General features: G+C 46.3%; 1 protein-coding gene, 1 long non-coding RNA gene, 1 other non-coding gene and 1 pseudogene across 4 annotated transcripts; 3 read left to right on the top strand and 1 right to left on the bottom strand.

Moving 5' to 3' along the window:
- Nucleotides 1–41810: 41810 nt before the first annotated feature.
- On the top strand, nt 41811–52147 carry LOC118145041 (uncharacterized). Its single transcript, XR_013521606.1, has 2 exons — nt 41811–42758; nt 47668–52147. It is a non-coding gene; the product is annotated as an uncharacterized LOC118145041 (long non-coding RNA).
- On the bottom strand, nt 51664–187829 carry RCOR1 (REST corepressor 1). Of its 2 annotated transcripts, none has more exons than XM_078335796.1 (12): nt 187306–187829; nt 187161–187220; nt 105656–105739; nt 81262–81314; nt 74461–74622; nt 73740–73858; nt 70582–70660; nt 67321–67539; nt 61737–61814; nt 61445–61502; nt 60397–60626; nt 51664–55742 (listed from the first exon to the last, which is right to left on the bottom strand). In XM_078335796.1, exons 1-12 carry the CDS (start codon nt 187592–187594, stop codon nt 55704–55706), a joined length of 1470 nt encoding a protein of 489 aa, XP_078191922.1. In that variant the 5' UTR covers nt 187595–187829; the 3' UTR covers nt 51664–55703. The 2 variants fall into 2 exon arrangements, with proteins under 2 accessions (XP_078191922.1, XP_035117464.1); XM_035261573.3 differs by having other exon boundaries at nt 67345–67539.
- On the top strand, nt 87602–87663 carry LOC118145320 (U7 small nuclear RNA). The gene has a single exon (XR_004730442.1). It is a non-coding gene; the product is annotated as a U7 small nuclear RNA (small nuclear RNA).
- Nucleotides 159199–159717, top strand: LOC103795957 (proline-rich protein 13 pseudogene; annotated as a pseudogene).
- Nucleotides 187830–209006: the final 21177 nt, after the last annotated feature.

Below are 209006 nucleotides of genomic sequence, written 5' to 3'. Positions count from 1 at the left end.
TGCAGAGGGTAGTGTGCCCACATTAGTTTGCTGGCACTTAACTTTCTCCCACCTGGGTACCCTCCCACACACTGGAGTGCTGTCTTGGTCACCAGTGGACGGTATGGCCAGTTTGCCAAGTGCCCCCAGCAGCCTCGGCGGTCCTGGCTGCCCCTGCACCCCCTACGTCCTCCACCAGGTTGCTGGGGCCTGTGCATGTCTCCCGAGGCCTCGGCCTTCTGCCCCAGAGACACCTGTGGTGACATCAGTGATTCACGCAGTAGGCCAAGGCCCACCAAGACGGCACCCAGCCTGGCTGGGCCTGGCGAGATGGGAGCGAAGGGAGGGCCTCTTGGAGGCCCTGGGCCACTGAGTGGTGAGGCCTTCCCTGGAGTTTGCAGGTCAGCGGTGAGGAGACAGAAAGGACTTTGCATTTTTCGCTTCTCAAGAAGGCTTTTAAAGATCCCCACCCCAGAGCTGAGACCAGTGTGAGCAGTCAAGGCCAGTCTGCCTTCTTGTATTGCTCCAGTGACTCATGTGAGTGGAGGCAGGAAGTTCAGCATCTCCCCCTGCAGCTTCCCCCATGGAATGTTCCAGAACCCCAAATAGTCCAACCTGGCTGCTAGAGCCATTCTCTGGCTCCATGAGCCCAACTGGTGCTGGTTCTATAGCCACACTCAGCAGGCCACAGTGGCACCCCCACCTGCGCCACAGGCACACTCTTTTAGAGCTGACAGGCCAGCCTTGTCCGTCCCTCACAGGGACCTCTGGACTCCAGCAGTCTCCCGGGCCCCCATGGTGGACCTCCTTGGGAGCCTCGGGTGCCCTTTCCCACCTATCAGGAGCTGGGATGTTACTGATTGACCTCAGGTTCAGGGTCCCAAACACTTCCCATAGCCCAGGCACCACGGCCTCCCATGTCCGCAGCCCTGCTCAGGCCGCAGTCCTGGCACCCTGAGGCCCACTCCCAACTCCTGCCTTATGCTGTGTGTTACCTGGGATCTGGTTTAATTTTGCCAGAATCAGGGAAGACTCCCCTCCCTAGGCTGGACTATTTCTGGTTGCTTTAAAAGAAGCAGGATGGAGACCGGGTGCAGGTGGCTCATGCCTGTAACCTCAGCCCTTCAGGATGCCATGGACAGGCAGGTCACCTGAGGTCAGGAGTTCAAGACCAGCCTGGCCAACCTGACAAAACCCCGTCTCTACTAAAAATACCAAAAATCAGCCGGGCGTGGTGGAATGTGCCTGTAATCCCAGCTACTTGGGAGGCTGAGGCATAAGAATCACTTGAACCCAGGAGGCCAAGGTTGCAGTGAGCTGAGATTGTGCCACTACACTCCAGCCTGGGCCACAGAGAAACTGTCTTAAAAAAAAAAAAAAAGGCAGGATGATGGTGGCTCATAGCTGTGTCCCAGCGCTTTGGGAGGCTGAAGCAGGAGGATCACTTGAGCCCACGTGGTTGAAGCAGCTGCGTGCCATGATGGCGCCCCTGCACTCCAGGCTGGTCAATGGAACAAGACCCTGTCTCAAAATAAATAAATATTTTTTAAAAAAACAAAGAAAGCAGAAGGGTTTTCTGCTGCTCCTTCCATTCTCCAGCCCAGTAAGCCCAGTAAGCAACATTCAGCATGAAGTCAGGCACAACCAGGCTGAGCCCTCTGCTGGTGAGACTGGCTCCCTCTCCTTCTCTCCCTCCCCTCCTCCTCCTCCTCTTTCTTCTCCAATAGTCTGAGCAGTTCTGAAGATCCTCTGCTGTGGGGAATCGAAGGGCGACAGGACAAAGATGTTTGCCCCAAACAGGGGGCCAGTGTTCTGGCCCCTGCAGTTAGAGTCGCTGGGCAGCAGTGACGAGCAGGAAGGAGAGCTCTCTCCTCACTGTCTGTCAAAGACAGATCTCGGTTCCCTATGGCAACGTCCAACAACGAACTGACACCATCTTTGGACGCATTTCTCCCAGGAGTGGATGTAGCGTTACATGTTCTGCTTGCTGCAAGTTTGGGAGAAGTGCGTGTGACTCACAGACGTGCCGCGGCTCAGAAAGCCAAGGAGGCTTCAGGGCTAGGAAGGGGTTTTCTTAGACCTGTCCCTGAATGTGACGATCTGTGCCTCAGGTGACACCTTCCCACACAAAAGCCATTAGCCCCTGTGGGTCAACTTGGGCTGAAGGGTGCTGTCACATTCTCCCACTGAAATGTGCTACACGTGGCCTGGGGCCGGGGGTGGGGAGTCATTCGGTGCACGGCAGAGTCACAGTTCCACTAACTGTTCCCACAAGTGGTTTCTGAACCTTTGAATGCATTTCACACAGCAGTTGTTCATAACCTGTGTGTACGCACACATGGGACAACAGATCATCTCAAACCTGCCACTACTCGGGTATTTTCTTTTCCATTTATGTTGTAATGCTGGCCATGACCCTCTAAACTTGCTTTTGATTCATGACCTGAAGTTTGAAAACACCATTTTAGACTGAAAGAGCTGCCGAAGATGTGGAATGGGGGTTCAGGGAGCTGGGGTGGTTGTGGCGCCAAAATACCTCACTCTGTCATGAGGGCACATGGGGCAGCTGGGCTGGGAGGCCCCTCCTGTCCTTGAAGTTGACCCCGGCAGATAGAAGAGGGCAGAAGGGCAAGCTGCAGGTACCCTGCTCTGACCAGGGATGCAGAGGGAATGGGGGCGGGGAGGTCGAGCAGGCCTCAGGGTGGGTGTGTAGACCCTCGTGGGGGATATTCGAGAGGGGAGGAGAGGGCAGTGCTGACAGGGAAAGTGAGAGGGTGGGTCTCTGGCCACAGAAAAACAGTTTTAGCCATCGAGTTGGCTCACATCGTTAGTCCCAGCACTTTGGGAGGCTGAGGTAGGAGGATTGATTGAGGCCAGGAGTTTGAGACCAGCCTGGGCAACAGGGTGAGACCTCATCTCTACAAATACAAATAAAAGTAAGTAATTAGAGGCCAGACATAATAGTTCACGCCTGTAATCCTAGCGCTTTGGGAGGCCAAGGTGGGCAGATTACTTGAGGTCAGGAGTTCAAAACCAGCCTGGCCAACAAGGTGAAACTTCATCTCTACTAAAAATACAAAAAAATTGCCGGGCATGATGGCATGCGCCTATAATCCCAGCTCCTTGGAAGGCTGGGGCAGGAGAATCGCTTGAACCTGGGAGGCGGAGGTTGCAGTGAGCTGAGATTGTGCCACTGCACTCCAGCTTGGGTGACAAGAGCCAGATTCTGTCTCTAAAATAATAATAACAATAATTAATTAGAAGAAAACCAGTTCTGATTTTCTCTGTGGACCACTCAGGGAGATAAAGATATCCTTTTTTTTGGAGACAGGGTCTCGCTCTGTCACTCAGCCTGGAGCACAGTGGTGCAATCATAGCTCACTGTAGCCTTGACCTCCCAGGCTCAGGCAGTCCTCCTTCCTCAGCCTCCTGAATAGCTGAAAACACAAGCATGTGACACCATGCCCAACTAATTTTTTTCCTACTATGTTGCCCAGGCTGGTCTGGAATTCCTGGGTTCAAACAATTCTCCTGTCTCAGCCTCTCAAAGTGCTAGGATTATAGGCATGAGTCACTGGTCCCAACCATCTTCATTTTAGGGAACTCATTCTGGGATTTATATGCACAGATGTGCACACACACACACACACACACACACACACACCCATCTCTGGCATTTTCCTGAAATCTTTTGGGAGAACATGAATCTTTTTTTTTTTTTGAGACGAAGTCTCTCTTTGGCGCCCAGGCTGGAGTGCAATGACACCATCTCAGCTCACCACAACCTTGCCCTCCCAGAGAACTTGAATCTTGGATATAGCTGGCCTCCCACAGGCAGCTTTGCCTGGAGCCCCACGCCCACCTCAACCACCCTTCCTTCCTTCCTTCCTTCCTTCCTTCCTTCCTTCCTTCCTTCCTTCCTTCCTTCCTTCCTTCCTTCCTTCCCTCCCTCCCCTCCCTCCCCTCCCTTCCTCCCCTCCCTTCCCTCCCTTCCCTCCCTCCCTTCCCTCCCTTCCCTCCCTTCCCTCCCTCCCTTCCCTCCCTTCCCTCCCTTCCCTCCCTCCCTTCCCTCCCTTCCCTCCCTCCCTCCCTCCCTCCCTTCCTTCCTTCCTTCCTTCCTGAGACAAAGTCTCACTCTGTTGTCCAGGCTGGAGTGCAATGGCGCAATCTCAGCTCACTGCAACCTCCGCCTCCCAGGTTCAAGCAATTCTCCTGCCTCAGCCTTCTGAGTAGCTGGGATTACAGGTGCCCACCACCACGCCTGCCTAATTTTTGTATTTCTGAGTAGAGACAGGGTTTCACCAGGTTGGTTAGGCTGACTGCAGGTGATCCACTTGTCTCATCCTCCCAAAGTGCTGGGATTACACGTGTGAGCCGCCGTACCTGGTCCCACCTCCACATTTAATGTCTTCTGAAAATAGATCCAATTCCATCCTGCCCCTAAGAAAAAGTCTCTTCTGCTGAAGGCATCATGGGAGACAGGGAAGAGGACTGAGATCAAGCAAAACTCATGAAGCCCACTGTGACCTTCCTTAAAATCTCATTCAGAGGCCGCACGCTCTGTCTCAGTACTGACCTTCTCCCCACCCTGCAGGCTCAGAATAGCCGCTCTGTGGCCCCCAGCCCCATCCCTCGGTGGCCTGCTGTACAGAGCCAGGAAAGCCAGTGGTTAGCAGACCCTTGGAGGGCCCAACTCATCTCACCTAGCGACATCCAAGGAAGTGAGCCTTGTTCCTCCCTGCACACTAGCAATAAGCGGGGGGAATTATCGGGTGGGTCCAAATTAAGTCTCGGATTAATGAACTAAATGTTTGTAAAGTACAGCAATCATCTAATTAGTCAGCATTGCAGTACGTATCCCACCACGAACACAGGCACACATGATGCTCTCCCTCGTCCCCCAAGGCTGAGGACAAGTCTGCAGGGTCACAGGCTGTGGGAGGGCAGCGACCCCTCCCACCTTCCCATGTGCATTCAGTCTAGAGCTGCTTGCTGCGAATGCCCCACCACCCAGCTCTCCGCCAGCACAAAACCAGCTGCCTGCCCGGCCCTTCAATGGTTACTTTCTCATGGGTAGAGACGGAGAACTAATCACAGGTGAATCTACAAGAACTGCATAGAAAGCATCAGCAGGGGAGGGAGAGCGGCACCTGCAGGGGAGGCCAGGGAGGGAGGCGGAGGACGTGCCCTGAGAATGTAGACCTCAGAGAAGGAGGCAGACCCGGGGCACCAGCGGGGAGAGTGCCCAGGAAGGGGGACAGCCTGGCCAGAGGTTCTAAGTCAGTGAGCCTCCTCGAGGCCAGTGTGCCCGCAGCCCATGTGCAGGGAGAGAGGTGCAGAGGACAGACACGGGGGTGGGGCGGGGGCTTGGGAGCCGGACATCCGTGGCCTTTTGGGTCCTGACCGGACTTTGATTTTGCTCTGAATGGGTCACCACTGCTAAGTTTGAGTGACAGCTCAGTGTATGTTTAATCTTCACTGTCTTCCAGCCAATCAACATCTGTTGAACCTCAGGCAAATTCATGAGAAACCCATGGTATCCACCCCCAAATGGGCCCCTGGGCTGGCAGTGGCTTCGTGCCTGAAGCATGAAGGACACCACAGGACAAGCCCCCAGCTCTTCTTGCCAAGAGGTCCCCCCAAAAATAATGATGATGAGCTTCCTAGGAAAAATTAACCAATGAAGAATCACTAGAGCAGGAGAGTTCTCCCCCAGAAATCGAAAAAGCAGAACTCAACTCATGACTAACCGTATGCTCTTAGGAAGGCACTCTGCATGTCCCGGCCCTGGGTTTCCCCTTTTGTAGAGCGGAAACAAGTTGGCCTGCCCGACCCCAAGGGAGCTTCAAGAAGGCAGCCGGTGCTGGTGAGGACCACGAGGCCAGCATGTCCCTGGGGGGTGCCGCCATAACCCAGAAGAGAGGCACAGGGCAATCTTTTGGAAGCTGTCACTGTGACACTGTGAGAGGATCTGTCATCTTTCCTCAGTATGTGAAGGATGGGTTTCACTCTGGGCTCCACGACCAATTGCCATGGGTAAAAATTTTACCTGCCATCGGCCGGGCGTAGTGGCTCATGCTGTAATCCCAGCACTTTGGGAGGCCAAGGCAGGAGGATCACTTGAGCCCAGGAGTTCAAGACCAGCATGGGCAATGTAGCAAAACCCCATCTTGACCAAAAAATTTTAAAATTAGCTGGGTGTGGTAGTCCCAGCTACTTGGGAGGCTACAAAGGGAGGATCGCTTGAGCCTGGAAGTTAGAGGCTGCAGTGAGTCAAGCTGGCACCACTGCACTACAGCCTGGGTGGCAGAGTGAGACTGTGTCTCTAAATAAATAAATATTATCATGGGCCAACTCAAAAGTGCTCCTGAACTGTCCTGAGCAGAGAATGCCAGGCCTCCTCTCACCACCCTGTTCTCTGACAGAGGCTTTGGTTCTCCTGTCTGGTTCCCTCTCCCCAGGGCTGCCCGTGGTCTGGGCAGGGTGGAGACCGTGCCCACTCTCCCTGGCAGACAGCCCTGGACAGCCCTCAGAACATTCGACTAAGTGAATGAATGAACGAGTGAATGAGAGTGTGGGCTGCCCGCCCCGAGTCCTACCTATCCTGTACAGACCTCCCATCTCACTGTGTCAGGCTTCACGGTGAGTAACTGTCCACAGAGGACCGTGGCCTGAGCTGGGCTCAGAGCGGGGGCTGGCTCTCACATGTCCACACTGAAGAGGCTTATGGTAAGGCCATCTGTCTGGATGAGTCTGAGGAATCTGTCTTGAATTCTCATTGTCAAAATAAGCAAGATGCCTTTATTTAATATGTGAATTTGAAGTACTTTGCGGGACTGAAGATTGGAGTCTGGCCAAGGACCATGGCTCATGCCTGTAATCCCAGCACTTCAGGAGGCCAGGGCAGGAGGACCACTTGAGTCTGGCCAAGGACCATGGTTCATGCCTGTAATCCCAGCACTTCAGGAGGCCAGGGCAGGAGGACCACTTGAGTCTGGCCAAGGACCATGGTTCATGCCTGTAATCCCAGCACTTCAGGAGGCCAGGGCATTTGAGACCAGCTTGGGCAACATAATAAGATTCTGTCTTTACAAAATAAAAAAATAAAAAAAAAAAAATAGCTGGACATGGTGGCGTGTGCCTGTAGTCCCAGCTACCCGGGAGGCTGAGGTGAGAGGATCACTTGAGCCCAGGTCAAGGCTGCAGCAGACCAAGACTGCTCCACTGCACACCAGCCTGGTGCCTCAAAACAAAAAAGAAAAAGAAAAAGACTGAGGGCTTTGGCCACCCCGCGGCCTTACCAAGTGTAAACATGAGAGAAAGTCAAGGCCAGACCTCAAAAACCTGGCTAAAAAAAGGGGTGTATGTGTTTGTGTGTGTGTATATGTCTGTCTCTCTCTCCCTCCCCTTTGACCACCAGCGGTGGCTCATGCCTGTAATTCCAGCAATTTGGAAGGCCAAAGCAGGAGGATCACTTAAGCCCAAGAGTTCAAGGCCAGCTTGGACAACATAGTGAGACCCCATCTCTATAAAAAAATTAAAAATTAGCCAGGCATGGTGGCATGTGCCTGTGGTCCCAGCTACTCAGGAGGCCGAGGTGGGAAGATCGCTTGAGCCTGGGAGATTGAAGCTCTAGTGAGCCTTGATTGAGCCACTGCATTCCAGCCTGGATGACAGAGCAAGACCCTGTCCCCTGCCCTCAGCGCAGAAGAGAATCCACTCTGAAGTCCTGCTGTTGTGTGTCTCTGGGAGTTGTTGCAGTGACCAACTGTGACTTTGTTCTTCTCACCCAGCTTATGTGTGGGGCAGCCCAACTCTATTTGAGTCTTATTCACCTGAAGCATGAACCCTAACTAATAAATCCAACTACAAGTAGAATTTCCACACTCAAGGGTGCTGTAAGGCCTCGAGAGGTCATGCAGGGCTGAGCTGCGTGAGAGCAAAGAAGGAATCCAGTCCACTGGTCCTGCCTGGACCTGGGTCCGCACAAGCAGCTCCCCAGAGCAGCCACACAGGCGGCTCTTCCGGGGCAGGGTGGGGTGGAGCTTCCCATCTGAAGGCAAAATAAAGGGATCTAATGAGCCCCATAACCACCAGATCCCTTCTGTTCTCCGTCTTGGGCTGCAAGAATTTTAAAAATCAGTGGATTGACAAATTCGGGGTCACATTGCATCTCTGTGGTTAATCAATTGTTTAAGACATCAAATCCCAAGAGTGATTGCAATGTAGGTGATTTTCCATAACCACCAAGTTTGGTTTGAATTTCCTTCTCTTCTCTCTTTTCTCTTCTCTTCTCTTCTTCTCTCTTCTCTTCATTCTTTCTTTCTTCCTTTCTTTGTTTCTTTCTCTTTGTTTTATCTCTTCGTTTCTTTCTCTTCCACCCTCCCTCCTTTCTTTCCTTTCCTTTCCCTTCCTTCCCTCCCTCCCTCCCTCCTTCCCTCCTTCCTTCCCTCCCTCCCTCCCTCCCTCCCTCCCTCCCTCTCTCTCTCTCTCTCTCTCTTTCTTTCTTTCTTTTCTTTTCTTTTCTTTTTCTTTCGGGGCCTCACTCTGTCACTCAGGCTGGTGTACAGTGGTATGACCATGGCTCACTGCAGCCTCAACCTCCTAGGCTCAGGCAATCCTCCCATCTCAGCCTCTTGAGTAGCTGAGACTACAGGCACATGCCACCACACCTGGCTAATTTTTGTATTTTTTTGTAGAGATGTGGTTTTACTATGTTGCCCAGGCTGGTCTCGAACTCCTGGGCTCAAGCAATGTGCCCACCTCGGCCTCCCAGAGTGCTAGGATTACAGGCGTGAGCCGCTGCGCCCAGCTTCCTCTACCGTTTTCTAAAGGTACCCAAATCCACTCACGTCACGGGAGCATTCACCATTGAAATGACAGTGTAAGAGCTTCTTTAAGTGCTCTCTCTGGAATTAGCAAGATATGGAAATAACCCTGCTTCATCAGTTTAACAAGATTTGCTGAATACCAGCTATCCTTCTGCAAGCTGAGGTCTCCTTCTAAAAGCATAGGGAGCCCGAGGCCACGATTAAACTGGCCAAGAGCTGCAGCGGGCACCCCTCACCCAGGTTCCCTGACCCTGTGGGCCCTGGCCCTGGCGTTTTGGGCTCATTCCTATACCTCTGGGGTGACACACATCCCCTCTTTGGTGCCAGCCCGTTTAAGATTCGGTCACCAGGGCTCTCAGGAGGCCACCCCATGAAGTTGTGCCAGAGCACTCAGGATGGAGCCTGGAGTTGCTGTCCTGATGGCTTGGTCACAGGAAATGGCCTTTCCTCCCTTGCTGTTTCTTTTTGAGTATGTGGCAAACTAAAAAATTTCCCTGCAGATGGTTAAGGAAGCAAAATCGGACGCTCTAACTTTGGTTTGGGGATTTTGCTCTTCGACTGGGGCACCTCATTCTGCAACTAGAAATGCCAGAACTGTGCAGCCAGCACCCCAGAACAAACGCCGTTCTGAGCAGCCCCTTCCGGGTCACCCCCAGAAAGGATGACATTTGTCCTCCGGCCTCCTCCTGCCTCGGTCCTCCCTGGGGAAATGATTTGAATAGGTGTGGGCTGTCTCAGGTTCCCAGGGCAGCTAGGAAGTGGAGCTGGGACGGCTTCTTCCCAGCGTTCACTTGGTAGATGTGACAGCTCCTGATTCCCAAAAGAAAATGAAAGTTAGAACAGGATTAAAGAAGCCGGGCGAGGTGGCTCACACCTATAATCCCAGCCCTTTTGGAGGCCAAGGTGGGTGGATCACTTAGGTCAGGAGTTCAAGACCAGCCTGGCCACCATAGTGAAACCCCGTCTCTACTAAAAATGCAAAAATTGGCCAGGCACGGTGGCAGACACCTGTAATCCCAGCTACCTGGGAGGCTGAGGCAAAAGAATCACTTGAATCCGGGAGGTGGAGGTTGCAGTGAGCCGAGATCGTGCCACTGCACTCCAGCTTGGGCAACAGAGTGAGACTCCATCTCAAAAAAAAAAAAAGAAAAGGATAGGATTAAAGAAAAACTCATCAGGAATTAAAGAAAAACTCTCCAGTTTGTCCAGAACCTGCATTTAATTTTTTTCCCTCCATTCTTCTTCTTCTTCTTTTTTTTTTTTTTTATAAAGACAGGGTTTCACCATGTTGGTCAGGCTGGTCTAGAACTCATGACCTCAGGTGATCCGCCCGCCTTGGCCTCCAAACTGCTTGGATTACAGGCGTGAGCCACCACGCCCGGCCCCCTCCGTTCTTAAGGATGAATAAGAATCGAGCTTGCTCCGGGACCCATCAAGAGTACCGTCTGCCGTGCGTCTTTGAAATACTCATCCGTTCACTCTGCCCGCTAGACACTTGAACAGGATTTTTTTCTGAGCCTATTAAACTGTAAACCCTGCAGGCTGCCCAGTGGCGTAGAGGGTCTTTCATCGCAGCCGCCCTCCTGTGAGCCCCACATGATGGGAGCCAGTGGCCTCCCCGATCTGTAACTTCGCCCACCCAGGCTTCAGGACCCATGAATTCGCTGACGCTGTTTTCAGAACTGTGAGCTGCGGGTTTTTTTGCCCTTGAATGAGAGTCCAGATGCCAGTGGATAGTCTGAAATCCTAAAAACGTAATCGAATCTCTGACATTTGCTCAGGAATATTAAAAAAAAAAAAAAAAGAATTCAGCCTGGCAGGAAATGGTGGCTCATACCTGTAATCCCAGCACTTTGGGAGGCTGAGGCAGGTGGATCACTTGAGGTCAGGAGTCAAGACCAGCCTGGCCAACATGGTGAAACTCCATCTCTACTAAAAATACAAAAATTAGCCAGCATGGCAGTGTGTGTCTGTAATCCCAGCTATTCAGGAGGCTGAGGCAGGAGAATTGCTTGAACCCAGGAGGCGGAGGTTGCAGTGAGCCAAAATTGTGCCACTGCACTCCAGTCTGGGCAACAGAGTGAAACTCCATCTAAAACAACAACAACAAAAAAAGCCATTCACTCACCATGCCACTGGGCATGCAAAGAGGTACCTGCTGTTCTGATGCTCTGGTGGAAAGGAGGCTAGAGGGGCAGAATGGTTTGCTAGAGAGAAAAAAGTACATCTGGTTACAGACATGGGGGTCCTGATGGGCCAGCGCTCTAGCTGACATTCATGACCGCAGCTGTGGGCCAGGCACTGTGAGAGGCTCCAGGGTGGAAAGAGAAATGAGCCTGACAGGACAGACAGCCGCACACGAAGGCAGCAGCCCACGCATGGGGAAACAGAGGGCCAGGGGTCACACACGGGCTCCAGGGCCTCAGGAACCCCTCCTCGTTTGCATCCTCCAGGTGACAGGAGATGGGCTGTAAGATTGGCGTGCAGACACCATGGCTAAATGAGACTAAAACCCAGTGGCTTAAACAACAACAACCTTTTCTTCATCTCCAGACTTCTGGGGGTCAGGAACTCAGGTCAGGTTTAGCTGGGTGGCGTCTGCCCAGTGGTCGCACTGGGACGAAGGCTGGAGTTGGCGAGTGTGCAGTAGGCGGGACATCTGCTCACAGGGGCGCCCCAGGGCTCCTCACAACAGCAGGCTGTCTGGCGGCTTCGAAAGTGGGTGTTCCTGTGCCACATGGTGACCCTTGTGCCATACCGTACTGGCAACTAGTGAGGCACCAGCCTGCCCATACTCAAGAGGAGAAGACACAGACCTCCCCTATCTCAGAGACCACGGTGTCGAAAAGCACGCTGGGCAGGGGACAGCACGGGCCACCCTTGGAAAGCACCGTCTGGGCCCTGGAGGACCTGGGAAGTGGAGCCGGAGCATGGATTTGGGCGCCTGGCCTATTGAGGGAAGGTTCTTCAATCAACACCTGGGAGGGAGGGAGGACAGCAGCCCGGGGAAGGGAAAGGAGCTGAGCCAGGGCGTGGGTTCAAGTCAGGCGTACTCAAGACCACAGCGCACACCCCCGTGTCGCCCCACCTTGAAGAAAGAGGGCCTGGCCAGCCATTGGCTGTGGGTGCCCGGCAGTGAGGAGAGCACGGCTGGGGTGTGTGGCTCCCGTCAGCGGAGGCCGCGCTCTGGAGAGGAGGTGGCGGTGCTGTCAGCAGCCGTGCTAGTCACAGCTGGGGAATCTGGGGAATGGGTGCACCAGGCCGTGAACGTGGGGCAGGCAGGGCTCAGTGTGGACTGCAGGGGGGCCGCACCGTCTCCCTGTCTCTGTGGCTGTACCCCTTAGCATTTGACTTTGTTCTTTCTTTCTTTTTTTTTTTTTTTTGAGATGGAGTTTTGCTTTTGTCCCCCAGGCTGGAGTACAGTGGCCTGATTTCGGCTCACTGCAACCTCCGCCTCCCAGGTTCAAACGATTCTCCTGCCTCAGCCTCCCAAATAGCTGGGATTACAGGCACCTGCCACTACGCCCAGCTAAATTTTTTGGATTTTTAGTAGAGACAGGGTTTCACCATGTTGGTCGGCTGGTCTCGAACTCCTGACCTCAGGTGATCCACCCACCTCTTCCTCCCAAAGTGCTGGGATTAGAGGCATGAGCCACTGCGCCCAGCCTGAGTTCGTTCTTTCTATCGAGAGCATCTGCTCCCCACTCCTTCAGTCTAGGCCAGGCCATGCAACTTGCCTCAGCCCATGGAGCATGAGCAGGTGTGACACACACACCCGGAGGTGCTGAGCTCCTGAGGATTCTGGAGACAAATGGGAAGCAGCCCTTGGCGAATTCTCAGAGAACCTCCAACCAGGGCTCATGCTTTTGTCCTTGGGGCTCTGGCTTCTCTGCAGCCCTAGACTCTCAGTTTGGGTGAAAGCCAGGGTCACCGGTTCATCTTCCAGTTGCCACAGCTCCAAATTAGAGCCAGGAGCACTGCCAGCAGGTCTGGGAAATGCTAAGCTGCCCCTTCCAAAGCGCTTTTTTGGGGGCGTCTCTTGGATAAAGATTTCAATATTAAACATTAAGATTTTGCTATGATTAAATCCTCTCAAGGCATGAGGAAAGAGCTGTAACTCCGTTTCGATGAAGCATTTGAAGGATTTCGTGTTTTCCATTAAGTTTTTTCAAATGTCAAGGGCATATATCCTTCTTTGGGGACTCAGCCTATGGCAAATTTCAGACTTAAAAAGACCCATCGATGGACTTATGAGACCAAGAAAGGGAGCCAAAAATCTACAATTCAGAAATTATGAAACAGCTAAATTTTCAGTTAATTCAAAACCATCTCAGTGGAAAATGTTGTAAGCTTTCCATGCATAATCAAAGAGATCTGGTTTGGAAATGCAACGGAAATGAATTGCTTGTAAGAAAGCTTTCCTTCTGAATAAAACAATCAATCTCAGATCAAAGTCATGGCGAGTGATGGTTTCCACCGCAGAAAACACTGGAGGGAGAGCCAGTCTAGCTCTACCAAGGAGACAAGTCGGGCCCCTCCTCTCTCCCTCCCTGACTGTCTCCCTCCCTCCCCCAGCCTGGCCTCACAGCTGACAGCATGCAGAAAGTGCTGTCTTCAATTCTGTGGAGCAATGAGATTTGTAGTAAATATTTATCAGCTTCTTAGTAAATACAATTAAAGTTCTGGCTGAGCTTTGCCTGGCTTTCGTCAGAATGAGCTAAGGTTTACTTCAAGTCTAAGGAGACAGAGTGGAGTAAGTGGTCTAGGCATTAAAGTGCAAATGAGAATTGGTGGCGATTACAGCAGGAAGGTGCTGTCTTCCCGGCTCTGAGCAGCAAAAGGCTCTGTCAGGGAGCCGGGGCTCAGGCCCACGTCCTGTTCCTTCTTGCCCTCTAGATGGGCATCATCATCCCTCCCCAGCACAGTGTCAGAGAAACCACGGCTCCTTCCCCAGGGGCGGGGGATGCGAGTGTCCACTAAGGGCTGGGCCTGTCCACTCCAGCTCCCTTGTCGTTGTGACCGACGCAGAGAAGGCCATTGACCAAGGTCCTGGAGTCACCACACAGTACAGCTCAGACCAGAGTCCCAACTCCCAACTCCTCCAGTGCTCAGGACACTCCGATGTCACCCGCCAACCTCTCGAATAAGGGTGCACTTTCATTTTGTCACAATGACTTCCACCCAGAGATCCCCCTCCGGGTACCTGCCCCAGGAGAATGCAGACGCCTGTCCACACAGAAACACGTGCACACATGTTTATAGCGGCGCTATTCACAAAGGCAGGGCGCAGACGCAATCCGAACGTCCATCCGCTGATGATCAACCAAGTGTACTGTGACTACTCACGCGGCGGGACATCATCTGGCAACAAAGAGAATGAAGCACTGACACAGGCCACGCCAGGGATATGGCGTGATGTGAAGCGAAGGGAGCCACGTACCCCGGTCCACACGCCAGAACCACATCGTGATGCCTCCAGAATAGGAAAGACCATGTGGGCAGAGAGGAGATCCGTGGTTTTCAGAGGCTGCTCGCAGGGAGGAAGGGGTGACTGCTAAGAAGTGCATGGTTTCGTTTTTGGGTGATGAGCTTGTTCTAAAATTGATTATGATGGTGGTTGTACGACCTTGGAAATAACCACTAAATTGTACACATAAAAATAGCGAATTTTGGCCAGGCGCAGTGGCTCACACCTGTAATCCCAGCACTTTGGGAGGCTGAGGTGGGCGGATCATGAGGTGAGGATATCAAGACCATCCTGGCTAACGCAGTGAAACCCTGTCTCTACAAAAAGTAGCCAGGCACAGTGGTGCGCACCTGTAGTCCCAGCTACTCGGGAGGCTGAGGCAGGAGAATTGCTTGAACCTGGGAGGTGGAGGTTGCAGTGAGCCAAGATTACGCCACTGCACTCCAGCCTGGCAACAGAGTGAAACTCTTTCTCAAAAAAGTATATATATACATATATATAGTGAATTTCATGGCATGTGAATTATATTTAATTTTTAAAACAAACTTTTACCTGGACGGGTGTGGGCGACAATGTGAGCCCTAGGTTGGCATTCCAGCTCCCCCACGTTCCAGCTGTGGGACTCTGGGTGACTTCCTTCAACTTATGTCCTACCCTTTCCCCACCTCTGAATGGCAGCAACGCCTCTGGCTGGGGTGAGGATGAAATGAGCTCGTTTGTGAGCTGTGCGTGGTGAAGAGCTCAGGCCAAGCCCCCATGCCGCCCGAGGCAGGGAATGCTGGCAGCTGTCTGGCGGACGTGTGCACAGGGGAGGCGGTGACTAAGCTCACGGCTGGATCCAAGGCCACAGCGGGAAGAGAGGCCCAGCTCCTGACGAGTCCACACTGGCCAGGCCACCTCCCAGACACAGGATGGCAAGGGATGGCCGAGCTGCACTCAATGGACTGTCTAGGCAGAGATGTCTTCTTCTGGGCCCTCGAGACTTCTGCTGAGTAGCCTTCTCCTCCTATGAGAACCTCAGGCTGCCCAGACCCTGCAGGGCACAGGGACATCTGAGGGTCCCACCATGACAGGCTAGAGGTGGCTCTTTTATGAAAACCTTTGGCAAAACAAGCGAGGGGACATGGGTGACAGCCTCGCAGGCCGCCCAACAGCCACCCCTCCTTCCTTGCTGACAGGGCCCAATTTTGTTCTGTGGTCTAGGCACTGCCCTATGTGCCTCAGGCATAAGCTCTGATTAGCTAAGTCAGTGGTTCTCCTAGATAATGATTGGCTTAGCATGGAGCATGTGACCCAATCCTAGCCAATGAGATGTGAGGGGTGGCTACTGAGGAATGCTGGGAAAGGCTTCTTGGCTGATAAGAAGACAGAAGCAACGATGCCTGTCAAAAGAAGACACCGGGAATCCTACCTGCCGAGCCTGGCAGAGAGAAAGGGTGAGAAAATGGCCCTTCAAGACGCCACCAAGGACTGGACGAAGTGGCTCACGCCTGTAATCCCAGCACTTTGGGAGGCCAGGGCGGGTGGATCACTTGAGGTCAGGAGTTCGAGACCAGCCTGGCCAACATGGCAAAACTCCGTCTCTACCAAAAATACGAAAATTACCTGGGCGTGGTGGCTCACACTTGTAATCCCAGCTACTCGGGAGGCTGAGACAGGAGAATCATTTGAACCTGGGAGGTGGAGGTGGCAATGAGCTCAGATTGCACCACTGCACTCCAGCCTGGGGAATAGAGAGAGACTCTGCCTTAAAAAAAATTAATTAATTAATTAAAATAAATAAAGACGCCAGCAAGGGGCCAACCTGGGGAGCCTAGCGCCAGGAGTCCTTCCTTGGAAAGGCCACTGCTTGCTTTATCAGGCAAGCCCTTGTGTCAGGTTTCACACTTGCTGCTGAAACGCTCTTAGCCGACAGTGGGCGATGCGGGGAAGCTGGGCCCGGTGCCTCGTGGGCCTAGGCTGAGGTGGGTGTCCAGGCAGCATAGGGTTACGGTAGGCGTACTTTCCAAGTAGGATTCTAACCAAGCCAGTTGGTTGTTTACTCTTGGGAACACAGTCTATTTTAGTGCCTTGGACTCTTCTCAAAGGTGCCCCAAGGACCCTCGAGAGTCCTGACTTAGTATTTCCTCCTTCTCTCTGGAGGGTCCTGGGGAGGAATTTCCAGGGGAAGGACCTACAGAGGCATCTGCTCCGGCCACGGGGAGCCTCAGGGTCCAGGCCTGCAGTTTGGGAGTCCCCTTTGGGAGACTGTGGTCTCATAGACTCTGGCCTGTCCTGGGAGTCAGGAGACTAGGGGCTGGCTCCACCTCTGCCTCGGTTTCCCTGTAATCAATGAAAAGCAGGAGAGGAGTGCCATGTTCCCCCATCGCAGATGTGCTGTGATTCCGTGACGATGGGGGACAGAAGGAACGCAGAACCCCTGCTCCCTCTTTTGGAGAAGAATTCATTCGTTTATTCCATAACGTCCCTCAAGTGGCCAAGGCTCTGAAATGAGGTGATGCTTATGCCATCTCTCAAGATCGCCCAGGCCCTCCATGCTCAGGAGAGGAGCAGTCTCCAGGCAGCAGACCTAAGATGGGCTGTGGCAGAAATATACCAGGGGGCCGTGTGCTCAGGTCACAGAGGGGCAGCAGGGAGGTCAGGGACAGGTCTGAATCCTGTCCTGCGGGGTACAGGCAGAGGCTGCGGAGAGCTGTGTGATGGGATGCTTGGGTCCTCATCGGGAAGGGAACTCCTGGTGGTGGGGACCGAGGCAGCACAGGCAGGGTGGATGGTCACAGTGGCCAACAGCCAGACCAGAGGACAGTGATGTCAAGGGTCTGCATAGAGGCCCGGCCTCCAGCTGGCAGGTGGGACATCGGGGTTGATCTGAGGTGGGCTTAGGATCTGTCACTGACAGGATTTGATGATCAGCTGGCTGTTGGGGACGCTGAGACTGCAAGGGGTCTGGCTGGCCCAGACACCCAGGGCAGGGCCCTCAGGAGAGTGTGTCTGGGAGAAAGGCTTGTGAGGAGCTGGGCCGTGAGCAGCTTGGGGCTCCTGTAGCACATTCTGGAAAGACCCCAGAGAGATGCAAGGGTACCAGGGAGCTCAAGGGCGGCAGGCTTTGGGGTGAGGGCAGGGGACCTGAACGGAGATTAAAAATCTACGCGTGAGACCCTCCCAGGGTATTCCTTTCCAGCAGGAGGCAGTGTCCTGGCCAGGGCCTGAGCTGCCCTCGGTTTCCATGAGCCTGAGCCCCCTGGAGGAGGAAAGAGTGAGTCAAGGGGCGGAAATAAGGCCCCGTGACGTGTGCAGCCAGCGACCATGCATTGTTTAATTTGGGGTTGCAAAAATAACTCAGCCTCTCCCCTGAGGTGCTGGAATTCCCCATCTTCGAGTGGGGTTAACTTTAGCAAGAGTGAAATCAAGCCAGGTTGGCGGAGGTCAGTTTCCACGTCTCCTCGGGCGGCTCTCAGAGTCTGGTGACTGTGTCCAGCCCTGCCTCCGTTCTCCTCATTGATAACTGCTATTGTTGGAATTGCCCCTTGCCATGACTTCTCCTGGGAAGTGGCCCTCAGCCTTGAACTCAAGGCCCCAGACAGGGAAATGAAGCCTCTAACACGTTGGAGCCCCCACTTTCTGCTCCCTCATGGACTGAGTCCGCAGTGCCCCAGGCCCGGCTGCCGCTCCCACCTCCAGCAGAGATTTATAAAGATTTCATGGCCCAGGACTGTAATGAGCCTCAGATTATTAAGATCCCATTTCTCTCGGAAAATATCTCATGAAGTATTCTCTTACATAATTAAAGCTAAATTCCACCTATCCAAATAAATGAAAAAGGGCGTTTGGCTCTGTCGTGTCCTTGAGTGACTCCTCAGGGCCACTGGCTCTTTTCTGCAGTCCCTGTCATCAGACAGGCTTCCAAGTGCTCAGCTTTCTAAGTTCATTTTCTTATTCTCTCAGGCCAGTGTTGTTCATGGCGACATGAGCCAGCTTACGATCGTCCCAGTATATCACCATCCTGCTGATACACAGGTCAAAAAAATCACACGACATCAGACACGGACACCGATAGGCCCATCCCAAAATAAGGACTTATATATTCCAAGTATGCGACTTCGTCTATACTTAGGACGTGGAACTTGGCCCCACTGGACGATGGTGAGCTCATCACCTCCAAAAGCCAGAGTTCGGAGCAGGACTCAGCCAGCATGTTTGGGAGCGTCCTGCCAAGTGGGTCCCTTTGTGGCCATTGCTGTCTGCAGTGGCGCAATCTCGGCTCACTGCAACCTCTGCCTCCCAGGTTCAAGCAATTCTCTGCCTCAGCCCCCCGAGTAGCTGGGACTACAGGCGCCCACCACCACGCCTAGCTAATTTTTATATCTTTAGCAGAGACGGGGTTTCACCATCTTGGCCAGTCTGTCTTGAACTCCTGACCTCGTGATCCACCCACCTCGGCCTCCCAAAGTGCCGGGATTACAGGTATGAGCCACTGTGCCCAACCATAGCCACTGCTGTCTTGTGTTGAGAGTGAAAATGTCCTGTTGTGATGGAAACAGAGAGAAGGGAAGAAAGTTTGGGCTAGCAGAATCGATTCAGTGTTCTCTTTCTGGCACATTCTGAGGCACAGATGGGTATTATGTCTTCCATTCACCCTGTTGGTTTGGTTCCAAACTTCTCTTATAAGAGTCTTACTCGAGTGCTGTGCTCAGTGGCTCATACCTGGAATCCCGGCACTTTGGGAGGCCAAGGTGGGTGGATCATGAGGTCAGGAGTTCAAGACCAGCCTGGGCAACATGGCAAAACCCTGTCTCTACAAATTATATGAAAATTAGCCAGGTGTGATGGTGTGTGCCTGTCGTTTCAGCTACTCAGGAGGCTGAGGCGAGAGGATCCCTTGAGACCAGGAGGGCGAGGTTGCAGTGACTGCGCCACTGCACTCCAGCCTGGGTGGCAGAGCAAGACCCTGACTCAAAAACAAAAAGCCTTATTCACATCTGAATGCCACTCATTCCACAGTTACTGGTGTCCTCACTGGTGCCAGGCAGGGCACTGTGTGGCCACAGCGCCAGGACCTTTGCACATCTCGGTGACAAACATGCACTGTTAATGGGCACCTGCATCTGGTGCTGCCGAGGAAGGGCAGGAAGAGGATGGCAAAGGGCAGCCTCGTGAGCTGTCACAGGTGTGCACCGCACAGGCAGACATCTCAGCCTCTGGACAGTGAAGCCCTGTGTTCTGGCTAATCAGTTACTTAGCAGTATGTCACGGCTGCCTTCTATCAGGTGGAGCAGAGCCTCTGGAGGAAGGGGTGCTCCATTTTAATTTGCCCCTCAGGGCTGTGGGGGACAGCAGGGCCTCAGCTGCATTTGTTGAACGGGAGGTTCCAGGTGGGCTCAGACAAAGCTGTCCCCCTGGCATGGGTGCCGGCCGGAGTCCTCACCCTCACCAGCAGGCGGCTGTTCCTAGTAAGGGAGGGGCTGAGGCTGAGGCTGGGGCCAGGACATATGTCACTGGCAACCGGGAAAGGCTGGGGGAAAGGGAAGGGGTGCCCTGGAGTGGAGCAGATGGGGGCCCAGGGAGGACCCAGGGCAGGGCAGAGGCCTCAGGTGGGGGCAGGAAGGGTCCCCATGGACAGAGCCCAGTGCAAGGGTCCCTCTTATCGAGGCCATGGAACTCAACCCTGGTCGAATCATGGAGGAAACCACTCTGCCAAGAGCCGGAGGTTTTCGGGGGAGGAATCAGGGCATCCCACTCCAGCAGGCCTCCCAGGCTGCCGTGGCCTCTAGCCCACACAGGCCAAGCAGGCCGCAGCTCAGGGCCCACCAGACGCTCAGTCACACCCCAGAGAACTGTGACCCAGCAGCCAGCCCTGAGAAATGAGCTTAGGAAATCAGTATGACGAGGACAGAAGTGTTGTCCGTGTGTCTCAACAAAGTTATTTTCCTTTTGAATTGGGGAAAAAACCCTGACTGTTCACTGTGTTGGACTAGAAAGGATCGCTCCCCGTGCCCTGGGTGCATGCTCACCCTGCCTCCCACCCGCTGGCCCCTTGAGGCCACCCCAGCTCCTTCCCACCCCAGCTCCCACTTCCAGTCTGCCCTTCCCAGGATTCAGGCTCTTGCAGGGAACAGGGAAGGGGGTGTGAAAGGGACCATCGGGGACACAGGGTCCCTGCACGCGGGTCCTAAGGGAAGCCCAGAGATGCGGTGCCCCGTCATGGTGAAGGTTGCTGCCCGCGCCTCATGCTCACTCCTGCCTTCAGGGCACGCATCCCACACACCCCATGATGATTTTGCTCAATCCTCAGGACAGGTCAGCAGGGCAGGCCCATTGTCTCAGTTTTAGAGATGGGAACTCTGAGGCCCAAATAGGAGAAGTAACTTGGCCAGGGCCACAAGCTCTGCGCCAGTGCTGGGATCTAAGCCCACCTTGGGGCCCTTCAGCAACCGCAGGCAAAACTGTGCCGTCTGCATCACCTGGGGTCAGGAGTTAGGGTCAGGGTCAGGAGTTAGGGTCAGGAGTTAGGGTCAGGGTCAGGGTCAGGGTCAGGGTCAGGAGTTAGGGTCAGGGTCAGGGTCAGAGTTAGGGTTAGGGTCAGGAGTTAGGGTTAGGGTCAGGAGTTAGTTAGGGTTAGGGTCAGGGTCAGGGTCAGGGTCAGGGTCAGGGTCAGGGTTAGGGTCAGGAGTTAGGGTTAGGGTCAGGGTCAGGGTCAGAGTTAGGGTTAGGGTCAGGAGTTAGGGTTAGGGTCAGGGTCAGGGTCAGGGTCAGGGTCAGAGTTAGGGTTAGGGTCAGGAGTTAGGGTTAGGGTCAGGGTCAGGGTCAGGGTCAGGAGTTAGGGTTAGGGTCAGGGTCAGGGTCAGGGTCAGAGTTAGGGTTAGGGTCAGGAGTTAGGGTTAGGGTCAGGGTCAGGGTCAGGGTCAGGAGTTAGGGTTAGGGTCAGGGTCAGGGTCAGGGTCAGGAGTTAGGGTTAGGGTCAGGGTCAGGGTCAGGGTCAGGAGTTAGGGTTAGGGTCAGGGTCAGGAGTTAGGGTTAGGGTCAGGAGTTAGGGTTAGGGTCAGGAGTTAGGGTTAGGGTCAGGAGTTAGGGTTAGGGTCAGGGTCAGGGTCAGGGTCAGGAGTTAGGGTTAGGGTCAGGGTCAGGGTCAGGGTCAGAGTTAGGGTTAGGGTCAGGAGTTAGGGTTAGGGTCAGGAGTTAGTTAGGGTTAGGGTTAGGGTCAGGGTCAGGGTCAGGGTCAGAGTTAGGGTTAGGGTCAGGAGTTAGGGTTAGGGTCAGGAGTTAGGGTTAGGGTCAGGAGTTAGGGTTAGGGTTAGGGTCAGGGTCAGGGTCAGGGTCAGGAGTTAGGGTTAGGGTCAGGAGTTAGGGTTAGGGTTAGGGTCAGGGTCAGAGTTAGGGTTAGGGTCAGGAGTTAGGGTTAGGGTCGGGAGTTAGGGTTAGGGTTAGGGTCAGGGTCAGGGTCAGGGTCAGAGTTAGGGTTAGGGTCAGGAGTTAGGGTTAGGGTCAGGGTCAGGGTCAGGGTCAGAGTTAGGGTTAGGGTCAGGAGTTAGGGTTAAGGTTAGGGTTAGGGTTAGGGTTAGGGTTAGGGTTAGGCCTGGCCAGCATGGTGAAATGCTGTCTCTACTGAAAAATATAAAAATTAGCCAGGCATGGTGTCGGGCGCCTGTAATCTCAGCTACTCGGGAGGCTGAGGCAGGAGAACTGCTTGAACCCGGGAGGCGAGTTTGATCGTGCCACTGCAGTCCAGCCTGGGCAACAGAGGGAGCCTCGTCTCAAAACAGAATCAAAAACAAAAAACCCTGCCCACTACGCCTCCTGCAGCACCAGGCGCCGTTCTAGGACGGGAGCTCACCCTAGCAAGCACTCACAGCTCAGAGTGCAAACTTTCTCTGCTTCCAACAACCTGTAACTTGCTCCAGGGGCCTCAGGAGTCACTCGAGGACCCCACTCCCTGACCACTCCCAGCCCCGATTGCTCTGTCACCATCGTGCCGGCTTGGCCAGCAGGTGCTACATTCTGCACGTGACATGCAGGGGGCTCTCCACAGGGCCCACCAGCCATTCTGGGTGCCATAAGGGTTGTGCTGCCTTACTCCCTGGAGCTCCTGTGCCCACAGGCCTCCTGCCACATCAGCCACTGGAGCCTGAGCACTGCCGCCTTCTTTTTCAGACGCCATGGGCTGGCCCTGAGCCTAGGTCTGACTGCTCCCTGCCCCCCCCGTCTTCCTTTTCCACCTGGATTTCTGTGCAGCTTTGACGGACAGTGCCAGACAGGGCCAGGTCCCGTGTCAGGCCCACACCAGTCCAGGGGTGAACTGAACCCCAGGCTCCCTGGTTTCTCTGCAGCCAGGAAGGACCCTTTGTAGTGGAAAGTGCTGGAGTGTTGTCACCCCCAAGGCAACCCTCAACCCTGAGTCAGGAGTCCCTGGATAAACACCAGCCCCTACCATCTGCTGGCTCTCCTGAGGCACATGACACATGATTCCATATGGTCCCCGGGGGGTACTGAACCTTGGGTTCCCACAGAGGTGGCCAGCTCCATCCGCCAGCCTGCTGTGGCCCCATCTACATCTCCCAGAGAAAACATCTCCCAGAGAAAACACCCGCACCCAGCTCCTGGCCCTGACTCTGCTCTTTAGAGTGAGGGATGGGCCCCGTGGCCTCTGTGAGCTTCCCATCTGGACAAGCGTGCATGAAGAGCCTGCACACCACCTCGGGGGGCTTCAGAACCGACCTCTGTCATAGCCGGCTCAGCACACAGGAGGGGCTCAGCGCACACCGAGGAAGGACACAAACGACCCGCGAAAAGTCGCAGTGCCGAGCTGCGCTCAGAACCAGTGAATTCTGGGTGTATTATTATCTGCTGACTGTCGGCGTAATTTTTGTTGATTTGCTGATGATTATTCGTTGATTCTGGGTTTGCAGAGCCACAAAAATTCAGATATCCCAAACCCACTCCCTGCTGTTTCCTGCTAATTCAAGCCAAACCAGAATGGGGAGCCTCTGTGCACGCGGTGCCTCCCAACACCCACGAGAGCCAGATAACGGGTGGAAGAGGGCCCTGCCCCCACCTGCTTTGGGAAAACAAACTGAACGATTAGCCAGAACGTTTGCCAGGCAGGGGGGTCAGCAGCAGCAGCAGCGCTGTCAGTTCTGACTAGCTCACAGAACATTCCAAAGCCAAGGCAACACAATTAGGGGGCCCCTCCACACAGGCGCCACTGAAGCTGCAGGGGCCGAGGCCGCAGGGACAGGTACTGATGGCAGCCACGGGCCACTGTCCTTGCCCCTCCCCAGGGCTCAGCCCCTGGGATTCGCACCTGCCAGATGCTGCCTGGGTTGTCTCGATAAACAGTGAAAAGTGATCGCAAAACAGGAGTACAAGAGCTGTCCCAGCACAGGCTCGAGTCTGCTCAAAGCTGTCATGGAGGCTGCTGCCGTGCAGGGTGGTGCCCGCTGCTCCCCAGGATCGCAGTGGTGGCCGTGTGGGGACACCTACGGCTTGTGTGCAGAGCCCTGCTTCTCAGTGCCCTGATTCCTGGGGTAGGACTTGCCTTGATGGTTGCCCCCAAGCATGGCCTGGTCCTGACCACACAGCTGGGCCCAAGCACGCGGCTCTGGGGGGAGGCGGCTGAACGAACTGGAAACGCAGCGCGGATTTCTGCTGCAGGAGTTGGCCAGCATGTAGGAAGTTTCAGGGACTCTCCTCCAGCCCTTGCAGGGACGTGTGACAGCCGCAGTCCCAGCTGTGCTGGGGGGTGGGAGGCTCCCAGGGCCAGAGACACTGGGAGAGGTGTTTACAGGAGCCAAAAGTGCTAAAAATAGCAGGGGCCTTACCCCTGAAGCCACTCCACCTGGCGACCCGGCAGGTGCTGCGACAGGAATAGGCAACCAGAGCCCAGAGGGACAGGCATAGGACATCCCCGCTCATGGCAGGGTGGGGGTCCTGCCTATTGGGAGCAGGGGACCAGCTGAGCAGAGGGCCGAGGCCCCTGGAGCTGAGCTGTAGGAGGAGTGAGGACAGGGCCTGGCTCTGCCGGCATCTGGGAAGCAGGCCCCAAACAAGCAAGGATCAGACCACACTGGCTCAAGGGCCCACCAAGGTCCCAGAGGCCCCGTGGCTCCAGCGTGGCACCCTGGACTTCAGAGCCGGAACACGTAGCCCCCAGGCCATTCACAGGCTGCGTGTCAGGCTCACCCCAGCCCCCTCAGGTGCAGCCCCCCTCTCTCACAGCGTGGGGCACAGGAAGGTGTGTGCTGCAGACAGCAGGTGACTAGACCTAGAGCCTGGCTCAGGGGGTCAACAGAGGACCAGACCCCAGTGGCGTGTTTCCGGGGCAGGGACAGCAGTGTGCAGGGAGTTGAAAGGTGGATAGGCTCAGCGCAGTGGCTCACACCTATAATCCCACCACTTTGGGAGGCTGAGACAGGTAGATCACTTGAGCAGCCTGGGCCACATAGCAAGACCCTGTCTCTACAAAAGATACAAAAATTAGTCCTGGTGGCCCATGCTTGTGGTCCCAGTTACTCAGGAGGCTGAGGTGGGAGGATCACTTGAGCCGGGGAGTGATTTGCCCACTGCAGTCCAGCCTGCGCAACCAATTGAGACCCTGTCTCAAGACAAGGAGAAAAAAAAGAAAAAGAAAGGTGGACGAGAGGTGAGGCTGGTCCTGAGTGTGTCAGTCCTAGCTCACAGAGGGGCAGAGTCCAGGACCCCCATCCAGGCCCCCAGGCTCAGCCGCTGTCCCTGGACAGCTGATAAGAATAGGCTTCTGCCGGCTGGTTTTTCAAACCAAAACATCTTGCAAGTGACATGCTCTGTGGGCTAAAAAGGCTCAGTCACCAAAATACAGCAGCCAGGGCGCCAGACGGCCAGGGTGATGGGCCGGGCCACGCTGCTGGACATAGAGCTCATGCTTTCAAAATATCACGTTATGACCCTTCCTAGCACGGCCAGAAGAGCAGGGGTGGGGGTGGGGACTGGCCTTCCCTTGTCTTCGCAAGCGTGAGCAGCAGCCCCAGGTCTGCAGTAGCATCCCGCAGCGCCAGGCACTTGGGAATGGGCACAGGCGGATGGTCTGGGGCTAGGGCTGCACCGTGCACGCCACCAGAGGGTGCAGATCTGGGGGCAGGAGAACCCCATGTGCCCCCTCAAGACGCTGACTCACAGGCTAATTTGCTGTCCCCAGCAAGCCGTTCTGTCTCCCGGGCATCAGGCTGCAGTGAGCTATGACTGAGCCGCTGCACTCCAGCCTGCGTGACAGACTGAAACGCCATTTCTTAAAGAAAAATAATGATAACAATAAATAAATAGTAATGTCTTTTTTTCTTTCTTTCTTTCTTGTTTTTGAGACAGAGTCAGGGGATAGGGCAGTGCTGCAATCAGGGCTCACTGTAGAGTTCAAACTCCCAGCCTCAAGCAATCCTCCTGCCTTGGCCTCACAAAGTGCTGGGTCGCCACCAGCCCCTCCATTTAGTCTTTTATTAATAAATCTACTCACATATGTCCCCTTCTGTTACTATCCATTTTGATCTGTAGAACCGAGATGCCATCCAGCGTCATTTCCATTTACCCCAAATTTCCCTGGCATTTCTAATGATGAAGAGCAGCTGGTGACAATTTCTCTCAGCTTTTGTTTATAGAAAATGTCCCTATTCCAAGGTGAATGGATCACTTCAAACTAGGACCTTGAGACCAGCCTGGACAACACAGTGAGGTCCCATCTCTACAAAAAATTAAAAAATAAAAAATTAGCCGGTGTAGTGGCGCATGCCTGTAGTCCCAGCTACTCAGGAGGCTGAGGTGGGAGGATTGCTTGAGCCTAGAGGTAGAGGCTGCAGTGAATTATGACTGCACCACTCTCGCTCCAGCCTGGGTGACAGAACAGGATCCTGTCTTTAAAAAACGACGGAGAAAAGAATTTCAGCAGAGTTTACATTTAGACTTAAGGGCTCATTCTGTCTGTGGTTTCCTAATTCGGAGGTTTCTCGCCTAATTCCCAGTTTCTCTGCCATCATCAGGCTCTCCTCTGACATATCACACCAGTAAGTCTTCAGCTTTCTGCCACCCAAGCTATATGCAGTTCGGGAATACACTATACTGTGCAAGTGAAAAGCGGTGAACTCACACATTTCATCCAACGTAGCTGCCTTTCAAGACCAGGCTCCTCTCCTCCTCTGCTGAGCCGTGGGGTCTGCAGCTCGTGTCCAGTTTTGTGGTCAGCCAGAGATTTAGCAAAGTTTAGACACTGATTTGGGGTCTCATCCCTTCTGCAATTCTCTCATGTCAGTTCCCCCAGTTTTTCTTCCAGCTCTGTATATTAAACAAAATAAAGGAAGCGATGGACAAGATCTACGGCAAGCTAAAACATATTTCAATGGAGACTCAGAGTCTATAAAAGGCCATTCTAGGCTGGGCGCAGTGGCTCACGCCTGTAATCCCAGCACTTTGGGAGGCCAAGGTGGGCGGATCACCTGAGGTCGGGAATTCCAGATCAGCCTGGCCAACATGGTGAAACCCCATCTCTACTAAAAATAAAAATTAGCCAGGTGTGGTGACAGCCGCCTGTAATCCCAACTACTCGGGAGGCTGAAGCAGGAGAATTGCTTGAAACTGGGAAACGGAGGTTGCAGTGAGCTGAGATCATGCCATTGAACTCCAGCCTGGGTGACAGAGTAAGACTCCATCTCAAAAACAATAAATAATACTTCAACTCAGCTGGATGCAGCGACTCGTGCCTGTAATCCCGGCACTTTGGGATGCCAAGGACGGGGGATCTCTTGAGCCCAGGAATTCAACACCAGCCTGAGCAACATGGTGAAACCCTGTCTCCATGAAAACTTTTAAAATTAGCTGAGCATGGACTGGACACCGTAATCCTAGCACTTTGGGAGACTGAGGTGGGTGGCTCACCTGCAGTCAGGAGTTAAAGACCAGCCTGGCCAACATGGTGAAACCCCATCTTTAAAAAAAAAAAAAAAAAATTAGCTGAACATGGTGGCATGTACCTCTAGTCCCAGCTACTTGGGAGCCTGAGATGGGAGGATCACTTGAGCCCAGGAGATGGAGGCTGCAGTGACCCCTGATTGTGCCACTACATTCCAGCCTGGATGAGGAAGCAAGAACCTCTCTCTAAAAAAATAATAATAATATTAATAATAAATGAAAGTCACCAACTCACAGAGTTGAGCAGCTCAGTGAACCTCCCAGGAGCATAATTAAGCAGAAGAAATGCAAAGCCACATCCAGGCAATCATCATCAACTAGACAAAACCTTAGACAAAGAAAAAATGTTTAAACAGCCAGAAAAAAAGGAATGCTATTTTCAGAGAAGTAAAATGGTTGTATGTTGACTTTTGCTTAAAACCGTGGAAGCTAGAAGACAATGGAATTACATCTCTAATATGCTAGAAGGCAAAAATAAAACTCCAATATTTTACAAACAGAAAAATCACCCATCAAATATAAATGTAAAATAATAATTATTTTAGACTTTTTTTTTTTTTTTGAGATGGACTCTTGCTCGGTTGCCTAGGCTGGAGTGCAATGGCGTGATCTCCACTCACTGCAACCTCTGCCTCCCGGGTTTAAGCAATTCTCCTGCCTCAGCCTCCTGAGGCTGGGATTACAGGCACCCACAACCACACCTGGCTAATTTTTGTATTTATAATAGAGACGTGATTTCACCATGTTGGCCAGGCTGGTTTTGAACTCCTGACCTCAGGTCACCTACCTAGGCCTTCCAAAGTACTGGAATTACAGGTGTGAGCCACCATGTCCCACCCAAAGTACCAATTTAATATACACTATAATAAATAAAAAATGCATATTGTGAGAAACAGACGGAGAGACAGACGTGAGAGAGGCGCTGCTGCTCTTGCCTCTTGGGTGTGCCTGTGTGAGGAGGCGCTGCCTGGCTCTGCAGCGGGCATCCTGAAGGGAAGGGCAGGAGGAACAGCAGGTGTCTGGGCTCCCTTCCTCAGCCTGGAGCTGAGCGTGCATCGGTCCTGGAAGCCCCTGTCTCTGAGCTTCTTGCTGGGAAACAAAAGTGTCCCTTTTCTGTTCCTCGCTGCTGAAGGCTTTTTGACGACCCCAGTGGTGGCTGAGCCGTGGTGACTGCTGACTGCCTCTGTAGTGGGAGACGCAGGTTCAAAGTCCGGCTCTCCCGCTCGTTGGCAGGGTGGTCTTGGGTACTTTGCTTAACCTCTCGAGACTGCAGAGGGATTTGTGAGAAGCAGGTGACACGGTTGCGAGAGAAAGTTCGGGCTCAGCGGGGCTCATGGACCCCTCAGAGCTGTGTGCTTCTGCTCACGGATTGGACAGCCAGGTCCAGAACATGAGAGCCAAGGGCCGAGAGCCCAGAGCCAGCTGGTTCCTGGAGGCGCTCAAAGGGAGGACTCCTCATTCATGAAATAAGGGTGAGAACCCCTGACGGGGCCTGTGAGGATCACAGAGCAGAGGCCCCGAGAGCGCAGCCGGCAAGAGCAGATCCGGGGTGTGGGCCTGAAACGGACACGTTCCCGGAGCTGGGTTTGAGAAAGACCATACACAATTGTGACTGAAATATCAGGCGTGAGTTCATGTTTATTTGGAATGAAAAAACAACTCACAACGAATTGCACATTTTCTAACAATGCAAACACAGAAAGTAACAAAACAGCTTTTATAAAGGAGCCGCCTCAATTCTTTCCCCTTTTTGTTCCCATTGCCCATTCTTGAGACAATAGTTTTTATGCCATTTCATTAATATTTTAGCTGAACTTTGTGGATTCCCTTAGGGTACTTCCTTCCCATTAATAATTGTGAAAACAACACAATAAACCTGATATTAAAACATACATAAGAGCAATTCAAATGCTGTATGTTTGTATGTACGTATGTACGTGTGTGTGTATGTATGTACATGTGTGTGTATGTATGTATATATGTATGTGTTTTTGAGATGGAGTCTCACTCTGTTACCCAGGCTGGAGTACAGTGCCATGATCTCGGCGCACTGAAAGCTCCACCTCCCTGGTTCAAGTGACTCCCCTGCCTCAGCCTCCCAAGTAGCTGGGATTTCAGGCACACGTCACCATGCCTGGTTACTTTTTTGTGTGTATTTTTAGTAGACAGTTTTACCATGTTGGCCAGGCTGGTCTCGAACTCCTGACCTCAGGCAATCCACCTGCCTTGGCCTCTCAAAGTGCTGGAATTACAGCTGCAAGCCACCCTGCCCGGCCTTTTCTTTTATTTATTAGTATTTTTTTCTTGAGACGGAGTCTCGCTCTTGTCACCCAGGTTGGAGTGCAGTGGCGCCATCTCAGCTCACTGCAACCTCAGCCCCCAGCCTCAAATTCTTTTTAAACATTGCTGTTGGCCAGGCACGGTGGTTCACGCCTGTAATCCTAGCACTTTGGGAGGCCAAGGTGGGTGGATCACCTGAGGTCAGGAGTTCAAGACCAGCCTGGCCATCCTGGTGAAACCCCATCTTTTTAAAAAAAAAATTGCTGTTATATGACCAGGTACAGTGGCTCCTGCCTCAGCCTCCGGAGTAGCTGGAGTTACAGGCGCCTGCTAACAAGGCTGGCTAATTTTTGTATTTTTAGTAGTGACGGGGATTTCGTCATGTTGGCCAGGCTGGTCTCAAACTACTGACCTCAGATGACCCATCTACCTTGTCCTCCCAAAGTGCTGGGATTACAGGTATGAGCCACTGCCCCCAGCCTCAAATGCTTTTTAAAAATTGCTGTTCTATGGCCAGGCATAGCGGCTCATGCCTGTAATCCCAGCACTTTGGGAGGTTGAGGCAGGCGGATCACTTGAGGCCAGGAGTTCATGACCAGCCTGGGTAACACAGTGAGACCCCGTCTCTACTACATTTTAAAATAAATGCTGTTACGATATACCAAGTTACAGAAAAACACTTGTTTAGCGGCTGTTTTGCTGCGTAGGTGGCAACTGTGGGTCCTGTTTTCTCTGACACGTTGGTATGCACAGAGCGTGTGACTTTACACACAGATGCACTCGCTGATCACAGATCTGCTACAGCTTTGTGCCCACAAACACAATATCGCTTCTGATGAACTACATTGCATGCAATTCTCATTCAAAATTGTTATGGTGCATTGAAAATTAGACACACTAGGGTCCAGGCGTGGTGGCTCATGCCTGTAATCCCAGCACTTTGGGAGGCTGAGGTGGGTGGATGGCATGAGTCTAGGAGTTTGAGACCAGCCTGGGCAACTAGGTAAAACCTTGCCTCTACAAAAAAAAAAAAATACCAAAACCCAGCCAGGCACGGTGGTTCACGCCTGTAATCCCAGCACTTTGGGAGGCCAAGGTGGGCAGATCACAAGGTCAGAAGCTCAAGATCATCCTGCCTAATACGGTGAAACCCCGTCTCTACTAAAAATACAATTAGCCGGGCGTGGTGGTGCACACCTGTGATCCCAGCTACTCGGGAGGCTGAGGCAGGAGAATCGCTTGAACCCGGGAGGTGGAGGTTGCACTGAGCCAAGGTTGTGCCACTGCACTCCAGCCTGGGTAACAGAGTGAGACTCTGTCTCAAAAAAAAAAAAAATGAGCCAGGCATGGTGGTGTGCACCTGTAGTCCCAGCTACTGCGGAGGCTGAGGTGGGAGGAGCACCTGAGCCCAGGAGGTGAAGGCTGCAGTGAGTTTTGATTGTGCCACTACACTCCAGCCTAGGTAACAGAGTGAGAACCTATCCACCCAAAACATTACATACACTATATTACTGAGTATTTCTGATAGGTAGAACTATTTTAATTGGGTATCAATGAACATTGAATATTCTACTAACAATTTTGTGTCTCTAAAGACTGAAATCGTTTCCCACCACGAAACTTCTCACTACATTTCAAACCCTTTCTTCACGACTGACATAGTTCTGGTGCTGGGCACCACAGAACGCATTCTCAGTGTGATCCAGCTCCCAGCCCTGAACCTGCGAGGGGCCGCACGGACCCTGTGTCTGTCAGTGTAGGCTGCTGTAACGAACTGTCATTGACTTGGGGCTCAAAGAACAAGCAGGGCTCACAGTTTTGGAGACTGTGGAGCCCGAGATCGAGCTGCCGAGATACATGTATCTGGTGAGGCCCTCTTCCTGGATTGCAGATGGCAGACAAGTCCCTCAAATCCTCACATGGCAGAGAGAAGGGAGAAGGGGGAGAGAGAAGGAGTGTGCGTCTGTGTGTCTGTGTACTTGTGTCTCTGTGTGTTTGTCCATTTGTGTGTGCCCATGTGTTTTTGTGTTTATCTGTGTGCATGTGTTTGTGTGTTTCTGTGTATATGTTTTCGTGTGCCTGTGTACATTTGTGTCTGTATGTGTGTCTGTGTCTGTGTGTGTACATATGTCTGTGTGTTTGTCCATTTGTGTGTGCCCATGTGTTTTTGTGTTTGTATATTTGTGTGCATGTGTGTTTGTGTGTTTCTGTGTATACGTTTTGGTGTGTCTGTGTAGGTTTGTGTCTGTGTGTGTACATGTCTCTGTGTGTTTGTGTATGTGTATGTGTGCAAGCTCCCCATGCCTTTTTTTTTCCTGAGAGAGTCTCACCTGTTGCCCAGGCTGGAGCGCAATGGCATGATCTCGGCTCACTGCAACCTACGCCTGCTGGGCTCAACGGATTCTCCCATCTCAGCTTCCCAAGTAGCTGGGAACACAGGCACGTGCCACCCACCCAGCATATTTTTGCCCAAGAAGGACAGGTACAAATAAGCCCATATTGTGACAACTACAATAAATACCTAACTCTTCAAACATCCACAAACCAACTTACAAATACCCACAAGCATTGAGAACATCCAGGAAAACGTCCTCACCAAACAAACTAAATAAGGCTCCAGTGACCAATCCCAGACAGACAGACATTGACCTTCAGACAGATCATTTAAAATAGCTGTTCTGAGGAAATTTAAAGACATTCGAGATAACACAGAGAAGGAATTCAGAACCTTAACAGAGGAATTTCACAGATATTGAAATAGCTATAAAGAATCAAGCAGAAATTCTAGAGTTGAAAAATGCAATTGACGTAATAAAGAATGCATTAGTCAATCTCTCTCTCTCTGTCTGTCTGTCTGTCTGTCTGCCTGTCTCTCTCATTTTTATTTAAGATAGAGTTTCACTCTTGCCACCCAGGTTGGAATGCAGTGGTACAATCTTGGCTCACTGCAACCACCGCCTCCTGGGTTCAAGCAATTCTCCTGGCTCAGCCTCCTGAGTAGCTGGAATTACAGACACCTGCCATAACACCCGGCTCATTTTTGTGTTTTTAGTAGAGACAGGGTTTCACCATGTTGGCCAGGCTGGTCTCGAACTCCTGACCTCAGGTGATCCGCCCACCTCAGCCTCCCACAGTGCTGGGATTACAGGCGTGAGCCACTACACCTGGCCTAGTGCCTCTTAATAGTAGAATGGATCAAACAGAAGAATGAATGAGCTCAAAGACAGGCTATTTGAAAATGCACAGAGCAGACAAAAGAAAAAAGAATGTAAGAGAATGAAGCACACCTACAAGAGCTAGAAAGGCTCAAAAGGGCAAATCTAGGAGTTATTGGCCATAGAGAGGAGGTAGAGAAAGACAGACGGGGTAAAGTTTGTTCAAAGGCATAATAACAGAGAATGTTCCAAACCTAGAAAAAGATATTAGCATTCAAGTAAAAGGTTAAAGTAGATTGAGTTTCAAGAAAAAAGAAAAGAAAATACAAGGTGATTCGTATTTTCAGTAAGTTACAGAATACCAAGCAGGTTTAACCCTAAGAAGAGTAACCCCAAGGCGTTTAATAACCAAACTCCCATATATCAACAATGAAGAGAGGTCCTGAAAACAGCAGGAAGAAAGGAATGAACAACACACAATTGAATTCCGATCCGCCTGGCAGTAGACTTTTCAGGGGGGACCCTACAGGCTAGGAGAGAGTGGCATGATACAAATTTTTATTTTTCTATTCATCAAGAAGAAGAAGCGAGACATGATATATGTAAAGTGCTGAAGGGAAAAAACTATTAGCCTAGAACAGTATATCCAGCAAAAATATCCTTCAAAAATGAAGGAAAATTAGACTTTCCAGACAAACAGGAGCTAAGGGATTTCATCACCACCAGAGCCGTCCTGCAAGAAATGCTAAAGTTCTTCAGTCTGAAAGGAAAGGGTATGAATGAGCACTAAGAAATCATCCAAAGGTACAAAACTCACTGGAAATAGTAAGAACAAAGAAAAACACAGAATATTATAACACTGTAAATGTGATGTGTTAACTACTCATATCTTAACTAGAAAGATGAAAAAATAAACCTGTAAAAATAATAACCACAACTTCTCAAGACATAGACATTACAAGAAGATATAAATAGAAAAACAGTCGGGCGCGGTGGCTCAAGCCTGTGATCCCAGCACTTTGGGAGGCAGAGGTGGGTGGATCATGAGGTCAAGAGATTGAGACCATTCTGGGCAACATGGTGAAACCCCGTCTCTACTAAAAATACAAAAATTAGCTGGGCATGGTGGCGTGTGCCTGTAATCCCAGCTACTCAGGAGGCTGAGGCAAGAGAATTGCCTGAACCCAGGAGGCGGAGGTTGCGGTGAGCCGAGATCACGCTGTTGCACTCCAGTCTGGGTAACAAGAGTGAAACTCCATCTCAAGAAAAAAAAAAAAAGAAAAAGGAAAACAAAAAGTTGAAAAGCAGAGAGATGAAGTTAGAGTATATAGTTATTATTTTTCTTTTTGTTAATTTGTTTATGCAATCAGGTTATCATCAGTTTAAAATAACGGGTTATAAGATATTATTTGCAAGACTCACGGTACCCTCAAATCTAAAAACATACAACAGATACAGAGAAAATTAAAAGAAAGAAATTCAAACATACCATCAGAGAAAATAACCTACACTAGAAGGAAGACAGGAAAGAAGGAAAAAAAGACCATGAAACGACCAGAAAAAAAATAAGAAAATGGCAGGAGAAAGTCCTTCCTTATCAACAATAACATCGAATGAATATGGACTAAACTCTGCAACCAGAAGACACGGAGTGGCTGAATGGATCGAACAAAGAACACGACGCAATGACCTACAGGCTGCAGGAAACACACTCACCCACAGAAACACAGGCGGACTGAAAATAAAGGGTGGAAGAAGATACTGCATGCCAATGGAAACCAAAAAAGAGCAGAGGCAGCTTCCTTTACACCAGACAAAAGACAAAAACGATTTAAACAAAGAAAGTCATTACATAATGATTAAGGGGTCAGTTTAGCAGGAGGATGTAACAATGGGAAATGTGTACGCACACGACGCTGGAGCAGCCGGGCATGTGAAGCAAATATTATGAGAGCTAGAGAGAGAGACAGACCCCAATACGCCGGCAGCCGGGGACTTCAGCACTGGACAGGACATCCAACAGAAAATCAACCAAGAAACATCAGACTTACCCTTCACCACAGACCAAATGGACCTAACAGATACTTACAGAACATTTCATTCAACAGCTGCAGAATACACGTTCTTCTCAGGGCATGGATCATTCTCAAGGACAGACCATATGTGGACTACAGCACAAGTTTTCAGAAAATCAAAAAATCATATCAAGTATCTTCTCTGAGAATAATGCAGTGAAACTAGAAAGCAACAACAAGAGGAACTTTGGAAACTTTCAAAGGCCGGCCTCTGCCTCTGAAACAAGCCCTTGCTGGGCACGGCGGCTCATGCCTGTAACCCCAGCACTTTGGGAGGCCGAGGCGGGCGCATCACCTGAGGTCAGGAGTTCGAGACCAGCCTGACCAAAATGGAGTAATCCCACCTCTACTAAAAATACAAAATTAGCTGGGCGTGGTGGCGTGTGCCTGTAATCTCAGCCACTTGGGAGACGGAGGCTCGAGAATTGCTTGAATATGGGAGGTGAAGGTTGCAGTGGGCCAGGATGGTACCATTGTACTCCAGCCCAGGCAACAAGAGCAAAATTCCATCTCAAAAACAAACAAACAAACAAACTTAAAAACCTTCACGGCTCTTGTTCCCAGGAATCTGCGCATTCCATCTCGGTTTTCTAGTTTCTTGCACGGGGTTGTTCTTAGAACTCATAATCTTTATTTCTATAGAATTAATAGTGATGCTGCCATTTTAGTTTCTAATTTTAGTCATCTTTTTCTTAGTCCATCTAGCTAAAAGCTTTTCAGTTTTGTTGATCTTTTCAAAGAACCAGGTTATGACTTAATTTTCTATATTGTTTTTCTTTTCTTTTTTTTTTTTGAGATGGAGTCAAGCTCTGTCACCCAGGCTGGAGTACAGTGGAGTGATCTCAGCTTACTGCAACCTCCACCTCCCAGATTCAAGCAATTCCCCTGCCTCAGCTTCCCCAGCACAAGCAGATGTGCACCACCACATCCAGCTAATTTTTGTATCTGTTGGTAGAGATGGGGTTTCACCATGTTGGCCAGGCTGGTCTTGAACTCCTGACATCAAGTGATCCATCATCTTGGCCTCCCAAAATTCTGGGATTACAGACATGAGCCACCACAGCCAGCTCTATATTGTTTTTCTATTATTTCATTTACTTCTGCTGTCATCTTTTATTTCTTTATTATTTATTTATCTATTTTTGAGACGGAGTCTTGCTCTGTTGCCCAGGCTGGAGTGCAGTGGTGCTATCTTGGCTCACTGCAACCTCCACCTCCTGAGTTCAAGTGATTCTCCTGCCTCAACCACACGAGTAGTTGGGACTACAGGCACACGCCACCACGCCTGGCTAATTTCTGTCCTTTTAGTAGAGACAGGGTTTTGCCATACTGGCCAGGCTGGTCTCAAGCCCCTGACCTCAAGGTGATCTGCCTGCCTTGGCCTCCTAAAGTGTTGGGATTACAGGCGTGAGCCACCGCACCTGGCCTGTTCTAATCTTTTAAATGTCCTTTCATGGGCTAGCTTTGGGTTTAGTTTCTCCTTTCTAGGTCCTTAGGTTGGGAACTTAAATTGTTGATTTGAGATGTTTTCATTTTTAGAGACAGTCTCGCTGTTGCCCAGGCTGGAGTGCAGCAGTGTGATCTCAGCTCACTGCAACCTCCACCTCCTGGGTTCAAGCGATTCTCCTGCCTCAGCCTCCCAAGTAGCTGGGATTACAGGATGCACCACCATGTCCAGCTAATTTTTTTATTTTTTGGTAGAGACGGGATTTCTCCATGTTGGTCAGTCTGGTCTTGAACTGCTGGGCTCAAGGGATCTGTTTGTCTCAGCCTCCCAAAGGGCTGGGATTACAGGTTTGAGCCACTGCGCCTGGCCCATCTTTTTTTGTGAAAATGTACACACACACACACACACACACACACACACGCGTGCGCGCACACACAAAGAAATATACATGTATTTCTTTGAGACCAGATCTCACTCTGTTGCGCTGGTTGGAGGGCAGTGAGTGGTGTAACCACAGCTCAGTGCAGCCTTGACCTCTCGACGTCCCAGGCTCAGGTGACTGTCCCACCTCAGCATCTGTAGTAGCTTGGACTATAGGCATGCACCACTACACCCAGCTCATTTTCTGTTTTTCATAAAGACGGTGTTTGCCATGCTGCCCAGGATAGTCTTGAACTGAACTCCTCCCGCTTTGGCCTCCCAAAGTGCTGGGATTTCAGGCATGAACCACCACATCCGGCTGAGATGTTTTAAATGTGTTTATGGTTATAAATTCCCTCCTTCGTGCTCCTCTCACTGCATCTGGGAAGTTTTGGTACACTGTGCTGTTTTCACTGGTCTCTAAGCATTTGCATATTTCCCCCGATTTCTCCATTCACCCACTGGTTGTTAAACATGCGTTCATCTCCACAAATTGGTGAATTTTCCAGTTTCCTTCTATTATTGGTCTCTAACCTTATCCTGTTGAGGTCACAGAAGATACTTTAAGTGATATATTTAGAAATCTAGTGAGACTCAATTTGTGGTGAAGCCTATGCTCTATGCTGGAAAACGTCCCGTGCCCACTTAAGAATGTGGATTTTGCTGTTGTTGTATACAGTATTTTGATGTGTCTATTATATTTATCTGTTTTATTGTGTTTTCAAGTTCTCCATCTCATTACTGATACTCAGGCTCGTTTGTTTTTTGAGCCAGAATCTCGCTCTGTCACACATCCTGGAGTGCAGTGGTGTGACCGTTGCCCACTGTAGCTTCAATCTCCTGGGCTCCTGTGATCCTCCTGCTTCAGCCACTGGAGTAATTGGGACTGTAGGCACAGGTCACTGCGCCAGGCTAATTATTTTATTTTCTGTAGAGACGGGGTCATGATATGCTGCCCAGGCTGGTCTTGAACTCCTGAGCTTGTGATAGTCCCACCTTGGCCTTAAGTGCTAGGATTACAGCCACAAGCCACTGTGCCCAGCCAACATACAGATTTGGATTCCTTTGAATATATACCCAGAAGAGATTGGGGATCATAGGTTTTGTTTTTTGAGGAACCTCCATACTGTTGCTCATATTGGCAGTACTAATTTACATTCCCACCAACAATGCACAAGGGTTCCCTTCTCTGCATCCTTGCCAACACTTGTTATCTTACAGATTTTGAAAAAAGCCACTCTAACAGGTATGAGATGATATCTCATTGTGGTTTAGATTCGCATTTCCCTAGTGAAGAGTGACGCTGGGCATCTTCCCAGGCACTGGTTGACCATTGTGGATCTTCTTTAGAGAAATATCTGTCGGCAAATCTTTTATCCATTTTGTAAGTTGTTTTCTTGCTATTGAAAGGTTCTCTTCCTTCACAGCTCCATCCACACCCCTTTCAGTTCCAAAGAAAAGAAACTAATAACTGGAGTTTACAAGTGCCCCAGTCCCTTAAAGTGTGTAGAAAACAAAATATGGACTTAAAAACCAAGGTTACAAGGCCGGGCATGGTGGCTCACTCTTGTAATCCTACCACTTTGGGAGACTGAGGCGGGCGGACTGCCTGAACTCAGCAGTTCGAGACCAGCCTGGGCAACATGGAAGAACCCTGTCTCTACTAAAAAAACAAAAAATTAGCCAGGGGTGGTGGCACGCACCTGTAGTCCCAGCTACTTAGGAGGCTGAGGCATGAGGATTGCTGGAACCCGGGAGATGGAGGCTGAAGTGAGCCAAGATCCGACCACTTCACTCCAGCCTGGGTGACAGTGAAAAGACTCGTCTCCAAACAAAACAAAACAAAGGTTACGATAATACTGGCTTTTAGATTACTTTTAGGATGTAGTTGTCTCTCTAAAATCAGGTGGAAAATGGAAAGTGCAGCTGCAAACTACACAAATACCAGCTTTTATACTTGCCCACGTATTCATTTTAACTGAGGTCTTTCTTTCTGCATGTGACTTTGAGTTCCTGTCTAGTGTCCTTTCATTTCGCCCTGCAGAACTCCTGTAACCATTTCTTACAGGACAGGTCTAGTTGCAATGAACTCCCTTGACTTTTGTTTATCTGAGAATGTCTTAATTTGCCGCTTGCTTTTGAAGGAAAGCTTAGTCAGATACAGGATTCTTAGTTAATGGTTCTGTTTTTCACTTCAGCACGCCACAAATATTGGCCCACTGTCTTCCAGCCTCGGACGTTTCTGATGAGATCTGCCGATTATCTTAAGTAACCCTTCTGTAAGAAGAGTCCCTTCTCTCTTGCTTCCTTCAAGACTCTTTCCTTTCACAGTTCCATTACAATTTTGACGGTTTGATTAGAGCCAAGAGGTGCAGATCCTACTGCGTTCATCTTTAGAGGTCGCTGATCTTTTTTGGGTGTTTATTTTCATGTCTTTCACCAATTTTACAAAGTTTTCTGCCATTATTTCCTCAAATAATCTCTCTGCCTCTGATCTCTCTCTTCCCCTCAGGCACCTCCCATAATGCACACGTTGATGCACCTTACCGTGTCCCAGAGTTACCTTAGGCTCTGTCCACTCTTCAACCTTGTTTCTTTCTGTTTAATTCCATTGACCTATCTTCACATTCTCCTCATTCTTTTTTGTGACTGTTCATATCTGCCTGTGAGTCTCTCTAGTGAATTTTCATTTCTGTTACTGTACTTTTAAGTCTTAGGATTGTTTTTGGTTTCTTTTACATTTTCTCCTCATTGATATTTCATGTGAGGCTGGATGTGGTGGCTCACACCTGTAATTCCAGCACTTTGGGAGGCTGAGGCAGGCAGATCACTTGAGATCAGGAGTTCAAGACCAGCCTGGCCAACATGGTGAAATCCTGTCTCTACCAAAAAATACAAAAATTAGCTGGGCATGGTGGCACGCGCCTGTAGTCCCAGCTACTCAGGAGGCTAAGGTGGGAGAATCACTTGAATCCAGGAGACGGAGGTTGTAGTAAGGAGAGATTGTGCCATTGTACTCCAGCCTGGGTGACAGAGCAAGACTGTCTAAAAAAATTAAAAATAAAGTAAAAATTAAAAAAATTTCATGTTGTTCATCTGTTTTCCTGACTTTGTCTATATCTTCAATTGTTTTTTTGGGGGATTACAGGTATGAGCCTCCACACCCAGCTGAAGGGGTGATTCTTTAAAAGGTACCAACTTTTTAAATCCCCTGGAAGTTGTTTTAGCCGAAAGGCCAGGGCCTTGACATATGGGGTGTGTGTGTGCATCTGCCTGCCTTGGCCTCCCAAAATGCTGGGATTACAGGTGTGAGCCACTGTACCTGGCCCCAAATCAGTAATTTTCTAATTCTGACATACTCTCTTGCATGTATTACCTGGAATTCTCCTAGAAAGAACTTTCCCCTGCAGTGATTTGATTATCCTGAAATAGTGTGGATAAGAAAGTTGGATATATGCCTAATATTCTCAACCCCAAAGGTGATCAATGGGTGTTTTTAAAAAAACTTGGAGGCTGAGACAGGAGGACTGCTTGAGCTCAGGAGTTTAAGACCAGCCTGGATAACATGGCAAAATCCTGTCTCTACCAAAAAAAAAAAAAAATATTAGCAGGATGTGGTGATTTGTGCCTGTAGTCTCAGATTGGGAGGCTAAGGTGGAGGATTGCTTGAGACCAGGAGATCAAGGCTGCAGTGAGCTGTGATCACACCATTGCACTCCAACCTGGGCAACAGTGCAAGACCCTGTCTCACACACCAAAAATGTAAAAATTAGCCAGTCATGGCGGCATGTGCCTACTTCCAGCTATTCCTAGGGGGTTAGCTGGGGAACTGAAGCGAGAGGATCGCTTGAGCAGGGAGGTCGAGGCTGCAGCAGACCATGGCCACACCACTGCATTCCAGCCGGGGCAACAGAGTGAGACCCTGTCTTAAACAACAGGTTTTTTTTTAAACATCATTATGAATTTTTGGATTCTTTGCTGTTTTGATGAATGTCTTTTTTTTTTTTTTTGAGACAGAATTTCACCTTTTTGCCCAGGCTGGAGTGCAGTGGCACGATCTTGGTTCACTGCAACTTCTGCCCTCCGGTTCAAGACATTCTCCTGCCTCAGCCTCCCGAGTAGCTAGGATTACAGGTACCCGCCATCACACCCAGCTAATTTTTGTATTTTTAGTAGAGAATGGGTTTCACCGTGTTGGTCAGGTTGGTCTTAAACTCTCAATCTCAGGTGATCCACCTGCCTCAGCCTCCCAAAGGGCTGGGACTACAGGCCTGAGCCACCATGCCCAGCCTCAATGTTGTTTTTTTAATGGCATGTTAGGCCAGTAGGAGGCCCTTTAGTTTGGGTCCCACGTCCTTCGGCCATGACCCCATTATTTTGGGTGCTTCTTTGGTCTCTGGCACCAGATTCCCAGGTTCCCCTCTATACTTCCTCCCAATATCAGTCACTTCTCCAAAGAATGTGGTTCCTTTCAGTAGGAAATGGCATTCAGAGACCACAGTCCGGCTTTGGGATGGGGAGGTGGAAAGGTGCAGGTCATGGGGCACCTCTGCCTTTGCGTGGCACACCCAGGGCCTACCTTCCCACTGTTGAAAGCCTTGGACCACCACTGAGTGGTAAAACTTGGCTCATGGATGGATCACGACCCCTAGAGGCTGGGCTCGGCATCGCTGGAAGCCAAACCAATAGTGACAGAGCCTTCCTGGACTCTACACGGGGAAGGAGTCTCTGCGCTAGGGTGGGTTGAGGCCTGGGGTTACCTCCTGGCTTATCCCAGCACGCCAGGCTTTAATGGTGGCACAGTTCAGCCAACTAATCTCACCATAGGAAACCTGCCGCTACCTTCCCTGCGTGGATGTTTTCATGTCTCCCGACTGAAATTCAGGGTCTTTCAGGGCGGGGACCTTGTCTGTCTTGCTCATCACCCACCCAAAGTTACACTGCAAGGGCTCGAGAAATGCTCCTGACAAATGTCTCCAAGGCACTGTCTCCTTTTACCAAGAAGAGGGTCAGCATCGGGAACGACTCGCACTGCAGAGCAGAGGTTGGAACCTGCCTCAGGCTGGCTGTCCCCAAGGCATCCCCACCCCACCCCACTGGGTCCCAGGAATGCCTAAGTGCTGTGCAGAGCATGCGGCTCCAGGCACTTTGCCGGGACAGGCCTGCAGGGACCCTCCCCCAGCCCCATCTGCCCTGCATTCCATTCCAGTTCAACTGCTGTGGGAGGCAGCTGTGAATCTACCTGCCATTTAGTTGGAGAGGCAGCTGAGCGGCCACCTCCTCACTGCGGCATCCGAAGGGATAGGGCACGTGCCCCAGTCCCACCAGCCCCGCTCAGATGGAGAAACACCACCGCGCATGGAGGGGCACAGTATAGTGATTCAGGGACAGAGTCCAAGCCCCCATTTCCTGACCAGGCAAGCCTTGGCCCCACAGAGCTGGGAAATCCTGCAGCCCAGTGTAGGCTGGAGCAAGAAGGCCAGGAGAATGTGGCCGGAGGGATGAGGGGTGGGGAGTGGGGAACACGTTTCAATTCTGAATCTACGAAGGAACAAGGCATTCAACCAACAGGACCAAGACTGAGCAGCCTGGAGGGGTGTGCAGAGGACGGCTGCCAAGAAAGGCCCAGCAGACACACTGTCACTAAATGTGTCCAATCCACTCTGTGCAGGGGTCCTGGGGCCTGGCTTGGGATCTCAGAGGTGAGGTTCCAATGAGCTGCCAGGTTCTCTGCAGGGAACGATCGCACTGGGGACCCCGGTGCCTTCAGCCCCAGACAGCTAGAGGAGGTGGTGTCCCAGCCTCCGAGATAGGAGCTCACATCCACCTGTGTGCTCAGCAGGCAGTCTCTGGCATCCTTGGTGACGGCACCTGTGGGCTGCTGCTGAGGGCCTGGGTATACACACCCCAGGACTCTGAAGCCCAGGTGCCCCGCCCTTTCTGCAGTCTGAAATTTGCCGAATTCCCCGAGTCCCACTCCTGCCCAACCATCTCGGTTATCTGCTGCTGTGTGGCAAATGGCTCCAGAACACCAGCCATTTCACTTGCTCACTTGCTGCAGGTGAGCAACCGGAACTGGGCTTGGCTGGGCAGTTCTTGTGCTGGTCTTACCTGGGTCACTCGTGTGGTCTCCTGGGTGCTCCGCCAGGGCACCCTGGCTTCAGATGGCTTCACACACAGGTAGGTGGTTTGTGGTGGCTGTCAGCCTGACCACGTGTCTCCACAGGCTGTCCCGAGCTTCTTCACAGGGTGGCAGAGTTTCCAGAAACTAGAGCAGACAGGCTCATGTCAAGCCTATGAAGTTTCCATTGGTCAAAACAAGTCCACGACCCAGCCTAGAGTTAGTGGGGAAGGGACAACACAAGGCACGGACACTCAGGGGCATGATTCCTGGGGTCCAAGACTGCAACAATCTTTCCTAGAAAGGTGTTCAGGGTGAAGGGGTCATTGTAGCCACCCTTGCAATCAGGGCTGGGCAAGGGCAGAACCCTGCCGTGGAGGGAGGCCGTGCTGCGGCACGCAGGACTGCTGCGGACCCCGGCCTCGAGGCGCTGAGGGCCAGTGCTCCGCGGGCACCCATGAGGTCTTCAAGTCATCATCCCAGGGCTGCAGAGGAGCCTGGACTCACACTCCAGGAATAGGTCACTGGGATCGATCAGAATGTCCACTTTGGACAGCCTGGGGCTGTGGGTGGAAAGGTGGAGGAGATGGAGGGGTAATGACCAGGGCACAGCTGCAGAGGGCGGCCTGCCGGGTTGGGTCGGCCTCGGGAAAGATGCTCTGCCAGAAGCAGGACAGAAGTGCCTGCTGTGGCACTGTGATGACAGGAAATCCAGGCTTGGGTGGATTTGTAAGGGGTGTTCCCCGGGGGTACCCACAGCGAGTCCCCTCAAGGGGACATCCCGCAGTGGTCCTCAGGGTCTGTGATCCAAGACCCAAGGGCCTGGACTTGCCGCAGCTGGCTGTGGGGAGGCTCAGGACAGGCGGTCGCCCAGCTGAAGGGGTCCACCTCCCCCACTTACCAGTGGCCCTGGAGGCAAGACTCGATGGGAGGAGTTCTGTCTCAAAGCTGAGCCACCTGGATCCCCAGCCCACGCCTCCGCGTAGGAGCTGAGTGAACTTGGGCAAGTCATTTTGACTCTCTGGCCTCAGTTCCCTCCTCTGAGAAGTGGGAGCCTGACAGCACAGACCAGTCCCAGCTTCAGGACAGTAGTAACGGCCTGGGCCCAGAATCATGGGTGCGGGAAGAAAATGTGTGAGTGGTACTACCGTCGAACAAACCAGTCATGAACAGTGCCTGTACGTAACTTATAAATTCACACACACACACACTAACAGCGCAGTTATGGGCCAGGCACGGTGGCTCATGCCTGTAATCCCAGCACTTTGGGAGGCCAAGGCAGAGGATCACAAGGTCAAGAGATCAAGACCATCCTGGCCCACATGGTGAAACCCCATCTCTACTAAAAATACAAAAATTAGCTGGGTGTGGTAGCGCGCACCTGTAGTCCCAGCTACCTGGGAGGCTGAGGCAGGAGAATCGCTTGAACCCAAGAGGCAGAGGTTTCAGTGAGCCAAGATCATGCCACTGCACTCCAGCCTGGGCAACACAGCAAGACTCTGTCTCAAAAAACAAAAACAACAAAAACAAAGAAACAAACAAAACACCAGTGCAGCTCTGGGTAAGAGTATGCTGCTAAAGACACCTGAAGCTCACTCACTGTCTCGGGGGTGAGATGGGAGTTTCAGAAGATAAGCAAGGGGTTTCCTTGAAGGCCAGTGAGCTGTGGAAAGCTCAGCTCCTACCCTGCCCCACAGAAGTGCAACACAGCCCTAAGACCTGTCTTCAGAACGAGTGGACTGGCAGTTTATCCAGCCTCTATTCCATGCCAGGCAACTGGGCTAGACTGAAGCCTTCACACGTACTGCTTGTTTAAACCTCACTAGCCTTTAAAATGTCCATTATCGGCCAGATGCAGTGGCTCACGCCTGTAATCCCAGCACTTTGGGAGGCTGAGGCGGGCAGGGCACTTGAGGTCAGAAGTTCCTGGTGAAACCCCGTCTCTACTAAAAACACAAGAAAATTAGCTGGGCGTGGTGGTGGGCGCCTGTAATCCCAGCTACTTGGGAGTCAGACGCAAGAGAATCATTTGTGGGAGGCGAAGTTTGCAGCACGGGTGACAGAGGGAGACCCGGTCTCCACAAAAAACAACCCAACTTGCTACCTCTGGAGGCAGAAATAATGAAAAAGTCCATTATCTTTGCTCTGTATGTGAGGAGGCAAGTCTAGAGGAGTTAAACACGAAAACGAGATCCAAAAAGACTTCATAGTGGAGCGAGGACTTGAGTCAGCATCCTCGAGAGTGACAGAGGCCAGAAGGTGCGGAAGGGTTTCAGGTGCTTCCGGCCCAGCTCTGCCACTTGTGAGTTGCATGATGTGGGCAGGCCACGTTTCTCTAAGTCTTGGTTTCCTCTTCTATAGAACAGAGATAATGACAGCCCCTACTTGTGAGGTTGTCATAAAAATTAAATAATGTCGGCTGGGCACAGTGGCTCACGCCTGTAATCCCAGCACTTTGGGAGGCCAAGGCGGGTGGATCCCAAGGTCAAGAGATCGAGACCATTCTGGCCAACATGGTGGAACCTTGTCTCTACTAAAAATACAAAAATTAGCTGGGTGTGGTGACGCACGCCTATAGTCCCAGCTACTTGGGAGGCTGAGGCAAGAGTATCGCTTGAACCTGGGAGCTGGAGGTTGCACTGAGCCAAGATCTCGCCACTGCACTCCAGCCTGGAGATGGAGCGAGACTCTGTCTCCAAAAAAAAAAAAAAAAAAAAAAAAAATTAAATAATGTAATGTATGTTTGGTCCTTAGGGGCAAAATAATTGCCAATAAATCAAGGAATTATTACTAAAAACCACAAATAATTTGCTATATAGCAAATGACACACTTAAAATTATTTATATATTCATTTAGTTTTTTGAGACAAGGTCCCACTATGTCACCCAGGCTAGAGTGTAGGGGCGAGATTTCCACTCACTGCAACCTCTGCCTTTAGGTTCAAGTGTTTTTCATGCCTCAGCCTCCCCAGTAGCTGAGATTACAGGAAACTACCACCACGCCCAGCTAATTTTGTATTTTTAGTAGAGACTGGGTTTTACCATGTTGACCAGGCTGGTTAACTCCTGGCCTCAAGTGATCTGTCCCCCTCGGCCTTCCAAATGCTTGGATTCCTGGGGCCTCTGTATTTATTTTTTGAGACAGGGTCTCACTCTGTTGTTCAGGCTGGAGAGCAGTGGTATGATCATAGCTCACTGCAGCCTCTACTTCCTGGACTCAAGCAATCCTCCTACCTGAGACTCCAGAGTAGCTGGGCCTACTATCGCGCCCTGCCAGTACAAGATGCACTTGTGCTAAATGTATTCAATGAAGTGCCACAATCCACACTGAAAGGAATTGTTATGCAAACTCCGGGCACTTGCGCATGAAGCCTTTAAGCACTGGGATTGATTCATTCATCAGGCATGAATCCCAAGGAGGAGGCTGAGGAGGCTGAGGAGGCACCTCCTTGACGCGGAGTGCTGGCGAACGGTGGCTAGGGCACACCAGCTTCTCTGGGACAAGAGAAATGCCCAGTCTGCCCAGACTTGAGGGAAAGGAATTTCAAAGGCAAACTGAAGCTGTTAGCATATGTCAGAGGCTCAGCCTGCATCCCATCATCCGTTCCTTGGCCAAATCTTTCTCAAGATGGCCAACAGGGATGGCCTGGAGAGGAAGTCCTAGGGGCAGGAAGTGCTGCAGGCGCTCAGAGCATCCTCTGCCTGAATCTGCGGAGCCTGCAGTGGAATCTGGCCCAAGTCTTTTAGGCAGCCACAAGCACTCACTAGGCACCTGCACAGATCACCAGAGAACCGCACGCAATTCTAACACCTTCCGTTGACAAGGACACAGCCCTGACTTGACTGCAGATGCCAGCTCCTCCGTGCTGCCACACATCCTTGTCCAGGCAAGCTGCTCTCTTTATTCAGCTCCCCACTCCTGGATCCCTTCCCCATGACGTCGCAGGTGGGACCATCCCTTCCCTTCCTGCTTCTAGTGGAGTTGTGAGGAGCTCTCCCTGCCCCATCTTGGCAGGACAGTGTCTGTTCAGCTTGTCCAGGCCAGAACTCGGCCAATTTCCTCACATATATCAGCCAGCCAACTCTCCACTGAGGAGGGCGACGGAAGAAAGAGGCACCAAGGAATGGTGGGAGGTGGAGGACCCAGAATCCGGAATTCAACCTCATTTAAAATCTCTAGCCAGGCGCAGAGGCTCACGCCTGTAACCCCAACACTTTAGGAGGCCAAGGTGGGCAGATCACTTCAGGTCAGGAGTTCAAGACCAGCCTGGGCAACATGGTGAAACCTTGTCCCCACTAAAAAAACAACATTAGCCAGGTGTGATCACCTGTAGTCCCAGCTACTTGGGAAGCTGAAGAACGAGAATCCCTTGAACCCAGAGGTGGAGGTTGCAGTGACCCAAGATCACACCACTGCACTCCAGCCTGGGCAAAAAAGTGAGACTCCGTCTCAAAACAAAAATAAAAACCAGAACAATTAGCCAGACGTGGCGGCACATGCCTGTAGTCCCAACTACTTGGGAGGCTGAGGCATGAGAATCACTTGAACTTGGGAAGTTCGGGTTGCAGTGTGCCAAGATCCAACCACTGCACCCCAGCCTGGGCAACAGAGCAAGACTCTGTCTCAAAAATAAATAAATAAATAAAGTAAATAAAATACAAATAAGAATCTGCAACACCAGGTCTTCAGATTTGAACCTTTCTTCCCCCAGTCTTTTGGCAATAAGTATCTAAGTAGCAGATTGCTCAATAAACAAGAAAAGGGCCCTGAGAACCCCAGGTCTTAGCTAATTCGTCTCTGGACACCCAGGAATTGGCAGCTGGGAATCCCATTCCCTGGGCATCAATCATAATCCATAGCGGGGCCTTTGATCCCTAAGCACAGGGCCATCAGGTGCTTATCTTTCCCCTGCGATGCACTCATCTCTCTATTCAGTTAATACCTATCTATGTGGCTATTATTCCCAGCTGTGGGGAACTGGATGAGCACAACAGCGCTGACCTCAAGGAACTCGGTCTAGTGAGCACAACATCTTACCGAACTCTTCAGATCAACATGTGCAATTATCACAGCGTCAGGAAGGGCGCGGGGCAGCAAGCGGCCTTGTTCACGCAGACAGAAAGAGAAATGGATACAGCTGCTATGGAAGGCCAGTGAGCAGTACGTACCAAGCGGAAAGTGAACTAGAGATTGTTTATCCTGCAACGACACAGGCACGTCGGTGAAGTGACGTGATTTCCATTCTGCTGATGTTACCAAGGATACTTCAGCGCCTGTCAACTCACGATGGTTTCCATAAATCATTGTCGCCATAAATAGAATACCATGAAGTCAATACAAAATAATGAAGTGGCTTTATTTATTTTTTAATTTTTTGAGGCTGAGTCTGTTGCCTAGGCTGGAGTGCAATGGCGTAATCTCAGCAAACTACAACCTCCGCCTTCTGGGTTCAAGTTATTCTCCTGCCTCAGCCTCCTGAGTAGCTGGGATTACAGGTGCATGCCACCATGCCAATTTTTTTTTTTGTATTTTTAGTAATGACAGGGTTTCACCATGTTGGCCAGGATGGTCTCAAACTCCTGACCTCAGGTGATCCATCCACCTCATCTTCCCAAAGTGCTGGGATTACAGGTGTGAGTCACTGTGGCCGGGCCAAAGTGACTTTAGACCTATGTGCTAATGCAAGAAGACTAGGAAGACTACCAGTGTGTCAGGCGGCAAAGCTAGTGTAGAGTATGTCATTTGCATGTGTGCACGAATGCATGCCTGTGAACGTGTGATCAGCCCTTGAGCGAGAACACGCAAGGAACTGGCAGCAATGGCCGCCTAGGGAGAGAATGGGGTGCTTAGAGGGCAGGGACAGAAACACGTCACGTAGGCCTTTTATACCAGGACATTAGTTACCTACGTTAAAAATAAGAACTGAGTATCACTTCATTCCAGTCAGTACAAAGAGGCTAGTGCAGAAGGAGGCTTAAGTTGTAGAAGCCCTGAGCATCAGTCCCCCTGCAGGAGGTGGGGGAAGGCAGGGGTTCATCAGGACCAGAGATGGACGGGATGCAGGACTGGGCTGAAGAAGAAAGGCACCTGGCAGCGCGCCTGAAGTCGGGAGGTTATGGGGACTTAGGGTGAATGAAGAGCTGTGCATTTTCTGGGAGACAGATGCAATGCTTTCTGCTTTTCACAGGAGAGGTTGGTCCCTGGTTAGGTGGGGAGCGGGACAGAAAAGGCAAGAGGAATGGTGGGGATAAGGGGTGGATTAGTTAGGAGGCCACGGCACCCCCCAGGTGGTAGGGAGGGCTTGTGCTGTCCCTGTCAGTAGTGATGGATCAAAGTGCTTCTAGCTTGGTGACCAGATACATGGCAGTTAGATACACCAAAGAGGATGCAGAAACAGGAGCAGGGGAAAGGTCTTCATCTTGGATGTGTAATCTGGATGCACTGATGGACATGCGGGTGCAGTGGTCCAAGGGCAGCTGAGCTCTGGGGACAGGGCTTTAGGTGTGAGCATTGTGGAGTGTGCAGGTACTAATAGAGCACCCAGGCAGCGGGAAAATGGTGAAGGTGGGGCGAGTTGGCAGAGCGGACGGGCCAGCCGGTGTGCCAAGGCCTATAACTGTGCTCCTGCTTCTGAGACAAGAGGTAAGTGTACTTGGGAAGCTCTCTCAAGGGGTGAGTTCCATTCAGTCCAGAATAGAATTGGCCAGGTTCAGTGGCTCACATCTGTAATCCCAGCACTTTGGGAGGCTGAGGCAGGTGGATCACCTGAGGTCAGGAGTTCAAGATCATCCTGGCCAACATGGGAGAACCCCATTGCTACTAAAAATATGAAAATCAGCTGGGCATGGTGGTGGGTGCCTGTAATCCCAGCTATTCAGGAGGCTGAGGCAGGAGAACTGCTTCCTGGAAGGCGGAGATTGCAGAGTGAAGATTGCAAAGCGGAGATTCCACCACTGCATTCCAGCCTGGGCAACAGAGTAAGACTCCATCTCAAAACAAAGCAAAACAAAACACCCCAAAGACAAAAACCCCAAAAAAAGAGTAAGTCAGGGTCATCCATGAGCTAGTGTGGGCCCAAATGATGCCCCAGGCACGGCCTCTGATCTGTTGAGAAGGCAAGCAATTTACGCAGAGCCTCACTTTACTGTCAGCTCGAAGAATCAGAGCCTCGCAGGGTGCTTGGAGCGTGGGAAGGACGCTGTGTGTGGCGAGCTGCCTTTCCAGCAGCGTCGGCACTGAATGCCCTCAAGATCACTCCTTTCCACAAGCAGCAAGGCTGGCATAGGCCTGGCAGGGACCTCACTAGGCCTCTCTGAGCCTTGTGATTCTCACCTCAGTGCTGTCTTGGCCTAGATTCTACCAAAAAGCAGAGCCTGAGATGAGGCTTTGTAGGTAAATGGTTTGATTTTGAAACTGATCCCAGGCAACAGAAGTAGGGGGCCAGAAAATGTGAGGCAGGGAAGGAGTCAGTCCCAGACCATTTCTGAGCTGGTCTCCTCAGAGGGCCGCGGATGGAGGCCCTGAGAAATGGCCTTGGAACTGCTGCCTGTGGCCGCCTTAACCCAGAGCTGCCCCTGGGGATAGAACTCCCTGCTACTTCCAGGCTGCTGTTCGGAGCTCCCCTAGGCCACCCACCTCAGAGTACTGCAGTCACACCTATCTGAAGCTGGGGTTGTGGGGAGAGCCAAGATGAAGGGGAAGTGAGGCACGGAGGCGACCTCATCTACACCTGTAAATGGGTGTCTTTCCCCATCAGTCTGAGGAACGGGGGCCTGGAGCCAGGAACTCCATGCGTCCCTCATTCGGGACGCAGAGTCTGCCTGCTATCCCTTCCTATCCTGTGCTCTTGCACGCGCTCAGGTTGGGCCAGTCTTTGAGAAGGCCTTTCCCTCAACACCTCCACAGCTCCCCTCTTCCCGGTCTCAGGCATTGCCCAAATGGCTCCCTCATCAGTGCCCATCCTAGCAGATGTCCAGTGGCATCCTGGCAAGGGGCTACCTCAGCCTCAACCATCCCCACCACTGTCCTTGGAACTCATTTCCTCTTGTTCTAGACCACAAGCCACCTTCACAAATCACAGCGGAGGTCTCAGCACTTTTGACCTCCACCCCCAGGTGCCACCCTCACCCCTTTCCAGAGGCTCAGCTCCAGGACAGGCACTCTCTAAAGACACAAGGCAGCTTCGACCTCCCTCCCAGACCCTCCTGCAGCTGCGGCACCACTCGCTGTGGTAGGGTATGTGCAGTGCCCCCTCACTAGACTACCAACCTGGGGAAGGCTGGACCTGGCCACTCTTCTACAACCCTCCTACACTGTGCAGTCACACACAGGGGCCCCATCTGCCTGGACCGAGAAGTTGGGTTTCTATAGCAGTAGTTATCTAGTGAGCAGACTCCGTGGCACAATGGATAGCACACTGGACTTCTAGCCTAAATCTGCAGTAGTAATCTAAGCAAACCCTACCTCCCAGCTGAAAAAGGGAAGACCGCGAGACCACAGCCACCACCAGCTCCTGCTGCTACTCAGGAAACTGCCGGCATCCACTCTCGGCTGAGCAGAGACCACAGAGGCAGCGATCTCGTCTCTGCACTGCTACCATCCCGCCTCCAGGAATCAGGTCAAAAGCCCGGTAAGGCTGAAAAAAGAAAGCCCACCACGGGGGAAAATCGCCTCTTACTGAACGCTTGCACTGAGCCCACAACTATCACAAACCATGAATTTGTGCGCTTCAATTTGATTCCAACTGTAAAATTATATACAAAAAAGGACGTAGGTTTAGGTAGAGCAAAAGGCTAGAAACAAAAGGCACCCCTGGCTGTGTTTCCGAAGGGTCTGACTTGGAGGAAATTATACATTCGGAAACCCCAAGGCTCACTCAGAAGGAAAGAAAGAACCCCCTTTGGTACAGGGCAGGGTACTGCTTTGACGGAGAGTGGGGGTGCAGAAAATGCTTTGGTTTCATATTTTATTACATCAATAGCTTGAAAATGTTTATTTAATCTCAGCAAATATTGGAAATAGAAAAATGAATTCTGCAGAATTTCACAAATAAATTTTCCAATTTCCACTAACAAATGTTATCATTCAATGGCTAAGCAGTTATAATGCTATGAACATTCACCACAAATGTGCTGAAATAGAAAACAGGCAAAGAGACATTAAAATATTACTTACAACAGCATTATTACAACATATTTTCTTTAAAATTCCAACGTGGATTTTATCACTTCAAAAGATATACAGCATTTCCATTATATTTGCAAACTTAACCTTATACATCTTTTAAAATCTTGAAAATTTTTTAAGCAGTCTAAAAAGCACTTAGCAAAGTCGGCAAGTGTACATAATGGAATCCTATCCACCCCAGTATAAATTTTCGTTTCAGGAGAAGGTGGCTGTAAACACTCATCATCACACAACATGCATAGCCTCTGCTGACCTTCCTCCTTCCGAATGCGACGTCACTGCAATTGTGCTTTACTACGGGTAAGAAGCTGCAGAGATTCAGGGAGTGGCGAAACAGCATCGCACAGGACCGCTACATGGAGATGACCTAAACTACCTGGAGTCCATCTGAGGCAAAGGTTCACTTGATATTAAAAGCTTGAATCCTGGGTCATTCGGTATAGAAACAGACTAGACAAGAGAGAAAAAGAGGCCCTTGTTGGAGTTGGCTCCATCTTTCCTTCGCTCACATAAAAGCAGGGATCCAGTTAGCGTAATGCACTGTTTGGCTTATTTTTGGTGTGCAATTATACCAATAGTACGTCTGATATTTAGAATGACAAGAATAGGGTATGTCTGAAATTTAAAGTGACAATGAGCACAGTTAATAGTGGTGTGTGGTATTTGAGGAAACTCTCTATGAACAGAAAACCACTGCTGAATCAGCCCACCACGGTAAGCTTTTACAACCCAACTACCTTTCCGTTTTTGCTTTGTGTGTTGAATAGAGGTTTGTGAGCATCAAAAGATCTTATAGGTAAAAAATGATCAAAAACCGTTTTGAGGAAGCGGCGTTTCCACAAATTCTGTGCACAAGATAACGCAGCATTGCGTTACACTAACCTCCGGCTCCTGCCAACACCAGCACCCACCTGTGAGCCACCACGAACGTAATCAGCACAACTGGGGCATGGTTCCTTCCCAGTTAAAAGAGCTATATTACAGAATGGATCACTGTTGCAGACCAGTCAACACAATATTCAAGTAACAAGGTGTTTAAATGGATAAGTGAAAAAAAGTTCACCTAACACTTTACACATCTCCATAAAATTAAATAAAACAAACTTTTAATGCATGTGTAATACAATTTATATCTTTTAGGGCTTCTAAACTAAAAGTTAAAACTATTATTTGCATCAATGATACTATATTTTGCACAATAACTTATGAGAAAATTTCCCACAAAAATATAATTATGACATTCACATTGGTAACTTTGAAGAAGACAAAGCTTAAGTCCATCTGATGCAGTTGTCACATCCCAAACCCTACCTGCCAACGCACCTATTTCTTGATATGTTAAAAAGTCTTCACATAAATAACAACAAACCACTTCGCTTTTTAAAGCTAAGTGATTTCTTACATTTACATCATTGCAAAGACAATGTAATGAAAAAAAGTTGAAAACACAGTGCTATCTTACGCAGGAAACCACAACAAAGGCAGTCAAGGACAGCTACCTCTTTTCCCCGTCAAATGAAAACCACGTGCCCCTGCCCCTTGGGGAGAAAGCCCAGTTCAGCTGCTGTGATGATCTCAAGTGATTCTTCAGGGCTGGGGGACCATTCAGTGCCAGGAACCAAGAAAGGGGATAGTGCAGAATACAGATCAAGGCCTGGCACTGGTGGCCGGCTTGCCACGCTATGTAAGAATTAGCATCAAGCTTCCCAATGCTGCCAGAAGGGATCAGGCTATTTTTTCTTACAGGAGATAAAGACCTACTGGCAGGTCAAGAAACGCACTGCAGCAATTGCCTGCTGCTTCTGTTACAGGAAGGAAGTCTTGAGGGAAGCAAGGAGAACCTAAAGCTTCAGCTCATACCTTAGTGTCCCCTTTACGCAATGTGCAAACTTAGGCTGACTCCTTCCCATGCTTCTCCCGCCGCCCTCGGTGTGCACAGCGGGCTTATGGTTTTAAAAAAAAAAAAAAAAAAAAAAAAAAAGGCCTTCCCTCATCACTAGTGTTATTTTGCCAACCCTGTCTCCAGGTAGCAGCGACAACTGGGACTCCTCTGCTGCGTCCCAGGTGCTTATGTGACCAACACACACCTGGTACGGGAACGAGATGACAAAGGGCGGGCAAGTCCCGTTGTACTTCCCTTTCTCCAGACTATACTGAAATACAATGAACAATTCCAAAATACCTAGGTTTCTAGCTGACCCTCTTTCTAAAGAGAAAATCAGCTGACTTCAACAACGACAACAAAAACAAGGTGCTTGGGAGTCAAAACATATCAAATTTTAATTGCATATTTTAAATTCTTAAGAATTCTGTTTATGCCTTAAAGCATCTGCGTTTTTTTTGGTATTGAGAGCAGAAAAAAATACTTAAATGATGCAAACAACAGCAAAAGCAACTCCAACGTATTTAGTGCAGTCTGAACGGCTGGGGTGGGACAGGGCGTGTCAGAGTGCAGTCTCCCAGTCTGCTCCTCAGCCCTCAGCAGGCCTGTGGTCCGGTAAGATAACAAAAGTGATTCTGGAAGTCTCGACATGTTTATGAGAAAACTGTACTTGTCCCCAGTGCAGCCAAAAGGCATTACAGCCCACTTTGCAGGTGATTTCTTTCACCTCGGGCTCCCTGGACCAGGACATCGACCACTTCTCCGTCCTGCACTCTGCTAGTAAGAGAGAGTGGATGGTGTTTGTGTCATCACATCAGCACACGAAGGACACACACTGGCATACGGAGTGCCACATAAAAGGCCAGGCAAACCAAGACAACGAGGAACAGCCTGCAGCTTTCAGAAACCACCGCAGCTATTCTAATATCCTGACACTGACATTTACAATCTGCGCTGTCAGAATCTGCAGCAAGCTCCCCTGTCTCCTCATCTCGGTGACGTCATCTTTGGCTAGCAAATAACTTGAAGAAGAAATAAGACACTAAAACAGAAAAAGGGCTGATACCACGGTTGCCAAAAGGAGAAGGCACCAATTCCAAATGTACAAGCACCAGGTACAGTGATGTGGGCCAAACCTCTTGGAGGTGGGGGGTGGGGGTCAGGAAAAGATGGGGTGGCACCCACCCTGGGGTCACAATGCTGAAAAGTTGAAGGCAGAAAGCATTGAGGTCCACGTTCCCTTTAAGCTAGTGTCCAAGGACAGCTGCAGTGAATGAGCTCTGTAACACTCGGGAAGGGAGAAGGAGGAGATTTACACCAGCTCAGTTTATAAACTGTAACCATACCCCATGTTTAGGAAAATGTGAGCTGCATCAGGATGCTTGGCATGATAAAGGTTATGGTGCAGTACGGCAATATATTGGGATTTCCAAAAAAGCAGATTATCACTTAGGTGGTTGTCTCAGAAAAGAACAAGAGAAACTTTCTAGAACGCCAACAGGGTCGCGGTTACTCTGAAAATTACTCTATGCACAAAGTAGAAATTGCAGGCCATGCAGGAACAGAGTTGGGCCTTCTGAGGAGACCGCCTGCTCTGAAGCTGCTGACTGGGAAGAGCTGCCATTGATGAGGCTCAGGGGATCCGGCGGGGGCGGCGGTTCCCAGAGTCACAAGAGATGTGCAGGCCATGAGATTCCCCAGCACGTAGGCAGAGTGCGAGAGATGCAGTGGAGCTCTCTGGGAAGTGGCGCCAACATGGAGGAACCAGCAAAGAATTAAGGCAGATGGAGCACAGGACTGGAAGGGTATGCCTTTTTTGGTAACAGCTGCTTGTCCAGAGAGATGTGATGCAGATGGCTAGGTGATGTCTCGTAATACCTGATATCCCGGATAACACAGTAGTCCACACCAATTGTTCAAAGCCACCAGAGTTCCTCAGGAGGCAGATGTATATCTGACATCCAGAACAGGAGCCTGAGGCCAAGAGAAGAAAGAAAAAAAAAAAAAGGATCAAAGAAGAGGTCAACAGCACAAGCTACTATCTCCAGTGTACTGAAAAGAAAGGGGCAGCCAGCAAACCTGCAGAGCAAACACTGTGTTGTTTCTTTTTTTTCCTGAGACAGAGTCTCACTTTGTTACCCAGGCTGGAGTGCAGTGGCACGATCTCAGCTCACCGCAACCTCCACCTCTCGGGTTCAAGCGATTCTCCTGCCTCAGCCTCCCGTGTGGCTGGGACTACAAGCACGTGCCACCATGCCCAGCTAATTTTTGTATTTAGTACAGATGAGGTTTCACCATGTTGGCCAGGCTATCTCTTGACTTCATGATCTGCCTGCCTCGGCCTCCCAACATGCTGTGATTACAAGCATGAGCCACAGTGACCGACCCTAACACCATGTTCTTAAAGGCAGGGCAAGTGTGTGGCCTCTCCAGCCAGACGTCTTGGCCTCAAACCCCAGCCCTCCCACATTCTAGATGTCTTTTTGAGCTTCAGGTTCTTCATGTGCAGAAGATACATAGTGATAATATTTACTTCACCAGGATTAAATTTAAATGCCTGCAAACGGCCCAGCACAGTGGCTCAGGCCTGTAATCCCAGCACTTTGGGATGCTGAGGCAGGGTGGATCACTTGAGGCCAGGAATTCAAGACCAGCATGGCCACTAAGGCAAAACCCTGTCTCCACTAAAAAGAAATACCGGCCGGGCATAGTGGTGCACAACTGCAGTCCCAGCTACTTGGGAGGCTGAGGCACAAAAATCACAAGCTCGGGAGGTGGAGATTGCAGTGAGCTAAGATCATACCACAGCACTCCACTTGATCTGGGCAACAGAACAAGACTCTGTCTCAAAACAAACAAACAAACAAAAAAACCTGAAAAGGCCATACAAGCACAGTAGCAGCCCTAACTCCGCTCACTGTCTTGAGGGCAGGCGGTGGCACCCACCCTGTTTGGCACCCAGCCACTGGTTCCAACTGGGATACAGGAGCCCATACGATCTCAGGACTAACTTTAAAAGCTGTGAGGCATTTCCGAACTAACTCCCCTCTCCTATTTTTTAAAGCTGACTCCCAGACTCAAACGTAAATAAAGCTTACATGGCATCTGACTGCTCTCTGCCACTGTCACAGTGTCTGATTGCTAGAAAAACAACTGGGCTACGTGTCCGGAATCTGAAAGTGATTGTTCAGTTAAAATCATAAGATTTATAAGTTAAATCAGGAGATTTCTCCTCACAGGTAATATACTCAATCATTTCATAATTTTATATGAGAATCTTTCTCTCCAACCTATGGCACCCTTTTTTCAATGGGAGGTTGGATGTGACACCATCCCCAATCCATCCTTGCCCACTTCAAATAACTCTGAATTTCAAAAACTCAAAATGCCCTGGGCTTCTTACCCACCTCTGAGCTCTGAAGGAAATAATCTACATCTGACAGACCATCCTGTTACTAGAGCTTCTAAGAATTCTCATGTTCTCCCTATGGGCTCTGCCTAATATATAAAACCTGAGGGCAGAGGGGACAGGCAGGACACCATCACACATCTCTCAGCTGCTGGACTCCACAGGACAAATAAAAAGGTGACATTACACACACCCCACGTTCTGTGGACTCACCAGACAGACAAGTAAGCCAGTATTCTAACAAGTTCCCTTAGACCCTTGGTCACAGAGAAGAAGCTGGTCACTAGATTAATTTCATTCTCCAAACTAACATACGGAGAACAGAAAACCGGGCGGTGGCAGGGCAGGGCTGGCACTACAAGAAACAGGAAAAGAGAGAAACTAAAGAAATAGGCTGGGCGCACTGGCTCACGCCTGTAATCCCAACACTCTGGGAGGGCAAGGTGGGTGAATCACTTGAGGTCAGGAGTTTGAGACCAGCCTGACCAACATGGCGAAATCCCATCTCTACTAAAAATACAAAAATTAGCCGGGCATGCTGGCGCATGCCTGTAATCCCAGCTACCTGGGAGTCCGAAGGCTGAGGCAGGAGAACCACTTGAACCCAGGATGCGGAGGTTGTAATGAGCCAAGACTGTGCCACTGCTCTCCAGCCTGGGCGACAAAGAGGGACTCTGTCTCAAAACAAAAAAAAGAAAGAAAGAAATGTATGAGGGGGTACATTTTAAATGACTACTGGAGTGAAAAGAAGGACTATGCAGCATTAAACACGAGTTAGATACCATTCTTCATTTTGTTTTGTAGAGAAGCTGGGTAGAAAAGACACGGAAGATCAACAACGTGGGAAAAACTATGATCTGTTGCTTGGAGGAGCCAGAACTAGACTGGGAAAGGAAAGCCCATGCTTTGATGTGCAATCCACATGGCAAGCAGACCATTATGGAGGAACCTGGGCTAATAACAAGGCTAAAAAAACCACTTGCCGGGCGCGGAGGCTCACGCCTGTAATCCCAGCACTTTGGGAGGCCGAGGCAGGTGGATCGCCAGGCCAAGAGATCGAGACCATCCTGGTCAACGTGGTGAAACCCCATCTCTACTAAAAATACAAAAATTAGCTGGGCATGGTGGTACGCGCCTGTAGTCCCAGCTACTTGGGAGGCTGAGGCAGGAGAATTGCTTGAACCCAGGAGGCGGAGGTTGCAGTGAGCCGAGATCGCGCCATTGCACTCCAGCCTGGGTAACAAGAGCGAAACTCCGTCTCAAAAAAAAAACAACTACTTGACTCACTTAAGTCAATCAATGATCCAAGCATGAAAATGAAGAAAAGAAACATATGCACAACAATCGACATCCTGTTGGTAATGACTCTTGGTGCTAAATTTCCTATCAGATTTGTTATGCCAGCCCAGCTAGCATTGGCTTTAATCAAATGTGAAGAGAGGGAATAGAGCCAGAGTTCCTGACTCTTGTAGTCATCCTGGGAATGAAGCCGGAAAACACACACAGGAAGCAGCTTTCATTCCTGCAAATCCTAATGCTTCTTCCTCAGCAGTCTCCAGCTTTTCAATGCTTCCTAAGCTGAGTGCTAACAGGGGCAATTAGTGCTGGGACAAAAATCACGGGGGAAAAAAAAGGGAAGAAGAATAAAGAAAAAAAAATCACTGCTGAAAAACGAAAACACCATCATTTTAGTCACATGTCCTTTTCAGGCAGGGCTATGCACGGGGGTGACTCGGGGTACTGACTTTGAAAATACTACTGATTTAGTACATTTGTTACAAACATTTTTTGGCAAAAGGCTCTAAAGAATCCAATTCTAACAAAATTAATATGTTTCAATGCTGTTCTTATAGATGGCTGTGCCCTGAGGTCCTTTTTCCAGCTGGCAAAGAGGCCTTGCATGGAGGGGTGGCACCATACTCCCAGGGGATGCCATCTACCTTCCAAGGTACTTCCATGCTCAGGTCAGGAAGGGCCTTCTGGGCTGCTTCTAGAACCAGGCTCTTGAAGCAAAATGGCAGCACACACAATGCAAAATAGGTCATCTCAAATCATTCCAGCATGGTTTGAAAAAGACTTTGACGTAAAAGTGATTTTGTTTATAAAGCTAAATTAGGGCCAGGCGTGGTGGCCTCACGCCTCTATTCCCAGCACTTTGGGAGGCCGAGGTGGGCGGATCACGAGGTCAGGAGATGGAGACCATTCTGGCTAATACGGTGAAACCCTGTCTCTACTAAAAATACAAAAAATTAACTGGGTGTGGTGGCATGCGCATGTAGTCCCAGCTACTCGGGAGGCTTAGGCAGGAGAATCGCTTGAACCGGGGAGATGGAGGCTGCAGTGAGCCAAGATTGCACCATTGCATTCCAGGCTGGTCAACAGAGTGAGACTCTCTCTCTCTCTCAAAAAAAAAAAAAAAAAAAGCTAAATTAGTTCTTAAATTACCATGCTCATGAACAAATTCAGATGCAAAGTGCTTGGCAAGTTATTCTTTCTTATGTCCAGCCCCAGGCTCATCTGCTCTGGGAGTAGAGGGAGAAACATAACAGCAAGGCAGGCCAGGCTAGATGGGGAAATAGCAGGTGCTCCTGGCACAGAAAGCAGGGAGGTGATGGATGAAACCAGGGCTATCATCCCAGAAACTATAAGCCACCATCACATAGAACCACAGAACTGTTCCCATCAATATTTAAGCCAATCAGCCCCAAAGAGCATCAAAGGCTAGAAGATCTGGACAGCAGGGACAGGCCTGAGGAGCTCAGGGTTAGCTGGATGTGAGACTCACCACTCAGTTTGAACCTCATGATGATGTGACGACACATTTCAGATGACTGAGCTTCACCGACATTCCTCATGAACTTCCACCTTAGTGCTTCGAGACAGCTTTCACTGTGGTTTTACTTTTTCTTTATACCCCAACCCCCCGTGTCTTTGTGCCTCAAGATTTTACTGTGTTTAAGGAAAACAGACATTTTTGTTTCTGGCTGGAGGAAACCAGGATGAAATCAAGAATCTGCCCAGAAATTAAAATGTGAATAATATACAGGGACCAAGAACTGGAGTCAATGCACACACATTATGGCTATTTACAGGTAATAGTGAATTTAGTCATACAGCTGAAACCTACAAATCTCTATAGCTGAAAAAATTCATCACTTTAGAAACTGGAATATCAAGCACGAACCTAAAAGAGAAGTGACTGTTTTGTTTCAGATTTACCTCGTCTTCCTCTTCAGGCATCTTAATGGAATTATCTGGGGACTTCACAGGTTTCTGGTTACTGGGCCCATTGGTCTCTTCTTTACCATGTTCTGCTTCCCATTCTTGTAAAACTTCATCTATGTTGAAGCGGCGTCGATAATTTACGAAAAAGTTTTTCACTTGTACCACTGATTTGTTCCCAATCACGTCTGAGATTGCCTGAAAATCTCGGCCGTATTTCCTGATGGCTAAAGATGTAAGAAAGCATTTTTTAAAAATACAAGAGAAAAACAATTTTTTAAAACCACAGTTGAGACTTCTCTTTATCCAGATAAGAAAACATTGAGGCTTTTAATAGCCGGCACTAATTTCGTGTATTGTAAGAGCAGGAAAAAGTACCAGTCAGTTGTAGATACATTCTGGAGATGACCAACCCTGTTGTTTTGATATGTTTTCCCATTACATGTCACTTAACAACTGAAGTCACCCAGCAATTGCCCCAGGGCTGAGGACATTCTGCATTCATCTTTTTGGTATCGCAGGTCCAAAGTGTCTCCAAACTTAAAATCCGGACACACCATGTGCTTCTTTTGGGGTTTTGTACTTCCTGAAGAGTGGGGGCTCAACGAGTAAAGAGTAAAATAAAATACTCACACCTTTAGAAAACCGACGGTTCTACGTTAAGTGTTTACAACTTGTGAGAAGCGGGAAAGGAAAAGAGAAAAGCCCAAAGGAATGCAGTAATTTGGCGAAAGTGATATCCACTAGGACATGACCATCCAAGAATCTATTTCTACATCAATGGGGGCTGAGAGTAGGACGGGACATAACTTTTCCCTAAAATCTACCAATGTCTCTAAACTCTTTTTTTTCCCCTTTCATAATTTAAAGTCAGGGTCTCACTGTGTTGTCCAGGCTGGAATGCAGTGGTGTGATCATGGATCAATGCGGCCTTGCGCTCCTGGGCTCAAGCAAGTATGCTGGCCTCCCAAAGTGCTGGGATCACAGGTGTGAGCCACCAAAGCTGGCCTCCTAAACTCCTTAGAAGAAAACGTGTTCCCCTTACCTTGTACGGCGAGAAGCTGCTCTTCTGTAGTCCAACGTGCGTTACATTTCTGAATGACCTGGATATGCAAATGAGTCATTTTAGCACATTACATTTGGAGATGAATACGTCCTTCTGAATTTAATTAACCTTTCTTTTTCTCTATCAGAGTTTTAACATTAGTTACGTTCATAAAATTACGTGCATATACTCTTCCAGGAGATGTATACTGAAGATGTCGCCACACGGGCACTAAGTTCTTAAACATGTGGGACTGGAGCGTGATTTCTGATATGACGGTGACATAACCTACCTCTGGAAGTCGATACGGTTCTATTCCACCATCAAGTTTCTCCTTGAGAGCACTGTTTGTCTGTTTAATATTCTGGATCTAGAATGAAAAAATCATTTTCATTTAAAAAATAAAGACTTGTATAAAGGTTTGAAAACAGAACTTAAAAATGTAAATAAACAAAATCCCAAAAGTAAAAACGTTACTAACATTTGTTGTGGCTGAATTGTGAGGTCCCTATGGTATTCTCTGAAGCATCTAACTAGATTATTTGCTTGTTCAGAGCAACAGGGAAAGCACAACCAAGGAGGAGGAGATGAAAGAGCTCTCACGTACATAGTCCTGGATCCACAGCTTCCTAACATGTGATACCCAAGCAGCAAAACACCTACCTGGAGTCTTATATTAAAGACAAAAAAAATGCCTGGGCTTCCTACCACATAGGATTGAGCTGAAGTAACAGAGCAGCCAGAGTCAAGACTGAAAGGCCCCGGCTTTACAGCAGAACTGCAGGCGCAGACCCCCAGTGCCCTACATCACTGTGCTGTCCACCGCTTCTACACAGGGCAGACGCGCACTCAGATTTCTCTGATGATGCGGGAGTGGGGAGAACACAGCGTCAGTGAGTTTTCCAGAAGTCTAACTTGGATTAACTCTTCTCACTTCTTCATTTTCTTACAAATTATCTTTTTCCACATTACTGCCCCTTGGTTCAAGATAATCTTTCACTGCCCTTAATCAATAAAAAGAAAGACCACAAACAATAAGTACCAACCACCCAGGCCACGGCTGCTCTTTAATGGACCTTTGAATCAGACAGGACAGAGGCATGCTATTTTCTCTCTACTCCAAGCAGAGGGCACATCTGTGTCAAGCATCAGGGAACTCTGATTCCAGCATTTATCATCTTTGAATAATCACATAAGCAACTAAGAAAGCCAAGGGAAAAACAGCTTGATTTTCTCAAGTAAAATGTAAAAGACATTCATAAGTAGAAGATGCTACCCAAAAATTTTTTAATTTTTTCACTTGTAATTAATCTAAATTTAAAAAACCACATGTGGGCTGCTGGCTGACATACTAGACAGAACATCTTAGGCTCTTGTTCAGTGCTCTTTCAGTTAACCAAAAACCCAGGAAAACTGCAAAGTGCTATGATTATGTTCACTGGATTTCTTTTTGGCTAAAAACGCAACGCAGTAACAGTAACTTCTAGCAGGAAAAAGTCAGGGCCTAGAATATTACATGTCCTCTTCACATTCCAGTGAAACAGACCACTCTTGTCATTCTAGCTGGTTGTTCATAGATAGGACAAAACTGGGTATATATTGCAGCACTGTGATTAAGTAACATTATAAAAGAAGCAGAGAGATTAAATGTAAAAACATCTACAAGTTCTGAACTAAAAGCTAGCTCTAACTGCTCAGTAGCCTACACCCTTCTTCCTAATGCATTTTTTGTATCAGAAATATCGAGGCTTTGTCATCCCAGCTACTTGGGAGTCTGAGGTGGGGGGATGGCTTGAGCCTAAGAGGCAGAGGTTGCAGTGAGCCGAGATTGCACCATTGCACTTCAGCCTGGGTGACATTGCAGAGCCAGACCCTGCCAAAAAAATTAGGCTGGTGCAGTGCCTCACAGCTGTAATCACAACACTTTGGGAGGCCAATGACACAGCGAGGCCCTGTCTCTACCAAAAAATGTTAAAAATGAGTCAGGCGTGGTGATGCTCACCTGTAGCCCCACCTGCTTGGAAGGCTGAGGTGGGCAACTGCTTGAGCCCAGGCCTTTGAGGCTACTGTGATCCATGACGGTATCAGTACAGTCCCAGGCCGGACAACAGTGCAAGATCCCATCTCCCAAAAAAAAAAAAACCACCCTGGCCCCAAACATCTAGTGTTTATTAAGCAGAAAAAACAGATTAGCGGCCACCATCATGTCAACTGGAAAGAAAGTGAGTGGCAATGAAACAGTAAGAAATAGGATATAAAAGTAATCAGCATTTAAAGAAAAAACAAAATTAAAAATGGAAAAGCCATCCACTTGTCCTGGTGCCCTACTAGACACCTGCCCCCAACCCCCAACCCTCAGACACACGGACTTTTCTTTCTTCTACTTTACTGTGGGCATAGTGATTCCTCTTTATGTCAGATTATTTCATTCTCCACTCAGAGAAAGACCTAATGCAACCAGCACCGCTCACTGGCTAATTTAAGAGACATGCCCGGCCCCCTTCTCGCTGGTAGAGGCTGATGACGCTCTGGGAAGGAGGAAGAGCAGTACACAATGCATGGGCACACAGAATTCAGCTAAGGAGCTCTGGTAAGGCTTTTGCTTTTCCTGCTAAAAGGGACAGACACGTTAGCTCCACCCCACCTCCTCTTCATACTGCCCTGAAAGCAGATGTGAGGTTGCAAATGGCTCCTGTAGCTTCCAACACGAGGCAACAAGCACAATGAAAAGCCAACAGCTGAGGACGGCAGGTTTGAGCCCTGAAAAGTGCCTGGCTCCCTGGGCATCACTGAACACATGAGCTAATACCAGCAGCCACTGACGATGGGACTTCTTGCTATTTGAGAAAAATAAACCCTACATTGTTTAAGGTGCTGTGAGTCCAGTTTTCTGTTATTTTCAGAATGTATCCCTGATATACCAAACATGTTGGCCTCCAAACAAGTGGCCCCTGTGGACTGACTGCCCATTTTGAGTCTAGAAGCACATTTGAAAAGTAAATAACCTACCTCCTCTCTTCGTGAGACTGAGTCCTCCCTCTTCATAATTGTGGGCTACCTTCAAATTTAAAAATTCTAGCTCTTGACCCTGCTCTGAAAACCAAAGGGTCTTTTCTCTCTCACACTATGGAGTCAATAACACCTCCTTGGAAGAGGAAGGCCTTTTTTTCTTTCCTCAATACATTAAACAGCAACCACCAGGAGCTCATTCAGCAGAGGGAGAAAGGAAAGGAAGATGACATCAATGAGAGCTCGTAACCTCAGAAAGAGCTCTTCCGGTGCTAACAGCTTCGAATGCTCTCACACAGTAGCCAGGACGTATTCCATGAGATCAGGCAGCCAAGATGAATCTCATTTAAAAAGAGGCCCAGAAAGATTAAGAGATTCTCCTAAGGTTAGAGTGCAGCCGACAGCAACCATGACAAGAAGCTGCTCCTCTGAGCGCACAGGGTGTGCTTGGGTCCTGGGCTGGGCTGCCTCCCCGAACCACAAGAAAGACGGCCGCACACCATGCTCTTCGCATCTACGGGATGACAGTTGGCCTCCTGTTTAACCTTCCAAGGGAACCACCAAGATTAATCAAAAGCGCAAAAACCAAAAATAAACTGTCAGTCAACAACTTGCTGATGGGTTTCTGGAACTGAATTCCAGAAAGAGAATGAAAGGGCAGTACTCAACTACTAGGTTGAATTTTCAGTTTAAATGTACGATGCACTCAGATTAAAGTAAGCCACATAGCAGGCAAAAACAATTGTAAGGTAATTTAAAAAACAGTATCTTTTATAACAGCACCAAAAGAATACCAAATATCACAGAATAACTAACACAAGAGCCTAAGTTCTTACATAGGAAACAACGCAACACTGAGAAATTACAGACACACAGAAGTACAGGAGTATACCATGTTCACTGATCAGGAAATTCAACAGAGACGTGAATTCTCCATTTTTATCTATAGATACAACACAATCCCAATCAAAATTTTAAAAGCATGATTTTTCTGAAAATTGATAAAATAATTCTAAATTTTATATGGAAATTAAAGGCCAGTGATAACCAAGACAATGTTGGAGAACTTACATTACACCAGATATCGACACTGATAGAGCACATAAAGTTAGGGCAGTAAGTACTGGTGAAGGGTGGACAAACAGCCCAGAGGAATGGAGAACCTCAAACCAGACCCAGACCCATACAGACACTGGGTGTAAAACAGAGGTCCTGCTGCGTTGCCAAGAAGAAAAGTTCCTTCAATAAATACTTGGCCAAAGTGATACTCATATGAAAACACAACAGTGACTATTAATTCAACATGTGACAACAAATACAGAAAAACATTTCTGTAAAAAGGCAAAACAACGCTTCTAAAATCAGCATGGGAGATGACTTGGGAAAGGTTGACAGAACTCAAAAAACACTAACTTGAGAAGACTAAGAAACAACTACCTTAAAATTAAGAATCACTGTTTATCAAAAGATCCCATTAAGAGTCACAGAATGAAAAACATATTCACAGTACAGGATGTAGAAAACAACTCAGAGACTAAAGAACACCTTATAAATCACTAAGAAAATATGCAACCTGACAGAAAGAAACATGAAAGACTTGAGTAGACATGTCACAAAAGAGGATATCCAAATGGCCAACAAATGGATGAAAAGGTGAGCAACCTCACTAGTCATCAGGGAACTGCCAAATAAAAAGTACAATGAGGTATCATTATAACCCATTAGAAGGGATAAAATTTAAGACTACCAAAATGTGGCAATGATATAGAGCAGTGGTTCTCGACTGGGGACAATCTTGACCCCAAAGGGAATCTGGTAAGGCCTAGGGACATTTCTGTTGCCATAACTGGTAGGGGGAGGGTGCTACTAGCATTTAGTGGGTCAAGACCAGGGACACTGCTAAACACCTTACAGTGCAGAGGACAGGCCCAACATGGCAAAAGTGCCACAGCTGGGAAACACTGATGTGCAACCACACATAAAATGACAGGGCCATTTTGAAAAAGTGCTTAGCTCTCAGGTTGAAAGAAAGCCAGACATAAAATAAACAAGACCATATGACTTTCATTTATACAAAATTCAAAACAGAAAAAAACAATCTATGGTTTTAAAAATCAGAATAGGGCCGAGTGTGGTGGCTTACACGTGTAATCTCAGCACTTTGGGAGGCTGAGGTGGGCGGATCATCTGAGCTCAGGAGTTTAAGAGCAGCCTCAGCAACATGGCAAAACCCCATCTCTACTTAAAAAATACAAAAAATTAGCCAGGCATAATGGCGAGTGCCTGTACTCCTAACTATTTGGGAGGCTGAGGTAGGAGGATCACTTGAGCCCTGGAAGCAAAGGTTACAGTGAGCCAAGATCACACTAGTGCACTCCAGCCTGGGCAACAAAACAAGACACAGTCTCAAAAATAAAAATTAAAAAAAAATCAGAACAGTGGTCACCTACAAGGAGGAGTCAGGTAATAAAAGAGAGGAGGAGCTGCTGAGGGAATGCAGCATTTCATGAGGGGAACAGTGACCAGGAGGGAAAATGCATGGGGGGCAACATTCTATTTTTTGGTCCAGATGCAGGTTACTGGGGTGTGTTCATACTGTGAAAAATCACAGACACACAGACACAAATGTACATAAATATGATATTCATATGCTTTCCTATATACTTTAGAAATACTTTCAGATGACACTATATCCATATACTTCAATTTATATGTTCATTAAAAAGAAAAAAAAGAAATCAATGGGCTAGTACTCAAGATCTGTCTAATTCTTTAGAAACAAAATGCTCCTTTCAGATTTGTGGAAAGAGAACATTCAAATATGTGATTAACAGAAACACCTCTCAAGGGCTAATTAACTCTTTTACCTCCAAGACCAGGCTTATGAGTACCTGTCGTTTGACTGAAACTAATTCCATGTCTAGTTGTCTCAGCACCGTGGTAGCAGCAGTGGCATTGGCAGAAACAGCCTCCACATCTTCTTGAGAAAGAAACATTCCTTTAGGAGGTTTCCTTTTTGCTCTATTTTTAGCTTGTGTGCTATGTTTTTCTTTTTTGACCTGAGGAACTGTCTCAGTAGGGGGCACCTGTATGATATATATATGTAATGAATGAAACAAAAAAAAAAAGGTCAAATGATCAGTAATAAACATATTTATTTCCTTAACATGGCACAAAACAATCTAAGACAAATACCCTGCCCTATCAGAACCAAGTAAGATCTACAAATTCTAACAGGCAGTTAACAAGACAAAATTTGGGCTATTGAGCTTTGCCTAAACACAATGGAACTGTGTTCTATTCTTTCTTGTACAAATACTTCCTTACTCTGTCATTTCAAGCCAACGAAAATAAGAATTTTCAGCTTCCTCTAGTAATATACAAAGAAAAAAAACTGTATTATCTGCTGGTGAGTTTTGTAGACGGACGGACGGACACGGACACGGACACACACACACACACACATCCATCTGTATTTATCTACATTCTACTATTACTTTTTACACACCTTTTCTTTTTGGACGACACAATTTTTAGAGTAACTTATATAACTTATTCTAAAATAATATATCTTATTTTAAAATGCATGACTGCTATTAATTTTTTTTTCTGTAAAACCAAAACCTTCAGAAATGAAACAGTAAAATCTTGCCAAGTTAAAGAATATGTCGCCAGATGTGGTGGCTCACTCCTGTAAATCCCAGCATATTTGGGAGGTGGGTGGATCACCTGAGGTCAGGAGTTCAAGACCAGCCTGACTAACATGGTGAAACCCCGTCTCTACTAAAAATACAAAAATTAGCCAGGTGTGATGGTGCGTGCCTGTCATCCAGCTACTCAGGAGGCTGAGGCAGGAGAATCGCTTAAACTCAGGAGGTGGAGGTTGCAGTGAGCCGAGACTCTGTACTCCAGCCTTGGCAACAAGAGCAAAACTCCATCTCAAAAAAAAAGAGTATGTCTTACTGGTAACTGCTTTAAGAACAAGAAGTTTTTATAATTGCTCAGAGTTTCATCTTGTTCATGCATTAGCATTCACTGTAAAGCTGAAAATGTGACTTTCTGCTTCCTATTTTAAAAGACTGAGTTAAAGACACCGCAAACTATGACGGTAGTTTCTTCAACAAGCAGGTAATACAAAAATATTAACAGACAATAAACTATGCTCTGTATGGGACTACAATATTTAATAAAGATCGCCTACTGACTCTGTCTGTTCAAATAACATTTTAATACTTAAAGAAACTATGATTTAACCATTTTCTTTCTGAATCAGAAATCACATTAAATAAGAATTATAAAAATTGTATATAATCAAGTGTTTTCTCTCATTTAAAATGTGCCACTGAAAAACCTAGTAAATAGCAATGCATCAGAACAAAGAGTAAGAAGAACTCCAACTACAGTTTGGTTTCCCAGTCTAATTTAGCGAAACTGCAGGGTCTTATTTGGGCAGTCATACAAGTTATGGAGAAAAAACTGACCAACTTCCAGTTTGGTGGTATATAACAAACAAAAAAGCCTTAACAATGTATGTAGAACACGTTGACTCAACAATTCAACTTCCAGGAATTAATTCTAATGAAAAAAACCTACATGCACAAATACTGAGTTATGTGAGAATCAATACAGCATTGTTTATAAAAGCACAGGGGGAATAAACAACTCAGAAATTCACATAGGGTAAAATTAAGTCAATTATGAAACATTCATGTGACAGAAGAACACATAGCTATGTATACAAATATAGTTGACACAAAAAAATTCAAGGTCCAGCCTGGCCAACATGGTGAAACCCCATCTGTACTAAAAATACAAAAAATAAAAAAATAGTGGAGTGTGGTGGCACGTGCCTGTAGTCCCGGCTACTCGGGAGGCTGAGGCAGGAGAATTGCTTGAACCCCAGAGGCGGAAGTTGCAGTGAGCTGAGATCACCCTACTGTACTCCAGCCTGGACAACAGAGTGAGTATCTGTCTCAAGAAAAAAGAAAATTCAAGGGGTTGGGCATGGTGGCTCCTGCCTGTTATCCCAGTGCTTTGGGATGCTATGGTAAAAGGGCTGGCTGCTTAAGCCCAGTAGTTGGCAGCTGCAGTGAGTCATGATGGTGCCACTGCACCCTGTCTCAAAAAAAAAAAAAAAAAATTCAAAGTAGAGTAAATTGAAATGGTTCTAAAAATTACAAAGATCCCATTTTATGTATTTTAAAAAGTCACTAGATTCAGAATGATCAATATACAGGCATATACATTTTTCTGAGAGTTCTCAGGAAAAAGTCACCGAAATGTTGACAATGATTATGGATGATAATATCATAAATCACTTTAATTTTCTTCTTTCAGTTAGCTGTATTTCCTACCTTATCTGTAAGAAGCATGTATTACTGATGTCATTTTAAAGTTTAGATATATTTAGACCCTTCTGTTTTTCTAGGCTTAAAATAACTGTTCTTATAATTTGGAGCAGGGAGCGAGAACGCTGAGAAATTTTATTCAAACTATGGACTCTGTTTTCCAAAAAATACCTCTATGAACCTATAGAAAAATTACATACAATTATAGGGGTTTATGAGCCCTCTGATTCCAGAAACTAAAATCTCTTGTGTAACGATACTGTAAATGATGAGGGAGATGAAACAATCACCATGTGTGAGAGGATGGCCCTGGCTCGCCCTGGTGTGACCACATTCCTGCTTCTGAGTGAGTAATGGGGGGCTGTGCTCAGTCGCTGCCAGCTCCCTGCAGTCACCCTAGGCATGACATGGGTGCCCAGGACGGGTAGACACCAGAGGAGCTAGAGTGAATGGAGGCCCCTAGGTCTGCCTGGAATTCACTAGGCCACTTGCTAGCCTACTGAGCTAACCTTACAAAGGAAGTCAGTGAGGACTGCTGCCCTAGGGAACATCATTACTCATTAATGCTATTTTTTTTTCCTTTAAGGCTTTCTTGATTCATATTTAATGGTAAACAAAATTCTACGATCTATAAAGCAAAGATAATATCATTGAAAAAAAAACCATATCATGCTGCTTTCCCATAGCACTTAATATATTAAGTAGAACAAGCAAGAGAAATGTTTTATTTATGAAACTAGTAATACAATTTATCCGCCTAAACAATACTGGGGGAAATACCTCCTTTTTGCTTTCCTTGTTTTGATCAACCTCAATGTCAATGGGATTATTTCCATTTGTTTCTTCCAGTTCGTCCTCACTGGAAGACAAGAGCAAGTGACTGAATGGTTATTGTGTATTAATTTTACCACACAAATATAAACAATAAACTGATTAATGGCAGATTTAATATACAAATAGTATGTTTTCAGACTGCTGAGATAAAAACACCTTTATAATTCAAACAGAATACCAATTCCATAGTTCTTTCAGTCTAAATGAAAAACTACTAAAATAGAGTCCTAACTTCTCTCTCAATCCAGATCTAGAACACTATTGCTCTATTTGTGTAAATTAAAAATGCATTTCCATTTCTCCATAATTATCTGTTGAGAACTAGGATATGATCACTAAACAAAACTGAAAAATTATGAGAGAATAAATTTCGACTGCATTGGGAACAAACTTACCAACAAGTAAAAAAATCCTTTTTCAAGTACCATCTTTCCACTCAAGGCCGCACAAAGTCTGAGGTTTTTCTGATGTCCTGGACAACTGATGTTTCAAAATTAAGTTTGGGCCAGGTGCGGTGGCTCATGTCTGTAATCCCAACACTTTGGGAGGCCAAGGCGGGCAGACTGCCTGGTCAGAAGTTCAAGACCAGCTTGACCAACATAGAGAAACCCTGTCTCTACTAAAAATACAAAATTAGCCAGGTGTGGTGGTGCATGCCTGTAATCCCAACTACTTGGGAGGCTGAGGCAAGAGTATCTATCGCTTGAACCCGGGAGGAGGAAGTTGCAGTGAGCTGAGATCGTGCCATTGCACTCCAGCCTCGGCAACAAGAGTGAAACTCGGTCTCAAAAAAAAGCATTAAGTTTAATTTTAAAAAGAAAACTAAGGCTGGGCGTGGTGGCTCATGCCTGTAATCCAAGCACTTTGGAGGCGGCCAAGTCGGGCGGATCACCTGAGGTCGGGAGTTCAAGACCAGCCTGATCAACATGGTGAAACCCCCCCTCTTAAAAATAAATAAATAAATAAATAAACAAACAAACAAACAATAAAATAAAAACTAATATTGGTATAGCACTTTAAATGCTTTTTGTAATATCCTGAACGCATTTCTTAAAAAAAAGGAAAAGGAAAAAGCCCCCGTGTAGGAAGGAATGCAACTCTAAAAAAATGAGAAAACTAAGTCTACAGAACTTATGTAGCCTGCCCCAGTGTGCCCACCTCTGAATCCATCCCGGGGGACCACGTCCACTGTGTGGCACCTCCTTCCCACCCTCCACCAAGGTAGCAGGAAGCTCTAGCTGAGGAAAGAGTGTCCACAAGTAGAAAGAGCCTTTGGCAAAGGAAATGTTGTCCCAGTCTCTGCCATGACTTTCATTGGCAAGTCCTGTTAGAAAGTCAACAATTTATCAGGTGCTGCTGCAGCACCTCCATCCCTGCATTCCAAAAGTGGTTAGGTGTACATGGGAGGTGGAGGCAGAGCAGTTCTCGGCCCCATCACGAGTAATGCAAACAATTTTTGAAAAAGTCCCCAGGGAGTAAAAATGGAAGAGCATTGGCAGGTATTCTTATTTCATACTCAAGGATATCCAATCCCACTCCGCATTATTTAATTTTGATTGCTGCTTAGCAAACTGCACCTGCTTGTAGTAACAGACTTACTATATAGACAGTACACTAAAAAAATGAAAATGCTTAATTAAAAGTTAGTAAGATTATTCATCCATAAATAGACGGGCTAGTATGTAAGTCGGAGGCAAAAATATCTAGATTTATCATGGTCAACTATGTTACAGACTCTTACAATCTAAAAGAGCTTCGGAGATGTTCTTAACGTCACTCTCAATTTATACTTGGTCCAAGAGGTTTGAATTCTCCAAAAGTGATACTCAGTGGGTTTTCATATGTTACTCTTTCATTTGAAATAAAATTCCATTCTGAGATGGGACACTGGGGACCATATATTTCATCCTCCTTCATTTTATTTTCTATTATTATTAATATTATTATTTTGTGTTCTGTGTGTGTGTGTGATGAAGTCTCACTCTGTCATCGGGCTAGAGTGCAATGGCACAATCTTGGCTCACTGCAACCTCCACCTCCTGGGTTCAAGCAATTCTCCTGCCTCAGCCTCCTGAGTAGCTGGGACTACAGGCGCCCACCACCATGCCCAGCTAATTTTTATATTTTTAGCAGAGATGGGGTTTCACCATGTTGGCCAGAATGGTCTTACCTCGTGATCCACCTGCCTCGGCCTCCCAAAGTGCTGGGATTACAGGCATGAGCCACCACACCTGGCCTATTTTGTATTATTGATTGACAAAAATATTACAGAAAATGTAAGAAATACAGTTTTTAAAAGCCACTTATATACCCCACCAGCCTTACAAAAACACCATTAGGTCTGTGGGCTGCCTTCTGAATTTCAAACACCCTCATTCTAGACTTGAGGCGGAGGCTTGGGGAAGATGCATGTTGAACTCACATGCCTATATGTACAATTTTACGTATTTTTAAAAATAAATTAAAGACCTTAAACATCCCAGTGTAGCTTGTGAATGTGTATGTGGAATTTCAATGCTGAGACTAGAATCCATTTCTGAATATGAGTACCTGGTCATTCTATTTCTCTGTACTACATACGAGGCTGAGGAAGTGATGGTTAAGAAGTATTCTCCATACTAAGCTATCCTGAAAACTAAAATCCTTACTAAGAAATTATAAAATGTTTCTCTTTCTCACTCACACACAAAAAAAGATAGTCAAAAATGGAAGAAGCAACTCTAAACGATATTTCTATATTTTTGTTTCCACATGGCAAATGTAAAAACACACCAAATGAATCTTGTAAAAATATACCATATTAAACCTCAAACTACAAAATAAAAGACTCTTTTTTATTAAAACGAGCCACTCCTTTTAAAGCAGCAGGGAAAAAAATGGGTCAGTTAACTGATTCAAAACGGAAGTTCACCAACGGCAGGGAAAAAGTGGTGAGAAAAGTACCTGAATAATGTAACACACTTTAATACACCTTAACACATCTCAGGAACATGCGGTTCCAGCAGGAAGGAGCAGAGGAAAACCAGTCATCTTCCCTTGCCTTTGTGTGTCGGGACTCTGAGAAATTCCCGAGTGCTTAGACAACACCCCAGCCACAGGCTCACCTCTCCTCCCGCTCCCGTTTTTGTTTCCGGGCATGGCGATCCATCACACTAGTTTTAGTTCTCGTCTTCTTCCAAGAATAGTAAAATTTGACCAGACTTGCTATGGATTTATCAGGAAGCTAAATACAAAAAGAGTTGGTTTATTTAAATACAAAAGTAATCTTTAAAAATCGAATGTTTAGATATCTTTAATAAGGATCACTCTTAAATCTTCATATATGTCTGAAGCCATAGCCCTCTTTTCTGATAAGAAAACATTGATAAATGAATTCTTATCAATATATTTCAAATTACTGAAGTTTGTAAGTGAAACAGTCAATACAAGCTGATAAAATCAGTTCAAGATGAATCAGAGTTTCACATAACTAAAGTCCTTAAATCAAACTTGGTTTGTTTTAAAAAAATTCACTTTAACACTTAATGCAAATGTTAGTAAGCTTCTAAGCAGGAGTCTACTGAAGAGCTTTACAGAACATAAAGAAGCCAGCTGTCCCCAGGCAGCCAGAGCCCCTTGATGCGCCACCTCAGACAAGCAGAGATCCTTCCCATGTGTCTAATGTTCTGGGAACCCTAACAGGAAGGACTGGGCGGGGAAGGGTCTAATCACAGATGACAGGACGGGAGTATCACGTGTGAGTATAATGCTCCTATCTCAAGTGTGCTGCAGAAAAGAGTAGCTAAGAGAAAAAGTAGTTACAACTCAGTGGTCTCATCCACTTACCATTTGTTGGATTCTATGAAAAGTTTTCCCATGAAAACTAAAGGCTTGCTCAAATAAGACTTTATCTTCCACAGTCCACTCATCTGGGAAGGGGGTAAAGTTGGGCAAATCAGCCAATGACTTTTCGATATTATGTTTATGCCAGAAGAGCATCCCAAGAGCCTACAAAAATTGTATCAGTGAAATTTTAGATTGAACAAAAAACACAGAAAATGGAAATGAAACCGGAAAAAGAAAAGTTAAGAACTACTTCATATTTAGACAAACTAACACATATACAGTGCTAAGTGGCAGACACTGTCAGATGCCCCTTTTCTACTCTTCGTAATTGCAGTGACATTTATATAACACACATCTAACTGTACAGTTCAGTAGCATTAATACATTCATAATGTTGTATGAGCATCCCAATATCCAACTCCAGAACGCTTTTCAACTTGTAACAGGGAAACTCTGTAGCCATTAAACAACAGCTCCTGTTCCCTCTCCCTATTCCTACCTACCCCCAACCCCTGACAACTAACATTCTATTTTTTGTCTATTATTATTACTGGCCGGGTGAGGTGGCTCACATGTTAATTCCAGCACTTTGGGAGGCCGAGGCGGGTGGATCACCTGAAGGTCAGGAGTTTGAGACCAGCCTGACCAACACAGCAAAACCCCATCTCTACTAAGAACACAAAAATTAGCCAGGTGTGGTGGTGGGCAACTATAACCCCAGCCACTCAGGAGGCTAAGGCAGGAGAATCACTTGAACCTGGGAGGCAGGGGCTGCAGGGAGCCAAGATCACGCCATTGCACTCTGGCCTGGGTGACAAGAGTGAAACTCTGTCTCAAAAAAACCAAATTATTGTTATTATTATTATTATTTGAGACAGGGTATGGCTGTCACACAGACTGGAGTGCAGTGGCACTCACTGCAACCTCCACTTCCCAGGCTCAAGCAATCCTCCTTGATCGCCTCAGCCTCCCAAGTAGCTAGAATTACAGGCACACACCACATGCCTGGCTAATCTCTTGTGCTTTTTGTAGAGGGGGTTTTGCCGTGTTGCCCAGGCGGGTCTTGGACTCCTGGGCTCAAGCAATCTACCCACTTTGGCCAGAAGTAGAACTGGTGGAATATGGTAATTCTATTTTTAATTTTTGAAGGAGCTGCCATCCTGTTTTCCCCAGCAGGTGTACCATTTTACATTCCCACCAACAATGAATGTCCCTGTCTAACTTTTATTTAAAGTCTATTTTGACTGATATTATTATTATACTCATTCCTGCTTTTTTTTGGTTACTACTTGCATAGGATACCATTTTCCACACTTTCACTTTAAAATTATGTGTGTCTTTGGAACTACTGTAACTAACTCTCTTGTAATGGTATATAGTGGGATCCTATATTTTTTGCCCATTCTGCAAATCTCTGTCCTTGGTTTGGAAAGTTTAATTCTTTTATATTTAAAGTAATCATTGATAAGGAGGGACTTCTGTCATTTTGCTATTTTGTTCTGTATATTCCTTAAAGCTTTTTATGTCTTTCATTTCCTGAGTTACAGTCTCCTTTTAACGGTTTTTTTTTCTCCTTTTTGTGAGTCAGGGTTTTATTCTCCTTGCCCAGGCTGGAGGAACAATGGCATGAACTTCGCTCATTGCAGCCTCCCCCTCCAGACTCAAGTGATTCTTCTGCTTCAGCCTCCTAGGCAGCTGGGACTACAAGTGCATGCCACCACACCCAGCTAATTTTTTTTTTTTTTTTTTTTTTTTTGTAGAGATGGTTTTCATCATATTGCCCAGACTGGTCTCCAACTCCTAAGCTCAGGTGATCGGCCCACCTCGGCCTTCTGAAGTGCTGGGATTACAGGCGTGAGCCACCGCTTTGAGCTTCCTTTTTAATATTTAGTTGATTACTGATGGTGAAAGATATAAATTCCTTTCTATTTCCTTGTGTATATGTTCTATAGCTATTATCTGAGGTTGGGCATTGTGGCTCACACCTGTAACCCCAAGCACTTTGGGAGGCTGAGGTAAGAGGATCACTTGAGCTCCGAAGTTGGAGACCAGCTTGGGGAATTTGGCAAGACAATGACTTTATGAAAAACAAATAAAAAACAACAAATTAGCCAGGTAGGGTGGTGCCCGCCTGTAACTGCAGCTACTTGGGAGGCTGAGGCAGGACTGCTTGACTGACAAGAGTTCAAGGCTGCAGTGAGCTATGATCACACCACTGCACTCCAGCCTGGGTGACAGAGCAAGAACTTGTCTCAAAACAAAATAAACAAGCTGGCACAGTGGCTCAGGCCTGTAATCCCAGCACTTTGGGAGACTGAGGTGGGTGGATCGCGAGATCAAGACCATCCTGGCCAACATGGTATAACCCCATCTTAAAAAAAAAAAAACAACACAAACAAAAAGACACAGGCTTTTATTTATTTTCAATTGTACATTACTCCTTTATTATGCTGATCTAGAAAAAAAGATTGAATACTGGATCCGCATGGCAGGGCCAAGCAATTAGAACACAACTCAAATCAGTCAGTGAAAGACATACTTAAACATGATCAAGAGGCATTTCACTGCCACAAAATAAGGTAGGGGAGGGATTTTGAAACCCACTGCTGTGGGTTTTTGTTTTGTATTTTATGTATAATTTTTTGTAAATGTAAATCCAACACATGAACTTAATACAGGATTGATGTCACCCTTCTAGAGCAACCTCCTCGGGGGTTAGGGAAAAAACAGTTGCTTTTTCACATCACCATGCAGGTTACACTCATCCTCTACTGGAATGAGCAGAGCTCCCCAGACAGAGTGGCCTGACTAGAGAAAGAGTACAGGACTGGTGCCTGGGGTCAAACAGGCTCTCCTGCTTCTCCTCCTTGGCTAGGACAGCATGGTTCCTCCCATAAAGGTCCTTAATACACAAAGCCCTGGCAAAAGCCCAAGTCACTATCCCTCAACTCTGTTGGATAAGGAGAGATTTCTCCCTGCACCAGTGGTGCTATTTTGACTAGTTTATATGAAGGGGTGGGTGCAGGAGACAAAAGAGGTTACAATGAAAATGGGAGCCAGGAGTTTCCATCTGCAGCTCCAACCTAAGAGGCCTACAGATGTGGTCAGTGTGATGTGCAGCAGGGAGGTGAAGAGGCATGGGGCGGGCAGAGAGAGGGCTCCTTGAGATAGCAGTCGGCCTGCTGGCCTTCAATTCTTGGCCTTGCCCTGTGCAGCCATGGCTTCCATGGCTGTATGCACGGTTTCTTCATCTCCTGCGAACTTTCCTTTATGAACTTGATGGGCTTCAAGTTCTTGAACAATTTACAGACAACAGGATTACCAGTTGGCAACTTCAGACCCACGATGGCCTCTTCAGAGAGACTCTCTAGCAGCTTTTATTTAGCTGCGAATATCTTAACTTCTCCCCTTTACTTTTGAAAGAATTTTCTCACATACAGGATTCTTAGTCGGCAGTTTTCTTCTTACTGCTTGGAACACATCAGTCCATGGCCTTCTGGCTTCCAAAGGTTCTGACGAGAAACACCCTAATAAGCTTATTCAGGACCCCTTATGTGTAACGCGTTAGTTCTCGCTTGCTGCTATCGCGATTCTCCGTCTTTTCATTATGTGCTTTGGTGAGTCTCTCTGAGTCTATCTTCCCTTGGAGTTCACTGCGTTTCTTGGATGTTTACCTTCACATCTTTCATCAGATTTGCAGTTTTTGGCCGTTATTTCTTCCAATAATCTCTCTGTCCCTGTCTCTTTCCCCTTATGCATATGTTAGTCCACCTGATTGTGTCCCAAGGGTACCTTAGGCTCCGTTCACTCTTTTCTCATTCCGCTGCTCAGACTCAATCAATCATTTCCATTATCCTTCCTTCACGTTCTTTCTCATTCTTTCTTGGGACTCCTCAAATGTGCCTTTGAGCACCTCTAGTGAATTTTTCATTTCAAGCTTTTAAGCTCTAGAATTTCATTTTGGTTTTCTATTTCCTTACTAATATTTCCATTTAGTTAATATATTATTTTCTTGACTTTTTCTGTATCTTCCATTAGTTCTTTTGACATCTTTAAGAGAGCTATTTTAAAACCTTTGCCAGTATCTGCCGTAAGGTCTTTTCCCAGGGAGTTTCTGCTGATTAATTTGTTTCCTTTGAATAGGCATACTTTACCATTTCTGTGCATGCTTTGTAGCTTTTCTGTTAAAATCTGGGCAACATTTGAATCTAGTAACGTAGTAACTCGTAATCACGCTCTTCCTCAGGGTTTGCTGTTTTTTACCGTTTTTGCTTTCTTTTGGTTGTGCAGGCTTGCCTCCCTGCTGAGGATCAGCCTGAGGTATAGACTTACGAACTTCTCTGAGGCTCTGCCTTTCCCCGGGCATGCATGGTGACTTTCTCCTAATATGCAGTTGCTTTTAGAAGTCCCAGCCTTTATGTCTGGCTCCCAAGAGGGTAAAAGGAGAAATATGAAGAGGGCCTGGGAGAGCAAGGACACTAGCCCTTTAAGTCCCCTGGAAGTCACATCAGCTGGAGAGGAGGAGCATGCAAGAACTGCAGGTGGGGGTCCTCTGCGCTCTGATCAGAAGCAGCAATCAGAGCACTGATCCTGCATTTGGAGGACCCGGTGCTTGCTGCCCTTCCCATTTCCTACAAGCTGTATGCAAGTGCTACAGGAACACACATACAGCTGCCTGCCAGGGGGGTATTAGAATGGGGGATGGATACTGCTAGCTTGCTAGGAGCTAAAACTGACCAAAGTTATAAGCCCTCAGTAGGCCCCAAAGTTCCAAAATAGTTACATCAGACGGGTACTAACGGTGTAATTTCTATCTAGGTGGGGACAAAGTCTCTTGGTGCTCGACACTCTGTCGTTGTCTCCGAATTCTCCTTGTCAAATGCTCTTTGTGCATTAACTCATTACCTGGTGAGGTAAACTCCATCATTCTTACTTTCAAATTAGAATATGGAGGGCCCGGGAAATTAAGCAACTTGCCACTGGCTATAGAACCAGCATGGCTCTAGGATCTGCGCTCTTCAAATATCTTGCTTTACTGCCTCAATATATAAAAGAAGAAAGTAATTTATAAAAGCACAATTGTTGTGTTGTTCTTTTATTTAAAAAATTGTACATATATTTAAGTTTTATATATGTATGATATATATACGATATACATATATATGAGATATATATGATATACATATATATATACAAGATATATATATATATATATATGATATACATATATATATACAAGATATATATATATATATATATGATATACATAAAGGTTTTCTCAGCTTAGAAATAAAAAAAGTAGAAATTACAAAAGAGATGAGATAATCCAGCAAAACGTTGCTAAGGATAATTTTTACATTGCAATTATCACATAGGAAATTTTCATACTAATGATCATGTTTAAAGGAGAAATCTAGCATCCTTAAGAATACAGGTATATTCTGCAATCATCTAATAATTAAAAGTAGCTTCAATGACCAGGATAGAGTAAATTTAAGGCCAATTCCAAAAAAAAAAAAAAGTGTACAATTTCACATAATCTAAACTCTTGGTAACTTCTATCATTAGGAAAAATGAGAAATGTCAGTAATTTACAGGTTGTAAGATCTGGATTAAGGCCACAGAAAGCACTGATCCAACTTGATATATTTAAAGTAAGTCATTAATGATGAAATAAGGTATCATCACACTTTTGCAGAAAAATAAATCTCGTGGATTTCTTATTACTATGTTACAGACAATATTTTAAAAGAAACCCTTGGCACAGTGTGGTGGCTCACGCCTGTAATCTCTCAGCACATTGGAAGGCCAAGGCCGGTGGATCACCTGAGGTCAGGAGTTCAAGACCAGTCTGGTCAACATGGTGAAACCCTGTCTCTACTAAAAATACAAAAATTAGCCAGCCGTGGCTGGGTGCAGTGGTTCATGCCTGTAATCTCTCAGCACATTGGAAGGCCGAGGCTGGTGGATCACCTGAGGTCAGGAGTTCAAGACCAGCCTGACCAACATGGAGAAACCCCATCTCTACCAAAAATACAAACTTAGCTGGGCATGGTGGCACCTGCCTGTAATCCCAGCTACTCAGGAGGCTGAGGCCAGAGAATCGCTTAAGCCCGGGAAGCAGAGGTTGTGGTGAGCCAAGATTGTGCCATTGCACTACAGCCTGGGCAACAAGAGCAAAACTCCGTCTTAAAAAAAAATTAAAATGTAGCCAGATGTTGGTGGCGTACACCTATAATCCCAGCTACTTGAGATACTGAGGCACAAGAATCACTTGAACCTGGGAGGCAGAGATTGCAATGAGCTGAGACTGTGCCATTGCACTCCAACCTGGGTGCCAGAGTGGGACTTTGCTTCAAACAAGAAAAAAAAAAACAAAAGAAAACTTTAGTCAAATGTTTACAAGCCAAAAGTGATTCAAAATGGTGAATATTAAAACACTTTAGGTAAAATGTGAAAACATGAGTCAGAAAACATCATTATACGACCAGAAGAACGACAAACAAATCACATATCAAATGAGAAAGCATTATGCTCAAGCATCCAGCTCAATAATCATTAAGTAATCAGTGTCCTAAAGGCTGTAGATCTGCAGAAATGCACAGATGTGCCTTTCAAATCAACGGGTCCTCTAATATTCACCTTTAACAAGAAAGAGGAGACCAGAGTTTGTGTAACACTACTAGTAGTTACCAAAGAGTTGCTAATGAAAAAACACTGCTACTCAATACAGAGAAGAAAAAAATACAATTCAGTTAAAAATACTCGTTTTTAACAGCAAAAGAAAGAACACTGTATTACCTGTTCCATGTTGTACCCATGCTTTTCTTTGGCAATGGCAATGTACTCATCCACTGAAAAACAAGGTGAGACACCAGTGAACAAACTGAGGGAAAGAGGACAGCCTGTGGCCCACTGTAACACATATACATGTACAATACACGTGTACTTCAGGCATGCTGATACGGTTTGACTGTGCCCCCACCCAAATCTCATCTTGATTTGTATCTCCCACAATTCACCAGTGTTTGGGGAGGGAACCAGTAGAAGGTAATTGAATCATGGAGGCTGGTCTTTCCTGTGCTATTCTTGTGATAGTTAAGTCTGACAAGATCTGATGTTTTTAAAAAGCAGTTCCCCTGTACAAGCTCCCCCTCTGCCTGCCGCCATGCATTAAGACGTGACTTGCTCCTCCTTGCCTTCCAACACGACTGTAAGGCCTTCCCAGCCATGTGAAAAGTTAAGCCCATTAAACCACTTTTTCTTCCCAGTCTCGGGTATGTCATCAGCAGCAGCATAAAAATGGACTAATACACTTGCCATGTACAAGACTAGAAATAAAGAATAGGGCCGGGCGCGGTGGCTCACGCCTGTAATCCCAGCACTTTGGGAGGCCGAGGTCAAAAGATCAAGACCATCCTGGTCAACATGGTGAAACCCTGTCTCTACTAAATACAAAAAATTAGCTGGGCATGGTGGCGCGTGCCTGTAATCCCAGCTACTTGGAAGACTGAGACAGGAGAATCATTTGAACTCAGGAGGCAGAGGTTGCGGTGAGCTGAGATCATGCCATTGCACTCCAGCCTGGGCAACAAGAGCGAAACTCGTCTAAAAATAAATAAACAAATAAATACAATAATAAAGAATAGATGGGAACAAAATAGAATTATTATAATACAGTTATTGATCTCGCAGAGAAGCGTCTGAATAAATATCCTCAAATACTAACAGCAGTTATTGCTGTGTGATGAGCTATGAGTCTTCTTTAAAAGAGAAAAAGGCTCATGCCTGTAATCCTAGCACTCTGGAAAGCTGAGGCAAGAGGAATCCCTTGAGGCTAGGAGGCCAGATCCTGTCTCACTATGTTGTCACTATTTTAAATAATTGGAAATAATTTAATAATTTTTGAAAAGAATTACTCAGAGTTGGGTGTGGTGGCTCATTCCCGTAATTCCAGCACTTTGGGAGGCTGAGGTGGGGGGATCACTTGAGGTCAGGAGTTTGAGACCAGCCAACATGGTGAAACCCCATCTCTACTAAAAATACAAAAATTAGCCAGGTGTAGTGGCAGGTGCCTGTAATCCCAGCAACTTGGGAAGCTGAGGCAAGAGAATCACCTGAACTCAGGGGGTGGAGGTTGCAGTGAGCCAAGATTGTGCCTCCACACTCCAGTCTGAGTGACAGAGTAAGACGAAAGGCAAGAAGGGCAAGGGCAAAGGGCAAGGGGAGGGGGAGGGGGAGGGGGAGAGGGAGACAGGGAGAGGGAGAGGGAGAGGGAGGGGGAGGGGATGAGGGCTGGGAGAGGGAGAGGCAGAGGCAGAGGCAAAGGGAAAGGCAGAGTCAGAGGCAGAGGCAGAGGCAAAGGGAAAGGGAAAGGGAAAGGGGAAAGGGAAAGGCAAGGGCAAGGGGAAAGGGAAAGGGAAAAAGGGGAAGGGGAGGGAGAGGGGGAGGGAGAGGGGGAGGGGAGGGGGAGGGGGAGAGGGAGAGGGCAAGGGCAAGGCAAAGGCAAAGGCAAAGGGAAAGGCAAAGGCAAAGGCAAAGGCAACGGGAAAGGGAAAGGCAAAAGGAAAGGGAAAGGGAAAGGCAAAAGGAAAGGGAAAGGGAAAGGCAACGGCAAAGGGAAAGGCAAAGGCAAAGGGAAAAAGAAAGGAAAGGCAAGGGGAGGGGAGGAGAAAGGGGAAGGGGAAAAGGCGAAGGGGAAAGGAAAGGAAAAAAGAGAAAAAACCTTTAGTTTCACTTAAAATTTTCTTCAACAAACAAATATTATTTTAAACAATATTTTTAGCAGTAAAAAGAAAGATGAAATTGGGGTTCATTTTCAGTCTCAGCTCAGGCTGAATAATAAACAAACTATTCCTTATGTTTTAAGAAGTTCTTAGAAATAGATTACATGACCCAAAGCTTGGTATGTGCTTGCAAATATGTACTACTCCAATACAAGGTGGCTATCTTTCAAGTACTATGGAAAACACTAAGGAAAACAAATTGACTCAATCTTCAGGAGAAGCCGCCACCCCTAAAGATAATCAATTTTCTCCCTAAGGATAGTCTGGTCTTTCTTCCGAAGTGAACCAGAAAAGATAATGGACTCATAGTCAACGGCACTGCCATATGTTCATGCGTGATTTTCCTTTATGAATTATAAAAATAACACAAGCTTAGAAAATAAAAAAAGGTCAGGCACAGTGGCTCATGCCTGTAATCCCAGCACTTTGGGAGGCCGAGGTGGGTGGATCACCTTAAGTCAGGAGTTTGAGACCAGCCTGGCCAACATGGTAAAACCCTGTCTCTACTACAAATACAAAAATTGGCCGGGTGTGGTGGCAGGTGTCTGAAGTCCCAGCTACTAGGGAGGCTGAGGCAGGAGAATTGCTTGAACCTGAGAGGCGGAGGTTGTGGAGAGCCAAGATCATGCCACTGCACTCTAGTCTGGGCAACTGAGTGAGACTCGGTCTCAAAAAAGATCAAGACGCATAGAACTGTATGAAGTAGGCAGTAAAATCCTATTCCATCTTGGCTCCGAAATCTTACTCTCTAGGTAAAATGGCCTAACTTGAAGAAAACTGGCTCAGAGTGATCCTCTTTCCCACGATGTCACAGAGTAAACAGAGGGGTCCTAATAGAAGTCTAAGCTTCTACAGCTCAGTTTGCTATGCGATTATACCCAGAGCATGCTCTTAGCTCTGCGAGAACTGTCAACCAATTTAGGAAAGACAAATCAATTTTGAAAAAAAATTCCAACTCTCATAGAGAAGCATGTATTCCAAAAAGTGGGGGTAAATATTCCATTGACAAAAGAAAAAGTCAATCCAATTCAAACAGCAACTAATTATATACTGCAGATCAATATTAATTCTAATACTAAGCCACTAATTTTCCATTTGTTTTAATATTTAAAATAGTTACAAACTTGTTACTTCACTCAGATTATAGTAAAATTTCAATTTACTTGAAAGTCAGCAAATGACAAATGAAATGACCATAGCTCATCACAAAAGTATAACTGATGATTTCAAAAAGCGGGGCAGGGCTGGGTGCAGTGGCTCACGCCTGTAATCCCAGCACTTTGGGAGGCCGAGGCAGTGGCCGGGCGCAGTGGCTCACACCTGTAATCCCAGCACTTTGGGAGGCCGAGGCAGTGGCCAGGCGCAGTGGCTCACACCTGTAATCCCAGCACTTTGGGAGGCCGAGGCAGTGGCCGGGCGCAGTGGCTCACGCCTGTAATCCCAGCACTTTGGGAGGCTGAGGCAGTGGCCGGGCGCAGTGGCTCACGCCTGTAATCCCAGCACTTTGGGAGGCTGAGGCAGTGGCCAGGCGCAGTGGCTCACACCTGTAATCCCAGCACTTTGGGAGGCTGAGGCAGGGGCCGGGCGCAGTGGCTCACGCCTGTAATCCTAGTACTTTGGGAGGCCGAGGCGGGCGGATCACAGGTCCAGAGATTGGGACCATCCTGAGCAACATGGTAAACCCTGTCTCTACTAAAAATACAAAAATTAGCTGGGCGCAGTGGCACATGCCTGTAGTCCTACTCAGGAGGCTGAGGCGGCAGAACTGCTTGAACCCAGAGGCAGAAGTTGTAGTGAGCCAACATCACCCCTGCACTCCAGCCTGGATACAGGGTGAGATTGTGTCTTTTTTTTTTTTTTAAAAGGGCAGGGCAGGGAATTACTCCAAAGTGTGTCCCTTGCTTTTTCACTTCACAATACAGTAGATTATGCCAAATAAAAGTGCTCTAAGGTTCTAAAAAGTGTGAGATGAGGCTGCTCGAACAGGTGGCTCCATACACCTGGCCAGAACCCTGCTGAGAGACACAGGTAATGTGTGGGTTCATACTAGAGATGAGACGCAAATGGCACACCAGACCTAAAACACACGGCAGGTCAGCTGATTAAAACCCAGGTAATGAGATGCACTCAAGAATATGTAAGGACAGAAAGCAAGCAATCTGCAGTAAATGGAGGGTCAACTCTGGAGAAGGTCTGCTTGTTTAAAACTGGCTCTAAGGGTTCCTTCCTTTAATAAATACTTGGTGAAGGAACAATAATGAACCTTAAACTCCTGCTGTATAATCTCAAGTCAGAGGGCACACTAGTATTTACCCTAACTGAGTAAGGAATGTACGTATGATCGCCAGTGACATGATCTTTGAGCAAACACATGCACAGGCTGAACAAGTGATGCAGCAGGCCCTGATGTGGGCGGGTCCAGGGGCTAGTCCTGCAGCTGGTGCTTGGGCTCTGAGTCCCTCCTGCTACATCCGTAACAAGGCCTGTAAAGCCTGTGGCCACTGTCTGCAACCAGATTTAGCTACAAATTATGAGACACACAGCATTTATTGAATGCTACTCCATTTTCATCTCCTCTTTTGTTTTTTAACTTAAGAATCAGGTGGTGGTAGGAACAGTAAGACAGTAACACAGTAGATTCCAAATGCTGCAGCTGAAGTTATACAGGACATCTGCCGTACTGTAAACAATAAGGTATTCTTACAAAGGCGACCTTTAAAGTCACGTAACTTCTACGTTTTCTTGGATGGCCGAGTGCAGTGGCTCATGCTGGTAATCCCAGCACTTTGGGAGGCCGAAGCAAGAGGATCACTTGAGGTCAGGAGTTTGAAATCAGCCTGGCCAACATGGTGAAACCCCCATCTCTACCAAAAATACAAAACTGAGCCGGATGCATGCCTGTAATCCCAGCTATTTGAAAGGCTGAGACAGGAGAATTGCTTGAATCCAGGAGGCAAAGGCTGCAGTGAGCCGAGATTGTACCACTGCACTCCAGCCTAGGCAACAGAGCGAGACCCTGTCTCAAAATTTGGTTGGAGGTCACCCTGCTGACTCGAATCTGCAGTAGAGGAAGCACTCCAACTACCGTAACTACTTAAATAAAGACACATCGTTGTCTACTAGGTGCTCCGAAGGTTGTGATGAACTAAGTTAATGTACAGAGAGCCTGAAACCTGTACAAGGAATTACCATCTAATACCCACTAGCAAATATAGAAGTTTTCATTCTTTTCATTGTTCCCAATGTCCAACAAAAATTAGACAAACATTTGCTGAATGAATGCCTGGAGTGCTGTGAGAGGCACGATGTCAGCATTCAAGGTTTCCTGACCCACAAGGTAAAAGGCAGCACAGGTTATGTACGGGGTAAGAAAGACCCAGGTCAAATCCTGGCTCCATCTCAAAATAAAATGAGTTGCCTAGCAGTACTGTATTTAATGACTACGTTATCTTTAGCAATGTCCTGCCCCTCCCAGGAATTAGTTCTCATCAATAAGGTCAGGTTTATCACCTACCTGGGAAAAGGACACCACAGCAGGGACTCCTCCCTTCTTTACCCGTCACAGAATATTCTAGAGTTTACTCAGAATACAGCCGTTTGCACAAGCAATGCTGCTGACAGACCTTGTCTCTTACTGCTTTCCTACTCTACCTAATCCTCAGCTTTTGTTTTCTTTAACCAAGGGACATGGTATCTACCATACTTTTGAGAATCCCTGATGCTCTTCCCTTCCTGCCACTTACCTTGTCCTTTTACAGTGTCATACCAGCAGCTGCTGGTGGGACAGCAATGAAAATGAAAAGTGCACTTTTTCAAAACTACTTGAAAGGCTGTGGTCGCCTTAGGTGAAGCAAAAATAAGCATTCAACCCAAGAAAATAAAACGTGTTCTCAGCTGCCCTCATTAAAAAAAAAAAAAAGATAAGCAGATACTTGAAAGTCAGCAGATAAAAGATGAAACAGGAAGAAAGAGGAGCAGGAGAAATACAAGCCACCTACAACAAGCTGCTCTTAAACAAAACAGGGATCTGGGGGGACTTTTCCAACTCTGGCAACAACAATCTTAATTCTGCCCCTTATCAATTAAAAATTCACCCATCTGGAAGTGAGGAGTCACTGAGGGCAGAGACTCGTTCAGTACACACTGATCAGGTCAGTGAGCAAAGTCCAGGCTGCTTAAGAAAACGCCAGCACATTTCCACGGGCCTGCGCATCTGCACAGTCACCCTTCCCCAGGGTACAGGGCGCACAACGTGGGCTTGCCTTGTGCAGCGTGGCTGACATTCCGACCTGTCGGTCAGGAGCAGAAGAATCCATCATTAGGTTAACTGTACACTGCTTTAAAAAAGCAACTTTCTGCGTTATAGCTCTTTTAGAACTTGTCTAGCAGGCTTTCCTGTTTTTGCCGGAAAGCTCCCTCCACCCTACCCAAAACACAACTTTATTTTTGCAATGATGTATATATTTTTTTAAATACTTGAAAAGTTCTATTGAAACAACCAAGGAGAATCATCTAATCTATGATAGGTAAAGATGTGCATCGTTCTGACCCTAAAAGTGGTACACAGACACAGGCTACAAGCCAACAGCTCTTTTGAAGGAGATAAGAACTTACTATTATGAAGAGCACGGATAAATGAGTCATGGGCTTCCTTATAATATCACTTAAAGGCAGAATGTGACATCCTCATTCTTCAAGAAAATTTATAAAGTTCCAAGAGCCTAATCAAAAATTTACTGAATTACAATTAATATGTACAAGGCACTGTATTAAATACATAGCAAGCCAAAATAAAAAGCAAAAACGAACCGATTTCCCACAGTAGCTCAAGACAACACACAGGTAACAGAAGAGAATACACGAAATAACGACAGATATAGGACAGTACAGGAATGCCAAGGAATCAGTAGATAACGCTGAGGAGGAGGAGGAGGATGATAAACGAAGGAAAAGAGCTTCCTAAAGGTTCAGCAGTTATACTGATTAAGCAAAAACAGCAGCTAACATTTGAGACTTTATTATGCACAAGCCATTGTTTTAAGCTCTTTACAAAGATTATCTTTTTAATCCTCCCTGAGTTCCATTATCACTCTCATTTACAAACAAAGAAACTGAGGCTCGCAGAAGTAATCTGGCATGGGTCACACAGCTGGTACATGTCAGATAAAGTATATGCACAATCCCTCCCTCTCTCCCTTCCCTTCCTTCTTTAAAAAGACCAGCTGGGTGCAGTAGTGAGAAACAGGAAGAGACTACAACAAGGAGTTCCATCTGTGATTGTGAACTGTCAGTTGAGATAACTCACTGCCTTCAGACCCGGCAACACAGTTCTGTCTCTTGAGGAGGAAGGAGGACTCTTCAGATCAGAGCAGCCTCCTTGGTACAGGGAACTAAGCCTCATCAACATACTGTACCTAGCCTGAATAAGGTTAAGAACGTAGAACTGTGGTTGATGAAGTGATGGAAACCAGGGGTAGGTAACAGATGGTTGCTAAACTTCATTTGTTTCTATATTCATTTTAATCCAATGAGCTAAATGCCCTAGTACCCTGAGTAAGTCTCAAATGCAAAAGAAAGGAGGAATGCAGATGAAAATTGCCACGGTAACCTTAACTCACCCCACCCCACCCCCCAAGATACTGCAGATAGAACACCATGTGATCTTGCATATTCTATGCAGAGCAATAGGCTGGCACCATACGGTGGGCTGATGACAAGGCTTATACAGCCTTCGTAGAGCTCTTTTAAAAAAACTATTTTTTTACCATTTGCAGTAGCATTAGGTCCTACAAAAGAAACATGACACCAATTTCTCGCTCAAACTAAAATGCCAAAATTTCTTTAAAAAGATAGTAACAAATATCATGGCATCTTTTTTATTAAAATAAGAAATGAGTTACCACAACTCGCTGAAAATAAAAATGAGCTTATCATTTAAATAAAGCAACTGTGCCACCTGGTGGGCACAGACATTACTACAGTCAACATCTGAATGCTCTCTCTGGGGTGAAAAAGAGCACAAGCCACCAAACCAGACTCAGCCCAAGGATTTCAACTAGTCCTTCCAAGCAGGCAGCAAAATGTGCTTTCTTCATGAAAACGCTACTTCTTAGTGTCGTTTGCTAAAATCCCACTTTACAGAATAAGTCAGCCCCCATCCCACCCCCCAGAGAAGTGACTTGTCTGAAGCTGGTTTTGGCTGAGGACACCAGTAGCTGCTTAGGACAGCAATGAAAATGAAAAATGCACTGTGAAGACCTCCCATGTGGTTTCCTTAAGTGAAGCAAAAGTAAGCTTTTAACCTTAGAAAATTAAATATGTTCCCGCTACCCTCATAAAAAAACAAAAGACTGGCCAGGTGCAGTGGCTCACACCTACAGCCTATAATCCCAGCACATTGAGAAGCTGGGATAAGAGGATCACTTGAGCTCCGGAGTTTGAGACCAGCATGGGCAACATAGTGAGACCCCATTTCTTAAGACTTAAAAAAAAAAAGATAACAGATGCTTAAGGTAATGGATAAAAGATGAAACAGGAAGCAGATAAAGAGAAATGAAAGCTACCTGCTCCAAACAAAGACAGGGACCCTCGAGGACTTTTCCCCAACTTTCTACCTCTGGCAGCAATCATCTTGAATCTGCCCATAAAGATGAAAACAGTCTGTTATAGGAAGGCTCAGTGCGGCTGTCTGGGTTCCTGAGCTCTGAGAAGGAAGCTAAACAACATTGTGAGGTATTTCCAGTACGGGAGGGCAGGCTATCCTGGCCTGTGAGGAGCTGCGAGGGGCAGGCTCTCCCACTGTTAAATCCTACCATTTGCAATGTGGAGCGTTTTCTTCTTCTTCTTCATCCAATAGCTAAGTTCTTCCGAGTATGTAGCAAAATGTGCAGCCTTCAACAAGCACAGCAGACCTCGACAAGTGCTGCTATATAAACAAGTTATTTAGAGCTTTCGGAAGCAGGCTGCAGCAGTGATCTTTAATAATAAACTACGATTGTTTACATTGAAATTACTCTCCACTGATTCAACAAATCTTGGCCTACTGTGTGTCTGGTGCTGCTTTGATAGCTGTGATTAAAAGACACAAACTCTGCCCTTATGGAACTCTCAAGTCTGACTGGAGAGAAAGAAATAGTCGCACAAATAATGAATTCCAATTGTCATACACGCCCGAGAAAAAGAACTATGAATGCACATGACCGAGAAACCTAATCTGCAGAATCAAGGAGGGCTTTCTTTTCAACTGAGGAGGGGACATTATAAATTCCTGTGTACTCACGTTATTTATAGTAGGGGAAAAGAAAAAATATCTTCAAGAATGGGATGTGGGCCGGGAGCAGAAGCTCATGCCTGCAATCCAACACCCTGGGAGGCCAAGGCAGGTCGATCACTTGAGGTCAGGATTTCAAGACTGGCCTGGCCAACATGGTGAAACCCCATTTCTATTAAAAATATGAAAATTAGTCAGGCATGGTGGTACATGCCTGACATTCCAGCTACTCAGGAGAACGAGGCACAAGAATTGCTTGAACCTGGGAGGCGAGGCTGCAATAGGCTGAGAACAAACTACTGCACTCCAGCCTGGGTAACAGAGCAAGACTGTCTCAAAAAGGAAAGGAAAAGGAAAAGGGCTGGGCGCGGTGGCTCAAGCCTGTAATCCCAGCACTTTGGGAGGCCAAAGCGGGTGGATCATGAGGTCAAGAGATTGAGACCATGCTGGTCAATGTGGTGAAACCCCGTCTCTATTAAAAATACAAAAAATTAGCTGGGCATGGTAGTGCGTGCCTGTAATCCCAGCTACTCAGGAGGCTGAGGCAGGAGAATTGCCTGAACCCAGGAGGCGGAGGTTGCCGTGAGCTGAGATTGTGCCATTGCACTCCAGCCTGGGTAGCAAGAGCGACACTCCGTCTCAAAAAAAAAAAAAAAAACAGGAAAGGGAATGGGGAAAGGGAAAGGGGAAAGGGAAGGGGAGGGAGGGAGGGAGGGAGGGAGGGAGGGAGGGAGGGAGGGAGGGAGGAAGGGAGGGAAAGAAAGTAAGAAAAAGGGAAGAAAGAAAGGGAGGGAAGGAAGGGAGGGAGGGAGGGAGGGAAAGAGAGAGAGAGAGAGGGAGAGGGAGAGAGAGAGAGAGAGACAGAGAGAGAGAGAGAGAGAGAAAGAAAGAAAGAAAGAAAGAAAGAAAGAAAGAAAGAAAGAAAGAAAAGAAAAGAAAAGAAAGAGAGAGAGAAGGAAAGAAAGAAAAGAAAAAAGAAGGAGGGAAAGGGGGTAGAGAGAGAGAGAGTGAGGAGGAGAGGGGAGAGGAGGGAGGGAGGGAGGAAGGAAGGGATGTAGTTGAATAAATTATGTTACAATATAGGATATGATTCAGGATCAAAACTCAGTTTAATTTTTATTGGAGAAAAATTAAAGTTGAAACCCATTACATACAACACGATATCATTTGTGCTTAAAATCAGAGTGCATACAAGCATACAGAAAAGATCCGGAAGCAAACTTCGACAGAGGTTATGTCCACATGGTGGGGTGAATAAGTTAGAGGCTACTCTAAGGAATAAAAACAAGCATATATATGTCTGTGTGTGTCTGTGACTTTTTACTGAACTATTTGAGAGTAGATTTCATATATTATGACCGAGTACCCTCAAATACTCAGCTTATGTTTTCTAAGGGTAGTATACTGTCTTACATAACCACAGGACAGTAGACTAAACGTGGAAACAGTACTTTAATCTGCATCTATAGAACAATTTGGTGAAATGATCCCAAAATGTACTTTACCTGTGCTGAATAATTTTTAAGTAAATCCCAATTATTTCACTGCATCCCTACATATATCAATATACACCTGTTTTTAAACTGTGGGCATATTTGTTACACAACACCAATGCTATGGACACACCTAACAAACACAGCAAACTTCCTTGGTATATGAAACAGTGTTTCATATACTACTCACGCGAGATTGGTCCAGCATGTGTAAGTTCAACAGCAGCAATTATCAGAGAGGATGTGGAGCAAACAAATTCTGCACTTTACTGGTAGCAGTGTACACCAGCTGGACCACTTTGAAAATAATTTGGCAGTGATCTCTCAGAACAAGCATATGTATTCCAGATGGACATTAAGAAACAGGTCCAAGAATGCTTCCAGCAGTAATATTTTAACAGTCAAGGACTGAAAATAGACGTCCATTGTCAACAGAAAGAATAAACTAAAACTGAACAAAATGAAACTTTTTCTGTATAAAGAGACAGATTAGACATTAATATGATTATAAGGTAAATTATGGTTCAATAGAAGGTTTCCACTATGGTGTGTAAATTCAGCTCATTCCGCTATGTTTATTCTAGTAAGTTTTGACCATTTTAGCTAAATCTAGAGCATTTAAAAAAATAAAAAGGATAGAAATACTTTTCACACACTCAAAAGACTCATTTTAATAACAAGGTTCAACCTCTTCTAGCCATGTATTTCTAAAAAGCTGAAAAGCAAGCAGATTACAGCCTTACCCTATCCCTACTGCTGCTCACACAAAGTCAAATAACTAGGAAATTGTTTTGTTTTGGTTTTTTCCCTCAACTTTTTATTTTAGAAACAGGGGCACGTGTGTAGTCTGTTACAAACATATACTGCGTGATGCTGAGATCTGCGGTACAAGCGAATCCACGACTCACTCAGCACAGTACTCAACAGGTACTTTTTAAACCCGTGCACCCACCTTCCCTCTGTTCTAGGTAGCCCCTGATGTCCTGTTTATTGTTTCTGTCTTTATGGCCATGTGTACCCAATGCTTAGCTCCCACTTGTAAGTGAGAATATGTGGTACTTGTCTAACTACACTTTTCCTTCATAATGCTCAACAAACTTATCATTTACCAGCGCAGTTTCTCGGTAGACCGTAAGCTACACTTGAGCAGGGACCTGTCAGACTGTTCACGTGTTCTGCCAGTGCCTACCGGTGCTTGGAACACAAGCAGTTGTGCAAGTTACTGAGTAAACAAATGACAGCCACAGGTAAGTGACAAAGAAGGAAATGTTGGAAGATTCCAGACAACCCAAGTTACAGAGCAAATGGCAGAAAAGCCTGTATTGCAAATCTCTATCCAGAGGAATCCCATACTCCCACTACATTCTCATTCATTCAACAAATTATTTATTATACACCCACCACATGCCAAGCATGTGACAAAAAGCTGAACACAATACCAAGTTCCTCCACTCAGTTTTACAGTACAGTGGAGAGAGACAAGAGACAAGATAGATAAAACGACATCAGGTGATAAGTAGAATTAAAGAAATAAAGTAAGTTAAGACAGTGGTTTGCGTGGTCAAAGACTTCTCAGATACAGTGACACTTAAGAAACAACCAGAAGGAACTGGGAGTGAGCCATGTGGACATCTAGGAGAAGAGCACGCTAGAAGAGATCAGAGAAGACTTTTAGGAGGATATTTTGGAGAGTTCAAGAGGGCAGAAGTGGGGTCAGACTGTGTAGGGCCTATTTACTTTCAGGTTCTTTTTATGTGTTGGTGTTGTTATTATTATTTTGAAACAGGTAGAGTCCTGCTCTGTCACCCAGGCTGGAGTGCAGTGGTACAATCACAGCTCACTGCATCCTGGACCTCCTGGGCTTAACTGATCCTCTCACCTTAGCTTCCCAAGTGGCTGGGACTACAGGCATGTACCACATGCCTGGCTAATTTTTTTATATAGACTGAGCTTTGCCATGCTGCCCAGGTTCTTTTGGCTTTAATTTACAATGAGTTGGAAAACTATTGGGATGCTCTGAATAGAGACACCTGATATTTACTATGTATCTACATGAAACTTTAGAATTACATATAATATGTTACATATTATTCATATTATTCTAAACTTCCATATACGGTACAGCAAGTCAAATATCCTAATGTGAGGCCAGGCACAGTGGCTCATGCTTGCAATCCCAGTACTTTGGGAGGCTGAGGCAAGTGGATCACAAGGTCAGGTGTTCAAGACCAGCCTGGCCAACATGGTGAAACCCCATCTCTACTAAAAATACACACACACAAAAAAAAAATCAGCCAGGCTTGAGGGCACACCCCTGTAATCCCAGCTACTCGGGAGGCTGAGGCAGAAGAATCACTTGAACCCAGGAGGTAAAGGGTGCAGTGAGCAAAGATCACCCCACTGCACTCCAGCCTGGTGACAAAGCAAGACTCCATCTCAAAATTAAAAAAAAAAAAAACCCTTATTTATAAACCCCTAATTTAGTCTTGTCTTTTGACACAACTTTAAATGTTACATGCAATTTTTTTCTTTACAGTTAATAGTTAGCTTTAAAAAAATCAGCCAGTTTGTTTTTGGCACAGCTAACAATTTCCATCTTTGTCTATTTTAACACTGAGATCCATGATTCTTACCACTGGACAAGTTTTTCCTCATTTTTATAAAATAAAAAACCAAAAATGTAGTCAAACACTTAAATAACTGCACAAAGACTTACTATATATAACTTATAAAATGCATAATACATAAACGAGCAAGACCATCTGTTTCTACGGATATCCAATAGCCAAAAGTTACCTTGCTAAATTCTACACCCAAGGCAACAGCAGCCCATCTGGGAAATTGCTCCTTCAGGGAACTATCAACACCATTCAGTGTGAGCAATTTAGTTGATTATATATCTTTTAAAAAGCAAACTATAAACAACAGACAAGGCTGTACCTGAGCTTCCCCTCTAGCTCCACTTCCCCCTCTTTTCAAGCCCTACCTTAAAAAATAGTAATAGCGCGGCATGGTGGCTCATGCCTGTAATCCCAGTACTTTGGGAGGCCGAGGCAGGTGGGTCGCAAGGTCAGGAGTTCCAGACCAGTCTGGTCAATATGGTGAAATCCCGTCACTACTAAAAATACAAAAAAATTAGCCGGGTGTGGTGGCGCATGCCTGTAATCCCAGCTACTCGAGTGGCTGAGGCAGGAGAATTGTTTGAACCCACGAGGCAGAGGGTGCAGTGATCGGAGACTGTGCCACTACACTCCAGCCTGGGCAACAGAGTGAGAGTCTGCCTCAAAAAATAAATAAATAAAAATAAAAATAATAATAATTAAACTACAACAAAAAAATCCTCATATTATTCCATTTCTTAATCTATCCTTTTATTATTAAGACTCTCGGGCCACAGTTTTGCATTATATTTGACCACATGTGCAAGGTAAATTTTTTGTTTTTCAAAGTCAGTAAAAGGAACCAGACTGGGCATACAATCTGGCCTAAACTCTACATATATTTTTAACTCTAATATGCCCACTTTGTTAACTTTCAACTGCTTCTCTGAACAAACGAAGTCCAAACTTGAGGTAGGTCTACATGTAAGCACAGTGACAACAACAGACTGTCAAAAGTACACTGCGCAATGCAGCAGTGTCCCCATGAAGGCAAGAGGTGGTGCCTTAAGCCGTGGGTAGGGCTGAGCAAGGTATAGGATGCAGATCAACTGGAATGAGGTGGAGTCCCCAAAGGTGGGCATCCTGGAATGGAGTAGAGGATGTGCAGAGGTCAGGGTGGAATCCACGCAAAGGGTGGCTGCGTAATATGACAATGGGGACTGAGGAGAGATGATACCCTATCACAGAAATGGAGAGCCTCATAGGGTTCTACAGAAATGTGTGGGATAAATGGTGGAACACTACGCCTATATTTAATGGCCATTTTTAACAGTCTGTAAAAGCATGTAAAAGGCTGCCTGAACCAGTGACTAAGCCCACAGTCCTATGGTCTTCATCCCTTTGGGGCAAATTGAGATGCTCCTGACTTGACTTCCTTCATTTCCATCATGCCTCCTTTTAACAGCACTGGCCTGGTTAGGAGATCAGCTTCTCTTGACTTTTAACAGCACTGGCCTGGTTAGGAGATCAACTTCTCTGACTTTTAACAGCACTGGCCTGGTTAGGAGATCAGCTTCTCTTGACTTTTAACAGCACTGGCCTGGTTAGGAGTTCAGCTTCTCTGACTTTTAACAGCACTGGCCTGTTAGGAGATCAGCTTCTCTGACTTTTAACAGCACTGGCCTGGTTAGGAGATCAGCTTCTCTGACTTTTAACAGCACTGGCCTGGTTAGGAGATCAGCTTCTCTGACTTTTAACAGCACTGGCCTGGTTAGGAGATCAGCTTCTCTGACTTTTAACAGCACTGGCCTGGTTAGGAGATCAGCTTCTCTGACTTTTAACAGCACTGGCCTGGTTAGGAGATCAGCTTCTCTGACTTTTAACAGCACTGGCCTGGTTAGGAGATCAGCTTCTCTGACTTTTAACAGCACTGGCCTGGTTAGGAGATCAACTTCTCTGACTTAACAGCACTGGCCTGGTTAGGAGATCAGCTTCTCTGACTTTTAACAGCACTGGCCTGGTTAGGAGATCAGCTTCTCTGACTTTTAACAGCACTGGCCTGGTTAGGAGATCAGCTTCTCTTTTAACAGCACTGGCCTGGTTAGGAGATCAACTTCTCTGACTTTTAACAGCACTGGCCTGGTTAGGAGATCAACTTCTCTGACTTAACAGCACTGGCCTGGTTAGGAGATCAACTTCTCTGACTTTTAACAGCACTGGCCTGTTAGGAGATCAGCTTCTCTGACTTTTAACAGCACTGGCCTGGTTAGGAGATCAGCCTCTCTTTTAACAGCACTGGCCTGGTTAGGAGATCAACTTCTCTGACTTAACAGCACTGGCCTGGTTAGGAGTTCAGCTTCTCTGACTTTTAACAGCACTGGCCTGGTTAGGAGATCAGCTTCTCTGACTTTTAACAGCACTGGCCTGGTTAGGAGATCAGCTTCTCTGACTTTTAACAGCACTGGCCTGGTTAGGAGATCAGCTTCTCTGACTTAACAGCACTGGCCTGGTTAGGAGATCAGCTTCTCTGACTTTTAACAGCACTGGCCTGTTAGGAGATCAGCTTCTCTGACTTTTAACAGCACTGGCCTGGTTAGGAGATCAGCTTCTCTGACTTTTAACAGCACTGGCCTGGTTAGGAGATCAACTTCTCTGACTTAACAGCACTGGCCTGGTTAGGAGATCAGCTTCTCTGACTTTTAACAGCACTGGCCTGTTAGGAGATCAGCTTCTCTGACTTTTAACAGCACTGGCCTGGTTAGGAGATCAGCTTCTCTTTTAACAGCACTGGCCTGGTTAGGAGATCAACTTCTCTGACTTTTAACAGCACTGGCCTGGTTAGGAGACCAGCTTCTCTGACTTTTAACAGCACTGGCCTGGTTAGGAGATCAACTTCTCTGACTTAACAGCACTGGCCTGGTTAGGAGATCAACTTCTCTGACTTTTAACAGCACTGGCCTGGTTAGGAGATCAACTTCTCTGACTTAACAGCACTGGCCTGGTTAGGAGATCAACTTCTCTGACTTTTAACAGCACTGGCCTGTTAGGAGATCAGCTTCTCTGACTTTTAACAGCACTGGCCTGGTTAGGAGATCAGCTTCTCTGACTTAACAGCACTGGCCTGGTTAGGAGATCAACTTCTCTGACTTTTAACAGCACTGGCCTGTTAGGAGATCAGCTTCTCTGACTTTTAACAGCACTGGCCTGGTTAGGAGATCAGCCTCTCTTTTAACAGCACTGGCCTGGTTAGGAGATCAACTTCTCTGACTTTTAACAGCACTGGCCTGGTTAGGAGATCAGCTTCTCTTTTAACAGCACTGGCCTGGTTAGGAGATCAGCTTCTCTGACTTTTAACAGCACTGGCCTGGTTAGGAGACCAGCTTCTCTGACTTTTAACAGCACTGGCCTGGTTAGGAGATCAACTTCTCTGACTTTTAACAGCACTGGCCTGGTTAGGAGATCAGCTTCTCTGACTTTTAACAGCACTGGCCTGGTTAGGAGATCAGCTTCTCTGACTTTTAACAGCACTGGCCTGGTTAGGAGATCAACTTCTCTGACTTAACAGCACTGGCCTGGTTAGGAGATCAGCTTCTCTGACTTTTAACAGCACTGGCCTGTTAGGAGATCAGCTTCTCTGACTTTTAACAGCACTGGCCTGGTTAGGAGATCAGCTTCTCTGACTTTTAACAGCACTGGCCTGGTTAGGAGATCAACTTCTCTGACTTAACAGCACTGGCCTGGTTAGGAGATCAACTTCTCTGACTTTTAACAGCACTGGCCTGTTAGGAGATCAGCTTCTCTGACTTTTAACAGCACTGGCCTGTTAGGAGATCAGCTTCTCTGACTTTTAACAGCACTGGCCTGTTAGGAGATCAGCTTCTCTGACTTTTAACAGCACTGGCCTGGTTAGGAGTTCAGCTTCTCTGACTTTTAACAGCACTGGCCTGTTAGGAGATCAGCTTCTCTGACTTAACAGCACTGGCCTGGTTAGGAGATCAGCTTCTCTGACTTTTAACAGCACTGGCCTGGTTAGGAGACCAACTTCTCTGACTTTTAACAGCACTGGCCTGTTAGGAGACCAACTTCTCTGACTTGGAATTGTATCAGCATCTTACTACCACAATAAGCCTCTTCTCTACTCTTTTCTAAACCACAGGACTGCCGAGAGCTTTGTAGTGCAAATCATATCACTTTGAGCTAAAAATCCTTCCAGGGATCCTCCAAACCTTTAAGAAGCTGGCCTGCTTTTCCAGTTTCATTTCTCCCTGCCCCAAGGAGACCACTTGTCAGAGTCAGGTAAATCTCGAAAATTAAGCACTGGATTTCCTCCCCACATCTTCACACCTTTCAACATGGAAATGCTATCACTTCTTCTGCCTAGGGTGCACTTATGCCCCTGGTCCAGCCAGCAAACTCCTACTCATGCTTCCACCTTTCAATCAAATGTCGACCATCTTCAACTCTTTGTTTCTACCCAGGACAGCTAGCACCTTCTGCTGAGTCCTAAGGGGAACATCGGAATACTGACTGAATGGTACATGGGAGACGCTTGATGTAAAAATGACGTGTCAACTGTACTCTTCTCCAATAAGTGAACATCTTTCAGTTTCTCATTCTGCCACCCTCCAGATTCCACCACATGATGGCAGATTGTACTTCATTCACTCCTTTGTTGCTAAAATCTCAAGTCATGGTTTCATCAAGTAATTTTCCATCATCATTTAATCTTTAAACTCACTGTTCTAATCTATGCTATTGAGCACTATTTACATTTCCTCAACATGAAATGTCTCTCTACAGGCCACATTTCTAGGCATACCTTGTAAGTTCTATCTCTCATTAAGTGGGTTTTACTGCCAGGCGCAGTGGCTCACGCCTGTAATCCTAGCACTTTGGGAGGCCGAGATGGGTGGATCACCTGAGGTCAGAAGTTCAAGACCAGCCTGGCCATCATGGTGAAAAAGGGGGGGGGGGTTTACTTAGACAAAGCCCAAAAAAACTAGTATAATATTAGTAATGTTTTAAGCATTGAATTATAGTTTATTAAATGAAGCAGACTACAAAGGCAGACAGGTGTGGTAAATATAGTCTAGAGACAAGAGATCTAGCTAAAACTTGGCTACTATAATAACTTGCTATGAGACTTTACTTCTGAGACTCCAGTGTTTTTACCTCTAACGAGGAAGAGTTGCCCTAGGAAAAATACACATAAATTACCTGCTCACATGTTCATTTTTTGTCTCTCCATTAGAGATTCCTGTGCCCTTCACTCCTGGTACACTCCCAGGCACAAAGCTGTTCAATATGAAATGTAAATGAACACTTACTCTCAGTAAATCAACATGACTTCAGTATAACCTGACACAAGATACTTTTGGACAGAATTTGCTACCACAGGTCTAAGATTCACCTAAAATAAGTACAGAGCAGGAACACTGAAAAGAATGAATACGGTAACAAATCAGGAAAAAACAAAACAACGAAACAAAATCAGAAGTCCAGGCACAAAGTACATATGAGCCCAACATAAGGAAAAACACAATTCAGTACTTTCAGATGCCACAATGATGTAAAAAAGGAGGGGAAGACAGAAGACAGCAGTCTGTTTGTAATCTTGGGGTGGGAGAGAGGTTCCCAGCATGACAATACACCAGATAAACTGTGGCACAGCCTGACAATGGTACATTATTCAGCACCAAAAAGAAATGAACTACCAAGCCATGAAAAGAGACAGAGGAAGCTTAAATGCATATTGCTAAGTGAAAGAAGCCCATCTGAAAAGGCTATATACTGTATGATTCCAGCTGGAAGGCATTCTACAGAAACAGTAGAATGATCAGTGGTTGCCAGGGATTAAGAGGCAGAGAGGGAAACGACGGGGGAGCACAGAGATTTCTTATTCTATGGTAACTACAAGGCTGGACAGGTCATTCTACATTTGTCAGAATCCACAGAACATACAACACAAGACTAAAGCTTACTGTAAACTATGGATTTTGGGTGATAAAAATGTGTCCCTGTAGGCTCGGTAATTGTAACAAATGTAACCCTTTGGTGGACTCCGGTGCAGGATGTTCACACTGGGGGAGGCTGTGGGTGTATGGGGGCAGAAGATAAATGGGCACTCTTCGTACTTTCTGTTCAATTTAGCTGTGAAGCTAAAATGTCTCTAAAATATGAAATCTATTTTAAACAAGAAAATAAGAAATGCATTAAGGGGTAAGAATCTTCACTATTGCTTTTTTTTAAAAATGATGGCTTGAGGCCAGGAGTTCAAGGCTGCAGTGAGCTATGACTGTTCCAATGCACTCCAGCATGGGCAACAAAGACTAGGTCCTCTCTCTCAAAATGTATTTTACCTTACTGATATATATTAGATGTATATATTTCCAGGGTACATGTGATAATTTGACACATTCATATAGTCAAATCAGGGTAACTGGGATATTGGTAATCCTAAGTATTTGTATTTTTTGTATACTAGGAACATTAAAAATTATTCTCTTCTATTCTTTTTTTTTTTTTTTTTTTTTTTTGAGACAGAGTTTCGCTCTTGTTACCCAGGCTGGAGTGCAATGGCGCGATCTCGGCTCACCGCAACCTCCGCCTTCTGGGTTCAGGCAATTCTCCTGCCTCAGCCTCCTGAGTAGCTGGGACTACAGGCATGCGCCACCATGCCCAGCTAATCTTTTGTATTTTTAGTAGAGACGGGGTTTCACCATGCTGACCAGGATGGTCTCGATCTCTTGACCTCATAATCCACCCGCCTCGGCCTCCCAAAGTGCTGGGATTACAGGCTTGAGCCACCGCGCCCGGCCTTTTTTTGTTTTTCTAAATAGGGGGGTTATGTTGCCCAGGCTGGTCTTGAATTCCTGAGCTCAAGCCCCCTCACCCAGCAAGTGCTGGGACTACGGGCACATGCCACCGCACGGGGCTAATTTTTGTACTTTTGGAAAGACATGTGGTTTCACCATGTTGTCCAGATTGGTCTCAAACTCCTGAGCTCATGATCCACTCGCCTTGGCCTCCCAAAGTGCTAGGATTATAGGTGTGAGCCACCGCGCCCAGCCCCTCTCCCAGCTACTCTGCAATATACAATTCAAGGCCAGATGCAGTGGCCTCCATCTGTAGTCCCAGCTACTTGGGAGGCTGAGGCAGGAGACTCTCTTGAGCCCAAGAGGTGGAGGTTGCAGTGAGCCAAGATCCCACCACTGCAGTACAGCCTGGGCAACCACCTAGGATAAAACTCTGTCTCAAAAAAAAAAATAAAAAAGAAGACATGTACAGTTCATTAATGTTAACTAGAGTCACTCTACTGATCAGGTTTTTTAAACAGAGTTTAAAAACAGAACTAAGATTCTAAATGTCCATCAATAGGTAATACAGATAATTTTGTTTTAAAAAAAAAGACTAGGTTATGATACATCCATACTAGTTTCAGTTAAAAAAAAACAAAAACTAGATATACTGAGATAAAACAAAGTCCCAGATGTCTTTAAGAGCAAACTGATGAACAGCTCACATTTTGTGGGAAACAATTACATATTATGCATTATGTACTGTCTGAAATTTCTACAATACCATTTTTAAATTACAAAATAACTTTATGAGCTTTTAGTAACCCTAAGAGGCAGAACTCTGAAAAGAAAATAGGCGCGCACGCGCGCACACACACACACAGAGCCAGGGATCTCCAGACATCCTTATACACAATTTTTTAGTATCTGCTAGAAATATGTCTTAAATCACTTATTTCTAATTAATGTTGGAATAAATGCTGGACAGCCAAGACTTCCACATTCTTCCAAAAACGAGACACCTATTTTAACTTTTTTTTTTTTTTTTTGAGACCACTGTCACCAGGCTGGAGTGCAATGGTAGAATCTCAGCTCACAGCAACCTCCGCCTCCTGGGTTCAAACAATTCTCCTGCCTCAGCCTCCCGCATACCTGGGATTATAGGCACGCGCCACCACGTCCGGCTAATTTTTGTATTTTTAGTAGGGACAGGATTTCACCATGTTGGCCAGGATGGTCTTGATCTCTTGACCTCGTGATCCGCCCGTTTCAACCTCCCAAAGTGCTGACGTTACAGGTGTGAGCCACCACGTCTGGCCCTAATTTTCAAGAGTCACTGATAAACACACGGATACATTCATATGATAAAATATTATACCTAGTTATTTAAAACCTGTATAAACAGTTTTAACAACGTGGAAAATGCTTAGGTCCAATGTTCAGGAAGACAATACACACACAAAGATAATGTATCATCTCACTTATATAAATACATACAACAAAATACTGAAAGAAGTATCCCAAAATGTTTAACAGTTATCACCTCTGGGTGATGGAATAATAGGTAAATATTTTTAAATTCTTTATAATTTTCTTTATCTATGAACTTTCCACAATATGTAAATGTTACTTTAGGTTAGTGGGGGTTTTTCCCCCAGAGTAGAAATCACTGCTCTTTACTGATTACAAAATAATGCATTTCTACAAAGCTGTCCTCATCCTGCTGAGCCCCTTCTCTCTAGTGAACTTTGTTCACTGTAAGTGCTAGGTGTTTACTTGTTTAATAAATGGAAGGACAGACAATTCTATAAAGTCAATCTTTTTTTATCCCACCTAAGGAAAACTCCCAGGTCCCATGCAGCCCAAGGCCCTTCCACCCTAACAACTTCATTTCCCTGAAAAGTATGTCTGGAAGCCTTTCCATGACAAAGTACATAAATCTCGACATTCCTCTTCAATTTTCATGTGAACACTACCGATGAGCCCTGGCTTAGTTCATCTGTCTTCCATTGCCTGACACTGACAAGTCATTTCCACGGGTTTGCTGTGCAGCCGCCTGAGGTGCAGACCCCGAAGCTGCTACTGGGGCCTCCCACGTGAGCTGGGTTCTGGAAGAAGAGAAGAACCTATTTCTAGCACTCAGCAGGGGCCTGTGGTGGCTACAGCCAGGAAAGGGGCCAAGACGCGGGATGAGACCAGAGCTGCTGGGGCAGGGGCAGAGAGGGCGGCTCCCAGGTCCCTGAGCACCCAGGTGCCTCACCCTCTCCCCCATCCCACCACCTGCTGCCAGCCCCACCTCGGCTGCTGCTCCACAGCAGGAGGGCACAGTCTCAGCACCCCCAAAGGGTTTGGGACCCATGTGCAGGGAGCAGACCCATGTGCAGGGTGCAGTGTCCTGGGACGAACTTGAGCCCCAGCACTGCTAGCTTCCAGCTATGGGAAGGGCTGGAGGCAACAGGGACCTGGAAGCGGTGCTGACCCCGAGGGCGAAGAGCAAGGGACATCTCCCTAAAGGTGGCCTGGCGCACTGGTGCCATCTCCAGGTCAGCAGGGGCCACCTTTGCAACTGGGACACCAGCATGTCCCCAGAGGAAAGCTTGGCCAAAAGCATCCTCCAGTTCCCAAGAGAAGTTGCCCACCTTGCTTGGGACCCCTGGGAAGCCCTGCTGGCAAGAGCAGTCAGGGGACAGCACCCCTGGCAGTCTAGGGTCTGGGATCCGGGCCTCGCCCAGGCTGCCTCCACATTGGGGCTCCTCTGGCTTCTCTTCAGTATTCCAGCTCTCCGGTTCTGAAACCAAACCTGGATTCGGGCTCGGGAATCTGTTTTTCTGGCCAGTTGTTCTCTGACTGTAATTCCAGGTAATGGTCCATTTCAAAGGCCTCAATAAGAATTGTGTATTATTAATATTTGTAAAACTTGGTCCTCCTGCACCTCTGCCCTGGCTTAGGTGTGTCTGAGCCATGAGCTGAGCTCACTGTCCACTGGGAACCTCAGTGGACAGGTTAGTTTTTAAAGTTTTAGCCAACTTTAAACTTTGAAAACAATTATAATCAGGGCTTAAAGTAAAACTGTGAATTTATTCTACAGGCAATATCACTGTTGAAAAATTGATTTAACTTTCCATATTCTGTTTTTTTTCTTCTAGGTCTATGAAAAATAAGATAAAATTAAATTCTGACTCAAAAGACTCCAACAGGTAATACAATAGGAAAAGTGACTAATACAACTTTAAACTGTAGTAACAGAAAGATAGTGGCTGACAGGCTGAATGAACACAGCCTGAGGGACAGGTAAGAGTATGGCCCAGGAGTGAAGAATCAGCAAGCCTGGGTACTACCTGCGGCCCCAGCACTCACTGTCTGTGCGGAAGCTGTCTCTACAGAGACAAAGCCTACAGAAGTTTGTCTACAAACCAGAGACAAAGCCTTCCTCCTGGGTTACTGTGAACAGTGAAGGAGATGGGAGCACGAAAAGCACTGTAGTCCTATGCTGACATAAGCTTTCAGAAATGCTCAGCATTCTTAATATTCAGTTCTGAGTACGACTTAAGATGGATATTGTGACCAACTGGAACATACTTAGGAGGGCAACGAGATGAACAGAGACCCCAAAATAAAAGCATCTGAAAAAGCACTCAAAGCAACGAGCTTCGACTCAGACAGTAAAGGAGATACAGTGACTGAACATTTAAAGGACATGTATGGAAGCAGACTTATCTGGCAAAGCTCAGGAAAACAAAGCTTTCACAAATTACAGGGAGGGAGACTTTTAGCGCTCTGTAAGAAAGAACAAGCTCAAAACTGGAATAGATCACAGGGAGAAATGGCTCATGCCTGTAATCCCAGCACTTTGGGAGGCCGAGGCAGGCCTGAAGTCAGGAGTTTGAGACCAGCCTGGACAACATGGCAAAACCCTGTCTCAACTAAAAATACAAAAATTAGCCGGGTGTGGTGACAGGAGCCTGTAACCTCAGCTATTCAGGAGGCTGGGGCTTGAGAATCACTTGAATCCAGGGGGCAGAGGTTGCAGTAAGCCCAGATCATGCCGCTACACTCCAGCCTGGGCAACAGAGCAAGACTTCATCTCAAAAAATAAATTTTCAAAATAAGAAATATGCATTTTATAACTCTTCGAATTATTTATCTTAAAATATAAGAGAAAAGTAATACATATAGAAGCTTTTAGCTTCAAAGGTACCTTTAAAACCTTAAACAAGAAAGGTGGAAAATAAAGTGCTCCAAGACTTACACTTTGCTTCTGACAGATTTTGATTGGGCGACCAGACCAACATGCCAAGATTGTCCCGTTCTTGACTGCGTCTTGCCAGTTTGGCTTGGGAGAAAGAAAAAACAAAATTCTTATTAGCATTTAACACATATAATAAGTAATCAGTAACAATACCTTTTAGGTCTTTGAAGCCTCAGAAACAAATGATGTCAGCCACCTTTTGCCTATATCGGACTGAATGGGACCACACACTAACATCACAGAGTGAGGATGGAGATGGGGGAGGCTACAGAGTCTGCTGAAACACTTCAACTTGCAAATCCTTTCCTACTTTACTTTTACTGATTTGACAGTATGCTGCTCTGCTCTTAGACAAGAGACATCCAACAAGAAATCCACATGTGGCAAGTTGCTTAAAGGTTCTTTTTTTTTTTTGAGACGGAGTTTCGCTCTTGTTACCCAGGCTGGAGTGCAATGGCATGATCTTGGCTCACCGCAGCCCCTGCCTCCTGGGTTCAGGCAATTCTCCTGCCTCAGCCTCCTGAGTAGCTGGGATTACAGCCACGCACCACCATGCCCAGCTAATTTTTTTATCTTTAGTAGAGATGGGGTTTCACCATGTTGACCAGGATGGTCCTGATCTCTTGACCTCGTGATCCACCCACCTCAACCTCCCAAAGTGCTGGGATTACAGGCTTGAGCCACCGTGCCCGGCCTAAAGGTTCTTTGAAAATGTTAATTCTTCATGTGTGCTTGCAACACCCTTACCCTTCTCTGCCTAACTTTTTAGTGACTTGGCAACAGAAATCCCAAAATTCTTTTAACAGCCTTATTAAAGAATAACATCCATATCTAAAAATATTAACCTGAGAGAAAACTTCTAAAATGGATACTAATTCTTAAAAATCTGTGATGCAAAATAGTAGGCTGAAAGGTTTGCAAGTGTCAGGGATAGAGCTGACATGTATCACCGAATTAACTGCAAGCAACTGTCATATATTACACTACACATATCTAAAACATCTTTAAAAGGTAAAGACTCTAGACAAGAGCTTCACCACACCTTCATACTGGTTAGGCCTGAACTTATTCATTCTTAAGGTAATTTTGGCCATTTTTCCCCCCTTTAAATAAACTATTCCATGCTGGGTGCAGTGTGGCTCATGTCTGTAATCCCAGAACTTTGGGAGGCTGAGGTGGGCAGATCATGAGGTCATGAGTTCAAAACCAGCCTGGCAACATGGTGAAACCGTGTCTCTACTAAAAATACAAAAATTAGCCGAGCGTGGTGGTGCATGCCTGTAGTCCCAGCTACTTGGGAAGCTGAGGCAGAAGAATTGCTTGAATCCGGGAGGCGGAGGTTGCAGTGGGCCAAGATCGTGCCACTGCACGTTAGCCTGGGTGACAGAGTGAGAGTCCATCTCAAAAAATAAAAATAAAAAAAAAAATTAAAATTAAAAAATATATACACACAATGAAAATAAACTACTCTGAAAATATGATGGAAGTTATGGAACCTAAACTCTAGGGGAAAAATGCAACTAAATAAACCACAATCTACTATAAACAGAGATCTGGGAAGCCCGCAGCATGGCTGACGCCCTTCTTCTCTTATGACACTGCTAGATCTTCTGTCTTTAACTCTGTCAACCAATGTGTTTAGGTTTTATAAAGAGTGAATTTTACATTTTTAGTAAAATATGAGAGGCAGTTAAAGAAACAATAAAATAGTGAAAAGGAAGGACTCAAAGTGTGAACAGTATGAGTTAGGTAAAATTAAAAGTTGAATTTATGTTGTAGACGGAAAGACAATATAGATGAGAAAGGAATATAACAAAAAAGATGGAGTATATCTTTTTTTGGGGGGGTCGGGGGGAGACAGAGTCTCACTCTGTCACCCAGGCTGGAGTGCAGTGGCTTGAGCTCAGCTAACTGCAACCTCCATCTCCTGGGTTCAAGCAATTCTCCTGCCTCAGCCTCCCAAGTAGCTGGGACTACAGGCATGTACTATCAAGCCTGGCTAATTTGTGTATTTTTAGTAGAGGTGGGGTTTAACCATGCTTACCAGGCTGATCTTGAACTTCTGGCCTTGTGATCCACTGGCCTTGGCCTCCCAGAGTGCTAGGATTACAGTCATGAGCCCCCGTGCCCAGCCCGAGTATACCTTTTTATAGATATATACGTAGTTCTGACTTTCAGAATAATGCTAATGCTACACATAATCTAAAACTAAAGTCAACAAATATATGTGTGGGGAGGGACCCCAAAGTGAATACAGAGACAAATGAGTCCTGCTATATTTCCAATAAAAGTCTAAAGTAAAACAAAATAAAAGGCATCCAGAGTGGAGCGGTGCAATCAAAACTGTACCATCGTCTGTGTAGAAAATCTATACTCTGTACAATCTACAAAATGCTCCTGGAATAAATAGTTTAGCAAGGCTGTAGGAAGTAAGATTAATAGTAAATAATCAATTCCATTTCTATATACCGGCAATTTAAAAAAATCAAAAATCAAAGTTAAACATCATCAGCATCAAATATGAAACAACTTAGGGATAAAGGAAGACGTGTACACTGAAACTATAAGACTGCTGAGAGAAACTGAAGATGACCTACGGAAATGCAGACATATATCATGGATATAGACTCATTAAGAAGGCATTCTTCCCAAAGTGCTTTAAAGATTCAATGCAATCCCAATCAAAATTGTAGCACATTCTTTTGCAGTAATTGATAAATATTCTATAATTCATATAAAGAAAGGCAAAGTACCTTAGACAGCCAATGCAATTTTGAAAAAGGGCAAAGTTGGAAGACCTATGCTATTTAAATCAAGACTATACAAATTCAGTAACCAAGAATGTATGGTATTGGCATAAAGATAGAGAAACAAATGGGAAAAGTTCAAAAATAGAACTACATACAGGATCACATGATTTTCCATAAAGGCACAAAGGCAAAATCAAACCAAAAAAAATAATCTTTTCAACAAATGATGGCAGAGCAAATGTATGTCCATGTGCAAAAACAAAACAAACATTTTTCTTCTTTTGAGACGGAGTGCCGCTCTATCGCCAGGCTGGAGTGCAGTGGTGCACTCACTGCAACTTCTGTGGTCCGGTTTCAAGCAATTCTGCCTCTGCCTCCCGAGTAGCTGGGACTACAGTCATGCATCACCACGCCTGGCTAATTTTTTTTTTTTTTTGTATTTTTAGTAGAGACGAGGTTTCACCATGTTGGCCAGGATGGTCTTGATCTCTTGACCTCATGATCTGCCTGCCTTGGCCTCCCAAAGTGCTGGGATTACAAGTGTGAGCCACCGTGCCTGGCCAAAATGAACATTTAAAAAAAAATTAATTTGGATCCATACCTCAAAATTATCTCAAAACAGATGACAGAACTACATGTGAAACCGAAAAATTGGCTGGGCGCAGTGGCTCACACCTATAATCCCAGCACTTAGGGAGGCCGAGGCAGACAGATCACGAGTTCAGGAGTTCAAGATAAGCTTGAAAAACATGGTGAAACCCCGTCTCTACTAAAAGTACAAAAAAATTAGCCAGGCATAATGGCGCGTGCCTGTAATCCCAGCTACTCATGAGGCTGAGGCAGGATAATCACTGGAACCTGGGAGTGGAGGTTTCAGTGAGCCCAGATTGCCCCACTGCACTCCAGCCTGGACAACAGAGCAAGCCTCCATCTCAAAAAAAAAAAAAAAAAAAAAAGTATTTCTAGAGAAAAACACCTGAAAATCCTTTTGACCTTGGGTTGGGAAAGGAGATCTTAGAAATGATACCAAAAGCACAATGCAAACATTGTTTAACGGTATACTGTACTTAAATAAATTGTAAAACTTTTCCTCTGCAGAAGGCGCCGTTGAGACACACTGCACACCTAAGAAGACATCTGCAAATCACATATGCAACAAAGGACCTGCGTCCAGAACACAGAAAGAACCTTCAAAGGCAACAATAAGGAAAATAACCCAGTTGGTTGTTTTTTTTTTGTTTTGAGATGGAATCTCGCTCTGTCACCCAGGCTGGAATGTAGTGGTGCAATCTCGGCTCACTACAACCTCCCGGGTTCAGCGATTCTCCTGCCTGAGCCTCCCAAGTAGTTGGGACTACAGGCATGCTCCACCACACCCAGAATTATGTTTAGTACAGACAGGGTGTTTCACCACGTTGGCCAGGATGGTCTTGATCTCTTGACCTCGTGATCCACGCACCTCAGCCTCCCAAAGTGTTGAGATTACAGGCGTGAGCCATTGTCTGACCAATAACCCAATTTTTTTTAAAATGGCCAAAATATTTTAACAGTCACTTCACCAAAGTAGATATACAGGTGGCATACTGCATAAAAAGATGCTCTACATCATTGGCCATTGGGAAAATGTAAATTAAAGCCATGATGAGAAACTATTATTTACCTGTTAGGCTGTCTAAAATAAAAGGCATCAACAATACAAAGTGCTGTCAAGAACGGGAACAACTGAAATTCTCATACGCTGCTGGAGTAAATGCAAAATTACAAAGCCATTCTGGGAAAGTTTTCTAGTTTTTTACAAAGATATAACTATATTTACCAAATGACTGACATAGCAACCCCACTGTTCAGCCATATACCCTACAGAATTAGTGTATGTTCACAATAAAATCTGCACACAGCTGTTTATAGTGGTGTTATTCACAATCACCAAACACTGTGAAATACTCAAACGTCCTTCAATGGGTACATGGATAAACCAACTGTAGCACATCCATACACTGGAACAATACACAGCAATAAAAACAGTGAACTACTTATATATGCAACAGCACAGACGTTATCTCCAAAGCTTTACAGTGACTGAAAGAAGCCAGTACAAGTTCATTTACACGACATTCTGAAAAAGGCAAAATTACAAGGATACAGAACGGATCCAAGGTTTCTAGAGGCTAGATGTGTGAGGAAGGTTAAGGAAAGTCTGAGGTAGTTCTTGAGGGAGATGGAACTCTTCACTATCTGAACTGCGGTGGTGTTACATGAAACAACAGTAGTCCCCCCGTCAGCATTCAGCTACCCATGACCCACTGCAGTCTGAAAGCATTCAACTGAAAATTCCAGAAATAATTCCTGAATTCTAAGGGGTGCCCATTCTGATGAGCAGGATGAACTCACCGTCCCTCCTGGGATGTGCGTCACTGCTTTGTGCAGCATGTCCCCTCTGCAGGTGCCGTGTGCCATTCCTCGGCCATCTTAGTTATCAATTGGCTGTCACAGCATCACAGCACTTGCGTTCAGGTCCCCGTTTTTCTTGATAACAGCCCTGAAGTGCTGGTGATGTTGACATATTGTTGTAATTGCTCTATTTTATTATTAGTTTGTTGTCTCTCAGTGTGTCTAACTTATAAATTAACCTTTATCATAGGCATGTATGCACAGCAGAAATCACAATATACAACCCGCAGTTGCAGGTACCCACGAGGGGTCCTGGAAGTTATCTTTCAGGAATAAGGGAGGAGTATTGACAAATCTTGACGTTCACAAAAATGTGCACCAAAAATTATTCAGTTTTGCTATATGTAAGTCAAAAAATGTCAGTGCAATGAAAACAAAGAAATGTCATTAATTTCTGGGCAGATACTAATATTTGCTGAAGGTGCTAACACAGGCAACTCTCTTTGTTTAAAGTTGATTTTTATCAAGTTTTAAAGCCCAGACCTGCCTGGAATAATTAGGTCTGCAAGGAAACTGCAATCACCAGTTGCCATCAAGAGGGTAAGAAAGAAGGTTCATTCCCAAGGCTAGTGGGGCTGTACAGCGGTTCAACTACCTCAGAGAAAACACTGCCAACGTACAGTAGAGTGGAAGCATGGATACCCTGTGAGCCCGGAGTTCCATTTCTAGACTATACATACGAGTGTGCAGTGTTTTTCCAACCAGTGGTCAGATCTATTCACATTGAATTTTGGGCTCCTATTCAGCATTTTAAAAAAAGAGTAAGAATGGAAAACATCAGCATATGGTTTCATTAAGTGTATAAACTATGGGTGGAGATTTTCCTTTAAGAGGTACACACGGAAGGACAGTGTGTTGCTCATTTTTCTGCGTTAACTTGGTTGGACCCTATTAGCCAGTTATTCAATCAAACATTAATCTAGGTGTTGCTGTGAAAGTGTTTAGTAGATACAGTTAAGATCTACGATCAGTTGACTTAAGGAGATTACCCTTCATAATGTGGGTGGGCCTTATCCAGTTCACCTAAAGGCCGTAAGAGCAAAAATAGAGATTTTTCCGAAAGTTGAGACTGAAGCCTTGATCCCTTCCTACAGGCCTGCTCTACATATTTCAGACTTGTCAGGCCCCTACAGCTACATAAACCAATTCCTTAAAATAAACCTCTGAATATATATACATAGATTCACTCATATATATTCTAGTAGTTCTGTTTATCTGGAGAGCCCTACCTACATAGTAACACAGATAGTTACTACAGAAATGTTTACAGGACCAATATAGAGGAAAACCTTTAAAATACATCAACAGGGATTGGATAAACTGTTGTATGTGACTTCTAAGGAATTAAATACAGGAAAACAAAAATCAGATCTACAGCTATCAACCAGTTTGAATAGAAAAGGCAACTTAAAGAAAATGTATAATATCATAACTTAAATGTTGAAAATATAAAATTGGTACTACTAATTATGGGGTACATTTAAAGAGTAAGATGTGTACAATAAAGATATTCTTAAAATCAGGTTAATAGTCATTTTAAGAGAGGAAGAGCTTGCTTTGTCACACTGTAATGTTTCGTGTTCTCTGAAAAGTCCAGTGTTAAGCAGACAAATACTATTTTGTGTATATTAATGTTCATATACATCTAAAACTTTTTTTAAGAATTAGAGAGAAATCCTTCACTGTATGATTTGATGTAACCTGACATAATGTCTGTGTTCAAATTTAATATCACCTAGTCCAACACTAAGGAAAATACTCTTGTAGCACATTTTCAGTTCTGCTCTGAAATCCTGAGTTATTTCTCACTCTATAATGCCATATTTTACTTGTCAACTGTTTGGAAGCAAAACAGCAACTTACATGTACATTCCCACCAGCAAGGATTGAGGGTTCCAATGTCTCCACATCCTCCGCAACACTTGTTATTATCTGATTTTTTATTCTAGCCAGCAGGTGTGAAGTAATCTCTCACTGTGGTTTTTATTTGCATTTCTCTGATGAATAAAGAGGTAGAGAATATGCCACCTGAATATCTTCCACAGAGAAATGTATATTCAGATCTCTTGCCTGTTTTTAGTCAGATTATTTGGCTAAAATGATGGGAATTTAAAATGGTGCCATTCCTCGAAAGGTCAGTTATCATATAACTCAGCAAATCCATTCCTAGGTTTACAACCCAGAGAAATAAAAACATAGATCGACATAATAATTTATACACAAATCTTCATAGCAGCATTACTTAAAAGGTGGAAACAACCCAAATGCCCATAGGCTGATGACTGAATTTAAAATCCAGTATGCCTATATGACAGAATATTATACTGCCATGAAAGGGAATCAAATACTAACACATGCTCAGTATGAATGAAACTCCAAAACAGGAAGCGAAAGCAGCCAGTCCCATGCACAAAAATCCACAACCTATTTACATGACCTGTCCAGACAGAAAGAAGATTAGTGATTGCCAGAGGGTGGGGAGGCACATGTAAGTAACAGCAAGCCTGCTAACAGGTACAGCATGTTTTTTGTTGTTTTTGAGACAGAGTCTTGCTCTGTTGCCCAGGCTGGAGTGCAGTGGCACGATCTTGGCTCACTGCAACCTCCGCTTCCCAGGTTCAAAAGATTCTCCTGCCTCAGCCTCCAGAGTAGTTGGGACTACAGGTGCATGCCACCATGCGCTGATTTTTGTATTTTTAGTAGAAACGGGGTTTCACCATGTTGGTCTCAAAAAAAGGAAAAAAATTTCCTCCCCATGATATCCATTAAGTATTTTGTATTTTACACTTAAATTAAATGGCTTAAGAATTCTTAACTGGCAACAGTTCATTCTCTATAAAATGAGAAGGTCAGAAGCAACTTTGGTATTTAAATTCCTGTATCTGTCTACAAAGTACATACCCACTGTCTGACTTCTCTAATCTCTTGCTTTTTAAATGCTGAAAGTTTAAATTGGAACAAATAGATCCATAATTTCCAATCACCAGCTCTCTGGAATTAAAATCTACAATAAATACAGGTATGTTGTAAAGTCCTTAAAAACTCAAACCTCATGTTCTCCTAAATTTATGGAAAAACATTTCTCCCCTCAAAGATTAGTGATTTCACAAAGAATATGAAGACTGAACAAATTTTTTCTTTGAAGATTTTTTTCCTCCATGATAAGTGCTCTCTCTATTTGCTTGTTTTTAAGAAACAAAAACATTAAAAAAATATTTTAACTTACATTGCAGTTGATTAACAAGGGGTCTAGTATCCCCCACTAGTCCCCTACCTCCAAAATAGGAGCAGGATTGTAAGAAATAAAAAGGCAGGCAAGAACAAAGCTAGACAGGGAGAGAAGAAAGACAGAAAGGGCTTCAGCAGTTAGCTCAGTCACACATTAAGTCAAGAACAACTCAAAAAGCATCTCTGCCACAGCTTATTGCCCTCTCATCTACTCTTACCACTATCAACAAGCTGTTTCTTCCTGTTTATCTAAAACAAATTAACACTATCATTTGTACAGTCACCAACGCCCAACAATATGGCTGCAAGTCATCTTGGAGTCCCCTCATCTCCCGCTAGCACTCGAGCATACACACTCTGCAAAATCCACTGAGCCCCATCCACTAATCTCTTCCACTTTTCTCAAACCTATCCCTGTTGCCACTAACCTTCAATTTCCAACTTTGTGGTTTCTCATCTTGTCCTGACTTAATTAAGGGTTCCAGGCTAAATTCAGTCTCTCCAAATTCATTCTCTCCACTACCTAGAGCAATCTTTCTGAAGCATAATTCATTCTTTTTTTTTTTTTTTTTTTTAAAGAAACAGAGTCTTGCTCTGTTTGTCCAGGATGGAGTACAGTGATGTGATCACAGCTCACCGCAGCCTCAAACTCCTGGGCTCAACGGATCCTCCCGCCTCCCCTCCCAAAGTGCTGGAGCCACTGTCTCTGGCCCTGAAGCACAATTCTTATCAAGTCACTTTCCATGTTTAAAGTCCTTTTGTAGACACTGATAACTCCCTTCCCCTTCAGTGTGCGCTGTATATAGTGACCTCTTTCCAAAAAAGGGGGATGTATGGAAAAGCATGGGGCAGGGGGTGGAAGAGTACTTTACAGCTGAAACCTCTAACAAACTCAGCTGTGTTTGTGAAGCACTCAGCCAGAGAACAAAGGTGAGCATCAGCAGTCGTCAGTCTTGTTGATGGTACGGTGTACCCTCGGATGGGATGAAAAGGGCACTTTACTTCTACGGTCTTCCTACCCCAAACTCAACCTCAGTATAACAATGAGAAAAATACCAGACAAATCCCAATTGAGAAACATCCTGCAAAATTTCTGATGAGTACTCCTCAAAACTAAATCATCAGCAAAAACAAGAAAAATCTTGAGAAAGTGTCACAGTCAAGACGAACCTAAAGCAACAAGGCAACTAAATGTAATGTGGAATTCTGGGACAGAAAAGGGGCATTAGGTAAAAACTGAGAACATGTGAATAAATTACCAACTTCAGGTAATAATTATGAATCAATCACTAATTGTAACCAATCTACCATACTAATGTAAGATGTTAGTAACAGGAGAAACTGTGTGTAGGGTATATGGAAACTCTCTGTACTACTGTCTTTACAACTTTCCTGTAAACCTAAAATTACTCCAAAATAAGAAATCCTTCTATTGCTTCCCCCATTGTCTTTAGGGAAAAAGCCCATGGCAAGCAAGACCTTTCATCATCTGTCCTGCTTATCTTTCTCACCTATGTCCCATACTCAGGACTCCATCCCTCACGTGGTCATTATATTGCTGTGCCTTTCTGTTTTGCCACGTCTTTCCTCTAACCACTTCCTTCTCTCTATCTCTTCCCATCAGCCACCTCAAGGATCACAAAGAGGGTGATCTTTGGTAAATGTGCTCTTACTCTCCTAGTCAGGTTAGCAGTCCACACTTCTCAATACTTTCCTAACACTGGGGCACCTCCTCTATGAAAGCTTGGACTCTTGTCATTAATGGTTTGCATAAAGATATGTGGAGAGAACAATGGCTTTGTAAGGAGCCAGTAAGAGCTGATGTAATTATTAACTATTACTATGTACCTGCCAGTAACTGGGCTAACCACTTCAGGTATCTGTCACATAACACACACACAAAATCCTCTAAGATAAAAACTGTTGCAGTTCACATTTGAAAAGAGGAGTTAAGTGATTTGCACCAGATCCTAACACTGGTCAGGCTCTGAGTTCCCATCTGGGACTCAATCCCATGACGGACCTGAATCCCATTTTAGCCACTTTGTTGCTGAGTGATGATGAACAAGGACTTAGCATCATTAACCCTAAAGAAAAAAGAAGAAGATAATGCCCACCTTGCAGGGGTTTCCATGAGGATTAGAAAGGCCACCTATTAAGTACTTGGTACATACAGATGCTCCTCAACTTACAATGGGGTTAGTCTTGATAAATGCACCATAAACTGAAAATATTGTAAGCCAAAAATGCACGTAATACACCCAACCTAACGAACATCCTAGCCTAGCCTACCTTAAACATGCTCAGAACACTTATATCGGCCTGTAGTTGGGCAAGATCATCTAACAAAGCTTACTGACCAAAAAAAAAAAAAATGGGTTGAATATCTCCAGACTGACAAGTTTGAGAACCAGGTAGGGTATGTAAGGGTATCACACCACATATTGCAAGCTCAGAAAAAGATCAAAATTCAAAATAAAGTTTCTACTGAATGTGTATCACTTTTGTACCACCTTAAAGTTGAAAGTTTAAGTCAAAAACTGGCTGGGCACAGTGGCTCACGCCTGTAACCCCAACACTGTTGGAAGCCGATGTGGGCGGATTACCCGAGGTCAGAAGTTTGAGACCAACCTGGCCAACAGGGTGAAACCCTGTCTCTACTAAAAATACAAAATTAGCCAGGTGTGGTGGCACGTGCCTGTAGTCCCAGCTACTTGGGAGGCTGAGGTAGGAGAATTGCTTGAACCTGGGAAGTTGAGGTGGCAGTGAGCCGAAATCACGCCACTGCACTCCAGCCTGGGTGATAGAGCCGGATCTTGTCTCAAAAAAAAAAAAAGGAAACAACAACAAAAAACTATGATGAAAAACTGTACTTAACAAATAATAGCAATTATGATTTTCTTTTTCCTCCACTGGTTGACATCTTTTAGACCTTTGTATCCTCAGCGTCTAGCACATTGTAAGTGCTTCATAAATGTTAAATAAATTAATATGCAAAACATAGGTTAGGTAGCCAATTAATAAAAAGTTTTAGAAAGAGAGTACATTGTTCTATTTATTCCCTTTCCTTCACCGCAGCAATCAGACTGAGAAGTATGAGAACGAAGTAGGTTGGGCAGCAACTTGTGTAGCCCTGATCTCAGGAATGTCACCTGCTCCTTCTCTTCTTGTACCTCTCTTTATAAGAGCACTGTACCAGGGTGGGGAAAGAAGAAAAAAAAAATAAGAGCACCGTACCCTCTAAGGGCATAAACTCTATCCCCATGGGTAGATTATTTCAAAAATACTATGATTTGCAATATTCCAAGCTGACAAAAATAAATGAACGATTTCCCTTAGAACTGACTCAAGACCAGGCATGGTGGCTCACACCTGTAATCCCAGCACTTTGGGAGGCTGAGGTGGGTAGATCCCTTGAAGTCAAAAGTTAGAGACCAGCCTGGCAAAACTTTTGTTTGTTTTGCATTTTTAGTAAACCCAGCTCTACTAAAAATGCAAAACAAACAAACAAACAAAAAACAGCTGGGCGTGGTGGCTCACACCTGTAATTCCAGCTACTCAAGAGGCTGAGACATGAGAATCACTTGAACCCAGGAGGCAAAGGTCGACATGAGACAAGACTGTAACTGTACTCCAGCCTGGGTGATGGAGCAAGACTCTCCCTCAAAAAAAATTGAACCGGCTCAATCACTGTCTGGTAACCTGAGTTCCCTTTGTACCTTTTCTGATTCCTCAAGAAGGAAGTTAGATGCTAATCAAACACTACTGAAGTCAACTATCCACTAGAAAGTGGAACTGTATAGTCAGTTTCTAGTAACATTCTATCTTCTCTCATTCTTTTGGACCCACAGGTTGGACTCAGAATCCATTTTCTCTAAGAGAAACCAGAAACGCTTTTCTTCTGTTATCGTTAACAAGCTTATTATCTACCACCAGTTTAATTTCGCCACATATGATCCTCAAACCAAAACAAAGACAAAACATTTCGGAGACCAATTAACTTCACAGTGAAACGTTTTACACGCAGGTTTCTTGTATTTCTCTTAACACTGCACTATCAGTAATGTAACATACTAATCAGAATGGGCAAGGCTGTACTGATTTCACCACCAAGCAATCCAAGAGAAAAAAGGCCCTGAAGCCAGTCTGACGGATGGTGAGGCACCACCACGTTAAGAAGTACAGAGGGCTCAGATTATCCTTTAACACGATTATTCCCAACATCACCATGACCCAGAGAAAACTTCCAACTACCGTGCCACCAGCTAAGGACACACTTTTAACATTACACCAACGTCACAAGGGTTCCTTATAAAAGATTGAGTTAAGAAAAAAGACAATATGGAATTCATTGCAAGTCTGGCAAAACAGGATGTTAGATGAGAACACAGAAAACCTGGCCACTAAAAATGTTGAGAGAAGTTACCTAAGTCTGTTTTCATGATGCTGATAAAGACATACTGAAGACTGGACAATTTACAAAAGAAAGAGGTTTAACTGGACTTACAGACAGTTCCATGTGGCTGGGGAAACCTCACAGTCATGGCAGAAAGCAAGGAGGAGCAAGTCACATCTTATGTGGATGTCAGTAGTCCAAGAGAGGGGCGCTTGTGCAGGGAAACCCCCCTTTAAAAACTATCAGATCTTGTGAGACTCATTCCCTATCATGAGGACAGCACAGAAAAGACCTGACCCCATGATTCAATTATATCCCACTGGGTCCCTCCCACAACATGTGGGAATTATGGGAGCCACAAAATGAGATTTGGGTGAGGACACAGAGCCAAACCATATCATAAGCGTACTGTAAATTAGCTCAGGCTTTCTGAAAGGTAGTTTGGCAAAGTTTACCCTAGCCTCTAGCAATTTATCCCAAAAGAAGATATTCACAGACCTATGCAAAAACAAAGTTATTCATCAAGTGCTGCTGAAAACAGCAATAAACTGGAAAGAACTCAAATGTCCAAAAAAGACTCACAATCTAGTACAACCACATAATGCAAACTGTACACATTAAAAGCTGCAGAGTCCTTTTCACGAGATGGCACCAAAATCGAAGCATGAAGCTCCTGCCCCTCCTAAACCCAAAGCCAAAGTGAAGGCTCTGAAGGCCCCGGCAGTGTTGAAAGGTATCCACACCCACAATAAAAGAGAAGATTCACACACCACTCACCTTCTAGGAGACCAAAACACTGTGACTCAAATATCTGCAGCCCAAATATCCTGGGAAGAGCACCCCCAGGAGAGTCAAGCTTGACCGCTATGCTATCATCCAGTTTCCGCTGACCACTGAGTCTGCCATGAAGAAGACAGAAGACAACAGCACACTTGTGTTCATTCTGATGTTATAAAGCCAACAAGCACCAGATCAAACAAGCTGTGAAAAAGCTCTAGGACATTGATGTGGCCACGGTCAACACCCTGATTCGGCCTGATGGAGAGAAGGCTTATGTTCGATTGGCTCCTGATTACGACGCTTTGGATGTTGCCAACAAAACTGGGATCATCTCGACTGAGTCCAGCTGGCTAATTCTAAATATATGTATATCTTTTCACCAGGGAGAAAAAAAAGTTGCATAAGTATATACATTTAACGACTTGGGAAAACCATATATAAAGTAAAGCATGCAAATGACAACGAATGACGCATACTACAGAATCAGCCATTACAACTCACGGGCAGGGCACAGAGGTCACCTCTGTAATCCCAGTACTTTAAGAGGCCAAGGCTGGAGGATTGCTTGAGGTCAGGAATTTGAGACCAGACTGGGCAACAAAGTAAAATCCTGTCACTAAAAAAAAAAAAACATGAGTGAGGCACGGTGGCTCACACCTGTAGTTCCAGCTACTTGGGATGCCGAGGTGGGTGAACTGCTTGAGTCCAGGAGTTCAAGGCTGCAGTGAGCCATGATCATGCCACCACAATAAAGCCTCAGCGACAGAGCAAGACTGCCTCAAAAACAAACAAAAACTCATGTCCAATTCAAATTATGTTTCCGTAAACTTAACTACATATGCTAACATCTTGCTATAGCTGATTGTCTTATCTCACTTCCTCTGCAGATATGTCTGTCCTGAGCTGAAAGAACTCCCTCTGCTAACCTCTGATGAGAGACCTAATACCCAAGGAAATACTTTTCCCCAGTGCTTTTCCTAAAGCACATAATACATAATTATACTGTTGACTACATTTTTCTTAATGAGAAACTATTTCTTCCCTGTGAGTCTTATAACGTTATAAAATGTTGAGAACAGAAAGCCAATGACATACTGCAGTTTCATGAAAGAGGATGGAATTCCTACGTATCCGCTGATAAAACTAAAAACAGAGGACTAGCGGTCAGGTTTTTTAAAGCCCACATAATTGTAAGTGACTTTTCTTTTCTTCTTTTTTGAGACAAGTTCTCGCCCTGTTGTCCAGGCTGGAGTGCAGTGGGCCAATCTCGGCTCACACCACCTTGGCCTCCCAAGTAGCTAGGATTACAGGCACCCGCCACCATGTCCAGCTAATTTTTTTGTATTTTTAGTACAGACAGGTTTTCACCATGCTGCACAAGCTGGTCTTGAACTCCTGGGCTCAAGCAATCCACCTGCTTCAGCCTCTCACAGTGCTAGGATTACAGGAGTGAGCCATCGCACCTGGCCTATAACTGACTTTTCTGTAACTAATACAGATTTGTGAGGATTTTATTAGATTTCTACCCTCACATTCTCTCCTTAGTGCTTTATCCCTCTGAAAAAGAGCTGAGCAATATCACTACTCTACAATTTCACCCTTTTTAAAAACTAATCTGAACCAATTTATAAAATAGTAGTTTACAAAAGTCACTCTATATTAAGGAAATACCTATCCTTGTCATACTGTCTGAAGATGAAAGGATGAAGTGTGCCATGCAATCTCTTCATCAACATACCAATATGGTAATAATTATACTTTAACAATAGCCGAAAACCTGATGCTGTCAATTTCTTATTACTAGTCCCAGAAAAGACACCTCTATGTTCTTCTTGATTTAGAATAAAAAGTTAATTTTGGCAGGGCACAGTGGTTCACACCTGTAATCCAGCACTGTGGGAGGCCAAGGCAGGAGAATCACTTGAGGCTAGGAGTTCAAGACCAGCCCAGGCAACATAGCAAGATCCCATCTCTACAGGACATGATGTTGCACTACTGCAGCTCCAGCTACCCGGGAGGCTAACATGGTAGGACTGATGGAGCCCAGGAGTCCACGGTTGCAGTAAGCCATGATCATACACCAAGCTGCACTCTAGCCTGGGTGACAGAATGAGGCTCCATCTCAAAAAGTGGTGGGGTTGGGGGGGGGGTAGTTAATTACAGAACATATGGGGGAAAAAGTTTTACCCAAAAACAAATCTACTCAAAATATCTTCAAATTTTCATGTTGTTAAGAAAACCATTCAAACCACAAGTATCACTCATAATGTACATCACATTCTTAGAGCTGTTTTACTAAAATCAGCATATCCACAAGATAGCCCACTAGGATGAATTAATTAGATGGGTTCAGAACTCAGACCATCAGTTTGAAATTCTAGGTATGCATCTACACAATTTAAAGACACTGGACACATTATTTCAAATAGGGCTTTGTTTTCCCACTAGGAACCAGGGGTTAAAGATACTCTCTACCTCACAGTGACAGAATTAAATGAGATAAAAAACATATATAAGGTGCTTAGCTAAATGCCTCAGCACAACATGAGCACACTACTCACCAGATTATTTATCTTATTATGCACGTCAGTGTTAGGAGTAAAAAGAACAGAAAACCACCTGAAAATAACTCAATATTAACTACTTTACGCTTCTTGACTACGGCTGCTTTCTTGTACATTCCCAAACACTGATCTAGACTCTAAGTGGTTTACTTAGGTTGCAATAATGTCCGTACCACACTTTCTGCCTCCTCTCTCTGCCTCCAAATCCAAGTTTATTATATAAATGGCAGCAGGAGATGCCGCTTCCGTACTGTCCAGGTGACAATACTTCACAATATCCTTGCAAGAAGTCCCCACAAATTCAAGCAACTCTAGAAACTACTGAAGTTACAAAGGACTTCACAAATAGAGTTTACTTAATTTACAAGTGTGGAAACCATACACTCTGTCTTGGCAGAGGTGATAGTGGCAAAGCCAAGTCTTTAATGCAGGACCCCATGCCTATTACAGCCCAGAGCTCTCTGGAAAATACTTTATTACATTATTATATTCATCCCAAACCTTTCTGGTTTGAGACATATGCATGCCAGAATAGGTTCCTTGTCCTGGTATTCTGTCACTTTGCAGGAATGCAGTAAAATTAAGATAAATTTTTATTGTTGTTAATATTATGTTACCCACCGCAGAATAACCAAAATAAAAATGGAAAACTTTATGAGCCCTAATGATTCTGGCACCTATTTTTTAAGTGCTGATCAGATGAAACTTTTTTTTGATACTGAAGGCCACACAACCCTGCATCAACAAAACTCTACTTGTTCATATGCAAATATAAAATTGCAGTAATTTATCCAAGTATTTATGGAGATCTTATCTAAAGAGCTTCTTTTTAAAAAGTCAAATAAAAAGCCCAGTAAGTCAGTAGAATAATGGGCAAAGACCTTTCCTAGAAAAAGCAGCTTCCTTGTTGGAGAATTTCATATAATTTATGTAAATACTCCCCAAACCCCTCTAGGAGATGAAGCTTAAATCCTTAAATCCACCCCTGCCCCGCAACTTGACTGTAGGTTGGACTTACTAACTTGTTTCCAAGGTGGTGAGTGTATACAATGGAGAAACATGACATTGGCCATGATTTTTTTTTTTTTTTCTGAGACAAAGTCTCTCTGTTGCCAAGCTGGAAGTGCAGTGGGGTGATCTTAGCTCATTGCAACCACCACCTCCTGGGTTCAAGTGATTCTCCTGCCTCAGCCTCCAAAGTAGCTGAGACTACAGGGTGCATGCCACCACACCCAGCTAATTTTTGTATTTTTAGTAGAGACACGGTTTCTCTATGTTGGCCAGATGGTCGCCATCTCTTGACCTTGTGATCTGCCCACCTCAGCCTCCTTAAGTGCCCGGATTACAGGCATAAGCAATTATGCCCGGCCAACCTTGGTCATGATTAACAGTACCAGCAATACATCATGGTGTAACATACACCACACCCCCCATCACTCCAACAGGATGAGATGAGAGGCACTTTACCTCTGGGGATTCTTCCCCAAATTCATAACCCTAGTCTAATCATGTGAAAACAGCAACTGGGGAGACATCATAATTAAATGCAATGCATACAGGACCCTGGATTGGATTCTAGAACAGAAATTAACATTAATGGGAAAAACTAGTGGAATCTAAATAAAATGTGGAGCTTAGTAACATACCAGTGTTGGTTTCTTGATTTTGACAAGCACGCCTTGGTGATACAAGGGAAACCTTCGAGAGGGGTCTAATAATCGACAGCACACAGGAAAGGGTTGAGGGTGGGTAGGTAGCCATCCTGTTCCTGAGAAAAAAGTCACACTCTAAAAACTTTCTAGAAATTCAAGTCACAAATGTAAGAAAACCCTTTTTATTGTTTTTGTTGTTGCTGTTTTTTCAGAGTCTCACTCTCACCCAGCCTGGAGTGCAATGATACAATCTTGGCTCACTGAGACTTCTTGCCTCCCTGGATCAAATGATTCTCATGCCTCAGCCTCCTGAGGAGCTGGGATTACAGGTGCACACCAGCACAACCAGCTAATTTTTGTTTTTTAGTAGAGGCTAAGTTTCGTCATGTTGGCCACGCTGGTCTCGAACTCCCGGGGTCAAGTGATCTCCCCACCTCAGCCTCCCAAAGTGCTGGGAGTACAGATGTGAGCCACAGCACCTGGCCAGAAAAACCTTCTTAAAAAAGCAGAAGGCTGGGCATGGTGACTCTTACCTGTAATTCCAGCACTTTGGTAGGCAGGAGGCGGGTGGATCACCTGAGGTTGGGAGTTCCAGACCAGCCTGACCAACATGGTGAAACCCTGTCTCTACTAAAAATAAAAAAATTAGCTGGGCATGGTGAAAAGTGCCTGTAATCCCAGCTACCTGGGACGCTGAGACAAGAGAATCGCTTGAACCTGGGAGGCAAAGATTGCAGTGAGCTGAGATCAAGCCATTGCATTCCAGCCTGGGCAACAGAGTGAGACCCCATCTCCAAAAAAAAAAAAGCCAGGCCATGTGGCTCATGCCTGTAATCTCAGCACTTTGGGAGGCCAAGGTGGGAGGATCACAAGGTCAGGAGCTCGAGACCAGCCTAACCAACATGGTGAAACCCCGTCTCTACTAAAAAAAAATACAAAAATTAGCTGGGTATGGTGTCAGGTGCCTGTAATCTCAGCTACTCAGGAGGCTGAGGCAGGAGAATCATTTGAACTAGGAGGTGGAGGTTGCAGTGAGCTGAGATGGTGCGACTGCACTCCAGTCTGGGCGACAGAGCAAGACTCTGCCTCAAAGAAAATAAATAAATAAAATTAAAAAATAAATAAGACAAATTAAATTAAATGAAAAAGAACACCCCTCATAAAGAAGAAAATTATTCTACTTGTTTCAGAGAAGCAATATAATGGGAAACTGCCCTATATAGTTTGTCCTTAATCATTGGATTTGTTGTTTTGTTCTGTTTGAGGCGAGTCTCTCTGTCGCCCAGGCCAGAGTGCAATGGCGCAATCTTGGCTCACCGCAACCTCCGCCACCTCCACCTCCCAAAGTGCTGGGATTACAGATGTGAGCCACCATGCCTGGTCAATCATCAGATCTTGAGAGTGAACATAAAAACTGACATTTAAAATTCCACTAAATGAATAAACCAAAATTTCTAACATCAAAAAGGATGGGTAAGACTTCTGTGTTATGTGAGTTTTAATCTGAAGCAACAAAAACATCATCAGAAAGGTTAACAAGTTAGTTCCAAGAAGAAGTAAATCGGTCTTAAATTAGGATTAAAACACGGGTTTGAATCAACCTAACAAAAACCAGTATGCCATTATTCCTCGAACATGAGAACATGATGTCGCCTGAAAGGACTCACCAAAAAAAACCCAGGTGGGAAATCCTAAATCTATGTACTGCCACTATGGACACATCCATATCCTGCACTGCGAGGCAGAACACCTTGCAAAGATATCCTCAAAAATATTTTTCACAAGTTTCTACCCTGTGTTTTGGGTTTACACAGTCAACCTAAATTACATAAGGAAAAAAATTAGACTTTAGAAAATTTTTCTGGCCTGGCACGGTGGCTCATGCCACTGTATTCCACCCTGGGCGACAGAGTGAGACAGTCTCAAGGAAAAAAAAAAGAAAAAAAAAATGTTCTGGGCAGGCGCTATCAGAGTAATCCCAGCACTCTGGGAGGCTGAGGTGGGTGGATGGCTTGAGGTCAGAGTTCAAAACCAGCCTGGCCAACAGGGTGAAACCCCATCTCTACTAAAAACACAAAAAATCAGCCAGGCATGGTGGCAGGCCTGTAATCCCAGTTACTCGGAAGGCTGAAACAGGAGAATCACTTGAACTCAAGATGCAGAGGTTGCAAGTGATCACACCACAGCACTCCAGCCTGAGTGACAGAGTGAGACTTCATCTCAAAAAAAAAAAAAAAAAAAAAAAAAAAAAAAAAAATTCACTCAGGCAGGTGACTTGAGGTAAGGAGTTCAAGACCAGCCTGGCCAACACAGTGAAACTCCATCTCTACTAAAATACAAAAATTAGCTGGGCATGGTGGCGTGCACCTATAATCTTAGCTACTCGGGAGGCTGAGGCAGGAGAATGACTTGAACCCAGGAGGCAGAGGTTGTGGTGAGCCAAGATTGTGCCACTGTACTCCAGCCTGGGTAATAAAGCAAGACTCTCATCTCAAAAAAAAAAATCTCAGCAAAGTGATTTCCAAGAATGAAAAGAATCTGTTTCCACCCAAATGGGTACATCAAGAAACATTACAACTCATACAAACTTACTCTTAATTTTGGAATCCACTGCATTATCTGGTTCAAAGGTTTCTTTCTTTCTTTTCTTTTCCTTTTTTTTTTTTTGAGATGAAGTGTCACTTTGTCGCCCAGGTTGGAGCTCAGTGGTGCGATCTCGGCTCACCCAGACCTCCACCTCCCAGGTTCAAGTGATTCTCCTGCCTCAGCCTCCCAAGTAGCTGGCATAACAGGGCCCTGCTGCTACGTCCAGCTAATTTTTCTATTTTTAGTAGAGATGGGGTTTCACCATGTTGGGGTCTTGAACTCCTATCTCTGGCAATTTGCTCGCCTCAGCCTCCCAAAGTGCTGGGATTACAGGCACAAGCCACCAAGCCCGGCCTTCTCCCTCATTTTTTGTTTTACACATACAACCAGTGGGAGGCAGAGGACGGAACATGCTAGAAGGACATATTTCTTGATCACCTATTATGTGCCAGGCACTTTATAAAAACGAGCTTGTAATCTTCACAATTTTCTAAACTATTAATACCTAAACCAGTGCTTAAAAAATTAATAGACTATAAAAAACATAGGAAAATATCATAAAGCAAAACAAAAATAAATTATAAAACATGCCATAGTTAAGGTATTGAGAGCGAAGAATGCCAATGAGCTTCACGCAAAGGGAAAAATGCCTGTGAGTCATTCAGCTTCCTTCCATTCTAAAGTAAAGTACAACGGGTCAGATACTCCCAAGCATTTAAACAGGATCCTTGTAGAGAAGAAACCAGAAAACTGTTTGCCTCCAGGAAGGGAAAATGGAAGGCTAGGAAGGCATAAGAAATCTGTTTCTCTTGTGTGTAACCCTTTTGGGTCTTTTAATTTTGTACCATATGCCTGTATTGCCTATACAAATATTCAACAAAATATAACTTAAAGAAAAAAAAAAGTTGGCCACAGTGGCAAATGCCAGAGATCCCAGTACTTTGGGAGGCCAAGGAAGGAGGATGGCTTGAGGCCAGGAGTTTGGAACTAGCCTGGAAAACATGCCAAGACCTCATCTCTACAAAAAATGTTTTTAAAATGAGCCAGGCATAGTGTCACCTACCTCCAGTCCCAGCCACTTGGGAGGCTGAGGTAGGAGGATCCGTAAAGCCCAGGAGCCTGACATTGCAGTGAGCCTTGATCATGTCACTGCACTCCAGCCTGGGTGATAGAGATCCGTTTCAAAAAAAGAAGAAAAAGAAAAAAACAACAACAAAAAAAGAATAGGGAAAAAAAAGTCAACCACAGGGAAAGAGGTGTGGCCAAGACCATCCATCTATTTCTTATTCTTTTTTTAAAACATTTTTCTTCATTTTCTTGTAGAGACAGGTTCTCACTATCTTGCCCAGGCTGGCTTCAAACTCAGGTTCAAGGGATCCTCCTGTCTTTGCCTCTCAAAGTGCTGGTATTACAGGTGTCACCCAGTGCACTTGGCCTCATGAATTCTAAATTATAAAGATCAAACTTGATCATATTCCCTCTGGGGAGAACTGTAGTTCCAACAAACACACCACTCCCTAGGCCACCCACATCACAAAAAGATACGTGTCATCAGAAACCTACAGCCATTATGCGACATTACTCAATTACTAAATGACAAGCTCAAATTAGAACATCTTGTCTTTTACCTACTCTTCATTTTTACCCAAGTGCCTTGCTCCAAATGGAAATCATATTTTACATGATGGCTACTGTATTAGTATGTTTTCACACTGCTATAAAGAAATACCTGGCTGGGTGAGGTGGCTCATGCCTGTAATCACAGCCCTTTGGGACCTGAGGTGGGCAGATCACCTGAGGCCAGGAGTTTGTGACAGTCTGGCCAACATGGTGAAACCCTGTCTCTACTAAAAACACAAAGAATTAGCCAGGTATAGTGGTGCACTCCTGTAATCCCAGCTACTCAGGAGGCTGAGGCAGGAGAATCACTTGAACCCAGGAGGTGGAGGTTGCAGTGAGCCTAGATTGTGCCACTGCACTCCAGCCTGGGCGACAAGAGTAAGACTGCATCTCAAAAAGAAAAAGAAAAAAAAAAAAAAGAAATATGAGACTCGGTAATTTATAAAGAAAACAGGTTTAATTGGCTCAAAGTTCCACAGGCTGTACAAGAAGCATGATGCTGGCATCTGCTCAGCTTCTGGGGAGGCCTCAGGAAACTTAGAATCATGGTGGAAGGCAAAGGGAAAGCAAGCACATGTTACACATCACCAGAGGAGGAGCAAGACAGAGAAGGGGGAGATGCTACATACACACTTTGAGACAGACTCCAGATCTCATGAGAACTCACTCACTCACAACAGCGCCAAGGGGGATATCCAGCCCCATAATCCAATCACCTCCCATCAGGTGCCACCTCCAACACTAGGGATTACATACAATTAGACACAGATTTGGGTGGGGACACAGATTCAAAGCATATCTAACAGCTATGAGCCTTCTATGATAAGAATAACACTATAGGCTGCGTGTGGGGACTCATGCCTGTAATCCTAACACTTTGGGAGGCCACGGCCAGCCGGGGCAACATGGAAAAACCCTGTCCCTACAAAAAATACGAAAAAATTAGCTGGGTGTAGTGACAAGCACCTGTGGTCCCAGCCACTCAGGAGGTTACGGTGGGAGGATTGTTTGAGCCCAGGAGGTGGAGGCTCCAGTTAGCCAAGATTGTACCACTATACTCCAGCCTGGGTGACAGTGAAACCCAGTCTCAATTAAAAAATAATAAAAGCAATACCATTATAAAATCCAACACCTGGTATTTTCAAATTTTTTTATCTATATTCCCCTCAAATCTTCCAGATACATGCTCATCCCATTTTATTTGTACAGTTATGCATGTTAAATGTTCATTATTTATCAATGGTAGTATTTTTGTTAAGTGGAAGATAGAAAATGTTAAAGTAGGTGGTTGCTACGTATCTACCAAAAATGTCAGCTGGGAGGCTGATTTTCTAGGTGACAAAGAGAGAATATACTAGAAAGAAAAGTTTGGAGAATTTTCACCCAAATTAGAGTCTCAATGAAAGCACATAGAAAAATACTGAAATACAGATGTAGGTGGATGGTGTAACATTTGAAGGCAACTGTTCAGAAGAACAAGCAGATAGGCAAGCTTAAAAGAAACAAATAATATAATCACCTAAAGAAAACAGGGAGTTTGAGGACACAGAATGAGGCAAAGGAATACTGCCAGAGAAGATAAGTAGAGAGGGTGTCTGCAATTCACTGCTCAGCCTTTCTTCCATTCATGTAACTGGGCAACGAAGACAAGGTATTCACTGTTAAGTCATTCTGAAGGAGAGTTCTCTAATCTCTTTCAGTTTCAATTTTCTCTTCTATAAAAATGGAGGAGGCCAGGCATGGTGGCTCTTGCCTGTAATCCCAGCACTTTGGAAGACAGAGGAGGGCGGATCACCTGAGGTTGGGAGTTCAAGACCAGCCTGATCAACATGGAAAAACCATCTCTACTAAAAATACAAAATTAGCTGGGCGTGGTGGTGCATGTCTGTAATCCCAGCTACTCGGGAGGCTGAGGCAGGAGAACCGCTAGAACCTGAGAGGCAGAGGTTGTGGTGAGCCAAGATTGCACCATTGCACTCCAGTCTGGGCAACAAGAGCAAAACTCCACCTCTTAAAAAAAAAAAAAAAAAAAAAAAAAGAGGAAACTGTTCCTTCTTTAAAGATTTTAAACAGCAGGATAAAACAAATAGCAAACATTCTGGTACATCTTAGGAGCTTAATATTATCAATCTAAACATCACAAATAGATTAAATCATAAGGACACTTTTAAGAAACTCAGTTACAAGGCTCACATCTAAAGCAGACCTAACAAATTAAATAAACAAAAATAAAACATTCCTAGCAATTTCTATTCATTCTAAGTCAACTCAGCATAATGATCCCCCAGTGTAAGTTCCCCTTTATTTATAAAACCTACTGAGAATCAACTTGGCTCCTTCAGCCACAGGACATCAGATCTATGCAGCTATCTGAATAATTAGGTAGCCCGGCATGATGGCTCACGCCTACAACCCAGCACTTTGGGAGGTCAAGGCAGGAGAACCCATTGAGCTCACAAGTTTCGGGCAGTAGTAGTAAAATATGATCGTGACACTGCACTCCAGCCTGGGAAACAAAGCAGGACTCTGTATCTATAAATAAATAACCCCAGCCGGGCGTGGTGGCTCACACCTGTAATCCCAGCTCTTTGGGAGGCCAAGGCGGGTGGATCACGAGGTCAAGAGATCGAGACCATCCTGGTCAACATGGTGAGACTCCATCTCTACTGAAAATACAAAAAATTAGCTGGGCATGGTGGCACATGCTTGTAATCCCAGCTACTCAGGAGGCTGAGGAAGGAGAATTGCCTGAACCCAGGAGACGGAGGTTGCGGTGAGCCGAGATCGTGCCATTGCACTTCAGCCTGGGTAACAAGAGTGAAACTCCGTCTCAAAAAATAAATAAATAAATAAATAAATAAATAACCCTTTTATTTTGCAACTGTGCTTATTCACATCAATTCACCTCTTTCTAGTCAGCAAGCAACAACAACAACAAAAAAATATATATATAGATATATAGATACAGATCAGTTCACTTCAACTCTAGTCTCTTAAGCTATTTTCAAAATCTTCTTTTCATTTATTTATTTTTTTGAGACGTAATCAGGAGCGCAGTGGTGTAATCTTGGCTCACCGAAACCTCCACCTCCTGGATTCAAGGGACTCTCCTGCCTCAGCCTCCTGAGTAGCTGGGATTACAAGCATGTGCCACCATGCTCGGCTAATTTCTGTATTTTTAGGGTCTGGCCATGCTGGTCTCAAACTCCTTACCTCGTCATCCACCCACTGCGGCCTCCCAAAGTGCTGGGATTATAGGCGTGAGCCACTGCGCCCAGCCTATTTCCAAATTCTATACTTCCTATTAATAGCAATACTCCAAACACACTGTCAAGTTCTTCTAACCAGTTAGTCAACAATCTACTGCCTAACAACAACAGTTTCATTAGCTACTAGTCAATTAGGAGTTAATGTTTTAAATGAGAACATTCTCATTAAGATATTTGTATTCTACTATGAGTCTAAGTCTCACTGTCTACTACAGAAATTATTAGTAATAAGATAATTAAGTTATTCAATAAAGAGCAAACCATCAAATATTTTACATCTAAGAGCAAGGATTCTAAAGCAAGTCCGTAAGTTTAAAATATCTCAAGTCAGTTCCTAACTCAGTTGGTAAAGAACACCCATAATATCAATGAGAAGGAAGAGCCCAGTAACTCAACCAATGTCTTACACAAACAGAAATTTCATGGTACTGCTTCTCCATCAGTAAAATGAGAAGTACAAACTTACTCTCTAGAGTCCATTTAATAGAAAAATTAAGTGGTTTAATCCCGTCTACAACTTTGACGCCCAACTTCCCTTTACCAATTTCAAAGGGAATTCCGTTTTGCTTTTTAATTGAGTGGATGTGGTGAGGTGTGTAGAATGTGTGCACTTTTTTCCTACTCTCTTCCTCTGATCCTTCAAGCTTCATTAATAAACTTCAGAATAGACTAATCTCAAGTCATTAACTGCTGATCCCTATGATTCCACCATTCATTCATCCATCCATTGAGACAGGATCTTGCTCTGTCTCTCAGACTGGAATGCAGTGGCACTCACTGCAGGCCTCTAATTCCTAACTCAAGTGATCCTCCCACCTCGGCTTCCCAAAGGCACCAGCCACCACACCTGCGGCCACCATGATTCTTTAAGCTCTCGCCTTTCTTCGCTGCCTTCATACACAAACCAGGTTAGATAACCAATTCATTTTCTTGGGGATCATTGCTGATGCCAATTTCGTCAACCAATTTTTTTACAGTACACAGAGCCCATTCTAGCTAATATAAGCAACTAAATGGCTCAAAAGGAAGGTCACAAAACCAGATTCACATGCTATGCAACTAGGACAACACCAGAATTACCCCACAGAACTACTTCAGTGGAGGTCTTAACTGCTGCAGGTGTTAAACACAAGGACACTGGGCAGTGGGCAGTGGACACCACCACTAGAACCTCCTGCCTCTGCAAGCTAGCAGCCATACTTGCCTACTTCACATTACTTGCTTCCTAATCCTAGTCATGCCCTGGTACATGAAGCAAAAGTCACACATCTATACCAAACTACGAGAGAGGACGGGAAAGCATATTAATAGCTTCTACTGTGGTGTGGACAATTTCCCCTCAAAGATGGAGTGCATAAGTGCTGGTAGCCAAAATGCATGACTAGGTCCACAAGCCACAAGCGATATCACACCAGCTGCTTACATCCTAAGGCCCCTGTGTAATTTTTCTCGGTTTATTCCCTAAATTGCTCCCTAAGTTCAGTGTTATGGCACTCACCTAGTTTATGACTAGTAAATACTATTCATAACTGAATCATGTTGCATTCTGTTGTTGTAAGTCCATTCTTATACAATGTGTTTCACCTGAATTTGATTTTTGTTAAGAGACAGGGTCTCGCTCTGTCACCCAGGCCAAAGCTCAATGGTGTGATCATGTGTGATTCTTTACTTGGAATTAATAACTGTCTTTTTTGCTTGTTTGGTTTTCTGTATATGTATCGCTAATTCACCTCTGAACTTCCACTACATGTGTAAATCTCAACACATCAGGTTATCTACTGGTTGTTTATTTCTTGACAACACCCCTTTGGACCCTGTCTTCACTCGCCAATCTGGACTAACTGGTCAGTGCTTACACAATTATTATTCCAAGATTTCCCTTTAGGAATTCCCTTTATCTTATCCTTTGCTGGATTCTATATCTGGGCCAAGCTTTCAGGGAGATTAAGCAAATGAGTAACTATATTAAGGATGAGAACCAAGATTCTCACTGTCAGAGACAGAAGCTACAAATAAGGAAAGGTAGAAGGCTAGAATGAAGCCTATGATGTTGGCTCAAAATGGTGGCATTTGTGTAATTCATGGTTATACAGATAGATGTATACACAGAGAAACGGATAATAAATATGTGTAAATACACACAGATCTATTTACTTGTTCTGCCCACTGAGAAGACTAAAAGCAATGATAACCTGGTGGCAATGAACACAGCTAGTGTCCAGATACTGATTTCTATAATACTATTCTCCACTTCACAAGAATGACTCCTCCTCAGACAAACAGTTGACTCTAGGAAGAGGCAGGGAAAATACGAGACAAACCTGAAATATTCTGATATGCCATGAACAGGCATTTAAAGGAGTATAGATGGCCAGGTGCAATAGCTCATGCCTGTAATCCCAGCACTTCAGAAGGCCGAAGCAGGCGGATCACCTGAGGTCAGGAATTCGGTATCAGCCTGGCCAACATGGTGAAATCCCGTCTTCACTAAAAATACAAAAAATTAGGTGGGCATGGTGGCAGGATAATTGTTTAGACCGGGAGGCGGAGATTGCAGTGAGCCGAGATCATGCCACTGCAATCCAGCCTGGGCAACAGAGTGAGCCTCTGTCGCAAAAAAAAAAAACAAACTTACAAAAGTTAGCCAAATGTGGTGGCACACACCTGTGATCTCAGCTACTCAGGAGGTGAGGCAGGGGAATCGCTTGAACCCGGGGGATGAAGGTTGCATTGAGACAAGATCATGCCACTACGCTCCAGCTTTGGCAACAGAGCAGGACTCTGTCTCAAAAAAATAAAAATAAAAATACAGGATTATAGATATTTGACAAAAGGACATAGGAGTCAGCTTGAAGGAACTCCCACTGGCCAAATCTGGAATAATCTGAGCATCAAATTAAAAATGATAGGTTGACCATGGTGGCATATGCCTGTAATCCCAGCACTTTGGCAGGCTGAGGTGGGAGAACTGCCTGAGTCTAGGAGTTCTCTTGATATGTTCTCACCCTGGGCAACATAGCAAGACCTCATCACTACCCAAATTTTTAAAAAATTAGGCTGGTCACAGTGGCTCATGCCTGTAATCCCAACACTTTGGGAGGCTGAGTTGGGCAGATCACCTGAGGTCTGGAGTTTGAGACCAGCCTGACCAATAGGGAGAAACCCCGTCTCTACTAAAAATACAAAATTATCCAGGTGTGGTGGTACATGCCTGTAATCCCAGCTACTTTAGAGGCTGAGGCAGGAGAATCGCTTGAACCTGGGAGACAGAGGTTGCAGTGAGCTGAGATCGTGCCACTGCACTCCAGCCTGGACAAAAAAAGCAAAATTCCGTCTCAAAATAAAATAGAAAAAAAAAAAGAAAAAAATTAGCTGGGCACAGTGGCAGGTGCCTGCAGTCCCAACTACTTGGGACACTGAGGCAAGAGAACTGCTTGAGCACAAGAGGTCGTGGCTGCAGTGAGCTGTTATCATGCCACTGCACCCCAGCCTGGGCAGCAGAGCAAGACCCTTTCTCTAAAAAATAATTATAAACTGACTATACAACGCTTTTTATAAAATGGGAAATTATAAATCCCTACTGATAGGAATAAACAAATGGCAGAGAAGCAGGAACCCCCAACTCTAATCCCCATAAAATACTTATTACACATTTATTAGTAAGTACAAAAACTAAAGTTACAGGAGGCTGGGGGCGGCGGCTCACATCCATAATCCCAGCACTTTGGGAGGCCAAGGTGGGCAGATCACAAGGTCAGGAGTTTGACACCAACCTGGCCAACATGGTAAAACCGCGTCTCTACTAAAAACACAAAAATTATCCAACATCTTACTCTTTATTGGAGTAAGTTTCTATTTTCTCAAGATAAATCCTTAAGAAACCTTTATGCTATGAAAAACAAGCTTTATTATTGCATACATTTTAGAAACTTGTATACAAACATTCACAGCAACATTATTCATAGTAGCTAAGAAGTGGAAACACCACAAATGTCCATCAAGTGATGAAGGGATAAATGTGGTATAGCTGTACAATGGGATATATCAGCCATAAAGAGAAATGAAGGACTGATCCACGCTATGACACAAATGAGTCTTGAAAGTACTATGCTAACTGGAAAAGCCAGTCATCCAGGACTACATATTACATGACGTAATTTATATGAAATGCCCAGAATAAGCAAATCCAGAGACAGAAAGTAGACTGATGGCTGCTGAGGGCTAGAGAATGAAGGAAAACGACTGTTGGTGGGCAGAGGGTTTCTTTTAGGAGTGACAACAATGTTCTAAGACAGATGCAGTAATGGTTGCACAACTCAGTAAATATACTAAAACTCACAAAATGGTACAGCTTAAATCAGTGAATTGTATGACCCTTAATGGTTGCACAACTCAGTAAATATACTAAAACTCACAAAATGGTACAGTGTAAATCAGTGAATTGTATGACCCTTAATGGTTGCACAACTCAGTAAATACACTAAAACTCACAAAATGGTACAGTGTAAATCAGTGAATTGTATGACCCTTAATGGTTGCACAACTCAGTAAATACACTAAAACTCACAAAATGGTACAGTGTAAATCAGTGAATTGTATGACCCTTAATGGTTGCACAACTCAGTAAATATACTAAAACTCACAAAATGGTACAGTGTAAATCAGTGAATTGTATGACCCTTAATGGTTGCACAACTCAGTAAATACACTAAAACTCACAAAATGGTACAGTGTAAATCAGTGAATTGTATGACCCTTAATGGTTGCACAACTCAGTAAATACACTAAAACTCACAAAATGGTACAGTGTAAATCAGTGAATTGTATGACCCTTAATGGTTGTACAACTCAGTAAATACACTAAAACTCACAAAATGGTACAGTGTAAATCAGTGAATTGTATGACCCTTAATGGTTGCACAACTCAGTAAATACACTAAAACTCACAAAATGGTACAGTGTAAATCAGTGAATTGTATGACCCTTAATGGTTGCACAACTCAGTAAATACACTAAAACTCACAAAATGGTACAGTGTAAATCAGTGAATTGTATGACCCTTAATGGTTGCACAACTCAGTAAATACACTAAAACTCACACAATGGTACAGTGTAAATCAGTGAATTGTATGACCCTTAATGGTTGCACAACTCAGTAAATACACTAAAACTCACAAAATGGTACAGTGTAAATCAGTGAATTGTATGACCCTTAATGGTTGCACAACTCAGTAAATACACTAAAACTCACACAATGGTACAGTGTAAATCAGTGAATTGTATGACCCTTAATGGTTGCACAACTCAGTAAATACACTAAAACTCACAAAATGGTACAGTGTAAATCAGTGAATTGTATGACCCTTAATGGTTGCACAACTCAGTAAATACACTAAAACTCACAAAATGGTACAGTGTAAATCAGTGAATTGTATGACCCTTAATGGTTGCACAACTCAGTAAATACACTAAAACTCACAAAATGGTACAGTGTAAATCAGTGAATTGTATGACCCTTAATGGTTGCACAACTCAGTAAATACACTAAAACTCACAAAATGGTACAGTGTAAATCAGTGAATTGTATGACCCTTAATGGTTGCACAACTCAGTAAATACACTAAAACTCACAAAATGGTACAGTGTAAATCAGTGAATTGTATGACCCTTAATGGTTGCACAACTCAGTAAATACACTAAAACTCACAAAATGGTACAGTGTAAATCAGTGAATTGTATGACCCTTAATGTTGCACAACTCAGTAAATATACTAAAACTCACAAAATGGTACAGTTTAAATCAGTGAATTGTATGACCCTTAATGGTTGCACAACTCAGTAAATACACTAAAACTCACAAAATGGTACAGTGTAAATCAGTGAATTGTATGACCCTTAATGGTTGCACAACTCAGTAAATACACTAAAACTCACAAAATGGTACAGTGTAAATCAGTGAATTGTATGACCCTTAATGGTTGCACAACTCAGTAAATACACTAAAACTCACAAAATGGTACAGTGTAAATCAGTGAATTGTATGACCCTTAATGGTTGCACAACTCAGTAAATACACTAAAACTCACAAAATGGTACAGTGTAAATCAGTGAATTGTATGACCCTTAATGGTTGCACAACTCAGTAAATACACTAAAACTCACAAAATGGTACAGTGTAAATCAGTGAATTGTATGACCCTTAATGGTTGCACAACTCAGTAAATACACTAAAACTCACAAAATGGTACAGTGTAAATCAGTGAATTGTATGACCCTTAATGGTTGCACAACTCAGTAAATACACTAAAACTCACAAAATGGTACAGTGTAAATCAGTGAATTGTATGACCCTTAATGGTTGCACAACTCAGTAAATACACTAAAACTCACAAAATGGTACAGTGTAAATCAGTGAATTGTATGACCCTTAATGGTTGCACAACTCAGTAAATACACTAAAACTCACAAAATGGTACAGTGTAAATCAGTGAATTGTATGACCCTTAATGTTGCACAACTCAGTAAATATACTAAAACTCACAAAATGGTACAGTTTAAATCAGTGAATTGTATGACCCTTAATGGTTGCACAACTCAGTAAATATACTAAAACTCACAAAATGGTACAGTGTAAATCAGTGAATTGTATGACCCTTAATGGTTGTACAACTCAGTAAATACACTAAAACTCACAAAATGGTACAGTTTAAATCAGTGAATTGTATGACCCTTAATGGTTGCACAACTCAGTAAATACACTAAAACTCACAAAATGGTACAGTGTAAATCAGTGAATTGTATGACCCTTAATGGTTGCACAACTCAGTAAATACACTAAAACTCACAAAATGGTACAGTGTAAATCAGTGAATTGTATGACCCTTAATGGTTGCACAACTCAGTAAATACACTAAAACTCACAAAATGGTACAGTGTAAATCAGTGAATTGTATGACCCTTAATGGTTGCACAACTCAGTAAATATACTAAAACTCACAAAATGGTACAGTGTAAATCAGTGAATTGTATGACCCTTAATGGTTGTACAACTCAGTAAATACACTAAAACTCACAAAATGGTACAGTTTAAATCAGTGAATTGTATGACCCTTAATGGTTGTACAACTCAGTAAATATACTAAAACTCACAAAATGGTACAGTGTAAATCAGTGAATTGTATGACCCTTAATGGTTGCACAACTCAGTAAATATACTAAAACTCACAAAATGGTACAGTGTAAATCAGTGAATTGTATGACCCTTAATGGTTGCACAACTCAGTAAATATACTAAAACTCACAAAATGGTACAGTTTAAATCAGTGAATTGTATGACCCTCAATAAAGCTGTGATTTTTTTTAAAGGAAACAAAATAAAACCTCAGAAATAAAATATCATGTCTGCAACTGATTTTCAAGTAAGTTTCAAAACAAGTATTTTGAAATACTTGTTTCAAAAGTATTATGTATATTATACATACATATAGAGAGAAAATAAGTCCCTTCTCTTAAATAAGTCCCTCCTCTACTAAAAATAAAAATAAAAATTAGCCAGGTGTGGTAGTGGGCACCTATAATCCCAGCTACTCGGGAGGCTGAGGCAGAGAACTGCTTGAACCCAGGGGGCGGAGGTTGCAATGACTGCACCACTGCACTTCAGGCTGGGTGACAGAGAGAGACTCTGTCTGAAAAATAATAGTAATATTAAAAAATAAAAAATAAACTCTTACATATCTAAAATGTCTTAGGCCGAGCATGGTAGCTCAGGCCTATAGTCCCAGCACTTTGGGAGGACAAGGCTGGGCAGATCACTTGAGGTCAGGAGTTCAAGACCATCCTGGCCAACATGGCAAAAACAGTCTCTACTAAAAATACAAAAATTAACCAGGCGTGGTGGCACACATCTGTAGTCCCAGCTATTCGGGAGGCTGAGGCAGGAGAATCGCTTGAACCTGGGCGGCAGAGGCTGCAGTGAGCTGAGATAGTGCCACTGCACTCCAGCCTGGGAGACAGAGTGTGACTCCATCTTAAAAATAAATAAAATAAACAAATAAAAAATGTTCATACTACACTTTGGCACTGCATCCTAGATTGGGTCTGGCGCAGTGGCTCGCACCTGTAATCCCACCACTCTGGGAGGCCAAGGTGGGCAGATCACGAGTTCGAGACCAGCCTGGCCAGCATGGTGAAATCCCGTCTCTACTAAAAATATAAGAAACTAGCTGGGCATGGTAGTGTGCACCTGTAATCCTACCTACTCAGGAGGCTAAGGCAGGAGAATTGCTTGAACCCAGGAGGCAGAGGTTGCAGTGAGCTAAGATCATGCCACTGCACTCCAGCCTGGGCAACAGAGTCCAGAAAGTCCATCTCAAAAAAAAAAAAAGAAGAAGAATCCTAGATTGGATGTTCCTAGAATTCTGAGGACACTGCTCCCCTGTACCTAGATTCTATTGTCATACAGATTCTTAGTCCACTGCTGTAACTTGACTTGTTTTCACTGGGGGATTTTGGGAACTTCTCTTTTATCATTGTTCTGAAATCATAGTGTGATGTACCAATCTATTTTTTCTTTATTTTTTTCTTTTTCTTACGGAGTCTTGCTCTGTTGCCCAGGCCAGAGTGCAGTGGTGCATTCTCCGCTCACTGCAACCTCTGCCTCCTGGGTTCAAGCAATTCTTCTGCCTCAGCCTCCCGAGTAGCTGGGATTACAGGCACCCGACACTGTACCCAGGTAATTTTTGTATTTTTTAATAGAAACGAGGTTTCACCATCTTGGCCAGGCTGGTCTCAAACTCCTGACCTTGTAATCCACCGACCTCAGCCTCCCAAAGTACTGGGATTACAGGTGTGAGCCACCGCACTTGGCTATTTTTTCTTTTATGTGCTGTGCTGGGCACTCAGTGGGTCTGCTCAATGTGAAGATTTGTGACTTTCAGTTCTGAAAAATTGTAATGTATTGATTTAATATCGTTTCCTATTATCTTTTTTTCTCTCTGCAACACCTAACAATTCAGATGTTGGAGCTCCTGAACCAATCCATTAACTCAAGTATTCTGCTCTGTTTTGTTCTTGTATTTATCATCAATTACTAACATTATACCATAATTCTTTCTTCTACATAACCGTTCTCCCTTCTCCCTCCTTCTCCGTGTGTGAGCGCACATGTGTGCACACAACCATTGGAAAAATGCAAATATCATGACATTTCCTTTAGTATGCATCTTCTAAGAATAAGAGCATTCTCCTCTATAACCACAGTGCTATTATTTTTTTTTTTTTTTTGGGACGGAGTTTCACTGTTGTGACCCAGACTGGAGTGCAATGGCGCGATCTCAGCTCACCACAACCTCCACCCCGTGGGTTCAAGCAATTCTCCTGCCTCAGCCTCCCGAGTAGCTGGGACTACAGGCGCGCACCAACATGCCCAGCTAATTTTTCTATTTTTAGTAGAGACGGGGTTTCACCTTGTTGACCAGGATGGTCTCGATCTCCTGACCTCGTGATCCACCCACCTCGGCCTCCCAAAGTGCTGGGATTATAGGCGTGAGCCCCCATGCCCGGCCTCACAGTGCTATTATCACAAAAGCAAAAATTAATATTAATTCATTATCATTAATATACATTCCTCATTCACATTTCCACACTTCCTCTTCCCACCTAAGTATTTTTCAGTCAAGGAGCCAATCAGGCATCGTCCTTCTCTTTTCATCTCTCTTTGCGAACTACTTTCTGCAAGATCTCCTCAGTTTTCTATTAAAAAGTTGTCCTGCTATCCTATTTTCCAAGCGCTCTTTCTTGTTCTCTGAATGGACCCCTACTTGATACCTTCTTATTTTTATGTCATGCATTCTCTCTTAGCTCAAATTTGAACTTTTCTTATGCAACTTATATTTCCTATTTCTTCACTTGGTTTCTTTTTATCTGTGTGTGTTAGACTGTTAGAGGCTTTCTTCATATGTCTGATAATCCTTGAATGTTAAGTCATAGTTAAGAAAGAAGTACTAGAAAGTAAGTTTTAATTTTATGTACACAGCTGGTGCTTATAAATGGCAAGACTCCCTGAAGGTGATCAGACAGGGATCTAACTGTTTCACTAAGCGCTATGGTAGATTATGTTCTTCTAGTGCTGATTACATTATCTCCCACCACACATCACCTTGTTACAGTGTGGCCAACTGAACTTTAAGATAGGAGGTCTATGTTCCTCCCTTAGAACCCCAGGCAAGTTGGCGACCACAGCAGAAATAATGTGATGCTACTTCCAAAACTGGTCATCATAAAAGGTAACAGATTCTCTCGTCCTCCTGCGGGACATACGTGGTGGACACAAAGCCATGTGGCAGTCTGAGTGCCCGGGAGAAGCAGCACAAACAAGTGCACACAGGCCCTTGGGGAGGTGGCGCAGCCTGGCCCTCCCCCAGCCAAGCACACTGCCTTCCCCGCCCACTACTCTTGCAGCTCTACCATCTGATTGCAACCAAAGCAAGAAACTGAGCCACAACTGCCCAATCAGGCTGTTCCTAAACTCCTGACCTACAGAAACCATGGAATTATTTTGAGTAACTAAATTTTGGGCGTCATTTTTCAGACAGCAAAACTATGGAACAGAGTTTGGCACCTGGAAGTGAGATGCTGCAACAAAAACCCAGAACATGTGCTACTGGCTTTGGGGCCGGGAGGCAGGTGGAAATTGCAAGGGCTTTAAGAGGCTATGCTATCAGCAAAAGCCTGAAGGGCCTCAACAAGGCAACTATCAGGAAGAACTTAACAGAAACTAAGAAAACTACTATTATACACTGCAGGAAAAGGGTTCCCTGTTGTCTAAGTAGTGGAAAATGTGGGAAACAGGAAATGTACCTAATAAACTCCATGATCTACCTAAGGAGATTTCCAGGCAGAATTTTAAAAAAAGAAATGATTCTCGAAATTCTCAGTAAATCCTGATTGTGACTAAAACTTTCATAAAACCTCAAAAAGATCTAAGAAGGTTCTGCACTGTCCTTTCCAACATCAAACAACAGAGCTTCCAAGAATACTAAGACTGGTGACACACAAGGAGCCCAAAAAAATGAAGGACATCACAAACTGGCTAAATGTGGTTCTTATCTAATGCAGTAGGTTACAAAGTGACACACAGAAAGCCCACAAAATTTTCAAAGGAATTATACCAGTTTGGACTGGAAGAGACAAAAACAGTACAAAATGAGGGGAAGGTTTTTTGTTCCTCTAAAAATACTGTAAGTACAAAGGCTAAGAAAACTACTCAGCTATACCAGGCATGGTGGCTCACGCCTGTAATCCAACATTTTGGAGGCGGGCAGGCGGATCACGAGGCCAGGAGTTCGAGACCGGCCTGACCAAAATGGTGAAACCCTGTCTCTACTAAAAATACAAAAATTAGCTGGGCGTGGCGGTGGGCACCTGTAATCCTAGCTACTGAGGAGGCTGAGGCAGGAGAATCACTTGAACCCAGGAGGTGGACGCTGCAGTTAAGCGATTGCACCACTGCACTGCAGCCTAGGTGACAAAACAAGACTTTGTCTCAAAAAAAAAAAAAAAAAAAAAGTAAAGAAAAGAAAGGAAACTACTTAGCTATAAAATCAGCCATTCCTTACAGAAAAGGGTAGTTCAGAAGGGTAATGTCAGGCTCTGGTTTCTCAGCAGAAGCCAGAGCCTGCAAGAATCATTTCCAGGCACCCGAACTGAGACCTAATCAAGGAACTGGCAATGTGTGGCCTGCTGAATTTCAGAAAGGCGATAGATGAGAAACCATTGTGCCTCCTGTTTCCTCTTTTCTGGACAGTTGTGTCTACAGCAATTATCCTAAGCTTGTCCTGCCATTTTATGTCAGAGGAATCAAGAGATTTCGTCTCTTGAGGTCACATGGGTTCAGATCTAGAGGAACCTCACCTGAGGAGCTTCAGGTGGCGACAGCTGGGCTTGATTCTGATGACAAGATGCTGAACTTGAAGTTAATGCCACAGTGTGGGGGGGGGGGGGGGCGGCGATGTGATGGGGAGGGTGTGAGCGTAAGTGACGTGAAGGAGGGATGTGAATTATTGTGACCAAATGACAAAATGTGGTAGATGGTGTTTTCCAAAGGTGGTCACAGAATGTTTCTCATCTCATCCCACAGGTACCCCTTGCACTCTGAGTGCAAGTCCACTTCTGTACTCCTATCAAGAGATGGGACCACAGGCACGTGCCACCGTACACGGCTGATTTTTGTACTTTTTGTAGAGACGAGGCCTCACTTTGTTGCCCAGGCTGGTCTGGAATTTCCAGGCTCAAGGGATCCTCCCACCCTTGCCTCCTAAAGTGCTGAAATTACAGGTGTGAGCCACTGCACCCAGCCCAGATTAACTTCTGAACAAGTTCAACTATGACTATTCTCACCAGATCAGCCTGAGACTTTCGTAAAGAGTATCTCTTACTCTTCACAGCAACCCTCTGAGACAAACATCACTCTTAATAAAGAAATGCATTTAACAACATTCTATGGAACTGAACTGAACTTCAATTTCCTCTTGCCAAACAATCTCAGAAATCCTAACCAGTTCTAACATTTTATTTTCTATGATTCAAAGGCAAGAAATATGAGGCACTGCATACAACTATACTCAACATGTAGATTAGATACCTGTTAATACTGTCAAACTAAGCTGTTTATTTCTTCTATCAGGTTCCTTCTTCTCCCATGTGTTCTTCCAATTGGAGCAAGAAACTGAAAGGACAATGGACCAAGAGCAGCTGGGGCAGAAGTAAAGGGAAAGAGGTAAAAACTAAACACGCCCCAACAGAATGGAGTCACAACTCTAACCACCCTTGTCCCAAAGTACTGGACCATATCAAATCACAAGAGAGGTACTATCAAAAGTTCCCCACTAGAAACCCAAAAATGACGTAAGTTTTTTGAATATATGCAGGTTCAGTGTTGCTCAAATTCCCATGATTTCCCTATGAAGAGTTACAACTATAAGTTCAAAGGTAAGAAATGAGAATATAACAATCATCTTTATAAAACCAGCATTTCGACTGTATTTGACACACTACCCAAACCCCAAAGAAACTATGCTAAATACAGGAGGGGATAAGGCAGAAGTAACACATAGTCCCTGCTTTCTTGAAGCATATGTGTTAGTGGACAAGAAATAGTAAACCTTATGGAAGTGTGAGTTAGTTTCCTCATATGAGTACAAAGGAGTTAACAGCAATTACTTCCCCAAATTGTCCTATAAAGCACCTAACACAGTGGCTGGCACAAAAAACTGTAGAAATATTATTTTTTTTTTTTGAGACAGGGTATAACTCTGTTGGGAATGGAGTGCAGCGGTGAGATCTCGGCTCACTGCAGCCTCAACCTCCCAGGCAAAGTGATCCTCTCACCTCAGCCTCCTGAATAGCTGGGACTAAGGGGGAATGAATACCACCATACCTGGCTACTTTTTGCTTTTTTTTTTGTAGAGATGGGGTTTCACTGTTTCACTTTATAACCGCTCAAGTGACCCACTTGTCTCAGCCTCCAAAAGTGCTGGGACTACAGGCATGAACCACTGTGCCCAGCTGCATAAATATTTTTTCTTTAATAACTGCTTAAATAATTCCTCTCTTTTTTCTTTATTTAAGATAGAGTCTCATCTCTTTTTTTTTTGAGATGTTCTCCCGCCAGACTGGAGTACAGTGGTGCGATCCCAGGTTACTGCAACCTCTGCCCTCCATGTTCAACTGATTCTCCTGCCTCAGCCTTCCAAGTACCTGGAACTACAGGCACACACCACCAAGCCAATTTTTTTTGTATTTTTATTGGAGACAGGGTTTCACCATGTTGGCCAGGATGGTCTTGATCTCCTGACCTTGTGAGCCGCCCGCCTCAGGTGTGAGCCACGGTACCCAGCCTCTTTCCCTGACTCAACTGATACCCCCACATCAGACTCCAAAGTACCTGAAACCACAGGTGCACACTACCATACCCAGCTAATTTTTAAATTTTCTGTAAGACGGGGTTTCACTATGTTGCCCAGGCTGGGCTCAATAGTCCCTCCTACCTCAGTCTCCTAAAGTGCTGGGATTACAGGCATGAGCCAACGTGTCCAGTCTCAAATAATTCTTTAAATTACAATCAGATCAGGTGTAAGTGTGGCAGTCTCTGGAGAAAAGAGCTGTGTGACCGCAATTACATCTCACTCTAAACTCTTTTGAAGTTTAGTTAAACTCATATTACATTTTTTTAAAATTAGTTTTAAAAAACTGCAACCAAAATAGGAGACAGGTATCTTGATCTCCATGGGGTTTTCCTGGCAAATCCACCAAGTCTTTCAGAGTCAAGAGGAGTACCCAAGATATGTGTCATCATTCTGAAATCTCATATATACTTTAGGATGGATTCAGTGTTCACATCTCATTCATACATATCTGAATACTGTTTCAGCTGAAGAGGACAGGCTTAAGACACAGTTATTTTAACTAATTATCTTTCATTTCAAACATTCAATTAATTAAAAATATGACTAGGCTGGGCACAATAGCTCCCAGCACTTTGAGAGGCCAAGGTGGACAACCTGAAGCTCAGGAATTCAAGACCAGCCTGGGCAACATGGCAAAATGCCATCTCAAAACAAAAACAAAGGCCGGGCACAGTGGCTCATGCCTGAAATCCCAGCACTTTAGGAGGCTGAAACAGGCAGGAGGTCGGGAGTTCAAGACCAGCCTGGCCAACATGGTAAAATCCCATCTCCACAAAAATACAAAAATTAGCTGGGCATTATGGCAGATGCCTGTAATCCAAGCTACTCAGGAGGCTGAGGCAGGAGAATCGCTTAAACCCAGGAGGAGGAGGTTGTAGTAAGCCTCGATCACACCACTGCATTCCAGCCTAGGCAACAGAGCAAGACTCCATCTCAAAAAAAAATTATAAATAAATAAATAAATTAGCCAAGAGTGTTGACTGGTACCTGTATTCCCTATTGGAGGAGGGGAGCTGGGGAAGGGGAGGGGAACTGGGGAAGGGGAGGGGAGGGGCTGAGGCAGGAGGATCATTTGTGTCCAGGAGGTTGAGGCTGCAGTAAGCCCTGATTGTGCCACTGGAGACCTTGTCAAGAAAAGAAAAAAAGAAAAGAAAAGATAAGATTAGCTCATTGTCCTAAAAAGCATTTATACAACTTGACAGGTTAATTCCAGATCATGCTGTTTAGTTACCTTCACCTCACAAAAGAAAACCATCCAAATACTTTTTAATGAGAAAATGTTAATATTAATACATTACAAGCTAGATCTGCCTAGCAACAAGTTATAAACTTATGTCATCCTACTTATGTTCCCATGGATACAGTCATGAACAGTACACTGGCAGCTGTACAAATCAGGAAAAAATTCCCAAGAGAATTATATCCAAAAGTTGGATAGAAAACACTACCATGCCAGGCATGGTGGCACACGCCTGCAATCCCAGCACTTTGGAACGCAGAAGTGGGCAGAGTATCTGAGGTCAGGAGTTCGAGACCAGTCTGGCCAGCATGGCAAAACCACGAATCTACTAAAAATACAAAACTTAGCCAGGTGTGGTGGTGCGCACCTGTAAGCCCAACTACTCGGGATACTGAGGTGGAAAAAACGCTTGAACCCAGGAGGCGGAGGTTACAGTGAGCCAAGATCAGGCCATTGCACTCCAGTCTGGGTGACAGAGCAAAACCCGGTCTAAAAGAAAATATTTCTACATTAAAAAAAAATTATTTTAGAGACAGTTTCTCACTCTGTTACCAAGGTTGGAGTACAGTGGCTCGATCACAGCCCACTGCAGCCTCTAACTGCTGGGCCTAAGTGATCCTCCCACCTCAGCAGCTGGGACTACAGGTGCACGACATCACACGTGGCTCAATTTGGGAGTGCAGATCTAAATTTTTATTCAACAATTCTACTTCCAGGACTCAAAAAAGTTAAATCAACTGAGCAGAGATTATATGTAGAAAAACAATCCATGCAGATTAGCTATATACAGAATAGTAGAAACAAAAACATGTCAAGTAGAGTCAAATTAGGGTCATATTGGCCAGGCACGGTGGCTCACGCCTGTAATCCCAGCACTTTGGGAGGCTGAGGCGGGTGGATCACGAGGTCAAGAGATTGAGACCATCCTGGCCAACATGGTGAAATCCTGTCTCTACTAAAAAATACAAAAATTAGCTCGGCACGGTGGCACATGCCTGTAGTCCCAGCTACTCCGGAGGCTAAGGCAGGAGAATTGCTTGAACCTGGGAGGCAGAGGTTGCCGTGAGCCCAGATCACGCCACTGCACTCCAGCCTGATGCCTGGCAACAAAGCAAGACTCTGTTCCCCCCAAAAGAAAAAAAATTATGGTCATACTTATACCAACATACTATGCAATCATTATTGCATACAATTCTAATAATAATATAGCTTGTTTCTGTACCTGTATATATACATTTTAATAAATATACATTGCTTCAACTTCTTTTTTGAGATTAAGTCTCACTCTGTCGCCCAGACTGGAGTGCAGTGGCACAATCTCAGTTCACTGCAACCTCCACCTCCTGGGTTCAAGTGATTCTCCCACCTCAGCCTGCCAAGTAGCTGGTACTACAGGCACCCACCACCACACCCTGCTACTTTTTGTATTATTTAGTACAGATGGGGTTTCACCATGTTGGCCCGGCCGGTCTCAAACTCCTGGCCTGAAGTGATCCGCCCACCTGGGCCTCCCAAAGTGCTGGGATTACAGGCGTGAGCCACTGTGTCCGGCAGCTTCAATGTTTTTTATATCATAAGATTTTAGACATATCTACCAAGGAAAATTTAAAAGTCTGAAGGAGAAAAACTAGGAAACATTGGACAGGGCACAGTGGCTCATGCCTGTAATCCTACCACTTCGGGAGGCAAAGGCAGGAGACTGCTTGAGGACAGGAGTTCAAGACCAACCAGGCCAACACGGCCAGACTCAGGATCTTAAAAAAGAGGCCAGGCACACTGGCTCACACCTGTAATCCCATCACTTTAGGAGGCCAAGGTGGGCAGATCACCTGAGGTCAGGAGTTCAAGAACCGCCTGGCCAACATGGTGGAACTCCATCTCTACTAAAAATACAACATTTAGTCAGGCATGGTGGCAGGCACCTGTAGTCCCAGCTACTGGGGAGGCTGAGGCAGGAGAATCACTTGAATCCAGGAGGTGGAGGTTGCAGTGAGCTGAGATCACGCCATTGCAATCCAGCCTGAGCAGTAGAGCAAGACTCCGTCTCAAATAAATGAATAAATGTAATATAAACATGTTATGGAAAGATGTCAAAAAACTTAATATTTGTTATATAATGCCTGAAATCAATGTTGGTGGGAACCTTCTGTCCCTAGGTGGCAGGAAGCAGAGATTCATCTGACTAGTGACTTGTTCAGCCAAGAAGAGATCAAATCTGCTGAAGGTTGGAGAGATAGATCTGTTTCAGTTTTGGCAGTTGGTTGATTGGTTTGCTTTTGAGAGAGGGTTTTGCTTTGTTACCCAGGATGGAGTGCAGTGGCATAATCATATAGCTGGCTGCAGCCCTGAAATCCTGGCCTCCAGCGACCCTCCTGCCTTGGCCTACCAAAGCACTGGGGTTACAGGTGTGAGCCACCAAGACCAGCCTGTTTTTTATACTGTAGTCAGGATCAATAAGAATCCTATTACATACCATTCAAATTGAAAATTTTCATTGACACCACCCCCAACAGTGGGCAAGACAGAACTATATAAGGCAAGTACTCCATAGGAACTACATCCTTTCCCTGAGCACTGTACAAGAATAACATGCTTCAGGGAAGACAAAAAGTGTCATCCTACCTCTGAGGCACAATTATGTGGAGTGCACAAGCACGTATGTGTACATTTAGAGGCACCTCACAACTTAAATGTCGTACCTCAAAAATCTACCTTCTATTTATTATATAGAAAATAGAATTTATAATTTTAGAATTTTCGTTATAGTCAACTTTTCAAGATTTGATATTCTGTTAAGAATAAACTCCAGGGTCAGGTGCAGTGGCTCATGCCTATAATCCCAGCACTTTGAGAGTCCGAGGTGGGTGGATTGCCTGCGGTCAGGAGTTCGAGACCAGCCTGGTCAACACAGTGAAAACCTGTCTCTACTAAAAATACAAAATTAGCCAGGCATGTTGGTGCACGCCTGTAATTCCAGCTACTAAGAAGGCTGAGACAAGAGAATCGCTTGAATGCAAAAGGCCGAAGTTGCTGTGAGCCCAGATCATGCCACTGCACTCAAACCTGGGTAACAGAGCAAAACTCCATTCAAACAAACAAACAAAGACCTCTATTTTTAATTGCAACTAACTTTCCTTCAAAGTAATGGACCAGCATGGTGGCTCATGCCTGTAATCCCAGCATTTTAGGAGGCGGAGGAGCGACAACCAGTTGAGGCTGGGAGTTCGAGAGTAACCTGGGCAAGAGAGTAAGACCCCCATCACTATATAAAAATCTTTACATTAAAAAAAGCACCAAGTATGGAGTTTCCTGAATCCCATCTGACACCAGATCACATATGAACTGTGAAAGCCTTTATTATAGCTTCCCAATTGTACTTTCAGTGTTTATAATCACTTTCTATTGGATTATTAGAGTGTCTCAGAGCTGGATGAAACCTTTAAAACCATCTGATTAATGAGCAGAGTGAAGTTTTATCTTATGAGAGGATTAGATTCCAGGTCAGCGTGTAGAAAGAAAAGAGGGCTGGCCAGGCACAGTGGCTTATGCCTGTGATCCCACCACTTTAGGACATTGAGGCAGGAGGATGGTTTGTGTCCAGCAGTCTGAGATCAGCCTGGGCAACACAGTAAGACCCTATCTGTAAAAAAATTTTAAAATTAGCCAGGCGTAGTGGCACACAGTCTCAGCTACTCAGCAGGCTGAAGTGGGAGAACTGCTTGAGCCCAGGAGTTTGAGGCTACAGTGGGCTATAATCACTCCACTGCACTTAGCCTGAGTGACAGAGTGAGATCCTATCTCAAAAAAAAGAAAAAAGAAAAGAAAAAATGGCACATGGTCAAAAATCAGTCTTGAAAAAAATTCCCCTTGCAGTGGGAGGAAAAAAAAGAAAAATTCCTCAGGAAAGCTCTCCGCTAGAAACCAACAACACAATTATTTCTCAGTAAATTCAGAGCCAAATTTTCCCTCCAGTGTTAAATTAGGTAACTCTGTCATCATTGAGTGCCCACCAAGAAAAGTTGATGATGGCTGGACACGGTGGCTCACACCTGTAATCCCAGCACTTTGGGAGGCCAAGATGTACAGATCACTTGAGGTCAGGAGTTTGAGACCAGCCTGGCCAACGTGAAAAAACCTCGTCTCTACTAAAGATACAAAAAACAATTAGCCAGGCATGGTGGCTCACGCCTGTAGTCTGTAACCCCAGCTACTCAGAAGGCTGAGGCAGGAGAATCGCTTGAACCCAGTAGGCAGAGGTAGCAGTGAGCTGAGATAGCACCACCACACCACCACACTCCAGCCTGGGCAACAGAGTGAGACCCCGTCTCAAAAAAAAAAAACAAAGTTGATGGCTTGTGCTTAGAGGCCATGTTCAATGTTCAATTTAAAACATCAGAAGCATACTGAATGCAGTCACACTTTCACATCAGGAGACTTGCAGGAAAGGATTCAAGGTCACACCTGTGTCTTGCTTTCTCCAGGACACAGGGATGATAACCATAACCACAACCACATGTCCAGACTAGGTGAGGACAGTTGCAGTTTATGCCCGTCAACCTGACAGAATTTTTAATAGGCCCCTTTTCATTCTCCAAAATAGTGTGGACTAGTCCACTCCCAATGGACCTACTCCCATACCCCACACAGTCACTTTTCACAGTGAGTGTGGGATGGTCAGAGACATAAAGTCACCTAGGAAATGTGACAGAAGTGATGATATGCCAGTTCTGGGCCTACACTTCAAAAAGAACTAGCAGTTTCTGTTTCCTCCCTTTGGGAATGTTTGCCCTGAGCCACTGCATAAGCCATCAGGTCCTACAGCAGACCCCACTGGAAAAGGAGAGGTCCTGAGACTATACAGCAAAGAAAAAAGGCCCAGCTGTCTCAGCATTGGGAGGCGAAGGCAGGAGAATCACTTGAACCCGGGAGGCAGAGGTAGCAGTGAGCTGAGAGTAGGTGTATGATTATGGCCTAAAGGGGTTGTCTTAGTCCATTTAGAGTTCCTCTAAAGGAATATGTGACACTGGGTAACAGATAAAGAAGAGAAATTCACTTATGACTCCACTGGCTAGAAGACTGGGCAACTGGTGAAAGCTTCAGGTTGCTTCCACACATGGCGGAAGGTGAAGGGGAGCCAGCATGTGCACTGGTCACATGGCAAGAGAGAGGCACCAGGCTCTTTTTGACTACCAGCACTTACAGGAACTATCGAAGCAAGAACTCACTCACCCCCCACCCAGGATGGCATTAATCTATTTATGAGGGTTCCAGCCTCATGACACAAACACCTTCCATCAGGGCCCACCCCCAACACTGGAGATCAAATTTCAACATGAGGTTTGCTACGGACAAACTACATCCAAACCATAGTAGGGGTTAAGTCATCTGCCCAAAACTCCCCAGTTCCGCCTGACAGTAAATAAGGTGACATCTCTTTATCTATTATGTTTTACATACAACATAATAATTACAAGTCACTTAAAGCTGCCTTCTGCCACTTACCACTTGAGGCCTCGGGCCCATCGTTTAAGCTCTCTAAATCTCAGTTTTATGGTCTGTACAAAGGGGATGATAACACCTGTGGTGTAGGATTGCTACGAGGATTAAATAAGATCATGTTTGTAAATCTCTTTAGCACAGTGTTGCTCCTACACGCACATGCAGACTCACACACACCCATGGAGCTAGAAGGAAGAAGAGAAGGCTACAAGGTACCTTCAGAATTTTATCAGCTCATCCATGGTTAGATTACAAACAGCATTTGTAGCGCAATAAAGGTGTTCTTTGTGGAGAGTTCCAGGCCAGACACCTATACTTTGTATACTTCCTGGGAAAAGCTTCTGTTCATTTTTCTTTCTCTACCACACAGCTTTGAAATTCCACCCATATTTTTACACAAACAGAAACTTGTTACTGAGAGGCAAATTTGCACCACACACTTTTCTAGAAGCAGCGGGGGGAGGGGGATGTTAAGGCAACAAGATTTTAAAAAGCTCTCCTCTCGCCTCACAGTTTCAACCTCTAGTTGAAGGAATAAGACAATAAACAACATAAATAAGGAAGTCTGTTAGATAATGATAAGAGTAAATGAGAAAAAAGGAAAGCAAGGAAGGGGAACAGGAAGTGCCAGGGATGCAGCTGAAAATGTAGACAGACTGATGAGGAAAACCCTCATGGGAATGTCACATTTCAGTACACAGGGCAAGAGTAAGTCTGTGGGCTATGTGGATGGGGAGGAGGCGCCCAGCAGCAAGGAGGCACTTTAGGAGTCTAACCAGCAACAGTCAGGAAACAGCATGTTGAATTAGAAAATCAGCCAGGCATGTGGTGGTGCATGCCTGCAGTCCCAGCTACTCAGGGAGGGGCTGAGGTGGGAGGATCACATGGGCCCAGGAGGTGGAGGTTGCAGTGAGCCAAGACCACGCCACTGCACTCCAGCCTGGGTGACAGAGCAAAACCCTGTCTCAAAAAAAGAAAAGAAAAGAGCAAGTTGGCACCTCTGACTGGAGTAGAGAAAAGGGGAGGCCAAGCACAGTGGCTCATGCTTGTAATCCTAGCACTTTGGGAGGCTGAGGCAGGCAGATCACTTGAGGTCAGGAGGTCAAGACCAGCATGGCCAACTTGGTGAAATGTCATCTCTACTAAAAACACAGAAATTGGCCAGGCATGGTGGTGGGTGCCTGTAATCCCAGCTACTCAAGAGGCTGAGACACAAGAACTGCTTGAACCAGGGATTTTCATTGGGAAGTTCAAGTATTGGGCTTTCCACCCTCAATTTTCTCCCTTATTTGCCAATTCCAGAGGGGGCCACTAAGAGGCTAAGAGATTTGATAATTTTTTTATTTTTATTTTTGGAGTTGCAGGGAGCCACTGCATTCCAGCCTGGGTGATAGAGCAAGACTCTTTCCCCGCCCCCCCCCCCCCCACTTAAAAAACAGAAGGAAGGAAGGGAGGGAGGGAGGGAGGGAGGGAGGAAGGAAGGAAGGAAGGAAGGAAGGAAGGAAGGAAGGAAGGAAGGAAGGAAGGAAGGAAGGAAGGAAAGAAAAGGGGAGGGTAATGGAGCTGAGGCCAGGAGTTACAGGGACTGGCTCTTATAGAAACTACATCGGCATCGTGTTCTAAATGTCAAGTGAAGAAAGGGCTCTGTAAAGGTTAATTTTATGCATCTACTTGACTACAGCATCAAGTGCCCAGATGTCTGGTCAAACATTATTCTGGGTCTATCTGTGACAGTGCTTTTGGATGAGATGAACATTTGAATCCATGGACTAAGTAAAACAGATTACCCTCCTTAATGCGGACAGTACTCATATAATCCACAGAAAGCCTGAAGAGAACAACAGGCTGAGTCTAAGAGGGAACTCCTCTGGGTCTCACCGCTTGAGCTGAGACAGCTCACCTGGTTCTCATGCATTCAGACCTGAACTGGAACTTACCCGGTCAGTTACCTTGCGTTTCCAGATTGCCAAGTGAAGATCTTGGGACTTCCTGGCCTTCACAGTCATGTCAGTCAATTTTATATATATTCACATGTATACCTTTTTAATTTATACATATATATAAACTCCTTATATGTATTATATATATAGACACACACAGATATACATGTATGTCTCTTGCTTTGATATTTCAAATAAGGTGAAGACTGTCAACAGATTGTTGGATTTAGCAACATGGAGCACACTGATGACCTTAAGAGCAATTTTAGAGGAGCGGGGGGACGAAAGCCTGAATGAAACGTGTAAAACAGAGAATAGGAGCAAAGAAATAAAGGCAGAATATACAGAACAACCAACCAAAGTTTTTAAACCAGAGAAGTAATAGCCTGGTTAGTATACTGATAAGAATGATACAATAGAGATGAAAAATGTGCTGATGCAAATACAGGAGGAACTACTGCAGTGCTATCCTTAAACAGGGAGAAGAGGATGGAGACTGGTATACATGCACAGCGGTTAGCCCCAGCTAGCAGCTACAGCTACAGAAGGCAGAGTACCAGGCCGATGTAGACAGGTGGTACATCCGGCAATGGGAGCTGGTAGTTGTCTTCTAATTGATTCAGTTATTTTCCCCAATGAAATAAAAGGAGGGCGAGGAAGGGAGAATTAGGGGTTTAAAATAAGACATTTAAACTACTAGGAGAGTAACTGGAAAAAGAAAACAGAATATAACCTGTAACAAGCATTCTTGGTCTTGGTAATCATGACTGTAAAGTCAGAATAGTCCGTATGGTTTCTCAGCCACACTCAGCTATAGGAAAGCAAGCAGAGAATAGGCAAAAAGTTGGATTACAAGAGGCATAACAAATGCAGTTCATGCACCCTCTCCGGAATCCACTGGGTCCTGCCTGCTGAACCTTCCAGCTCAAGCAGGCTCAGCAGCACAAGCAAAATCCTGCAATCTAGGAAGATCGTATGAACTCAGCCTACTACTAGTGGTCTCCACCTCCCCAGGGTAAGGGCTAGGCTTTGGTGACTTTCATTGTGCCCACTGTGGCAGAAGCCCCATTACCCCAATCAGCTGTTTTTCCAGCAGCTGCATAGAGAAGCCAAGTAACAAATCCAAAAGCAAAGAATAAGATCCTTTGGGCAACTCTGACCAATAAGAGAAAGGATATGAGAAGGAGCCAACTCTCAGCCATCCTTCCTCCAATCTGTCGCCAGCAGTGTTCTAAGAGATGTCATGATTTGCCAGAGATTTCCAATATGATTGAGCAGCCAGCTAAGGTTCTTATGATGCTGTATGCTGGATAACATACCACTCTATATTTGCTTTCCCTCCTTCCCTGTCTCACTTTCTTTTTCCCCCTTTACTCTAACTTCAAGTAAAGTATTAGCGCAATACATGCTTTGTTATGTGCTCTATTTTCCAGGGAATCACAGTAAGACACAGGTTGTGGCATAGCCAAAAGAACTGATGACACAAGAAGACAAAGGAATAGGAGGAGACGATTTGTTCTAATGACTGGCATTTAAGCTGAACAAAGGTGTAAGAATGATCAGGGAAAAAGGTGGTATAAGCAATGAACTAAAAGTCATGATGGAGTCAAAGATCACAGGGATGCTGGAAGGGCATCAGGTGGAAAGCTCAGGAGGAAGTAGAATGCTAAGTCTAAAACAGATATGACAGAGGAATGAATTTCAGGTAACAGTAACTCAAAGGAACAGGTGGCCAAGGTAGGGCAGAGAAGAGGAATATTCCCAGGGGAATAGCAGTCAAGGAATTAAGAAGACAAGTACTGGAAGGATTAGGGTAATTGTGGTGTTGTATTCAACCTATGCTGCCATTCACAGCAACTCTGGGAAGACACAGCAATTATACTAGACTAACAGAAACGTAGCAACTACCTACTTCCCTTCTAGGAAACCAAGTTATTCAGACTCCTCCCACTACAGGACAACTAAAAAAGGTTAAAAAAATATTAAGAACATCTGCTTAAAGGAATCAGAAAAGTAATGACCAGGCACAATAGCTCATGCCTGTAATCCAGCACTTTAAGGGGCTGAAGCAAGAGGATTACTTGAGGCCAGGAGTTCAAGACCAACCTGGCCAACATAGTGAGACACTATTTAAAAACAAACACAGGAGAGAGACTTCACTCCAGAAAGGGAACTTCAGCCCAAGCACAGCGGCTCACGTTGATAATCCTAACACTTTGGGAGGCCCAGGCAAGAGGATCCCTTGAGGTCAGGAGTTCCAGACCAGCCTGGGCAACACAGCAACGCCTCATCTCTACAAACATATATATATATAAATTAGCTAGGTGTATGGTAGCATGCATCTGTAGTCCCAGCTACGTGGGAGGATTACTTAAGCGCAAGGGGTTGAGGCTGCTGTAAGCCATGATTGTGCCACTGCATTCAGCCTGGGAAAACGGGGAAGACAGTCAAAAAAAATTGAAAGGGAAATTAGGTATTAGGTTCTTCCCCCCAATTTTCCCCTTTATTTTCCCAATCCAGAGGGAGCCATAAGAGGCTAAGAGATTTACTAATTTTTTTGTTTGTTTGTTTGTTTTTTTGAGACAGGGTCTTGCCCAGTCACCCAAGTTGGAGTGCAGAGGGTGAGATATCAGCTCACAGGACCCTCGACCTCCTGGGTTCAAGTATTCCTCCTACCTCAGCCTCTCAAGCAGCTGTAACTATAGGCACGCACCATCATGCCTGGCTAATTTTTGTACTTTTTGTAGAGACAAGGTTTCAATTCACCATGTTGCCCAGGCTGGTCTTGAACTCCTGGGCTCAAGCAATCTGTCCACCTCGGCCTCCCGAAGCGTTGGGATTACAGGCACGAGGCACCGTGCACAGCCTTATTTTATTTTTTTAAGAGACAGGGTTGGGAGGCCGAGGCAGGTGATCACTTGAAGGAGTTTGAGACCAGTCTAACCAATGTGGCAAAACCCCAATCTCTACTTAAAATACAGAAATTAGCTGGTGTGGTGGTGCAAGGCTGTAATCCCAGCTACTCAAGAGGCTCAAACAAATTTTTTTTTCAGGTTGTTTTATTTTCTTTGGGTTTTAGCTATTATATTTTATTAGGAAGCCCTGGGTGTGAATTTAGGTAGGGTGTGTGTGTGTGTGTGTGTGTGTGTGTGTTAGTTTATTCCCTTCCCTTTAGGATTTTTTTTTTTTTGAAACACAGTCTTGCTTTATCGCCAGGCGCCAGGCTACAGTGCATTGGCGCGATCTTGGCTCATTGCAACCTCCACCTCCAGGGTTCAAGCAATTCTCCTACCCAGCCCCCCGAGTAGCTGGGACTACAGGTGCACACCACCACACCCAGCTAATTTTTCTGTATTTTTAGTAGAGATGGGGATTCACCATGTTGGCCAGGATGGCTTCAATCTCTTGACCTCATGATCCACCTGCCTAGGCCTCCCAAAGTGCTGGGATTACAGGCTTGAGCCACTGCGCCTGGCCCCTTTAGGATTCTTAAGGCTGCTTGAGCCTGTGGTTTGCTGTTGGATATATAAAACATAACCAGGCACAAGTGAAAATACAACATGAATAAAAGCCAGAAGAGGCCGGGCACAGTGCCTCACGCCTGTAATCCAGCACTTTGGGCAGCCGGGGCAGGCGGATAATGAGATCAGGAGTTCAACACTAGCTTGGCCAACATGGTGAAACCCCAGTCTCTACTAAAAATACAAAAATTAGCTGGGTTTGGTGGCACATGTTGGTAATCCCAGCTAGTGGGGGAGGCTCAGACAAGAGAATCACTTGAACCTGGGAGGCAGAGGTTGCAGTGAGCCAAGACTGTGCCACTGCACTGCAGCCTGGGCAACACAGCAAGACTCTCTCTTTAAAAAAAAAAAAAAAAGCAAGAAGAAATACGAAACAGAAATGGACCTATAAGAGTTCCAGATATCAGCCAGGCACAGTGGCTCACACGTTTAATCCCAGCACTTTGGGAGGCTGAGGTGGGCGGATTACCTGAGGTCAGGAGTTTGAGACCAGCCTGACCAATATGAATAAACCCCCTCTTGACTAAAAATACAAAAATAGCTGGGCATGGTGGTGCATGCCTGTTATCCCAGCTACTCAGGAGGCCGAGGGAGGAGAAGCGCTTAAATCCGGGAGGTGGAGGTTTCAGTGAGCCAAGATCACACCATTATACTCCAGCCTGTGCAACAAGAACAAAACACCATCTCAAAAAAAAAAAAAAAAAAAATCCTAAAGGAAGTAAATTTAACAGAAAAGAAAATTCTGACCAGGTGCAGTGGTTCACGTCTGTAATCCCAGCATTCTGGGAGGCTGAAGTGGGCGGATTGCCTGAGGTCAGGAGTTCAAGACCAGCCTGGCCAACATGGTGAAACCCTAGCTCTACAAAAAAATACATAAAAACAAGCTGGGAGTGTGCTACGCACCTATAATTGCAACTACTCAGGGGGCTGAGGCATAGAATCGCTTGCACCCAGGAGGCAGAGGTTGCAGTGAGCTAAGATCACGCCACTGAGCAACATAGCAAGTCTTCGTCTTAAATAAATAAAGTGACACCTAGCACATCACAATAAAATAGCTGAAACCCAAAAAGGAAAAAGTGTAAACAACCTCAAGAAAAGGGAGATTACAATTATGCTGATATTTAACCTATTATTAGAAAACCTGGAAGCCAAAACAGAATGAACTACCTCTGGAGTGCCAAAACAAAGTATACTCGGCCGGATCACCTGAGATCAGGAATTCAAGACCAGCTTTGCCAACATGGTGAAACCCCATCTCTACTAAATATACAAAAATTAGCTGGACATGGTGGTGGGTGCCTATAATCCCAGCTACTAGGGAGGAGGATGAGGCAGGAGAAGTGCTTGAACCTTGAACAGGGAAGTGGGAGTTGCAGGGAACTGAGATTATGCCACTGCACTCCAGCCTGGGTGTCAGAGCGAAACTCTCTCAAAAAAAAAAAAAAAGAACGTACATGCAACCTAGAACTTCATGACCGCCCCCCACCCCCCAAAAAAAACCCCGTCAAGAATGAAGCTGAAGAATAGCTAGGTGCAGTGGTATACAGCTTACGCCTGTACCCTTGGAAGGCTGAGGCAGGATGACCGCTTGAGGACAGGAGTTTAAGACCAACCTTGGCCAATCAAGACCAGCCTGTTTTAATAGCGAGACCCCATCTCTATTAAAGATAAATAAATAAATATAAAATTTAAAAAGGAAGCTGAAATAAAAATATCTTCAGACAGGTTTATCACCAGCAGACTCACACTATAAGAGCTATCAAAGGATATTCTTCAGGCAGGGAAAAAAAAAATCCCAGAAACTTAAGAGGTACACAAAAGAATAAAAAGTAGCCAGGCGTAGTGGTTCACACCTGCTATCCCAGCACTTTGAGAGGCAGAGATGAGAGGACTGCTATGAGGTCAAGAGATGGAGACCAACCTGGGAACATGGTGGAATACCACCATCTCTACAAAAAGTACAAAAATTAGCAGGGTATTGGTGGCTTGCACCTATAGTCCCAGCTACTCGGGAAAAAGTGACAGGGTATCTGGATTCCCTCTTCCCTTTTCCCATTACTGGACTGGAGAACACACCTAAACATGGAATCCCAATGCTGGGCAGCCAGGGCCAAATCCATATCCCCCCCAACATCGGGTACCCTGGAGGTTCCGATCCTGCCCACCCACCACCTGTCAATCCACTCTTTCCCCCAGGCCTTTTGCCTCCTCCCCCAGGAGCCCCCCAAGGCAATCCAGCTTTCCCCCCAGGTGGGCCCCATCCTGTGCCACAGCCATGGTATCCAGGATGCCAACTCTTGGGTCCCTACTCTCCTCCATACCCACCGCCTCCCCCTGGAAAGCCTCCTGTGAATCCCGTGGCTCCTGGCATGGTCGGACCAGGAGTGACAGTGCCCAAGAAGATGCAGAAAGCTCAGAGAAAGATGCACAAGCATCACAAGTACGCAAGCATTCCTCCTCTTCCAGCAGTGCCTCTGAATGCAGGCCCTGGACCCTTCCCTCAAGTCTCACCAGTTCTGCTCTCCCATCAAGCTTCAGATGCAGACCATGTGCTCCCCACCCCTACCCCATACCTGAGCCTCACCCTGCTCTTCAGTCCTGAGTGGCTAGGGAAAAAGGGAAGAGCATTGCCATGGCCATCTTCTTGCTGCTTGGATAGATCACATAACTAATGAGTTTAGCAGGGAAGCTATTTTCTGAAGACGATGAACTAAATGTTGAAGTCTGAGATCTGTAAAACGTGATTTTTTTTTTACTTCCTCTTACAATACTTATGATTGGGGAAGTTGTGGAAACTTAACTATGATGAAAAACCTCTATCTTTTTTTGTAATGTTGGCATACTTGGGGAATTTAGTGGCAAAGACATTCCCCAGCAGGCCTGTTGTTGGTTGCACCAACTGCAATGTTGCTGGGAAGTAGTGTCTGTTTAGTCAACGAGCTTTGACTGCTGTTTTGGAATCTCACCTCTCCTCGTCAGCCCAATATACTGTCAATATACCGCCTCAGGTCCTATTCTCTTTCTCCAACTCTCAGTCCAAACAAAGTTATTTCTCCTGGGGGAAAAAAATACAAAGAATGAGAGGCAGGAGTGGTGACTCACGCCTGTAATCCCAAGGGCGGGATTACAGGTCAAGAGATGGAGACCATCCTGGCAAACATGATAAAACCGTACCTCTACTAAAAATACAAAAATTAGCTGGGCATGGTGGTGCATGCCTGTGGTCCCAGGAGGGACTCAGGAGGCTGAGGGCTGAGGCAGGAGAATTGCCTGAATCCAGGAGCCAGAGGCTGCAGTGAGCCAAGATCGAGCCACTGCACTCCAGCCTAGAGACAGAGCAAGACTCTGTCTTAAAAAAAAGCAACAGGCCGGGCGCAATGGCTCAAGCCTGTAATCCCAGCACTTTGGGAGGCCGAGGCAGGTGGATCACGAGAGATCGAGACCATCCTGGTCAACATGGTGAAACCCCGTCTCCACTAAAAATACAAAAAATTAGCTGGGCACGGTGGCGCGTGCCTGTAATTCCAGCTACTCAGGAGGCTGAGGCAGGAGAATTGCCTGAACCCAGGAGGCGGAGGTTGCGGTGAGCCGAGATTGCGCCATTGCACTCCAGCCTGGGTAACAAGAGCGAAACTCTGTCTCAAAAAAAAAAACAAAAAAAACAAACAAACAAAAAAAAAAGCAACAAAAAGAACAAATATGTTGATATATCCAAATGAAGTAATTATACAATAGTTTCTTATAGGAATTAAACTGTGTGACAATAATGACACACTGGGGATGTAAGGGGCTAAGTGGAGCTAAGCATTGTAACTAAGATTCTTGCATTGTCCTTCAGGAAGGTAAAAGCACCAAGTCAACGAGATTAATCCATTAAGGAAGTAAACTGCTAACTCTAGGATAACCACTAAGAGAATAGTATTTTCCCAAATAGCATACAATTACCAAGCTAAGGAAGAGGGCAGAATAATAATACTGAATTGATGCAAAGGAAAATCAAAGGGAACAACAACAAAACCCCACATAGAACAAGTGGGTCAAAAAGAAACCTCTACGTTAATAACCTCAATACAGATATATCATAAATACATTAAATGAAAACTGTGAATGGAACTAAATGCAAGTTAAAAGCAAAGACTCGCTTTTAATATTTGGACAAAAACCTGTTCAGACATACATAAGACTTCAAGAATGAAGAAAGGTTGAAAATTTAAAAAGATAGAAAAAGATGCCATTCAAACACTAACAAAAAGAAAGCTGGCACAGCTGTACTGACATTAGACAAAGCAGATTTTAAGGCAAGAAGCATTACTAGAGATAGAGGGGAAGTCCATCATAAGAGGTTCACTCCGCCAGAGCATGCTGCATTAAGGGAGCAAAAAACAGGAGCGCATGGTACAAATTCATGACATCATATTCAGAGAGTGTTTTTAGGGAGGCGAGAAGAAAAGTAAAGAAATGGCAACAAAGAACAAGAGGGCATGCTACTGCGAGGCGTAGTGACGCGAGAGGGATGGAGGGGCAGGCAAGCACTTTTTGAGAAGGCTGCAGGGAGGCAGTGTCGTCAGGAGATGGCCTATTTTCAGTCAGAATGAGAATGTGAGGGAAAAACAAAATCACAGAAGAAACTGAAGATTAGGGGAATGTTGCTTATATACCTTGAGTTTAAAAGGGCTCAGGAGACCGGGCGTGGTGGCTCACACCTGTAATCAAAGCACCTTGGAGGCCAAGGCGGGCAGATCACCTGAGGTCGGGAGTTCAAGACTAGCTGACCAACATGGTGAAACCCCATCTTAATTTAAGGAAAAAAAAAGGGGGTGGGGCTCAGGGAAAAGGTTCCAAGAAAATCAAGGTGAAAGATGGGATCAGAAAATGCCGAGTCCATGGAAAACAGGGAAGACATGGGAAACATGGGAACCTGGCCTTCTGGCTGCCTGACAACTCAGAACGAAGCACAAAATGAGAGCAACGCTCACGGTTCCTAGGCAGACACGGACAGGAAGGCTGTGGGTACTGAGGGGAGGGAGAGTGGGACTGGAATCAGGCCAGGAGCAGCCAAAGTTTTGGGGCTTCCACTTGTCTTCTGTATAAGCCTTCAGGCTGGAAGAGTAGTAGAAGTCTTACTCTAAGCACTGCTTTCTGCTCAAAGAGGCTACAGATTTGAGTTAGGATTGTAAGGAGCCAATAAATTTTGGGTAGATATTAAAAGGAAGGTTATTCTCAAGAAGAAACAGAGCAGGTTACACAGCCCCTCCTCCAGTCCTACCTCTGGAATTTCTACCTGCCCAAGTCCCAGAGGATTTTCCATTGTAACTGATAATGTTGTCAGGCAGAGTTAATCAAATAAAAGAAAATGTTACTTTTCTGTGGGTGGCAGTTAGGGGTGGTAGAATTCACCCAGATCTCTGCCTTTGTATTTCTTTTTGCCGGGAGAGAGGGAGGAATTCCAAGATCTTTTATTTGCAGAGCCTCCAATAGTCAGTCAGCACTGCCAGCTACGTTGGTACAATCTGAAGGCCATCCCACTTGCTCTACAGTCAGTCAGCACTGCCAGCTACGTTGGTACAATCTGAAGGCCATCCCACTTGCTCTACAGTCAGTCAGCACTGCCAGCTACGTTGGTACAATCTGAAGGCCATCCCACTTGCTCTACAGTCAGTCAGCACTGCCAGCTACGTTGGTACAATCTGAAGGCCATCCCACTTGCTCTACAGTCAGTCAGCACTGCCAGCTACGTTGGTACAATCTGAAGGCCATCCCACTTGCTCTACAGTCAGTCAGCACTGCCAGCTACGTTGGTACAATCTGAAGGCCATCCCACTTGCTCTACAGTCAGTCAGCACTGCCAGCTACGTTGGTACAATCTGAAGGCCATCCCACTTGCTCTACAGTCAGTCAGCACTGCCAGCTACGTTGGTACAATCTGAAGGCCATCCCACTTGCTCTACAGTCAGTTAGCACTGCCAGCTACGTTGGTACAATCTGAAGGCCAACCCACTTGCTCTACAGTCAGTCAGCACTGCCAGCTACGTTGGTACAATCTGAAGGCCATCCCACTTGCTCTACAGTCAGTTAGCACTGCCAGCTACGTTGGTACAATCTGAAGGCCAACCCACTTGCTCTACAGGCATTCATCCAACAGAATCCCTACAATCAAGATCAGAGACCAACTGGGATCTGTATCAACGTGGGACGACAAAAAGTGGCCTTCTCTTTCGCCATACCATAGACCTCCAGCAAGACCGTGTTTGTTTGTTTCTTGAGACAGAGTCCTGCTGTCCCCCAGGCTGGAGTGCAATGGCATGATCTCGGCTCACTGCAACCTTCACACCCCTGCCTTCAAGTGATTCTCTGCCTCGGCCTCTAGAGCTGGATTACAGGCACACACCGCCACGCCCAGCTAATTTTTTGTATTTTTAGTAGAGACGGGGTTTCACCAAGTTGGCCAGGCTGGTTGATCTCCTCACCTTGTGATCGGCCCCCCTCAGCCTCCCTAAGTGTGAACCACTTACAGGTGTGAACCACTGCACCCAGTCCAACAAGACTATGTTTTACAGCCAAATTCTGCCTTTGTATTTAATTAAGTGATTTGATTTCGTGCCAACTATGTACTAAGCAATGTCTACACACAAAGAGCCCTGTCCTTGTGGAGCGTATATTCCAGCACAGACATTCAAAAATATACATAAATTTTTACAGCAAGCTAGAAGACAAGAGGCACTATATAGAAATGAAATAGTAAAGCAGGAGAAAGATGTCTTGAGGCTGGGCTTAGAGGCTCATGCCTGTAACACACACTTTAGGAGGTCAAGGTAGGAGGATCACTTGGTCTCAGGAGGTCAAGGCTGCAGTGAACTGTAACTGCAACAGTGCACTCCAGTTTGGATGACAGGGCAAGACCTTTTCTCAAAAAAAAAAAGAAATGACAAAGACTGGAGTACGAGACACTTATCCATTCAAATGCCTCCCAAGAAGTGATCTTACAAAGAATTATTTAAATCAGAAATTGGTGTCTAGGTGTGGTGGCATGTGCCTGTAATCCCAGCACACTGGGAGGCCAAGGCAAGAGGATCCCTTGAGGCCAGGAGTCCGAGACCAGCCTGGGCAACATAGTTAGACTCTGTCTCTACAAAAAAGTATGAAACATTAGCGGGGCATGATGATATATACCTGTAGTCTCAGCTATTTGAGAGGCTAAAGCAAGAGGACAGCTTGAGCTCAGGAAACCCAGCTATCGTGAGCTTAACAAAGCAACTATTTAACAACGGTGGACCAGAGATTTAATGATACTAGGGACTAAGTGTCAGATTGTTTTTAAGTCATATTCTAGAGATACTACAGATAGGTAGGTTAGGAGAGGCTTTAGTGAACAATGATCTGAATGAAGGAAATAAATAAAAAGTAATGGAGCAAAAAAAAAGAAGGGATGATTGTGAAGGCTTTCACTTTTACTCTAAATGAAATGGGAGCCACTGGAAGGCTGTAAGCCACTGAAGAACAGCTACTTTACATTTCATTTATTTATTAAAGACAGAGTATCTGTGGCCGAGGCTGGAGTGCAGTGCCACAATCAGAGCTCACGGCAGCCTGGGGGAGGGAGAGGGACAGTGGGGAGGGAACCGATCAGTTGCCCTGGCTCACGCCTGTAATACCAGCACTTTGGGAGGCCAAGGCAGGTGGATCACTTGAGATCTGGAGTTCAAGACCAGCCTGACCAACATGGTGAAACCCCGTCTCTAAAAATAAAAAAAAATAGCCGGGGGTGGTGGTGCACACCTGCAATCCCAGCTACTTTGAAGGCTGAGGCTGGAGACTCACTTGAGCCCAGGAGGTGGAAGGTGCAATGAGCCAAGATTGTGCCATTGCACCCCAGCCTAGGCAACAAGAGGGAAACTCCATCTCAAAAAACATGAAAGAAAGAGAGAAAGAGAAAGGAGAGAAAGAAAGGATGAGGGGGGAGGGAAGGGGAGGGGAGAGGGGAGGGGAAGGGAAAGGAGGGGTAGGGGGAGGGAAGGGAAAGGAGGGGGAGGGGGAGGGAAGGGAAGAGAGGGGGAGGGAAGGGAAAGGAGGGGGAGGGGGGAGGGAAGGGGAGGGGAGGGAAGGGAAGATCCTTTAGTTAGGTACACAGGCCAGGACAATTGTAATAGGGTCCATGCCTACCTGTTCTACAGTCTCACCTTCTACCACTTTACCAATTACCTCCCAAAGTATCCAATGGTAACAAACTGCTCCTGGCTCTGCAAACAAGTCCAGTACTCTCCATCCACAGGACTCCATCTGCATGTGCATCTTCCCTCAGCCTGGAATGTCTTTCTTTCCTTCACTTGCCCTTCAAGATCCACCCTAAGAGTAAACTCTGGAAAGCCTTTCTACACACAGTTTCAACCATCTTGCCCCATCTTACCCAGCCCCTAGGCTCATACCCCAGGCACACCTCTCTCACCTGGCATTTATCACACTAGACATTTTACAACCATGGAAAATGGTAAGTGCCCAGTAAATGATGTCTAATATACAAAGTTATTCTCTAAAATGTACAACTGTCACTTAAAAGCAATTTACTAAACTTCAACCAAAGAAACGTGCTTCGTTTAGAGACAGGGTCCACTTCGTTGCCCGGGCTGCAGTAAGTACATCAGCATGATCATGGCTCACAGCAGCCTCAACCTCCTGGGCTCAAGCGATCCTCCCACCTTATCCTCCAGAGTAGCTGCGACAAAAGGTTCATGCCCAGGCCCAGCCTTTTTCTTTTTCCCCAAAGACATGGTCTCATTCTGTTGCCTACGTTGGTCTGCAGTCTCAACTTCCTGGGTCTGAGTAATCCTCCTACTTTGGCCTCCCAAAGTGCTGGGATTACAGGCATGAGCCCCTGTACCCAGCCCAGCCAAATAAATTTTATATTGATGAAACAAATATAGCAACTATCCCAGCCAGGGGAAGTGGCCCACGCCCGTAATCCCAACATTTTGGAAGGCTGAGGTGGGGGCAGGGGGTGGAAGTCACCTGAGTTCAGGAGTTTGAGACCAGCCTGGAAAAACATGGTGAGGCCCTATTTCTACTAAAAATACAAAAATTAACCGGGCGTGATGGGGCGCGCCAGTAGTCCCAGCTACTCGGGAGGCTGAGGCAGGAGAATCGCTCGAACCCAGGAGGTAGAGGTTGCAGTGACTGTGCCACTGTACTCCAAGATTGCTCCACTGCACTCCAGCCTGGGCAACAGGGAGAGACTCCATCTCAAAAAAAAAAACAAAAGAGAGAGAGACAGTCTTTCTCTGTTGCACCGGCTACAGTGCAGTGACTGTTTGCAGCCACAATCATAGTATACTGTAAGTTAAACTCTTGTCCTCCAGTGAACCTCCCACCCCATGCCACCATGCCCAGCCAATTACTATGTTTTTACCTAACAGAAGTATAAGGAGTGTATCACTTTCTCACATAATGAGTTCCTAAACACATGTACACAAGTGGAACGTGCAAAAGCAAGGCAAGACATACCATAAGGGGAATTATGCCCTTGAAACACTAAAAAATACAAAATACCTTACATCTCATCTCACTTTTAGAGTATAAATGCAATGTTATACATGTTCTCAAAATGATTTTTTTCCTTTACAATTAAACAGTGAACGAATGTGTCTAAGGTAAACACTGCATGCATTCGGATGGCCTGATGGCTGTTAGCTTTGTTCTCATCTGCACTGTTTATAGAAGCTACTCTACATTTCTGCTATCATCGTTTTCACTTTCCATCGCTGTTTGCTCGTAATAAGGTAGTGTGATACTGTAAAATAGTATTTGGTCTTCATCTGTTTCCTGGCCTTTCAACTCCTAAAATCCTTAGTATCTTCAATGTGATAAGTGTATTTTTGTATGCTAATGAGTTGACTGACAGCTGGTAACCCTTTGTTAGCTTCTGGATGAGGAGGACTGGTTTCAACCCCACACCTCAACCTCCAAAGAGGGGAGAAGGACAGAACTTTAAGCTGATCACCAATGGCCAATGATTTAATTAGCCATGGCTGTGTAACAAAGTCTTCATAAAAACCTAAAAAGATTGGGTTCAGAGAGCTTACAGGGAGCCAAACACGTGGGGGCTTCCAGGAGTGAACAGAAACACAGCCATGCCCCATCCCAACTCCGAAAAAATAGAAACTCCAGGCTGAAGTGGGAGGATCACTTGAGCCCAGGGGGCAGAGGCTGCAGTAAGCCAGAATTGCACCACTGCACTCCAGTCTTGGCAACACAGTAAGACTGTGTCTCAAAACAAAAAAAAATTATTTGAAAATTATTTTTATTTTTTACATGCTTTTCCTGAGCTGTATATCCAGAAATTTTATACACCAAACTAGATAAAAGCTTAAGCTATTCTAGTTTGTAGGGTTAGGCCCTGTAGCCCTACCCCCAACCTCTCAGCTCCAAGAATATGGTACAAAAATGACAACACCATGGAAACTGACCTGTTGCCAAGTAAGCAGAGAACTAAGCATAACTCAGAATGATAGGTAACCAACTGACATATAACATCTTAATTCAGTGTGGGAGTTATCAGTATCTGCCATTTAGAAAGTGCTAGATGGAGCCAGGTGTGGTGGCTCCCTCCTGTAATCCCAGCACTTTGGGAGGCCGAGGCAGGCAGATCATGAGGTCAGGAGATCGAAACCATCCTGACCAACATGCTTGAAACCCCGTGTCTACTAAAAATACAAAAATTAGCCAGGCATAATAGCACATGCCTGTAATCCCAGCTACCCAGGAGGCTGAGGGAGGAGAATCACTTGAACCCAGGAGGCAGAGGTTGCAGTGAGCCAAGATCATGCCATTGCACTCCAGCCTGAGCAGTAAGAGCTAAACTCTGTCTAAAAAAAAAAAAATAGTACCTCTTAAGTAATTTACTTTTTACAGAATAATTTTTTAAAAATTATTGGCCAGGTGCAGTGGTTCACTGTAATTCCTATAATTCCAGCACTTTGTGAGGCCAGAAGCTCAAGACCAGCCTGGGCAATGTAGTGAGACTCCATCTCTTTTAAAAAAAAAAAGAAAGAAAAAGTGCTAGAATTATAGGTGGCTCATGCCTGTAATCCTAGCACTTTGGGAGGCCTAGGCGGGTGGATCACGAGGTCAAGAGATCGAGACCATCCTGGTCAACAAGGTGAAACCCCGTCTCTACTAAAAATACAAAAATTAGCTGGGCATGGTGGTGGGCGCCTGTAGTCCCAGGTACTTGGGAGGCTGAAACAAAAGAATCACTTGAACCCGCCAGGCAGAGGTTGCAGTGAGCCAAGATCGCACCACTGCACTCTAACCTGAGCAACAGAGCAAGACTCCAACTCAAAAAAAAAAAAAAAGAAACAAGCTGGATGCAATGGCTCACACCTGTAATCCCAACACTTTGGGGAGGCCGAGGAAGGTGGATTACCGGAGGTAGTGAGCTTAAGACCAGGCAGAGCAACATGGTGAAACCCCATCTCTACCAAAAATACAAAAATTAAGCCAGGTGTAGTGGTGCATACCTATAGTCCCAGCTACTTGTGAGGCTGAGGCATAAGAATTGCTTGAACCCAGGTGGCAAAGGTTACAGTAAGCCGAGATTGCGCCACTGCATTCCAGCCTGGGCAACAAACCAAGACTTCCTCTCGAAAAACAAAAGAAAAAAAGGCCACATTCTATCTCCAAAAAACAAAACAAACAATAACAACAACAAAAAAACACCTATACTCCTTTGGAAAATTCTGGGCTAGAATCATCAATACTGTAGTTAGATTTTTTTTTCCTTTTTTTCTTTTTGCTAAGAGATACTGTCTCCTGTCTCTCAGGCTAGAGCTCAGTGGTGTGATCACAGCTCATAGCAGCCTCAAACTCATGGGTTCAAGTAATCCTCCCATCTCATCCTCCCAAGTAGCTAGGACTACAGGTGCATGTAGAGATGAGGTCTTGCTATGTTGCCCAATCTGATCTCTAGCCCCTGGCCTCAAGCAATCCCCCATCTGAGTCTCCCAGAGTGCTAGAATTGCAGGTATGAGCCACTGCACGGGGCACCAGCAAGCAGATTTCTAAGAACAATGATATCAGACAGAGTACTTCATCAGGAATATTGAAATGAACAGGGCTGGGCACAGTGGCTCACTCCTCAAATCCCAGCACTTTGGGAGGCCGAAGCAGGTGGATTGCTTGAGGCCAGGAGTTCAAGAGCAGCCTGGGCAACATGGGGAAATTCCCAACCCTACAAAAAATACAAAAATTAGACTGGGCACAGTGGCTCAAGCCTGCAACCCCAACACATTGGGAGGCTAAGGCAGGTGGATCACTTGAGGTGAGGAGTTTGAGACCAGCCTGACCAAAATCCCTGTCTCTACTAAAGATACAAATAAAATTAGCCAGGTGTGGTAATGGGCGCCTGTAATCCCAGCTACGAGGGAGGTAGCTCATGCCTGCAATCCTAGAACCTTTGGGAGAAGGGGACGGCTTGAGGCGAGGAGTTCAAGACCAGCCTGGGCAACAGGGCAAAATTTATACTTCTGCTTCCAGTCAAGGTGGAGTGAAATGAACCAGATTTACCTTGTATAGTATATTATGAAATACGTATTTGGTCTCTGTCCCTGGTTCCACATTCCCTTAAAGTATGATGGCAGAAGCCTGTAATCCCAGCTACTGGGGAGGCTAAGGAGAGATGATCACTTGAAGCCAAGAGCTCAAGACCAGCCTGGGCAACACAGTAAGACCCTGTCTCTAAAACAATAAAAATAAATTAACCATGCCGGGAGTGGTGGTTCATACCTTAATCCCAGCACTTTGGGAGGCCGAGGTGGGGGGATCACAAGGTCAGGAGATGGAGACCATCCTGGAAAACATGGTGAAACCCCATCTCTACTAAAAATACAAAAATTAGCCAGGCATGGTGGCATGCGCTGGTAATCCTAGTTACTCAGGTGGCTGAGGCAGAAGAATCGCTTGAACCCAGGAGGTGGATGCGCCACTGCACTCCAGAGCGAGATTCCGTCTTGAGAAAAAAAAAAAAGGAAATACAAAAATATCCAGCCTCCAACAAAAATTCATGATGTCTGGCATCTAAAATCAACAGATAGGCAAAGCAGTTGGAAAAGTCAAGCCAAAATGAGAAAAAAACAGACGCAGAAATGGCACAGATGATAGAATTAGTAGAGGAGCATTTAAAGAGGCTGAAGCTGGATGTGGTGGTTCACACCTATAATCCCTGCACTTTGGGAGGCTGAGGCGGGCGGATCACCTGAGGTCAGGAGTTTGAGAACAGCCCAGCCAACTTGGTGAAACCATCTCTACTAAAAATACAAAAAATTAGCTGGGCATGGTGGCGCATACCTGTAATCCTAGCTACTGAGGAGGCTGAGGCCAGAGAATCGCTTGAACCTGGGAGGTGGAGGTTGCAGTGAACCAAGATCTCACCACTGCACTCCAGCCTGAGCAACATGAGCAAAACTCCCATCTTAGAAAAAAAAAAAAAGAAGTACTATAGGCTATGTTCAGTGGCTCAGGACCATAACTCCAGCACTTTAGGATGCCAAAGCGGGTGGATCACTTGAGCTCAGGAGTTCAAGACCGAGCTAGGCAGCACAGCAAGGTACCATCTCCACAAAAAAAAAAAAAAAAAATTAAGCACACATGGTGGCACAACCCTGTAGTGCCAACTACTTTCGAGACTGAGATGGGAGTATCATGTGAGCCAAGATCAAGCTACTGCAGTCAGCCCAGGTGACAGAGTGACTCTGTCTCCAAAATAAAAAAAAAAAAGGCTGGACTCGGTGGCTCACGCCTGTAATCCCAGCACTTTGGGAGGCAGGTGGATCAAGGTCAGGAGTTCAAGACCAGCCTGACCAATGTGAAGAAACCCCATCTCTACTAAAACTACAAAATTAGCCAGGTGTGGTGGCACATGACTATAATCTCAGATACTGTGAAGCCTGAGGCAGGAAAATCGCTTGAACTCTGGAGGCGGAGGTTGTGGTGAGTCAAGATCATGCTACTGCACTCCAGCCTGGGCAACAAGAGCGAAACCCCATCTCAAAAAAAAAAAAAATTAACAATACTGAAGCTTTCAGTCCATCAGAATATCTAAAATCACTGCCACCCAAGTGAACTTGCTGGGAGGATGAAAATTCTCTATTAGGAGCTGTCCAATATGGTACCTAGTAGCTACATATGATGGCTGAAAATCAAAAATGTGCCTAGTGCAACAGAAGGACTGAATTTTTAATTTTATTTAATTTTAATTAATTTTAATTTAAATAGTTCCATGTACCTAGTGGCTACATTATTAGACACCACAGCTCTAGATAACTACAAAGAAAATCTAAACTGAAATTTTAAAGATTAGGATTTTCAAAATAATTTTTTTTTTTTTTTTTAAGATGGGGTTTCACCATGATGGCCAGGCTGGTCTTGAACTCCTCACCTCAGGTGATCCACCCACCTCGGGCTCCCAAAGTGCTAGGATTACAGGCGTGAGCCACTGCACCCGGCAACAATTTTTATAATATGTATAGTTTATATATCAAATAATATTAATTTCCAAATTACCTAGGTAGTTCTTTCATTTTAAAGCTTGATGTGACCTTTTTTTTTTTTTTTGAGACAGAGTCTCACTCTTATTGCCCAGGCTGGAGTGCAGTGGAGCAATCTCAGCTCACCGCAACCTCCACCTCCAGGTTCAAGCGATTCTCCTGCCTCAACCTCCCAAGTAGCTGGGATTACCGGCATGCATCACTATGCCCAGCTAATTTTTGTATTTTTAGTAGAGATGAGGTTTCTCCATGTTGGTCAGGCTGGTCTCATATAACAAGAAATAACTATAAAATGGACAACCTTGGCCAAGTGTGGTGAATCACACCTGTAATCTAGCATTTTGGGAGGCTGAGGCAGGTGGATCACCTGAGGTCAAGAGTTCGAAAGCAGCCAGGCCAACAGGGTGAAACCCTATCTCCACTAAAATTACAAAAATTAGCGGCGCCTGGTAGTGCATGCCTGTAATCCCTGCTACTCAGGAGGCTGAGGCAGGAGAATTGCTTGAACCTGGGAGGCAGAGGTTGCAGTGCGCCACTGCACTCTAACGTGGGTGAAAGAGCAAGACTCTGTCTCAAAAAAACGAAACAAAACAAAAACAACAACAACAACAAGGATAGGAGCAGTGGTGACTCACCTATAATCATAGCACTTTGGAAGGCCAAGGTGGGTGGATCACCTGAGGCCAGGGGTTCAAGATCAGCCTGGCCAACATGGTAAAACCCCGCCTCTACTAAAAATGCAAAATTTAGCCAGGCGTGGTAGCACATGCCTGTAACCCCAGCTACTCAGGAGGCTGAGGCAGGAAAATCACTTGAACCCAGGAGGTGGAGGCAGCAGTGAGCTGAGATCACACCACTGTACTCCAGCCTGGGCAACATAGGGAGACCCCATCTCAAAAAACAAACAACAAAAAAAAATCAAATAACAAAAACAAAATCCTTTTCAAGAAAAGATACCAAACCAAGCACAGAGTCTTAAAAAAATTCAGCCACTGTTGGCTGTGCGTGGTGGCTCACGCCTGTAATCCCAGCACTTTGGGAGGCCAAGGCAGGTGGATCACCTGAGGTCAGGAGTTCAAGACCAGCCTGACCAAAAGGGCGAAACGTTTTCTCTACTAAAAATATAAAAATTGGCTGGGCGTGGTGGCTCACGTCTGTAATCCAAGTACTTTGGAGACCAAGGTGGGCAGATCACCTGAGGTCGGGAGTTCAAGACCAGCCTGATGAACACGGTGAAACCCCATCTTTTTTTTTTTTTTGAGACGGAGTTTCGCTCTTGTTACCCAGGCTGGAGTGCAATGGCGCGATCTCAGCTCACCGCAACCTCCGCCTCCTGGGTTCAGGCAATTCTCCTGCCTTAGTCTCCTGAGTAGCCGGGATTACAGGCATACGCCACCATGCCCAGCTAATTTTTTGTATTTTTAGTAGAGACGGGGTTCCAGGATGGTCTCGATCTCTTGACCTCTTCTCGTGATCCACCCGCCTCGGCCTCCCAAAGTGCTGGGATTACAGGCTTGAGCCACCGTGCCCGGCCAGAAACCCCATCTTAAAAAAAAAAAAAAGTAAATTAATTAAAAATATAAAAATAAGCCAGGCGTGGTGGCACATGCCTGTAATCCTAGCTATTCAGGAGGCTGAGGCAGGAGAATCGCTTGAACCCAGGAGGTGGAGGTTGCAGTGAGCCGAGACTGTGTCACTGCACTCCAGCCTGGGTGACAGAGCGAGACTCTGTCTCAAAAAGAAAAAAATTCAGCCACTGTTTAGCTCTGACAAGTTCGTAAGAGATAATCCTCATCAGTCCAGTGCTTCACATCTGTAATCCCAGCTACCTGGGAGGCTAAGGCAGGAGGCTCACTGGTGCCCACGAAGTCAAGGCTGCAGTGAGCCATGTTCCCACCACTGTACTCCATCCAGCCTGCGGGGGGAACAGGGTGAGACCCTTCTCCAAAAAAAAAGATACTTGAAACCTGATTTGGTGGCTCAAAAAACTATGCTACCAATCTCAAAGAAATGAGGTATACACTACACCACTAGCTCCCATTTTCTGGTAGTAAGATCAAAATAAAACAAGCACCTACTCTTCTCTTCCTCTTCCCCTAAACTCCCTATATCCATGCTAAGTTTGAAAGCAGAACACCAAGTACAGCAGCTTCTATGCCAGTAAAGGTAAAGCAGGAAATACAACCTTCACTGAGAAAATGGGTATAATACACAGCTGGGCACAGTGGCTCAAGTGGCCTCACTGTGAGAGGTCAAGGTAGGCAGATCACCTGAGGTCAGGAGTTCAAGACCAGCCTGGCCAACATGGCAAAACCCCATTTCTACTGAAAATACAAAAATCAGGCCAGGTGCAGTGGTGGCTCATAATCCCAGCACTTCGGGAGGCCAAAGCAGGCAGATCACTTGAGGTCAGGAATTCAAGGCCAGCCTGGCCAACATAATAAAACCCCATGTCTACTAAAAATACAAAAATTAGCTAGGCATGGTAGTGCATTCCTGAAATCCCAGCTATTCAGGAGGCTGAGGCAGAAGAATCGCTTGAACCAGGAAGGCAGAGGTTTCAGTGAGCAAGATCATGCCATTGCACTCCAGCCTTGGGCAGCAGACTCCCTCTCAAAAAAGAAAACCACACACACACAAAGACACACACACTGGCCTAGCCTACGGTCAGGATCATCAAATCACCATCTTCCAAGTCCATGTCTTGTCCCATCGGAAGGTCTTCAGAGGCAATAACAAACATGGAGCTGTCACATTCTAGAGCTATCCCATTGTCTTCTTTCCGGAATACCTCCTAAAGGACCTGCCTGAGGCTGTTTCACAGGGAACTTTTTTTTTTTTTTTTTTTAAATAAAGAGATGGGGTTTCTCCATGTTGGCCAGGCTGGTCTCAAACTCCTGACCTCAGCTGATCCACCCACCTCGGCCTCCCAAAGTGCTGGGATTACAGCTGTTAGCTACCGCAGCCAGCCCAAACTTTTAATTTCTGTAAGTAGGAATACACTCTAAAATAACCATACACTGTATTGTAAATCCACAAACCAGTGTTATTGTCATTACCAATGCTATGTACTGTACATACCTCTATGTGCTAGATTTTATACAGCTTGGCAGTGCAGTAGCTTGTTTACACCAGCACCACACGAACACCTGAATAATGCTACATGCTGTTACACTATAGACAGGGTGAAGTTACTAGGCGACAGGAATCTTTTAGTTCCATTATAATCTTACAGGACCACTGTCCTTGACCAAAACGACATTTGTTTCACAATACATGACTGTATGTACAGCTGCGAGTCACACAATCAAAAGAAACTGCTGCTCTTCTTAAAAAAAACTCCAGGCCAGGCGCAGTGGCTCACGCCTGTAATCCCAGCACTTTGGGAGGCTGAGGTGGGTGGATCACGAGGTCAACAGATCAAGACCAACCTGGTCAACATGGTGAAACCCCGTCTCTACTAAAAATACAAAAAATTAGCTGGGCATGGTGGCGCGTGCCTGTAATCCCAGCTACTCAGGAGACTAAGGCAGGAGAATTGCCTGAACCCAGGAGGGGGAGGTTGCGGTGAGCCGAGATTGCGCCATTGCACTCCAGCCTGGGTAACAAGCGCGAAACTCCCTCTCAAAAAAAAAAAAAACCTCCGACTGTATTCTAAGCTCTGAAGATGACTATTTCAACATACATGCAGGAATTAAGCAACTCAAGTCCAATTTGTCCCCAGGCAACCAAGCTAAATACCTCCCGTTTCACCTGTGTTTTCACTGCCAGGAAGAAGAGGAATGTAACTGGACTGCAAGTTGGCTCTGGTAACCCTAAACACAAAATTCTCCAAATGCCTGGGGCCACATGGAAACAACTAATCAATGGATCCAATAAAGCCTTGCTCTTAAGGGTTTTTTCTCTTTTCGAGATGGAGTATTGCTCTGTCACCCAGGCTGAAGTGTGGTTCAAGCAATTCTCATGCCTCAGCCTCCTGAATAGCTGGGATTACAGCGCAGCTAATTTTTTTTGCATTTTCAGTAGAGACAGGGTGTCACCATATTGGCCAAGCTGATCTCGAACTCCTGACCTTGGGTGATCCACCTGCCTCAGACTCCCAAAGTGCTGGAATTACAGCATGAGCCACATACCTGTCCTAAGTGTTTTTTCTTAAAGAGGATTCTGGGCCAGGCATGGTGGCTTACGCCTATAATCCCAGCACTTTGGGAAGCCAAGGCAGGTGGATCACCTGAGGTGGGGAGTTCAAGACCAGCCTGACCAACATGGAGAAATACTATCTCACAAATCCTAGCATTTTTGGAGGCTGAGGCGGATGAGAGGTCAGGAGATCAAGACCATCCCAGGACAACATGGTGAAACCCCACCGCTACTAAAATACAAAAAACTAGCTGGGCTTGGTGGCATGTGCCTGTTGTCCCAACTACTCGGGGAGGCTGAAGCAGGAGAATCGCTTGAACCCAGGAGATGGAGGTTGCAGTGAGCTGCGACTGTGCCACTGTACTATAGCCTGGCAACAGAGCGAGATCCTGTCTCAAAAAAAAAAAAAACAAAAAAACCCAACACACTATAGAAAAACAGCAAAACAGTGCCTGGACAACATGGCAAAACCCTGTCTCTACCAAAAAAAAAAGAAAAATTAGCCAGGCATGGTGGCACGGGCACGGTAGTCCCAGCTACCTCAGAGGCTGAGGAGGGAGGATCGCTTGAGCCCAGGAGATGGAGGTTGCGGTGAGCTGAGATTGCTCCACTGCACTCCACCCTGGGCAACAGTGAGACACCCTGTCCAAGGGGGAAAAAAAAGAGAAAAAAGTAGCAAAAGAGGCCAGCCACGGTGACTCACACCTGTAATCCAGCACTGGGAGATGGAGGCAGGCGGATCACCTGAGGTCAAGAGTTAAACAGCAGCCTGATCAACATGGAAAAACCCCTTCTCTATTAAAAATACAAAATTAGCCAGGCATGGTGGCACATGCCTGTAATCCTCGCTACTTGGGAGGCTAATGCAGGAGAATCGCTTAAAACCAGGAGGCACAGGTTGCAGTGAGCCAAGATCATGCCATTTCACTCTAGCCTGGGCAACAAGAGCAAAACTCTGTCTCAAAAAAAAAATAAAAATAAGCCAGGTGCAGTGGCTCACACCTGTAATCTGGTAGGCCACAGCAGGTGGATCACACAAGGTCAAGAGATCAAGACCAGCCTGGTCAACATGGTGAAACCCAGTCTCTACTAAAAATACAAATATTAACTAAGCTGGCGAAAAAAAAAATACAAAAATTAGCTGGGCATGGTGGTGTATGCCTGTAGTCCCAGCTACTTGGAAGGCTGAAGTAGGAGAATCACTTGAACCAGGCGGGAGTGGCGGGGTGGAGACTGCAAGTGAACCAAGATCACACCACTGCACTCCAGCCTGGCAGCAGAGTGAGACTCTGTCAAAACGGAAAAAGGTAAAAGAAAGATACATTCCCAGGAGGAAACTGAATGGCTAAAAAAAATTTACAAAGACACTCCTGGGCCAGGGGCAACACCAACAATAGCTGAAACCACATCTCTACAAAAAATACAAACTTCAGGTAGGCAGAGTGGCAGGTGCCTAGACCCAGCTCCTCAGGAGGCCAAGGTGGGAAAAATACAGGGTTGTATTTTTTGATCCTGAGAGGCTGAGGATGAAGTGAGTAAAAATTACACAAATGCACTCCAGCCTGGATTACAGAGCGAGACCTTGTCTCAAAAAATATATATAAACAAATAAATAAAAAAGACACTCTTTTTAATACTTAGGTAAAAGACACTTAATACTTTTCATCTCACGCTTTGCTGGGTGTGGTGGTGAGCAACTGTAGTCCCAACTACTCTGGAAACAAAGGTAGGAATATCACTTGAGCTTAGTCCGAGGGTACAATAAGCTATGGCCACTGTGTTCCAGCTTGGGTGACAGAAAAATCTCAAAAAAAGGGGGGAAGAAAAGGTCATAAAAAATTAAAAATTGGCCAGGTGTGGTGGTTCATGCTATAATCACAGCACTTTGGAAAGCCAAGGCAGGTGGATCTTGAGGTCAAGAGATTGAGACCATTCTGGCCAACATGGTGAAACCCCGACTCTACTAAAAATACAAAAACTAGCTGGGCATGGTGGCGCATGCCTGTAATCCCAGCTACTCAGGAGGCTGAGGGAGGAGAATTGCCTGAACCCAGGAGGCGGAGGTTGCAGTGAGCCAAGATCGCGCCGTTGCACTCCAGCCTGGGTAACAAGAGCAAAACTCCATGTCAAAAAAAGAAAAGAAAAATTAAAAATTAAAAAAGTAAGACACTTAACCTCATCATTAATTAGAAAAATTAATTACAGGCACAGTGACTCACGCTTATAATCCCAGCACTTTGGGATGACACAGAAGGACTGGTTGAGCCCAGGAGTTAGACACTAGCCTGGTCAACTTGGCAAAACCCCATCTCTAAAAAAGTTTAAAAATTAGTCAAGCATACTGGCACAGGCCTATAGTCCCAGCTACTCAGGAAACAGACAGGAGGATCATTTGAGCCCTGTAGGCTGAACTGTGATCATTCCACTGCACTCTAGCCTGGGAGGCACAGCAATACCAAGTCTTCAAAAAATTGAAGGGCCCAGGCACAGCAGATCACACCTGTAATCCTAGGACTCTGGCAGGCAAAAGTGGGAGGATCACTTGAGTTCAAGAGTTCAAAACCAGCCTGGCCAACATGGTGAAATCCCTTCTCTACCAAAAAAAAAAAAAACGTTTTTTTGTAGACGGAGTCTTGCTCTGTCACCAGGCTGGAGTGCAGTAGCATAATCTCAGCTCAGTGCAATCTCTGCTCCTGGGTTCAAGCGATTCTTCCATCTCAGCCTCCTGAGTAGCTGGGACCACAGGCAAATGCCACCATGCCCAGCTAATTTTTGTATTTTTACTTTCACCATGTTGGCCAGAACAGTCTCAATCCCTCGACCTTGTGATCTGCCCACCTCGGCCTCCCAAAGTGCTGAATTACAGGCATGAGCCACTGCGCCTGGCCCTACAAAATTTCTTTTTAATTAGCCAGGCGTAGCGGTGTGCGCCTGTAATCCCAGCTACTCAGGAGGCTGAGGCAGGAAAATCACTTGAACTTGGGAGGTGGAGGTACAGTGAGCTGAGATCGCACGCCATGTTGGCCAGGCTGGTCTTGAACTGCTGACCTTGTGATCCAGCTGCCTTGGCCTCCCAAAGTGCTAGGATCACAGGCATGAGCCACCACACCCAGCCCCTACAGGAGAGCATCTCAAAAACAATTAATAAACCTACCTAACGTCATGATGAAGATGGGTGAAGAAAAGGAAGTTGTCTACCTTGCTAGTAGAAATGTGCTTGTTTAGAAAGCATAAAAGTACATGACTAGAACAAATTATTCCATTGACAAAAAGACTAACAACAACAAGAAAACATACGGTTTACCAAACTTTTTTTTTTTTTTTTTTTTTTTGAGACAGAATCTCACTCTGTCACCCAGTCTGGAGTGTAGTGGCACAACCTCGACTCACTGCAACCTCTGCCTCCCGGGTTCAAGCGATTCTCCTGCCTTAGCCTCCTGAGTAGCTGGGATTACAGGTGCATGCCACCACACCTGGCTAATTTCAATATTTTTAGTAGAGACGGGGCTTCAGCATGTTGGCCAGGCTGGTCTCGAACTCCTGACCTCAGGTGATCCACCATGCCAGGCCTCACACATACATATTAAAGCACAAAAATACGCGTGGGAATTCTGACAGCCTTGAGAGTGTGCCATTCAGATTTCCCTCCAAGAGAGAAAATGCTGCAAGGAGTGTAATTAACTGAGAGCCCCAGCTGTCAGGAATCTACAGCATCCATACCAAGGCTAGGCTACTCTAGGCTACTCCCCGCCAATGACTGAACACAGCAGACGTCCCCCAGAGCAGGACCACTGCTGCCCAACAGACTCTTCTAACAATCTGCTCTGGCTGAGATTTTATTTGAGCTGCAAGCTGCACTGAAGTTTGCGATTCCTCTATCAATCATAAATAATCACTCCTTCCCTCTCTTTCATAGGTGTCACATCTGCATCCAGTGCAAAGCCTCTTGCCGTCTACATCACCTTCCTCCCTTCTTTTTCCTTCAGAAACACACGCTAATATACCTCTTGCACATCTAATTCTATCTTGTCATCTGCTTCTCAGGGGATGCAATCCATCTCAGAAATAATATAAATCAATTTTGAATTAATGAAGAAAGAAGAAGGTGGGAATGAGCTTTTGCTGGACCTGAAGCAAATATAGCCTGGTATTAATAGTATTTGGGCCAGGCACAGTGGCTCACGCCTGTAATCCCAACACTTTGGGAGCCTGAGATGGGTGGATCACAAGGTCAGGAGTTCAAGACCAGCCTGGCCAATATGGTAAAAATCTGGTCTCTACTGAAAAAAAAGATACAAAAATTAGCTGGGTGTGGTGGTGGGTGCCTATAATCCCAGCTACTCGGGAGGCTGAGGCAGGAGAATTGCTTGAACCTGAGAGGCGGAGGTCACAGTGAGCCAAGATCCTGAACCCAGGAGGCAAAGGTTGCAGTGAGCAGAGAATGCGCCACTGCACTCCAGCCTGGGCAACAGAGCGAGACTCCGTCTCAAAAAAAACAACACACACACAGCAGTGTTTGGCCAATCACGATGGTTTATGCCTGTAACCCCAGCACTCTGGGAGGCTGAGGTGGGCAGATCACAAGGTCAAGAGATTGAGACCATCCTGGCCAACATGGTGAAACCCCAACTCTACTAAAAATACAAAATTTAGTTGGGCATGGTGGCACAGGTCTGTAATCCCAGCTAGTCGGGAGGCTGAGGCAGGAGAATTGAGTAAACCTGGGAGGCAGAGGTTGCAGTGAGTTGATATCACGCCATTGCACTGCAGCCTGGGCAACAAGAGCAAAACTCCATCTCAAAATAAAATAAATAAGGCCGGCACAGTGGCTCATGCCTTGTAATCCCAGCACTTTGAGAGGCTGAGGCAAGCAGATCATGAGGTCAGGAGATTAAGACCATCCTGGCTAACACAGTGAAACCCCATCTTAAAAAAAAATACAAAAATTAGCTGGGTGTGGTGACACGTGCCTGTAATCCCAGCTACTTCGGAGGCTGAGGCATGAAAATTGCTTGAACCCAGGAGGTGGAAGTTGCAGTGAGCCAAGATTGTGCCACTACACTCCAGCCTGGCAACAGAACGAGGCTCCATCTCAAAAAAGAAAATAAACAAAAATAAATCATAAAGCATTGCCAGGTGCATGCCTGTAATTCCAGCACTTTGGGAGGCTCAAGGCAGGAGGACTGCTTGAGCACAAGAGTTTGAGACCAGACCAACCTAGGTCAAGTGTGGTGATGTATGCATGTATTCCTATCTGCTGAAGAGGCTAAGCAGGGAGGATCACTTGAGCCTGGGAGGCAGAGGCTGCAGTGAGCCAAGATCAGACCACTGCACCCTAGCCTATGTGATGAGCAAGACTTTGTCTCAAAAACAAAAATCACAAAGCATTCACCATAATTTTAGCACATCTATGATTTTTCACAATGATCTAAACCTTTAAAAAAGCAGAGGAACATGGAAGCACCAGTGACAACAAACCAAAGGCCTATCAAGACACCTTGTTCAGGAAAATTATCTACTCCACATTAAAACATATTTTTCTGACACAAGTCAACTCTGAAGTGACGGTTACGCCAATGACAACCACAAATTTTCAGATCTGATTAAATATATTGGATTAAATGTTCAAAATAAAGCTTGTTTTTTTTAAAGGGCCAGTATCTCAAAAATATTCACCATTAACAAGGTACATCTCTGAAGCACCAAGGAAATGTATGAAGAGAATAAAAATTTAAAATTTTAAAAAAAGGTATTAGTAGTTAACAAAAAAGGGCCGGGCACAGTGACTCACACCTGTAATCCCAGCACTTTGGGAGGCTGGGGCCAGTGGATCACCTCAGATTGGGAGTTCGAGACCAGCCTGACCAACATGGAGAAACCCCGTCTCTATTAAAAATACAAAATTATCCAGGTGTGCTGGCACATGCCTGTAATCCCAGCTACTCCAGAGGCTGAGGCAGGAGAATCACTTGAACCCGGGAGGTAGAAGTTGCGGTGAGCGGAGATCACGCCATTGCACTCAAGCTTGGGCAACAAGAGTAAAACTATGTCTCAAAAAAAAAAAAAAAAAAAGAAGATAGTAATAATAGTGGCTAAACACAGTGGCTCACAGCTGTAATCCCAGCACATTGAGAGGCTGAGGCAGGCAAATCACTTGAACCCCAGGAGTTCGAGACGAACCTGGACAACATGGCAAAATCCATTTCTACAAAAAATATAATAAAACTAGTCAGGCATGGTGGTGCACATCTGTAGCTCCAGCTATTTAAGGTGGGAGGATGGTATGCACCCAGAGGTGGCAGTTCACTGCCGCCGTGATCACACTACTGCACTGAGTGACAGAGTGTGACCTTGCCTCAAAGAAAAACATTATTCATTTCACATTAAGTGATACTTTGCTAGTGTAGAAAAAAACTAAACAGAGGTAGGATAAATAAGCATCCTTCCTCTTAGCCCATTATTCTGTAACTACTGAATATTAAAAGAAACCAATGACTGCTCAGCACAATCTACGGCAGAGAACATGGAAAGACCATCTGCATGGCACGTAGTCAAAAGTGTAGGGCTGGGGCCGGGCGCAGTGGCTCAAGCCTGAATTCCCAGCACTTTGGGAGGCCGAGGCGGGTGGATCACGAGGTCAAGAGATCGAGACCATGCTGGTCAAAATGGCGAAACCCTGTCTCTACTAAAGATACAAAAAGTTAGCTGGGCATGGCGGCGCGTGCCTGTAATCCCAGCTACTCAGGAGGCTGAGGCAGGAGAATTGCCTGAACCCAGGAGGCGGAGGTTGCGGTGAGCCGAGATCGCGCCATTGCACTCCAGCCTGGGTAACGAGAGCGAAACTCCGTCTCAGAAAAAAAAAAGTGTAGGGCTGCACTTTGGCTTTTGTTTTTAACTCTTCAAAAGTTGGTAAAACTTTTTCTTTCACTGTAAACAGAAATGGTATTCTAATTTCCAAGCTATGCCATTCCACCAATCTAGTCTGGGTCTTAATTATAAGAACTGAATCGGCATTTAGGACAAATGTGCTCTACCAGTCAGGCACAGTGGCTCAAGCCTGTAATGCCAGCACTTTGGGAGGCCAAGGTGGGGGAATCTCGAGGTCAGGAGATTGAGACCACCCTGGCCATGGTGAAACCCCGTCTCTACTAAAATACGAAAAATAAGCCGGGCGTGGTGATGCACGCGCCTGTAGTCCCAGCTACTCAGGAGGCTGAGGCAGGGGAACCACCTGAATCTGGGAGACGGAGGTTGCAATGAGCCAAGATCATGCCACTGCACTCCAGCCTGGCAAAAGAGCAAGACTCCATCTCAAAAAGAAAAAAAAAAGTGCTCTATCACCTCATTCACTACTTGTAAAGGATAAAAGAATTAAATCTTCCTTTGGACTGTACAGGAAATATCAGGTAGCTCCAACCATTTGCTTTTAAAGCTAAACAGGGTCAAGCTGGCATACTGCAGATAAGTAAAATCTCACTTTAAAAAAAAAAAAAAATCAAGCAGGCTGGGCACGGTGGCTCACGCCTATAATCCCAGCACTTTGGGAGGCCGAGGTGGGTGGATCACGAGGTCAAGAGATTGAGACCATCCTGGTCAGCATGGTGAAACCCCGTCTCTACTAAAAATACAAAAAATTAGCTGGGCATGGTGGTGCGCGCCTGTAGTCCCAGCTACTCAGGAGGCTAAGGCAGGAGAATTGCCTGAACCCAGAAGGCAGAGGTTGCGGTGAGCTGAGATCATGCTATCGCACTCCAGTCTGGGTAACAACAGCGAAACTCCGTCTCAAAAAAAAAAATCAAGCTGGGCGCAGTGGCTCACACCTGTAATCCCAGCACTCTGGGAGGCTAAGGCAATCAGATCACCTGAGATCAGGAGTTTGAGACCAGCCTGACCAACATGGTAAAACCTCATCTTTGCTAAAAATACCAACATTAGCTGGAGATGGTGGCACACGCCTGTAATCCCAGCTACTCAGGAGGTTGAGGCAGGAGAATGGCTTGAACCTGGGAGGCAGAGGTTTTAGTGAGCTAAGATCATGCCATTGCACTCCAGTCTGGGCAACAGAGGAAGACACCATCTCAAAAAAAAAATTCTTCCATTTGTGCATCTCTACCACAGTTGTTATTTATTTTACTATCATAAAAAGAAAGAAAAACCTTTAAGTTTCACACCTACCTCTCTGTTCAAATTCCAGCAAAAGAGAACAAAGACACACTTAAAAGTCAGGCAGGGGCCAGGCACGGTGACTCATGCCTGTAATCCCAGCACTTTGGGAGGCCGAGGGGGGCAAATCACCTGTGAGGAGCTCAAGACCAGCCTGCCAAAATGATGAAACCCCGTCTTCTACTAAAAATACAGAAATTAGCTGGGCATGGTGGCATACACCCAGCTACTTGGGAGGCTGAGGCAGGAGAATCGCTTGAACCTGGAAGGCGGAGGTTGCAGTGAGCCGAGATCATGCCATTGAACTCCAGCCTGAGCAACAAGAGTGAGACTATATCTCAAAAACAAAAAAGGGGAGTGGGGGCAGGTGTGGTGGCTCACGCCTGTAATCCCAGCATTTTGGGAGGCTGAGGAGAGTGGATCACAAGGTCAGGAGTTCAAGACCATCCTGGTCAACATGGTCAACAACTGTAAACCTAGCAACTCGAGAAGATGAGGCAGGAAAATCACTCGAAGCTGGGAAGCGGAGGTTGCAGTGAACCAAGATTATGCCACTGCATTCCAGCCTGAGCAACAGATAGAGACTTGGTCTCGAAAAAGAAAAAACACGAAGAAATAAAAAGATTCCTCAATTCACTACTCTTAACTTGCAGTCATTAAAAAAACCTCTTAAGTCTTAAAGAGCTAAGAAAAGATTTCGCCATAAAACAAACTGTTGTATCATTTCTATTGCAAAATGGAAGTCTTTCTTTCACTTAAACTTTGAGTTAAATGAGAAGACACATAAAACCAATAGGAAATAGTAAAGTCTCAATTTTCATGCATATCTAGGACTGTGTCCCCTGCTCAGGTTGGCAAAACAGGGTGTGAAATTACTTTATACCAGTTAAATTCCTTTCCAGATTAAAACACAAAATACAAAATTTGGAAATTTTCACATCAAGACTCAACCAATTGGCAGCAAGACTATTCAGGAGAACAGTTGGATGTTTTCCTTTTCATTTCTGAGACAGGCTCTCACTCTGTTACCAGGCTGGAGTGCAAGGGTGAAATCATTCGCTGCTCACTGCAGCCTTGACCTCCCAGGCTCAAAGCAATCCTCTAGCCTCAGCCTCCCAAGTAGCTGAAACTACAGGTACATACCACTATGCCCAGCTAATTTTTTTATTTTTTGTAGAGAAACAGTCTTTCTAAATTGCCCAGACTAGTCTCCAACTCCTGGGCTCAAGAGATCCTCCATCTTTGGACTCCTCAAGTGGTGGGAGCTACTGCAATCCACCAGATGTTTTTCATTTTAGAATAGCTGGTTGCTAGCAAGTTTATGCTCAATCTATTCCAACAAAAAATACAAGGACAATTCAAAAGATTACGTTTGCTGTTTCAAAGAAAAGTAGGACCCCAAAGAAGTCAGACTCACTGCTAACAATGCAGAGCTGACATCGCTATTTTGATGAATATCCAAAACCTAACTCCTGCTGCGGACAAATACGCCCTTTTCCTTAGTCAGATCCAACATATCTAAATAAAGTTTTCAAAATTAATGTTAACAAAAATGTATCAAAAAGCCTACCAACTTACTCAAAGATCTGTGCAAGTCGACGTTTTAAAATCCTACATTAGGGAAACTTGATGACAGGCTTTATGTTCTGTGCTTTAAAGCAAAGATAGACTTGACCTACAAAATGAAGACAGGGTCAACTGTAACCAAAAAACAGTATGCTTCCCCTGGTGGCCAACCAAGGAATGGAGGAGCCCAGCGCACAAGAGAGATCGCCTGGCCAGCTCTACCCCATCACTCACAAATGAGAAGTGACTGGGGGGGGGGGGTGGAATTGGGGGAGAAGGGGAACTTCAAAAGCAGTAACATGGCCTTAAAAGGAACACAAACCTGAGTGTCAGACAAACAAACTTAACAGATTTAGATCAACAAATCAAATTTAAGAAGGCCAACTTAGGAAAAGTCATTATTTCCAGAGTGTCCAAAAACTCACCCAGGATCTCTACGTATTTTCACTTCAAGTACAGAGTTCAGTACCTCAGTAACAGCTTGAGACCAATCGCCTTATTCAAGGACTAGATCGTCGCAATTTTCGACAGTCTTGTTTCCAAGGAAAAGCATTTATGCATTTATCTTTTCAAACAAACTAGTAGTATAACCTACATAGAGAACCCCAGCTCTAAAGCCCTCCAACCAGGGAGGACTGTTAACTCCAGCCTTACAAGATGCTCTTTTAAATTTTATTTCCGAAATAAATCCTACGGCCTTTCATTTTCCATACCAACAACCTTTAAAGACAGTCTCATACAGAGACCGGCTAGAATCTCATGCATTAAATCCGACGAATTCCTTTGTCTGACTGGATTTTTTTTCTTGTACCACTTTAAATTTGCTTCCACACAGAATAGCAGCCAGGGGAGTAAATGTTCCATTCTAGGGTGTAGGGCTTTCATGTAGGTGAAATGCATTTGTTAGGCTAACGCTTCTGAGGGTTCTCAATTTCACAGTCTCTTCCTCCAAAAAAAAAAAAAAAAAGGAAATATACACATTTACAAATAGGTCCTAACATCCAAACTGCCACACGCGAGGCTCCCTTTCCCAGGCAGGCGCCCTCTGGAAAACACACTTCTTTTATTGACTGATTTTGAGGGGTCGTTCTTCTACTCGCCTTCTGGATGCGAGGGGAGTCAGGAGCCAGCAACAGCCCCGAAGCTGGAAAGAGGAGCCAAGGCGTAGGGAGCAGCCTCTGGGAAGGGTTCCGAGAAAGGGGTCTCCGGGAACCTCCTAGGTCTGGGGCACTGGCAGGACGCTAACTCTCCGACACTACCACCCTTACCCCGGCCGAGGCGCAGCTCACCTGGACGCCGGGACTCCCAGCGCCCCCAGGCCAGGTGTGGCCGCCTCCGACGCCACCCGCAATTCTCGGGGGCGTAGGGGGCAGCGGCGCCGGCCCGGCTAGGGGCTGGGGGCGACCTGGCCTCCCCCGGCTGCAGAGACACATTTGCAGAACACTCGTGTGCGTGTGCGCCTCCTCGTCCTCGCCCTGCTGTTCTCCCCGCGGACGGCAGGGCGAACGCACACACAAAAACAAAGTTGTCGGCGGGCTCCCGCCCCCACGGGCTCGCCGGGGACCCGGGGCTCCCGCTCATCCCCGCCGCCGGCCGGCCGGCCGGGACTCTGCGCACGGCCCCGGCCGGGGGCGCTACTCACCGGGGTCGAAGTCGGGCACCACCGCCTGGTACTGGGGTCCGACCCTCATGCCGCCTCCACCTGCGGGGGAAGCAGAGCACCGCGGTCAGCGGGGAGCGGGGAGCGGGGCGCGGGGCCCGGAGCCGCGGGGGCGGTTGCCACCTACCGTGCTCCTCGTCACTGGACGAGCCCGAGCTGCCTTCCTCCCAGGAGTTGCTGCTGCTGTTGCCATTGGGCGCCGCCGCCGCCAAACTTTTATTCTGGCCATTATTGGGGGCGGCGGCGGCGGAGGCGGAGGCGGTCGAGGCGGAGGAGGCGGCGGCGGCCGAGGCGGCGGTGGCGGCAGGCGAGGCGCAGGCGGCCGAGGCGGCGGCGGCGGCGGCGGCGGCCGCCGCGTTGTTCCTCCCTCTCCGCTTCCCTGAGACCTCGGGGCCCTTCTCCACCATGGCCGGCATCGACGGGGGCCGGGGATGTGCGAAAGTGCCGGGGACCCGCGACTCCTGAGGAGGGGGCGCAGAGCCGGGGGAGGGGGTGCGGGGCGGGCGCGGGGCCAGGCGGGCGCGGCGGGAGCCCACGGGCGCGAGTCCGAGCCCGGGGAGGCCCAGACGGGCAGAGCGCGGAGCCGCTTCAAGCCCCCAGCGCCGAGCCGAGCGCAACTTTCGCTCTCATCGCCGCCCTCACTTCACTGGCACCAACTACTCCGGGAGCAGCGAGAGGGGAGGGGAGGAGGCAGGGGCGGGGCCTGCACGGGCGCCGGGGGTAGCGCAGCCCAACGTGACGCGAGATGGCTCCGCCTTCCTCACGCTCCCATTGGCTCTGCTGGGATTTGGACGGCGAGCGGCAGCCGGGTTGGCTCCGCGCGCCCGTCCGTCCGGGGCGGTGGGGCGGGGGAGCGGGGAGGGGCGGCTCCGGGCTTCCGTTGGCGATGTTCGGTTGACGCGTATCGCCCGCCGTACGTGGTTTGAGGTTTGCCATCTCCCTACGCCCCATGATCCATCTCTCCAGGCAGCGGCGAGGAGTTCGCGGCCCTCCCCACCCCCTCCCCTCGGCCGGGGTCCCCGCCCCTGCGGCCCGCGCAAGCCTTCCGCAGTCCCTGCCCCACTCCGAAGGAGCCCACCGAGAGTCCCGTTGGCTTCTCAAAGTAAAACGGGCCCGGCGCTGGAAAGCCGCGGAGCGCCCGGCCGGGACTACTTTCCGCTGCGCGGAGGGGTACGGGCGCGCTGAGACTCCATACAAAGAGGAAACTAATTGGGGGAAACTCGCTGCGCCCCCGCCTTTCCCAGGGGATGCGGGGCTCGCGGGGGCGGGGGCCGCGACGCGAGGGACGGGCTTCCCAGGCGGCCGCCTCCCCCAACCCGAGCCGCGTGGGGACTCGGGTTCGTGGTGCTGCCGGCTAATTGGGTGGGGGAGGCCGGGAGCCCCCGGGGTGGCCCGGGTGCCGGGCGCTCCGCCGCGGCGAAGGCCTGAGGGAGGATCCCCGCGGGCCCCAGGGGCACAGAATCCCCGCGTGGGGACGCCCGAGCAGCCGGAATGGCCGCTAGAGGATGAATGAAGGGGCCGAGTCCTGGGGTGGGGCGTCCTGGAAGGGTAGAGAGGAAGAAGCTATTTTCATCCCGAGCCCTCGGCGACCGAGGAGGGTCAACTTCCTCCGGGGCGAGAACAGCCACTTTTCCGGATCTGCTGACCGCCCCGCCTCCCCACTCCCCCCCACACCCCGGCGAGGAAGAACACGGGGCGCGGGTGGGAGGGGGGGTCGGCTGAGGCCAGCGTGGGAGCCGCTGCCCTGGAAAGGGCCCCCCGGGCAGCATTACAGCTGTTGAGGAGCCGAGGGGCGTAACTGCATTGGAGGTCCCGGTGCCCCTCCCCCCAACCAACCGCGAAACAACGCGCCCTTCGTAATTAGACCAGTGGAGGTCTATACGGGAAATCTTTATAAAACAGGAATGGCTGTTTTAAGTTACTTCAAACCTGAGCTTCATATGGGGACCAGCTCTGGATATAAATAGCGCTACAGAGAGAATGGGAGTTTTATGGTTTTAAAGCCGGAATAAATAAGCAGGATTTGCTCCTGCACATTTTCTGCAGTATGAACCATTACTATTAACTTTATTGAAGAGACCACATTCGCTTCTGCCTAGCCCTCCTGGTAGAGAAGCCCTGCCCCCACCAAGTTCAGGGTCGCAGCCCTTGGACTCTCCTCCACGGGACCTCCTTCTCCTTGGAGGGCCCTGGATGCTGCCGGTGCGTGCCCTGATACACCCTGTCAGCTCGCCTAGGCAGGGTACAGAACTGGGGTGGCATTCCCGGGGCTGGGCCCCTGGCTGAGACCTCTGACTCATCGGGAGGTGAGCCCTGTGGGAGGGATGAGGTCCAGAACACGCTGCCTCGCTCGCTTGGTACCTGTCTACAAAGTTCTACCACCAGACTGGAAGGATCCACCTACAAGGGCACAGAGCTGATACTGGGTCATGAAGGCAGTAGGGATAGCAGAGTACACAGGGCCACCCTCTTCTACCTACCAGCCCCCAAGGCTGAGGTCACTTCCAGGCTTACCTTCCAGTAGGGGCGCAGCAGTGGACTTTACACGCATTTTTTTTTTTTTTTTTTTTTTTAAATAGAGATGGGGTTTTACCATGTTGGCCAGGCTGGTCTTGAACTCCTGACCTCACGTGATCCACCCACCTCGGCCTCCCAAAGTGCTAGGATTACAGGTGTGAGCCACGGCGCCCGGCTACACACATTCTTTTTTTTTTTTTTTTTTTCCAACGAACATTAACACCTAACATGTGCCAGGCAGGCCCTGTTCTAATTTGTCTGACCCCAATGCTACACGAATACTATATTGGTCTGAAGCTCTCCGATTTCCCAACCGTAAAATACAGAAAATAGTACCTACCTCCTGGCCTGATGGATTATAATAGTCCCTCCTTCCAGCAATCAACCCCAACTTTAAGGATACCCGCCTTCCCATCGCTTAAGGAGAGGGCTCCACACACAGCCCTGGGATTGGGAATTTGTGATCCCACACTTTTAACGCATCCACAAAGCCGGCAGCCCTACCATGTTTTTCAGTGAGACTCCCACTCTGAAACTGAGACCTCATGCTTGCTCCCCTCTCCTTACACCTCCCACAGCCCCTTCTGCCTGGGCTCCCAGCCCGTGGCCTTACCTCATTCTTAGAGAAAAAACGAAAGCCTTCAGGGTTTTTCTCCTCTCCCAGTCCCCAAACTGACAAACCTCCCTGCTGGGCACCCACCTCCTCCTCAAGCCTAGGATCCCCTCCTGCTGCTGCCTGCCCCTGGATGCTTTTCAGTGCCATCAACCTCTCTCTGGACCGACCCCTGCCCCCAGCCCTCTCCTGCCTCTGGATGTTCTCCCTTCCCTGGCAGACACCTGGGAAGACTTGCCTACACTCGCCTCTTCCACCCGCACTGTCCCAGTCTCTCCTCACCCCACCCCTTAACTCCTGCTGGGGTCACCCACACTCTCCGCTGCCCAAGCTGGGGTCACTACTTGTTCTCGCTGAGCTCAGCAGTAGCTGAGCCGACCACTCCTCCTGGAAACTCCCTCACTTCTTTGGACCTAGGGACTCCAGTTCACCTGGTCTTCCTCCTACCTCACAGGCCACTCCCCGCCAGTCTCCTCTGCGACTTTCAGCCTGTCATCGAGATTCCTCCTCCTTTTTCCTTTCATTACATTAGTTTCGTGAAGAATGGATGGATGGATAACAGGGAATACAGGCTGCTGCTGGGCCATAGAGCAGGAGCCAGTCCCCATAGGGGAGGGCCCTCAAAACAAGTGAAGTCTGAAACAGCACTGAACATGTATGATGAGGGCCTTATTCGTCAGTCCAGCATCCTTAAAGAGGAACCTCTCCCAACACCCTCCTCCACATGGTTGTATTGGGGCATCCTCATCCCTGAGTAGCACATGATCGGGCCTGGCCAATCGGAGCTCCCCAGCTCCCTCGCTGCCATGATTGGCTCAGGCATGAGCACATGACCTAGCAGGCCAATCAAGGCCCATTGGCGTGGTGGCTCATGCCTGTAATCCCAGCTCTTCCAGAGGCCGAGGTCAGTGGATCACGTGAGGTCAGGAGTTTGAGACCAGCCTGGCCAACATGGTGAAGCTCTGCCTCTACTAAAAATATAAAAAAGCCAGGTGTGGTGGTGGGCACCTATAGTCTCAGCTACTGAGGAGGCTGAGGCGGGAGGATCTCTTGAACCCAGGAGATGGCGATTGTAGTCAGCCGAGATTACGCCACCACACTCCAGCCTGGGCAACAAAGTGGGACTGTCTCAGAAAAAAAAAACAAACAAACCCTATTCCGGAACTTTTTCTGGAAGTCTCAGGAAAGAGCCTCTTCCTTTCCGAGATCGGGTCCTAAGTGGAAGGAAAGCCTAGAGCCTCAGGGCAGAGCCGGGACCCAGGCTCTAAGACTGTGGAGCACCAGAGAGAGGGCCTCCTCCATTCTGCACCCTGGACACTTGGCTGGCCTCACCCTAGCCCGGGCCCTGCCCCAGGGGGCCGTCCCCACCCCACCCACCAGTCTGAAAAAGGAGGGTTCCGTTTGGAAAAGGAGGCTGAGAACCGATAAGCTCCTTTGAAATCTTCCCACTCCTCGCCCCACCCCTCCCAAATACCAGGCCTGAAATCCTGGCATTTTACTTGTTCTACGGACTTTTTTTAAAACCTGTCTTGCTCTGTCGCCTAGGCTCACTGCAGTCTCCACCTCCTGGGTTCAGGCGATCCTATCCCCTATGTTTCCCAAGTGTACTACAGCCACGCTGTATCATGCCTTGCTCCTTTTTTGTTTTTTTTGTTTTTTGTTTTTTTTTTGCAGAGATGGTCTCTCCCTATGTTGCCCAGGCTGGTCTCGAACTTCCGGGCTCAAGAGATCCTCCCAGCTTGGCCTCCCGAAGTGCTGGGTTTACAGGCCTGAGCCAGGGCGCCCAGTAACATAACAAGAGCTTGTCTGTATTTTATTTTTTCAGATTTTAGTATTTTATTTCCTTGTAAAATGGCTGAACTAAATCATCTGTATTGAAAAAGCAAAAACTATGACCATATCATCCCCCACCTTTATAGAGAAGAAAGCTGAGGCACCCAGAGGTGAAATACCTTCCTAGGGTCAGGCATGATGTGAGGGGAGGAGCTGGGGCACAGCTAAGTCAGGAGCTATGGAGCCTCTTACCCAAGGCCAGAGTTGCCCCAGGGACACTGGGATGGCACGGGGCAAGGGTGTCGGAAAGTTGCTTGGTCTGCTTCTAAATATACAGTGTTTATAATTTTAACTATCAGTATCAATAAGTTTATTTATTCATTGTATTTTCCCAGGGAAAGGAGAAGGAAAGGGAAAAGAGTCAGCATGTGTTACAAAATGATTAGTAAATGGGAAAGAAATACCCGGTACAGCAAAATCAGTCATCAAACACACCCCAGTGATGGGTCAGCAAAGCCCAAAGGGGCTCAGCATCCTTCAGTTCAGGAGTGAGGGGAAGGACTCGGGAAAAGAAGAGACAGGTACAGGCTTTCCTACCCCAGCGTTTATAGTTCTTGCTGGTACTAATTATTATTACTGTATTTGGGCTTGTTAGAAAATTCTGCTTGGCAAGGAATTTCTTCCCCAAGGATGGAGCCAGGCAGAGGGCAGGGTATGGGCCAGGGCTGGGAAGTGTCAGGAAAACACCCTAAAGCCATTCCTGGGGGGTTTCAAGCCCCCAAAGGACTATTGGAAAACTGAGACATAAGGCAGGAATTTTTGCCATCCTAGGAGTTCTGAACCTGGAATCCATGGATAGAATTCAGGGGACCACAAACCACAGCTGGTAATTACATCTTTATTTAAATTAACCTTTAGGCTGGGCTCACGCCTGTAATCCCAGCACTTTGGGAGGCGGACGCGGGTGGTTCACCTGAGGTTGGCAGTTTGAGACCAGCCTGACCAACATAGAGAAACCCCGTCTCTACTAAAAATACAAAAAAGTAGCCGGGCATGGTGGCTGGCACCTGTAGTCCCAGCTACTTGGGAGGCTGAGGCAGGAGAATCCCTTGAACCCAGGAGGCGGAGGTTGCGGTGAGCTGAGATTGCGCCATTTTACTCCAGACTAGGCAACAGAGCAAGACTCCATCTCAAAAAAAAAAAAAAAAAAAAAATTTAATCTTTAACTGAAATCGAGCATTTTCTTCAGTGATGAATGTAGGTGATGTTAGCAATACCTCTGACTCTCTCACCCATAGAAATCATAATTCCAGTCTCAACACATTGCAGTCACTGGAAATATCTCAAAACAGCATTTACACTCATCTCCAAAATCACTGAAGATACTAGACCCACCACTAGAACTTGTTACTATGTTAATAACTCAGCGAATAAATCATAGACCTAAGTGTAACAGCTAAAACTATCAAACTCTTAGATGAAAACCTAACTCTTTGTGACCATCAGTTCGGCACAGTCTTCTTCATTACAATGCCAAAAGCAGAAGGAATAGAAGAAAAAGTAGGTAAATTCGAACTCACAAAAATAAAAACTTGGGGTGGGGGTAGGTCGCAACAAAAAAATTAAAACTTGTCTTGTGGTGGCTCACTCCTGTAATCCCAACACTTTGGGAGGCTGAGGCGGGTGGATCGCCTGAAGTCTGGAGTTCAAAAAAATTAAAACTTGTCCTGAAAATTACACCATCGAAAAATTGCAAAGACAGTCCACGTAATGGGAAAGAGTATTTGCAAATCGCATGTCTGATAAGGAACAGTAAACTAGGCACCGTGGCTCACACCTGTAATCCCAGCGCTTTGGGAGGCTGAGGTGGGCTGATTACTTGGGGCCAGGAGTTTGAAACCAGCCTGGCCAACATGATGAAACCCCATCTCTACTAAAAACACAAAAATTAGCCGGGCATGGTGGCACATGCCTGTAATCCCAGCTACTTGGGAAGCTGAGACATGAGAATCACTTAAACCCAGAAGGCAGAGGTTGCAGTGATCCAAGATTGTGCCACTGCACTCCAGTGGGCAACAGAGGGAGACTGTCTTAAAAAAAAAAAAATGGTTGGGGCCGGTCACGGTAACTCACACCTGTAATCCCAGCACTTTGGGAGGCCAAGGCGGGTGGATCACCTAAGGTCAGGAGTTAGAGACTAACCTGGCCAATCTGGTGAAAACCCCGTCTCTATTTAAAAAAAAAAAAAAAAAGAGTTTGGGTGTGGTGACTCACACCTGTAATTCCAGCACTTTGGGAGGTTATGGTGGGAGGATAGCTTGAGGCCAGACATTGGAAACTGCAGTGACCTATGATGGCGCCTGTGCACCCCAGCCTGGGCAACAGAGTGAGACTGTGTCTCAAAGCAATAATAAAAAAACAAGGCCGGGCGTGGTGGCTCACGCCTGTAATCCCAACACTTTGAGAGGCCGAGGCGGGTGGATCACGAGGTCAAGAGATCGAGACCATCATGGTCAACATGGTGAAACCCCGTCTCTACTAAACATACAAAAAATTAGCTGGGCATGGTGGCGCATGCCTGTAATCCCAGCTACTCAGAAGGCTGAGGCGGGAGAATTGCCTGAACCCAGGAGGCGGAGGTTGCCGTGAGCCAAGATCACGCCATTGCACTCCAGCCTGGGGAACAAGAGCAAAACTCCATCTCAAAAAAAAAAAAAAAAAAAAGGCCGGGCTCGGTGGCTCACGCCTATAATCCCAGCACTTTGGGAGGCCAAGGCAGGTGGATCTTTTGAAGTCAAGAGTTTGAGACCAGCCTGGCCAACATGGCGAAACCCCATCTCTACTAAAAAATGCAAAAAAAATTAGCTGGGCACTGTGCAGGGTCCCTGTAGTCCCAGCTACTCAGGAAACTGAGGCAGGAGAATCGCTTCAACCCGAGAAGTGGTGGTTACAGTGAGCTGAGATCGCCCCATTGCACTCCAGCCTGGGCAACAGTGAGATTCCATTAAAAAACAAACAACGCGAATGGCCAGGAACACATGCAAAGATGCTCAATGTTAGCCATCAGGGAAATGAAAATCAAAGCTACCGTGAGATGCCACTTCATGCCCACTAGGCTAGCACTCATTACAAAGATACAGTAAGGTGTGCTGGAACCTGCTGCTGGTGGGCACGTAAAACAGCGCAGCGGCCTTGGAAAGTCGTGTGGCAGCTTCTCAAAAGGTGAAACATGGAGTTGCCATTGGACCCAGAAATCCCACTCAGAGATAAGTACCCAAAAGAACTGAAAACATATGTCCACACAAAAACTTGTGGGCACATGTTCATAGCAGGATGATTCATACTTAATGTCCCTCATCTGATGAATGTTTAAACAAAACGTGGTCTGTCCGCAGTGGAATATGGGTCAGCCGCAAAAAGGATGCGACGCGGTGGATGAACCCTGAGCAGGTGAAATGAAGAAGCTCGTCACAAAAGACCATACAGTGTATGATTCCATTTCTACGAAGTGTCCAGAACAGCCGGAAAGCAGGTTGCTGGTTGCTGAGGGGAGGGGAATGCGGAGTGACTGCAAATGGGGACCGGGTTTCTTTCCGAGGCGATGAGATGCTGTAAGGTTGACTGTGGTGATGGTTGCACAGCTCTGGATACCCTAAAACCACTGCATGGGACACTTCCCGTGGGTGAATCCTGTGGCATGTACTATGAATTAGGTATCAGTGAAGCTGTTTAGAAAACAGAGATGATTAAGTAACAGAGAAGAATGAGGAGGAAGAAGACACAGAGGAACACGGCAGTCAGCGTCTCTGCATTTCTGTTTTCTGGGGGGTGTTTGAGACAGACTCTCACTCTGTCACCTAGGCTGGAGTGCAGTGGCGTGATCTCAGCTCACTGCAGTCTGTCTCCCAGGATCAAGAGATTCTCCTGCCTCCGCCTCCCAAGTAGCTGGAACTACAGGCGCATGCCATCACGCCCAGCCAATTTCCATATTTTTAGTAGAGATGGGGTTTCACTATATTGGTCAGGCTGGTCTTGAACTCCTGACTTTAGGTGATCTACCTGCCTCAGCCTCCCAAAGTGCTGGAAACAGGCGTGAGCCACCACGCCCGGTCCCCGGTCTCTGCATTTCTGTAGCTTTCATTTCCTTTGAATCCTTCATTTGCCACGGTGTAGGGGAGACAGCCTCCCTGCCATGCCTTGAGACTTTGGGCCTGGCTCTCCATACCCACACCTTTGCTAGGGTACCAGGTCCAGCGTGGGTGCCCCACCCCATTCCCACAAGAAGGCCACCCCAAGGAGTCCTCATCCCCAGGCTACTGGTGGGCCACATCCACACTTTACAGTTATGTCAACCCCAGCTCCAGCCCTCCAGCCAGGGACCCTCCCAATCCAGATGAACACATGGAGGCCAGGCTGGGAGCATGTCATGGAGATAAGATTGGAGAGGGGAAGTGTGGGCCAGGCCCTTTCCTGCCCAGCGCCCCACCCTTTCTTTACGTTCCCTTGGGAACACTGTTCACTCTCGGGAAGCAGCCTCCCATGAGGCAGTGGGAGACACAGCGGCAGGCCTGGGACCAGTGTGAGGCCTCCCTCAAGGGGCCACAGGCATGTGGGAAGCCCAGCTGGGGCAGAGCTCAGTCCCAGGCTGAAGGAGGAGAGGGCCTCCTACCCAAGCTGGCCTCGAGATTCCCCACTTTCGGAGCCTCCCTTCCTGGGATGGCCCAGGGGTGAGGCTCCCACCAGGGCATGTGACGGAGATCATGCCCACTTGGCTTTCACAGCTCAGCTCACAGGCCCCCTCCTCCAGGAAGCCCTTCTGACCTCCCGAATGTCTTAGCCCCCTGTACCAGGCCCTGGTGTTCCCACTCCCGGCACTGATCATGGTTGTCATGAGCCATGCTTAGGGCTGTTACTTGTGCTTCCCTCCCTCCCGCCTGCCCCCATCTGAATTGTACGCTCTGCAAGACAGGGTCTCACTCCTGTGTATCTGGAATCCCATGCCCAGTGCAGAGCCTGCCACACAGCAAGGGCTCCTTCAGTCACCACTGCTGACTTTGTCTTGGGTCAGGCTGGGACATTTAAACAAGACCCGAGTAAGAGTGTAGACACATTGCCAGGGACACAGATGCTGAGCAGACCACTGGCTTCTCAGCAGCCTCACAGCAGGCAGATACCAGCTATACTGACCTTTATACTCTCAGAGAGAGGGGTGTTCTTTTTCTACGTAGAAACTGCTTTCCAAGAGTGGTTTCCTGGGCTGGCCGCGAGGCTCACACCTGTAACCCCACCATTTTGGGAGGCCGAGGCAGGTAGACACTTAAGGTCAGGAGTTCAGGACCAGCTTGGCCAACATAGTAAACCCGTCTCTACTAAAAGTACAAAAGTTAGCTGGGTGTGGTGGTGGGTGCCTGTAATCTCAGCTACTCAGCAGGCTGAGGCAGGAGAATCGCTTGAACCTGGGAGGCAGAGGTTACAATAAGCTGAGATCATGCCACTGCACTCCAGCCTGGGGGACAGAGCGAGACTTCATCTCAGAAAAAAAAAGGCTGTTATCCTTGTCCACAAGAGTAACAACTAGCCCTCCCTTCTCCTAGGATCTTTCAGTAAAAGACAAACCAAGGAACTCTCCCTGGGACAGAGAGACAGAGAGAGAGATGGCCCTAGTGAGCAGGGGTGGGACACAGAGAGGGCTGCTGGCATTTGGTCTTGTGGACAGTCAGGCCTGGCCCAGCTAGATGGGCTTCCATTCACTGCTTGTTCACAGATAAGGGACACATGGGGCCTTTTCCCAGGAGACGCCAGGTACTGGGCCAGTCAAGAGCCACATGAGGGTGCCCTGGGAGGTGGGATACCTGAATTGTACTCTTTCCTCTACCAGCTTAGATACCAGGACACCCTCCCAACTGCCATCCCTAACCATGCGACAGCCAGAGATCATCTTTGAAGCCAGGGCTGGATCACGTCTTTTCAGGCTTACAAGTCCCCTCGCCCGACAGGGATTACCTGTGCACCAAGGATGAAATTCCAAGCACTCTGCAGCTGGCCCCAGGCGCAGGAGACACAGCCCTGCCTCCATCTTCCACTTCCACTCTTGGCCTCATGTCTCCCCTCCCCCTCAGCCTGCACTTGCCTGAGGGCCTTTGCACATGCTGTTCCTAGGCCTGGAAAACCTTTCCCCCAATCTTCCGAGGCTTCCTCCATCTTACATGTCACCTCCTCCGGGAGCCTTCTGACCATCCCATCCATGGCGGGTCCCCACCCCGCCCCCCTCCAGGGCTGTGCCTCATTACCAGCCCTATCTCAGCTGCAGCCCTGGGACTCTTGGTTCTGGTGTTTCTCCCTCACTGGGCCCCACCTGGCCCAGGAGCTGTTTGTCTCACCGTCCTGCTTGTGCTGCTGCAGCGCCCAGAATTCTCTAGAAGAGAATGCATCTCAGGGTCTCCTCTGCTGCCCACGCATCCTGGGGCCCCTGGGGGTGACTCAAGGGATGGCCAAAGACCCTCCTCTCCTCCAGCCACCTCCCTCAGCTCCCCGAGCATCTGCCTTGCTGCAGCCCCATAGCCTGTCTGTCCCCGCACTGGCACACAGAGGGAAGGGAGGGCCTGCTTCATGAGCACAGTTCTCCTGCTGGCACTGCACCGTGGAGGTGGCTGTGCAGCGTCATCAATGTACTGTATGTCCCTGAATTGTACCTTTCTTTTTTTTTTTTTTTTTGAGACAGAGTCTTGCTCTGTCACCCAGGCTGGAGTGCCTGGTGAGGCAGACAAATCACTTGAGGCCATGAGTTCATGACCTGTCTGGACAACACAGAGAAACTCCATTTCTACAAAAAAATTCAAAATTCAAAATTAAGCCCAGGAGAGGTGGCTCACACCTGTAATCACAGCATTTTGGGAGTCGGGCCAATCACCTGAGGTCAGGGGTTCAGGACCAGCCTGGCCAACATGGTGAAACCCCATCTCTATTAAAAATACAAAAAAATTAGCCATGATAGGTGACAGGCACCTGTAATCCCAGCTACTCAGGAGGCTGAGGCGGGAGAATTGCCTGAAGCCAGGAGGTGGAGGTTGCAGTGAGCCGAGATCCCGCCATTGCACTCCAGCCTGGGTAACAAGAGCAAAAGTCTGTCTCAAAAAAAAAAAGAAAGAAAAAGTAAAAAAATTGTAAAAATTAGCTAGGCATGGTGGCACACACTTGAGCCCAGGGGTTTGAGGTGACAGCACGCTCCAGCCTGGGAGTCAGAGGGAGACCCTGTAAAAAAAAAAAAAACAGAAAGAAAAGAAGAGATGCTTTCCAGCCGTTTACAAGGCCCTCCACAGGCAGCGAGCCGGCCTCCAGTGGCCTCTTATGACCCAGTCTTGTCATCTTGCCTCCCGGAGTCACCACCTGCACCAGAGCATCTGGCCTCCCTGATGCTACTGGAACCACGCAGTACTGCCCCGAGTGCAGGGCCTTTGCACCTGCTGCTCCCTGTGCACTTCCCACCCACACCCCTTGGGCTGCCTCCTGCCTCCTTCACATCCTCACTCACATGCCACCTTCTCAGCAAGGCCATCCCTGACAGCCCCACCCCCAGGCTCCCCCTTGTACATGTCACCCCTGGTGTATCCAATTTTCTTTCTTTTTTCTTTTTTTTTTGAGACGGAGTTTCGCTCTTGTGATCCAGGCTGGAGTGCAATGGCGCGATCTCGGCTCACCGCAACCTCCGCCTCCTGGGTTCAGGCAATTCTCCTGCCTCAGCCTCCTGAGTAGCTGGAATTACAGGCACGAGCCACCATGCCCAGCTAATTTTTTGTATTTTTAGTAGAGACGGGGTTTCACCATGTTGACCAGGATGGTCTCGATGTCTTGACCTCGTGATCCACCCGCCTCGGCCTCCCAAAGTGCTGGGATTACAGGCTTGAGCCACCAAGCCCGGCCCTGTCCAGTTTTATTTCTATGGTATGGCCCCCCTGGGGATGGCAGCCCATGTGAGCAGGGATTTCTGTCTGTTTTGTTTGCTGGAGCGTAGAGAAATGTGTGGCATCTAGCAACTTCATACACACCTGAGAAATGAATGAGCCATTTTCCAGGGGAGGACACTGAGGCCTAGGGGGCCAGAGCCCTGTCTCACAGTCACACAGCTGTGACAGGCAGTGCGGGGGACTCCTCCAGGCGTCTCTCCAGGCTCCCAGGCCCTTCCAGCTCACGCTGCTTGTTATTTTTGTTAGTACCCATCCCGTGGAAGACTGAGTGTTCTCACAGCTTTCTCCTCTTCTTGCTGAGAAGGCAAATATTCAAAAACACTTTGACAATGACATTCTCCAGTTCCCCGAGGTTGCATGTGATGCCAAAAATGATGTGTAATTAGCAGACCGTGGGGCCCAGCAGCCGGAGAGGGGCGCCAATCTGCATATCCTGGCATCTGTGCCCCCCAGGGAGAGGGCCTGGGCCAGGCCAGGTGCTGCCTCTGGCTGCCTGAAAGCCCCTGGAACGCTCAGGGCATCAGTTTCCCCATGTTTTATTTTTACTTTTTATTCTTATTATTTTTGGATCACTGTGAAATCATGTTTCCCCATTTATAAATGAGGGGGCTTTGGCTCAGATTCAGACCCAAATTTTGTCTGCTGCAGGAAGCTTCAGTGCCCAGTCCCTAGAGGACAATGCAGCATCTCAGGGCGGGGTTTGGTGTTCATGTCATTCTCCCTGACAGTCTGGGAGCTCCCAGACACCTGAGCCCCTTTCATCTAGGTTCCTGGAGTCAGCTCCAATACCCTGAGTCTCATTTTGTCCCAGGTGCTGGGGACGAAGCAACAGGATTTTGTGTCACCAGCTGCGTCCCTTCTCAGCAGGCCTGGGCTTTGTGCTCCTGATCACTTCCGGTGGTGCCCGGCAGAGGATCAGTGCCCAACAACGAAATTCCAGTGAACTCCAGGCGTCACCCTCCAAGGTCAGCTATCTGCTGGTCACGGTTCCTTTGGGGCCACTCTTATCCGACCCTCAGAACAAGCTCAGGAGGCATCCAGGGCAGGAGACTTTGCTCCCATCTCATAGACATGGAGACTGAGGTCCTGAGAGAGGAGCTGACGTTTTCATTTTATTTTTGAGACAGGGTCTCACTTTGTCATCCAAGCTGGAGTGCAGTGGCGTGATCATGGTTCCCAGCAACCCTGACCTCCCAGGCTCAAGCAATCCTCCTACCTCAGCCTCCCAAGTAGCTGGGACTACAGATATGTATCATCACACTCAGCCAGTTTTTTAATTTTATTTTATTTTTCTTTTGAGACGGAGTCTTGCTCTGTTGCCAGGCTGGAGTGCAGTGGTGCGATCTCGGCTCACTGCAACCTCTGCCTCCTGGGTTCAAGCGATTCTTCCACCTCAGCCTCCCGAGTAGCTGGAACCACAGGCACGTGCCACCATGCCAGGCTATTTTTTGGTATATTTTTTTAAAAGATAGGGTTTCTTTTTTTTTTTTTTTGAGATGGAGTTTTGCTCTTGTTACCCAGGCTGGAGTGCAATGGCGCTATCTCGGCTCACTGCAACCTCCGCCTCCTGGGTTCAGGCAATTCTCCTGCCTCCGCCTCCCGAGTAGCTGGGATTACAGGCATGCACCACCATGCCCAGCTAATTTTTTGTATTTTTAGTATAGACGGGGTTTCACCATGTTGACCAGGATGGTCTTGCTCTCTTGACCTCGTGATCCACCCGCCTCAGCCTCCCAAAGTGCTGGGATTACAGGCTTGAGCCACCGCGTCCGGCTAAAGACGGGGTTTCACAATGTTGGTCAGGCTGGTCTTGAACTCCTGACCTCAGGTGATCCGCCCACCTTGGCCTCCAAAGTGCTTGGATTACAAGCGTGAGCCACCACGCCTGGCCTATTTTGTATTTTTTAGTAGAGATGGGGTTTCACCATGTTGGCCAGGATGGTCTCCATCTCTTGAGCTGGTGATCCGCCCACCTCGGCCTCCCAAAGTGCTGAGATTACAAGGCGTGAGCCACTGTGCCTGGCCAGTTTTTGGATTTTTAGTAAAGACAACGTCTCCCTATGTTGCCCAGGCTGGTCGCAAACTCCTGGACTCAAGTGATCCTCCTGGCCTTGGCCTCCCAAAATGCTGGGATTACAGGTGTGACCCACCACACCCAGCCAGAAGTGACTATTGCAACACCGCATGGAACCAGTGTGCTATATGCGCTGTAACAGAATACCTAAGATGGGCAACTTACAAAGAACAGAAACGTATTTCTCACAGCTCTGGAAGCTGAAAGTGCAAAACAGAGGGGCCTGCATCTGGTAAGACTTTGCACTTTGTGAAAGGTGGAAAGCAGAGACAGAGACAGAGACAGAGAGAAGAGGACTGAATGTCCTTATATCATGAACCCACTCCCACAATAAAAACCCACTCTCTCAATAACGGCATTAAACTATTTATTCCTGAGGCAAAGGCCCGTTGACCTGAACACTCCCCACTAGGCCCCACGTCCCCACGCTGCCTCGCCGGGGATTAAGTTTCTAACACATGATTTTTGGGGAATGTATTCAAACTCTAGAATTCCGCTCCTGGAATTCATGCTCCAAATTCACGTCTCACATTCAGAATGCATTCCATCTCAATAGCTCCTAAGTCAGAGCTTGCTCCAGCACCAGTTCAAAACTTGAGACTTCAACGTCTCACCTAAATCAGAGATGAGTGAGACTCAGGCACTGTTCATCCCGCCACAGGCCCGTGAAATCAAAGAAGTTATCTATTTCCAAACACAGACACAGGCTAGACACTCCCACTCCAAAGGGAGACACAGGAAAGAGCGAAGGGGTAACTGGTCCTCAGTAAACCCGAAGCCCAACAGGCAGACAACATTACATCTTTTTGTTTTCTCCTTAATACAGATTTTGGTAGACAACAGGGTTTTTTTTTTTTTTTTTTTTTTTAACATTGCCCAGGTTGAAGTGCAATAGCAGGATCACAGCTCACTGCAGCCTCCGCCTCCCAGGCTCAAGCAATCCTGCCACCTCAGCTTCCTGAGTAGCTGGGACTACAGGTGTGTGCCACCATACCTAGCTAATTTTTTGTAACTTTTGTAGCGACTAGGTTTTGCCATGTTGCCCAGGCTGGTCTTGAACTTGTGAGTTCACACCATCCACCCGCCTCTGCCTCCCAAAGTGTTGGGATTACAGGGGTGAGCTGCTTCCCCTGGCATCATTTAGATCTTAAGACTCCAGAATAGCCGGGCGCGGTGGCTCACACCTCTAATCCCAGCACTTTGGGAGGCCGAGGTGGGTGGATCGCAAGGTCAAGAGATTGAGGTCAACATGGTGAAACCCCGTCTCTACTAAAAATACAAAAAATTAGCTGGGCATGGTGGCACGTGCCTATAATCCCAGCTACTCGGGAGGCTGAGGCAGGAGAATTGCCTGAACCCAGGAGGCGGAGGTTGCGGTGAGCCGAGATCACGCCATTGCACTCCAGCCTGGGTAACAAGAGCGAAACTCCATCTCAAAAAAAAAAAAGACTCCAGAATAATCTTTGAGTCCAGGTGCCACCGTCTGGGCACACTGGTGTGGAGATTGGGCCCCCAGAGCCTCAGCCAGCCTCACCCTGAGGGCTTTGCTGCTGCTGTCAGGCTGGACTGGCACACTGGTAGCACTACAGCTCTTATTTTGGGGAAAGCCTCACTGTCCTCCATCTGCACAACACATTGCCCTCGTAGGGGCTCTCTGCAGTGGCTCCACCTCTGCAAAAAGTCTCTGCCTTGGCTCCCAAGCTGTAGGTGACATCTTTGAAATCTAGGTGGAGGAAGCTGTGGCCCCAGAGCTCTTGCAGTCTGCACCTGCAGAATTCGCACCATGTGGATACCACTAAGGTTGACAGCTTGTACCTTCCAGAGCAGTGAGTCAAGCGGGACCTGGGCCAGCTTGAGCCGTGGCTGGGGCAGCCAGGCACGGTGCCAGAACACAGGGACAGAGGTTTGAGGTGGTGCAGGGCTTCGAATGCTAAGGTTTCCCTCTGAGCCTCTCCAGGAAACCTTATCTTGCCTCAGAGATCTCTGAAATGCCTTTGGGGTCATTCTGTTGCTTTGATGAATACAACCGGGACTCTCTTCAGCCTTACTAATCTTAGACAGTGGCTCACGCCTGTAATCCCAGCACTTTGGAAGGCTGAGGTGGGCAGATCACGAGGTTAGGAGATTGAGACCATTCTGGCTAACACTGTGAATCCCCTTCTCTACTAAAAATACAAAAGTTAACCGTCTGCGGTGGTACATGCCTGTAATCCCAGCTACTCTGGAGGCTGTGGCAGGAGAATCCCTTGAACCCGGGAGGTGGAGGCTGCAGTGAGCCGAGATCGCGCCACTGCACTCAAGCCTGGGTGACACGGCAAGACTCTGTCTCAAGAAAAAGAAAAAAAAGTGGCGGCTTGACCACAGCCCTGATTTGCTCTCCTGAATGTGCCTTTCATGCTTGGTATGGCCAGGCTGCAAATTTTCCAAATCTCCCCATTGGACTTCTCTGTTCATTATAATTTCATCTTCGGATCATTTCTCTTGGCTGGGCATGGTGGCTCACACCTGTAATCCCAGCACTTTTGGAGGCCGAGGCGGGCAGATCACCTGAGGTCAGGAGTGTGAGAATAGCCTGGCCAACATGGTGAAACCCCGTCTCTGCTAAAAATATAAAATTATTTTCACATGCATGGTGGCGCACACCTATAATCCCAGCTACTTGGGAGCCTGAGGCAGGAGTATCCCTTGAACCCGGAAGGCGGAGGTTGCAGTGAGCCAAGATGGTGCTGTTGCACTCTAGCCTGGGCAAAAGGCTAAGACTGTCTCAAAAAAAAGCCAAGCCGCTCTTTCAGTGCTTTCCTGCTTAGAGATTTCTTCACCAGATATTCCAGTTCAAGGCTCTTCAACGCTGCCCTCTAGCTGGAATTGCTGACTCAGAGTTGTAATCCCAGCACTTCGGGAGGCTGAGGTGGGAGAATCGTTAGAGCCCAGGAGTTTGAGACCAGCCTGGGTAACATGGGGAGACCCTGTCTCTACAAACAGTACAAAAATTAGCTGGGCGCAGTGATGCATACCTGCAGTCCCAGCTACTCAGGAGGCTGAGGCGGGAGGTTCACCTCAACCAGGGAGTTTGAGGCTACAGTGAGCCCTGGGCAATGGAGCAAGACCCTATCTCAAAAAGAAAAGGAAAAAAACTCTTCCTTCTATAAAATCATCAGGCACAGACACAGTATGGCCAAGTTTGTTGCCACTTTACATAATAACAAGGATGACCCCTCCTCTAATGTCTAATACCTGGTTTCTCATTTTCATCTGAGCCCCGTCAGGAGACTGCACTGTCCGCATTCCTGCCAGCATTCCGGTCATATCCCTTAAGCCATCGCTAAGATTTCTACTCTCCCTGTAGCTGCTCTCTTCCGAGCCCTCACCAGAATCCTCCGAATACTCCCTGACGGCTTATCAGAGGTTTCTAGCCTGCTCCTCTGAATTCTTCCAGGCTTACCCCATCACCCAGTTCCGAAGCCCTTCCACATATTCAGGTATCTGCGACCGCAGCAAGCCCCAATTCTCCATACCAGTTTTCGGTCTGAGTCAATGGTGTGTTGCTATAACAGAATACCTGAAATGTGTAATTAATAAAGAACAGAAATTTATTTTATTTTTTAAATTTTAATTAATTTTTTATTTTTTATTTTTCGAGATGGAGTCCAGCTCTGTTGCCCAGGCTGGAGTGCAGTGATGCGGTCTTGGCTCACTGCAACCTCTGCCTCCATGGCTGAAGTGATTTTCCTGCCTCAGCCTCCCGAGTAGCTGGGATTACAGGGGCCCACCACCACGCCTGGCTCATTTTTGTATTTTTAGTAGAGATGGGGTTTCATGATGTTGTCCAGGCTGGTCTCGAACTCCTGACTTTGTGATCCACCTGCCTCGGCCTCTCAAAGTGCTGGGATCACAGGTGTGAGCCACGGCACCTGGCCTTTTTTTTTTTGAGACGGAGTTTTGCTCTTGTTGCCCAGGCTAGAGTGCAATGTCATGATCTCAGCTCCCCAAAACCTCCACCTCCTGGTTCAAGAGATTCTTCTGCCTCAGCCTCCTGAGTAACTGGGATTACAGCCATGTGCCACCACACCTGGCTAAGTTTTATATTTTTAGTAGAGATGGGGTTCCTCCATTTTGGTCAGACTGCTCTTGAACTCCTGACCTTAGGTGATCCGCCAGCCCCCCGCCTCCCAAAGTGCTGGGATTACAGGTGTGAGCCACCACACAGGACCAAACATACCATTTTACAAGGACCCCACTCTCCAAATAACAGCACTCATTCATTCACGAGGCCAGAGCCCTCACGGCCTAACCACCTCTCATCAGCCCTCACCACCAAACACTGTTGCACTGGAAATTCAGTTTCCAACTTGTACATCTTGGGGAAACATCCCAGCAATAGCAGGCCTGGGGGTCAGAACTCAGGAGGCCACGGTCCCTACTCTCCAGAAGCTCATGGTGTGGCTGGGGAAGCAAACACATCTACAGAGCTCCAGAATGCAGCACCACGGGGGTGACTCTGCAGCGCCAAGAAGTGTGGGAGCCACCCTCGGCAGAAGATCCGGATTCCTCCTAGGTCAAGGGATGCCCCACTGTTCCCAAACAGAGCTGGGGACAGAAGAGCTGGAAGGACATTCTGGAAGGGGGAACAGACTGGGAAAGGGCCCCAGAGAGTAAAAGAGTATGATTTGGCCTGTAATCCTAGCACTTTGGGAGGCCGAGGTGGGTGGATCACCTGAGATCAGGAGTTCAAGACCAGCCTGGCTATCATGGTGAAACCCCATCTTAAAAAAAGAAAAAAAAAAAAGAGTGTGATTTGATCATAGAAAAGCATCTACCATGGCCAAGCTTGGGCTCTGTGCGGAGATGCAGTAGGCGACGGGGCTAGGGAAGGTGACAGGGCTTGAATAGTCCCAGACCAGGCAAAGGTGCTGGGACTCTATCCTTTAGGACAGGATGAGCCAGCCTCAGCCCGTGGGCTTCTGTATAGCCCGTGAGCTAAGAATGGGTTTTCACCAGGCACAGTGGCTCAGGCCTGTAATCTCAGCACTTTGGGAGGCTGAGGCAGAAGGATCACAAGGTCAGGAGTTTGAGACCATCCTGGTGAACATAGTGAAATCCTGTCTCTAAAAAAAAAGAATGGGTTTTCACATTTTCAAATGGTTGGAAAAGGGCCAGGCGTGGTGGCTTATGCCTGTAACCCAGCACTTTGGGAGGCCGAGGCGGGTGGATCACGAGGCCAAGAGATTGAGACCATACTGGTCAACATGGTGAAACCCCGTCTCTACTAAAAATACAAAAAATTAGCTGGGCCTGGTGGCGCATGCCTGTAATCCCAGCTACTCAGGAGGCTGAGGCAGGAGAATTGCCTGAACCCAGGAGGCGGAGGTTGCGGTGAGCCGAGATCGCGCCATTGCACTCCAGCCTGGGTAACAAGAGTGAAACTCCGTCTCAAAAAAAAAAAAAAAAAAACAAATGGTTGGAAAAAAAAATCAAAAGAAAAATAATACATATATTTTTTAAAGACAGGATTTCACTATTTTGGCCAGGAAAGTCTCAATCTCCTGACCTTGTGATCCACCTGCCTTGGCCTCCCAAAATACTGAGATTACAGGCATGAGCCACCATGCCCTGCCAGAAAAATAATATTTTGTGATACAGAAAACTTGTATGAGATTCAAATTTTAGTGTCTATAAATAAAATGTTATTGGAACACAGGCACACCCATTCATTGACATATTACACACAGCGCTCTTGCACTACAGCAGCAGAGTGGAGTAATTGGTCCATATGGTCTGAAAATCCTAAAGCTTTTACTTACTGGCCCTTTCCAAAAAGTTTGCCAAACCCTCCTTCAGGAAGTAGCCACCAGCCAAGGCAGTGGTTCCCAAAGGGGATTCCAAAGAACACATGTCCCATGAGATGCTCTGGGCAAAAAGGATCCCCTGGGCCAGGCACGGTGGCTCACCCCCGTAATCCCAGCACTTTGGGAGGCTGAGACAGGCAGATCTCGAGGTCAGGAGACTGAGATCATCTGGCTAACTTGGTGAAACCCCATCTATACTAAAAATACAAAAATTAGCCAGGTATGTTGACATGTGCCTGTAGTCCCAACCACTCGGGAGGCTGAGGCAGGAGAATTACTTGAACCCGGGAGGGGAGGTTGCGGTGAGCCAAGGTCGTGCCATTGCACTCCAGCCTGGGTGATACAGCGAGACTACATCTCAAAAAAAAAGAAGTCCGAGCACGGTGGCTCACGCATGTAATCCCAGCCCTTTGGAAGTTCAAGGTGGGTGGATCACGAGGTCAAGAGATCGAGACCATCCAGGTCAACATGGTGAAACCCCGTCTCTACTAAAAATACAAAAGATTAGCTGGGCATGGTGGCGCGTGCCTGTAATCCCAGCTACTCAGGTGGCTGAGGAAGGAGAATAGCCTGAACCCAGGAGGCGGAGGTTGCGGTGAGCCGAGATGGCGCCATTGCACTCCAGCCTGGGTAACAAGAGCGAAACTCCGTCTCAAAAATATATATAAATTAGCCAAGCGTGGTGACAGGCACCTGTAATCCCAGCTACTCAGGAGGCTTAGGCAGGAGAATCGCTTGAACCTGGGAGGCAGAGGTTGCAGTGAGCCAAGATCATGTCCTTGTACTCCAGCCTGGGCAACAGAACAAGACTCTGTCTTGAAATAAATAAATAAATAAAAATACAAAATACAAAAATAGGATGGGCATGGTGGTGCATGCCTGTAATCCCAGCTACTCAGGTGGCTGAGGCAGGAGAATCGCTTGAGCCTAGGAGGCTGAGGCTGCGGTGAGCCGAGACATACCTCTGCACTCCAGTGTGGGCGACAGAGCCAGACCCTGTCTCAGAAACAAACAAACAAAAAACCTGAGGACAAGATTCAC

The sequence above is a fragment of the Callithrix jacchus genome, chromosome 8 (genome assembly GCF_049354715.1).
Source record: "Callithrix jacchus isolate 240 chromosome 8, calJac240_pri, whole genome shotgun sequence".
In the NCBI taxonomy this organism is placed as follows: Eukaryota; Metazoa; Chordata; class Mammalia; order Primates; family Cebidae; genus Callithrix; species Callithrix jacchus.
This window is presented reverse-complemented; position numbering and strand designations above follow the sequence as displayed.

What these genes read in the sequence shown, in the direction of transcription:
- RCOR1 (XM_078335796.1), bottom strand. Translation starts at nt 187,594, where the DNA reads ATGCCGGCCATGGTGGAGAAGGGCCCCGAGGTCTCAGGGAAGCGGAGA. An exon ending in ATGGGTACAACATGGAACAG is followed by an intron (nt 74,623 to 81,261) that starts GTAATACAGTGT and finishes CAATTTTTGTAG; the next exon opens with GCTCTTGGGATGCTCTTCTG. An exon ending in TTCATAGAATCCAACAAATG is followed by an intron (nt 73,859 to 74,460) that starts GTAAGTGGATGA and finishes TTTTGTATTTAG; the next exon opens with CTTCCTGATAAATCCATAGC.